This window comes from Cydia pomonella, chromosome 12 (assembly GCF_033807575.1).
Source record: "Cydia pomonella isolate Wapato2018A chromosome 12, ilCydPomo1, whole genome shotgun sequence".
Taxonomy (NCBI): Eukaryota; Metazoa; Arthropoda; class Insecta; order Lepidoptera; family Tortricidae; genus Cydia; species Cydia pomonella.
The window spans coordinates 14,491,790-14,735,582 of NC_084714.1; the positions used below are offsets into that span (position 1 = coordinate 14,491,790).

At 37.2% G+C, this 243,793-nt stretch overlaps 7 protein-coding genes and 5 long non-coding RNA genes across 12 annotated transcripts; 7 read left to right on the forward strand and 5 right to left on the reverse strand.

The window, feature by feature from the left end:
* The first annotated feature begins 12,443 nt into the window (after positions 1-12,443).
* LOC133523715 (uncharacterized) lies at positions 12,444-17,619 on the forward strand. Its single transcript, XR_009800272.1, has 2 exons — positions 12,444-15,277; positions 16,038-17,619. It is a non-coding gene; the product is annotated as an uncharacterized LOC133523715 (long non-coding RNA).
* A 23,213-nt stretch (positions 17,620-40,832) lies between these two features.
* On the forward strand, positions 40,833-44,192 carry LOC133523714 (uncharacterized). The gene is made up of 2 exons (XR_009800271.1): positions 40,833-41,671; positions 42,497-44,192. It is a non-coding gene; the product is annotated as an uncharacterized LOC133523714 (long non-coding RNA).
* Positions 44,193-50,474: 6,282 nt separating this feature from the next.
* On the reverse strand, positions 50,475-51,843 carry LOC133523713 (uncharacterized). The gene has a single exon (XM_061859397.1). The coding sequence runs from the start codon at positions 51,555-51,557 to the stop codon at positions 50,565-50,567; it is 993 nt and encodes a 330-aa protein (XP_061715381.1). The 5' UTR covers positions 51,558-51,843; the 3' UTR covers positions 50,475-50,564.
* Positions 51,844-73,206: 21,363 nt separating this feature from the next.
* LOC133523690 (10 kDa heat shock protein, mitochondrial) lies at positions 73,207-73,820 on the forward strand. The gene has a single exon (XM_061859370.1). The coding sequence runs from the start codon at positions 73,344-73,346 to the stop codon at positions 73,653-73,655; it is 312 nt and encodes a 103-aa protein (XP_061715354.1). The 5' UTR covers positions 73,207-73,343; the 3' UTR covers positions 73,656-73,820.
* Positions 73,821-74,652: 832 nt separating this feature from the next.
* Positions 74,653-76,819, reverse strand: LOC133523687 (glucose-fructose oxidoreductase domain-containing protein 1). Its single transcript, XM_061859367.1, has one exon. The coding sequence runs from the start codon at positions 76,599-76,601 to the stop codon at positions 75,399-75,401; it is 1,203 nt and encodes a 400-aa protein (XP_061715351.1). The 5' UTR covers positions 76,602-76,819; the 3' UTR covers positions 74,653-75,398.
* Positions 76,820-81,248: 4,429 nt separating this feature from the next.
* LOC133523689 (transcription factor 24) lies at positions 81,249-90,517 on the forward strand. The gene is made up of 4 exons (XM_061859369.1): positions 81,249-81,518; positions 83,652-83,739; positions 84,554-84,698; positions 90,132-90,517. The coding sequence occupies exons 1-4, from the start codon at positions 81,428-81,430 to the stop codon at positions 90,417-90,419; spliced, it is 612 nt and encodes a 203-aa protein (XP_061715353.1). The 5' UTR covers positions 81,249-81,427; the 3' UTR covers positions 90,420-90,517.
* A 5,726-nt stretch (positions 90,518-96,243) lies between these two features.
* LOC133523688 (arf-GAP with dual PH domain-containing protein 1-like) lies at positions 96,244-118,628 on the reverse strand. Its single transcript, XM_061859368.1, has 7 exons — positions 118,439-118,628; positions 112,912-113,137; positions 110,481-110,654; positions 105,997-106,173; positions 100,617-100,852; positions 99,913-100,107; positions 96,244-98,136 (listed from the first exon to the last, which is right to left on the reverse strand). The coding sequence occupies exons 1-7, from the start codon at positions 118,518-118,520 to the stop codon at positions 98,069-98,071; spliced, it is 1,158 nt and encodes a 385-aa protein (XP_061715352.1). The 5' UTR covers positions 118,521-118,628; the 3' UTR covers positions 96,244-98,068.
* A 3,282-nt stretch (positions 118,629-121,910) lies between these two features.
* Positions 121,911-123,539, forward strand: LOC133523694 (uncharacterized). Its single transcript, XR_009800269.1, has 2 exons — positions 121,911-122,417; positions 122,514-123,539. It is a non-coding gene; the product is annotated as an uncharacterized LOC133523694 (long non-coding RNA).
* LOC133523692 (uncharacterized) lies at positions 123,532-124,674 on the reverse strand. The gene is made up of 2 exons (XR_009800268.1): positions 124,347-124,674; positions 123,532-123,773 (listed from the first exon to the last, which is right to left on the reverse strand). It is a non-coding gene; the product is annotated as an uncharacterized LOC133523692 (long non-coding RNA).
* Positions 124,675-125,609: 935 nt separating this feature from the next.
* On the forward strand, positions 125,610-139,371 carry LOC133523686 (WW domain-binding protein 11). The gene is made up of 11 exons (XM_061859366.1): positions 125,610-125,869; positions 125,963-126,088; positions 126,351-126,448; positions 127,516-127,662; positions 128,211-128,324; positions 128,813-128,971; positions 131,137-131,331; positions 131,847-131,893; positions 132,375-132,538; positions 136,013-136,312; positions 137,864-139,371. Exons 1-11 carry the CDS (start codon positions 125,806-125,808, stop codon positions 138,073-138,075), a joined length of 1,626 nt encoding a protein of 541 aa, XP_061715350.1. The 5' UTR covers positions 125,610-125,805; the 3' UTR covers positions 138,076-139,371.
* Positions 139,372-139,766: 395 nt separating this feature from the next.
* Positions 139,767-154,111, reverse strand: LOC133523691 (uncharacterized). The gene is made up of 4 exons (XR_009800267.1): positions 153,564-154,111; positions 149,533-149,729; positions 141,465-141,595; positions 139,767-140,324 (listed from the first exon to the last, which is right to left on the reverse strand). It is a non-coding gene; the product is annotated as an uncharacterized LOC133523691 (long non-coding RNA).
* Positions 154,112-163,546: 9,435 nt separating this feature from the next.
* Positions 163,547-234,091, forward strand: LOC133523712 (ATP-binding cassette subfamily G member 4). The gene is made up of 12 exons (XM_061859396.1): positions 163,547-165,462; positions 181,115-181,175; positions 200,762-200,882; positions 201,917-202,019; positions 202,395-202,549; positions 213,380-213,566; positions 219,311-219,425; positions 222,568-222,806; positions 223,467-223,605; positions 225,578-225,742; positions 229,418-229,674; positions 230,332-234,091. The coding sequence occupies exons 2-12, from the start codon at positions 181,121-181,123 to the stop codon at positions 230,671-230,673; spliced, it is 1,878 nt and encodes a 625-aa protein (XP_061715380.1). The 5' UTR covers positions 163,547-165,462; positions 181,115-181,120; the 3' UTR covers positions 230,674-234,091.
* Positions 234,092-243,793: the final 9,702 nt, after the last annotated feature.

A 243,793-nucleotide genomic window follows, 5' to 3' on the forward strand; every position in this document is an offset into this window, starting at 1 on the left:
CATGTCATCGGCGGCTGCGGCCGACAGATGCTAAAATTCGTTGGCAACTGCTGACGTGGTGGTGATTGAAAATTATTAGTAAATAGGGACCACCCAATAAAAAAAATGTAATAATTTTATGGGTTGCGCAATTATCACTTGTATTTAATTGAAGTGTTAAATGTAAAAAAGTTACATATAACCATCGTAATATGTATAATATGAATATGTACAATTATTCGTAGATAAATATATACAAATGATAGTCGTTTATGTGACTGCTACATAATGAATAATGAAAGGCATTAAAACACAAGTGTGGGTTTAAGAAGCTCGAAGCTCACTTCGTTTGTGTGTCAAAATATGTGGCTTAGCAAGCCACATATTATGACTAAGGTGTAGAGTTTGTGAAGATAGGGCTTGTAGAGTTAGAAGCTTGGCTTTACAAGAGATCTGATAACTTTTAGACAGTGCGAGCCTTATGGTTTCGTCTTGGCAACATTTTACATGAAAATGTTTTTAATGGGATTTCACTTCTTTAATAACAAAACTTCCGTGAGACCCCGACATACTCGTATTAAACTGCGGCCTGCAGTCTGCGCCGGTCCGTCAACGCAAGCTCCTGATGAGAGTCAACGCAAGCTCCTCAGCACGGAGTGAAACATGTCGAGCGTTTTCGACTTAAAATACGTGAGTGACCCGTTTTAACATATTTAATAGGATTTCACTTCTTTTTGTAAGTTGCTTATGACAATCTTCCATCCCCTAATTTAAAGGGTTGGGTGTGATTTACTGTTAAAAAATCCTGAAATACCTATCTGGGGGTATTGTTGATACTATCTGCTTTTTTTACTGATACAAACTTAAACCCCTTGTTCCCCCTAACGCTCTTTTCCTCTCCCTTTTCATCCTTACGGTGTGATTTTGGGATTGAAAACTTATTTTATTCTATATCCTTCCCCATAACAAAAACTATCTACATACCAAATTTCAACGAAATCGGTTCAGCGGTTATTGATTCCCCATACAAAATTCCACCCCCCTTAAGGGTAAAAAATTTAAAGTTTTTATTTTTTTTGTTGTTTGTGTACTAATATAATCCTAGATACCAAATTACAGCTTCCTAGGACTTCAGGAAGTACCTACCCTAAGGGTTTGATGATCATCAGTGAGTGAGTCAGTGACGAAATCTGAGTTTTTTTAGATATGAATAAAATCTAAAGTATGAGAGCTATGCAATTGAATTTTTTATAATAAATAAGTCCACTATTGACATTATATCCCGAGAATTTTGTTTATCTGGCATAATCCAAACCCAAGTAATGAGAGTTCGAAAAAATTACGAAGCGCTTCGAGAAAAGGTAGGTAGTGCCCTTGCGCTGCGCTTTGCTCGTCTTGGCGATCTAAAGCGATGCTAAAGCGATCGACATCAAAATCAAAGTGATTAGTTAAGATTTGGTTAGTGGAAACAGTTTTCTCCCGAAAATGGCATTTCATAGAAATGTACCGTTATTTCGTTAGAATCGCAAAGCTATACTTCCCTCTTAATCTGCGTAAATCGGTAAGCTTTTTTTTAATATACTACGTCGGTGGCAAACAAGCATACGGCCCGCCTGATGGTAAGCAGTCACCGTAGCCTATGGACGCCTGCAGCTCCAGAGCTGTTACATGCGCGTTGCCGACCCTTTAAAGTATTTTGAATTAAAACCTTGGGTGGTTAAAATAGTCCAAAACCTCCCAACTATGGTTCAAAACTGAATCGAATATCTTCGTTCAAGTGTGAATAAATATTATTAGAACGTCGCAGCTGTAAGGCAAAACATATTCACAAAATGAAGAAAAACTCAGGAAAACGAAAAATAAATAGTATCGACACTTAAATAAGTTTTGAACTAGTGGACCATAGTTAGGTCGTTTTACGGTAGTCCCTTTCTGTAACCTGTGTAATAAGGCCAAAAAGTAAACTAAGTATATAATAAAACCATTAGGTACTTAGGTATGTACTTGAGCAGAGCTGTTAATTATTATTCATAGGGGTGACAATTTTTGTTCAATCTGTGTAAGATCCGATGATAAACACTTATGCCCAACCCACCTCCAATAAATGTTTAGTACTTATACATACATAGTTATAAGTAAGGGAAAATTCTGCTTGCATGATTTAATTAGCTACGTTCACCTACACGTGACTTTTTGAAAGGCTCTTGCAAAAATATTAGCGGAGTATGCAAAATGCGCGCGTTCTATGTCAATCGTGACACAATAGTCGCAGTTGACCTCCGCAGCTGTCAAAGAGTGTGACATCTGCGCGCGCGTACCTAATATCGTTACAGCGCACCCGTGCACTTATTATTGTTAACCTCGTTGTTTGAGTTGTTTCCCGGCAAGACCATATGCCCACCAAGCTCTAAACAAATCTGTACCAACTGCACAATGTTTTTTTTAATTTAGGAATATTTTTGTGATGTTTTAACTTCAACTAGACTAGGCATGTATGTACAGTCTAGATATTAAATATCGATATGGACAAAGTGCCAAAAATATGTACACACTACCTTAATGTATGTCCAATAAGGGTGTGTACATAAACAGTTTGGACTGCCATTTCAGGCAAACATCGGTACCGTTGTAAAAATATCGGTATAAAAAATACAGAGAAAAAAATACCATGTCGGGTCCACATTCCAGAACGATATGAAAATAATACAAACACTTTTAGAGTTTGTGCGGAAAGAGAAGAGTCGTGGAATGTATGGGGCTCAATACATTCCACCACTCTTCTCTTTCCGAACAGACTCTACATATTATACAAATACTTTGCTGCATATTCTGCTAAGGATGGAAAACAGGAACAGTTTTTGAAATATAATCATCATTCACAAATAAGTTCTGCTGGCCACTTGGAAATCACCAATTTAATATGGCAAAAGAAAAAAATGCATGCTATCGTTTGCTGCTTCGGAAAGGTTCACTTAATACACCTTTACCGCATATCTAACCATATACGGCAGTTATAATATTCAACTCTATTGAAAGCTATTAAAGTTAAAATTTTAACAAAATATTATTTTATGACATGCGTTAAGGGGTTAAATATTGATTGGGTTCATAAACTTCCCTGTGTTTTACTCAGACCAGCAGTTAAGCGGACAGGTAGCCATTCCCACGAGTATCCTCCGGAGGATATCCGCGCCACCACCGCGCCGCGCTCGGGTGGCGTCGTTGCTGGTCCGTGTCATTGCCACTTTATCCGAACTTCAGAATTAGGACAAAAATAGCCGGTCAGTTAGTCGATTTATCAAACTTATTTTCGAAGGTTGTGTTGCTTATCGTTCTGACCATAATTCACGTTTCCTTTATGTCTATTTTTTAGGGTTCCGTAATCAACGAGGAACCCTTATGATTTCGCCATGTCCGTCTGTTTGTCTGTCTGTCCGTCCGAGGTTTTAATCCGTGATCGTTAGTACTAGAAACCTGCAATTAGCATGGATATATAACTCAATTATGCCGATAAAAGGGTAAAATAAAAACGATTTTTTTAAAGATATTTACCTCCCCTACACATAAAGTGAGGATGGAATTTCTCAAGACAATTTTGGTGTGTGGTCTTTCAAACCGAATAGGGAACAATTTTTGGATAAAGTGAATATATTGGGATATAATCGCTCCGAAAGAAAATAAATGTGGCTCCCCTCCCTAACATGTACCTACATACATATTTCAATAAGAATAAACCTATATTTATCAGTTCACAACAACCAGCACTAAGGTAATAATTTGGCAGTATTGGCATGTACAGTGTTACTTAAATTACTTGGTAAATAAACTATGTCCACCATTAAACCTTTAAGTATACATAAGGAAAATAATTAAATTGTGTTTAGGCGCGTGCTTGTAATAACTTTTCTCTGCGTGCACTGTATATTCACTTACAAACAAAACAAAAGCGCCAGACGTAGATGTTAAACGTAACCTGCGTATTTAATGTTTTTCCACCATTAAACGAGCCGATCGAACATCTGACAAGGCAAATGTGTTTTCAGTGCAAACAGTTCAACTCTGAAGCGTGGAAATTACGATCGCCCACGGCGAGAAAATTGTTTAGGTCCAAGTTTGTTCCATAGAACATAATAGGTTGAAATCTGAGCCAATGAAAGAAGCGGGGCTCAAATAACTTTTATCAACACTTTGGTAATCGTGTATACATATTTTTTTATTATATCTATGAGTTAGGACTTTGATTAAAAAACGTGACGTGAGGTTAAGGTGACGTCGTTATCATATAATGATATAACATATTGGTCGTTTTGTGACCACATGCCGACGGCATCGACACGGCTAAGCTACTTATCTCAAAAGTAGCCATTAAACCTCTGTATGTCAATTTCTCAAATTTCTGTGTATAGGTGTTATTTTAAAAAGCATTGACTACAAAATGCAAAACTATGCCGTTAATTTACATTGAACTAGTTTCTCCCGCGCTGACAAGATTCGCCAACGGTTGCTTTTTATTGGTTTCGTATATAATCCTCCTAGGATAAATAAACGCACAAGACCTCCTGAGGTGCGCAACCTGGTTCCAAAATAGTTGCCACCTCCGTCTGGTCTGATTGCATTATTGACAGCTAGTTTACCCGAGCTGGCGAATGTTTGGGAAGCAAATGCAGCAATAATAGATTGACGTCACAAAAGCGATTCAAATCGCAAATGACTTTGAGTTCGACGTCAATAAATCTAAATGTGCACTCAACATAGAATGAACTATGAAATATTGACTCAACATAATGTTTATAAACAAAAGGACTTCTTTGACATTAAATACCAAAAGAACGAATGTTTGGTCTCCACTGAGATTGGTTGGCTCGTCGAATCAAACTTTATGCGAATGGAAAATTTAGGAAGTTTACATTTTTCTATAGCTTGTTATGTGTAAAGTGGATGCCACTCATCAGGAAGTTTCAATTGGTGAGTCATTTTACGCGGTGTCCTTTGTGGTCGCAACTTATTCTTAGAGGAATTTCTTATCGTGAATCATGTTGGGATGCAGCGAACCATATTTACATTTTGCATAATAAAATCAATGAGTGCAGCTCCAAAATATACTAAATACAGATCAGATAAGGTACATTTTTTGAGATATTAAAATTAAGTAATATCTACGATCAATTTAAAAAGGAGTGGGAGTAAGCGATGGAAGGCGTTTGATGTTGACGTCGGTTGCCTTGGATAATCTTAAAATCAAACCTACTATGCCTAGTATCATAAACGAAACTGAGGTATATGTACCACCTATTTATATGACTGATGTATTATTACTCCGCATCCGCAGTTAAACTATAATTTATAACAGATTGAAAACACATAGAACATGTTCTTATATAAAGTAGATAAGTACTAGACAGGTACTTAGATACAATAATTTAGCATAATGATTTTATTGATTATACAAGACCAGTAGTGAGATCCAATAATAAATCAGAGAGCAGTGATCGCGCCGAGCTGAGACTTGCACAGAAGCTGATTTTCATCCTCGCACCTGTCCGCAGTTCCCACACGTCTGTTACACAATAAATGCGTTTTTTATGCATCTAGCCTTTTTACTCCGTTTATTATTAGACCGCTCAGGATGTAACTAATAGCGCTGAATGGCGAGGAGATTGCAAGGCGTCAGGGTGGACACGGACGTTTTTCTGAGCGGACGAGGCTGGACTACAATCTACAATCGGCAGATTTATGATGACTTTCATGAGGTGCAAGGCATAGCAATTAATACACCTGCTGTCTACAATCCCTTTGAAGACTTGTTAAAATTATTTGTATACTCAGTAAAAGTCTCCCTTACTTAAAATATTAAAATTACCATACTGGTTATAAATGTGTTACTGTTACTTCTAGTTATGTCAATAAACCACTGAGAAAGGATTTTTGAACTTCAACCCATAAGAGTGTGAAAGTGGAGATTAAAGTTTTTATACGCGGACAAAGTCGCAGGTGGAGGCTAGTTTATTTATATAGGTAAGTTAAATTGCCAGCTTTTATCATCATCAATAAAAACAATACTTCAATTAATTACTTACGAGTTAACTATCAATAGGAAGACTCAGTCCCATTTCGGGCGAATTAATGTAATACCCAGATTGGCGACGCAGTTTGACGAGACCAGTAGCTCCTGCCACCTGTTCGCCGTTCCCACGCCGCCGCGCCTTAGAGGCTGCGGCTAGCATGTTCTTTACTCTGCTACTCAAATCATTATATATTAACAACATATTGTCACTTTCTGAAATAACTTATCTTTACATTACTTTTAGAGAGACTTCAAGAGAGATTATGAAAGTTTTTCTTGGAGTGGATGCAGGAATAGAAATTAAAAGACGCACTTTTTAGACAATTAGCTTGAATTGTTTCTTGCTACGAGCTCAGTCGAGTATGCTAGACATGCGCACAAGCAACAAGTTGAGACAATGTCGCCAAGCGGGACATAATGCGGCCCGGTGTAGTCCGCACTTATTTACGACACGTCTACTCGAGGCAAGTTTTTGCGCCGTTATCGATGCGTGAAGCGCACTTAAAACTTAATTACACGTCATGAGAATAATCTGATTATATTGGACTCAATGCCACCTACTTTTTTATTTACTCCTTCACAAAAAATATCATACAATACAGTTATAGGTACTCCATAACCGCTCCGACGAAGTTGTGGATCTTTTATTTACTTAAATAACGCACCATGCACCATGTAAGATCGGGTGCAGCGGTGGCATGGTTCCATTTTCATCACTTGTCACTATGTCCGTCACTTTCGCGCTTAAATACTTGTTGGAACGTGACAGGTATGGTGACAAATGATAAAGAGCCGACCATCTTAGCCCTACTGCTCAAGAAAAATATCGTATAGAACTAATTAAAACAAAAAATATTACTTTACTAGTCCGCAAATTTCGCGGTTGAGCAAAGTTTTTTTTTTTGTTACTTTAAAAACCTTGGAAATAGAAGTTTTAATTAGAGAAATATTATATCGTTCCAATTAGAGACATATTAAATAGTGATCTGATTGGGTATATACCTATACTCGTAGCAATACTTTAGGCCTTACTTGAAACTTACTTACTTGATCTAATGAAACATAGTAAAGTCACTCCTTTATTTAAATCAGGTAGCACATCTGACCCCACTAACTTTAGACCGATATCAGTGTTACCAACATTCAGCAAAATTTTTGAAAAAATAGTTTTGTGTCAGTTTAAGTCAGTTATTGAAACATTTCAACATTAATAATCTAATGCACAACAAACAATTTGGTTTTACACGGGGTCGCTCAACAACCGACGCTGGTGTTGAGCTAATTAAGCAGATCTTCGATGCCTGGGAGGAGCCACAAGATGCTTTAGGTATCTTCTGTGATTTATCTAAGGCCATCGATTGCGTCTGTCATGAAACATTGATCAGGAAACTGTACTATTATGGAGTAAGAGTCTCAGCACTGAATTTAATAAAGTCTTACTTACACGGTAGAATACAAAGTGTTGATGTGAGTGGACAGCGATCACCGGGGTCATTGGTCTCTATGGGTGTACCGCAGGGATCAATATTGGGGCCGTTCCTGTTCCTTATCTACATTAATGACCTGCCTTACCCTGTAAAGACCCACCATGATATAGTATTGTTTGCAGACGATACCTCACTTATTTTCAAAGTCAAACGACAGCAACAAGCTTTCAGTGATGTAAACAATGCTATTTCTAAAGTAGTAAATTGGTTTAATGTTAATAATTTATTGTTAAATGAGAAAAAGACTAAGTGCATTAAGTTTGTTACAAGTCACATAAGGAATGAGCAAACAAGTGTCATTATCAATGTCAAGGATGAGGAATTGGAACTAGTAGATAGTACTAGTTTTTCTTGGTATAACTTTACCTACAATGGGGTCCCCATATTGCTAATCTCTCGAATAGACTGAGTTCTGCAGCGTTTGCAGTGAGCAAGATCCGTCAGTTAACAGACGTGAAAACAGCTCGATTAGTTTACTTTAGTTACTTTCATAGCATTTTGTCATATGGTATTTTACTATGGGGCAGTGCTTCAGAGATAAATACCATTTTTGTTCTGCAGAAGAGGGCTATTCGTGGAGTATATAAAATGAACCAAAGAGACACACTTAAGGACATTAAGAAAAACTGTGAAATACATAATATTAATACTAGAAATAAGCATAAGCTCGCAGTGCCCTTCACTAGGCTCCATAAAATTAAAAAATCATTCATGGGTAATTGTGTAAGATGAACTATATGAATGATGAAACACCGTGGGATTAAGTGTGATTGTAAATAATGAATTATTTATTGTTATGTTAATAATGATGAAATAAATAATTCATTGTATATATATATATACCGTATTTTTTGACATTTAGATTTTATTCTTGAAAGTTTCTAGACTAGTATTTTATTACAATTTTGGTGTTTGACGATCCTTTTGTGAAATTCTTATTATTAAGTTTACCATATCTATAATAATTCAATGTTTTTTTTAGAACAATAATAACTGCATCAATAAATTGCTCTGATATTTAGATTAAGATGATATTTGTAAAATTGGACGATTTAAAAGTGCTTGTTGCTAGGCCTATTTGAATATATTGAGTTGACTAAAAAAACAAAACCTGATAAGCTGTTGTTTTTTCTATTTACCTACCATTATTTTTTATTATGTGATCGTACAGTCAGCATCAAAAGTAGCGGATGAAACAACGCGCCAAAAGTATCTGATATTCCGGATAACTTTTCCGAATATAGATATTTTTTTTAAATTTGCGCTCAAAGTAAGTATATCTTTTATACTCTTTCTTGTTCTATATTAAAGACATCACTTTTTATTAAGCTGTTACAGAATGGTAATGGTATAAGTATCTACACTTATGAAACGTTATTTGATCCGCTACTTTTGATGCAGACTGTACATACACTGTATTCAAGTGCGAGTTTTAAACATTGTAAACATCGAATCAAATATGAAAAAAAAACAGACTACAGTGCCCTTTGATTTAATAGTATCTACTTAGCTATTTTTCCATACAAAGCTAGGTCGTCCATTCACCCACCATTATGATATAAAACTGATTTAAATTAAACTTTAACGATTTTTACACATTATTTACTAAAATGGGATTTACTTAATGAAAACGAAACGAAACTACGACTGACGACCGGTTTGGCCTAGTGGGTAGTGACCCTGCCTACGAAGCTGATGGTCCCGGGTTCAAATCCTGGTAAGGGCATGTATTTGTGTGATGAGCATGGATATTTGTTCCTGAGTCATGGGTGTTTTCTATGTATTTAAGTATTTATAAATATTTATATATTATATATATCGTTGTCTAAGTACCCTCAACACAAGCCTTATTGAGCTTACTGTGGGACTTAGTCAATTTGTGTAATAATGTCCTATAATATTTATTATTATTATTTATTATTGTGTCTCCTTGGATTTCACCTGCCTATAAATCCCGGTCTTTTGATAGGCTTGCGTGGGGATATAGATCTAACGTGTAGAGGCCCCTTGGAGAGCTTTAATGTCATGTAGAACGCCTGCTGGAACCCGTTCACAGGCCCAACAATAGCCACCCATGAACCGGTCGCAGCAGGCATTGGGACTATTGTAGTAAAAGTGAACAGTATAACGGTCTATGGATTGAAGTTTGGGAGGACAATGAGACTGGGTTATTGCAAAGAGGTCCGGACACCTGCCATAACAATGTTTTCACTAGTTATCGAGGCAGGCGGTGACTCGCCGCCCACTAGATGGGCCCCTGAAAATGCCGTCGTGAAGACGACCAGGAGCAACACCGGTGTGGGCGGCTCAGGGGTGTCGAGAGGTGTACGCCGCTTTCTACCCAGTGGCTGATAACAGCCACTGTGCCAACTCGCGTCTTGTGCAAGTTTTCACTTCCACCCCTGGAGCATTTAGCTCTTACGACTCCTCTCTGGCCAGCCAATGAAGGCAAGCCAGAGCTGAGAGTCCTGCGGGTCCCCTTGGAGTCCACTCCGACCGACGAAGACTCGGGAGTACTCGGGTCCGTGGGGTCGTTACTCCCCAACAGCTCGCCACAAGCTGCCCTGCGGACTTATTATTTATGATTATTAAACGTGAGAGGTAAATTTAAAGTTTAATCATTCGCGATTTAGTCCCGTTTTAGTAAATAATAACATTAATAACCACTAAGTTATACCTATTTACTACTACCTAGGTACACTAGGGAGCAACAAAATCAAGTAAAGATTAATAACTACAAAATATGTTATTATAAGATACTAGTCCATTGAATGAGTCCCTCCAAGGGGGGTCTAGAGTGCGTGAGTTAGTAACGTAAGATGTTTCTTCGGAAACATGTCAAGAGTCCCTAGGTAATAAACATACTAAAACCCCGGGACACTAGGAGGAGCCCCGGAGTGGGGGGAGGGGGGAAAGGGTCCATTTTTTCATTTTTCGCTTAAATCTCAAAAACTGTACATGTTAGAAAAAAACTTTCAAGGAAAAGTTGAAAGGCCATAAAATTATCTACAAGTTGTACCTAAATCATTTTTTTCTATTCCCAGCCGTTTTCGAGCTACATCCCATGAAAGGTGAAAAATTCGAAAACTTTTTATTTTACCAACTTAGGGTGCCCGCAGACGACCGTTTTTTTCTCCGTTTTTGTTGTGGATTGTAAGAAATGACGATGATAATGATGATGATGATGATGATGATGATGATGATGATGATGACTACTTTTTCATCCTTTTGGGTTGGGACGGTCCTGTTAAGAGTTCTTCTTCTATTATTTGTTCATCCTCAGATGTAGGTGATTCGTGGTGAAGCTCTTCGTCATCACCATCACCATCATCATCATCTTCCTGAATGGATACGCTGTTAAGGCATTTCCCTTGGCAATGAAGGCATGCCGCTGAACATTTGAGCATTGCTTTTCGGCATCCACATTTGCCGCTAGCACAATCTTTAGTGCAACGGCAAAATATGGTCTGTAGTAAGGCCTCTGGTGCTGGTGGATCTTCGGTTTTTAAGGGCTCCAGGGTGTTTCCTACAGACTGCCATCCCCACTCTTGTGGAGGCAGCTCATTCCCAAGCCACTGTTGTACTTGATAGTAAGTGCGCCGGGAATGCTGGCATTAAGTCCTCCGGTCGGGGCCCGGATGGACATCCCTCAGCAGGTTGGGTAAGCCCCTGCTGAGGCAAAGTGGCGCCATGGGTCTGTAGCGGCTCCATGGTGCCTCGCCCCCGTTTCTCTAGTTCACACGGATGAGCATGGGGTTTTAGCATAAGCTTAACGAGGGCGGACCCCTTCCCATGCTACGTGTGAACCTTCATCGAAAAAATCCGAACAACGGATAATGTTGGGACATTGATGTCATATGAGAGGCACTAGAGGAAAAAAAAAAGTTCAAGTATCGTAACTACCCTAATAAAATTCAATTCCTCCTAAACGCCTCCATGGTGGAATCTGGTTTTTTTATCAATGATAGACCTAATTATGAGCAATCTATCGGTACCGGTCACAAGTTGCACTTTTGAGCTTTTTGGAAGAAAAAAAATAAAAAGGTCAAGTTGCGTAACTACCCTAATATAATATTTTGACAATCGATTCCTCCTAAAGGCTTCCATGGAGGAATGTGTTTTTTTTACCAATGATAGACCTAATTAAGAGCAATCTATCAGTACCGGTCACAAGTTGCACTTTTGAGCTTTTTGGAAGAAAAAAAATAAAAAGTTCAAGTAGCGTAACTACCCTAATAAAATTCAATTCCCCGTAAACGCCTCCGTGGTGGAATCTGGTATTTTTATCAATGATAGATCTAATTATGAGCAATCTATCTGTACCGGTCACAAGTTGCACTTTTGAGTTTTTTGGAAGAAAAAAATAAAAAGATCAAGTTCAGTAACTCAAACTACCCTAATATAATATTTTGACAATCGATTCCTCCTAAAGGCTTCCATGGAGGAATGTGTTTATTTTACCAATTATAGACCTAATTAAGAGCAATCTATCAGTACCGGTCACAAGTTGCACATTTGAGTTTTTTGGAAGAAAGAAATATTTTTTGATCGATTGATGTGATAAACATGGGTATGTAGTATGGGGAAATTGTTTGAGCCAAAATCATTTTTTACTGCGTGTAACTCAGAAACGGCTGGGAATAGAAAAAAATGATTTAGGTACAACTTGTAGATAATTTTATGGCCTTTCAATTTTTCCTTGAAAGTTTTTCTCTAACATGTACCGTTTTTGAGATTTAAGCGAAAAATGAAAAAATGGACCCTTTCCCCCCCTCCCCCCACTCCGGGGCTCCTCCTAGTGTCCCGGGGTTTTAGTATGTTTATTACCTAGGGACTCTTGACATGTTTCCGAAGAAACATCTTACGTTACTAACTCACGCACTCTAGAACTTTTTATTCAATGGACTATACAGGCAGGCAGTATTTATGATTATATCGAATGTAGGTAGGTATTTTTGTTTTGGGTTGTTTTATGCTGCTCAATCTTTCATTTCTCGTATATAGTATATAGTAGTATAGCATTTTAAATGAAAATGAAATGAAGTTAAGTAAGACTAAGGGTACGAGTATCAAAAGCAGGTACCTATTCGAATTCGGCTTTATTTATCTGAATAGTTTTCTCGAGTTGTAATAATTTTACTCTACCCATACGTCTATAAAACAATGTGATATTTCAGGTTTTCGTATATAATATATTCCTGACGACATAGACAAAGATTTATACGCCGGTACACTGTCACCAATCAAGAAGTCATAAGTAATAGCTCTCTTTGTGCGCATACTATATTTCAGTTAATATAGGAACTATCTACAAAAGTTCAGCTACGATATCCTGAGTTGCACCATAAACACACGTTTTGCACCTCCAGATAAACGTCAATTCGTATCTTTACTGCGCAAGTGCGCAATCAATTACCGGAGCCCTAAGGCCAACGCAACTCGTATGAACTTGAAACCGCAATTGGAAAACCACTTAACGACATTGTCCTTTTGTCGACGGCTTGCAGGTGCGTGGTGACGTCAGGATGGCCATGAGAATATCCCGAGAGCTGCCATTCTCACGCCTGCGCCAACCAGTTCCTCGCCAAACCGAGTGCCGTTAGTTACTGCAACTGCATGCGTGTTTTAGATAACCCGTTGTGCTCGACCATATAATGAAACGTCGCTATTTTAGCATTTCAGGTCTACACAACCTACCGTTTCTACCTATAAGCACCGCACAAGAATATGACGAAGCCTGTTGCATATCGATATAAAACACATTTCCATATTTAAGAAATAAACCTGTTATTGTAAAAGTATTCCCATAAACAATGTTAAACTTTCTCACGCCAAACACTAATATGGAGTCAAGTGTCTGTGATTGCAGCAAAATTAAACTGTCATGTGATTAAACACCGTCACCCCATTTGCATTAGATATTACCATAAAATCAGTCCCATGTCGCTGATTGTTCGGGGGGGTGTGTGTGAATGGTCTGCCGGAAACGGCTGTGATGCGTGTAATCTATTCCGATTCCAAAATAATGGTGCACATAGGTGCGACGGTTTGCGCGGCCTCGGCGCCGGCGCACGGATCGTGTTGTTTACCGTTACATTGAATGCATCGACGTTTAACGATGCTCGTTCGTTTCATGCTGCTGCATTAAACTGATTTCATCTGGGATTCCTCTCATGATTTTGGGTTAATCGATATGCAATTAGCCAGGTTCATTTTGTAAGCAAGACCACCAACGTTTAAAGGTCGGATTGATAGTTTACTTAGGTGTAATACCATATATCATTTAGTAAATTTTACTTTAAGGATATTTTTCAATGAATTTCTGTGTGTACGTACGAGTAGTATGTTCCCTGTTCTGTGTGTATATATGTTTAAGATGTTGCTTATATACTGTGGAAGTAGGTTGTGTCTACCTATAGGCGCAAGCATGAGGCGGCAAATAAAGCAGGGACAAAGGCGTTTCAGGCTCGTTAACTTCTTAATGTCTTGTACCTAAATTACTGCCGCAATTTTGATACACATCATAGTGCGAAAAAAAAGAGTTTACACTGCAACCCAATATTACAATATTTAAGCATTAATTTTAACTCAAGTTTATGAATTTAAGAATACGCAGGTAAACTCAAGTAGTCAGCATACATTTTTAGAGACGCCAGAAGAAAGGGAAATAATTTATTTACTTCATTGGAGACCATAGCCATATTGCAGAAATCTAAGCACACCAATAGCCCTGTTGAAGCAATGTTATCGTGAAAGCGGCATCAGGCTACTTAAATACGCACACGAGATATTTTCAAAAGTCTTAGGGTGAAATGGGAGCTTTCGCGTCAGAATTAACACTCTATACTTTTCATTTCGAATAAGAGGATAGGAAAATACATTTACATTCTATCATATTTCTTAGGTTTTGAAACGTATTATATTTCATATATTATGAAAAAAGATTGAAGTGACAATTTTATAAACTTATAGGAACTTAGGTATAGGAATAGTTTGTTATAAGTATGTATATAAAAAAAACTGCTTAAGAGCATTTCGGGCTATTTTGAAAGAACTATCCAACGACACCCCACACTATACGCTAATTTTTTTTTTAGATTTTATTTTATCACTTTGTCGGATTGATTGATTTAAGTACTTAATATATGCATGCCGAATTTCAGCTTTCTAGCACTAACGACCACGGAGCAAAATTTCGGACAGACATACGGACATGGCAAAACTATAAGAGTTCCTAATTGACTATGGAATCCTAAAAAAGATCGTCATTTGTGGACTCAAGAGTATGAGTATGTAATATAAATCTATTTTAAACCATCTGTAGCAATAAAAAAAAACTCTTTCAGTTCCACATATAACATACTGACGTAAGTAAGAAGGTACATACAAATACATAGTGTGTCTATTTCAATTTTTAAGATATTTCTCATTTTTCTTAAAACAAAGCCCTGTATCATAGAGAAGGCTGAGGTTTCAGAGTCAGAGTACCGGTGCAGTGTGCACTGAGGGTAAGTTGATACCTACAGGCCGGCGTCTGGCGGTAACCGGAGCCGGCGCGGTGCTCGGGCGCACCCGTCGCGGCGCGCGCACCGCTCTGCTGGACAGACGGACAGTTCTCTGCACCACATAAGCCGACAGCCTCTGAACATTTACATATAACAAGCTATCTGAGATAACACTGGATCGCACGAGAGAGTGTTGCCAAGAACTGCCCTGGATTAACTACCTATACGGTACAATTAGTTAGGTATCTGAATAATATGTAATACCTATCTTTGTTGTTGTTGTAGTCTTCATTGCTCATTTAGATTGCTAAAACAATCTCCAAACAGGTAGGCGAATGCGCATATAGCAATTAGGTGTTGTTTAGTTTCACATTCAAAGGTGCAAAAACATCCTTTGAATTGAAAACTTCTAGTCCTTTCGTAACCGTACCTTGCTAAAAGTAAATAATGTTAAAGCAACCTATATGTATTAAATACGCACTCTTGCATCTTACACTATTGACTTTCTGTGCAAATAGTTTCCCACAATGCAATAAAATACACATGGCAGTAATCTGTAAACATGCGAGAACACATATTACAAGTTATTTGGTATGCTATAGCGCTACTGCCACTGGTTAAACTAAACATTACAAGTCACCAAGTGTTTCCTTATTAACAGGCTTCCTGTTTCTTGTCGAACTAGCCCTGACAATCATCATAAATTACCGGCCTGCCGGTTAATTATTTTATAGACCTATCCAGTTGACGATCGACTACCATACTATTTTATTGATATGAAACTGTTAATACTTCAAAGTTAATTAAAACTGCTATAGTTAAAGATCGAAGAGGCTACGATATACGTTTTGTTTCACCTATTTAGATAATCATTGAAATTTAATAATCAATACATCACATAACAAATTCATGACTAAATCATTATTTACTACTAACTTGCGTTCATTAGCATGAACAGCGTATCTATGAAACATGTAAGTAACGTTTGTATTGTTTTCATAGGGAGTTCGCTTGGCAATCATAATTTAAGGAGGCACACCTGCATTGAGAATCGTGCTATATGAAAACTACGCTTGTGTAATTTAGAGCCAAGTTGCTGAAATAAGCACGTCTCAGAAATAATCTCGGAAGTCTAAAATAATGATAAGGAATCTTAACGATGAAAACACGGTCCACTCGCTTGGATGCAGTTACTCGAATATAGCCTGATCGCAAGAGTAATTGGGTAACAGTTGGAAACTCATATCGGCCGTTCAATTACATTACAGCGCATGCCCTTAAAAAGTGGAAAGGAGTAAAAAATCAAGAGCGAGGCGAACATTACCGGAGCGTTACAGTAAATTATTGGTTTGCGAGTAACTGGACGCTGGCAACAGGTGCCTTCCGGATCCGGACTGCCAGTTAAAGTGCATATTTGTTTAGTTAAATAGGTGCATAATGCATAACTCTAATTTGAAAATACAAGTTTAGGTAACATGTACAATATAATAAATATTGGAGGGCAATTTGACAAAAAAGTGACTACCTAATGTATAGACATTTAATTCTTCTATATCCATACGTTTCTTTGTGATACTTAGATACTGTTTTTATGTGGTGTAGAAATGTTACTAAATGAGCGAAACATAAATGTATCTTATGCAACGAATCGATAAGATATTTAAGCAGTATAATAAAACAAGTAGCAATTAAAATCATTGTATTATGTGTATCTTCATCATATATTTAAGAGTTAGACTCTTGTCGGTGGAGCGATTTCCATGTGTGTCGGTCCTCTGCCTTCTCCTTGACAGCCTGATACGACACGACGATGAATTTTTCCTTTACTTGATCTATGTACGTTCTCCTTGGTCTCCCCCTCCGTCTCCTTGCCTCAACTCTCCCTTCAATTATGTTCTTGATATATTCGTCGTGTCGTAGCAGGTGTCCAAGCATCTTTCCTCTTCTATTTTCTATGTTTCTCAACAAACTCCTCTTCTTTCCTACCATGCGTAAAACCTCTTCATTTGTTTTCTTCTCCTTCCAGCTCACCTTTGCCATTCGCCGCCAGCACCACATCTCAAAAGCCAGCCTTTCCCTATCACGTTGCCTGATTGTCCACGTTTCGCTTCCGTATAGTGCTATGCTCCAGATGTACACTTTTATGAGCCTCTTGCGTATATTGCCTGATATTCGGGCTTTAAATAGGCACTTTATTGTGTTAAAAGCATGTAAAATCATTGTATAGGTGACACAGCTCAGTTAAGAAAGCACATCAAATATTTTTTGTAGGTATAGCAATCTGTCAGACTTACATAATGTATATTCTCATTTATTTATTAATATTATTTTTCTTTTCCGTGTGTAAGAAAAGTTTTTTCTTATTTAATGCATGTTAATTATAAGATGTAATGTTTTGAAAAGATGTGTCCCGCCGAGTTTCTTGCCGGTCCCGATTGGGATACCCTCCTCCAATTGAGGGGGGATTTAAATCTTCTCGGGTCAGAGGTGTAGGGTTAGAGCCGGTGTAGCTTTATTTGACGTTCATAAGCGCATTGTAATATACCTACTTGAATAATAAACTATCTTTATCTCTTTAAAACAATAGTCTGCCTCTACTTTTCCTCGTGTAGAGTTGTAAACAATACAAACTCTGCTTTTTTTATACAAATTTACCTTCACGTTATTTTAAATAAATATGATATTTAAATATTATGCTACAAAATAATAAAATAATATACGAAAAGTACTTTAGAGTCCATCTAGAAACAACCCGCCGGCCCCCGGGGTCCAGTGACCATAACTGGTGACGGTAATGATGGGCAATTTCCGAAAGCCCGCGCGGGCTCCACCGCGCAGCCAACTCGGTGATCTACTGCGATCACGCGCAGCCGAGAAAGTAGTGCGACCGATATAAGTACCTACTGACTTTTAGTACAATAACTTGTGAATGCAAGTTTAAACATTATATTGCTACAGATCAAAGCGTTTTGTAACCTTGACATTTTATTCGAGTCAATTGCAGGGATGGCAGTTCCAAGTTTTACGGTGGTGGAGTGGACTTGTCATTGCATATCAATCATATGAGTAGTAGGTACATAAAGTACACCAAAAGTTTCACGTAGGTATTGCTAATTCCATTATACAATAATTACTGATATAGTTGAATATTTTCAGGATGCTCCACTTACAGGAAGAGCTCTTACGGAGAACTTAAAAAAACAACTACATACACATACAGGTATTTAATTTTTAAACTAGTTCTTGTTATTGTACGTACACGTAATTACACAGTTTTATTTGGTACCTATTCAGAACGAAATTTCAAGAGACTTTAGTAATATACATATTTACCCATACTCGAGTTCCTTATGCTCCCAGTTACATACATATTTGTTCGTTATGTAACATGTCCTCTATAATTCGGCGAATAACAAATTCAAAGATAATAATGAGCCTTGCAATTTGTGAAAGATTGCTACGCTTGTAGATTGCTACTTCTCATTTGATTCACTAACATCTCATTAAAACGATTAATTCATAAAAATGGTAATTTCGGCTGCCTTTGCCATTCAGTGGCAGCCAATTGCAAATGCGGACTTCTGAGGTAGCGATCGTCTCTCCGCCGTAATTTACCTCTATCAGATTTAATGAATCAATTTCTTTTTATTTGGGCAATTTGCGATTATAAGAGCTATTTCGAGCACCACCTTTACATTCAATGTGGATCGAAAGTTTATTTGGTTGTAAATGTTCTTAAATTTAATTTAATTTTTTAACTCTTTTAATTTTGGGTAGAATTTTATGTGCCTACTCAATTTTAGGTTTTCACAAGTAAAAATGTAAATGAATTGACATATTAAACACCATGCGGGCACAGCCAGTTTAAATAAAAATTATATAAAAAATCAATTGGCACTGGGGGCCTATTTCACTTACATACTTACTAAAATAACATTTGTTATACCTATGTGATGACGTCTTTAATTGTAATTGTAAAAATATGCATGGTAATACTCGTATGACGTGATCAGGTGACATGTGTTCAATGTTGCAACTTATGTCATTTTCTCGATTCGGCCTGGATTTTATATATTTAAGTAAGTAATGCTTGTTCTTACTGAAATTTTTGAATTAATTATTTAAAATATTTATTCCATATAGATTTAAAACTAATTACATAATAAAATACAACTCAATAAAAACATAAATATCAAATAAAATATTATTAAAATTAAATTAAAAACACGTTAATTATGTTTTGATCGACACCAATCCTCTTAATCTCTTAATATTTAATGTTATAGGTATATGTGTCAACCAATATTGCCATTACAATTTAACTTAAAACTTGAATAATACATTGTAGGCCCGCAACATAAAATTTACATAGCAATTAAACTTCAAGTCATTCGTCCTGTTATTGAATTACAATGCAGTGAAAAAGGTCCCGGAGATAACTCGTCGCAACTTGCACTGACGACGGGCAATTACAATGGCAAATGGATGCATTGGATCACCGCGCACCCACAGGTGCAGCGTGCAACATGCTTGATAAATAGGGAAGATTGATTTTTTGATGTGATTCTCACGATTATTTCGTTTACAAGTAACTTGTTTGAACATGTTTTCTTTGCAACTGCGGAACACATCAAATTATTTTATTAAACATCTTAATTTTTTTATGTAGTCACACTACTATACATACGTGTATAACAAGCTACCGAAACGTATGAGGGAGCTACTTATTCATGAATTTAAAAGAAGTCTTGTTTGTTATTTATTGGATAAAAATTATTATTGCCTCAAAGATTTTCTCTACGAAAAGAAAAGATCCAGGAGTAAAATAAAATGAATGATTGAAATTGTTATTCAACTGTGAAATTAAAATTATGTACAATTTTTGCATGGTAGTATTATTATATACATATAGCAGAATAAGCAACAAATTGACAAAACTATACACGTGGACACGAAATATGTACTTATTCTAAGCAAATAAAGTTATTCTATTTTATTCTAACCTAAATAGATATCATATACCTACTGGTACTTGGTCACTTTTTCTATGATATCTATTTCGGCTTATTTTTTCTTTGGTTTTAGTTTTTACTACTGATCCATAATAATAAATCCTATTTCAGAATGAATGAAAATGGCTTTTCATTTAGTTCAAATAGGCTAGTTCTCTAACTAGTCAAATCAGTTCCCTACTCCTTTAAAAACATATTTGTTAAATCATGAATTAAGTTTGAGAAACACAACCGTGACATCACAGTGATCCATAAATTTTTACTATAAAAAAAAATTGGAAGCGCCGAAACAGGTTTGACCTTGGGTTTTCAGTGCATTTTCGTAAAATAAATTTCATGATATAATATTTCGATAGAAAACTAGCATAAATCATAAGTATCATAATCAATCACTGGTGTTAGCATCATACCATATTCAAAAGGTACATATTATATATTTACTGGGCACACAAGTAGTACACGTGCCATTTAAAAAGTGCACGTCAATCAGTTGGTCCAAATCCGGCGGGCAGCCGCGGGTGGCGCGACAATGAGCGCCATCAAAAAAATCTGATCTCAAGTTGACATTAAGTAATATCTCCTTTATTATGCATCTCGTATACACCAATCTAGAATGCGAAAATATAACATATATACTCTGCCTGTCTGTTAGCCCCACTCGCTTGAACAGCTAAACCTAAGGAGTGGTTCAGAAAAAAAAAGTAGCAGCACATTATGTGGATTTTTCATTTTATTTAGTGATAATTATTAAGTAGCGCATTTTTGTAGTAATCCGTACATACTATTCTATACAATTAAATACAATCGTATTTAAAATAAAAGGGCGAATTGAAGTGTTCGCCTTTTATATTACATGTCTCCTAAGACTTTTTGAACAGCGTCTTCTGTGAGAATTTATGAGGTGTTTCTCATAAACATAGTTGTTTGTTTAAATTTGATAAGCTCTTTAATACCTACACTATTATACTGTCTTATGTTCGATATTGAACATTTTTGATTTGACTTCACTTTGAAGTAGTTACATGGAATTTTAATGTTTGTGTATTTGCGATTTTTACAGAAATTTGTCTCCCATAGAAAAACCTCTGTCAGAGGTTAGATTGGAGAGACTTCCTGACTACCGAAGATGAACTCCAGTTTATTGGTATAATTTACTCGTAAGATGATATTCTTAAAAGCATACAACTATTTGTGAAAATTAAAATTCAAGTGTGGCATTGTGGAAGACGGCAGGTGAAGATTGTCAAATTGTGTTGTACAAAAAGTTACGAACTACATTGCAATAAAAATGAGAAAACTCAAACAATATGATATTTCTCAATATGATTTTATTGTTATTCTATCTTATACCTTTAAACGAGCAATTCTTGTATATATATATATATATATATTTCGCTGAAATTTGGTATATGGGGGTTTTTGGGAGTATACAATCTATCTAGATTAGTCTTATGTTTGGGAAAACGCGTGTTTTCGAGTTTTCATGCGTTTTTCTTTCGACGCAGAATATGGTCGCTAATTTCGTGTTGCCGGCCATTGTCCCGTCTGGTCAAGCGGGTTAAGACGCGGACTGTTAAACGAGTGTTACGGGTTCGAATCTCGCCCGGTGACTAACTTTTGTTTTTTTTTTATATGTTCAAGTTTATATATAATTTTTTAATTTTTATTGTCTTACACAAGTTTAATTTAGTAAAAAAAATGACCTATGTAATAAGATAAATACAAATGGCGGACTTAATGCTTAATAGTTGACTTTACCAGTAAACCATAGGGCTAAACAGAGACGTAAAAATGGTGCAAGGAGAAAAAATAAGAAAATAATTGTAAGACAATTAAAGATTAAATAAATAATACCAGGACTTTGACGCACAATTATATTTACGCTTTCATTTACATAAAAGTAATTGTATGTATTTGTCTTTAGTTACTAGAAAGTTGTGATTTTTACGACAACGGGAAGTGCAATTACAATTCGCAATCAACATAACCGGTGTTTTCGCGCTGACTTAATAGCAGCTGTCGCGATTAGAGTCGCGCGTTGACATGAGACATGAATATTATAAGTAACACTGAAGAAACCGGACAGGTACAGTCAACGTCAAAAATATCGCTACATTTCAGGCCCAAACAAACAATTATTTTGTGGTCTATTCGGCTTGCCAGAGTAGCTAATCGTAACGTGGCCATCCAGTAATGACTACATAAAAGTTGACATACTGTGGCCATGTCACGACTTTTAATTTTGAGGGTCATCACTCACTTGATGACTCATCAGAAGTGAGTGAATAAAAATCAGTTGTATATAAAGTGAACACTAACCTACTGTCGATATCTTAGCTGTATTTCAAAAACTGAAAAAGAAGAGTTCCGGACCGAGTAAGCCCCATTTAGTTGGAAGAAACTTTTCAGCATTGGCTTCGCTCTGAGCAACGCTACGGGCCGAGTCCCGCACGGGTCTTCCCCCCCTACGGCGCCGGCCCGGCCTGCGCAGTCACCGCGCGGTGCTTTCCACCCTGTCTCCGGGGACTTTCCACAGGGTAAAGGAACCATAAAGGCTCTGCAAGTAACCCCGAAAGCTGAACTGGTTGGAACTCCCACTTAATAATAATAGGTTTTGTATATATACTCAGTCAATACAAAACTTCAATAGTGCGATTTACGATTATACAATTTTCCATCTATAGTTCCTTAACTATCCAAAACCGTACTATTACAATCAGGAATTATTAATTTTAAACCCTTACAAATTGATTATTCATGCTTTATTTGTAGGATTTTTTCAGTTAATAGCCAGAACTGGGAAGGTCACCATCGTGAAATAGCGTTTACGTTAAAGCGCCATCTGTCGAGGAGATATTGAACTAATTCCATTTTCCTTAGTTCATATTTTTTGAATGAGTTATTAATCTATTTTAGACCAGTCAATTATTCATTTTAGTGGAGAGATAAGCTTGCATGCTTAAGTATCTTACGTTTTCAGCTTGGCAAGCATTTCCAGCCCCGATAACAAAAAAGTAAGTAAATAATTCATGGTCAGAAATCTCAATACATGCACGTTGACCGTAAAAATCTCGCTTTGCTGTTAAAGGTATGGAGTTTTGAATAGTTTGTTTGTTACATCCGTGATTCGTAATGAGAGTGTCACGCAGTGGCAACGCGGATTGGACCCTCAATGATTAATCTTAAGGCTTGACTTCGCTTGTGTGTTGCGAGATGCGCGGACGCAGGTGTGCGGCCGCCTGGTCGTCGCCGCGGCTACCGCTCTCGGATACATTATATGGTATTCATTTATTAATTTGCTTGCGCTGACCAAGGCATGGACATATTAATATAAACGGTAATAACGCTGATAACCTTACGATTTTTCTGCGAAAGCCAAGCTGTTTTGGTCATGGAAAAAAATAGAGGAATGTGGTTAACAGAGGCGACGATGGCGACGTTAATCTCGTAATTGTTTTGTAATTAGAAGCATGTTTTATTTAATTATCATCGCTCTTGTGAAAGTATGAAGCCCTGCGCTTGAGAACTGAGTAATGAATGAGCAACGAATGCAATGCAGCCGCAGGCCACCACTGCTCTAATTTTTTTAACAGGCGCTTCTTTTATTAAGAACTGTTTATTTTTCTCCAGCTGTTTCCAGATGTTTAAGATCACGTGATCATATATTTAAACGTGGTCTCAAAAACGACCACCTATAACATCATCTTTTTGTATTTTTTTCTTGTACAGAATTTTTAGTACTATAGATTGGCGATGAGGCTAGAATTGAGGATATTTTTCAATCTTGCTCGTAAAACTGCTATTATCGGTTTATTTTGGATATGATATTCATATTATGTATACGGGAATCGCGGTATTGTTGTGTACTCGATTTGTGGTTATATAACTTTAGTAATACATGGTAATACGTATTGGTACATGTAGCATTTAATGATAAACTATTTATTCGACAGGCGGAAATTTATGAAATTATAATTAGAAAAACATCCTAATTCACAATAATTATATAATTAATTAAGTTATATTTCATCAGGGTTTCTTTCAACCCCGTCGGTCATAATTAAGAGATACTTTTAATTAAAAACTGATAAATAATTTTCCTTGCCTGTTATGTTACACTTCTAACTTTTAATTTATAGTTGAACTTGTATAACTCGTGCTACTGCAGTTACTTCGTGTAACGCAGCTGCAGCTTAGCGCGTTGATTTTACGAGATTTCCCCTCAGGTAAAATTAGTAAATTACATTTCCATTATATTAAGCAATCTTTGCTCATTTTAGAGTAATGGTAGTAATAAATCAAGATAGTAATATCAATTAGAGTAAAGTAAATTTGTTAAACAGGCTTTATCTGTCGGGTCCGGCCTTGCCCAATGACGGCCAGTCAGCTGGCGAGTTGTGTGTAGCTCGGAAATCGCTGTTGTCTTGTCGGCAGCTAGATTAGAAGGGTATGCGTAATGCGCAGAGAAATGCTGGTGGGCCGCATAGACCGCATACCTACCACAGGGCTCGCGAATTCCATTGGTCTCCATGGATGGATTGGGTTTTAATTATGAGATAGGCGTCGCGCTACACATGTATTCATACACTTGTATGAATGAGTAATGCACTGGAGGCACATTATAATTTTCGCACAAAACTTACCACACAATGGTAAATAATAAATATTAACTCAGCGAAAAACAATGTTACACTCGGCCCTATGCCACTTATAGTAATCGTAATGAACAAATACTACACACGGCTCAGATAACGTATACACTTCATCATCTGCCTCATGAGTTTTTCAATGTCAGCGCGTTATTAACTCTGATTTAGAATTTAGATAAAATATAACCATAACAACACGACGCATGTTTACAGTTACCCAAGTAATAAAGCGACACTACGAGGCATTAATAGGTCGTTCATTATGTGCTTGTAATTGTTGCTGCTCTTGTGTCAAAATTGCCTATTTATTGTTTTTTATTCTTATATGTGAATGGCAATAATAAAAATACTATTTTTTTTTAAACGCTATAATAATGCACTTGTTGAACATTATACTTAAAATTATATGTGGGTAAGTATGTAAACAAATTTGTCGACAGTTTCTGTGACTAAAATGGAAAGTCAGTAGGCAAATCCGATAAGCTTAGTCTAAGCATCTAAGGCCGAATTCCTAAACGCAGTTTCTGCCCAAACCAGTCGATGCGTAAAAACCCAAGGCAGACCCGCTGCGCTGTCCGAATCTTGCAGCTGCCTAGACGAGTTATGAGCTTCGTAGTTGCCTGAAATACTAATTGTGTTGTGTTAAATCACTAAATGCAAATTAGTCCTTTGTTGGGTAGGCCGTTTGACATTTATGATGCTTATTTAAGTTCAATTAATTACTACTTATCATTGCTTACGATGACAACATACGATATATCAATGTATCTACTCCCAATTCAGAGAATTAATTTCGTAATTATGATTTAAAATAGGTTTGAACTAGGCATACCTACATCCAGAATGCTGATGAAGATGATTACGAAGTTAGTACGGTCAAATTAAGTCAAATTTCACTAAAGTCGGGAACTAATTCTAAGGACTAATAAAATCATTACGGATTGTTTTGTATGGGCTAAAAATCAAACTTTATACAATCGTTACTAAATTCACCCCCCCGGAAAGGGGTGAAATCGGCTGAAAATAATGTAATGGTTATAACTAAGAAGAGAAAAAAGGTGTACTCGGTGTAATTTGGCGTACGTTTTACAACACTTATATCTAAATTCGCACGTGTTATTTATGTTAATTTAAGCTACGGAACAGGTAAAAAAAAAACAACATACAAAAAAATCTATTTTGGCCATTGCGGGTCTGGGGAAAGTAATGTACTCGGTGCAAATTGAGTAAATAATTAGAAAAAATATCTAAATCCAATGTCAAATTCGCACCAGGGTGCGACACCCGGAAAATAGTTTTTCATGTTTTACTGTCGTTGTACTTCGGGGGAAATTTTAATACTCTTGGAAATTGATGCAATCATATTCATTTGATTTTGTTTACATTCGCACCCCATAAAAAATTGGCATTTTTATACGGAACATGCAGTTTTATAATCAAGTACCAAAAACGTAGAGCAATAAATACACAGAAGCGACAAGCGCGTGATTAGTGGCAAGAGAAGGAACGCGCGTAAACGCACCGACGAAGCACGGCTCTTGAGGCACGAGTAGTGGCATGTACTGCAAAAATACTCGTAGTAGGGTTTCTGAGTATGCAGACAGACAGTCAACAAATTAAATACAGGTACACTCAATGTTTGTTAAATTCGAAAAAACGCGTTTTTCCATAGACTTACGAAAACGTTAGACTACTTAGTTCACTCAATGAATGTTTAAAACAATAGTTCCGTTTTAATGCCAGAAGAAAGATTTGTGCTCGTTGCCCGTTAAAAGTGTCAAACGAACTGTCTCAGAACAATCGCTGCGCGTAGGGTTTGAGATCCGGATATCCGAAATATCCGGATATCCGCAAATATAAGATCCGGATCCACCGGGTCATAAGATCCGGATATTACGGATCCGTTAAATATAGTTATTGACCTATAACCGAAACAATTTTCTAATGAAATTTATGAATGATTTCATACCATTTTGTCATTTAAATATAGTATTTTCATATATTTAATCAATTCAAATACTAACAGCACATCAATTTTGATAGGTACATCACGTCACGCTCTTTATCCTTTGTCATCATGCCTGTCACGTTCTAACAAGTATGTAAGCGCGAAAGTGACGGGCATAGTGAGAAATGATAAGAATAGAACCATGCTGCCACCGCAGATCGAAAAGAAAAGACCTACCTAAAGTAATCGGGAAGAGGAGATAGATGTTCGAATCCAAAATGCCCTAAGATGCTCAGCAGCGCTTCACCGAGTTCTAGTTTCCAAGCTGATCAGTAGACTGTCCATGATTCGAGTCTATAACACAATAATTAGATTTTGATGAATGGCATGGGTAAGTATTATTACACTTGGACTCTAATTCAGAAAAAAAAGAACAGGTTCTTAGTGAAGAAGACGAAATTCTGGCGGAATATTCTGGGACCTATCAGAGATGAAGATAGAGAAGATGAAAGCGTAGGAAAAATAGGAAGCTAGAGTAGCTAGTTGCGGCACCCAATATAATTAGCGAGATTATAGCCGCATGACTTCGCAGGTTTGGTCACTTGGAGTGGACGGGAGAGAATCGGGCTGTGAGAAGATATACCGCAGGAGCGATGTAGCCCTAAAACACATTTTCGCCCTCGGAGTGTCCAACTAGCGTGGAGTGGTGCAGAATAGAGCAGAGTGTCGTTCTTCTTGTGTCAAAGGCCAAGATTCTTTTTGGGTCACTGATCCAGTGGAGTAAGTAAGTAAGTAAGTATTGCTTTCATAGTTAGTATTTCATGACGAATGAACACGAGGTGAGGCATTGGATGTATTTCCAACTATGCACCAGCTAATCCAGATATAAACCCTCCTTATTAAGTACGGTTTTATAGATAACATTATGTTAGCTATTATAATTTATAGTAATCAAGTAATCATTTAAAATTGGTTGGGGTAATATCTTTGTATTAAAACATAGTTAAAAACGTTATTTCGGTGTTATCTAAATCCGTTTATTCGGATATTTATTTTGGGTGGATATTCGAATAATTAGAATATCACAATATTCTAATTGCAAACCCTATATATATCTTCCTAGTAGTGACACAATTAGGTAATGTAAATACTGCGAGGAGGATCTTGTTTAGGAAAAAACAGAGCGATCGAGTATATTCCTTTAACAGGATGCTCTCCTACAGCATATAAAAAGGGCTTAACAGACCAATATTGGGACCAATTTGCCTGAATAACTACCCACAAATGCTAGATTCTTGCAACTAGGCTTGGCAAAAGAAAAATGATGGACCAGCGTACACCTCTTCTCTTTGTAGAAAACCCTTCCTGATGCTAGTCTCAGCTGCAAGGAGCTATTGTCTTGCAAGTGAAAAGAACGCTGCAAAGGGTGTGGGTGAGTAAAACACGGATTTAAATACACTATGCTTTGCGCATGCGAAGGTGCATGCTCTGGGACAAAATAATACGTAAAAAAAATAATTTTGTTTAATTAGTGTTTAACTTTAATTAGCTAGATCCGGAGTAAATTACAATAAAACGATCTCAGTATTCTTAATTTTGTTTTGATAATAATACTTTTATCGAAAATATTACTTTACTATAAATTCAGCAAGTTACCTTTACTTAAACATCATTTGCCTTGCAAATTGTATTGAAACAGCCATCCGACTCTTGGTGGTGTCATCCGGTATGGAACAAAAATAGTGTAATTTACTTGTTTATAAACCGATTTTCAAAATTTTAATGGAATTTTATAGCTAATTAATGTAGCATTCATATCTTGATACAATGTTTTCCTGTAAAGCTACTAGTAAAGTTGATGAAAACAAAAAACGGTTTTTTTTTCGGGAAAATTTAAATAAAACTTAAAATTTCTCACAAACTATGGTATTTACAAGGTCAAATGTATAAACCATATTGTAGTGCATTTAATTTTGCTTTTTCACACAAGCTGACATGTGACATACTTTCTGTGGTATACGCAATATTCTGAACACGGCACCGGCCATTTTGATGACGTGGTGACTTAACCACGTTAGAAACTGTCTCCCGATGGTTTTTTAGTCAGAATAACATGCTTAACAACATACTAAAATATGGTGCTGGTTTCATCAAAGGCACCTTTTGGGCCCTGTATGACCTTAAGGGAAGCGACTTTATACCTATAACATTTTTTTATACAATCAAACACATTTGAATAAAATAAGTAGTCGATAAAGCGGTCAAACACCGATAGATTATTAATATGTTGTAACATGACATCACTATTTTTGATCTCACATAGACAATTCACGCACAAACTTGCATTTCATTTTTGCTCGCACTTTTGAAGTTTGACAGTCGTTCTTGATATCCTATTTCTATGTATCCGGATCCGAAAAATTGTCGGATATTGCAAACCCTAGCTGCGCGCTGCGCTATCTCCCCGCCCCGCGCGCCCCGCGTCGCGTGCTGCCTACCACCTTCGCTTGCAGTTCGTTGCGATTAATTCTATTTACTTTTTTACAAACTTCCGGTAAAAAAAATCTATTTTTTATTTAGTGCAAATGTAGTGTCTTTAGATAAGTACCGTTTTTAAAATTTTCACGTCTCTCTTAATTTCCCCCGAAGCACAATGTACAAAATAATTAAAATTACATGTTCCATAATTTGCCCAGGCGTGCAAAGTTAACTGAATGTTTATAATGCTTTAAAAAGCTTAACTTGAGATTGCACCAACCGACTGACTTATCCTCGAGCCGCAATCGAAAAAAAAAAATTTTTTAGGGTATCATACATTGCACATCTTCTTAATTAAGATATACTATGCACCAAGGTGTTCTCTATACACTACTTAGCTTGAACCCAATAGCTTTTAATTTACTCCAAAATTACGGCACTTTATAGTTTATACCTAAAATTTAACGGTCTTCCGTACATAATAGAAACGGTGCAACTCGGGGGAAATAATCTAGTTGCGCCATCTAACGAATCCAAAAAAAGCACGACTACACGACTTACTTCCATACTTTTCCTTAACTTGACCATACTAAGTGATTTTGTACGATTAACACTCAAATATGAAATGATGGTTCAGAAATTGCTTGTTCATTTCTGTTTTGAATATAGGTACTTATATTACTAGATCTTTAGAACAGTACTGTAGGTATCTAGGTAACCTAGGCCACAGGAGCGAATTCCACGCATATTAGCATTAAGAAAGACGAGAAACATCGCTTCTAGTGAATAAATAGTTGGTATGTTGACAACGTAAGGAAGGATGCATACTATGAAAACCATTCCCATTCTCCATTTCAGCATTTTCTTTGTAATGTTACAAGTCTGACAATGAATCCCAATACAATTTTCATATTTCCAATATGATTCCAATAGCTCTTTAGACGGGGCTTATGATAATCATTTATATAGGTGTTACATATCGAAAGAGTCGGAAGATATAAACTTTCAAAGCCGCGCAGGTGCATATATGCGCTGACAGTTACGGCTATTAAAATAATTCTGAACACCATTAAATTAGGAATGGATTGAAAAAGACAGGCTTTAATTAAGTTGACCTCAATAGCAGAAACGAGCCGTTGGGTAGGTACTTACCACTTGTTATGCCGACAAAGAGACGATACGCTAAAGCGTCAAGCAGACTCGTAGAAACAATTATACAGGCTTTAGATTAAATAATTACTCAAGTAGGCAAGTTTATTTTGTCATAAGTCTTTAATACAACTTTTACATTACCTAATTATTTCATAAACACTCTTTTCTGCTTTCAACTGTACCAAGGATTATAACCAGACGGTCTCGTTTAGAGCTGTATTATACATGTCTATATTTAGTCATTGTATATGTTCTCTTTCGATTTTAGTAATTTCTACTCAGAATCATGATTAGGTACTATATTTTTCCGTCTACTACCTAACAGGAAAAAGTAATGTATCCCAACGATGTTTCATACGGCCCGATTCGAAGAATGAGATACGATAACGATAAGTTCTGGTTTAGATCTAAATCAACAAGAGAGATTTTAATATCCAAAAACAAAGAAATAAACATACATAATAAAATAAAACTTACTAACAACTTAAACTAAAGATAAAAAATTTGGCCCAAATCGCCGTCAATGGGCAAGGTGCCTAGAAGGCTGGCCGTATTTCCCCGCTGTATGGCGATACTTATACGCTGAGCGAAATAGTGGCCAGCCCTCTGGTCGCCCGAGGCCTCTATTAGGCGCGCCGACAAATCTTTAAAAAGCCGACGCGCACTTGGCCCCCATGGCCCCAAGGTTTCAACGCCAAACGCCGCAAACATGTAGCTGCTTCCTAGTGCTGAATATTTGCGGCGCTTGAGGCTTTCGGCCGAGGATGCCGCAGCGCCAGCGGTAACTTTGGTGCTCGGGACATGGGACGGTGCCAGGGTATCAACGCATGTAGCGTCCCACACTAGCGGCCGACCCATGCTCCAAGGCACCAGTGTCATTCCGTCGGGTCGCTTGCCATCGTCCCTGGCTAGACCGCTGGGCTCAAGTACTGCCGGCACTCTGGCACTAACAAGGGCCCGACGGATAACATCATTGATACTGGCGTGGCGGGGCATTCTTCCAGCGCTTCGGACGCACGAGAGGCCATGGTGGCCTAGGATGTCCACCATGGCGCCGCATTGACAGCGATGTGGTTGGTTAGTTGATGCCCCTAAACGTAAGCTAGCTGCCAGGCGGAAGGTAGTGTCATCCAAAAAAGTGCCAATATTTGGAGAGGGTAATGCCTGCAGCCACAGACCCGACTCCCACTCCGCAGTCGCAAGGAGACGAGCTCGGTCTGTCGAACTAGTTGACGTATCTAAAAGGTTTTTCCGTACTAGTTGACAGAGAGGCTCGTCCCATTGCTTCTGCGAGCAAGGATTGGCAGGCGGATCCGTGTTGGGGCAGGTTATAGACCAAACGTTCTTGGCCTCGGAGCAGTGTGCGGCCTCCATAGATCCAATGGAAGAATCTAATATTTTCCCTATGAGGCTCTGAGCACCATGCACCGAGGACAAGAACGCAGGTAGAGCAACACAGGAAATTTTGCGGATTCCCAGGCCGCCAAACCTAATAGGTAGGCTAGCCTGGGTCCAAGATCTTTCGTCAAAAGAAATGTTGAAGATAGATGTGAGCGTTTCTATGACTAAAGTATCTAATTTTGAGACCAAATTGGGATATTTCCAAAGATGGGTTCCGCGAAGTATATAAGTAAATTTTGGGACGAAAAGGCAATGCTTAATGATCGAATATGCTGAATGTAGATTAATTTTTGCCAAACGATGTGATGTTGCTTTGAAATTTAGAATTTTCTCATCGATGAAATTTTCAAAGGATTGATCTAGGACGGGACAACCAAGGAGGTGAAGTGAATCATTGTTTAGAATTTTGATATCTGGGGCGAGTTGTTTAAAAAGGTTCATTGTATTTTCCTTATCCGGACAAGAATCGGTAATAAAAAGTTCGCACTTGGAAAAATTAAGTGAGAGGCCAATTTTTTTCATGTCTGTATTAATTTTTTTTAAATCTTCCAGTACGGAAATTACCTCGCCGCCAAGGGTCCCGTCATCCAAATACCATACGTTTAATTTTGAATTTAGTTCCTTAATGATGGGATGTATAGCGAGGCTGAAAATTGCTGGGCCAAGCGGGTCGCCTTGTTGACAACCTACAGAAGAAGCCAGAACGTTGGTTTTATATAATAATTTGGAAGGAGAACTATAACATTGCCAAAGAAATTTATATACTAAAGGAATTTTGTCTTTTATTTGAGTCAACAAGGCGCCTCTGTCTACGGAATTAAAGGCATTGCAAACATCCACCTTCAGCAGGATCTCTCCAGCCTTATGCTCGAGGAAAGTTCGTACGGCGTGCACGGCGGCTTCACATCCACTTTTGGAGCCGAACCCCAGTTGGACAGGCTGAAGTTCTGGGGTAAGCTTCGAAAGGATGGAGCGGCACGCAATCTTGGCAGCAAGGCGTCGGAGCGTGGTGCCAACTGCAATAGGGCGGATGCCGCCGTCTTTTTTGGTAAGAGCACAAAGGTTTGCTCCATACAGGACGTCCCTGATACCGTCCGGGACCTGACCAGCCAACATGATATTCACCAGGGCTGTCAGGTCCTTTAAGAGTATTTCCCCAGTTTCTCCACAACCGCTGCACAGGAGGTCTTTCAGGTGCTGAGGTGTCAGACCATCCAGACCTCCTGCAGAGCCATTGGGGAAAGACATTACGGCTCCAAAGACATCCTGTGTGGTAGCAATAAGGCTTAGGTCACTAGTTAGTGGGGGATCAGGTAGAGAAAGGTTTGTAGCTGGAAGTGGATGTTTGCTGTGTAGGGCTGTGAGAGTATCAGAGTTAGTTGGGGCTACTGCATCGTCAGAAAACAGCAAGCGAGCGGCACCTTTGATGTCGCCATCGGAAACTTTACTCTCTACTTTTTTAAATAAATTTGATTTGTTGGAATTCCTAACATTATCGAATTTGGGCTGAAACAAAGTATCAGTGCAGCAGTTGTCTTTAACGATTTTTGTTAGTGACTTTGAATTTTCGTTTGAATTTACATGAAGAACTTTAAAGGTGAAAGTAAGTAAATGTTCCCAATTGGGTTTGGAATTATCTGAGAGGACTGTTTTAATTGTGTGGCTGAGGGATTTAGAAACTATTACGCGGGCACCGCGTGGTATCCGTTTTAAAACCGGGCGCGAATTTTTCAGATCACTAAGAATTTGGTGAAATGGTACGTCTAAACTGGTGTGGTCTGGTAATTGTGAAGGCGGCGGAACGTTAGGCTGGGGTAGTACGGGACATGAGGGTTGAGTGTGGCTTCGTTGATGTTTTTTGGCGATATGGATGTTAAGGCCTCGAGGGCCTTTAAAAAAACTTGGTTTGGGGCATTCTGGGCAACGGAGACGGTTTTCTGGCGATGCAGCAGTTTGTATAGGGCAGGAAAGGCTAGCAAGGGGCATCAACAACACGTTAAGAAAAAATACGACACTTAAAATCAACTTAAAATAAAATACAAAAAATAAACCTAAAGCCTTAAATAAATAGGTAAAGAGAATTAAAAATTAAATATGCGATTTTCTTTAGGGGGTGTTGGCACTCTTGAACTCCTAGAGGCGCTTTGGGATGCACACTCTTGTGCGTATTAAGCAGGTAGAATATTTGCCGCTTATTATGCTTTTCAGATAGTCCTTCCACCTACGTTGTCTGCGCTGGTTTTGCGAGCCACATAAGGGCATTTCATAATCCGGATAAGAATTGTTGATGGGGTCGCCATTGCCGGATACGGCAAGGAAGGAGATGATAGTCCTTACAGTATTTGAGGTATCCCTTCAGCTGCGAATTCATACGACCTCGGAATGGTTGTTGAATAAAATCGGGGTTTTCACGCAAAACAATCTATTCACAAGGCGTGGTGCTGCTGTCACTCGAATATTTTACATCACATTCTCCCCATGATGTCCGAAAAACCTTTGCACATATTATTGGAGCAGAAATATACACATTTATGACGTTTTATATGCTTAAATTATCCCTTAACTCGATATATTTTATTTAAACGAATTTATTTTGGTAGATAAATAAACATTCGTGACAGTTGACGTTTAGATAAATTCTCATTTAGATATCGTATAATTGACAGAAGCAGCTCGAATCGGGCAACCAATGTCACCGTAGATAGATCTTACTGGGAATCGAAATAAACGTCAATTTTGACAAGTCGTTTAGCTATCGATCTTTTAAAGATCTTTCCAAGATCTTAAACGTGTCTTAATCATTCTTCGAATCGGGCCGTGAATCTTTTAGTACAATTTTGAAATAGCTTTATCAGTTCGTATTTAAAAAGAAGAGGCAAATAGATAAATAAAATGCATTAGGTATAAAAAAACGTGTTCTCTTCCTAGAATCATACCTAAACAAAAAAGCGGGTGGGTAGATGTTGATAACAGCCTCGCCTGTTTATTAATAGGGCGGGTAATGAAGACGCGGACACGGACTTATCCTGTAATAAATGATGTGACGTGATTTCCACACTGGCCTGGGAGCTCTAATCCACTTGAGACCAACAGCAATAAAATAAGTATAAAATTATTCTTTGGGTTCTTCTAACTATACGGAAATTAATATTCTTTTAGTTGCTTACCGATATTTAAAAAAAATGTTTGAATTTATATTTTTTTCATCATTTTTAATTTCTAAGTTTATTTTTATTTTTATTTGAACGAGGTACCTGTAACACTTTTAGAACAGTTTAGTTTTACTGCCCATTCCTACTAATTAATTTGACGGTGAATCTGGTGAACATTGATGAGAGGATCTATCTGATTATTAAATATTGCTTCAGAAAATGTTTAATGATTTTTCAGAGGAATGTGTTAAATAAATTTAATTTCAATATTGTGACAATAATCATCAGGTCAAAAGTGGTTAATGCTCACTTAGGCCAGTCTCACCGGTGGTGCAGGCAGGCAGACATTTTTGCATGAAAATTGTTGACACCGTAATGATATTAAAATCGAGGTGCAATCACGCGACAACCACTCCGGCCAAATGCAGCCAGCGACGTTGCCAGAGAAAGGTATGGAGTTGATGAACAAATAAACCTAATGTTAGTGCAGTGTAAAACTAGTTGCATTCCCATGTTTACAGGGATGCCCAAAAATACATTGACAACATTTTTTTACTGCGGATAATTTTCACAAACGTTTGGAGAATATTTAAATGATAATATGTTTTGTTTTAGTTAATTGATTGTTGTTTACATTTTTAGTGACAAATTATAAAAGACGTGTAAATAAAAGAAAAATATTCCTAAAAATCTTTATCACCGTATTTTTGGGCCACCGTGTAGTTTTACTAAACAAGAAATGGTCAGCTTGTAGCCACGCAATTTTGATAAGATAAGATATCATTTATTGCATAATTATAGGTGTACAGGTTATAATAGATATTTTGGTAGTGTCGCTATAATTTGCCTGTCAGGCGTACAATGTATTTTTACTTAAATCTAGATGAACTATATTTGTCAACTATGGTATAAAATATGTATGCCTAATATTAAACTCAAATGTTCTGAGGCTGTCCCCTGTAAACCATTAGCCTTCCAAATTTACTGAAACGAGCTTAGTTAATATGAAAAACATCTTTGGATCTTTCCAGATATTAAGGATACTTAATTTATATTAAAACCGTATCTGTAATGTAGATCCGTCATAAAATTAATATGTACCTATCGCCTATTATTAAAATAACTGTGAAACGCAACTGTCAGGTGCATGCAGCTCAATAAGGTAACCATGAATGAAGCTTATTTGGAAGTTAATAAATATTAAATACCTAGTCGAACAACTCTTTATAGTTGCTCGATAATGCAGGCCACGGCGCGCGGCGCCAGCGCAGTTGTCCCATAGCTTACACTAATCCGGCGCCCCGTCGGTAGCCGCTACTAATTCTAATGCGAACTGAATGGTAACACGCACCCGACTGCCTGATAAATACTCGTATCTAGCCTACCTTACCTTCCTACTATAATAACGGTATGTATTTAGAATATTGTTTCATAAGAAAAAAACGGACTCAAGTCATACCTTGTCTAAATGAAAAGTCTACCTGTACCCTACCTGTCTCAAAAAGACATAAGTAGTATTCACTCTCGGTTATATTTGAAAGATAAATCATATCCGTATGAACTAATTAGTAATTACTGTCTAGGCCAAATCTCAAATAAAAAAAAAACCAAAGATAAAACTTTTCAGAAGGAGGAGCGAGTATTTTAAAGTGTTTTAATTAACATCAAAATCAAGCCTAGTCGGATGTTAAGGTCTGGGCTGCTAAAATATACAATACGTACATACACCACTAAGTAAACGCTAATACATATACTGTACTGCCGAAGCACTGTAGTGCTTCGGGCATGTTTGCAGAGGCGCGAATAGATGACTTTTACGCCATTAGGCGTAAAAGAATAGCGTCTCTGCTGAAGCGCGTGCGTGGCAGTAGCAACAGCCTCCTGAGGACATTGTCCGAACGTGCCGATTGCCGCCTCACAAAGTACTGGGTTGAGGTGGTGATAGGCAGGTCCAAATAAACCATCTTGCCCCGTGGTCCTCTCTACATGCAGGGATGTATTGTAATAAATAGTTATAAGTGTTGGTGTATATGTGTTTTTATGTAAGTACTAATATAGGATGTAAGTTGTTTTGATTTACTAACAAAATATGGATCTGATGGTCTGAAATAAACAAATTTTATTTATTTTATTATATACCTACCTATTATAGAGACTTTGGATAACATTTTCAATCAGGCAAACTCGTGGAAATCTCACAAAAAAAAACATATGATAGCAACTTAGCAACCTAATCTTTTAAAGCCGTTATTCAAAACAAGCATGATTTAATTCGTATGTATTTGATGGCAAACAGGGATAAAAACATCACCTCACACATCGTCATGATTAAGAGCTATCGGAAAGCCATCGTCGCATGTAACGTAATCTTCTATGGTGATGTTTTATTCGAGTTTTCTGTCACATTTACAGGTCATATATTAAGTTGTCTGTAGTTATATAATCGTGCGTCGACATCGCCAGATGGCAGTGGCGGCATGCGCGACACGTGGTGCGTTGCATTTAGGTATTTTCACACTTTCTTCGTATTGACGCTGACGACAAGCTATACCTTTTAAATACCTATCTATGTAGGTCGCACCTAATGAACAGTCAAGAAATTAAATTTATGTGTCACTTTGCGCGATGTCACAGTGACACTTAATGTGAGGGTAGCTGGGGATCTTATATTACTGTCATGAAGGTACAAAATGCTATAGAAACCGAATTCCTTGTCTCTAACCTTAGAAATATGCCATAACTACACTGCAGTCGCGCTACACGAACCCGTCCTAACTTTACCTTTAGATTATGTTGTATGAAAAGTTTCAGAAACTCACTGCCGAGGGACTGTCAATTTGGATGGTGCAACAGGCATTTAGTAAAAAAAAAATTGACAGGGTCGTTACAAATTTAAAGAATTTCACGATCCGTTTGTAGAGTACACTCAACTCAGCGTGACAAGCAAACATCGAGATCCTCGCATGCGCACAGGTGTCTGCAATCTCGGCGGGAACGTGGGCAGGTGACAGGACGACGCTGCAGCGCCCGCGGCATTAGACGTTCAAATCACTTCTATTAACCGCAGGACTATGACCGCCCATAGACACAGGAATCATCTTTCACATTCATCTTTAATAAGAAAGTACAACGGCCGAAAGGCTTGACAGTATGATGACACAAGGCTCCAAGGAAAAGATTCTTATTGTAAAGTTTAATACTAGCCTCTACAGCATTTATCGTTGAAAATAAAAAGAAGTCTTGTGAAGACACGGTCGGGTAAGACTTAACACATTCACCGCTGGGCTACGCTCATAGCGCTATGTAGCGGAAATGCTTCGTAGAAGCAAAACGACAACGTGTCATGATTAGCGCTGAATGGGTTAAAACCGTTATGTTGAGATGTACGGTTTAATGAGAAAAAAACATGCACATTACGTAGCACAATAGTTTTCCGTAGCACGTAGCACTGGACCCCATTTGAGTCAAGAAATTGACGTGACGGGTGACGTGACTTGCATTCGATGTCACGGTGAAATTTTGCAATTATACTCGTATATGTCACCTTTTATGTTCTGTCGTGTCGTTATGAAAAACTTTAAGCTCCAACATGACGTCACCAACTAAGGTAGTGATATTAAAGGCAGTTATTGGTTACAGGGAGCTTCTCGTCACTTTCTTGAAATCTCGTTGTTAAATTATGTATCTAGCCAAAAAATTGCTTCAAAAAGTTTGACAGAACGACAGAACTCTACATATATGTATGTAAGTACGTAAATTTTGTAACACGTTAACAATAAATGAATAAATCCATAAATATTATTATGAGGCAATCTTGCACAAATCGATCTAGTCCCACAGTAAGCTCAATAAGGTTTGTGTTGTGGGTACTAGACGATATATATAAAGATAACTACTTAAATACATAGACAACATCCATAACTCAGGAACAAATATTTGGCCAGGATTCGAACCCGGGACCTCCTGTTTCGTAGTCAGGGTCACTACCTAGTCGGTTATAGTATAGGAGATACGTTATAAGGAATAGCTACTCTCCTCTGTTATTTATTTGTGATAAGAAATAAATGAAAGATAATATTCAAATATTCACATTGACACAGTGCAAATAGGTTGCCTAATAAAATTGCGTACGGACAGTTTTTTTTGCTTTTTAATTTTTATTATTTAATCGTAAGATGTATCAAATGAAAGATTATTTTATACATAATCTGACTGTATTAAAAAGTTTGTCCCGTCCATGGTTGCCTAGATTTTAGATAAAAAAAACTAAAAAAAATATCTGCCCGTACGCAATTTTACTAGGCAACCTATTTGCAATGTGTCAATATGGATATTATCTATCATTCATTTCTTATCACAAAAAAAAACCGATGAGGATAGATATTCCTTATTTTCTTATAACGTATCTTAGACTTAGAAAATAAGGAGGTCGTGTAAACATTCAGTTTAGAAGATTATGCGTCTAGTTTTGGCCAGTTCTGTATATTCGTTACTCCCGTGCAGTGTAATGGTGTAATTCTAGACGTACGTATAAGGCATGGTAAGTAACAAGATTAAAAAGTGCCGCGGCAGGTGGCGGCCGTTAGAGCAGCGTTAGAGCCTCCCAGCTACATGCCTCTTATTTATGTTCTTTTCTAAACTTGTTTTAATGTCGCTTCCTTGTATTTGTAAGATATGCCGAGTCGTAAATAAAGGATAATAGAACTTGTGGCATTATTTTAATGAATCTTAATGATGCCTATGCGTTCTGTTTAATATAAGTAGGTACTTATAGTAAATATTTTTCTTATAATTAAAATAACGTCATGTATACCTATAGAGACTTTATTTATTCATTTTAATATTATTGTTATTGTAGGTATTGCCTTTTGTATTTATAAATGTTCCTATAGGTATATCATGTGATGTTAATGTTACTGTAATAAATGTTATATTGACTTATGAAAGAGCCCCTTGAGGCTTGCTTACAGAATAAATTTTTGGAAGTTTTTTTTTTTTTTTTGGATTTTATCCTGTGTGATATGTACCTACAGTAAATTAGTATACAGAAGTTAAAGGGACCGCCCATATTCACTTTTAAACTAACACCATTATTATTCAGCGATCTGTTCATTAATGCGAAATTAAGTATTATTCATAGTTTGGTATAGGTAAAAAACTTCTCTAAATCCCCTCTTGTATTCAGTGATAAAGAGTGTTCGGACGGACAATCTATCGCTTTTCAAGTTTCATGATTTCTGCCGGATGGGAACATACTTTTTAAATTAGAGCTTGGAGCTGCACTAATACATATGAGTATTTTGGTGAATTGCAAATAAAATGTACATAGTGTAGGGTCTCTATGTACACTATCAACATAATTGTATCAGCTAAGACTAAAAACAGGGTCCTTAACTACGCTAAGTCGCTTAATTTTCGTTTTTTTTTAATTCACCCATTTGCAATTTGAGTCATTTTCTCAGTAATTTACTTAGCTACGAAATTTCTATAATCGATGCCCACCAATAATTTATTTTTCATGACTTCTTCTTATTCCTCGCGTTGTCATTTTGCCACGGCTCATGGGAGCCTGGGGTCCGCTTGACAACTATCCCAAGATTTGGCATAGGCACTAGTTATTTTTCATGGATTACTTGTGCTTAGTTAGTCGTCAATGTTCAAAAAAAAATTTAATATTATTTATTTTTAACAAATGTTTACAGTCATAGGTGCCGAATCCTCCTTTTAAGTTAAAAACTTGTGTTAGGAGGTATTCGCTCCTTCATACAAAGTTATAACCAGCGCTAAAAATAAAAATAACCTGTAATATAATGTTAGTATGCTATTCTTCCATTCTTCACTAATTATATGTAAGCAACTAGCTAATTTACAATGTTAATTAGTTATTAAACTTTCTTATTTTTAAATATATATATATATTAGTATATATATATATATTAGTTATTTTTACTACATAAGTAATTATGGCAAGTTACTTATTTTACAAAACGTGAATTTAAAAGTAACATAACAGTAAGGTAAAAATATGTCCATATAAATACACGCGCATACCCCATTCGAACTGGACATAAACGCATATTCATGTACACATACACAAGTGAATAAGGTACATAACGTTATCCTATCTATTCTATGAGTGACTCGGTTCCAAGTTATTTGTTGTGTTTTTGTAAACTATAGGTAAACAGCAAACATGCAAGAGCTACTTGCGCTTTTTGGCAAGAACGAGTTGTCATAGTTTGTAAATGCAAATTAGTTAAGTACTTAAGTATAAGCTGACACTAGATTTTTATCAATCTGCCAAAATGTTGATCGTCATTTGATGACAACTCAGTCAATCTGTATTACCTAATGTGGCAGACATACAAAATGTTATGAAGTCCAACTTCACGAGGTAATCTAGGTAGGATCCTACCTTCCATTCGATTATGTATATACGTAAGCAACATCAAACCGTTTATTATAATTCTATTAAACATGGGTGATAAAGTACGAGCATGCAAATATCTCCTTCCTCTAAAGTTTACTGAACCTAGCTCAACATCTAGCTAGGGGAGTATTTAAATGAGGCATCAAGAAGACGCGATTTCCGTAAACATTAAATAGTTTAATAAACAAGCATGCATGAGGCAGGTGGCAGCATCCAATAACTACGGGCCCTCTAACACGATTCTAATAGGAACGGCGCGAGCACCTGCTGGCGGCGGCCAATGCGCGCGGCGCGAGATTTGATTAAATACCGACTGTACCGAGTTACCGACACATTTGAATCAAGACTATTGCTTCTAACATTACCTCATTCATTACGCACAGATCGCCCACTCGCCAGCTGCCGGCAGTTCAAGTGAGTTCGTCACACCATATATCCAATTAGAATCCTATTGGATTTAAATAAGAATACTGGTACTGAGACTGAGATTATACGTAGTGGGAAATATTTATTTAAATAAAGAATGAGGTATTCACACGCAGTCATAAAGCTGAAATAAGTTGCTTGAATGCCTAACTCAACATCCAACCTAGTCTGGTTAGGTTAGTTTTTGTTAATTTGAGTAAAACTTTGAACTCACGTGTCACGATAGAACCGAGGGAAGTATAGCACATACAAAAAGAAAAAATGTTTTTCCAGTTCTAAATATTTTCCATTCTCCATGATTTTTAGTATGTTACTGACAATGAAAAACTAGGTTTATAAGTTTTACTTTTTTCCAAAATTTGTAAAATTTTTTTTTTTTTAAAGCGAAACCTATATACTCAGAATATATTATGCTGAAGCGATCGACATCTAAATCAAAGTGACTTCTTGAGATTTAATAAGTGGAAACCGCTTTCTCCCGACATGGAATTTCATAGAAAAAGTACCGTTATTTCGTTAGGATCGCAAAGCTATTCTTCCCTCTTAAAACTTGTTAATTTCAGGGGTTTCAGTGCGATTTCGCAATTTCTAGCACATAGCAATGAAAATTTTGTCTTAGCGCAAAGTATATTTAACTTAATGTGTATATACATAAAATAGATAAGTAATCTAAAGATCCATTGTTTCTGCAGTCGAATTAACTAGATATTTATCATAATTTATTTCCACATTCCTTTGTTTATAATCTTTACTTACTCAGTTTAATTACTTTTTTTCAATTTCTAATCACAAATCGGTCGTGTTCTATTACAGCCTGAGCAGCGCAGGATGTCATTACTTTGCAAAAAGTGCTGCGGCCGCAATCAGCGCGGCGGCGGCGGCGGGGGCAGGTGCGCGCGCGCTCATTACGCTAGTATAGAAAATCCGCACAACACCTGCGCAGGAAAATGTCAATTTTCTCCACGCCCACTCGCCCTGGGCCGGAGAAATTTATTAGCGGCCTCACAATCGCCAGACAAATGCCGCTCGTAAACTACGCCAAGTAACGATAGAACCGCCTTTGATATATATATACCAGGCGTTTCCTGTAACACGAGCAAATAATTAAACAATATATTTTACTCCTAAAATGATATAACTTCTGAATAAAAACTTTAAAAAATTATGAAATCTTTAGATTTTAACTTTTTCATACAAATTTAATATTATTTTCAATGTACGCTGACATCAGTGTGATTGACGTTGCTTGTCACGCTTTCAACATAACAAACTTTGCAATACATTGCGTCTTAGAATTAACTTCAATGTGTAATAAAAATCAAAACATAAGTTATTTTTCAAAGTTGTTGAACAAATGTTGGTGAGTTTGAGGAGTACAGCCTACAGTTTAATTTATTGCTCCTGTTACAGGAAACACCCGGTATAGATACTCGTATAACCTACGCGAGTTGCAGCTTAGATGATAAATAAAGGTGATAATTGAGTGATGTAAGCATCTAAGTATGCAATTGGCGTGTTTATACTTCATAGTCTGCAAATATTTAAAAAAAATGGTACTAAGAAGACTAGTTAGAATTTTCAGTTTTTAGCAAATCTTTATTTGGTGAAAAGACTACTTCAATATACCTGAAACCTCAATGATATCTTCCTGTTACCATTGAACTCTTTAGGGTATGCTTAATAGCTATAACCACGAAAATCGAAGTTCGTCAATTGCGGGCATTTGTTCTCTGTCACTCTAATTACATTTTAGTGAGATTAAATGAGAAAGATCCCCGCAATTTGCAAATTACGGTTTTTGCGGTAGGCCCCTTGGCACCGGCATATTAAACATCAAGATAGACAATTGCATATGTTGGTTGGTGTACCTACGAGAGGACCTACCATACCATACAGGGATAAGTTCGCCTTTGTTGTATTTAATTTACTCTGTAACTGTGTTTTTCGTGTTTTTATTTCTATGTACAACAAAGTATATACATACATACATACATACATACATACATACATACATACATACATATCTACCTACCTACCTACCTACCTATAGGTACTTTTATTTAGACATGGTTTCATTCAGGGTTTTAGGATCGTATTCAACAAAGTTATTTATATAATGAAAAGAAAATCAACAAAGATTGATGAGAACCTATTTATTACGATTAAGTACACTTACATACAACAAACAATTTAGGTACCTACAACTCTAAACTCAATCACTTGATTGTCACTTGGCAATCAGAGAATCAAACTGCTAACTTTATCACACTTACCGGCGATTTGTATAATCATCACGGATATTTGTTTCTGATGAGTTATGAACGTTTTCTAAGTAGGTAATTGACATCTAATCTTTGTCCATGTTACCATACCTTTATAAGCTTGTTAATGATTATATATTTATTTGTTTCATTATGCACTAAATCCAATTTTTTATTCTAGTTTTATATAGTGGGGTACGTTGGTTTATCTGCCCGCTTTATGTAATATACCACCAACCTATAATGCAGTTGTTTTGACGATTTCTTTTACACTACCTTGGCTATGCTGATTTGAAACATGCTTAAAAATTTTTTTTTACTATTTAACAGCTGATCAAATGTTTTTTCCATTTCTAATCCGCTTTTAGGGTGGTTTTAGACTATACCTCGTGTTTTTAGCATGGAATTTACTACAATTTAATACAATTAACTTAAAACATCAATGCAAGCTTAAGTATACTAATTACTTAGAGATGTATAAGTCGAATACTCTTAATGTCGAATTACAAAAAAAAAACTAAAATAAAACATTCATTACATTCATTAAGATAAAAGAATAATACGAGAAGTAAAATAATACGAGAATAATAATACGAGGACCGAATAAGGTGTCTCACTCGAATTATATTCAAAAATAAAGTTATTAAATATTAACCCTTGTTAGCTTGAACAGACCAGTCTCCACAAATAACACCCGTTCAAGAGTCTCCACAAATAACACGCGTACGCGTTTCTCAGCCATCATCGCCTCCCTCAACCTTCATTTGGGAAATTACGTGCGTGTAAGCTCGTATAGACCAAATGTAGGGAAAAGTAACGCGCGTGAAAGCTCAGAAAAACTAAATGTAGGGAAAGGTAACGCGCGTGTAAGCTCGTACCGCCGAAACGACCGTATACGCGCAGAAAAATACGCTAGTCTGAAATCGCCCTAACACGCGGTTTAAATTCTTTAGGTGTGGGCGGAGTATGTAATAAAGTAATCATTATGCGATAGATAGATTATTATTTTCGTTAAAATAATGCTGGCTAATTCGTCGACTTACAGGTCTCTATTACAGGATATTAGGGATTTGCTACTTTGGTCAATATTGGCTGTGGAATGAGCTTCCTGCCGAGGTTTTCCCGAGGGGCTACAATATGGGATTCTTCAAAAAAGGAGTGTACAGTTTTTTAAAGGGCCGGCAACGCGCATGTAATACCTCTAGTGTTGCAGGCGTCCATAGGCTACGGTGACTGCTTACCATCAGGCGGACCGTATGCTTGTTTGCCACCATCGTGGTCGTGGTATTAAAAAAAAACCTAAATTGCAAAAACGTAACTACTCCGGAGGAGATACGAGGTTTGCGACTTTAGCTGACGCAATGTTGTACTTAATTATTCAATAAATATGATTGGAAGTTTCCTTTCAGTGGCAATAAACTTTACAATTTAATATTTTATATAAAGGATGATTTGACTTACTCTTGGTTCTCATCAAAATATAGAATCGGATATGGAAATAGCAGTGACCTAATTTCGACAAAAATAGACAAGTCTTCCATACCCATATCGTATGAGAGCAGCTGAACATAAGTGAGGGGGGTGAGATTTCTTTATTGGTTAGCTGACAGGGCAAGATATTTTAGAGAAAAAAATATCACTTAATGTACCTAAGTTATATTTAGTAGAAGTTAACAATTAGCAGATAATTAATACAATCTGTCATTAAATAAATTACAATCATTCAAAATACTTAAAAACTAGGGAATACATTCGTTATAAATTAAACTTAACCTAAACTAACCCATAAAAACTATTCGAACAACCCACCCCGCACCGTTCCTGGCGCAAAGGTGCCCATTACGCTTGCCGCGTTTCCGCGTTGAACCGCGATGGACAATCTCTGCGCCAGGAACGACCCGGAGCGGGGGTCGAGACCCCTCTCCCGCAGGCGACGCCCCAGCTCCCCGAGAAAAGTTTTCGCCTCCGCGCACCAGCACCCAGACGTCTCCACAGCAAGGGGAACGAACAAGTACTTTGATAACCCCGACAAAAAGTATCTTTGGTTGAGAATTTTAACCTTGAAAACATTTTCACTGTGTCCGATGCCGAATCGTAGGTACTATCCCCCTTATTCATAAAAGTGTACTAAAACTAAATGCCGCTAATAATCGTTTGTTTCTTTCCGACGTATTAGTATGATGGAAAGGGACAAACGATTATTAGCGGCATCGTAACTTTAGTACACGTTTATAAATAAGGAGGTATGTATTTATTGGTGGCCATTATTAAGGCATCGTCACTAATTGAGTCTTATTGTGTATGACCACTAGTTAGTTAGTTAGTGCTTCTGGGCATTTTCCGCAAATCGACATCCATTGTGCCTATTTTGCGTGAAACGAGGTAGCGCTACTCTAACCACCCCAGCTCCTCTACGAAGCCTAGCAAAGTTTTCAGGTTGCTAACTGCCTCTCTTAGTGTGCACGGAGTCCCTATGTATTTGTTCATGTATGTGTGTATGACCATTACGCAATAACAGTGGTTCAAGTCCCATATTCGAACAAGTCACCCGGAAGATATATTCCAAAAATATATATCTAGATACTTTAAGCGGGTCATGTATCAAAAGTGCTCTTTCTAGTATTATGTAGATTTATATATAATACACACAATCAGTCTCATTTACCTAATCCAAATCTCCTAGTGAACCTGTTAAATCCATCATTAAAGAATGACGAAAATATACTTCCTGTATGTGACGTTTGAAGACTGCTGGCCACCTGTGCACACCGCGCCGTTCCCACACCGCGCCGCCACCGCGTCAATATTGACTCAGATTAAACCGATTCCCTGGATGCGCACTATCTCACGTAAGCGGGCCAGCACTAATGCAGCCACTGATTCTATTGGTACTGCAGATTACTGTGCTAATAGATACAGGAAGAAATTCTCCTATATAAACTGACAAGGAATAGCTATAAGTAAATTGCTCATAGTTAATTAATTATTAACTTCATCATGTTTTTTGACACCAATTAGTAATTACTGCTAAGCAATTTGCCTTGTAGATGATGCTACAAGCAGGGCTCTTACTTGACTTGAGAAAGAACGAGTGACGACCTAATAGTGACCATGTGGTTACTGTTGTGATCAGTGGTGACATTTTGTAAGTTCACAAACCAGGCCACTAAAGGCCATAAGTGGCCATGTCAAATTACAAGACAGTTCTGCAGTGATATCGTCACGTCACGTACCATCGAACTAATCACGTCGCCTTTGGTAACTTTCTCTACTCCGACAAAAATAAGTATTAATTACCTACCTAAAGAGTCTTTTTTATGAGCTCAAATATTACAAATTCATGATGCTAATTTGAATAGCAAAATAAGGTCGCTGACAGCTTATTTAGCTAAACTTTGTAGTGGTTTGTTGCCAATTTACGAACTTATGAGTAACTGCTGAAAAATATCCGTATTTAATTCACATAATAAAATAAATGTACCATATATTAATACTTATTATATTAATAATAAGTATTAATAAATAAGAATGAATATTGTTTGGGTTCTCGCTACGACGAGCCAGGCACGACGACAAACACGCCGTGGACTGATCTGCGCAAATAAACCCGAGGAAAATACCCATTAATGATCCAAAATGTTTGCCTACTCATAAGGGGCAATCTCGCTAGAGCAAATATTGCCCGATGTCATTAGTTTATTGAACGGAGTGTTTTTATCACTTTACTTGCATAGCTAGATAACAAAATCCTTTGCATGTGGATACAATACACTTATAATTGCACTGTACTTTACATAATTGGGGGAAGGGGGATGAAACCAGATAGCTGGTAAAACCAGATACTACTACTACACTAGCTCTTTATTTCACATTCCATCGCTGACTCGCTCTGGCAAGTTAGATAGCACAGACGGAGGAAACTCAGTAAGCCTAATGTCATCATCATTGACAAATTTCTATGAATATGACGTTTACAATGACTTCCATAGTTAACTAGGAATCCTTGTAGTTTCACCATGTCCGTCTGTCTGTCCATCCGCGGCTTTGTTCCGTGATCGTTAGTGCTAGAAAAAGCTGCAATTTGGCATGGACACGCATGGCGACCTCCGATCATAGAAAGAATTAATTCTTTCAATGATCTGAGATGGCGACACAGAACGGTATAATAAAAACTAAAAAAAAATTGTTTTAGCCTAAGTCACAGACGAAGTGTTATCTTAAACGTCAAACTTCTATGAAATTATAAAGTACACTTTGCACGTCTGCGCTATAAAAATCGCTGCAGAGTTATCTTGATCATACTCTAACTATTGGTTGATTAGTTCAAATTAGTTGATTGATTGATAGCCAATTACTTGCTGATATTAATTTAAAAACTTTTTTTCACATATTCATGAGGATACCTAATATAAGGAACGGCGAATCATAATTTTCTTGCAAATAAGCGGAGATCGTGGCCATTAGTCTGCAGCCGGCTATTCGCGCAGTAATTTAGCGCTGTTGATTTCACAACAGCCTATTAGGGAGATGTCCATGCAGAATCTGCAAAAACATCAGATCTATCCTACCGCTGCAGCTGGTGGCAATTATTAAAAAATCTCCGCTTGTTAGGTGGGCGGCTCTCCGCTGTTTACGAGCGAATGCCGTTTGGCAGTTTTAGTAAACGGCGTCGGCTTGGACGATTGCAACAGTTTTTTAGGTCGGGCCGCTCTAGGCAAGGGCTGCGATAAAAACTCCAAATTGGCTAATTATCAACTGTTCCCTCTAATTATTTCGAATTGTTTATTTGCGAAGTCCCTTCTCGGAATGCAGCTGCAAGTGATTTACGAAATAGGATAACACTAGGTTTTGGATTTCAAGAATGAATCAAGAAGATTATAAGAATGGATTTAGAGCTCTAGTTATCCGTGTAAATCAGCATAGTTATCATAATGTTCAAAAGTATCCTGCGATTTTAACGAACAGTTGTTTTCCGAACAAAATGTTTCCAACTGTGAATTTTGCATTTGAATTTTGCGGAATGGAAATAAACGTCAATTTTGACATGTCGTTTAGTTATCGATCTTTCCAAGATCTTAAACGTGGCTTAATCATTCTTCGAATCGGGCCGTTAGAACGTAAATGCTATTCAAAAAGAGAGGTAATACAGCAATTTTTGCTGCAACTTTTTGTTTCTTAGAGCGAAAAGCAGAGAAACCCTGCAAGCTACTTAGCATCAGGTTACGTTTACCGGTTAACACAGTCTTAAAAAGAGGCCTCACTGTTACATTTAATGTCGTATTTCAAAGTAGACAATTTATCTGATATCCATCATTACCCATCACAAAGCTAGTGTTATGATAGCAAGTCGAACTCTATTTTTCGGGTAGGATTTTTCGATCTATATAAATAAATAAAAAATAAATAATTCATGTACTTAAAATTATACACCGTTTTAATAATCACTACAATCACAGTTCACGAAGAAGTTCCGAGGAGAAGTATCGCACATGACCCAAGCTCATAGTACCTTGCCTGTAATACATACTGGCCATCAAAATAGAAATGATGATGAGTATAAACATTTGTGGGTAATACATACGTCATTATTGCAACCCAAACAGAAATAATCGGATAGACACACGGACATGACGAATCTATAAGGGTTCCGTTTTTGCCATTTGGCTACGGAACCCTAAAAACAAAAATGGGTGAAAATTACATAGCATTGAGTGTGTGCATAAGAAACTATGTTTATAATTATATTGATATGTACATTTTATATGTTCTACTTGTACATATTGTAGGTTACTTATACCGTTATCTTATCACACTGGTTTCACAGCTTTTTGCCAAAGATATTAAAAATGTTAGTGACTGATATCTGTACGAGGAATATCTTTGGAAAATACCAAAAACAATGGCATGCTAATCGTTAAATGACGTCTCATTATCACAGTAGTGTAGGTTTGACACTCGAAATTCGTTTAATTTATAAGAAAACCTTTAATTAAAATGAAATTCCTATGTATGTAATATATAATAATACCTACGTTACGCGCAGTAAGATCATTGATTTCTAAATTAAAATACAATACATATTAATAGACAGATACAGTCACGTCTGAAAATATCGGTCCGAAAAATGTGCCAAAAAGATGTATACACTACCTTAATATATGGGAAATAAAGTCGTGTATACATATTTTTGACACTTTTTTCGTATCGATATGTTCAGACGTGACCGTACCTAACGTAATAGAATAACCTATACCTAACGTATAGAATTTGTCATGAATTACGGAATGCCCTAGCTAGAGTGAGACCAAGATAAGTCTGCAGCGATTTTGATAGCACAGACTGTGCAAGTTTTATTTTAAACATCAAACTTGTAAGATATTATGATGTATAAATAACACTTGCACAGTCTGTGCTGTCAAAATCCAGTGCAGAGTTATCTTGGTCTAATTCTATCTACTTATCATCTAATTTAATTAACACTGTAACAATATTACAAGTATTACAACACCCATATCTAATAAAGGCACAGATTATGTAATAGATTATTATTTATTAATAGTTAAAATTATTTTGACACTGTTTAACGGAAATAATTGAGATATTTAACAACTGATCGGTACTTAACTATCATCACTTCTGATTTCGTCTAATGTGGGCGAGTACTTCAAACCTGTGTCGTTGAGCATGGTGACCACCCAGGCGTCCTCGGGCAGGTTTCCGGACTGCAGCAGCTTAACGGCGGCGGCCACGTTGGCGCCGCTCGTGTAGCCCACGTATAGCCCCTCCTTCTCGCCCAGTAGCCGCTTGTAGTGCACGGCCTCAGCGTCCGATACGCTAAGCGTTCCATCCATCACGTCATACTTGAATAGCGCCGGCACCACGCCGTAGCCAGAACCCTGCAGCTTGTGGCACGCCTTCCAGACGGGCTTGCCGGCTATTACCTCCGCTCCTTCCGGCTCAATTATGTAGGCTTTCATTGCAGGGTTCTTCTCTTTCAAATATTTCGATGTTCCCGAAAAAGTACCGCTCGTTCCGGCAGTGGCTACAAATGCATCTACGTGACCACCAGTTTGTCTCCAAATTTCTGGCCCTGTCATTTCGTAGTGAGCTTGTACGTTCGCTTCATTATAAAACTGATTTACAAGAAAGTGGCCGGTCTTTTCAACGGTTTTTAAACATTCTTCTTCCGCCGCTTGAACGTCAGCATAAGTGACTTTGCCGTAGACACCCTCAACTTGTGGTACTCGGATACATTTCGCACCGCACGCTTCCATTTGTATCGCTCTTTGCTCGCTGTTGCCCGCAGACATATAAATTGTCAAAGGATGATCTTTTACAGCAGCGACTACGGCGAGACCACAGCCTTGGTTGCCAGATGTCACTTCTAAAATCGGGTTACCAGGTTTCAGCTCACCGTTCTTCAGAGCAGCATTTATCATGTACAAAGACGATCGGTCCTTGATGGATCCTCCCGGGTTCATAAATTCACATTTTGCTAGGATTCGTCCAGGTCCAGAGTGCAATCGATCAAGAGCAACGAGTGGAGTATTACCTATTAGCTCCAAAGCTGACGATTTAATTTCATTAGTTTCAACACGGGGAGCAGGTGCCATCGTGATTTTTTACTTTCTTACGGAAATAACTGAGTCAGTATATGTAATGTAGAGCTTGGGAAGAACTGTTAAGGCGTACCAGAGTTAGCTGATTAAATACCGCGCTATGTCGATCCGGCACTAGTGGCGAGTGCAAAGCTAACGAAACTTGTATGGAAGTGCCGTGCGCAAGGTGAAGGCCTCAAGCGCCGAACGTCATAGTGCCGTGCCAAACCTTACACAGGTTTGCGACAGCATTAATATTTCACATACATACACATATCGAGTAAAAACAAAAACCTTCATAATTATGGTTACGCAAAAATACTTTAATTAAGAGGGAAGTATAGCTTTGCGATCCTAACGAAATAACGGTATTTTTCTTATGAAATTCCATTTCAGTAGAAAAGGCTTTCAACTAACTAAATCTTAAAAAATCCCTTTGATTTTTAAGTCGATCGCTTCAGCACAATATATTCTAGGTTTTATAGGTTTCGCTGTTAGTTTGTCTTTTTTTTGTGTTGCAAATAAGTATTGAAAAAAAAATTAATTGTGTCAATAACATACTTAAAAATCACGGTAAATGGAAAATATTTAGAAGTGGATAAACGTTTTCTCTTTTTGTATGGATGATCACTTGGTATATTTCCCTCTTCATAAAATTTGTTTTCCGATAATAATGTCATCTAGGTACTTACAAAGATTAGTTACATTTATTTTCCGTTTCTGTTTTATTGTTAAATGGTATCAAGTTCAGGACTAAAAGGTTACGCAAAAGTACCTAGATAACGGGCCGGGAGTCGCCCATAATATACCGATGCCGTTTCGTCTGCTGTCATTAATTTAACTATTTTATAAATAGCGAAACAAACATAGGTAAGTAGCTCTAGTTTTTGGCATGAAATCTATTATTTTTACTAGTAAGTACCTACATAATCATAATAAAGTATAGATACCGTGCTTTGTGTCCCACCTAGAGTCAGACCATGAGACCAAGATAAGTTGGCAGTGATTTTGATAGCCCAGACGGCGCAAGTGTCAAGTAAACGTTATAATTTCATAGAAGTTTGACGTTTAAAATAACCCGTGCACCGTCAGGGCTATGGTTTGATTCTAACTTATAAGCGCTCATCCCAGTACTAAACTATTGCATCATGTGTTTCATATCTCAACTGTGCTCATTTAAGTACATGTCAACAAATTACATTATGTTTGCGCCAACTGGCAAAACACACAAAAAGTGCAAATAACCGCCACCCCTCGACAGCCGCGCGATTATGATACAAGTGGCAATTCGGAGATATTTAACATCCTGCAATTTCAGCTCCTTGTTGCACCGGCAGTGCTAGGGGAATCCAAACTTTAACTCCGACCACTGAAGCGCACTATTAAATATAGGGGTTTTAAACGAGATTTTATATCCTATATTTAAATCTCGACCCTACGATTAAAGAGTTAAAGCACATAGGAGCGTACCCTGTCAGTAAATCGCAGTGGGTCTTTTGACTCGGTGCTGCTAGCTGAAGACCCACCAGATGTCAATACGTAGCGGCCCATTGTTAACAAATATGGGTACAATTGTGCACAATGTATTACATTATTTAGTGAAGGCGAGTAGGCGACCGAGCCAAATGTCAGCTATTTGATAATTGGGTCTCCATCGATCAAACGACCTATTACGGTGACAAATAGCACCACAGCGTTAAGTAAGAGTACCATTTTGTTATTTAAAAAAGTTTATGGCACATACGGTCACAATATTACAAAGATGAATGCAAGTAGTTATAATAATATAAAATATAAATATAAATATTGGGGACAATCATACACAAATGGACCTAGCCCCAAAATAAGCAAAGCTTGTATGTACTATGGGTACTAGGCGACGATATACTACCGTATACAGAATGTTTATTTAGTCACCTGCAATAATTTGCGGGGTCAATATATAGGTGATACTGCCTGTTGTATATGTATGAAACATGCAATTTTGTTTACTTGCCTGTAAACAAAATTGCCTGTTTAATACATTTTGGCTCTCTGATCTTGACATTTTCTAAGTTGAAAAAATGTACTCTCAATTTTTTTTTCCGCGATTTTGGGTTTGGTCCCATAGTCAAAGTTGCTCAGTGTGACCTTTATAAGCAGTCCGTAAATTATTGCAGGTGACTCAATAAACAACCTGTATACAGTAGTATATCGTCGCCTATAAATACATACTTATATACATAGAAAACACCCATGACTCTTGAACAAATATCTGTGTTCATCACACAAATAAATGTCCTTACCGGGATTCGAACCCGGGACCGTCGGCTTCATAGCCAGGGTCACTAGATCACTATCCAGTACCCACTAGGCCAGACCGGTCGTCTTTTTTTTTTATGGAGGATAGGCAGGCGTTTGACCACGATCACACCTGATGGTAAGTGATGATTCGGTCTACGGTGGAGCACGCTTACCTATGAGATACCTATTTACTCTAGCCTTGAAGAGATTCAGACTGTACTCATACGGAAACACAGACTCGGGCAGGGCATTCCACTCCTTGGCAGTTCGCATAAGGGAAGCGAAACGCTTCGTGCGTATTTGTGGAATACCTACCATGAAGCGATCAAACAAAATGTATATTTTTCATCGTATGAAATTTGCATCATCACTTAAAATCTACATGTAAGTAGTAATTATTTACTAGGTGTCAATAAGTTGCGCAATAAGATGACGACACTGCCAACTTCCGTGATAACATCTGATAAAGATTTTGGTGCCGTGCGATAGCAGTCACTACGTGAAGAGAATCATTACATACGGTATCAACCTCGCGGGGTGATGGGAATGCAATTTGATAGTAGATACATATGAAGAGTGTCGGGACGGGAAAAAAATACCGACTCGTATGCGTATGCGTACACAACTTTATATGTCCGACCGTTGATTCAGTAGTGTGTGACGTGTGATAACAAAATGACATTTTCACCACACCAACTGGTAAAGGCTCTCTTGATTGTTCAAAAACTAATGAGAAAGTTGCATTTTATCCGCATGTGGGGCAAAGATCATTTGGGCATTTTATCAGATGCTAATTTTGGGTTGTTTCCTTATGTTAGCTGGTGGAATTCACTTTTGAATGATGATTTTTAATCATAATTTTTTTGTTACGTAATTTGGATTTGTTTTTTTAGTATTTCAGTACCAGTTAGTATTTTCCTTGCGTTAGTGTGATGAAAATTTTTGTGTTTCACTCGTAGGCAAAGTTTGTTTAACCGTCATGCCTTGAAACCCTCGCAACGCTCAAGATTCCACTCCTCGAACCACTCGCTGCGCTCGAGGTTCTATTTTGGAATCTTGTGGAACAAATAACTACTATTTCGCTACCCACTAAACTGGTCGACTATCATAAAACTCCCACTTACAAGTAACAACCGTAAGTGACATTGGAAAACCGGTTTATATCAACTTACTTTTGCTCTTTTGCGAACAAAAACAACTGATTAAGATTTCGAATGTCACTTACGTTACGGACTTGTCGAAAACGTCACTTATCAAAGCACAAACGGGATTTTTTACATACATTTTTTATATACATAAGTACATAAAACAAAAGTTGTCACTCCTGCGGACAATAGTTAACAGCTTTTGTAATTGATTTAAGTTCTCAATTATTTATATAATATTATCACACATATCACACATATTCATATAATGGGAAAGGAGTATATACCCCTTTTGAGGAATTGATGATACCGTAACTCCAAGACAAAATGAAACCCTAAGGCAGATCTAGCACTGCGAGTTTGTCCACGATCATTGTTCTCAGCATTTTCACCATTGCTCACTTAGGAAGCTGGAAGCCTGGATTTAGCTCGTCAATTTAATCCCATGGATGTGCATCTGAAAATATCGCGATGCTTTTCGTCTTAAAATATTTCTTCATATACACCAAAGTTGGCACGCAATGATAACGAGAGTAACTCACTGGAAACATTGCCCATCCTTCGTCCACCTCAGTTCAGGGCTAGTCGACGGCGAGATGCGTGGAGCAGGAAATAAGGTCAGTAATTAGGTCGGTATCTACCTAAGTCTCTCTCTATCTAGTATCTACTTAGTGCAACCGTACTTACACAAATAGTTTTACCTAAGTTAGTTGTTTTGAAGGCAAGTTAAAAAATATATTAAAAATATGGCTTATTCATTAAAGTAGGTACCTATTAAATTTATTAGGGTTCCTTAGCCAAATGGCAAAAAACGGAACCCTTATGGATTCGTCATGTCTCTCTGTCTGTCTGTCCGTACAAACCCAAACAATCGGTAAAATGTGTGTCTCCCCCCCCCCCCCCCTCCCTGTAACTTCTAAAATAAGAGAATGATAAAACTAAAAAAAAAATATGATGTACATTACCATGCAAACTTCCACCGAAAATTCGTTTGAACGAGATCTAGTAAGTAGTTTTTTTAATACGTCATAAATGGTACGGAACCCTTCATGGGCGAGTCCGACTCGCACTTGGCCGCTTTTTTTTAATATATTCGGAGATAATTGCTCCGAAAGAAAAATAAATGTGGTCCTCCCCCCCCCCCTCTAACTTTTGAACCATAAGTCCAAAAAATATGAATAAAATCTTGGAAGTAGAGCTTAAGAAAGACATTAAATGAAAACTATAGCGGATATGATCAGTTTAGCTGTTTTTGAGTTATCGCAAAAAGTTTCCCCTTCATAGGAAAAAGACGTACACCCACAGTTCATCCCTTGGTTAACAATCTACCATACTTTTAGCTCCAGTTTAGCTTATTGTGACGGAAGAATAACTACGGAACCCTACTCTGAGCTTGGCCCGACATGCTCTTGGCCGGTTTTATTAACTATAACAAGCAGTGGTAGTTCAATAAACATTAACAATAGGATAGCAATAATACCTATAAACATGCCGCTGCCTCATAGTATTGTATACCGGTTCCTTTTTTACAACATAACAATATGAGTTATTGTGTACACTCAGAAACATTAAAGATATTTTTCAAGCTAATTGAACTAAAAGATAATTTATTGTGTCGTCTGGGCATCAACAAAACCGAAAGGCTTTCCAGGTAGAAAGAGACAATGATGCTAATGCGACAGGAGTTAGAAAGGGATGAAGGTATGGTTTGTTCTGTGGGAATCAAATCACGATTCACGCGCAGCCGTGAAAGGATCTCGAGACTGTTTTGTACAGAGTGTTTCGGTTTTACGTTACCGCTATACGATTTATTTTATTACATACTTATAATATCATCATCATTGGCCACGCCATCTGTTGTAGATGCTTGTTGCGGCTTTTAAGGGGCTGGGCATCGCCGTTGGTGGCTATAAAGTCCTATAGCAGCGCGACATCTCTTTCCACATCGATCGCATACAAATCGTGAGTTGGCAGGAGGTGGTAGAGCACGACGAAGACTTTTCTGCTTAAGGTGCTCCAGCCAGTCATCGTCGTGCTTTGATATTCCGACTTTAATGTCGCGACGCCATTCCGGTCTCATTTCGGCGCGTTTCTCCCAACCGTCGGTCCGAATGCCAAAACTGTCCATGTCCCGCTTGCAGGAGTCCTTAAAACGTAGAGTTGGACGCCCAACAGGTCTTTTTACGTCCGCTATCTGACCCAGCATTACTTGGCGTGGTAATCTCTCAGGGTCCATGCGATGAACGTGACCGAGCCAGCGAAGTCTTCTCTGCTTTAACATTGCAGTTAAGCTGCAGCAATGTGTTCCTGAGAGTACTACCTCGTTACTAACTTTGTCTTGCCAAGTAACTCCAAGTATAGTCCTCAGGCAGCGCATATGGAAAGCGTTGAGTTTGCGTTCTTGTTTCGCGTATGTAGTCCATGTTTCTGATGCGTACAGCAATATACTTAGGACGCAGGTCTAGTATACAAGGATTTTGGTATATGTAGTGAGCATACGGTTTCTCCATACGCGCGCGAAAAGCCTCCCAAAAACAGTTGATGCTCTGCCTATTCGAGTATCTATTTCCTTGTCTAGAGATTGTGACTGGGTGGTGGTAGAACCAAGATAGCAGAAATGGTCGACGACATCGAGTACAGCACCGTCGGGCATGCTTTCCGGAGACTGGTTTACGCCTTGCACCATGATGACAGTTTTCCTGGTGTTTATGCTCATTGAGAACAGTCGACAGGCTCGACCAAATCGCGTCACTAACTCCTGAAGTTCATTTTCAGAGTTTGCAACTAGTGCAGCATCATCCGCATACAGAAGTTCTCTAGCAATCAAGTCTAGACGCTTGTTTTTCGACTTGAGAAGACTAATATTGTACAGTTTCCCATCCTTTCTAGTATGCAGGTGTACTCCGACGTCGCACCCTTCAAAAGCAGTCAGAAGCAGAGCAGAGAAGAATATATTAAACAGGGTAGGTGCTAGCACACAGCCTTGTCTGACTCCACGGTTTACACAAAAAGGCGCCGACTTTTCACCATCAAATATAACTGAGGCGTTCATGCCATCATGGAAGGACCTGATCAGTGACAAAAGTTTAGGAGGACATCCAATTCCGCGCAATACTTCATAAAGACCTTCCCTACTCACGGTATCAAATTATAATAAAAATAAACTTAGGAACCACACAGCTTTTTATTCACATTCGCCCTTTTTTTTAAGGTAAAAGAAATGTTGTTGTTGATGTTGTTGAAAAACAATTATGTTTCATGCAAATATAATATTTATGTTATTTATCTAAACTTGTTAATTTGTCAATTAATCCAATTTAATAAACTTGCACGATTTGCAGTAGTGTGATTGGTATGATTGTTTCATCTGTTTGACTTCTGTCTAAAGCACCCTCTCATCTGTATCCAGCTTAGTAAGTATTCGTAAGTATTTAACGTAACATCACCTCTAAATTCACCTCTAGCATCAAGACCAATATTCTTTACACGTCAGTATTTTTTATAATCAGGTATTGAATTGTATTTGGATCTCAATAATCTAATCGAGGTTTTACAGAAAATTTACCTACCTAAAACGAAAAAAAGCAAACCTCCGATTCGCCGGCCAAGGGTTACGTAAAATTTAACTTATTTTTTTATAAATTTATAGCTTTCAAATTTTTCCTGTACTTACTATTTCTCATAAATCTAGGTCAATAGAATTCCCTTGAGAGTGTCGAAGTATACGTTTTTTTGCGCCATTTTTTTATGTTAACTTAGTTTTATTTTTTCAGCTTTTTTTTTTCTGTAGACCTAAGTATATAGTTTAAATTTCAACTCGATACCTCCACACGTTCCCAGGATAAAGGGTCTTGACAGACCAACAGACGGACGGACAACAAAGTGATCCTATAAGGGTTCCTTTTTTTTTGAGGTACGGAACACTCAAAAGAAATTAATACATTTTGCCAATTAAAATTTTATATCCCTAAGGTACACTTAAAAAAAAAACTAAAAATGGGTACTTCAACAAAGATTACAAAATTTGATATTCGTTATACTACCAAGTCCGCTTGTAAAAAACCAGAGTGATGCCAATTTATTTTCACCATTCAATGTAACAAGAAAAGTTTTGACGCGTAACCGTCGAGATTGGAGCACGCTGTGGTTGGTCGTGGGCAGGTTCGGATGCACCTGAGTATTTCACACCGCGCCCCGCTGGCGCCGCCGCGCCGGCCGCGGCCGATGTTTCTCCGCGCTCAAATGACGTCTCTTCCGAACTTCCTATATTCAAAGCCTTCGAAGCAAACAATCATTTACCTATTTACTTACTAAATTAATAATTAATCACATTATTCCTGGCGAAAAAATAATACCCAGATCCACAATCAAATAGCTGCATTTAAAATCAATTTTCCAAATTTTGCTAGGTAATAGGGAACACTAACAACTTCTGAACTACCTAATTAACGTTTTAAGTAATCGACAACCGGCTTGATTGGTTACCACACAGGTATTTCAAGTTTTATAAGATTAGTAACTAATCTACGTTAAGTAAGATGAAAGACCAGCTGAGCCCCTTCTCAGATTTGAAAATTTGAGGTGAATATATCCGTCGCGCTGACGGGGGACTCCTAAATTTAGTGCGATAAAGACAACCGCAGCTTAGGGGAAAATTCATGCGTGAAAATCTCAAAATCGAGTTTTCTTACTCCTGAAATCTAAATGGTGATGAAGTTATCCGTGTTGGACTGGGGTATAAACATGAAAATCGAACTCCGTCAATTGCGGGCATTTTTTTCTGTCACTCTAATTACGTCTTAGTGGGAGTAAAAGAGAAAGATCCCCGCAATTTGCGAATTTCGGTTTTCGCGGTAAGGGGGCCTACCGGCAACGATGCCCCAACGGAGGCTGTAATTTGGGTTAGTGAATATTTCATAGAAACTTTATAATATGTGTGTAGATAAAATAGTGTATGTAACTGTACATATTTAGGCATAAAAACACTCACTTCGTTCGTTTCTTAAACCCACATTCGTGTATTTGAATACCTTTTATTGTGTAGCAGTCACATCAACTACTAATTGTATTATGAGATACTTATCAAAAAATAGTTATATACCTACATTTTAATTGCAAGTAGGTACCTAGTAAGTGTAAACTCCAGGATGCAGGATGTTAACAATACAATCCGTATTATTATTACAAACTTAGGTCATTAAATTATTTTCACAGCCTCGTAAATTTTACTTAATAATGTTACATACCTACCTGTTAATTCTAAGCATAATGCTAAGCTCCGCCGCCCACGCGGCCATCGTGCTTGCCCTGTACTGGTATTAGCGCATTCCTATCCGGAGACCAAGTCAAACCTACATTGTGACATCACAATTATATCTAAATGATGTCAGACACCCGTGCGTCTCGCTCGCGCCAATACATGTAGGTATCTACGGACAAGAACGAGCGAAATACATGTGCGACTGACATATATAGATACATTTTGACCCCAGAATGTAAGTTTGAATTGGGCTCTCGGCCAGATTTCACGATCTTGCCGGGCAGCGCGGCGGCCTGAGAGCTGCGTCCACGCAGGACACGCAGCAATCTGTTCCGACTTTAACCAACGAACTTGCTTTGCATACCATACCAAAAGGGGATGCCTAACATTGTCTATGTTTCAGATAATTCGCAACTGCATATGCGTTTAATATGTATATCAGAGGGCCTACTGCCAACATCTAATTTTAACATCGTTATCTGCCTCTCCTTCGCTCAAATATGCAAGAGCCACAGAGAGGCAGATAACGTGTTTCGAAGTTTCAAATTTTAAATGTACAACTTTCCTGCATAACCCCTTAATACACCACTTAGCAATGTACGAGTAACGGGGCCCACTGATTAACAGTCCGCCGGACGGATCAGCCTGTCAATTAGAACAAAAAGTTGACAGTTCCGAACAACTGACAGGCCGATACTATCCGGCGGACTGTTAATCAGTGGCCCCTTTACTATTCAGCTCAGTAGAACTTCCTAGCAGATCCAACCAAACTCAAAATTCTCGCAACGTCAGAGCGGAAGCATGGCCAAAAAAGGAGCTGTTTAATCACAATAAAACTAGAATAATTAATGGATGAAGAATATAATACTGCAGATACAGAAACTCAGCACTCTTAGCAGTGACATTTGGGTGCGTATTGACCGTTATATAATTGTTCGAAGAACGCCGCTCGCGCTGTGTAAGGGAAGGGCCTCATCCTGAGCTGATCGTCGATCAATAGGCTGCGGGCAGACGGTCCAACCGGCTCCCACTTGGTCGTAATGATGCTGTCCACATCAGGGGTAGGACGTCTGCGAAAAGTGTTACTATCAGAATGATCATCAAAAACATTCTCATGTAAAATATTGCCAAGACGAAACCATAAGGCTCACGCTGTCAAAAGTTATCAGGGCTGCCGGGCTGCGCGAAAATCGAAGTTCCTCAATAGCGGGTATTTTTTTATAATTACGTCTTAGAGCAGTGGCGTAGCGTGCCTTGGCGGGGCCCCGTATAAAAATTTGTTTGGGGGCCCTTAGGAAGGGTAAAGATTTCTCACAAAAACGCACGTTGGGGGCCCCCGTGGCCCGGGGGCCCCGTATAATTGATACGGCAGATGCGGCGGTAGCTACGCCCCTGTCTTAGAGAGAGTAAAAGAGAAAGATCCCCGCACTTTGCGAATTTCAGTTTTCGCGGCAGGTCCCCAGATCTCTTGTAGAGCCAAGCTTCTAACTCTACTAGCCCTTCAAACTTCACAAACTACACCTTTGTCAAAATATATGGCTTGGCCGTTTCGGTACCGTCACATGGGCGTAAGGTGAAAATATTTTTCACTATTCATTATTTTTTATTGTACGATACTTCTACGTAACGAAACGGCCAAGCCACATATTTTGATTAAGGTGTAGAGTTTTTGAAGTTAGGGCTTGTAGAGTTAGAAGCTTGGCTCTACAAGAGATCTGATAATTTTTGACAGTGCGAGCGAAGATTTCGTCTTGGCAACGTTTTACATGAAAATATTTTCGATGGGATCTCACTTCTTTTTGTAAGTTTCTTATGACAATATTCCATCCCCTAATTTAATGGGTTGGGGGTGATTTACTATTTAAAATCCTGAAATACGTATCACACACAACAACCCCGATACTTACCTAGTTCTATAAACAATTGTTATATGTGATTTTAATTGTTTACATATCTTATATTATTATTAGACTTACTTAAATTTTCGTGTGACAATCTGTAAATTAAGGAAGAGCGGTGTTGCCCAATACAGGCAAATTTTGCTTACCTGGTAGCACTATCCCCTACTTTATAAACACCTGTATATTTTACGAAAATAAATAATTTTATTTATTTATTTTCTTTTATTACAGGTAGTGCTTTGGGCTCTCCCTCCTCAGGCAGCGAGGGGGTGTACACCAAAGAGCATATATATAATCACTACGTTTTAAGAGACGGGACCCCCCATACTAGCAAGTGGAATAAGTTTGTTTCGTAAATCATTACCAATACGACAAAGAACTGTCAAAGAACCATAGTACCAACATAAGCGATTTAAATAGTGTAGTACGCTACAGGCTTGCATGTCTTATCGATATCGATAAATTGTGGAGGGTTAAAACATAGACTCCTGTCTGTGTCTACACAATTTGTACTCGAAATCAGGTTAGAATCGAGTCCACATTTAAGTTGTATGTTATATAGTGGAACTCATAGAACTATGAGTGGACTAATACCTGGTCGTGGTAAAATGTGTCCCCCCCCCCCCCCCCCCCCGGTAACTTCTAAAATAACAGAATGATAAAACTAAACAAAATATATATGATGTACAGCATGCAAACTTCCACCGAAAATTGGTTTGAACGACATCTAGTAAGTAGTTTTTTTTATACGTCATAAATGGTACGGAACCCTTCATGGGCGAGTCCGACTCGCACTTGGCCGCTTTTCTTTTAACTTGGCTACACGCTACCGCGTATTTCTTTCAAACACCGGTTATGGTTAAAATTATATTCTACGGTGACCTACTTATCCCGTCCTTATTGTGTTTACACATGCATTAAAATATAATCACACTCTTTTTAACATACAGTTATGAGCCCAGAAATAGATAACCGTGATTTTAAAAACAAACACAAATGCTTGCTAACTGCATTATTTCCATATTTATTTTGGAAAGTATGCATTTGAGACTTGAAACGAACTTGACAAGATAGTAAAAAGTGGACCTGCAGGCCTAAGACCCTCGGGTTTTAATCGTCTGACATGGTGACTGACTTATGATGAAACTTATTCCTAAAATCTGCAAAACATATCCCTAAAACAATAGTGCCAATGTTTTTACAAACTTTAGATCGCCTAATTAAAGGCTTTGTTTCGCGTCCACAATTAGAACGCTTCACACTAAACTGATTCAAATCCTGCGTCGAGATAGCCGGATGCGCACCTGTGCGCCTGCGTGAGAACCGACCACGATCTCTTCCAGACCCACTGCCAAGCGCCCGCGCAGCCGCCGAAACACCTTCGTCGCAACAATCGCTCATATCTCCTGAACCATAAGAAGCTTGCAGCATTTCCTTAACAGCCACGTAAGACTGCACTGTGTACATAAGGCTATACAGCCTGGCTGTGTTTGTTGTGTTATTTTGTCCGCTTTGAACATCCGCGTACGGCTATTATCGCAACTTTTTACTGTAAAGTAACCATGCTCGATTAGGAAAATGCCGAGATTATCTTCGACTAAGTTATGTATAAGAGGTTTTTTTAATACCAATGCATTAAGGTACCTTCCTACATACTGAAATTGTTTCTAGTAGGAAATCGTAAACCGCTTTTTGGGAACTGCATTTTGATTTTAAACTCGTTATTCACTCGGATAAACATGCAGTTAAAAAACGGTATTCGGGAAGATAAGACTCAAATGAAGGGTTATAATTAATATAATTACTTACTGCCCGTTTTAATGCATATCTATTTTCTTTCGTGTAAATGACATCTAGGTACATTAGTTCATACTCATTGTGTTAAAGTAGGTACAAAATTGCAAAAAAAATCACCGTACAGCATATAATACCTGTAAGTAATTATAACTAGTTATAGGAATATCACTATATTACCACCACGACTTTCGAGACCGACCATATACCTATGAAAGAAAAAAACGCTTAATATTTATTTCAATCAATGCACAGTACCTATTGACTCTAAGAATACTTACTTATATGAAATAATTATACAGCATGCTAGCAGGACAATAGGAATATATTTACACTTACTCTATCAAGTGAAACGTCTCAACAATTTTTCAAAAACGACTCATGCATGGCCGCCCTACACCGAACACGTGAGCTGTTTGCAAAATTCGCGTCGGCAGGGCCGTGTGAACCTGTACACAATTTGGCCTTTTTGCATTTTTCCACTCTATACAAACTCTTTTTACGACTTCGCTTTGTTGATTCTCTAATCTTTCGTGCGGGCTTCAGCCAATTATTTCTCCTTGAATTTGTTACATAAACTTGTTGTGTCATACTTGTGTTTGATTACATAAACATGTTTTAATGATTTTTCCCCGGCTATCGCTAATTTAATGCTGTATGCAGACTAAATACCGGAATACATACTATTTAATTACCATACTCAGAGGGGTATTTTACGGAAATAATTTACACTAGCCTGAAAATAGGGAAAAACTGTGAAAACAGAAATTATATTACCATAATCAACTTATTTTATTTCATACTTTGTTAACTATTTTACGATATAAAAAAGTTATAAATATCTACACAAAATAATTACCGCTCCCAAAACCCCGGGGTATGTTAAGCATACTACATCAACAACTAAGTATTATTTAACTGTGACTCTGCAATTGCATACACAAATATCAAATATCTAGCCGTCTTTCCTAAATCCAGTGTGATTCAGATTCATAATGAGTAAGATAATAATGACATGATACTCGTATCTCTACGCGGATGTTCTTATCTAAGGTGTAACTAAAATAGTCGGGAATCGTTTATGGACATAATCGGTGTCTGCATTTTTTTTACGTGGTAAATTTTGTTTTTGTGGGTTATGGCGTCTAAGTCGGTCAGCCCTGCATACAAAGATTACAAAGACCACATATTTATTGCGTCAAAAACTTTTTCTTCAACTTTTTCCTAATCAGAAGATGATTAGGCCCTTAGACGGATCCCCACTATTTTTGATTCACCTTGTATACGCTTCGTTATCAATTTTTACAGCACGTTCGGCAAGATAATGTTGTTTTGTTACTACGGGTCAGTGTTTACTTGTCTGAAGTTTTAAAATAAACTGCACACGGCTCTATATGATAACAGGCTCGAGCAAATCCTTTCAGCGTTCAGCAATGAAGTACATAATAGCTTACCTATTTTTGAATCTCTCGTCTCTTTTAAGATATTAGAAGCCAGACGGCCTTAATTCTGGTGGTACTGAAATCTGATAATTGTATACTTAGCTTGTTGTAACTAGTTAATGAAAATTAGCAACCTTCAATCTACAAGTATTGAGTTTTTTCAACTTATGAGCCCTACGCTGAAATCGCGAATAAATGTTAGGCTGTTTGATAAGTACTCGTCCATACTAGAAGAGAAAATGTGTTTACCACTTCTGAATATTTTCCAGTATCTCAAGCTGAAGCGATCGACATCGAAATCAAAGTGATCTTTTTAAGATGTAGTGGAAACCGTTTTCTCCCGAAATCCAAATATAAAAATTCTATCTAAATAGTGAAATCGTGCTAAGTGAACTCTGATTTGGCCGTACCAGCACCAGATGCCTGTCTAAAACTAAATAATAATAATAACATAAGCTAACCTAATTTGAAACGAATAAAGGAAATAATAATAATAAATTGAAAAATCATAGAACGAGTACAGTTATTTCGTTAAGATCGCATAGTTATTCTTCCCTCTTAATGGTATCCGTCGATCCGGTTTGTATATGGGATGTATGGGTGTCTATATGGGACCCATATGGCATTGAAGCAATACGTATACAAAAGTCAAAAATGACAGTCAAAGTCTGACAATCGTACTCTATTAACTTACACGCCCCTTACTAAACCGTACTTGATTGTGACGTCACGATTAAGTTGAAGCCGTCTTGATGAATGGAAAATAAGAAAACTGCTATTTTGACAGTGAAATATTGCTTTTACATATGTACGAGTATATAGCTTCCATTACAATCTATTGCTTAATAATATATAAGAAATCGAATGGTAGTACCTACCATTTTTTGTCTTTCACTTTAAATGTTTAAAAAACTTGGATTTTAAAACTTCGAGGTCTTGTTTTTTTTTATTGTTACCTTACATTTTTTAAGTGTCCAACGTTAGGTGTCATCTCATCGTCCCAATTCAGCTGATCAAATATCGATGTTTTTGTGGGACAGCCAAAATTTTTAAGCCAGCCAACCTGTATAAGGCCGATCGGGGTAAATAATAAGCAACAGGTTGCCATGATTTGCTGTGACCTCTCCAAAGCCTTCGACGTCGCTGACCACAACGTAATAGCCACCAAACTTCTACATTACGGCATACGCGGCTCTGCGCACGGCCTCCTTACAGACTTATTACATGGCAGATCCCAAATTGTGATGGGAGACGGGGGGCAAGCCAAATCGGACCCGCTACCAACATCAATGGGTGTAGCACAGGGATCGTCAGTCTCTAACATTCTGTTCTCCTTGCTGTTAAACGATCTACCCGAAGCGATCTCAGCTGCTGATATATTAATGTATGCTGATGATGTCGCTGGCATTGTATCCGCCTCAAGTATTGACAGCCTGGAGACCGGGTTGAACAATGCTGCAAATCAGTTGTCCCGGTGGTTTTGCCTTAATGGTTTAGCACTAAATCTAACCAAAACACACTTTCTCCATTTCCACCTTGGTGGCCGCGAACCCAGACCGCTGACAATTAAGGCCGGCGGAGTTAGCTTGGAACAAGTGGAGGCTACCACCTTTTTAGGTTTCAAAATAGACCGGAAACTGACTTGGGCAACTCATATTGACCAGCTGTGTGGTAAGCTAGGTGGTGCCTGCTTCGCTCTGCGCCGCTTGGCTCGAGTAGTGCCGCAGCATACCGTGCGGACAAGCTACTTCGCGACTGTCCACTCCCTGTTGCAATACGGTGCTGAAATGTGGGGAAGCGCCGCGGAATGGCAGCGTGCGTTCCGATTACAAAAAAGAGCCATAAGATCTGTGGTCCAGGTAGCACAGGAAACCTCAGTAAGACCATATTTCAAGGAACTAGGAATATTAACTCTGCCGTCGATAGTAATCTATCAGATAGCAATTTATACATACGTCAATTTAAGCGAATATAAAAAACGCTCAGACTCGGCGCGCTCTTTGCGGCACCCAAATATGCTTCTCCCTGTGAAGCGACGACTGGCGAAGTCCGAAAAGGTCACTCACGTGATGGGTCCGACCGTATACAATAAATTACCTGCAGAGGTCACCTCCGCCCCATCCTTGCAATGTTTTAAAACTAAATTAAAAGCATGGCTTCTCAAACACACATTTTATAGTTATAATGAATTTTTAAATGTAAAGATATAATATACTACCTATACATAGTATATTATATGTTGAATAAATCACGTACAACGTGGATAAATAATTATAATATAATACTGTACCTAATAATAAATTGACATGTAATATGAATGATATTATAAATAAATAAATATGAAAATATGAAATATGAAATAATAGACGCAATACCTGACCTTAGATATTATGTATAATAATTTAGCCCCAGTGCCGGATTAACCATTAAGCAAAATAAGCACTTGCTTAGGGCACCACGTCTAGAGGGGCACCAAAATCGTAGGAAAAAAAAACGCGCAGGCTGCATCAGCATCACAGTCGTAGTGTAGTACTTATGTACACGAAACTTTTTTATACGTGTGCAAGTACCCATCTAATAACGAAGGGTCGTAAGAGAGTGAGAACACGTAAGCACATCTCCAACCTTACGCGGAGGCCATCAAAGTTCATGGCCAAAAAATTTTACCGTCGGGCTTGTGGCCACCCGATTTTCTCGACGTAGATTACCGATTTTGTAGCGTATTTTGCTCTCTTACACACCAGATGTATCGGCCAGGCCGAGTGCTGCAGAGCCGCGATCCTGCGACCTAATTGTCAAAGTGTAATAAAGGGCCCTGCGAAGGCCGAAAAACAAAAGCATCTTATCAAGTTGCGCTTTCGAGTTAAGCCAAAGGCCGAGCAGTAGGATTACATAGGTTCGATTTCAAGCCACTCCTTTGCAGTTCGGCGTTAGGTCTTATGCGACGCCAGGCCTTCTACTTTATGCAAACTGCCTCACTTTTGCTTGGCCACGGATCCAAATCCATGCTGTCCTCTTTCGCAGCTGAGCTGCCTTGCTCACACCTCGCCATTGGTTGTATTATACGATAACGCGCCGCGATCGGAGGCTCCGGACCAGGGATCGGAAACCGGTATTTTTTGTATGGGAACGAAAACGGTATTTTTTCGTTCTTTGTTAATTACTTCATTTCTAATTAGGCAATCTAATAATACGAAGTCGTTATCTGAAAACACAACTGAGTCCTACATTTAGAGTATAAAATAAACCGAAATATATGGTTATTTCGATGTTTTTGCAAAAAACCGGTTCCGATCCCTGCTCCGGACGTCCAGCTATTCATACCTCGCCATTGGTCAAATTCAAGCCTTGTTTTCTTCCAGCTCGACCTTTGGCCTCATCCGTAAGCGCCGATCGAACGCTCCGCGCATTCAGCCTTAGAAGTTGCCTTTAAAAACACTGATGGCCTAAATGGCCAATTAAATTAGATCCTAAAATAGCGTTTTGAGGAATTAATTCCCAGCAAGCTGGAAATTGTTTTAATACATTTATTTGATCCTAAATGCGTGTAATGCGAATTTGCTCTATCCCAGGAGGTGTGCAAACATTTTGGGATCCTTAGGAGATAATTTTTTCCTTTGGATTGCCAAACCACTCGATGTAGAAGGAACCCATTATCAATTACAATAGCACTTGGTGGATCAGACACTGTTAAGAAAGCGTTTTCGGATCATTAACATGATTTTATAAAAAATAAAAAATGTCGACCTTTTTTTACAATTTACTACGAAGGTACTTACCTTAAATCAATCAATCAATATATTTTATTGCAAGAACATAGTTAAATTACATTTCGGATCCTCAGATATCAATTTTAATAATACTCGTAATTAGAACAGATTTTCCGTCGGCCGTATCGTTTTCGATTTAGGTACAAGCAAAAAAACTGAAAATAAGGAAACATTTATGCACACCTCCTGGAATGGAGCAAACTTGGATTACACGTATTTTTAAGTCGATAAAATCTAATTGTATTGGCCTAATTGTGACACATTATTATTAAAAAAAACGGGACTTAATTGCGTTTGATTAAGTTCTAAAATTACCTCCAACGTCAAAATAATGATGTCGACTTTACACAGTCTTCTCCGAGACCATGGGGACAGCGCCGTCCTTGAAACGTCTAGTCAGAGGTTATTTTTTAACCGTACCCTACTATTAAGTCCCGTTTTCGTAAACAATAATTTGCTATTTAAGACATTTGTTGCCATTGGTACTGGTTCTGACAAGAACCAATGGCCAATGGCTAAGCCTCTACTGAAGCTCGGCCTCACATGAATGAGCTTCGCAGGAAAGCTCTAGAGGTTGCAAAACCCTGCGGAGAACGGCCTATGTCTTACGTCTTCGCTTACACTTGGACAATGGTTGGCTTGGCCTCCGGACTTATGCAAAACACGGTCTTCGAATTTGCTTACACTTGACCTTACCTACTCTTGGAACAATACTGCTGCAATACTGTCAATTTCCGTGATAAAATGATGTGACGCATTGAAAATTCTATTCTCAGCAGTAATGCGGCAATAAACGTCACTCAATTTACCAATAAAATTCAATGTAATCTTGATGAGGGGGCACCATGGTCTAGAAATGCTTAGGGCACCAAAATGTCTAAATCCGGCACTGTTTAGCCCATTTACTTACTCCCTACAGTGACCGACAGTATCGGATGCACATTATTGGATGTCGGATATCGGATTTGGATCCTACATCCAATATCGAATCAGACACTGTGAAAACGTTCTGAGATTTACCTCTAAATAATTACTTAGCTACATTAGGTGTGGTCCATCACCTGAATTCAGGCATACATTAATAGGTATAGGTATTAGGTATGAAACGATTAACTACCAATTAACATTCAACTGTCAAACCCGTAAGACATTAACTGGCCTAAACCCTTTGCTGTAAACAATAGGCCCTCTTTGCTTTCATGTGGCCGCATAAACGCGGAGGCGGTCATAAATTGCGATGCGCGCACGCACATGCACATACGCATGCGTATATGTATAGGAGATTATTACGCATGTGTAGGTTGCTGTGATTGTGTGTCGGCCGCGCGCAGGTGTGCCTGAGACTGGCCGGCGCCGGCGCGCATTCCAGCGGCGGTCACAGCGCCGGCACTTGCGTACTTGACGCGGACATGACTTGGGTTGGATGACCAAAAACGATGGTTATGGTCGATAAAATATGTTTGACTGACGACGCTGACATAAGGAACGGTTGAGTTGAACTGAGCTCGAAGACTAGGCGGTGTTTTCTGTAAGGTAAAATTATAATACATACTACTTAATACGACCAAGTGAAATACAATCAGTATAAATTATACATAGACATTTTTTATACTGTATGCTCAGGTTGCCGTGTTAACCAAAGACTAGTATAATAATACATATAATATAGGACAGTGTTAACCTTTTGACTGCCAAATACGTCAACTGACGCGCGCAGCTACAGCCCAATACCTATCAACCTTCGTGCATTCCGACAAGGTCCAGCGTTCAAAAGTTAAGTAGATAAATTTTGAGTTTGACATAGATTACCTAGCTTACATAAATATAGGAGCCTCGTCTGTCAACTAACCACATTGTGGTTTAGCAGACCTACCAATGTAATTTGTTTGTAAGCATGTTTCTTGACTTTTTTTTATTTGAGCCGTGCTCTAAAAAATTGTTTGACATGATGCCTACGGCCGTTTTATACCACCGCACCGCTCGCCGTCACATAGGGCGTTCATCCTCACACAATAGAACCTAAAGCACCCATGTAGACGGTTTAATAACTTGCATGCAGTATTCGATACATTTCGAAGTACAATGAATAAACCAAATACCGCAAATCCGCAATGTATCGAAAATCGCATGCAAGTTCTTGAACAGTCTAACTGGGACTTAAATGATCGCACTGTGTCAGAGGAATTTCCTCCCGCAGACGCTCCGACTATGGAATAAACTCACTGTCGAGGTTTTTCCAATGGACTATAGTATACTCGTAGTACCTATAAGTCGGCAAGGCGCAAGTAATCGGCCTGGAATTGCAGGCTTCTATAGCTATAGAAGCTAAGCCCGTAATAGACTGACCGCGGGTCAGGAGCATATATCGTCAGTCATCGCCTCCCGGCTGACACTCTGTCAGACGATAGTTTAGATGCTATCATTAATTCAAAAATAGTCAACCGGTTGCATTGCAGTCAATTGATAATTTAGACGCTGTTTTAAATAAATAAAACCGTCAGCCGGTTGTATCGCGGTGCAAATACCGTCAGCTATTCACATGACCATGTGAAAAATACGCGCCTTACCACTTTATGTCCGCAAAGTATATGCATAATCTGTAAATTGCGTAATCCCTTTATCTGAAACGCCTGATGGAATTTTACATGCAAAGTTTCATGATTTTGTTATTACTATCATAAAAAATTAAAGCGCTTATTTTTTACCAGCTGACGTTCATACCACCGCGATACAACCGGCTGACATTTTTTTAAGTAACAATAGCATCTGAACTATCATTTGACAAAGTATCAAACGGGAGGCGACGGCCAAATTATTTTTACGTGTTTCAGTGGCTGCTGCACGAGGGTTCATCATAGATAGCCGTTAACCACTATACGAGTTTTCGCCCGGGAGGCGATTAGTCATGAAAATATGTTCCTGACTCGAGGTCTATAAGCTTGTTTGCCTCCGACGTTGTACAAAAATTAGATCTGTCTGTAGATCCACGATTGCGATCAATGCATACAACTGCATTACATTGAGTGTATCAATGAGTGTATTGTTGAGCAAACGAAAGGCACTAATAATATATATTCTGATTAAATTAGTAATATATTTAATGTTTCTGAATACGTCCCTCGCCGCCCCTTGTATGTAAGTACATCACCATGAATGTACAGACAAGACAGAATGACATGTACGTAACTTCATGTCATTAAGTTATCCTGCATTTCGCTGTCCGTCGTCGTCGTGGGCGAGACGCTTGATAACTAAATAATGGCTCCTCTACACGATGGCCCAGCGTAGGTCAGTCCAAGGGACGCATCTATGCGTTAGAGGAAGCAAGTGACATTGCTATCTCATTCCACCGCATAGATGCGTCCCTTAGACTGGCCTACGCTGGGCCATCGTGTAGAGGAGCCCTCACATGATTTACGTGATTCAAATATCATTGGAATACTTACGTTCGAATCTTCGAATATGCGTTAGATAGCTGAGCTTTCATTCAGTCGCAGTGACTACTTCCGGCCCAAAAACGAATTTTTTTACATGTGGATATTGACGCCAAACGCCAATTTAATTTCTGATCAAATTGTTAATTTTAATGTTAATTAACACCATAATCCGTGAAGGAGTGCAAAGGCGGATTGAAATCTCAATAACTAAACACGAAAAAAGTTTATCCTTTCAAAAGTTTTCTGATTTATACTACACTCTCCTCCTACAATAAGCACACAAAAGATATTAAAAAATCTGTAACTCTAAACGTAGAAGTACAACTAACAGCGCCATCTATGAAATTAAAGTAATAATAACTTACAGCGCCATCTTTACGCGAATAATTAAAAAGAAAAATTTTGATTAAGCTGCCATCTGTTGACAACTTTAAGTACTGAATATAGTTTAGCTACTCGCTAACAGATGGATTTCGGGAAAATATGTATTATTATTATAATTTAATGTCACATAATATATGCACGAAATAAATATAAATTAGTTTTAATTTTATTAAACTTAATTAAGCATTTTCTAAGATAATTTCTACTTTAAATGTAGATAATTTAATGGCAACCCTGTACACACATGGAGCTAGTCTTCCTTCCGCCCGTCAAAGTTCGTTCGCCGGCTCCCGATGCGAATTTTCTAGATTGGAAGCAGATAACCTAAAACTGCTCTGCGCTTCACTTGTTTTAATATCTGTCAAACGGCACAAATATTTTAAAAATGGCATCTGCGGCAAGGAAACTGATTCCTCTCTTGGATCGTGTTTTAATTAAACGCGCTGAGGCTGTAACCAAGACTGCGGGAGGTATCGTGCTTCCTGAAAAAGCACAGAGTAAAGTTCTCCACGGAGAAGTCATCGCTGTGGGACCTGGTGCAAGGAAGGACAATGGAGATTTCATCCCCCTGATGGTGAAAGTCGGCGACAAGGTGCTTCTCCCTGAATACGGCGGCACCAAGGTCTCCCTAGACTCGGAAGAAAAGGAGTACCACCTCTTCAGAGAATCGGACATACTGGCGAAAATCGACAACTAAATTAGTGCATAGCTTTAAATTTTACGTGGTTCGAATTGGTTAGTCATAAATACTAGAAATCGTAGTGTATGAACATGATGTGATTGTGTAATATGTTGGTTGCTGATGAAACATGGACATAATGTTATCTCCGTTGCATTTCTTATTATAATACTGTTACTAAAATTTGTTGACTATTATTTCATTTTCTACCTAAATTTAAATCAGTTTTGGAACTTAACCTGTTACATTCAGCAGCATCAATTTTGGATGGCAGTTGGAATACAGAATATGTCCTACTTTCATTTGGAATTAAAACTAACTCAAGATTAATCCAATAAAAGGCATTTTGTTCTGAACTTCAAACAGCTTTAACCCTTTACTATATATGCAACCATATATGGCAGTTATAATATTCAACTCTATTAATTTTGACACATGTTAAGGGGTTAATAAAACAGTATTATTACTTATGTGATCCATAAAATGTAGAATGCCGTTCTAGAAAACAAGTTTGGAAGTACTGTCAGTCAACAGCCAGTAAAGCAGTAATCTGAACTGATCAGCACACACTCTTATTATATTAACATGTACACTGCGGTTAGAGGTTGAAAGGCCATACAAAATATGTTAACTGACCGTTCTGTGCGTGAGGAAATTGCCTCGCGCGTATGCTCGCTCAGTGTGGACCCGGCTGTTGGTTTGTGCATGAGTAAGTTGCCTTGCGGGTATGCTCGCTCTATATGGACCCACATAATGACAATTATTATTATGAACAACTTGTATAGTTAGCTACTGCAGCTGACTGTATATTCCAAATAAATGGCAAATACAAATCGTGACCATTTGGCCGACCCAAGTCATATTAGTGCATTTATCTGCACATTATTCAGAGCATTTATTCATGAATACAAATAAATAAAATAAACAACACAAAAAAATATCTCCTGTCTTAAGCTTTGCCCATAAATCATATAGATATATGAACTACTACAGATAAGGAAGTAAAAGGCATACAAAATTAGTCTCAAATTTTATATTATCTATCACAGTGAATACATCTGCTCAAAATAGCTTAAATAATGTAAAATTTTAACAAGGCAAATTTTAGCATGCTAAATAATGAGAACTTAGATGAATATAATTGAAGTAAAATAAATATAATTTAAAAAATACAGGTATTTTTTATTGATTGACCCAGATCTAAGGACAGACAGATTGCATTTCAGCTGTAGCTTTTCTTTGAATAAAATACTTATTTGATAAAATTATCAAAGATATTATTAGATGCCTGGTACAGCATGTTACATGACAAGTTGACAACTCACAATTTCAGACACCGTCTGTGCTGACCCTAGTACAAGTTTAATTTTTTTAGTTGATTGGTTAGTACAGGTTTAATTTTTTACTTGATTGGTGGCTTAACTGTATAGACTTAGAAACTATGATATTCATACTTAAGCTTGCAATTAGTAAATTACTTCATTGTAATGACTATGATTGGATGAAATTTAATTATCTACATCCACTATAATACTGAGCATAACTGCAAAATAATACAAGAAAATGGAAAATACTGAACAGAATGGTGTAAGCTTTCATAGGAAAAGATTCCCTTTTACCCATTTAAATTAGCATGGCAGATAGGCAAAATAATACATGGAATGGAACAATATACATTAACCCCAATTAACAAAATAATATGCTTACAATGTAATAAAGGTACTTGATAATGGCATATCAAAACTTGATTTAAATGCAAATCTATTGTAAAGATATAGCAGTTCGACGAACTGCAGCTGACAGAGCCGGGTTGGGATCTGGGGGCTCTGTCAACAACTGTACTGATGTCCAACAGCCATCTTCACATGACTGGCGAAGGGCTTCCATTGCCGCCTGCACCCTCTGCCCATCCTCAAATGTAGCAGCGGCTCTCACAGGTTCTTTTATCCAATCCATTTGCTCTTTCACAGGCAAGAAGGCTTCTTTTAAAGCACTAATCATTTTACATAAGCCTTTTATATAAGGCTTTGGAATGACACTAGAAGCACAACTCAAGTCTTCCACATCAACATAAATAACCTCCTCTTTCTCATGGCCTCTTTTGCTCTCCTCCTCAATTTTCATTGAGTTAAGTTTGTGCAGTCTACCATGTAAATCCCCACCTCGGACAACTAAATAACCCTTCTTACTACACAAATATATCTCTTGGTTGAAGCAGGGCCCTGGCAAGTGGTTGTTAAGAGTAGCCGTCACCAACAAACCCTTATCCATTTGCAGTTGGAATGTGCAGAAATCAGGTGCTGTTATTTTTCTGATGCCATTGACTTTGGTAGTCTCCTCAACAAATGTTCTCAATACTCCATGTACTTTCACAACTTTCTGTCCAGTTAAAAAAGTAACTAAGTCTATGACATGACTGCCAACTAACGTTAGGGTACCACCTCCCATAGTGTCATCACACAACCAGTTGTATGTGTCCCCTAATAAAGAGCCCATTTGTACTCTTACATCCATCAGAGTTAGTTCATCTGGACTTCCAAGATAACCCTCTTGGATACATTTTCTCATGTGGCTGAACGCAGGCAAGAATCGCAGTGAATGGTTGATAATTGATATCAGAGTGGGGTAGTACTGGGCGGCACGCACCATTTTAAGAGCCTCAGCTTGACATAGCCCAGCTGGTTTATCGCAAACCACATGCTTGCCAATGCCCAAGGCCTTTACAGAGATCTGAGCGTGTAAATTAGGAGCACAAACAATGAACACAAGGTTCACATTCTTCTTTAGGAGTACATCATCGATTTTGTTAGTGAAGAACGGTATTTTGAGTTCTTTGGCGACAGCCTCGGTCTCTTGCAGCGTGACTCCCCATATTGCCTCGACAGCAAATCCTTTTTCTCTCAGAAATGGCACAAGCACCTTGGCGACTGAGCCAGTCCCGAAGACTCCGATGCCCGGCAGCATCCTAAATTCCTAACGGTTATAATAACTATTCACACATGGCTGCTGCGCACCGAGTCGGGAGTATTAATTGTCTGGATGTTAATTTCTTTTAGATACAACAATTATATTTATAATAAATTTTATTACTGATTAACGATCTTTCGACAGGATATTAAGGAAACAATCAACTTTATCGATAAAAAATTGGTAAATACGCACTGTCAATTGTCAACGTCAATTTGACAATATAAATGTTTTAGTATATTCGAGACATGCATTGTTATTGCAATAATCATAATCAATTAATTTTAGTTTAGAAAAATATTTCAAAATAAATCCTAATTGACTTCAATTACGGTATTCTGACATTCTGCCAGTGCCAAATAGTATTAAGTAAGTAAGTAAATATTCTTTACAGTATGTACATATGGTGCTACCACGGTGCTACTTCCGCACTAGTGCGTAAATTAGCACATTATGTAACTGTCGAAAATTTAAAGTCGCTCTTCTCCTACCTTCGGTCGTGTTTTAAATCGACACGAGTTGCGAATTACCTATTCGCACATGTATCGTACAATGTTATACAGTACATATGACCCTTTAAATGTTTGACATAGTAACGTAATATGCTAATTTTCGCACTAGTGCGGTAAAGTGGCACCATATGTACTGTAAATAACTATTACAGTACATATGGTGCTACTTTACTCGTGTCGATTTAAAACTCTCCCTTCGGTCGTGTTTTAATTTATCGCCACTCGTTTCGAATTTCCTATTTTTCGCACTTGTATCGTAATGTACTATTATTGCACCACGTACAACATCTCAAACAACTTAAATGTGGACTCGATCCTAACCTGATTTCGAATACAAAATTTGTAGACAGGACTCTATGTTTCAACCCTCCCCATTTTATCGATATCGATAAGAAACGCAAGCCTGTAGCGTACTACACTATTTAAATCGCTTATGTTGGTACTATGGTTCTTTGACAGTTCTTTGTCGTACATTTTGGTAATGATTTGCGAAACAAACTGATTCCACTCGCTAGTATGGGAGTTCCGTCTCTTATAACGTAGTGATTATATGCTCTTTGCTTCACACATAGCCAAGGGAATAATTACGCAAATCTACGGCACGCAGCTAGCACAATTTGAGGGACTACCGTTACCTGCTTCTCTATCACTCTTGCAAATTCGAGAGATAAAGAGGCAAATAGAGTTAGACCATCATAAGTTAAATAAGTACCTAAGTAAGATAAGTCTAACAACATTTCGATTTTCGTGTTTCGCGGTAGGCCCACTGTAAACAAACCCCCATTTTACGTCAATATCATAGAGGAAGACCAAGCTAAGTTGGCAGCGATTTTGATAACCCAGACTTTGTAAGTGTTAAGTAAACGTCATAATTTCATAGAAGTTTGACGTTTAAAATAACACTTGCACCGTCTGGGCTATCAAAATCGCTGCCAACTAATCTTGGTTTGACTCTAGGACTTCTCGGTATTGTTAGTTCTTCTCGATAATAAACAGGCTTATTACTGACTTGGTGGCTAGTTTATATTTTCGTAAAAATTAATTGAATAATTGGATTTTCTTGTAAGTGGGATATATAAAGAATAACATTTGTTGAGAAAACAGTAGAGCAAGTCACAAATACTCGATGGCGCTTAAAGCGGGCGGTAAACTCAATGTTTGATATCAGCCACCTGGTCTTTTAGGGTTGGCACACGCCCGCTTACAATATTTTTTGTTTAGTTGTTTTTTTGTACCAGGACGGTGACAAACAAGCTTACATACATGATGGTAAACGGTAATCGGAGCCTAAGGATGCCTGCAAATCTAAGGATGACGATACGCGAATTGAGAAATACGCAGGTTCCGCCTGTACATACTCATATCCTCCTGAGGTCGAGCTAAGGTGTGTGTAAAACTCAGAGAATTGGCCTCTAGGCAATGTTTTGTAACTAGGTCCTATATCTAATAAATGTTGTCATCTATTAGGTTCCATTGAGCTGATGAGCTATGGCAGAAGCCAGGATAACACCTGCGCCTAAATACATAAGAATAGGAAAGGTTATCTAAGATGTTACGGTCTTACAGGTGGCAAGGGTAACTGGCGCTTCCATCGTCGTTTGATTTGTTTGACCGCCGGCTTTTAGATTATTACTTGTTTAAATACCATTACCAAAAATCTCATAGGTACTTAAAAATAAATAGGTAGAGATAACCCTAAGCCTATCCTATTTACGGCAATCGTAACACCTCGCTGCTGGAGCAGGGCTTGCTGATCACCTTCGCAATTAGGGTTGTCGACTGAAGACCCAATCCAACAATACCAGAGAATAATTATTTGTTGAATAAAGTTATTGTGTTTAACCAAAATTAAACCACGAGCGTAACGAGTGGTTCGAAAAGTGGAATCTTTAGCGTTGCGAGGCATGAGATTTAAACAAATTTGCTATTAAGTATGAAACACCAACGCAACTATAACTTTTATAGTATTTCCTTGAGGGCACTTTTAATTAACGATTTAGTTAGAAGTATCGTTATTTATGGAATGGGGAGTTAAATATCACAATGGAAATTGTACAATAAATCACAATGGAAATTGTAAAGTAAAAAACGTACTTGGAGAGTAAAATGCTTTAGAACCGAAACGTATCACTTTCTGCACACTTCATAGAACAATGTGACCCACTTTCAGAGCATGAGAATTAAAAGGTCTCTTTTGTATGATTGCTGTAGGTAGACAACTGGGGCTATAGTGATTATGAACATCCTGAAAAAAAAAAGAAACAAAAGAACTGTAAAAAAACTGGTCATTTGTAGAAAACCAAAATATTATCAACAGTTCACGGGGATTTTATTATTCATTAGGTATTGTTGGTAGTAACCCAAAATTTTAACACCGGAATTTTTTTTACGACCGGTCTGGTCTAGTGGGTGGTGACGTAGTGACCCTATGAAGCCGATAGGGGTTCAGATCCCGGTAAGGGCATATATTTGTGCGATGAGCACAGATATTTGTTCCTGAGTCATAGATTTTTTCTGTGTATTAAAGTATTTGATCTATATATAGTTGTCTGAGTACCCAACCCACAACACAAGCCATTTTGAACTTACCGTGGGACTTAGTCAATTTGTGGAAAATGTTCCTGTAATATTTATTTATATTTTATTTATTTACTTGTTTTTAATAGGTACTCCGTCCATCGTCGAACTTGAACGTCCCTATTGTCGCTAAACGTATTCCAAAAGATTTTTAAAGAGTCCAGACTCAAAGTTTGCCAAAGATCAATGGAACGCAGCATACTGGGTATTCGCAGAGCCAACCGTGTTAGAAACACCGAACTGCGTTCCAAAACCGGCATTGAGGATGTGGGCATGAAGGCCACCAAGCTAAAGTGGGACTGGGCCGGGCACGTCTGCCGAATGCACCCCGAGCGCTGGACCAAACTAGCCACAGACTGGGTCCCACAGGATGGATCTCGGGGCAGTGGAAGACCAAAACGGAGATGGCGGGACGACCTTGATGCATTTTGTAAAGAGTGGCGGGAGCGTACATTGGATAGGACCAAATGGCGAGAAAGCGGCTGAAAAAAAAGTAAACAATACAATACAATACTATAGGGGAATTTGAATCAATATTTTCCAAGGGCAAATAATCTAAGCGAAGAATAACGATGTCTAGAACAGAAACAATTCGGTTCACATTTCAGGTCGTCCGAAGGGTGCACTGCACGTGTGGTGGAGAGGGTATACCGGACCGGGTAGTATTGCGTGTCACGGAAGTGCCGAGCTGTCAATCTTTTATCTCACTCGTGACGCCGCTAATTGATCTTTCGACGTACTTACAGTATATAACTTGATCATATGCAAGAAAATGAAAGAATGTAAGATGCCTTATATAATTTCAGTATAAAACATGCTTAAAACTTAATACCTACGAGTCGAGTAGGTATTTTCGAGTAGTAGAGCACCACTGATAGATGTTAATGTTGCAGAATAAGTACCTTCGTAGGTACAGTCAGCGTCAAATACTTTGCAGAAACCAAAGTAGCCAAATAGTTCAGTACATCATATATTTAGTAGGTATGGTGTACCGAACTATTTGGCCACTTTGACTGCTACAAAGTATTTGACGCTGACTGTACCTTAATTACAGGCCAATGGTACAGAGTGGGAATTACTTACATGCAAGGTAAATATCAGGCGATTCGTTTGCTCTTTTCCCTCCTATATCGAGACATATATTGATTGTAAGTTGATCATACTTTTACGACGGCGTTTTCACTTACGAGTAACTGCATGTGTACCTACCATTAACGGCTGGCAATCGTCACAAAACTGACGGTCAATGTCGAATCTCATACATTTTGTCAAGAAAGTGACAGTTAGACTTAAACACTTAAATCTTAAAGTACAAGTCGAAATGAATGAAAATTCTCTACATTAAAAGTAACGAAAATTGCTTGTTACAAATACAAATCTTTGATCAAAAATTGCTACTTTTCATCCACTCATAATGTTATTGTGTAGGTATGTAAGATACTATTACAACAAAACATGTAGTTCAATGCAAAGCACAACCTCTAAACAAAATCCGAACGGTTTATTTGTACAACAAAAAGACTGTAAATTCCATGTATTACAATTTCAGTAGGTAGGTTCCTCATTAGTCGACCGCGCGGGTGGGGCGAGCGAAGCACCGCCCAAGATCCGCCCGCCTTGCCCGTGCGCATCGCACATGATAACCGTCTTCACAGCCGCCAGGACCGTTAAATTAAAAAACAATGTTCTAATTTCGAATTTCTTTGTGTTTGTGGTAATGTGCAATAGTGTGAAATGCCCAGGAAACGAGTGAGCAAATCACCGGTGGAAAAGGAGTGGGAGGACGATGATGATTTTTCCTTTGATGATTCTCAGTCGGGTTCAGGTGAGTGGTGATCAAAAGTAGTCTTTATTTATATGTAAGTAGGTAACTAAGTACCTATATTTGCATCTGGTGCAGCTGGTTGATTTACATGCCATCGTTTTATAATCTTCATCGGCGTCCCGGTATACCAAATGATATTTTCCGAGAGTAAATGCACTAGTAAATACATAAATACAAAGAAAAGGGCTCCAGACAAATTGAGAACCTGCTCTTTTTTGTAGTCGGTTAAAAAAGTATTCTCTGCTCGAAACGTTCTTAAAAAGAATTGAACTTAGGTATTTATTTAGCGCTACCACTACATTAACAAAATAGATGTTCAAAGTTAAGATGCAGCTTATTGAGACTACAAGAGTCGACCTAATATTTATTTGGCGTGGGTAGGCTTTAATTTTCACTATCATCGGTCAAACATCATTATATTATATCATTTTTATTCATTTGCCATGCCTGTCTTTCAATTGTCAACGTTATTTTTTCAATAACCGACGTTTTTTTACCCGACTGCGTCAGAAGGCGGATAATATATTTCTAGCATATGTGTAAATGTATGAATGTATGAACATTGGTGCGTTATTGGCATATTGCGGTGTCGTTGAATTCGTCAGAAATTGTGGTAGTGACATAGGCAAAGATTTGGAAAATGGCGCCCGCATATTAATAAAATCGGCCAAGAGCATGTCGGGCCATGCTCAGTGTAGGGTTCCGTAGTTACCATTCCGTCAGAATAGGCTAAACGGGGGCTATTATCAATTATCATGTACATTAAGCATAAGGGACTATGCTTCGCAGCGCTTTGTACATTTTTTTTACTAAGAAGAGAAGACTTTTTGGAATAACTTAAAAACGGCTGGATCGATCATGTTCGCTATATTTTTTGGACCCTTAGTAAATTGCAGCTTTCTAGCACTATCACGGAGTAAAGCCGCGGACGGACAGGTGGACATGGCGAAACTATAACACATACTAAAACGTATAGAGTTTGTGAAGTTACGGCACGTAGAGTTAGAAGCTTCGCTCTACATGAGACCAGAGGGCCTACCGCGAACCACGTTCGACGTGTTACCTCTCTGTCGCGCTTGTAAATTCGTACGTAAGTGTGACAGGGAGACAACACGTCGAACGTGGTTCGCTGTAAGCCCTCTGATAACTTTTTGACAGTGCGAGCCTTATAGTCGCCTTAGCAACATTTTGCATGAAAATGTTTTTGGTGGGATTTCACTTCTTTTTGTAAGTTGCTTATGACAATCTTCCATCCCCTAATTAGGGGGGTGATTTACTAAAAGTCCTGAAATATGTGTTTAATTATTTATAACAAAGAGTCCCTATAATTTATATTTACACCTCTAACATCAAAATTTGCGAAAGTCTCGTACAAACTTTCATCCCCTTAAAGGTTGGGAGGTAAAGTTTTAGAATTTTTTTGTTGTTCGTGTACTAATACTAGCTTACATAATAGGACTTCAGGAAGCTCCCTAAGAGTTTTGATGAACATCAGTGAGTGAGTGTGTGAGTCAGTGACGATAACGGGTTTTTTTAGATATCAATAAAATCTAAAGTATAACCGCTATGTAATTGAAACTTTCTATGGCAAAGACAATTCAATTGACAGTATTTAAACATAAATTAATTAAATTACTTATTGACAAATGTTACTACTCTGTTGAGGATTTTTTCAATGATAATAATTTATAGTCTATAAAAAAATATATGACATGTAATAATTGACCTATAGTATAAGTTTCTCATTCTTGTAATTAGCTTTAAGTAATATTGTATGCCCCTACGGGGTGTCATGGTGTGACTTGCTTGTATATATAACATCTTAATTGAGATGTACATGAATTCACAATGAATAAATGATATGTTTAATAAATCCACTATTGACATTGACATCATATCCCGAAAATTTTGTTTATCTGGTATGGTATAATGTAAACCAAAGTTATGAGGGTTCAAAAATGACGAAGTGCTTCGAGACAAGGTATAGGTAGTGCCCTTGCCTTGAGCTTCGCTTGGCTCGTCTTGGCAGATAGGTGCAACGGATTTAATCGGTGAATCATATACCGCAATGTTACGCAAATATCATACAGTTATCAGTGAAGTTTGGAGTCTATACTCTAGTATTGTCTGCAGGTCGAGGTTCGCAAGAGCCGCAACATAGGAACGCCGCCAATGCGCGCGAGCGAGCCAGGATGAGGGTGCTCTCAAAGGCATTTTGCAGGTAACTAAACCTACCTAAATTAATTGAGTAATTTTCTCGCAAACATTTTAAGAGGCCCACTAATTACCATTTCGCCGAACGATATCGGCCTGTCAGTTATTTGCAAAAATTGACAATCGCGAATTACTGACAGGCTGATATCGTCCGGCGAACTGGTAATCAGTGGGCCCCTTTAGGTAGGGGCACCTAGTCACTGACATAAATGTGTCATATAATCTTATTAGAACTACTTTCAGCGTACATATATATTATAGTGGTATTTCGCGCAAGTTACTTAAACATATTGCATTATTTGCATTGCATAATGCATTGCTATTGCAATAATATATTATATTAGTTACAACTGCGGGTACTTAGGTACCTCACCTTATTCTATAGACAATAAGTTTCTATAGAATTAGTATTAAAACATAAACATTATATTTTGACGACCGGTCTGGCCTACCCACTCACCCTGCTTGAAGCCAGTGGTCCCGGGTTTGAATCCCGATAAGGGCATTTATTTGTGTGATGAATACAGATATTTGTTCCTGAGTCGTGGGTGTTTTCCATGTATATAAGTATGTATTTATCTATATATATAGGCATATATATATCGTCGCCTAGTACCCACAGTACAAGCTTTGCTAAGTTTGAGTAGGTTGATCTGTGTAAGATGTCCCCTAATATTTATTTATATGTAGCGTATAAATATCAGTAGAAGTATCTACGTATTACTGGCTAATAAACAGCAACGCGAAATGAAAAGTAACAGTTCAGTACCTGAAAAGTCTGTCTTATAAGATAAGACACAATTAATTACAAATTTTTGTAGGCTGAAAACCACCCTTCCCTGGGTCCCGGCTGACACAAAACTATCGAAACTGGACACATTAAGGCTGGCTGCGTCATACATAGCACACCTCCGCGCCTTACTGCATGAGCCACGCTCAGCGCATACACCCCGCCCGATCAACCTTGTAAGTACATGACTTATAGACCTACTTATTGGATTAACATAGATAGAAAAATGATGAAACTGGAATCATTAAGGCTGGCTGCGTCACACATAGCACACCTCCGTGCCTTACTGCATGAGCCCCGCTCAGCACACACGCCAGGCCCAAACAGCCTGATGAGATGTACATCTTTCTACACGATGGGCGATTAGCTCTGACACGTATTTGTCGATAGTGGGCACATTAGCTGCGTCTTACATGGCACATCTTGCTGCATGAGCTGTGCTCAGCCCATTCAGTGCCCCCAATCAACTTGAAAAGTAGGTAGGTATATCCTTCAGCGTACTTTCGATTAGACCTGACACAAAGCTCTATTGAAACTGGAATGTGTCATCACATCAAAAAGTTATCACCTGTTCCCTAAAATTAAGAATGCTGGAACCTAATTTGTGATCTCGACATGGATTTGGGCTGTAAGTATTGTGTTCTTTCATTTAGCTATTATATAGTTCGTGTCATCTACGATGACGCGCAGATTTGTCAAATCTAACCTTTATTGACATGACATTACTAATTTTCTTTTTTAAAGTAAAAATTGATATTAGATTTCGGGTAGCTGCGTTGTAAAGAGTAAATACGTACCCTGCCCAACCCATTCGTTAGTTGCTATCTGCTCAGAGGGCCTAGCCAAAATGCCAATCGTTTGCGCCGTAGCGAACGAAACGGTAATCTCTCTCTATCACTCTTCCACATTAGTCCGATTTTGCCACGGCGCAAACGATTATTGGCATCTTGGCTAGGCACCCTGTTCAGACATCACACCTCAACACCTCAATTCAACCTCTGACGCATAAAGCCCATTCTTCTAAATTGCACACTGCGAAAAGGAGGCATCTATATTTATTAAATATACTTGGAAAAAGAGACCTTAATGTTCTTAATAAGTACATTCACTAAATACACTACACTTGCACCCACAGCTTGCAAATTAGAAAATCTAACCAACATTCCGAAAACCACTAAGTAAACACTGTAAATCTGGCGTTTGAAGTGTTAATCCGCCAATCGATCACTTCGCGACACCTTCGTGGAACGTGTCGCGTAATCCCCGACGACAGCCTGGCGTTTAGCGTGCAACACGAGCGACGACGTTTGACATATGGACTTTCAATTATTTCCATACAAACAAGAATGTAACGAGACTTTTAATTAACGCTAACTTTACTCACCATTAAGTTTCATAAAGTCTCTCCGCCGGCTGTTTAGCTTAGAAAAATATGGAAGTTGTATAATTAATCAATTTCTAGTTTAACAGCATTGACGATAACCTTATACGCTTTTAAAATGTAACATATCTACGCGTTGCTATGTCGATAATGAAGTGGGGATAATCATATTTTTTATTAGGGAAATTACAATTCTTATAAACTGTAAAAAAACACTAAAATTAAATCTCGCGGCTATGGCATTCCAGCACCTCGCTTTGCAACTAAGCTACTGAAACATAAATCAGCTAACAAACTACAAAAAAATAACGGAGCGATTCAAATATCTTGTTTACTTTCTTTCATTCTACTTTCATAAATCCTTTCACCCAAAACCCATATCCATATGTTTCGCATGTCAGCATACGCATTGATTCATTGCGGTACAGTGGTGTGGCCGACGAATTAGCAGATGACAAGTGTGGCAGGGGATAAATTGTCGACAATTATCTCGTGCGACATGTGGGCGGGACCGCAGGCTGACGTTTATAGACCCGATTTTGTTCATGTGCATATAATAGGGAATAAAAAAGTTTAGATTTCTACATTGGACGACCGGTCTGGTCTAGTGGGTAGTGACCCTGCCTATGAAGCCTATGGTCCTGGGTTCGAATCCCGGTAAGGGCAAGTATTTGTGTGATGAGCACATATATTTGTTCCTGAGTCATGGATGTTTTCTTATTTGTATATTATATGTATCGTTGTCTGAGTACCTACCCACAACCCAAGCCTTCGTCTTACCTTACCGTGGGATTTAGTCAATTTGTGTAAGAATATATATAATTATTTATATTGCTATTCATTTATGCCTCATGACGAAAATAACTTACCTAATACATATTAGATAGTAATCCGAAGCAGCAGCTGAGGACGCAACCACATTTTCAGCGCAACCTACCTATTCAGCGCGACCGCTTCTTACTCGACTGCACAGAACGTAGTGTGACATTCCACGCATGTAGGTACAACCTAATCGTTTTTTCCTCCAGTCTCCTCTCCAGACATAGATGGTATAGAATCGACTAGATGTGCTATACGCATGCGCCCGTGAGGGACAGAACATAAGCAATGCGCCAAATTAAAAACACGTTTTAACATTCCTGACAACATACCAAAAACAACCTACGTAATTTGGTCGAATTATTTGTTGCCCACCATAAGCCATACTAAAATTTACGGTGGGGAATAAAAAAAATGAGACTGTGACAAGGACAAACAATCATAGCGTTTTCTCTGCTACTCCTACTGAAAGTTCCATAAGAGCATCTCGTTCGGTCATCTGCCGGCTCTACCATTTCATCTCTATACTTATTGTAACTCTATGTCTCTAGAGAATAAAATAGTTACCTAGGTATTTGTTTTACAAGGGGCGAGCAAGTGACAGATTCCTAAATTGAACCACAAGCGTAACTAATTCTTCGAACAGTGGAATCTTGAGCGTTGCGAGGGTTTCAATTTCAAAGCATGAGGGTTAAATAAAATTTGCTCCCGACTGAAACACAACGTTTTTCACCAAACAAACTGTAAAACATTACAAATTAAATCCAAAAGAACGCTATCGAAAGCTGGACTCCATTTTGTAACTTAGTTGTATTGTTTAATTTTTAACTTGTTCTCCGCGACACAGGCAAATGGCCCGATTCGAAGAATGTTTAAGACACGTTTAAGATCTTGGAAAGATCTTTAAAAGATCGATAACTAAACATCGTGTTAAAATTGACGTTCCGATTCCGCTGTGATCCCAATAAGATCTATCTAAGATATTTCTAACGTCAAAGTGACATTGGTTGCCCGAATCGAGCTGCTTCTGTCAATTATACGACATACAAACGATATCTAAATGAGAACTTATCTTTATCGTATCTCATTCTTCGAATCGGGCCAAAAGCCTAAATAGTAAGCCTAAATAATATAATAAAGCCTAATATTTTTCATATTGATTGTTGGAGTGTTGAATATAACAGATGCACTGACAAATGTAGTAAACCAATGCCACACTTATAGTTGTTCAGCAAAAATTACGCAATCGTCTTGTGTGTTCCCAACTTACAATAACCTAGTCCCAAATAAAACAAACACAATTTTTTAACTTAAAAAAGTCCTTCCGCCCGGCATAAACACTTCAAGACCAGGAATGACGAAGATAGAAACAAAAAGATTAAAACAACAAACGTTTTACGCGCGCTGACCAAAAGTTTGCAGCTGTTTCTGGTATAAATAAAATTTATCTCCGGACGCTGATGCTCCAGTTTTATTGTTTCGCTTACCCCTTTGTCTCACTTAGTCTTCGTTAATTGTGATGTTTACGATATTTACCTTCGTCAAGTACCGTAGTAAACGGTTAAAAAATAACTGCTACCATCCAAAATAGGAACCTGCCTGATCCTACTAAGTACTTTAGGGTTCTTTTGTGATAAAAATGGATTTTTAGCATACTTAAAGCAAAACTTATTGTTAATGTAAGTTCTAAAGGATATAATAAATCAACATCGACGCAAAAACGCTGCCGAAGTTGTAACACGAAATCGCTCGCTATAACGTTCTTAAAAAAATATAGAGAAATTGAATTGACACTGGTTTATTTGCTATAATTTTACTTACAGATAGGGCAATAAGGTACATTACCGTTTATCAACAGGCTGGTTGTAAAATAAATATTCTGCTTATAGTATATCATCTTGACATTCGAAAAATCGCGGAACACTTCTGGATGAGACTGCCAGGACTTATCCCGATAAGTGACGTACACGAAGAGAGGGCCTATGCTCAGCAGTGGGCTAAAATGATGATGACGATGATGATCTTGAAATAGACTGAAGTATTTACGATACGACAAAAAACTGGTAAACAATGTATTTCACAAATTAAAAAGGTGTATAAGTAAAATATTTTTTTTACGTATGCGAACATGTGTCGATGTCAGGAGAGTGTGCATAAAAAGTGCGGTCAAGTGCAATAAACAGATTCACACTTGCTCGGTTTAGACGATTTGGGGGGTCCTCGGTTTGGGGTCATTGGGTGTCGCTTGTTTGTATGATGATCATTTAAATTAGTAAATTTTTTGCTGATGGCCTTTTAGCTGACTTCACGTTAGACCGACCTAGTTACTTGTGTTGTAATAATTTGCTCCTACTAGTACAGTACAGGTACAATATGTATATACATGTTAGCAGGTACCTACCAAATCGCAATGATGAATTGATGATGGGAAATGAACAGATGAACCGGCAGTAGGCGACCTTAAAGGTGTTTTAAAGCTTTCGTTGCAGCAATCAGGCTGAAGGGCATGCTGAAACACAAAGTACCGGAACTAAGAGCCGGAAAAGTACAGACCGTTCGGTACCCCCCCAACTACCACCACTGTAACTAATACCTATTCAACAGTGTCTGAAAACTCGTTTAGGCTACTTATATAAATACATAGTTATTTATTTTTCATCACACTTGCTCGAAAAAGACCTTATTACATGCAGGTGTACTGAAGGACAAGAGCCCATTTTGTTCCCGCGGGAGTTATGGATTGTGAAAAAAAAGCTATAACGCCCTAGGGAGTTGTAGCTTTATTTTTATTTTTATGTCACTTATTCATACAAACCAAGTAGCATAAATGAGTTTTACTCTTAATTCTTAAAATACTGACGTTTATAATTTAATGTTTTTGTTTAGGTTTAAAATTGAGAGTTTAGAAGCGTTAGTGGCCTAGCGGTAAGATCGTGCGACTTGCAATCCGGAGGTCGCGGGTTCAAACCTCGGCTTGTACCAATAAGTTTTTCGGAACTTATGTACAAAATATCATTTGATATTTACCAGTCGCTTTTCGGTAAAGGAAAACATCGTGAGGAAACCGGACTAATCCCAACAAGGCCTAGTTTTACCCTCTGGGTTGGAAGGTCAGATGGCAGTCGCTTTCGTAAAAACTAGTGCCTACGCCAAATCTTGGGATTAGTTGTCAAGCGGACCCCAGGCTCCCATGAGCCGTGGGACAACGCTAGGAAGAAGAGAAGAAGTTTATGTTTAAAATTTTTTTTTTGTTTAACCTCTCATACTAATTGGCTTAGTTTAACCGTTCGAAAAGTGCAATCTTGAGCGTTGCGATGAAAAAACTTATGTATAAAATGTATAAAAAATACTTATACTTCTACTAGGTATTACGTAGGTACCTAATGGATCGTTTCAATGTTTATTCCAGGCATGGCCCTTCGCCTTTCAGCACGGCGGATCACTGAGCTGCTCCATATCGCAACGATGGAGCGTCACCACACAACCTGACAACAGAAGCAACCAACCCACAGACAATGTGCAAAACATGAACTGCGACTACGGCCAGGAATACAACGAAGACTATGACGATAAAATGTACGAAGACGCGCCGAATGAATCAAACTGCAACTCTGCCCCGTACTGTAATAATTATGGCTATAAAAATAATTACTACGAAATGCGAAGTTATTCTGATAACTTGGTTAACAACTCGTAATTTTAAAAAAACTAATTGATTAAGGAAAAATATTAAGCGATAAATAAAAATATTAATGTTTGTCTAAATTTAATAAATTATGATATTTTCTACTTTTTTATTGAGATTTTTTTGGCTTCAAGACTGTTTGACGAGGGAAAGGCAGAAAGTGGTTTTCAAGCCGAGGGCGGGTGCGCTTCCAAAATACGCACACGACGGCACTTATGCGCTTACACAATTGCGATGCCGACACGTCTCCTCAGTATTCTTACTAGGAAAGCGTCGCAAAAACAGTTTTGAGAACCCCTGTAATAGACGTTGAAATCAAACTAATAGTTTCAGTTGATTTGAGACCCCAGCTACAAGGACTAAATAAGTACAGGCCTTTAATACAGGGGTTTTCCCTATCCCTACCTTGCCTTTTTTGCGCAAGAATTTCTTTAGTACCTTTTTTAATTATTGTAAGGTCCGCTCTTGCGATCTCGCTACGTGAACCTAGTGGGGCAAGCCCAAGCCACACTGGTTTGGTCTGCCTTAACGGACTTGCTTCACTCAACATTGAGGTTTGCTAACCGCAGCGACGTAGCATCTGATTTCTTTTCTAGCTCAAAAAATATTAAATCAACACTAAGTGGTCTCTTGTCAAACCATATCAAACTTCAAAGAGAATTTAATACGACAAAGGCAAACAAGCGTATTAATTTTAGACCAAGAATATAATTATACGTCAACAATTTCATATTTTACTTATGTATGATGATGAACCATTCCAGAAGGTAACCGGTCGCCTGCTGCAGCAGTGCAAGTTTGTATGGCTGGTTTTGGACTTGATTGCTAAGTCAATATAGATGATTTTACTTTATGCACTAGTTAGAGCATAAAAAGCAACTTTATGCCGTCTGCATCGGACTTAAACACTAACTTTACGAGCATGAGAAGTGAAAATAAATTGTATTAACTTGACTGAGTATATAATCATAATAAATGTTAATTATATACACCAGACGATAGGTTTATTATGTACTTTCTAAACGGCGGCCAGTTTTAGTTACCTAAATGTCAAATCGGTTTAGGCATTTCAAAGAAATATAAATAAGTAAGTAGGTACTTCCTCAATTACCTACCTAAACAGGTTTTGAACATGGATACTTACAAGTACTTATTCAAAATGCATTCAAGGTGAGTCGCGTATGAAACTAAAATTTTGGGAATAATTACATGGTGACAGTGGAAGGAAATACAATATTAGAAAGCCGACTGCGAGTGTGAAATGGTAACATAATACTTTAACGCGGCGAACCTGACAAAACAAACACGAATTAAGTGGTTGACATCCGCAAAAATAGATCTCTCAGGAAATCTCGCTCGTAAATGCTCAATTGTTTATAAAAACTGAAGAATAAATCTAGAGATTTTCTGGTAGGTACAATTAGCAGTTTATACGTTTTAGATATACATATTTCATTTCAAAATGTTACCCGTTCTATTACTCCTAAACAGAGGCAAGTACTGTTTCTGACAATGAAAATAATGGGTAAAGTTTCCAAATTTTTCATACTACTTTTACCTATTCATTTCGGTACATTACTCGCACAACCGGCGTATGCTTGTTTGCCACCGAAGTAGAATAAAGAAAAACACGAATGTATAATAAAACCCGAGTAAAACGGACAAATTTTCCTTCCTCAAATTGAATAGGAAATCCGAATAAGAAAATATAAATTTAAGTACATAAAAACAAATAAAGCTGCCTTTGAATATATTTCTGCAAATTTTTACACTTTGTAACTCCTTAACATTTTATTTATCCGGTTTGAAGGACCAAATTGTACGATTACTACGAAGGCCGCAATTAGACATCATATATATGGGATCCTATTTCATAGCAATCCTACAATTATGATCATTATAAGCCTGATTTGTTTTAATTATTGTTATTACAGCATCATAACGGGTGCGATATGCATAACGAGACGTTTTAGTCGATTTAAGACGAAAGTGGAGAACCCGCGCGAAATCGCCTTTTCATACAAACGTAGTCCTCATTTTCCTCTCTGGATATTAACATTATTGAAAATATTTAGACACATTGGTTGTATATTAACACAGCTATGACCCTACGTTAGATTTTTTTCGAATTTGTAATTATTATAATATAAGAGTTAGGTAATTGTATGAGCTCCTAATTTTAACAATAATCAAAAAATCGAAAAAAGTCAAACGGCAAAAATATTTTCCATAATATCAATATCCCGAGAGAAAAATGAGAACTACGTTTGTACGGAGAAGCGGCCGCCCCTTTCCTCTTAAGTACGTTAATTATTTACGCTTATATCACACTGACTGCGAAATATATAGAAGCGCTGAACTTAAGGATATTTTAACGTATTATCCAGTTGTTCAAATAAAACATGATAGTAGCCGGTGAAAAGTTTATTTATAAATACTTTATATAGGTAGTAATGTATTATTATGCCAGAGCACAAAAGACAATATTGTTTAAATTATTTACAACAAATCGTAAATTGTAATGTAGGTAAAACTTAAGCGAGGCAATGTTTTGGTAAAATTTCTTTTAAATACATAATTCTAAACTTATAACTAAAGCAATCGATATTAGACATGATGTTACGGTCTAAGGCCGCAATTAAATTAGACTATCATAGAAATGATCATATTTGACAATATACGTAAGGGATCCTATTTGACAGTAATCCTACAATTATGATCATATACGTCAAACTTGTTAAAAATTGTCTTTATTCCACCATAATTGTTTCTTCACATTTAAATTACTCCTATATCTATGATCATATTTCTATGATAGTCTAATTGCAGTCTAAACGAAGCTGATTAAGACGACAGTGGAACACCCGTGCGAATTTTTCAAACAAACGTAGTCCTCATTTTCCTCTGGTTATTCACATTATTGAAATTATTTTGACACATTTTGATGTATATCAACCACAGCTATGCTCCTACGTTTCTTTTTTTTTCAATTTTGTAATTATTATAAGAGCCTTTAAAAATTTGTATGAAATCAATTTTTCGCTCCTTATTTTTTCAATAATCAAAAAAATTTAAAAAGTCAAACGTAGGGGCATAGTTATAGTTAATATACATCAAATTATGTAAAAATATTTACCATAATGTCAATAACCAGAGAGGAAAATGGGGGCTACGTTTGTATGAAGAAGCGGCCGTCCCCTTTCGTAACGAAATTTTTACTGCCCGGGCGGGAACAAGAAAATTGGTATGCTTACACTTGACGAACCTCCCGCCACTTTACACATTTTTTTTCGTGCCCGTCATGACTGTAAATATCGTTTAATGTATGCAACGAAAATACCGACATACACATATACGGTCGTGTAACTTACAACTACTCGTGTCAATGAGTTACAGGGATAATGTTTATACTGCGCCAAAGACGAATAAACAATGAGTAAAACAAAAATGCTACTTTGCTAATCCGAGAAATACTAACGTGCTAGTTAATCAGTGCTATCCCGTTATACTCGTACTTACTTGTGTACTTTTACATACAATTAATATTCCCACCCTCCCACCGCAAAAACAAATACGCAAATTCAAATAAATATAACATACAATTAAAATAAATTAATTGTAAAGCAATTAATATAAATTAATTACATGTAAAAATATGCAAATAAGTATAACGGGTTAGCACTAATTCACTAGTACGTAGTACGTTATTATTTCGCGGATTAGCAAACTAATATTTTTGTTTTAATTAATATGGATTTCGGCAAAGTAACGCCTGATCCTATTAATTATGAGATTGGTCATATCTGTACTAACTGTCATTTGTCTTTCATGATAGACATGTATAGATGGCGTTGCAATATAAGCATAATTTTATCAGTTCATTATTGATTGGTGAGTTAGAATGTAGATGGCGTTATGGCGTACAAACGGGGTTGTATTACTTTACGGGGAGTCACACTCGAAACGTTGTAGTGGTAGTGGAATAATTAATAACAAAATATAAGTAAAGCCTGACCAGTAATATAGGTATGCTCACGCGCCATATTGTAACTGAACTGTCACTCTATACATGAGAATATCAATGACTCCCCTCGCCCTCTTGACAATGATCATATATTTCTGGTCTGGCTTTAATTTTTTATTGTTCAAGTTCACCCGGTTAGAAGTCAAAGCATAATATAATATTATGCTTTGACTTCTATTGTACAGAGATTACCATTCTATATTATTTACTTGCCTCGGCACAAAGCGTTTATTGATAACAATTTAAAGACGGGTGTTTTATGTCCATAATTAAAGCTAGAAAAACTTACTTTTGTAAAAAAATTGTACATTATATAGGAATCATTACTTGCTTTTGTGGTTAAATTGTCTAAATGCGTTTAACTATTTAATTTCACTATGTTACTAAAACTAATGGCTAGTTTGATAATAAATTGTAAAGCTACGCCTTAACTGTAGTAAAATATGTAGAAAATTATTGCGATTAAATGTAATTAAATTACTAGTTCACCTACAAAATGATCGTTTTGGACATTAGCTTAGCTCTAAACTAATTGGTATACGCGGTTATTGCGATACTGTCGCTGTCTACATCACTCTTGACGAGATTCGGAAAATTTAAATATTTAACCTACAGCTTAGCTACAGAGCTAAGCTTGTGATAGAGACCCAATAGTTCAGTTTTACAGTATATATCCAAAACCAGCTTTGAACTCATTTTACTTGTTGGATCACTTGCAGAACCAAACAATACTCAAACGTTTAGGTCCCTAAATGGATTTATTTTAGCGACATCGCCCTTTCTCATGATTTGAAGAAAAATGTCAACAGTTAGTCACATTCTATACGTCCGTCATGACCTCTGTCACGGCATGCCACGTGTTGCGTCCGGTTTCAGTATTTTTACTAAATGACCATGTAAGCAAACCAATAGCCTTCTGAATGTCGGTAATATCCGTGTAAGTGCTAGTCTAGAATTTCCTAATTATAATGCAATCACGCAACACGCCACCACTCCACAAGACGACAAAGATAAAAAGAGCTCCCAAGAGCGTACATTTTGCACGGTGTTCGGACTTCGGAGTTCTTTTTACATAAGTCGAACTCTGCCTAGATGAATCATATTCATACACTCTATGCTACTAATTCAAGCCATTCCTCCTGCGTCAGTGTTACATAGTATACCGTTTATAATAAAAATATTAAACCTACCTTATTTTTGGTAGTCTCCTAGCTTTGATTTTTAATCTGCTTATTATAATGTGATGATTATATAAATAACTTAGAACGCTTCATACGAACTTTTGACACAACAAAAGAGTATTGCTAAACTACAAAAAGTCGATTATGTATCGATTTGCAACTAGTTTTCTCTAATAACTGCTTAATGGCTTTACCAACCATATGCCTATTTGCGAAATTGTTTAGATTTTTTCTAATAAAACCGTCTTGGCTAACCATTATAATGCACACTACCTAGCACTATTATAACAAATCATATAGACAAGCACATATAAAAGCTAAACATTTTGCAAGCAATGCTTGTTAATTTATTTAAAACATTTTTATTGCTCTGTTTTGCAGTAGGTACTAAATCTTACGCGACGAAAAAAGTTACCTACTTAAACGATTATTACTAATTCATACATTTGTTTTAAAAGAGCCAAAAATTGAGCTAATTACATAAATAAAGTAATCAATTTGATTTGATTCAAATGATATAAATATTGACTATACTGTCAATTACTATCCTTCTTTTTTAAGGGTACAAATATTTAATAAACTCGCACACACTCATTACGATCAGTTTCCGATCTTTTAAAGCAATCCTGGATTGAGAGATTAATTATAATTTGTATTATTTAGGCCACTGGAGAGTTACGATGAACTGCACCTATAGTACCTGTTTATATTTGATTATAACGGTTTTGGAATTCATCTACAGATGAATCTGTATTGAAATTTTCCATTGTTTCAAAAACTAAATATTTACGGATGAGCGCCAATATTTTTTTTAAATAGTAGAATCGATAATGTGTCCCTCCGTTTTTCTAACAATTATAATTTTACTACTTTTTTTTTTAAACTGTGAAAATCGTTTAAGTTTGTCAGTAAATAAATTACTCTTATAATGTTGAAATTAAAGTTCAGTGTTTAAAAATTAATCGCTGATTTTTAACCGACTTCAAAAAAGGAGGAGGTTCTCAATTTGACTGTTTTTTTTGTATGTATGTTACTCAATATCTCCGAGAATTGTGAACCGATTTTCAAAATTTATTTTTAATCGAACGGGTATAACCCCGAGATTGTCCCGTTGGCACCAAGTCGGGGTCTGATGATGGGATCTTGGAGAAATCGAGGGAACTCTTCAAATGTTATAGGTACATGTATGGCGCTTTTGGTAATATTTGAAGTCGGTTTTATTTTTTGTTAAAAAGTTTTGATATAAATATATGGTCACGTCGTTAAACTTGCCTAATCCTTATAAATACGATGATTATTGTTTCTTAATCTTAGTTATGATGAGGAATACCACTAATAAATCTTAGCCAATATCAAACACAACTAAAATGATTACCGCCAATATAGTTACGTGTTACGTCCATATTTATAAAGGCTAAGTATATGTTGTTACTCAAATGCAAGTGAATATCACTTGAGTTCATAATTACTTGTGTTACTCCCATTATTACATAACAACGTATATTTAAAGTTATTCATTATACGAATTCCCTGTAGAATGTCTTTTAACCATGAAGAAGAGAGCACAGTTATTAATATAAATATTATGTTTAGTTTACAGTTTTATATGATTTAATATAAACCCGAACGAATATTATAATTTACAGCTATTGCATGATTATTGATTAAGTATTGTTATGTTGAAAAAGCTTAAGTATAACATATAGATTGTGCGCGTAGCCAGTATTCTCTAAGTGTACGCAAACACGTTGATATACCTACTAATATGAGAGTTAAACAATAAATGATAATAATTTAACATTCAGTCATCATTGCATTAAATACGAAGAGCAAACATTCTTAACTTATCTAAACACATGACTTTAAAACAAAATAACGAAGACAAAATATCGATATTTATCTCAATTAATGATTAAATTATATCATATAGGTACAGATAAATTATAATAGACTAAAGAAGTAGAGAAGTACCTATACGGAAAATATTAACAGAAATACTAGATAGCATTGCAAGATGCCATATTGTTGTGGTACTAAAAATGAATTGTCAAAACAACGAATTGACAACCCAGACCTAGTCGCCGCAAAATATACACAACACCGTACAGCGCCATCTTGTTTTTCAATCGACACTTTTATATGTTATTCAACTTCGTAGTCTGTTATAATTAATTTGTCTATTATTATACAAATGTCTCAAATAAAAGTACACGTCAAAAGTATAATTTGGCAATTTCAATCTAATACAAAACAATAACGATCATAAAATGTATTGTTAATTCTATAAAATCAAATAAATATTTTTGTTATCAAACTTACACTAAAATATTCATTTAAGTATTTAGAAAAGATTGAAAAACATTCCAGGTTCGAACGGAACACGAAATAATCCTATTGATTGGAAATGTGCGGCATCGGTCCCTCTTACGACTATGGCATAAGAGTGGACAGTGCGACTACCTTCCTGAGAATATGCTCATTGTGGAATTCGACGTGGTGCGCTTGCGGACGAGGGTCGCCTCAACTGAAACAAGTAATATATAGCTCAATATCGAACGATAGTGATAGTAGGGATACCAGTAGCTATGGAAGGTAGAGTTAAGGAACGCAATCTCCTTAGACAGAACTTATGCAAAAGTGTCCAGTGGTCAGCTATAAATAATAGTTCCAAATCTCTCCAGAGTAGCGCTAGAGTAGCTAAGAACCTAGGCGTTATTGACGGAGTGAGGTGCGCTGTCTATGATTTGATTTTCTTTTCAAGTATTTTAGGTATTGTAGCGCCACCTATCTAAGGTTTTTTGATGACACTTTTTGGTATATGGATATTCCATTCCTTATTCTTCCGTACCAGTAGCCTTACCATGAAATTGACATTGACATATTCGCCAACGTCTGCGTAACTTACTTTCTAGTTTCTATACATGTCGCTCGCGCTCGCACTAATATGCCAGTATGAGCGAGATGCATAGAAAGTAAGTTACGCACACGCTAGGGCAGGGGTTCCCAAAGTGTGCGCCGCGGCGCCCTGGTGCGCCGTAGAAAGTAAAGAGGGGCGCCGTGAGTTCTATCATTATCCGAAACCACAAATATTCGCGGGTACCTATTTGAGCGCTCGCAGCGGTAAATAATATAGCGTCGTGTCACTCTTTTTCGACCGTGATTTTAAATTTACAAGGGCGCCGTTGCAAAATACTAAACTTGTAACTGCGCCGCATGTTGAAAAAGATTGGGAACCCCTGCGCTAGGGAATATGTCAGTGTCTAACTCGTGGTAAGTCTAGTATACAAGCTCTTAGGAAACGGTTTTATGTTACTTTTATAGTTTTGACTATTGTGAGACACAAATTTAATAGCTAATAACAAAAAAACGTAATTGCGGCCTTTAAGGCTGCAGTGTATAGAGAAGGGATGAGTAGAAACTAATAAAGATTATTATATTTTAAATTACCCAGGACTCATCACAGCAAAATAGGATCTAGTTCATTGACATGTATCTAAGGGCAGGGCCTATGAGCATAAAAAAACAGCCAAGTGCGAGTCGGACTCGCACAGGAAGGGTTCCGTACCATTATTCATAAAAACGGTCACCCATCCAAGTACTGACCCCGCCCGACGTTGCTTAACTTCGGTGATTGGATGAGAACCTCGAGATTGGAAAGAAATATTTATTTTATTCTGTTTTTAATGTTTGTTGTTATAGCGGCAACAGAAATACATAATCTGTAGAATTTTCAACTGGCTAACTATTACAGTTCATGAGATACAGCCTGGTGACAGACGGACGGACGGACAGCGGAATCTCAGTAATAGGGTCCCGTTTGACCCTTTCGGTACGGAATCCTAAAAATAAATAAATCGTGCATTCTAATGACACAACGCGATTGGTTGATGAGTTCGCGTCACGCGCGCGATTGGTCGCAACTAGTTGCGTTAGACTGTAAGATTGACTCGAATTCGTGAGTGACAAGTGACAAGGTCCTTAGATAGATGTCAATGATCTAGTTAAAATCACTGCGAGATTTTAGGGTAGGTGTCAAGTGTCCATCACCGTGACATCATCATCGCGCGGTGGTTCTTGTACCCTCATTGATGGTTAAAAACGACTCCGACATTCAGTACATTCTTACCTAAAGTTCTATTTAAACGATGCAAGACTGCGTGCGATTTTAAAAATTCATTGTATCCGTGTAGTTCACATTAGAAAATCTCATGTAAGCTCTTGCACCGTCTATATCTATAGGTCGGTGTTGTATGTAATATTACAATGGTAAAAATGAGGCAATGTTAATTTTGATAGTTACTGGTGGAGTCCTGCGGCGACAGCGGCCGCTTGATGGCCTGCTGCAGCACCACGAGCCAGCCGGCGCGCTCCTCGTGCGAGCTGGCCGCCAGGCAGAACGTGCGCTCCGGCGTCACGAGCTGGAACGAGAAGCGCGCTTCTTTGCAGCCGTTGCCGGTGTTCGACACTTTGATGCAGTAGCCGTTGGATTCGTGGCCTGAAATTAGTAGAATTTCAAATTGTATAGATGTTTAAACTGTTTACCTACTACGGTGTTTACTTTGAGTTTAAGTAACTATTTTAAGTCATAAAGATATTATTTCAATCCAGACTGGACTAGAGACCTCTACTTTCATTCTTAAATCTTCGTAATCAGTTTTTTTTCTGTCTAAGTAGATGTGAAACATTGTCCAGGTGATTAGACATAGTACATGCATTTGACTTGGTTTGGCAACATTTTCCCTGAAGTTCCCATCTAACGGTAGCCACAGGGTAACAAGTGGGTAAGCTGACGGCTTTGTCCCGTCTGGCTGACATAATAGAGGTAATTTCGATGACCACTGTCACAAAAGCAAAAACGTAAACCTTGGCGTCATGTAAGGTTCTATGCTTTCCCCAACAATATTTTATGCTCAACATTACATTTGTGATTTGTTATGCCGATACTCAATATGTTGATGTTGCCTTGAGCAAATGAACAAAATAAAAAATAAATAAAATTCGTACCTATAAATATTTCTCCTTTCGGATAAGCGTCTAAAGGTTCATCATGATACATAAGCTTTCTCTGATCTAGAGTGAACCAGCGTCTCCTATGCGCATCTGAAGACCTAGGCCCGGTCTTCCAGAGCCAACCCTCTCTGGCGAAGTCCTTGGGCAGGCGGAGGATTAGGTCAGACTGTGGTGTTGAGGGAAACGCGACTTGTAAGAGGTGGAGCTTCGCGCAGCGTATTGCCATGTACCTGGAAGAAAAATGGAGTATTTTATTATAATGTAATATCGAAGTACGTGATACGGGAAGTATAAGCAACAATAACATATAGCGTGAAAAAAAAAGTGTTTTCATAGGTTGCAATGTTATTTTGGCCAACTATCGTCAACTATCGGATACCTATTTAATCCATCCATGCATTTAGACCAAATATACCTAACCATGATTCAATCTGTTTATGTTTAATTTAGTTTCGCTGTTAGCTGGAACAGGCCATAGAGCGCGTGAAAACGTCAGAATTTATTTTAAAAATCGAAGTCATTTCATCCCGCAGTTTGCGGATATTTTATATTAGGTACCTATCAACCGATGTATTTTATTTTAATAGGTAGCTAAACACTTATCGTGACCGCATAGTACACTAATTTTCCATAGACAACAAGCATTTCCCGTTATTTTGTAAATATAAATTTTACTTAACGGGTTGTACCTATTAATTGGTATTTGTCTCCATATTCGTATTAAAGTAGACGAAAGTGGGCGAACGTTTGGTGGTTTAAAATGAATCATATTTTATTCCTAAACGCTACTTGATCGATCAGTGTGTTGTTCCAAAACAAACAAATCAAACAAATTGACGTCAATGACCAGTTAACCACAGTCAGGGAAAAGTCATCGTGGTTCTCATCGTTGCTGAGCGTCTCTAAATACGGCCATTGAAGTTTCCGCGACTTCGAAAATTGAGTGTATCTCCATCCCTGACGCTCCAGGTATACTCGTAGCAAGAGCGATAGAGAAAGACGATGTTCAAATGTCAATGGTCGCCCCTAGCATAAAAGTAATACAAAGTCCTGAAAACCGTAACAACTATTCGTCATCGAATATCACATTATTCACATTAGACTGGTTCTGCCAAACGTGTGCGCAGTTGCATGCCTAATAAATTTTGATTGTCAATAAACCGCAGTATTTTTCCGTACATGTTGGCCAGTGTAACTTCCTATTTACAGATGAGCCTTCAGTATTCCCTTGGAACAAATAAACAATATGTTATTTATAGAAAGTCTGCGGTCGGTCGGTTTGTTTTGGTTCAACAGCTGCTGTGACAGTTTCCCTGACTGATTATTTGATTAATTAAGGGGTTAAATAATGCAGTTACATAAGGATGTAAATTCATGGTGAATATAGCCTAGGACTGCTTCGCTAGTTTTAAAGTTATTAATATGTATTAATTAGTTATTGTGATAGTATCTACCGTATAACAATAAAATATTTGTCCCTGCCACACTATTATCTTAGAACTTGCCATATGAGAAGAATGAATCCGAGCCTATCTCTCTGTTTAGCTTGACACTTTAAGCACATCTGTCTCCCTGCTGCTTAGTCAGGACACAAGTTCTGTCACAAAGATTTTTACTGATAAAAAAGTTATACGTACAGATCCCTTAATATACATACGTAAGGGCCGAAAGCTTATTTAATGCTGAATTACTACAATATAATTCATGTGTATTGGATTGCCAAAGTTGCAACTGTACATAATGTTTTACCAAAACTACTCGTTGGATGGCAGTCAAAAATAAGTGTGTTACTAAAAATTACCCTAAGTTTGAAGGGCATTAGCTGTAGTACAGACTTGTCGGAGAACTGAATGCTGGTGAGATTCTAATAAAGTAGGTTGATACAAATAAACAATTGTACCTGTTTTACTGATGTGACACACTCCTTCTTGTGAAGTAGGTATATTTTTTTACAATGCAGCAGCTAGCCGCGTATTCGCGTCTTACGTCAACCAAAGTAAAGTAAATAAAGCCGTGATCTAAATTTTAAAATAATTATATTACGTTTTGATCAAAACAAGCTTTCAATTAATATATAGCTACTTAAAAATAACTTGTATTATATTTTATCACTTTTATCAGTCAAAACCTTTGTGACAGAACTTATGACCTGACTAAGTATAGCAGGTATATAGAATTCGGAACATATAATCTCTTTTGAGTTTATTTTATTCTTTCAAATATTTTCTCTCGACTATAAAAAATCAAATTATAGTAACACCACACTGGTGAGCGGTGATAATACATATGTATTACTCAGGGTTTGTTAGTAGGAATTATAATGAATTCTATAATCCATGAAAGGCCGAGGTTCGCGGATAATATTAGATAAGTGTTTTTAGAGATTGAAAAAAGTATTTTTATCTCTTTATTTTAAGTCGGTTAATAACATCCCTATTGTGTATTATTTAGCCGTCCTTTGTTTGTTTCTATGAATTAGACACACTACACTATCTATAATCCTTGATTCCTGGAAGTTCCAGGTATGCCGATGGAGTCAAGGTCTAAAAAATCGATACGGGTAAAGGGTCTAAAATATCTATTCACGCTCACATATTATTGGTGCTTTGTCCGTGTCGTTAGACCTTTGTACCTGTATTTTCAATAGATTGAAACAAGTCCGATACGCACTCTTATTACCTGCCCTCCGTACAAGGCTCAAGTTAAACTAAGCATCAAAAAGGAACATCTGTTTCCTGCCTTTTAATGGCTCCTCTACACGATGGCCCAGCGTAGGCCAGTCCTAGGGACGCATTTATGCGTTAGAGGGTGCGAGTGATATTGCTATCTCATTTCACCGCATAGCTGCGTCCTTTATACTGGCCTAAGCTGGGCCATCGTGGAGAGGAGCCCTAAGAGTACCTAACTCTAGTGTTGTATGTTTATTTATTTTCACCACACCAACTGGTAAAGGCCCTCTTGATTGTTCAAAAACTAATGAGAAAGTTGCATTTTATCCACATATGGGCAAAATAATCAGATACAAGTTTTGAGTTGTTTCCTTATGTTAGCTAGTAGAATGGACTTTTATAAATGATGATTTTATTATTACATTAATTTGGATTTAATTTAATTTGAATATTTTGGTATTTTATAGTTAATAGTTTCTACGCGTTGGTGTGCTGAAAAATTTTGTGTTTCATTCGGAGGCAAAGTTTGTTTAACCCTCGTGCCTTGAAACCCTCGCAACGCTCAAGATTCCATTTCTCGAACCACTCGCTATGCTCGTGGTTCAATTGTGGAATCTTTCGCTTGCTCGGGTATCAATATTAGCACGAGCGGTTAAACAACAACTTTGCCCCCTTGTAAAACAATAGTACATTACGATACAAGTGCGAAAAATAGGAAATTCGAAACGAGTGGCGATAAATTAAAACACGACCGAAGGGAGTGTTTTAAATCGACACGAGTTGCGAATTACCTATTCGCACATGTATCGTACAACGTTTTACAGTAAGTACATATGGCCCTTTAAATGTTCGACACAGTAACGTAATATGCTAATTTTCGCACTAGTGCGGTAAAGTAGCTCCATATGTACTGTAAATAACTATTATTTATTTAGGAAACAAACAGTCACATTTTAATATATATATATATATATAAGCTTAAGTGATAACAAACAGACCTTTAGTTCCATTGAAAATAAAAGAATACATAGTTAATTACAGATCGAAACAGGGAAGGTGTTAGGCATTTTCTTGTCTGTCACGCATACAGGGAGTTCAAAACATCGGTAGGTAATTAATAAATGCATGACATAGTAGGGAATTTAAAATGGTATACAAAATCAATTAAAAATATATGTATCGCTATAATTGTTATGTTATTTTATAAACAGTAGATAGGGAATAATTCTCAAGTATCTATTTATTTAGCCTTCTTGTTTCTTAACCCATTTATCATAGAAAATATAATTTTACAGTACATATGGGGCTACTTTATAGCACTAGTGCGAGAAGTAGCATATTACGTTACTGTGTCGAACATTTAAAGGGCCATATGTACTGTAAAACGTTGTACGATACATGTGCGAATAGGTAATTCGCAACTCGTGTCGATTTAAAACACTCCCTTCGGTCGTGTTTTAATTTATCGCCACTCGTTTCGAATTTCCTATTTTTCGCACTTGTATCGTAATGTACTATTATATACTTATAAAAGAATTTGCCTTTAAATTAAACTCGACTGATACGAGTAACCAGCAATGCGGATAATTTACAACCGAAGACATTTATTTGGCCAATTCTGGATACATCAATATAATTTAATAGCTATATTTAAGGCACGACTTCCAATCTAGTATAGGCTAGTTCCCTAGGAAGGGCTAGCGAAATGGCAAGGGGCGCGCAATGCGTTCAATCTAAAAAAGAACGAAAATTTGACGCAATATAAAGTTGATAACCTTTGAACAATGGGTTTAAACAAAAAAATTCAGTGTCATTAAAGGCTTCAAATAAAATTAACTTTAAAAAATCTACAAAACAGAAAACCGCACCCTAATCGATAACATAACGTTATTTTCCTTCCCGAGTGATTTCAGCAACCGCAGACTATGTGTGATACTCGTACCTAATTTGACCTTGTTAAATGTAAGTAACCTCTATCTAGCTAGGCACTAATAAAAGTGTCACCACACAGCACAACAAATGAGTTAATTACTAGTTGCCTAAAATATTTATGATATTAAATCTATTTACCTTAGATATATTGATAAACAACTCACTGTCTAAACTGTTGAAGGCAGGACCATGGAACATACACTATACAAATCTGTATAAATTCAATACGGGCGAATATTTAAACGGTGGTTAGCAAAGGACCTAAGAAATGTATTAAGATAAATTTTGCTTCTCGTAATATTCGCAGTACATTGCTGCTGCTTAAACGTAACATAAAGAACTTCATAATTAATTATTACTCGGATAAATTCTATATCTGGTTTACTTTATCGGCCGTATTAGATTGTATACATATATTAGGCACGGAGCAAAAGAATAAATATAGAAATTCAATTTTTAACGGTGTGAAAAAGGATTGAAAGTATTCATTGAGTTCTACGCGAATGAAGACTATCTTGATATTAAAAAAAAAACTCGGAGTGAACTAAAATAACTCGCTCACTACTTTTGTATAAAAGTTTCATAATTCATATCAAGATACAAACTTTACGGAATCTACCTTCAGATCCACAGCGCAGGCTTCGTCAATCGTCATCTTACAAAAACCTCATTCATCTTAGGTTTCGTCAAAACAGATTGCTCGGACCTCGCGGTCATAACGGCGATTTCTCAAGAGCTACTGTTAGATAAATAACATCGTAGCAGGTACTCACCAACAGTTGATGACTTCTGGGTCCTCGTGGTAGACGTATATGTGTCTGGTGGTGCCGTCCTTCATGAATGTGAGTTGCATGGAGTTCATCTGGCCGATTTTCGAGGGGGCAAATGCGACGTTCAACTCTGACAACTTTAAGATTCCCTTTGGCTCTTTGTTTTCTTTTACGTGGTACCTGAACATGAGGGAAAGATCGAGAATTTTAGCTAATAGATAGACTCTTTAAAAAAGTACAGTCAGTTGCCAAAATATTTAAGAACGCACTGGCATTATTAACTCTACTGGAATTGTGATACAGTAACGGTCAAGGTCTTATAGGATCGTAGATATTTTTTGTTGCCTGTATATTTTAGTAAGATCAGGTAGGGTATGCTAGTCTTCTAGACAAGTCTGATAAGTGCGTATTGTTTTAACTTATAGGAGTTGAAATAAATTAAATAAACCAATATAAAACTAACGACGACCGGTCTGGCCTAGTGGGTAGTGAGTGACTCTGCCTATGAAGCCGATTGTCCCGGGTTCAAATCCTGGTAAGGGCATTTATTCGTGTGATGAGCATGGATATTTGTTCCTGAGTCATGGATGTTTTCTATGTATTTAAGTATTTTATAAATATGTATATATTATATATATCGTTGTCTAAGTACCCGCAACACAAGCCTTATTGAGCTTACCGTGGGACTTAGTCAATTTGTGTAATAATATCCTATAATATTTATTTATTTATTTATTTATATTTAAAACTAAATTCCTTTATTTTTATTTCGTTATTGCATCCATGGTTTGTACAGGTGTTACATAGTAGTTGTGAGTTTCACATGGACCCTGATAGGGTACAGCAATAGTCTTAAATCTAAGTTCTATACATAAATACTCAATGATGTAGAAAGTTTATTATTAAACCTCTACAATGATCAATTATAGACTCTACCTGACATTACATTAGAACGTATTAAATTACAAACTTACTCTAGTTTACACAAAAAGGATTAGGTATGTGATAAGATGATAATGATATGGTTGATGAAAATTATTTATGGCAATGAAATGAAATGATGCTAACTTTTTTTTATCAATGGTTTACCTCAAACTGTTTATTGTTGAGTAAAAATTTGTAATCCTTTTTTTCTCGTTTAGACATTTAGGTTTAAATTTTAAGTGGCACGTCCTTACCTGGAGCGACCAAAGTTTTTGATCCGATCGCGGAGTCGAGAGAAAAACTGATCAAGACAACTCGCGGATCGGCTACAGCCGTCTGATGGGTGGTGATACCTAGACAACCAGGGCATAAGTAGCGAGACCTACATTATTGACAACATTTCAAAATATATTTTACTAAACTACGGCAATTTTTGGGAAATTAAACAAATGTATACAAACAAAACCACGAGTTACACTAATATGTTATAACTTTACGTGTTATATTATGTATTTTGCATAAATTAAAAGTTATTATTTAAAAAAAAATCTAACGCTTACTTATAATATATAAAAAGTCACTTGTCTTTAAAAGTCTATATCCAACTGCTTTAGGATTGCTTAAAACATTCGAATGTGAATGTGTGAATTATAAATAGAAACCACACGAGTTGATTTTTTTCAGAATCAAAATTCAGATATTGTCTATGGCACCTTTGTTTTTGTATGGAAAAATCCCTCTAGTCACGGAATATCTGAAATTTAAGTGACCTCTATTCAGGCTCTGATTTTCTGATGTACCTTAAACTAAAAATGTTTCCTCACTTATTCACGATTTAATTAGGTGTTTAATTAAAAAGTAATATTTGTATAATTTTAAAGTAGGTAATTATTGGTTAGGTTGAAGCAGATGTGAAAGCATTTTACATACTCTTTATCTCGGAGTCCCTTAAGGTCTAATTTAATTTATTGTTAGTAATACTATAAATTTTGAAATATTGTCAATTTGTATAAATCAAGCTACATCTATTTAGTGCTTACACCTACATTCCATGCTCATAACCTCAAATTCTCGCAAATATTTCTGTCATAACATTGGGATCAAAAGTATGCGAACGTACCTACAAAAGCGACAATCGACATACACGCGAGAATACAACGGAACATTACGATTTTCCTGTTTATGCGTACGAGTCAGTTAGTGTTGGTATTGCGGTACCATCCAGGTTTTTCTAGTTATGTCACAATTCAAATAAATAACTTATGGTTACAAATTAGGTATTCCGCTTTGGCTCGAATAAGTGAACAGCTCAATAATAGCCCAAACGCCTGTTTTGTTGCTTAGTAACTGTTTTTTCTAACGAGATAAATTATTTTTGCCTTAATTACAAATACAATACTATTGGGTACGATTAATTACAAAATAAAATTTCACTTGATTTTGCAATGTAAAGGCAGGTTTATAAGTTAGTAGGTAAAGCCTGACCAGTAATATATGATCACGTGCCATATTGTGGAATATAATTGGAACTAATTTTTTCATACTAAACTGAACTGTCACCCTATACATGAGAATAACAGCGCCCTCTTGACAATTATCAATATTTCTGGTCGGGTACCATTAAATTTACGATGAGATTAACAGCTCAGTTGTCATTTACGTTTTCGCTTGTCAACTGTTATCCTCAAAAAAATAAATTATGGCAGCCCCATTAGGTGACATCACAAAACGACTCTAAACGGATGTCTATCTCGACGTCACAATTTCTCAAGATTCCGCCATAGCGTTGTTTACCGTCTATTTAAGATGGGTGTGCCAAAATATGACGCCGTTATCTTGGTCGCCAAGTCGGCGATGAGTTTAAAATTACGTAGTTAGTCAATATTTGAACAGTTTTTACGTAGATTTTAATTTTTTTACTTTAGTAACAGGGGCGTGGAGTTTTTCCGATGGGATTCGTACAGCGACTACGTAACGAACGCGGCACCTGTTGACCTAGGTACACATGGTTTTATCTTGCCTATTTTAATCTGTTATCAATCAATCGGTTTAATATCAATCAATCTTATGATTGATCACTTTGTGCGTTCTGATTATTTGGTATTTTTTGCAAGGCTTGTTTTAAATATTCAATTGTAAATTCATCATCTACTACATGTTTTACACCATAATAGTTTCATAACATTTTGTTTCATGTGTACGTTCGCGCAAGTCTTTATTGGTTTTAGCATTACAGTGTTTTAATAAATGATTAAGCGTTTTCTTATTTCATTTTCCTGTCTGAATCAAACAATCGTCTATGTTGATTTTGAGACCGGATTTATTTTTGAAGAATAACAATCTTCCCGTTGGTACATACGGTGGACGAAAATAGAATACTTATATGGATTATTAATGAATCATGATGACTTGGGATGTCGGGAATGAGTGAAGTGATGGTTGAAAATGTTAGATATATACACGTTAGAAATATCATGCATAATATTACCCATACAATTTGATTTAATTCAGAAGTTTTTCTTTATAAATCCTCACTTATACTTTGACATAAGTTGTTATAACAAAGTAAAGAACATTAAATTTATTTTGCAAATTGTATGGATAATTACCTAAATTAGTAACAGGAAAGCGAACACAAGTATCTAAATTGATATTTCAAGCTGGCATCTTACTTAGGTATTGTCAAACTATAGTCTCCATCTATTGAGCTACTGAAAAAGAGATTAAATTACGAAAGAGAAAAAACCGGGCAAGTGCGAGTCGGACTCGCGCACGAAGGGTTCCGTACCATTATTTATAAAAACGGCAAAAACATTATATTTGTTGTATGAGAGCCTTCCTTAAATATTTATTATTCTGTTTTTAGTATTTGTTGTTATAAATTTCAACTGTCTAGCTATCACGGTTCATGAGATACAGCCTGGTGACAGACGGACGGACGGACAGCGAAGTCTCTGTAATAGTGTCCCATTTGACCCTTTCGGTACGGAACCCTAAAAATTAATGACTAAAGGAAGACTCAGGCTATAACGGCCCGGGTCCGGACCGAGGCGTCCGGCCGGCCGGGCTGAAGTGTCTTCAGTTTTCTATAGAAAGTGTCACGTGATCATCGATCACCCGTCATAGAAAACGATGAATCGGAAGGTTAGGCCTAGCGTGAGTCATCCTTAATTCGATTAAGAATAAATATTGAAAGTTATAATTTTCATGTTCATAAACGGATTTTTTGTATTTCGAGTTGTCTTTAATCTCATTTTCAATGAAACCCCATTCGACCAAGAACATCATGATGCAACTAAGTATACAACAAATAGTATAAGGACCTCTTTCTACTAAATGGATGGATTCGCCAATAAGACAAGTAGAGGCACCGCGGGAAATTCCATGCTTTCGCCGAAATAGATCATTCATTTCTTAGCCCATCGTATGAAATAAAGCCAAAGCTATAAAAACACGCACAAAATATCTGGGCACCTTATTTCCATCGCATCACTCGTAATATCTACTTGTTATACCAGTGGGGTGCATAGATATTTTTACAATGTAACTTTTTTGAAACTCACTTGAGTGTGTCTTCGCTCTCATTGAGCACAAACTTCCTAAGCTGGTAGCGGTTGTCCTCTTTTCCCCTCTTCATGAGGAACCCCTCCATGGTGCCGGAGAGGTAGCTCTGGCGTTCGGGGTGGCAGAACTCCTCGCGTTCGTACTTGGCGCGGATCCATTGTTCAATTAAAACTCTGGAAGTAGGACAAGGGTTAACTTACTTGCTACTGGATTGATAAGAATTTGGGAAGAATTAAATTATTACTAATAATTAATTAAATATTATTAATGAAATATTTATATTATATTAAAGGATGACTCACGCTAGAACGCTACGTGATCACCGAGCTTTTCTATATAAAACGAAGTGTCGGAGGATGCGGCCCAGACATGGACCGTTCTTGCGTAAGTCATCATTGATTGCCAATTATAAAGATAGGTATAGAGAAAGATTTAGATATTCCGACACAGCAGCGGCTATGATAGGACTTATTATGAGTTCACGTGATGCTCCTCATATTGTTCCTAGACCGGTTAGCCTATGAGTTAGTACCTACCAAAATTTTAGGTTAATATTGTACTAGTTACTGTGGCTCAAAACACTTGGTTTCTAGTGTAGTCTTTAAGATTTATGAAACAATGAAAAGAACTACGAATATACGAGTGGTAATAACCACCCATTAAATAAGACTTTATTAAATAAAAATATATTTTAGGTATACGTCAGTCGTCACGCCAGGGTTCCCACTCGCTTTCTCCAAGTTATTTGTTGTGCTTTTCCGTGAATTGACTGAGTCACACACATCCATTCCACCCTAAGATTCCACCCTTGTGGGCGTTTCTGCCTACACGCAAAACTTTTGATTTCCAAAGAACTAATTATCATTTTCCTATTATTATACAAAAAATACTTATGTAGGTAGTTAACTACTGTGTACTCGTATTTCTCTGTTAGGCACCACTGTGGCTTTAAGAGGAAAGAGAGCTTACATTATTACCTATATACACAACTTATTACATTTACTATTATTGAACTGTCATTGTAAAGCAGATAATTTCGCATAATTTTATTTTATTTTAGTTACTTCTCAGCCTAGAGTTAGTAGAATAATTATTTAATTCATATATTTCTGATCCACGAGGAATAAATCGAACTCCTAAAATATGCATAGTCTCTCAAAAAGCATGATTTTGGCACTGGATCATTTCACAATTTTGATTACAGGCAAACCTAGTCTGTCCCTGATGTAAAAACCAAGTGTCTGATAAACTGTTTTGTATTCGGTTTTTTATTGGTTTGCACATAAACAACTAACAATGCGTAATTCACGGCCATGGACACTAAAGACAAACAACTTAGATCATTAGGTCCCATTAATGCATCAGACAAACAATCGCCACGTCAGTCGGTCAAGAGCGCTTTACAGGAAATACCATCGGCTTACTCGCCAGGAAATGCTCGAAGTTCTTATGACAAATACTCTTGTTTTGACTACGGTCTTACTAAATCTAATTTTAGAAGCGCAACACTTGTGAAATATGAGAAGTTGACTAAATATCAATCAGTAAAAAGTGGCACAAAACTGCACCAATAGAACTTACATGTACATTCTATTTGGGCATGTTTCTGACGTGTGTTAATTCTACTATTGAACCTAAGTTAATCAACGAAGTGTCATGGTTTGTTTTTTTAAAGCTGATTTTCTACAAAAAACCCGGGTTGCAGTTTTTCTTGTTTCCTTAGTGAACTTGGCTGCAGATTTAATGATCGCGTGTGCCAGCAGTCTACGGGTTTCTCGGCCTCCATGTTTTGTATTGTTTATGTAAAAACGAATAAGTACTTATTACAGAATGATATCGTGTGGTTTAAACATAAGGAAAACAACGTTATATAATAACACTATTACATTGGTTACAATTCAAATGAGTTGGCAACTCGACTGTTCGGGGAAGTCCAACCAAAAGCACTTTCTTATTTCATACGAATATATGTAATTCTCATTTTTTGTTTTTTTTTCGGTGCAGGACGGGGTGCAGGTAGACCGAAAAGGAAATGGCAGGACGACTTGGACGCATTCTATCCAAAATGGTGGGAAAATGCCAATGACAGGGTTGAGTGGGGAAAACGAGGGAAGGCATTTGCCCAGCAGCGGGACACTGAAAACCCGAATATCCCTCATTCTTTGCACTTGCGAGTTCTCCCAACGGTCTAGTTTGAGATGTTTCACATTGCTGGTTACAGAACAGAGCGCCGAACAAATACTTACTATGAGTCGTTCTTCATAGGCCTCCTGTATCAGGGCGGAACGCGCTCCTCATAAGTCACAGTTGTGTCCTCGCGACAATGTTCCCAATGTCCTTTATCCTCTGCACTTGCGAATCCTCCTAGCGACCCGGTTCAAGTTATTTCACTTTTCTGGTTACAGAACAGAACGCCTAACAAATACTTACTGTGGGTCGTTCTTCGTGGGCCTCCTGTAGCAGGGCGGGACGCGTTCCTCATACTTGTTTCTTGCGACGATGTTCCCAATGTCCCTCATCCTCTGAACTTGCGAGTCCTCCCAACGATCCAGTTTGAGGTGTTTGACTTTGCTGATGTGAGCGCCCATGCCTCGGTGGATTGAGGCACAGCGCATGCAGATGAATATGCCCAGGTTGTATGAAGCCCAGTCCGGGTCTGGAATAGGATGGAATTATAAGCATTTGTGTCATATTAAAGCTAGTTCTAACTAACTTATAATACTTTAGTGTTGATTCAACGCACCGATATTTTAATCAGGAAAAATATTGGTGGGTATTGAGTACGAAATAAGAATATTTTAGGATTTTGTAGTCAACATGGAACCCTTACAGTTATAAATATACAGAGAAAAAACTATGTATACGTACCATTATGTAAATCCCTATTTAAACCCTATTTACTTTATGAATCGCTATAAATCGATACGACATTTCAAATACCTAGTGAACAGCTAACGTTAAAATTGTTTACTTTATTGTTTTCTATGTAATAGATGGTTATCTGTAGATAAACCCCCCTTGTTATTGACTAGGCCCTGTATTCCCAAGTGCTAGCACATATTCGACTGAAGCGACCCAGTCTATTGTGGCCTCGAGATTCAGAACAACATAATCGGTCTCATAGATGACCTAGATCAAGAGATCACAATTATCCAAAAGTTGGTAAGAATTCTAAGAACTCGTGGCTTCATTTAATTTGCAGAACTTTTGGTGGTGAATATTGTTATGACTTTATAAGCAACCGTACTTGCCAACAAAGTTTTAAAGATCTCTACACGAAAACGTAGGTAATCTAGTCCTAAAGGTTTCATCTGCGATTTGTTGCAAAGTACCTAGTGCCCTTTAATAAACACTAACTTATACTGGTTTGGCCGAGACGAATAAAGCGATAGAACAAAGGTACTTTGGATTGTAGTAGCGTAGCAAAAACATTTGTTTGTACGCGTGGCATTTCGTTATCGGGTGACGCGCGTGATAAGAGCAAATCATAAGAAACGGAGTTGGTACACACAGTAAACACGATAAAGATATCTTCACTTATTAAAGTTGATTAATTGTGAACGGTTAAGATACTTTGGGTAATAAAGGGTTCTTTTGGATATTTTATTTACCATAGGTATATCCTTAAAATAAATCTCTTCCAGACTCTACCTGCAGTAAATATGTAGGCACTGGATAATATTTGTCTACAAAGGTACAAATTGATTAAAAAAAATCATAAATAGGTTGATATGGAGTATAAAGACAAGCTTTACACCACCTGATCTGATGGTAATGAATACATTGACATATTACCTGCCTATGCAAAAAATATAATTAATACAATCTTACAAAACTTGAATCTTCATGGGTGTCTAGTCCATATATTTTTGGAATGGTGCTGTATGTCACCTTCACCTATCTACATTATTGAGCTGTTCAAATCTGTAAAACTTTTCTGGCCAATTTCAAACAAGATAATGCGACAGGTGCACTCTATTTGCGCATTTTGCATACTGAACCCTAAAAATGTACACCGCGAGGGCAGTTTATAAATAATGAACTCCCGCCGAGACCAAACTTGGACGGTTACTTAGCCAACTTGCAGGTTACCTAACTACTCATTTCGGTTTAAAGTTTATTTCGGTATTATTTGACCGAAATAAGCTTGGGATTCGAAACTACCTTGTATCGGGATTTATGATTTACTTTATGATATTTTATAATAGATTTTAGTTTGATTCTAGCTTTGTTTAAATGGTAGGTACATAAGTAGGTATTAAATTATTCCTATTTGTGACAGACTCTTGATATTTATAGTCACATTATGCTTGGTACATATCCATATTCTTTTTATTTGTTTTATCTTTAAGAAATGTTTGCGACATCTTCCAGACCAGGGTCCATTTGCATTAATGTTCTTATGTAATGTAAGTGTACACTTGGATGCAAAATAAAAATCACTATCTGTCTTGTATCTCTCTCTCTCTAAAAGTACCTACCTTTAGCTCAACAGTGTACCAACTTATAATCGTCAATTACGTTTTTATAAATATGAGTTCTTTCTATCTATGAAATTATAAATGTATTTTGTCCGTCCGTACAATAAGTCCTTTGTATCCCCATTTGTCCCCACCCGGCACAGATAGGAACAGGTGTTTTCATATAAATCATTCCCATTTGTCCCCGTTTCACGTGGGTCGAGGACAAATCGGAATACACCGTAAGTCCGTACGGGTGGGCTATACAAAAATTGTTTTGTGTTTTTGAGTGGGTTGCTTTTTTGAAGGCGGTTTCCCTTTTAAAAAAAAAGATAATTACATATCTTTAGTGTAGTGTATATTCAGTGTAGGCTAGGTTCACACGGCATAAATTTTTCCCGTATACGGGATTTTATCGAATACCGTAGTGGCACCAAAATTTGTATGGCAACTTTCAAAATGGTTCACAAAGAGAGTGAGACTTTGTGATACTGCGAAACTGTTATTTTGCGACTCCGCCTCCGGTGCACGGTGTCGTGCTTATGACGGAGCAGGATGATTGCGTATGCGTAGTAGATTGGGCAATCGAACCAGCATATTAGTAGGAAGGTAGATAGATATCTGGGATATAGGTAAAAACTGAGCTCAAGTTTACCTTAATGTAGCTGGAGAGTTGTATTCCAAATTTCAATTGATTAATGACATAACTAAGTATCTCATAATAGTAACACTATTGTTGATGTAGGAAGTATCTTTAGGTACTATATCTTAGGTTATTTAACTTTAGTTCTATTTTTAAACATCAAACAAAAGCAAAATTTTATAGGTCTATTTGGAAAGTGTTTGCCTACGTTTACCAAGTCACGTGTTGTTTAAATAAAAAGATTACAAGTGGAACAGAGCCCAGCGACAGCAGGTGGACTAGTTTGCTGTAGCAGGGAAGCCGGAGGTGCTAAATGTGTAGTTACTCGATCGTCGTAGAGGCCTATTGCATTCGTTAGATTAGATAATAGGTAGAATAAAAGGTTATATAGGTAATGTTTTCTTTTCCAGTGGTCAGGTAAGCGTCTACAGATTTTAAAAATATGTAAATAAATATAACATTACGCACGCCAGATATTGGTAGTTTCAGTCGTGCAACATGTCTTTGATAACAAGGGTATTGATATTTTGCCGGTTTACATGGTCGGGCTGGTCAAAAGGGAGGGCAGAAAATTAGGAAAACTAAAATGTACTCAAGCGCATCAGATATTCAGTGAAAATGTTAAGTTGACAAATGTTGTACAAATGCTCCCATTCAAAAGACTGACGATTAGAAAGTGACGCAAGCTTGTAGATTTTAGAAAATAAATAAAACAGCCATCTTGAAATATTCGAGCGTGTTAGAGTATTATACAGAAGGTTCAAATTGTGTTAAACCTAAATCTGACCATAATATCGTGCAGTAGCTTTAATCTGCTTTTTTTTTTTTTAGATAATTTCCATAATTTGATGTCGATTATTTTTTTATATATAAACACTTTTTGTGCATAAAAAACGCGTTGGATACCGTAAAGTAAACCAAAATCGAACGACGCGTTCAAGAGATATCACACGAAAACAGCAGGAAATTTCAGAAGTTGCGTGCAAGGTTAACAATTTTCTATATTTTTAATTATCATATAATCGTCATCCGAGGAAGTATTGTTGTATCAACTGGATTAGATTATATTTATTTTTTCCACTAGATCCATTGGGTCGTCAATATTACATTCTGCCTCCATAATACTAACAAGAAATCATCATTACTAAACTTACTAAACTTCATAAACGTTTATTGCTACTTCGGCTTGTGCGATTTGTTCCCTTCAAAATAAAATAATAAATCGACCGCACTCGAGTGAGTTAAGGTAACGTTTGATTTTGCAACTTTGTTACCCTCTCACTCGCTTATGTGTCGCTGAAATCGTTGAAATTGAAATGGACACTTTTTAACAAGTATATCCTATCCAATCCACTAACCTTAATCTGACGAGCTCGAGTATTTCTAACGATCGATTATTTTAAATATTCTGACAGGCTCTCCTGGAAGCGCAGCTCTGATTTAAGGATTCATACATGGTGAAGGTACTCAACAGGATCACAGGATTCAAGGTATCCCCCACTTAATCTGCCGCGCTCGAGTAACTCCCAAAATCCTTTCTTGGACTCCCCTACCACTGGTGGCTCTACTTATTGAACGTTTTTACTAGTGACTGGTATTTTTATTATTTAGGTGGGTAAAGTAAAGGTCCTAATCCTAATCCAACCTTTTAGACTTGATTAAGAATACAACTAAGGTATTGCGCATTACGAAGACTTTGAGCACCTATGTTATAGCTTCCTTTGAAAAGCTAGTCAAACAATCTTTCACAATCTCATATCTAGATATAATATACCTAGTAAGTAAAATAAATTATACCTTTTGTTACCAATTAACTGAAACAAGAATAGTATTGCGCAACAAGTAGATACTCAATAGCGCACTTTACTCCCATAAGCCCTCTACGATAAGCCAAACAAAACATACATGTTATGAAGAAAACCTACGTGAAACCTACCCGTTTCCGTTTTTAAACTGCCCACATACGTCAACATCCGACAATCATGAAGGCAATCGAATTTTTTATAGGTATAGAGGCCTAGTCACACCCAAACAAATGGTGAGTCATCGACAACAGAGCTTATTTACCACAGTGAATGGCTTAGCCGAGCGTAAGGTACCTGCCTTACATATGCAAGTCTGTTTAGCATTGACTGACCAGCTGATAGGTTATTGCTGAAGCTGCATTGCTGGGCTGGGCCTACCCTACACACATCCGTGTTGCTCACGCAAACAGACAACCGTACACGCGAACGTCACAACGCAGCAACGCACACATGCAAAGGTGGCCTCTGTTACATCGTAAATAACACCTATGTTTTGGTCATCTTAATCATAACAGTTGTGTAATGCACTAAACACTAATAAAAGCGAGTCTGCTTTCGACTAAAATTAGCTTTTATATCAGAAAATGCGTCTACAAACCAATACAAACTTTAGTTTGCGAGTTTTATGTAGCTTTAGCATGTATCTTATATTCGTAAACTATTCAATAAGCATTCGGGTTAGTCTTCAATAAAAAAATTAAAAAAAAGTACAAAGCAATCACAAATAGAGACGTAGTAGAGGCGGTTCGCTTGGTCACACAAAATCAATTTTCAATTAGCGTGCACCATAAGCGGAACCGACAACACTCACGTATCCTTCCTTACCGCTCTTATGTTACCCAAATTTGGCAAAGGATTATTTTAATTCTGTTGGTCAAAAACGTGTTGTGCTCCTATGTTGATTTTCATTGAAAGCATTTTACTCCGAGGTCACTGAACTCCAAAGCATGGACGCACTTACGCCCCCCCCCGCCTATTCACCCCATGGAAATACCACGCTTCACAACGAAAACATTATCACTATTAAATAATCACTGATTTCCACGTACCGTCGGCTCCACAATCGGCACAAACATTGTTCCCACTTTTCGTTTGCAACTCCTGTAACAATCTCTCGTTATGGTCAACCATCGTGGAACTTTTGCATCAATAATTGAGACATACACGCTCGCGTACGTACTGCGTTCGAAAGTCTAACGCGTTCTCTGCCAATGCGCGAGGGAGCGAGACTTCGCTTCGACCGACGGACGGCTGACGACGCACGGCGACGTTCGGTTCAACAAACGCCATTTCGTGTCGTCGAAGGATTCGCCGTTTCACTCATACACTAGTCGTTCTCGGTACGCTTGAATGAGATAGAAAGAGAGGTCTAGTTTCGGTACATGAATGAAACCAGTGAGTAGTTGGATCTCGTAAATCGTATTGGTGTGTGTGTATGGCGTAGTACGTGATACAAGTCAAAAAGAGACGTCTCGCGTAAATACAGAGAAGCTATAGTTATGTATGAACGTAGTTGTAGTTTACGCGCTGTAGGTACATACTTACACCTAGGCAAAGTGGTCGAGTTTCGTTTGTCTAGCTTTTGCAATGTCTAGCGGATTTTCCAATGAGTTTGTGACGAATGACGTATCTGATTTCTCATTCCGCTATTCCGCGTCCTATTTATAAACTATGACACATAGGTAGTTTCATATAGTACTTGCAGACAAATGAAAAGGAAGCTTTAAGTTCTTCAATAAATCTAACTCTACTTATTAAAGTTATCTATTTAAAAAATGTTAGGTACCTTATCTAATCAATGTTCACGTTGTTTTCTAAAGTGTGTATATCTATTTAAATGTGTTATTTGAAGTTGATAAATTAAATTTGCCTATTTGCTATTGGCGATAGATTCCGTGGAGATGGAGGTCGTTGAACTCGCTACGTAAGAACTTAGTTTGTCCTTCATGGGAGCCCCACGTGATAAACGAAGGTTGTTTTTATGCGACAGAAAAGGAATTAGGTAACTACATCTAATTAGGTGGGAGGATTTGCTTGGAAATTTGCAAATTAATCGAATAAGGAAAGTAGGATTAACAACTCTACCATCATTAAGATTAAGATTATTAGTGATGTTATAACAGTTGACATTTTTGCAGGTGACAATAATTAGCTACCTAATAGGTAGATAATGTAAGTATGAGTAGGTAGATTACGCAAATAACGAAGTAGAGGTTGTTCTTTCATTACCCATAGTAGGGTATGTACTTTATCACATAATATATTGATATTCCGAGATAGGTATCTAAATAAAAAAACATGGGATTCGGCCTTAAGTATATATATAGGTATACCTGTACATATATTTGTACGGCCGGGCGGGTCAAGCGTATTTTAAGTATCTATTGGTTTCGAATACCTAGCGTAGATTGATGAAACGAAGGCGTATGCCTACTATAGGTATGTATATAAAATAAATATTATAAAATTAGGAAATAATCTCACCGAAAGTGGCATGAAGCCTGATTCTTAAGGGTCACTAGCAAGCTATTAGGTTTTCCAATTTCTCCATACAAACGTAGTTATGCTCTCATTTTAAAACGACTAGGTAGCTAATTGCTCTGAAACTTTATAATTACAATAGGATAAGGTATATCTAGTCCTGTAATTAGTTAATCTAGCTTCAGATACCATAGTTTAAAAAATACTGCGAATTTAAGTTTTTCATACAAAACTTGATTAGCTCTATTTCGTTTCTTTTATAAACTGGAGTTATATAAACTAATTACAGGACTAGATATACCTCATGTTATTGTATGTGGAAAGTTTAATTACAATCCAGTTCCTAGTTTTAAAATGAGAACTCCATTCGTATGGGAAGGTCAAATTCGGCCGAGCTTGCCGGGGACTTTTAAACAAATGACGCAAGGGCATTAAAGCATAGGTCGTACAGTCAGGTCGTACATCAATAGTAGCAGAGTTCATATGCGTGATGGCCTACGTTTTGCACACTTTAACTATCTTTAATTCTTTAAGCGTCCTCTACTCATCGTAGATCTGTGATTGCAACTAGTTTTCGAATTTGCCGCCTTTTGCTACTGACGGAAATGTGTGTCCAACCTATATCGAATCGATTAGGTATATATAAATAGTTAGTAAAACCGTTTCGGACTTTGGATTTCAATTTTGACAATTAATTATTCTGTAATAGCTATCATTCCACCAATTTAATCATGCCGAAATATAGACATACCTAATTAGATAAACTTACTTAAGTACTTAATAAGAATTGTGTAAAACTGATTCACATCGTGCCGACATCATGGTCACCCCAAAGAGCATATAATCACTACGTTCTAAGGTCACCCTAATGAGTTTGACGATTATCGTCTTGTATTTTTATCGTAAAATTGAATGATTGTGGTTCGCCTGTGAAAATATATACCACAAACAGCAAAACTTTCACTTCTACAACCTGTCACACAACATTTTTTAACCATTTTTTAAATATTTCGCAATTAAATGCTGAATGGTGGAGATCATTCACGTATTTTGGAAATATCTCAAAAATATGTCCTCAAGTTGGGGATACCAATTAATATTCAAAGTTTCTACAATGTCTACCATATTAAAATTATGTTTTTTTTTTTTTGTTATGCACATGCTTGGTTTAATCAGTTAATAATATTGGCATCATAATTATCTACAAATTACTTAAAAGATTTGAGAACCGCACTCTGTATATAGCACTAAAATAGTATAAGAAAGTATGTAATTTCAGTAGTATATTGATATAAATACTACCACAATGGTATGTTTTTAACATTGGCAACATGTGCGAGTGAGACACCGCGCCCCACTTTTGCTATCTCAAGTGGACCGTTTTCTCTAGTCTTGTAAGAACACCTTTCTGCCTCCGTGATAAGGTTCAATTTACTATGACAAAAAAAGTTAGAGCGTGCTCCATTTTATATCTCCATGGTTTTTGGTATGTTGTCAGGAATGTTAGAACTTAGAACGTGTTTTTAATTTTGTCGCATTGCGTATGTTCTGTCCCTCAGCTCACGGGCGAACGCGATATAGCCAGGATATAGCACATTTACACAATCCTATCATCTATGCATTATATTTTACATGCATTTTAATTTAAAAAACACACATTTTTTATTAAATAATGTGCATACAAACTAAATTTCAGTTACAAGAATTATAATTACTTATAAAATCACATACCTGTATAAAATAAAGTAAAATAACTAAACCAAGCTTAAAAAAATAAAACCACCTAAAATCTACCCTCCAACCCTTCTTGGCAGAGCGCAATAGCGAGTCTGCCAAAGATTACAATACCTATTTACCAAGGAATACAATACTAACTAGGAGGTCTTTGCGCGAGAAAGCTGCTTTACTTTTGTTTTAATTTGCCGCCGTCCTAAATGACAGTATAAGCGTTTCGTCATAAGTCTCAAACGCGCTTAACGACAGATATGATAATGGCCTCTACAAACGTTACCGACAATAATGCTACCAACTTCGTATGTACATATAGTTGGTCAAGCAAATCTTGTCAGTAGAAAAACGCGGCAAATTTGAAAAATCGCGGGCTAGCAACACTGTGTTCGAATAATTCCAAAATCGCGTGTAATCTGTGTTTTATCTGTAGAATGTGGATCGTCCATCTTGTTTGTTTACATTCCGAATCGGTGCTAATTCAAGAGAAATTTCTGCTCCCAGCATTAAAATAAATATCAATATATTAAATAATATTGTGCATGACCATAAGCAAAGTCAAGATGCCTACAATGTAAGTAAAATCATGCTCGTTGATCTTAACCATTAGAAAATTTTGAGGTTATGATAATTACTTCAAGATCCCGGAGAATTTTTAAGATAATGTGCAGTTTTTTCTGTTTCAGGGTTAAAAGGCTTAAATAAAGATAAAACGTATGCCTAAATATATCCAATAAGACCACGAATTGTGCCCTCGAAACCGCAACTGATTCGATTGTTCCCAATATCAACAGACGAAGTCCTCAAATATTTTCAAAGGTAACTTTTTTAAACAATCTTAAGACGTTTAAGAACCTTGATTATACCTACTTTCTTTCGCAACATCAACCTAATACTTCCATATGTTTGTTGCAGGATTAAAACTCGCCCAATATAAGGCGTTCGTAAAAGTTTCTCTTCATACAAAACTTACCTACGGCGGTTTACGTACATACGTGTACAACGCAAACAAGACGAAAAATAAACTTGTTAATTAAAAAAACTAAAAAAATTGGGACAATAGTTTAGATTATTATTGTAAAAGTTGTCCGTTTGTTAATCATCACGAAAATATATTATTTAGGCTGATTTGTTTCATGCACTCAGCTATTGCACATGTATACCTATGGAAAATCCTAGTTTATACTTTCTGAAGTCGGTATGTACCTATTTAAAAGAAGTTTTAAGTCGCTTTACCTGTTTGTTCAATAAATTAAAATAATTTATTCAGTGTGCATAATTTTAGAAAAATATTTTAACATTTAAATCATACCTTCTTTTATCCAGAAACAATATAACTCCATATTACTCACATGAGTGGAAGTTGTTAAGTTTCCATTGTCAAGGTATCTTTTATTAATATTTTTAGTACCTGAAATTGTGTCAGTTCCTGACAAGTCTTGAATAGACTAATGTGAAAGTTAATAAAATTTCTTAACAGCATTCTCCTGATATCTAAATGACTTTTTTAAATATCTACATATAAAATATGATCTAGCCAATACATGTAAATATCTAACATTTTTAGCCTGTATAAAAACAGTAGTGTGAGCAAAACCTTACCAAGCTAGCATGTAAGAGTGGTCTCAGAGATATTGGAATATCTCTGTACTATAAATTAGGCAAATTGCTTTAGACTAAGTTTTATGTGTAACTACTACTATAAGAATACATTTTGAAACTTGGAATGGAAACTTTAAACTTGAAATTACAAATTTTCAAACAGATCTGTTTTATGCTTAAGATGCAATAAGTGACTAGGTACAAAGTATTCTGATGCTTGGTTGGAGTGGACCAGTAACATTGGTAACTTAATGATATTTTTTCAATGAATGGCCTGAATTAAGTGTTAGTGTGTGTGTCTTAATTGCCTTGAAATTAAATGAACACCAAAATATCTGCAGTTGTGTTTTATTTATTTTTAATCTGTATATTTATATAAATATATTGTAAAACCATTTCAAAATTACACTGGTATGTGAATGTGACATTGTTCAAGAGAAATACACTAATTTACAATTAACAAGTGGCATAATTATTTTCTTTGGGCTTCTTCAGTTTCTGAACTGATGTTAAAAACAGCTTTCTACCGTGGTGCTCATGTTCTCTTTGCTCCCTATTTGTCTTCTAAGTTTGCTAAAACAGAATAAAACCATGATGATGATGAAATGATGTAAATAGTCCAGATATTTGATATTTAATAAGCCCTGCAATTGTGACAAGAATAGTTACAGTGATACCCTACCAGGGCTACCGCTGCCAGTGATGGCTCAGGGGTTACTTACCTAGGTTTTAATATTTACCTATATAAAACAATGGATTGTTTTATTCTAGTTAAATTCAGTAGTATAGGTACCTACTAACAGCTCGTTTGGTAAAAAGTACTCAAGTGCAAATGCCTTAACCTTTACATTTATTTAGCTATGACATCTTCATGTTTAAGTTGAATATATATGTAGCAGATCTGCTCCTAAGCATACCAAAGGTTAAGAATGCGAGCGCTCGCCTTTTGCGTCCACCTTTTACTAAGCATACAAACCTTTATTTTAATTCAATCTATTGATATATTTTTCGATTGTACCTACCTAAATATGTCTAATTAGCTTTTGAAGGTTGCATAAAGGAGCATTTGTATTGCATTTTATCGTGATATATCTTTAATATTGAATTCCAACCGAGAAATCTGATAATATATTAAAATCCAGCTACCTGCGGAAGCAATGACTTGATTCAAACATTATTTTCTCCAGCATAGTCCGTTTGCAAATAGGTATTTTTTGATCTCGTTTATCATATTGATTGACATCGTTTTTACTCCAGTTTAAATTGTCCCTCTCATAATAATAACAATTTCCAAATGCTTCAATAAACCGCGAGCTGCAATTTTAGTTGACGTACGAAGAGCGCGCTCAGCGGAAAAAAATATGTTTCGGTTCGATGTACATTGCTGCTTTTCTTAGCGCAATACTGCTCTGTGAGTGTTGCCATACTTCAGTTTGCTTTACATTGCTACTGACAGACTTTGCTTGACAGACTATACTTATTACAGTAAAGTTATAATTTAAAACACATGAATAAAAGTTGCTCAGTATGACCTATATATTCACCCCATAAATTATCGTAGGTGATTGAATTTACAACCTGGATACTCTGGCACAGCGACCTTTTCAGTAGAACTATTCAATTTAGAAAAAAAATGTTATTAGAAACCTCAATATCATTTTTGAAGACCTATCCATAGATACACCACACGTATGAGTTTGATGAAAAAAAAATGATTATCAGTTCTAAGTATGGGGAACCGGGAATCCCCAAAATTTATTGTTTTTTTTTTTTTTCTATTTTTGTGTGAAAATTTTAATGCGGTTGACAAAATACATCTACTTACCAAGTTTCAACAGTATAGTTCTTATAGTTTCGGAAAAAAGTGTCTGTGACATACGGACGGACAGACAGACACACATGACGAATCCATAAAGGTCCGTTTTTTGTAGAGTTGAGTTCGCACAGAAAATTTGAATTTCGCGTCTTTTTCTACTGACAAGTTGGGTGTGTTTTAGTATAGCCTGTTAACTTTATAAAACTGGCTACCGATTATCCACGGCCACGCCCCCACAACATGGTATATATTGGTCGTTTTCGTTTCAAGACGTTTTCAGTCGGTATTTGTGTTATTCTACTAATAATTTTAATTAAAATATCTGATTAAAAAATAAAAATATTTATTTTCTAAAATAATCCATATATTTTAAGATTTGAAAATAAAAACAATACGTTCTTTTATAAACTTTTAACAAAAATATTGTAAATAACCGCGTGTAAAGAAAAGTCGAAATCATATCCGTTACGTTTGCCTACAACAACAACGCTTCCAATATAGCTGTCAAAGAGCATATAATCACTAAGTGATAGCTGTAATCCGTTGTCTCATTCTAACTATTGCTCCATTTCACTCTGTTGGGCCGATATATCGCATACGTTTGGAGAGGCCTCTTATGTTTAATCTGTGGGTTGTCAACCCGATACTGTCAAAATGCGCTAATGCTTTTGATTGCGACCATTTCAATTTATTTGGTCTATTTAGATTTTAGGTAATACATTACCAGTCGTTAGAAGACGTGTATGTGAAGGATATATTTGATCTAGTTATTAGGTACAATTTGTAAAAATGGGGCGCCGATCGATAAATACCACGAAGAGTGGTAAATACATGAATCCAACGGATCAAGCGAGTAAGTGGATACTATTACTATTGGTTATTTCTCGCATTTTGAGTCCTGTTTATAGATGGATATTAGATTATTAAACGTATTATTTGACTCTAGGGAAAGAGGCCAGAAAGAAGGAGTTGAAGAAGAACAAGCGGCAAAGACAAATGGTTAGAGCAGCTGTGTTGAAAATGAAGGATCCGACTCAGATATTAGAAGAACTACAGAAAATTGATGAAATGGGTGAGCATAAACAGATTAGGGAACATTCGTGTAGTTTATTGTTCCAATCTCAAGGCATGGAAAAATGTTTACCTAGAAAGATTTGTAGTATGACTGAAAACTTCCCAGAGTAAGAAGTTTTACTCATCTCTTTCTTACGTCGATACTATCACAAGAAAGAGAGTGAAAGAAAAAGAAGGGAACAGATATATAAGACATGGATTTCCATTCTATCTTCTTCTATAATATTCTTTAAAATTTCATTAAAAATTTTGTTTTCCAGAATACAATGTTTTACAACCATCACCATTAAATGAAAAAGTACTTAAAGAGAAGAGAAAAAAGTTGAGAGAAACATTTGATAGAGTGCTCAAGATGTATGTAAGTATAGATTTGAAGAGGACAAGAACCTTTACTCCGTACACAACGGGAAGAAGTTGATAACTTGAGATAAATAATTGAAGAAATTGGAACCTTATGTAATTCTATTTTAGTCTCCCAAAAAAAAAACTATTTTAAGTTCAAATTTCTTAAATTTTGTACCACAAGTTGTTAACTCCTTTCTGCCATGTACAGTATTATACTTTGTTTTATTTTGCAATTAGAAAAAAGGTAATACAATCTTGATGTGTCTTTTTATTGAAAAATTATTAAGGCTGCACATTCAGGCGAGGAAAACGCGCGTGCCCCCTCGGCCGAGGCATGTCTACACTGGCCGTTTTGTGTGTGAGGAAATTGCCTCGAGCGTATGCTCACTTTGTGTGGACCCAGCTTATGATTAATAATTGTGATATATTTGTTGTAACTTATTTTACAAGTGTTTTTAATAAAAAGACATGTCAAGATCACTTACCTTCTTTCTAATGGTAAAAACGAACTATGGTGTCATAAAGTATATCCTCTAGACTTTCAATTTATTATTCTGCTTTTCAAGGGCTTCAATGAAAAAGCAGCAAGTAATAAAAGCCGTAACAGCCATGACCACTTACTATCAGAATGGTAACATGCTTATTTATCTACCACTGATGTTTTAAAATGAAGCCAGTAGACTTGTGAGAATGAATGAAGATTATTGAACAAGTTACTTATCCAATAGTTAAAGATCATCATCATCATTAATATTGAAGAGCTATGCTCTTGTCAGTGGAGTTTGCTCAGCCAGCCTTTTAACTTCTTCCTACAACACAACAGAAACTTTATCTTTTATTTGGCTGACATATGTGAGCCTGGGCATTCCTCTCCATCCTTTCTCCTCAATTTTGCCCTCCAGGATGCTTAAAAAGAATCTGTCATGCCATATCAGGTGCCTAATCGCCTTGCCCCTTCTGTTAGCTAAAAGGAGTAGCTAACAGTTGAAGTTTACAGTTGCTTATTTGAGATAATACAAATACTTTCATACTTTTAATCAAATAATATCTGTTCATTATAAATGAAATGCTCATTTTCAGGACAAAGATGATCCAGAAAAGTGGGTTGAGCTGAAGCGGCAAGAAATGGAATATGAGAAAAGGAGAGCCCATCTAATTTCATACTATGAGTCTGTGAAGTTGGCTCAATCCGTGCAAGTGGATGACATACCCTTGCCTACGTTACAAGTGAGTATTGTTCAATTTAATGTTTTATAATATAAATTTTACATACAATGAGGAATTACTAATAATTTGTGACAGAGGTATCTATTTGTTATAAGTTAATATTAATTCTATGTTGAGTTGTCATTACAAATACTGTAATAACAAGTTTGAAATCTAAAATGCAAGGTATTGAGACAAAAGCATTATTTCAAAAAAAGTAGAATAATCCATGTGGAACTACACACAGTGAAAGAAAGTAGATTCTACCTACTTGTGTTGTTACTCCGCTACCAACGTTTTCCCAATCCCAGCGTTTTCCCGCTTTGTAGAGGAAAGCGATTACGAACAGAGAACTCGCCGAGCGGTTCCTGGTACTCAATGTGTTAATTAAGAATAAGAGGGAGGCTTTTGCCCAGCAGTGGGACAATATGGGCTCATAATAAAAATAAATACTATGCTACCATTTTTTTTTCTAAATTCTAAATACCTGGCAGCCTTCAGTCAGATTTTTTCAGCATGGTAACTTTACTTGCAACTAAATAATAACCCAAGGATGTATTTATTTGTAGATGCCTGAGAACTATGTCTATGGAAACATGGCATCCCAAATACCAATGCCAATGGACATAGCACCACCTAGTGCGCCAGTGAAACCCATTCTCAAAAAGGACTCTGCCTACAAAGTGAGTATGAAAGTTCATCTCATTCACACTCATTCCCGATCACTACAGAAATGCCAACCCAACTCTATCAAGAAGCCTAGCAGACTCTTGATGTTGCCGACGATTTCTGGGAGAGACCCAGGCGAACCGAGGTGTTGTGCCTGGTACTCTGCCACCCCTTGGCATTCAAGAATGACGTGGGCTGCTCTCTCTTCTGCCTCCATGCACGCCCTGCAGAGAGGGCTATCTGTAACACGTAGGGTTAACAGGTGCTGATTTAGTGAGGTGTGGCCAGTTATAAGCTTTGGGAATAAGTAGGACAACAACTTTATTATACAGGAAAAAAAATTATATTATTAGAAAAAAGGAATCTCTAATTAACCCTCATTCCCAGAGCCACTGGACGGTCGATAGTCTTACCTTTTCCCCTTGATTTTCCCTACAATGAAATTAATTCCACTTTTAACCCTATCCCATTCAAATATTTCTAATATAATCTAAAATCACAGGAAAGGCCAGCGGGCGCAGAAGCCCCCGGCGTGCCGCCCGGGCCTCCGCCGGACTTCGCGCTGCTGCTGCTCGAGGCCGTGCAAGAGGAGAAAGAAGCTGGCAAGGAGAAGAAGAGTTTGCGGTTCTCGGACTTGCCTGATGAAGGCCCGCCTGGAGAGGTAAGGCAAAAACCAAACTCACAAAATAGATATTAAGATGTCTAGTACGGTATGGTTTTAACGACTGTCTGGCCTACAGGGTAGTGACCCTGCCTATGAAGCCGATGATCCCGGGTTCAAATCCTGGTAAGTAAGTAAGTAAGTAAGTAAGTAAATATTCTTTATTGCACCAACAATTATACATTTTACATACATGTAAAACTACAAATGAATTTTAAAGGAAAATAGAACCAGGTAACAACAGGCGGTCTTATCGCTAAAAAGCGATCTCTTCCAGACAACCTTTAGGTAGCAGGAAATTTAGAACTCATACAAAAGTCAACAGGTAGTGCAAGGAGCTAAATATGAGACTATTAAACGCAAACACGCATAAAAAAAAAAAAAACGAAACAAAACGACAAACAAACAAACAAACAAAACAAACAACAAAAACAAAAAAAAAACTCAAGGTAAGGTTATATTTTTCGTTTGATGAGCATGGATATTTGTTCCTGAGTATAGACTCACCCACAGGAGTGTGGGTGTTTTCTTTGTATTTAAGTATTTATAAATATGTCTCTTCTTCTTCGCGTTGTCCCGGCATTTTGCCACGGCTCATGGGAGCCTGGGGTCCGCTTGACAACTAATCCCAAGATTTGGCGTAGGCACTAGTTTTTACGAAAGCGACTGCCACCTGACCTTCCAACACAGAGGGTAAACTAGGCCTTTTTGGGATTAGTCCGGTTTCCTCACGATGTTTTCCCTCACCGAAAAGCGAATGGTAAATATCAAATGATATTTCGTACATAAGTTCCGAAAAACTCATTGGTATGAGCCGGGGTTGGAACCCGCGACCTCCGGATTGCAAGTCGCACGCTCTTACCACTAGGCCACCAGCGCTTCACGTATGTATATACATAATATGTATATACGATATATTATATCGTTGTCTAAGTACTCTCAACACAAGCCTTATAGTGCTCCCACATTGGCTGTTATAAAATTTTGTCCCTGTCACATAATGTTATATAAAATGTTATAACAGGCTATGTGGGAGCACCATTATTGAGCTTACTGTGGGACTCAGTCAATTTATGTTATACTGTCCTATAATATTTATTAATTTACATGGGTTTTCTACATGACCGGGTGATAAAGACGGCGTCCGTCTCGATTGCGTGGTGTTAAAGTGACACTTACTTATCACGTGGATAAAGTCATTCTGATCTAGCCATATCATCAAAGTCATTTGATGTTGATGATGATGGCAGATTAACAAACTCCACAGTCTGTAAATATTTTGCCTTTATCCAGTGGCTTGCGATAAACTGAACCAGACAATTAGCGTACCTTGTTGGAGTTTTTCCAGTGTTTATGGTATGTGGAAGCCACTGCTATACAGGATGATTCAGGAGACGTGAGCGGGATCAAGCCTGCATATTCGGTATATTATTAGCAACTGTTTCGTACCAGTATTTGTGAGATTAACGTTAATTAAATTTTTACTGTTCAAAAAAAAGAGTTTTATTTTATTTACGATATTTATGGTCACCCTCTTTGTTTTATCCATAATAAGTGACAAATTGAATGTCATCGGAGTGTGGTTACTTTTATAAAATCGTATCTCACTCAAGTGTGACATTTTATTTTCTTCATAATCAAAGTGCTGTCATAACGGTTAAAGAGGTTTTATCTTTGTTAATTAATTGTTTTAGGGTGTCCATGATTGTAGATAATCAAATTTGTCCTTAAGAAAAAGTTAAATAACAGATAAAAAGCGTGATTGTTTTACTTAAATATGATGGTCAACGATTCATTAACATTTACTGATTGTGTAGTCTTAGTCCAGCTCACGTCTCATGAATCACCCTGTATACAAAGTGCAGAAAAGACTTACGGGTGCTTTATGCCTCTGGCATGCCGCTCAAGCCCTGCTCGCCTAGAAAGGCGAATAAGGACTAATTGTACCAACCATTATTTCGGACTGATTGACGGCACGCAGCAGTGAATTATGAAAATTGTCATATAAATAAAATTATGTCAAACTTGACCAATACTTTCGGTACTATAACATACACATTTTAGGAAAGACCTGCGTGATAGCAGAAAATTTACAATATTATACATTTTAGTAGTTTTGAATATTGATAATTAAGATTCCTTTTCATCTAATTTATCTTCCATAGAAATGCATCCCCATGCCGACAAGCCTCACCCAAGCGGCAGAGGACTTCGATGGCGAAGCGGAACATAACATGGAACATATGGAAGAGGACCCCGAGCCGGCGAACAACGCGGCTCCCAAACCCACGTCGCTGCAGCAGAGAATGTTGGCGCTGTCTGGGCAGAATATAGATGACTTTATGAAGGAAATGGAGGAGGTATGTTATTAAATAATATGGAACACATGGAAGAAGACCTCGAGTCGGCCCCTAAACCGACGTTGCTTTAGTAGAGAATGTTGGCGCGGACGGGGAAGAATATAGAAGACTTCATTCATGAAATGGAAATGGATGTTATTAAATAATATGGAACAGATAGACCACAACATGGAACACATGGAAGAGGACCCGGAGCCGGCCAACAACGCGGCCCCCAAACCGACATCGCTGCGGTAGACAATGTTGGCGCTGTCCGCGCAGAATATAGATGACTTTATGAAGGAAATGGAGGAGTCAGGATGTTAAAAATATCGATATTTTTTGAGTGAAATGAGTTTTATGACTGTTAGTAAAGTTTACTCTTTGTAAACTGTTTTATCTGCTCGAGCCTGCAAAAAAAGCTTTTGAATACATATCCAGGATAGCTCTCTTTTTGTTTCTGATCGAAAATGTCGAATATTTAAGCTGTGGTTCTCCAAACTGTTTTTGGTTCTATAATTTTAATTTACTTTTAGGTGCACAGAAAGAGAGAAAGAGATAGAGCGGCGGACTTGAATGCCAGGTACGTTGTTATAGTTTGTATACAATATCTGCGGCTGTAGCACGGTCGCATTTTTATCATTTGTTACTATGTCTGTCACTTTCGCACTTACATACTTGTTAGGACGTGACATATGCCTGTCACGTTCTAACAAGTATGTAAGTGCTTACGTAAGTACTTGTCACTATTGACAAGTGATAAAAATGCGACCGTGCTACAGTACAGCTGCTTCACTATCTAGTATGTCTATTAATGACGGTAAAACCCGTCATGGTTTACTATGAGACGGGTCGTATTCTTGATTAATATTTACACAAAAAACACGGCATACTTTTTGATTTGAAGTCATTTTAGTGGTACATATTTTGATATTTAACAGAATCCCTTCAGAAGATCGGTATTCTATAAACTTATTACTGTTTTCATTGTATTTTTTTTCAGACAGCTAAAATCAAAATGTAACAATAACAACACTATTTATTTTCCCTTTGTCTTTTTATAGATTGACAGCACTGAAGCGTTCCGGTGGCCATCGCGATAGCGACTCCGATAGCGATAACGAAACGACAATGCCTCCACCAATTATGCCAGCTATGCCTCCGGACTTCATACTTGAACCCCCAGGCGTCGAGATGAGACAGATGCCGCCTCCGTTGATTCCACCGGGTACAGATCTATTTTCATAATAATAGGGTTTAATTTAGATTAAATTCAGTTTCAGCCTTACAGCGACAATACTCCAAGGAATCTCAATCTCAACGCGACATAGAAACGTCAATACCTTCGTCAGTACACGCGGCTGTGCCTCCGGATTTTATACTAGGACCTCTGGACGTCAAAATGAAGCAGATGCCGCCACCGTTCATTCTAAAGGGGAACAACTGTATGTGATAGAGTTCTATGATCATTGTGATAGGGTTTAATTTGGATTGACTGAAGTCTAACTATGACGGCGTAGCAATTTCAATACCCCTGGCAGTAAATCCCTGGGCGTCGAGATGAGGCAGATGCCGCCACCGTTGATTCCATCGGCCACATGTATCTATGACATAGCTTTGTTATCATTTTGCTGGGGTTCAATTTCGATTGGGGCTAGATTTTCAAGCTGACAGTGACAAAAAATACTATTACTAAATACTATAACTGGTGTATGCAGCCATGACTTAATATCCTATTGGTAGGGGAGCCCAAGAGCAGGGACCCACCCCTTCCCAGAAAAAAAGCCAGTAGTCGTTTATTTGGTTTCACAGACCAACCCCTATAGACTGAGCTTATAGGACGACTCGCGGTCACCGCCCGTATGGGGTACAGAGCACATATAAGATAGCACGCGCGCCGCTCCGATTAGTTGCGCCCAAATTTACGACCTGTTAGCAGTGTGCTCGTCTGTACGAAAATAAATCGTAAATTTAAATTCGTTCCCTAATTATGGCATATTGCAGCGTAAAATGGTGTGGCAAGTCATCTCAGTCTTCCAGATACAAAAAGATGGAATAACATTCCGCAAGTAAGTCAAATTCGTTATTTTGTTGAAAATTGTTCCTTGTCCGCGGGGTTTATGTTATACTGGTCAATATGGTTGTACTGAGCGGGAACGAAGTACGCCCGTCCCTTTTCGTCAACTTGAAAATTCAATGTGCTATCCCTTTCACATACACGAATAATGATGTGACGTGATAGTTTCATCCGGTGCGGAAAGTTCGTGCTTTCGTTCGTACCGTATTGTGCCATTTTAAAAAATATAAGAGAAAACTGTGATTCTTTTTTATTTTTTATTGAGAATAATTAATATGTAGTTTAGTTATTTCGTTGGTAGTTTGTCTTAGTAGAATGATCATTATTGAGATAGTATCAAAATAAGAAATGAAATAAAAAAACCAAATTTTAGCAGGCTTTCAGAGACGGGAACGCCCATGTGACATTCTCCTAGTTGCAAACGTCCAAAGGCTGCGATTGCCTCTAAAGTGACGAGGAATAAAAATATGTGTATTTTTAAAAATTCTATAACATGATTCATTTATCAGTCAAGAAAATTTGCGTTGCGATCCTCTTACGGCCGTATATTAATAATGATTATAATATGTCACAGCGATACGATACCGATCTGTCATTGCGACATATTATAGGCATTGTTCGAATAGGTGTGAGGGCACTCGGTGTTGGTTCGTGATATGCATATGTTGTGTGGATTTTCTAGAAACCTCTTGGTGAGGAGTTAGGTCTCGGGTAACGAGATGGACGTGATGATGAACCTCGAAGAAGTGCGAGGGAACACGGTGTTGGTTTGTGCTAGGCATATGTTGTGTGGCCTTTTTAGAATCCTCTTGGTGAGCAGTTAGGTTTCGGGTCACGAGATCGACCTGATGATGTTCTTCGAAAAAGTGCGAGGGAACTTGGTGTTGGTTTGTGACAGGCATATGTTGTGTGGCCTTTTTAGAATCCTCTTGGTGAGCAGTTAGTTTTCGGGTCACGAGATCGACCTAATGATGAACTTCTAAGAAATGCGAAGGAACTCGGTGTTGGTTTGTGATAGGCATATGTTGTGTGGCCTTTTAGAATCCTCTTGGTGAGCAGTTTTAAGTAATTTTTCTGTAGACTTTATTGATGACAATTTTACCACAATATATTAACACGATAAATTACGGTATCACTAAAATCATTTAGGATGTTTAAATGTAAATTGAAAACGTTTCTATTAAACAAAATTAAATTACCACCACAATAAGCTATAAGATGTAGAATAGAATAGAATAGAATTTTTATTGGTATTAATCATACACTGTCAGTTACATTATAATAATTAATAACAAAATGATGATAAAAATTAGATAAACATGTCAATAAATCATTTAAATGCACTTAACTATAAATTAATAATGTCAACAAATTATATAAAGAAATTAAAAACAATAACAAAAGATATTAATTCAAATTACCATCATAGAAACGACTTATAATTAAAAAATAAAATAAAAATAAAAATAAGTAGTTACAATTCCATTAACGCAGATGTTCGATATGTGCACTTGGACATATTAAACCTCCAGGAACTCATTTACCGAGTAGTAGGCCATGTTTGTGCAATACATTTTGAGCTTGTGAACAAAGGCACAATCTGTCGAAACGGTTTTGATTGACTCAGGTATTTTATTATAAATTTTAGCACCCATTACACCATTGTATGTGTACATTACACCGATGTACCATACTTACTTATTAATAAACTCTCCCTCTGCCAACAAACTGTCTTGCAGTTTTGCAGAATAAAACAAAATTGTAAAAGCAGGGTTTTTTACCAGAATAAATGATTTATATATTAAAAAAAAAAAACTGGTTCCATTACCACTTCCCGTATTGAACATGTCCCATCCCTACGCATACACATGACAGCGCGCCATGTTTGGAACGGCCAATCGCAACGCCGTGAGCACCCGTCCGGCACCTCACGGTTTGGTGATTCGCGTCGCGAACAAAATGGCCAATATTAGGCTTCTATAGGCGGTTTTCTGGTTTGGTTTACTTGGCTTAGTCGTTTATTGAATAGCCCCTACAATTGCTTACCCGTTCATTTGACTTAGCTCTAGGAAGGGGTTTCCCTTTCAGAGATATCGCTAAAATGAAAGGGTATCCCTTTCTTAATCCAAAAAAATATGACACCCGTGCTGTCAACGCGCTAGACACCCAGTCCTTCACTTTAAACATAAATAAGGAATATTTGATTCTACTCGAATTTCATTTTTACGATGAAAAAGTTGAAAATGGCATACGCGTTTTAATTTATATAAACGATACCCCTTCAAGAGGTAAGCGTTTAGGTTACATGACAATGTACAATGTGAAATCCGGGTTTCGAAATTGTAGCACTAACTAATATATAACATTAACTTGTACCTAATCCACATTCTACATAACGATTTTTTTACCCCCCACCAATCGCCCGAAATTAAAAAAATCTCTAGCCATTTCCTTAAATTTTTCTATCATCTGATCTAACGGTTCCAATTGGTCTTTACTTAGCTCGAGTGGCTCCAAATTTAGCATTTCCGGCTCCCATACCATATATGCGATGGGGCAGCCATTTGAACACCTCAAAGATCAACCACGCTTTTTGAGAACACTTATAACTTTTCCCTCTCCCAGGCATCCGGCCGCCGCCGCTGCGCGTGCCGCTGGGCCCGCCGCCGCTGCGCCTGCCCGCGCGCGCGCCGCCGGGCCCGCCGCCGGGCGCGCCGGGCCTGCCGGGCCTGCCGGGCCCGCCGGGCCTGCCGGGCCCGCCGGGCCCGCCGGGCGGCCTGCCGCGCCTGCTGCGCCCGCCCGGCCCGCCGCCCGGCGCGCCGCCGCGCCTGCTGCGCCCGCTCGTGCCGCCGCCGCCGCCCAAGCAGATGCCGCCCTCCGTGCTCATGGCCGCGCCCATCATACACAAGAAAGATGGACCTCAAGGTATTGTGCTCTGATAGATTTCGCAACACTCGTGTGTAGTCTTCTCGTGAAAAATATAGATCGCATCAAAAACATTTTCATGTAAAATGTTGCCAAGACGAAACCATAGGGCTTGCACTGTCAAAAAGTTATGAGATCTCTTGTACAAGCCTGAAGATCACAAACTCTACTCCTTAATCAATATATATATAATATATGGCTTGGCTGATTCTCCATACAAAATTCCCCCCCCTCCCCCTTTTCAACCCGTTCTGGGATAAAAATTTCAAGTATTAAATTTTTTTTGTTGTTTGTCTACTATCCTACATACCAAATTCAGCTTCCTAGGACTTGGAAGTACTCTGAGTTTTGATGATCATCAGTGTTGGAGTAATTGATTCAGTGACGAAATCGGGGTTTTTTTTAATATGAATAAAATCTAAAGTATGAGAGCTATGTGCAATTGAATTTTTTTTATGCTTGATAGGTAAGTCCACTATCGACATTATATCCCGAGAATTTTGTTTTTTCTGGTATAATCCAAACCTAATGCGGGTTCAAAAAAACGACGAAGCGCTTCGAGAAAAGGTAGGTAGTGCCCTGCGCTTCGCTTTGCTCATCTTGGCGGGAGACGCGAAGGATTGGGCTCCCATGCAAAGTTTGAATTCCGCGCACATTTCTACTGACAGATTGATATAGATTGTTTTGTAAACTTGGCTACTTGACAGGTTTTTGTAAATAATGTCAAACGATCTTGATTTTCCTGAGGATCAAATGTCTATATGGGACTCATGGCATTTAAGCAACACAAATATCAGGAGTGAGAGCTAAAGTCTAACGCTCGCAGTCGACGATTGAAACGCCTCTAACAAAATGATAATGTGATGTGACGTCACATTATATAAGTCTGTCCTAAATGTATTGAAGATCAAGGAAATTGCCTTTTTGACCCTGAGATATTGCGTTTATGTGTATATATGTCATACAATTTATTTTTCAATCGAATAGTACAATTTTTTTCTATTTTTGAAAGACAAAAATAACTTTTTTTTTGAGACTTTGGAGCCTTGTCTTTTTTTATAATGTCAATATTTTTTTTTTAAATTCAACTTTTATTTAAATGGATGGCTCATTTTCTATCCATCTAACTACATTTTGTTATAATATTCAACATGTGTCAAGTACCCAATTCTGTAGTCATATGATTGATCACATCTTTTTTCGGATTTTTCTTAGTATTAAGTATATTTGTAAATAATTATAAATTTAAAACCAAATAGTCCGATGGATAGTTGTTTTAGTTCAAAGAAGTAAAATAGTTAACTAATAATGTACGCAAGTCTCTACTCCCCTCAACTCTACAACAAATCGCTATTCCAAAACGAACTTAATTGAATAAGAAATCCAACCTCAAGAAACGTTAACTACAACCAGAATCATTTTGGAATTTGGATTATACTTACAAAAATATAAATGGGAAAGAGTACGACTACAAAGATATAATATACAGTGTATCTACGTTTTGATATAACTAACTCTTTTTAGCCCTAACCAGTTATAATTTATTTCCAGGAGCCACAATCACTGCCAAACCCCAAATCCGCAATCTGTCGGCCGACGTCACTCGCTTCGTGCCGTCCGCCCTCCGCGTCAAGCGAGAGGACAAGAAAGCAAACACGAAACTCAAGCCGGCGGTCCAGCGGCCCGAGAGCGTGCCCAAACAGGCCCCGAGCAAGGACGACGCTTACATGCAGTTCATGAAGGAAATGGAGGGCTTGCTGTAGATAAATGGGGATACGGAACTGTTTTGTGTCACGAGCCCATATTTGATTTACACGCCCTCTTCGAACCATTCGTAATCCTTATTGCAACGAGATAAAGTCTAACCGTCTTAAGAGCCCGGTAACGATTTTAGAGCAAAAATTTTAAATTGATAGATTTAGTCGTTGAAATTGTACACCTTTTGTTACGTAATATCTAAATAACAAGTATTGGTTTCTATTAGCACGTTTTTTCATCTTGCCTTTTAATAATGAGGTCGCAAGCGAGCGTCCCCGGTAATAGGTGACGAGAAGGGCTGGTTTTTAAAAATTCATCAAAAAATTATGGTTGTAAATTATACAAATGATGTATAAGAACAGTTTCAGCAAATGTTGTAGATTGTTGAAGTATCAAAATTACGTTGAAATGAAGTCAGTAGGGCTAAGATGGTCGGCTCTTTATCATTTGTCACCATACCTGTCCCGTTCTAACAAGTATGTAAGTGCGAAAGTGACGGGCATAGTGACAAGTGATAAAAATGGAACCATGATGCCGCCGCAGAGAAATTGTCACTTGTTTTGAAGTAATTTCTGGAGAATATTGATTTCGTCTAACTTTCATTTACAACACTTCAAATTTATAATAACAAAAATGTAGTTTATTAAAGTTGAAGTAAAGGATATGTGTAATACAAAATTACCATTTTTAGCAGTCCAAACTTTACGAATTTTACAAATAAGATCGACAAAATCACTGCTTTACGCGCGTTTACCTAAACGTCCATCAGAAAAAAAATCATTACTAATTAAGTGAGTCTGTTTTCAAAAAAATGATGATTATTATAATGAAAGATAACAAGACGTGCTAATAGAAACCAGTACTTGTTATTTTTAATAGTTAACAAAAGGTGTACAATTTCATCTGCTAAATCTATCAATTTGACATTTTTGGGACTAAAATCGATAACGGCCTCTTAAGTATCTTACTTTTAGTAAAGTAAGAACAAAGCGGCCCACCCGTTGCACGCACAGTGGCATTGATCGCAGAAACCATCGGCGAGACAGCAATATACATGCGCGTGCGATAGAGATAGGAACAGGCGGGTCAATGTACGATGTTCTTTGTGCTTAGTGTCCTTACTTTCGTGTCTTTACTTTTTTGTACACGACCACCCACCACTGCCATCTGTCAGAGACTGCATCTTGTCTCGTTGCACAAGCATGAACATAGACACTTTTCGTGAGGTAAAATATCTATAAATAAATACAGTGTATGTATTAAATTAAGTAGGTATCATGAAATACAATTATTGTTAAGTATTGAGTTGTTTAACATAAATTACCTCGACCGTTATTGGACTCAGCATAATGAAAGATATGACAAGGTACAGTCGCCATCAGATATCGGCGCGGCTAAGGTGCTGACAAATATCTGAATACGCCTCTTTTGTCAAGGCGTTACAGTGCATGTTCAGATATTTTTGAGCACCTCGGCCGCTCCGATTTATCTGATGGCGACTGTACACAGTAACCACACAAAAAACTTTTACACTTGTAAAGTACTGCGCTACGAGCAGCACCACTTATTGGCGTCACACTTCAAAATAGCCCAAATGTTTTTCCTTGGATCTCAATTTATGTTGTTATTTATACTCGAACAGACGGTAAACATAAAACAAAAGGTATTAGTCAGGAACCCATAATAACAAACCAAATAATAGGGATTATTTTATTCTTTTTCCATACGATAAGGAATTAACATTAGACACATTACAAAAATAAATCAGTGCTCACAACTACAAAAACTATAATAGGGTTGTTTCACACGTTACGTGACCAAACTCAAAACGTCATTGAAGATTCTGATGACGCCACAACTCTCGGATTGACACTGTTGACAGTTAGGCGATAAACAACAAATGACAAATGTCAGTTGACTGTTCGTATCTTCTACGTATGTATGTAGTTATGTGTCAAACCGTAAACTGTGACGTCACACAATTTTCAAAGAGTGTTTTGGGCGCTAAAGCATCTGTCAAAATATATTTTGTTAATTTAACATATTTAAAGCCGTTTTTAGTATAAAAGTTGAATTTTAGGGCAACTTTTAGTTAATGTAGAACGTAATACAAGCGTTTCAAAAAATTGGAAACAACCCTATTATTTATTGAATACATTGAATGAATCGAAGGTACAAAGGTACTGCGCTGCATACGACAAGTCCGCGATCCGGTCACACTATTCCGACATCTTCATATACACGAATACGTTATCTGAAATTAAATAAAATTTATTTAGTCCGATACAAAGGTAAATGAAAAAAAAAAAACAAACTACGTCACACTAGACTTAAATCGACCGGGATATGGACCGTGATTACCTTCTATATTGCTTTTAAGCTCCCGATGTTTCGACGCAGTTACATGCATCTTGTTCACGGGTAACTGGAGATAGCGGGTGGCTGTCAAAGTTGTGTAGACCGCGCTCGGTCTACCCTCATTCGTGCGCGTCGGCTGCGTTCACTTTCAACGTTACCACTGGTCGCGTAACAAACAACATAGAAGGTAATCACGGTCCATATCCCGGTCGATTTAAGTCTAGTGAAACTAACCGTGAATCATTTAAGACTATTGTGGGGGTATTTTTATAGTAACTTATGCATTTTCTCCCAGAAACCGGGCTAAAGGTTATGGCGCCATCGCTCGAAATGATGCTGCTATCTATACCTTTGACTTTGATCTATTAGATGGCGCCACTTTTTGATATTTAAGAAATTGAACACATATCAGTGAAATAATAAGGATAAAAGTCAAATGGCGATCTAAAAGTTTTAATTAAGTATGTGTCGGAAGATGGCAGCAATTTACGTCGCTGCAAAGTTTTCTTTGACAATACACCTCTATTTCAAATTCTCTTTCATACCATGAATAACCAGTTCATCAAATGATACCTTCAAGAGTTTTGCAATTGCCGAGATAAATTAAGGGACTTGACCATTGACATATATATCTAATGACGGGCCTTATGGGCGATGAGAATGGGGCTAGTACAGCGGTGTCACGCACACGAATTCGAGCCAATCGTGCAGTCTAATGCCACAACGCGATTGGTTGATGAGTTCGCATCACGCGCGCGATTGGTCGCAACTAGTTGCGTTAGACTACACGATTGGCTCAAATTCGTGAGTGATACCACTGAACTAGCGCCATTCTTAGTGACCGTAAGGCTTATCCTTAGATATATGTCAATGTACTTGACCCAAAATTTATAATGCGTCGCCCCGCGCGCGTCATTATAAACCTTATCGGAATGCACGAAGGTTGATATTGGGCTGTGTAGCCACGCGCGTCTATTGACGTCTTGCGGTAAAAGGGTTAACAGAATAACATCACTATAATAGCTTAGTACCTTACCTCATTCGTCTAACACACGGCGACCAGCTCGGAAATGCTGCAGGGTCTCGTACAGCATCTCTTCATGTTGTTCCGGAACTCCCAGCTTCTAGTCTCCGCCTCGCGAGGGTCCAAAGCGGGGTGCATGTACTCTGAATAATAAATAGCTGATTAAGACCAATTGTACTTAGATATGATATATAGAACTTGAGAAGATTAAAACTACATACTTGAGCACAGAACCTGTTAGGCTTGCAAACAAACTGTAACCCCTTGAACGCCAAAGATATAAACTGACGCGCGTACAGCCCAATATCATCCTTCGTGCATTCTGACAAGGTTCAAGACATTGACATATATCTAAGGCCTATCTGGCCCCATTCTTATTGCCCGTAAGACCCGTCCTTAGATATATGTCAATGGTTCAAGATGACCCGCCGCGTATAGGCGTGGCGTTCAAAGGATTAAATAGGGCTCGATTTTTTTTACAAGCACCCTGAGGGAGCTGTAGTGCCCTCAAATTTTATTGGAAAGTAGCAGTTAAAAAGGGAGTATTACTGTAATGTTCTGCCGCCAGAGTGCAGCACTAGCTCCTATCGTAAACCATAGAGTAACTTATACATATTGTGCATTAAACTGTTTTTGACAAGTTTTCACAGATAATAAAACATGACATTAATGCATCAAAGCGGTTTGTTTACAAAGGGCCCACCGGGAAACGCAAAAATTGAATTTAGCTATCTGCGTCTTTATTGCTCGAATATGCAAGAGTGATAGAGAGGTTAGATAACGAAATTACGATTTTCTTGTTTCGCGGTGCTACGCAGAGTTTTGCGTAATATTCCCTATTGACGGTATAAGCGCAGAACAACAACTATAAAAAATTGCATCGAATTAAAGTAAATAGGAATCAAACGTCAAATTCCTATGAAATATTATGTTTACATATAGCTGCGCTGCTGTACTTGGTCCAATAATAACTATTCAATTTAAATTAAAAAAAAAACCCCTACGCATTATGCCATAAAAACCATTTTATACCAAAAATTTGCACCATTTTGGAAAAGAGATGATACTATCCAAGCTGCTGATCCAAAACCGCATCGAAATCGGTCAATCCGTTTGAGAGCTACGATGCCACAGACAGATAGACAGACATTGGGCGTCGAATATATAACACCCCTTTGCGTCGGGGGTTAAAAATACCGTAAAACATATTTCTTCGATTATTATTTAAATTAACCCCAACCAAAAGAGACTTGAAGAAACCGTCAGGGACCATCATTTCACTCGACGCCAGGGGTATGACGAATGTGTGACGGTCGGCGTCAGATTCGGGGTGGTATCGGACGTTCACACGGCTCGCAATCCTAACCAATCGATCCTAACCAAACGTAGGTACGTCATAGACCTATATAGGTACGTACATTTTTGATGAAATTTCCATTTGTACGGACGTTCGGGTTGGGTCGCAATGCTGTTCTTCCCTCTTAAAACGTGTAAATTTGTAATAGTAGGTACATTACAATACAAGTGTGAAAAGTACGAATTTCACAACGAGTGGCGATAAATTAAAACACGTCTCTTTCGCACACGCAACGTTTTACAGTACATATGGCCCTTTAAATTTTCGACATACGCACGTATAGTGCTAGTTACCGCACTAGGGCGATAAGTTAGCGCCATATGTGCTGTAATAGTACATTACGATACAAGTGCGAAAAATAGGAAATATTCGAAACTAGTGGCGATAAAAAGAGCCCTTAATCCTTGGAGCGTTCTCCGATTTCACGAAATAACGCTCGATAGATGGCGTTGGCGCTCGGTACGCGAGCGCCGGCAACGCGACGCGCGTTTCAATGCAGACTAGAATAATCTTGATAGTTTTCAATATAATTTCAAGCAACATTAATTTTAGTGTCATATGATATCATATGGGCACTCTTTATTTTATTGTATATGCACAGTAGTTTTTTTTTATGTACACTACTACTAAGTGTACAGACTACAGAGTGGACTATAACCCTTGCTCTTTATTCTGTCTCTTTCACACCAATGGAAAATGAAGAAGTTACTAAATGACTGCAGGTATAAATAAAGTATATTAGTGCGATAGAGAGACAGATAGTGTTTCGTTGTCGTATCGTAAACGATTGGCATGTTGGCCACACACTTGCTTAGTGCCTAGCCAAAATACCAATCGTTTGCGTATATTAGTGCGATAGAGAGAGAGTAGTGTTTCGTTGTCGTATCGTAAACGATTGGCATGTTGGCTACGCACCCATGATACCTAGCCAAGAAGCCAATCGATTGCGCATATTAGTGCGATAGAGAGACAGATAGTGTTTCCTTGTCGTATCGTAAACGTTTGGCATGTTGGCTACGCACCCATGCTGCCCAGCCAAGATGCCAATCATTTGTGCATATTAGTACGAGAGAATGAAGTCCATCCAGGTTCTTATGATGGAGTCAGGAGTTGGTCACCAGAACTCCTAATCTACTCATTATAATTCCATCGTGCTTGGGCTCAAAAGATTTGCCCTGACGAACACCATCGATCTAGATGAGGTCCAGGGTCTCATGACGGAGTCAGGAGTTGGTCACCAGAACTCCCCAGAACTCCTAATCTACTCATCATAACTCCATCGAGTTTGGGCTCAATAGATTTACCCTGATGAGCACCATCAATCTAGATGAAGTCCAGGGTCTCATGATGGAGTCAGGAGTAGGTCACTAGAACTCCTAATCTACTCATTATAATTCCATCGTATTCGAGCTCAATAGATTTGCCCTGACGAGTACCATCGATCTAAATGAAGTCCAGGGTCTCATGATGGAGTCAGGAGTTGGTCACCAGAACTCCTAATCTACTCATTATAATTCCATCGTGTTTGGGCTCAAAAGATTTGCCCTGACGAGTACCATCGATCTAGATGAAGTCCAGGTTCTCATGATGGAGTCAGGAGTTGGTCACCATAATTCCTAATCTACTCATCATAACTCCATCGTGTTTGGGCTCAATAGATTTGCCCTCACGAGCACCATCAATCTAGATGATGTTCAGGGTCTCATGATGGAGTCAGGAGTTGGTCACTAGAACTCCTAATCTACTCATTATAATTCCATCGTGTTTGGGCTCAAAAGATTTGCCCTGACGAGTACCATCGATCTAGATGAAGTCCAGGGTCTCATGATGGAGTCAGGAGTTGGTCACCAGAACTCGTAATCTATTTATCATAACTCCATCGTGTTTGGGCTCAATAGATTTACTCCGACAAGCACCATCAAATTACCATTATGATGAATAGATTAGGAGTTCTGGTGACCAACTACTGAGTCCATCATGAGACCCTGGACCTCATCTAGATCGATGGTGCTCGTCAGGGCAAATCTTTTGAGCCCAAACACGTTGGAATTATAATGAGTAGATTAGGAGTTCTAGTGACCAACTCCTGACTCCATCATGAGACCCTGGACTTTATCTAGATTGATGATGCTCGACAGGGCAAATCTATTGAGCCCAAACACGATGAGGTTATGATGAGTAGTTTAGGAGTTCTGGTGACCAACTCCTGACTCCATCATGAGACCCTGGACCTCATCTAGATCGATGGTGCTCGTCAGGGCAAATCTTTTGAGCCCAAACACGTTGGAATTATAATGAGTAGATTAGGAGTTCTAGTGACCAACTCCTGACTCCATCATGAGACCCTGGACTTTATCTAGATTGATGATGCTCGTCAGGGCAAATCTATTGAGCCCAAACACGATGAGGTTATGATGAGTAGTTTAGGAGTTCTGGTGACCAACTCCTGACTCCATCATGAGACCCTGGACCTCATCTAGATCGATGGTGTTCATCAGGGCAAATCTATTGAACCCAAACACGATGGAGTTATGATGAGTAGATTAGGAGTTCTGGTGACCAACTCCTGACTCCATTATGAGACCCTGGACCTCATCTAGATCGATGGTGCTCATCAGGGCAAATCTTTTGAGCCCAAACACGTTGGAATTATAATGAGTAGATTAGGAGTTCTAGTGACCAACTCCTGACTCCATCATGAGACCCTGGACTTTATCTAGATTGATGATGCTCGTCAGGGCAAATCTATTGAGCCCGAACACGATGAGGTTATGATGAGTAGATTAGGAGTTCTGGTGACCAACTCCTGACTCCATCATGAGACCCTGGGCCTCATCTAGATCGATGGTGTTCATCAGGGCAAATCTATTGAGCCCAAACACGATGGAGTTATGATGAGTAGATTAGGAGTTCTGGTAACCAGCTCCTGACTCCATCATGAGACCCTGGACCTCATCTAGATCGATGGTGCTCATCAGGGCAAATCTTTTGAGCCCAAACACGTTGGAATTATAATGAGTAGATTAGGAGTTCTAGTGACCAACTCCTGACTCCATCATGAGACCCTGGACTTTATCTAGATTGATGATGCTCGTCAGGACAAATCTATTGAGCCCGAACACGATGAGGTTATGATGAGTAGTTTAGGAGTTCTGGTGACCAACTCCTGACTCCATCATGAGACCCTGGACCTCATCTAGATTGAAGGTGCTCATCAGGGCAAATCTATTGAGCCCAAACACGATGGAGTTATGATGAGTAGATTAGGAGTTCTGGTGACCAGCTCCTGACTCCATCATGAGACCCTGGACCTCATCTAGATTGATGGTGCTCGTCAGGGCAACTCTATTGAACCCAAACACGATGGAGTTATGATGAGTAGATTAGGAGTTCTGGTGACCAGCTCCTGACTCCATCATGAGACCCTGGACCTCATCTAGATTGAAGGTGCTCATCAGGGCAACTCTGTTGAGCCCAAACACGATGGAATTATAATGAATAGATTAGGAGTTCTAGTGACCAACTCCTGACTCCATCATGAGACCCTGGACCTCATCTAGATCGATGGTGTTCGTCAGGGCAAATCTTTTGAGCCCAAACACGATGGGATTATAATTAGTAGATTAGGAGTTCTGGTGACCAACTCCTGACTCCATCATGAGAACTTGGACTTCATCCGGGTCAAAAATAATAATGCAAACCCTAACGTAATTTCAAGTGAAAATGCGTTTTTCAGAAAATCGCAGCCAAATAACACTAGACCTTACTCATAGTGTTGTGTTCCTGCCGGTGAGTAAGGTTGCCAGAGCTCAACGAGGGGTGGGAGGGGGTTAGGGTCGGCAACGCGCATGTAACTCCTCTGGAGTTGCAGGCGTACATATGCGGGCCGTATGCTTGTTTGCCACCGACTTAGTATTAAAAAAAAGTAACACTGAAAATCCATCAATAAGAGAGTCTGTTAGGCATACTGTATAAAATGAACTTTTATTAAGATTTTCTAATCGCAGTATATAGCACTTCTCGGAACTCCGTAGCTGATTACGATCGCAACGAATGCCTGACAATCGAGCACAGGTCCGTCCTCTAAGCGCGCTCCGCGCGGACTGAGAGCGGGGCGTCGCTGCTGCGTGATTTATACGTGTTTAAAAAAAAATATAAATTTACGGCAATGTAGGTCCCATAGTTACGATTTTTTTTTTATAGGTTAACATAAAGTTACAGTTTGCTATAATATTATTTTTAAAGCAAAATATGCGTACAATTTGCGGAAATAAAATATAATAAAACCCTGTTTTCGCCAAAAAAATGAAGAAAACTCGGAAGGTATTTTATCAGTTTTTTCAAATGAATCTTCGATTGTTAATCATTCCAGCCCCTCGTACGAGATATGTTGAATCAAATTGTAGTCATTCATGTACCAAATGATTCTTGTTTATAGCAAAATTGAGAACCGAAACGCCACATCTCACTGCAAAATTTGGAAAAGACTCCCAAAAAACCTCATTAAAAAAGAGGTTTAAAAGAGAAAATGAAAATTTGAACCGTTGGAGCCCCTAGTTTAGGAAACGATTATTTAAGTACGTTATCAGTTTTTGAATAAATACTAATAGTTACGTCGTAATCTTGAATGAAAAAGGAAGCATTTTACAAAATACGCTCGTCTGTAGGAATAAGGACTCTTAAATCGACACGAGTTGCGAATTACCTATTCGCACATGTATCATAGAACGTTTTACAGTACATATGGCCCTTAAAATTTTCGACATAGTAACGTAATGTGCTAATTATCGCACTAGTGCGGTAAAGTAGCGCCATATGTACTGTAATAGTACATTACGATACAAGTGCGAAAAATAGGAAATTCGAAACGAGTGGCGATAAATTAAAACACGACCTAAGGGAGTGTTTTAAATCGACACGAGTTGCGAATTACCTATTCGCACATGTATCGTACAACGTTTTACAGCACATATGGCCCTTTAAATGTTTGACATATTAACGTAATATGCTAATTTTCGCACTAGTGCGGTAAAGTAGCTCCATATGTACTGTAAAAGTTGTTTACAAACTTATCACTCTAAATATTCCAATGAATCCGGTTGTAATCTATTGACCTGAGTATTGTATAATGTCAGTAGGTAGGTAAGTGATAATTACTATAATCAGCAGATTTTTTATATAAATATTATGCAGTTGAAAAAATATTGCTATATTTAAGACAATATTTGAATAATAATGCGAGATAGTTTGATTATCGTCTTCCTGCTTAAAAACATTCAAATATAGCCAATATTGCAACAATAAGGTGAAAGGAAACTTAAAAGATAAATTTACAAGAAGCGGGTCAGAACTCGAAAAATGGAGGGTTCCGTGTGAATACAAAGGAAACTTCTGGATAAGACTAGCCTAGGACCACGATAAAGTGGCGTACACAAAGAAAGGCCTATGCCCAGTAGTGGGCAAACTCGGCGTCTTAGAGCATACAGTAATTGGGTTAGCCTTTCAGTAACTTACTCCTTTGCCAAAAATATATAAAATGTGCATAAAATCGTATAAAGACATTGTCATGTCTCATGCTCTGAAAGAGGGTCACTGTTAGTTCTAAAAGTGTGTAGAAAGTGTGAAGAATCTGCACTAGAGCATTTTAGTTACCAAGTACGATTTTCTTAATTTTTTTCTCGATATGCAATTGAAATTTGGTTTTAAATGGATTTGTTATATAATTTCCATTCTAATATTTAACTCCACATTCCATAAATAACGATACTTTTATCTAAATGGTTAATTCAAAGTATCCTCAAGAAATGTTATAAAAAACTATATTTAGTCATATTAAAAAAAATTAATGTATTTCATTTTCCTCGTATTCGAAACGCAAAGTAGAGTGTTTAACTATGGTCAAAGGCATCATTTCAGCCTCGGACTATTGGCGCTCTCACTGCGTTCGAGCTACCTCGGCAAAAATGAGTAATGAGTGCTTTTCATCCCTTGGTAACAATCTACTATTCCATATGTGATAGGTTTGTATGCGTCAAAATGAGAAATTGATAATTTTTATTAAAATGTGCGTGTGTCACATCATGTTTCGACACAGATCTTTTTTGCATATGTGAGTAATCTTTTGCTAGTGTTGCTTCTTCAGAAGACTCAATCTATTTTCAAAATGAATAAATAATAAACCGTTCAGTGGTTAAGACACTCCCCCACACTACCTGCTCCCGAGCCGCGGGGCCTAGTTAATTGTATGGGTGCTTCTCGACGCAAGGTTATCGCAACTGTGCAACGACGCCATTTTCCATAGCGCGGACTAGACTCCGACTCTCAAGACGCTGGTGTGAGGTGTCTTAAGTGTGTAGAAGTAAAACAGAGGGCCTACCGCGAACTACGTTCCACGTGTTGCCTCCTGTCACACTTAGGTCCGAATTTACAAGTGCGAAAGAGAGGCAACACGTTGAACGTGGTTCGCAGTAGCCCCTCTGACGTTGACTGGGATAAATGCAACTATGGGGTTATTTGAGCTCTTTTTTTAAATAACGTGAATTACAAGAGCTCCCGTAATTTAGTGAAGCATGCGCGACTTGAATATAAAACGTAATACAGAGAACGTTCCAATTAGTCGTATTCGAGAAATATAATATAATAGAGGTTTATGGAACCCATAGTTGCTTTTACTCCGGTCGACCTTACTTAATAATATTAGTAGTGATAAATCAGTTCAGTTACCCATAGGAAACACCCCGATCTGCCCGTACATAGGACATAGAGTGGTCTGTACGGTGTGAGTCAACGAGCTCACGCAGCTGAGGAACGATAGGTCCGAATGTGCTGACGTCACTATATGTGTAGACGCGAAATTTGAGCTGCAGGCCACCAGTAATGCTAGAAGGAGTTTTCCCACCATATTAACTGCTATCTAGTTCCTAAGGAAAACAAATAAATTTCATTTAGGCACACATTCTTATCCAGAAATTGTGCAATAAGAGAGCATAGGTAATTTTTACTGCGTGTGCCGATTTTGAGTCCCTGGCAAGCAAAACCTTTAATTTCGATTCTTGAGCATACATGTGGTATGTACAAAGAAGTTTGTTCTCGTGTGACTCACACATTTTTCGCTTTGGCTGTTATAATTTGTCAGGGAAGAAGTACCTAGGACGTGTCTAGTCGTGACTAGAAAAAATAAGTAAATAGCATCAGACAAGTCTAGACCTAGACAGACGAGACTTTAAAACTCGATCACGTACCTACACTACCTACCTATGGGTCCAAGTCCAAGTGCATGTTTTATTTTTAAGCTGGCTTTTAATCATACTATATCATCGCTTCTACTCTGATATTAAAATATTTAACTACGTTATGGTTTAATAATTAAATATTTTTTATGAAAAAGGGTTCCGACGCTTTTTTGCTTTTAGTTACTATTTTTATATAAACATATTTCGTAACATTTAAATTGACGTGGATATTTTTTTATAGGATATAACAATACACCACCAAAAAGATTTTTTGATCATAACAATAATGCATTTTATTAAGATAGTAATAGCACATTATGATACAAGTGTGCTAAGTTGGTCATTACACACGAGGCGATATTGTGCGCGCGAGCTGTAAGCGAGCGCCCAATAAGAAAGCCGATGTGGGTAATGATAATGACCAATGCACATGCGTTTCATACGACGTTTTTCAACACACTTGCGAGGAAAAAACAAAACTAATAAATCAGATTTTTCGTCAAAACAGTAAAGGTACCTACCTACAATTTTCAAAATGGTGGCTTATAGTTTTAACATCGAATAATTGCACCAAAGCGTGCTGGGCTTGTAGGCACTTATTCGCCAGTTCATTGGAATAAGCTATCAACACGTTTTCCAAGAAAGACTGGGCGTTTTTGCTGATTTTCCATTGAATAAAAGTTTCATATGCCGCCAACTATTTTTCACCCGATTTTGACGGTAAAAAGCTATCGTTCTCGGCTCTGGCCTCTATTAGTATTACTGCCAGCGTCAATTTTATATGTTCTTCATTTTCAATGCTTGAAATATAAACTAAAAACATGCAAAACTATTCCAATTTTATGACAAATACGGAAAATGGCTGGCGCGTTATTATTTTTTTAGGCGCACAAGGCAAAGGCGCGCACGAATTCGACAAACAGCCAATTATAAAAATGTAAAAAAGCTAATATTTTCGTATTTCTTTTCGACGGATGGAGATCAAATCGATGAAATGTTATGGTTATTCATTAATTTACGAGATAAATTAATCTATAAATTATGTTTGGCGTGATAAAACCTCTTTGAACTAACATTTGAAACCTAATAGTTGGTTAGAAAAAAAAAAATATTACTCGACCAAATTAAGAAGGCTCCGTTTCCATGCATATTGAAGTAGTTATTTTAAACACACTTGCTCAAAACGACGTTTTTATTCCACCGATTTTTGGCTCATAATCCTAGATATTAAACACGCGTGCATTTTCAGTATATTATAACATTTATAACACTCATGCTTTCTCATTATATTATCCGACTGAGTTAAGAAGGTAACTGATGCTAATAATATGCATGGAAACGTAGACTTCTTAATTTGTTCAAGTAATACATTTTTTTAAACCAACTATTAGGTTTCAAATGTTAGTTCAAAGAGGTTTTTTTCACACCAATCATAATTTATAGATTAATTATCTTGTAAATTACATTAATGAATAAACATGACATTTAATCAATTTGATATCCATCCGTCAAATAGAAATACGAAAATATTAGCTTTTGTACATTTTTTAAATTGGCTGTTTGTCGATTTCGTTCGCGCCTTTGCCTTGCGCGCGCATTGGAATCGTGCGTAAAAAAAAATAATGCGCCACTCGCGCCAGCAATTTTCCGTATTTGTCATAATATTGGAATAGTTTTGCATGTTTTTAGTTTATGATTATATATTGAAGAAAATGTCATTTTCAAGCTTTGAAAATGAAGAACACATAAAAATGACGCTGCCAGTAATACTAATATATATAGGCAATAGCCGAGAAAGATAGCCTTTTTCCATCAAAATCGGGTGAAAAATAATTGGCGGCATGTGAAACTTTTATTCAATGGAAAATCAGCAAAAACGCCCAGTCTTTCTTGGAAAACGTGTTGGTAGGTAGCTTACCTGGCGAATAAGTGCCTACGCTTTGGTGCAATTATTCGATGTTAAAACTGTAATCCACCATTTTGAAAATTGTACTTTTAATGTTTTGACAAAAAAAGTTTTGTTTTTCCTCGCAAGTGTGTTGAAAAACGTCGTATGAAACGCGTGCTCGCTTACAGCTCGCGCGCACAATATCGCCTCGTGTGTAATGACCAACTTAGCACACTTGTATCATTAATGTACTATTATGTATGAAAAAAACTAGGCTCCAGCCAGCCCCTCTAGTGTGTGTGTGTGTCTAATAGAGTCCGCCTCGTCTAAGCTTACTGTACACCAACTTTAATACAATGAAGTGTAAGCGGGGTATTTATAACGTCATATTTATATAGGTAGAAATTTAACATTTATCATGACAATCCCATACTTTGTTAGTTCAAAGGCTATGCAGAATGCAGCTTGATCCTTAAGTTTGTAAAAAAACATTCATTAAATACTAAAATTGATTTTATGAGAAATCTCATAAAACTCTGCACATAGAGTTAAGTTTCAATTGTCAATTGTACAATTGACAAACTGATTAACGTATCTCTAAGTACCTACGTGGTGCAACAACCCGCACTTAGCGTAGAAAAATCCACGTGTGCTCGTTATGAGAGTTGAGACAGACGCGAATGTCGCGATAACAAGGGTCAGCGTTCACATGTGTTTACACTGTTTACTAGCGTCTATCATAACAATAACAAACCTTAACACAACCTAGTAAAGTCTGAATAATCTTTTATAGGCCAAAAAGTAAACATTAAAGCGGAAAAACTGAGTACTGTACTTGAGTTATTTAGAGCTTACATTGAAATTGTGATATTATATTTGCTGTAAATTCAAAAAAACATTCTTGACCACTATCGTGTCTCAAAATTTAAAACTTAATTTTAAATAATTCTTATATAATTAGACGAAAGGCAATGTTTCTATTTTAGACACGCTAGCAAACATCGAATTTAGGATCAACATTAGGACCCGTTTGCTTGGATTTTCTAGAGTATATATATTTTTTGTATTATAAGCTGTATAAACATATATTCAATATAATAAACTTAAGAAAAACATGCATAGAAAACTTAGGTTCATTTTTGACTGTTGTTTATTTAGAAACTAACCTTCCCGGATATTTTGTTTAAAAGGTACTTTGGAAAATTACTGCCTTTGTTTACGTTCTACACATATGGCTTATCACAAGGGATTAAAGGTGATATTTTATTGATATAATAGGGCAATTCACTAAATGGTTATTTCCGTCGGTTTGAAATGGGTCAAAATCGTGGTATTTTAAAAGCGTTAAATATAGGCTAGTGATGTATAAGTTAGCGTTTAATTTTTTTTTGGATGACGTAACTTTTCTAACCCCAACACGAAATTCCAAAAAAACATTAAACTTTCTTGTATATGTATATATTAATTTAATAGTAATGCGTTGCTATTCCATTATTCGTAAAGACGTTATAAATTATTTTTGCAATAAAAATAAAAAAATATAAAACGACTGAGACAGTTCCTATGAATTTATTACAATTTTTTGTAACGTATTATTATTAATAATAAGCTATATTATTATGAATCTAGCTCACCTGATATTCTGATGTTCTGACGAAAGGGTCAACGCTTTAATGAAGTCCGCGAAAAACCACCGAAGCTTTTATAGCCAAAGGGTACAAATAAATATTCTAGAGGCTATTAAAATTACTGGACCGTCCTTGTTTGCTCACAGATTTTAATTAGTAAAGTTACAAAGCAATTTCGCGTCGTATAATGTCCTTTGAATATTCCACTTCTCACTTTGCTTTGCAGGGACTTCGCGACGTAGCCGTGCGGTTCCTAATGAAGTTAACACGCTCTAAAAATACAGAGTAAACATGTTATTAATATGAACGGGAGCAACGTTTATCGGCCTCTAGTTTTTTTATCAATTGACCTATAAGCGTCATGAATATCTGCACAGTTTAGTACTCTGTCGCTTTAGACGGTATATGTGGGTGCTCATGACACCTTAGGTGGGTGTCATGAGAGCTAAAGCGACAAGGGGGTAAATGTGACTAAGTATTAATGATGTGTATTTTACTAGGCTGGAATTGTTGTTTGGTTAGCGTCTGGTGGCGTCTGCCTCCCTTAGTACTGGGCATACACTACCTAATTGGGTTACGTTGATTATTAGTTGTGGGCTCGTGAAGCTTAGGTACATATTGGTTTTTTAAACTTACCTATTTTGTTGCTTAGACACGCATTTTGAACAAAATGTTACCTACTCGTTCTTAACTAACGTCAATACTAAAATTATTAAAAAAGGCTTTTTTAAGGGTTACTTTATGTTATTGCGGAGTCATGTCAATGTTGTTATTTAGGAGCTTAAATTATTCGGAATAACTACCCATACAAATTAACATAAATTATTGCGATTTAAATATGGACAAATCGTGTTTTGCTTGGACATTTTTGGACAAAACCTTTTATGCACAAAAGTTATACGGAGAAATCATATTTTGTTCGTAACACCAAATATATTTTTCGGTTTGACGTAAGGGTAGGTACTTTGAAATAGTTTAGATATATCAAACCAACCAAAAAAAGTTTTCTCCATAGGCATAATGGCGGCAATAGATTGTTAGCGATTGGCTGAAGTGACAAATCACTTTTTGCATGAGAAATGCTTATGGACAAAACTCTCTTGGCATATGATCCCGCTATACAAAATCAAAATACTATAATAAAATAACATTTATCCAGTGACGAAACATTTGATGTAGGTGCAATTTTTTGATTTTCTATAGACTGATCACATAAACTTATTTTTTTGTGACAAATCAGGTTTTGAATATAAGCACCTCACTTAGGAGTCAGGGTATCTAGAACTGTAGGTGAAATTACACCAATGTAGTCACCAAGTTCTCAGGAACCACTCCAATAAATAGTTTAATGAACACGTATGGAGTTTCCTGCTTTGTTTGGTGATTTTTTTGTCACGTGTGAGACTGTAATAGTTTCAGCTGATAAATAAATGATAACCTTGACAACATAGCGGACAAATCACATGTACCAATCATTATATTCTATTTTGTTTTCATAGATTATCATTAACAGACCGCGAGACAAATTTTTATTGCGCAAAAATAAAACATGCTATTAAAAATGTGACTTCAGAATGTTCACATCAACTGACCCAGTAGGTATGTGCGTGTGTGTTTTTAAATTAAATTGGCCCATATAAGTGTTAGTAACAGCCTTAAATAAAAATGTTAAACTATGACTATTACTATGTTTTTACTAACGCAAATGGTACCTAGCCCGAGGTCTCTATTTATGTTCTTTTTGGGTTGGAATTGGAACCTAATAAAGTATAGGCATATTTTAAAACAACTAGCTAGATTGCTCTGGAACGTTGTACTTACAATAGGATAAGGTATATCTAGGGCTGAAATCAGTTTATATAGTAGCCTCAGATACCATAAAAAAAAGAGAATTTAAGATTTTCATACAAAACTTGTTTTTGCTCTATTTCGTTTGTTTTGTAAGGTAAACTATACTAATATTATAACTATACTAATCTGTAACTATAAAAGGAGCAATATAAACTAATTTCAGTCCTTAATATCTTCTTCTTCTTCTTTTCATCCTGTTACCCCCTGCTGGGGTGTAGGGCTCGAACCATTTTCTTCCACTGACTCCGGTCCTGGGCAGCTTGGGTAACGTCCTCCCACCCCCTCCCCAATACACCCAACTCGTGCTCCACGGAACGGCGCCAAGTAGATTTAGGGCGACCATGCCCTAAATATACATCATGTAATAAAATTGTATGTGCAAAGTTTCATCGTCCAACACTTAGTTTTAAAATGAGAACGAAACTCCGTTTGTATGGGAAGGTGAAATTCGGCCTAGCTTGCCGGGGACTCGTAGAAAAATGGAAACTTCATGAAGCTGCAATAATTTACTGGCTGAATATATCGGGTGTGGCCTGTAACATGAGCAAAAATTTAAACTGTAGACTGTATATTTCAAACCGACTAACATTTGTTCAGCGACTTTTAAAAATAACTTTTATTTTTTATTTTTAGCACACTTAAAAAGTCATTGCAAGACGCAATGTATTGCAAATTACAAGCAACACCAATTACACTGATGACGGCGTACATTGAAAATAATATTTAATTCGTATGAAAAATACGAGGTATAAAACTTCATAATTTTTAAAAGTTTTATTATTTGAGGATTATAATCTATGTTTAAATTATTTGCTCGTGTTACCGGCCACACCCGGTATAGGTCATATTGAGCAACTTTTACTATGGGATCAAACCCCGAAATCGCGAAAAAAAAATTACTCTCCCATAGAAAATGTCAAGGTCAGGCAGCCAAAATGTATGAAACAGCCAATTTTTTTTCGCAATTTCGGGGTTGGTCCCATAGTAAAAGTTGCTCGGTATGACCTATATATCCACCGTAAATTATTGCAGGTGACTAAATAAACATTATAGGTAATACAATAAAATTATAAAAAAATATTTTTGGCCAAGTCTATGATTACCAAATCTGACACCGATCTATTTCTGGCTTGATACAAAGTTGCAGATTTCTATTTCAGTATCCACGTGTAAATTGTGTGTAAAAGCGACACGTGCTTTGAACGGACATTGCGCCAAAATCAAAAGGAAAGGTTTGAACAGTTTAAACTGATTAGCAGGCAGCAAGTTAGTGTCGAAAATATTAAGCCGTTCTTGAAGAGTCGGGTTTACATTTTTGATCAATACTAAAATAGGAGGAAAGTTTTTACGAAAAAATACATTATGTTTAAGTTTAATGTACCTCTAATTAGAGCCAGATTAAAATAACACTTGCACTGTCTGCACTAACATATCTTTTTTTATACTACGTCGTTGGCAAACAAGCTTACTCCAGAGGAGTTACATGCGCGTTGCTGACCGTAACACTCCGCACCCTCGTTGAGCTCTGGCGTCCTTACTCACCGGCAGGAACACAACGCTATGAGTAGGGTCTAGTGTTATTTGGCTGCGGTTTTATGTAAGGTGGAGATACTTTCCCAGTTGGGCTTTGCTCTAGATCTGGAATGACATCCGTTGTGCTGTGCTGTGTGACACGAAGCAAGATGACATTCACAATGCCAATGTCTTTTGGACGTAGTCTAAGGATGTACCCGGGTCCAGTTATCTTGGTCTGACTCTAATCAGTTTTTTTTTTTAATTTCCTCGGGTACCCGGATATTATTCAGGTCAATGCCAGTATTTGATATCACATCACAGACTAGGTTAATATCTAGTAGTGGCGGCGCGTCACATATATTGGTAGGGAACCCGGTGCTAATTTTGCTTTCCTATTCTCCATGATCTGATCGTGAAAGTACTGAACGGGCTGATATCAGACAAGCCGGTGGGAATCGAGTTCTTGGAACGATCCGCCACTGATATCTAGGACCTATGACAACCCGTGTTACCTCGAAAACACAGTTGCTGTTGGAATGACTGATAACTCTGATAAGATAAATATATACAAGATTTATTCTACCTATGTTTAATTTACACATGGTAACATGTATGTCGATTGTAATGATTTCGACTATTAGTGTATTTACTTATAGAATATCTATGTATATTACAATGGATAATATTAAAAAATAAATACAAACAACTGAATGAACATACGTCTAGTCGAATAAGAAGTCATACCGCCGTTATAATAATATCCGCTTCCCTGGATGGCGCTGCCTACCCCATAAATATCCCATAAAACACCACGGCCACGGTAATCATGAATTACGACACGCATTTCCGTACAGTTTTACAATACAATACAATACAAATACTCTTTATTGCACATCTCAATACAAATAACTATACTACAGATAATACAGCAGCAGAGGTAAACAACAAGCTGTCTTATCGCTCAAAAGTGATTCCTATCCGGGCAACCTTTAGGCAGCGGAAATAATAAATTTATGTCATGTCAGTAGGTGTTGCAGATGTCATGCAAGAAAAAAAATATATTTTTCATTTAGTTGTTCTAAAAAGTGTGCAGAAAATGTTACGTTTCTGCACTAGAGCATTCTACTTTCCCAGACGTTTTTTTGTTTATATTACGATAAGCATTTTTTTTTTGTATAACTTCCATTCTTATATTTAACTCCCCATTTCATACATCACGATAATTTTATCTCAATTATTAATTACGAGTAAAAGTAACCTCAAGAATGCTATAAAGTGTATACTTAGTCATGTTTTTTTTAATACACATGTATTTTACTTTCCTCGTATTCGAAATGAAATGTAGAGTGTTTAATTAGGGTGAAAGGCGCCATTTCATCACTTGGTTAACAATCTACTAAAAATACATGTTTTAAGAACATTTATGAAATGAAATGAAAATATTTATTTCAGACACCAGGTATCCATTTTTTAGTCTACAAGACTAAATTAGTTGGTAACAAAGAAAAATAAAACTATAAAAATAAACGTTAATGCTAGTAGAACATATAATGCTTATTGGATCGGACATGCATTAACATCCGGTGAGCTATAAGAGGGATGTCGACCCTTTCCGCAATCACCTTCAGGAGAGTGTTGGTGCTGCCCCGCACGCGTTGCCACAAGGACGCCACCCTCTTACGCAGCACTGCGTGGAAGCCGTCTGTGCTCCATTCGGCGAACAATCCTGACGCGCTGCATCGCCAGGGCAGCCCCAACAAACCCCTGAAGGCGTTATTGTACTGGACATGCAGAGCACTAAAAGTTGCTTCACAGGTTGCACGTATACAGTTGTGGTTTAGGTTATCGATTTTCGCCGATTGATGTGACGCCATCTAGTGATGGTGACAAAGTGTCCGGATTTATGTAATACAAATCAATGTGTGGAATTTGAATGTCGTGTGTTGTATAGATTTCAACCACGCCTAGACTCTACTGAGAATCTGATGGCTACAAACTATAAACGCCTTATAGAATTTTAACTTTACGATTCCTACGAAGTCGCGAGTATTTATTTCTTATGAGGAGCAGTTACACATAATCTTCAACCTTTTAACCGCTTAGAATCTTTCATCGAGCGTGCTCGTGTCGCCGACGGTACGAAGTTACACGAAGTCAGTCTACAGCCGTTAAAGGGTTAATAGACAAAAACCGACTTCACAAAACAGTTTCAAATGCCATTAATATTGTTTATCTACGCACATATCATAAACCCTCTATGATGCCTTCAAAATCCGTAAATAATGGCCAACATTACGATAAACTGTTTTGTTACAACAAATTGCTTATCGGTGATGATGTTGTAATTGCTTCATAACTACATCAAAATCGATTTGGTTATACATTAAAATAAAAAATGGAACATCTCTGAAAAAAACAATTCGATTTGCCCTCTATTCTAATATTAATCGAGATGCCCTTTTTAGGGTTCCGTAGCCAAATGGCAAAAAACGGAACCCGAATGGATGGATTCGTCATATCCGTGTCTGTCCGTTTATGTCACAGCCACTTTTTTCCGAAACTATAAGAACTTTACTGTTCAAACTTGGTAAGTAGATGTATTCTATGAACCGCATTAAGATTTTCACACAAAAATAGAAAAAAAATTTTTTTTTGGTGTTCCCCATACTTAGAACTGAAACTCAAATTTTTTTTTTATCAAACCCATACGTGTGGGGTATCTATGGATAGGTCTTCAAAAATGATATTGAGGTTTCTAATATAATTTTTTTCTTAACTGAATAGTTTGCGCGAGAGACACTTCCAAAGTGGTAAAATGTGTCCCCCCCCCCACTGTAACTTCTAAAATAAGAGAATGATAAAAATAATATATGATGTACATTACCATGCAAACTTCCATCGAAAATTGGTTTGAACGAGATCTAGTAAGTAGTTTTTTTTTATATACGTCATAAATGGTACGGAACCCCTCATGGGCGGGTCCGACTCGCATTTGGCCAGTGTTTTTGTAATTTAGGTTAGTGAATATATCATAGAAAGTTTATAATATGTGTGTAGATAAAATAATGTATGTAACTGTACATAATTAGGCATTAAAACACTCGTATATTGTAATGCCTTTTATTATGTAGCAGTCACATAAATTACTGTTACGAGCATAGTGCATGTTATAACAATTACAGTTAGCCACGAGACTTAAAATACCTACTAGTTTGTCATGGAGGAGTTTCATTCTGGTTTTCAAGAGTAGTTTAATTTCACCATATAGCACCGTTTAAATGAAAAAGCTTGGTTTTAATTTTAATATGAAAATAAAATAAGTAAAGGTATTAGTATTTTTAGTAGATATCAGTCCATAGATTTTGAGACTACTGAGCACCATATGCCCTGCCCACATGCCCTGAAAACCAGTGCCGTGTCTAATAGACACGGCTGATGCTGAACGGCATCCTATTTGGTGTACTTGTAATTAATTACTTTTTTGCTTTTATGTGTTTTTATGCCAAATAAATATTTCTCTATTTATTCTTCTACAGTGTGTATTTTTGATATAACATCAAACTTAAACTAGACGTAGGTTTTAGTGCTATAAAACAATTCAGAATGATTTTTCTTTAGTTTAGTCGTCACTACCAGAGCATAATTAATTTTTGATTATTTTTCGAGGGGCAATGTATTTTGAACATCATGATCACTTGTGACAGTTGTGAAGTCGCGTCATTAATGCGACGTTTTGAGTTGAAGCAAATACATTGCTTGGTGAATTGTTTTGTATGAAAAAATAAAAGATGTTCATTTTTTATAAAACCTAAGAAAGAAAAACCAACTACCCTTTAATTATGTGGCCGTATCAAAAATACACGTTGTATACCCTGTATTTAGTCACCTGCAATAATTTACGAGGTGAATATATAGGTCATATTGAGCAACTTTTACTATAGGACCAACCCCGAAATCGCAAAAAAATTAGCTGTTTCATACATTTTGGCTGTCAGACCTTGACCTTTTGCTATGGCAGAGTAATTATTTTTTTCGCGGTTTCGGGATTGGTCCCATAGTAAAAGTTGCTCAATATGACCAATATATTCAGTCTGTAAATTATTGCAGGTGACTAAATAAACACCCTGTATATCTAAAAGATAAAACATGCTAAGTAAATTTTGGCTTGCCCGATTAAAATTATTATGATAGTTTTGCTGACCTTAATTTTCAATGATTTGCAAGTTTTGCAACACTGATAACGGGACTTGATCATCATAATGATTTAAAAAAAACCATTCAAAGTAAATTTATTTTGATTATTATTTATTAAAAACATTAGCAATCAATCAATTTTTGCGAGTTATCAAGGCCCAAAAACCTTGATAATCCGCTAATGCCGAGGTTTTATAAACACGTTTCTCCATCAGCTTCATTCAAGTGCATTTCTGGCGAAGAATTTAAATAGCCATTTGTGCCTTGTAATTAAAATACGACCTTAACTAAAGTTTCTAATTTAAGTTTTGCATGACAAGTACGCCCGGTTAGGTATTAAAATTGCCGAAATCGGTGTTGAATCAATTTGTTAAATTGATTGTTTTGGTTTACCTAAGCTATGTAGGTTAACATCCTGTTTATCTATTTTTGTACCCAATCCAAAATAAAACCATGTCACTATTCTTATTATAGTAAGTATAAATTATACAATACAAATCCTTGACTGACTAGACTTGTGTTTGTCTAAATTGTTTATCAAATGTCATATTGTGTGTTAGTGACATATTGACATACCAAAATAACTAGACATTCTCAACAACTTTGGCATTTGAAAAATGAGCGTATTTACGATTATACGTAATGTTTACTAATTGTGTAATTGATGGTAATGAATGAGGTATCAAAGGAATTTCAATCCAATAGAAATGTATAAAAATAGGTACTTATGTATGTATGTTATGTGTGTAGCGTGTTATGTGTGTAGTGTATTGGCTACTTGACATTTTTTTTGTAAATAATGTCAATCGATCTTGATTTTCCTGGAGATCAAATGTCTATAGGTATAGAACTCGTGGCATTTAAGCAACATAAAGGTCAGAAATGAGAGTTAAAGTCTGACACTTGCACTCGACGATTGTAACGCCTATAACAAAATGATAATGTAATGTGACGTCACATTACATTAGTCTGTCCTAAATGTATAGAAGATCAAGAGAATTGTTATTTTGACTTACCTACTACCTACAGACTAAAGTAATGTGACGTCACATTATATTAGTCTGTCCTAAATGTATAGAAGATTAAGAGAATTGCTATTTTGACCCTGAAATATTGCGTTTTTATATATAGTTGTCATACAATTTATTTTTTCAATAAAATATATGGAATCGAATGTTACCATTTTCTTTTTACATTTTGAAAGAAAAAAGAAGATTTGTTTTTTGAATTTGGAGCCTTGTATTTTTTTACAATCTCAATATGTCTTTTTAAATTCCACTATTGTATAATAGATGGCTCATTTTCTATCCGTTTATCTAAATTTTGTTATAATATTCAATATGTGTCAAGTACCCAATGGGAGTTTTTTAAGACCGACTGCAACGGTAGAGATTTCTTTGAACAAGATATATAGCTTATTATGGATCTAAAATAAATGTAATGCCATTTTGTTACTTATAAAGTGAATTTCGGTTGACGAGTTACATTTTGTTGCTACGTGACTGCTGCATCGTTGACGCGGGGATTGTGAAGGATATTGACAGTGACATATGACCGTAACTGTTTCATTACTATGGAAGGGCTATGGAAGGTAAAGAATGAAATCTCCATAGGCAGAACTGTTGCAAAAGTGTCCAGCTGTCAGCTAAAAATAATAGTTCCAAAATTCTACAGAGTAGCGCTAGAGTAGCTAAGAATGTAGGCCTTATTGAAGGAGCGAAGTGCGCTGTCTATGATTTGAATTTTTTTTCTCAAGTATTCTAGGTATTGTAGCGCCACCTATTTAAGTTAAGGTTTCTTGACGGACACTTTTTGGTACATGAAGATTTCATTCCTTACGTTTTATGCGTAATGAGAGAAATTAAGGATATGTTTTTCAAATATATTACTAAACCTAAAGTTTTAAATAAAAAAAATAACTTATAGGGAAGTACAATAAAATAAAACTTAGTTTTAAATGCGTTAGAATATCAATCGCCCTGTCAACCGGATCGGATTGCAATCCCTAACGTTAAAATTCGAATCGGGAATTCCTAATCAAATCTTATTGTTATATCTTTTGTTCCTTTCTGATTTTCTGGCTTTTCGCCCCCTCTTAAGAGTCCCCGTCCAAACAAAAAGAGAAGATGTTTTTCCACTTCAAAATATTTTATATGATTTTTTAGTATGTTATTAACACAATAAAAAACCGGTTTGTAGGTTTTCCTTTATTTAAGAATTTGCAATAAAAAAAAAACCGGCCAAGTGCGAGTCGGACGCGCGCACGAAGGGTTCCGTACCATTATCTATAAAACGGCAAAAAAATTACGTTTGTTAAATTATTATATTCTGTTTTTTAGTATTTGTTGTTATAGCGGTAACAGAAATACATCATCTGTAAAAATTTCAACTGTCTAACAAATAGCTAGAACCGTGATACGGTTCATGAGATGCAGTGTGGTGACAGACGGACGGACGGACGGAGGGACAGTGGAGTCTTAGTAATGGGGTCCCGTTTTACCCTTTGGGTACGGAAGCCTAAACACATTTTTTTAGAGTTAAACCTATAAACCTAGAATATATTATGCTGAAGCGATCGACATCAAAATCAAAGTGATTTGTTAAGATTTTGTTAGTGGAAACCGTTTGAACCCGAAATGGAAATTTCATAGAAAAAGTACCGTTATTTCGTTAGGATCGCAAAGCTATTCTTCCCTCTTAAGCGTGTATTTTATCTCTACATTTTGTGTGGCGTGTTGCCAAGTGAAAGTTTACCTCAGTAGCGTGGTTTGTCGTCAACTTTCTACAAAAATATCACTGAATATAAAAACAATAATATTTTTAATTTTTTTACTCAATCGGCTCAGAAGGAAAGGTTAATGTTTTTTAGCGGGTGTGTTTTTTAATAGATGGTGCAGAACTGCAGACCGGGGTGCAGGAACCCAAAAAGAAGATGGCGGGACGACTTGGACTCATTCTATCCTGATTGGCGAGAAAGTACGAACGACAGGGTAGAGTGGAGGAAACGAGGGGAGATCTTTACTCAGTCATGGGGCAGTGGGATTTAGGCTAATATTCATCTTTATTCGTCATTGTTCATTACACCGTGGCGTGGTAAATACAGAAGTTATTACAAAAATATACAGTGTCTCATGGACCCTAAAATGATATGGCAAACTAAGGAAAGCCTGACCTGGACTTTCATTGGAACTAATTTTTTCATACTAAACTGAACTGTCACCCTATACATGAGAATAACAGCGCCCTCTTGACAATGATCATATATTTCTGGTCGGGCTTTAGTAATTATCGGCCCGATTCGAACTCGATATGGCTTGGATATTTCAGTGTCAAAAGTGATGTTTTTGTTTGAAGACACGTCACTTTCCTATCTAATCTATATCATACGATCATACGATATGGATAAGATAGGCTTAGCAAATGTTTGACGTATCTTTAAGTTCGAATCGGGCCGTTCGCTCTCTCCATCTAAACGACTAAATGAATAAATTGTATGTTGTATAGTTATAGATAATTGCATATCTAATGCAATATCATTAGTTGTTTATGTATGACTGTACCGACATCCATTTATAAATTAAAACTGTGGTGATTTCACTGGTAGATGATTTCATTATAGAGTAATTAAAATGATATTCAAATTACTCAAATATTTATGTTACGTTAGAGTAATAAGATGCTATAGATGATTGTTGTAGCTGTAGAGTTAACTGACCCCCTGCAAATATTTTTTTTGCTATGAGTTGTATTTGCAGATTATACCTATCTATCGTGTAGCTCTGCCATATGACTGCGACTAAAACCGCAGTAAAATTAGAAAGCCAGACAGACATTCTATTTCCTATTCAAACATTAAAATAGGCTATCACAAAAAGTCCAAAGAGCAAACACATTGTTTATACGGTCGGTTTCATTGTACTGCATAATGAATTAAAACATCATTGTTCCCAATGCATTCTGTGCGTAATGCAGCAATGTTGACATTGTTGATACCCGTGGCTCGTTGAATGCACGCGTTTGTTATTTCGGAACACGCTTGCGCCGAGCACGCCGCGCAAGCGCCGTGACGCGCCAGTCTGACAGCTGACTGTGCTGGCTCCCACCGCACAAGTTCACCATCCGGCCCTTCTGCCAGAGGCCAGTCAACTGTTTAGTGCTGTGCGTTTCGTTCGTGCGTACCTACCGCGATTGATTTTCGAATTTTATCGATGTGCATTTGACGTTAAGACAATTTGAAGTTTTTAAATAATAATACGTTCTATATTTGGTGTTTATTGTGCAGTTTATTTCATAAGTAACGATTTGCTGATGCGATTAGTGTAAGCGCTTTTACCGGAATTGAAAGGTCAGTGAAATTAATGTGATATTTGCATACAATAATCTATATCTCGTACCTACGCTCTATTTTATGCACTTGCAGAAAAATATGTATAAATAGGTCACTATATAGGTATATACATACATATATTTATGGATATATTTTATATTTTTGAAATGTTCTCTTTTTTATTCAGTAAATAAAAAAGGACTTAATTCCTTCGAGGGAAAAACGTGTTCCCATTGATTTAGGTATTTTACTGTACGACTTTCTTTTCATATTGATTGTAAAGTCTGAATAAAAAAAGTATGGGAATTACACACCGTTTTGCTTTGTCAAACAAAAAAAAAATGGTACAGTAGGTACCTACGTAATTTAATTATATTAGTTCGCTCGTAGCTCTATTGTGAGTAGTAGTAGAGTTACTAGCTACAGTTTTTTTTTGTAAAAGCGTCTCTTTATTCACCTCTTTTTATAAAAGTGGTTCAAATATTTGCGATGTTTACACTCATTAGATCTATTGTTTATTGAATCGTTACCCTAGTTGCATTGCATCGTTGCGTTGATATTGCGTTTTATTAGTAATGCAACCTATGCGTCATTTGTGTCCGATCGTAACATGTGTGCTGCCGGGGCCAAACGATGGATGAATTAATTCAATTAAAACGGTTAAAATCAATTAAACGATTAATTTTTAACCCCCGATGCAAAAAGAAAGGTGTATAACATTGATTCAGTTTGATGCCATTGTCTGTCTATCTTTGGGATCGTAGAGAGCTTTTTTCTAAACGTGAAAGCGAGTTTCCTTGCGGTGGTTCTTAGCTATGTTTGATAAAAATCAATCCAGCAATTTGAATTGATGAATTTCCAAAATGTTGTAAGGCATTTTTGACGTAAAATGGCAAATTCGCGGCGGGGTATCGCTAAGTAACAAACTTTAAATACCTATCCATTCACAATTTGATTTGAACAATTGTTAACGAAATAAAATTGCGCGGCGTATATAAATAATTACTTATACCACATGAATACTACGTATTATCAAGTATCAGCGATTATATTAGGTAACGATAAATATATTTATTGATGAATTAACAGTATCATACGTCAATACCTATCATCACAAATAAATAATATGTTTTTATACCAAATACCGTGTTATTTTCCATAAACTTTTTGCGTCCAAAGTTTGTTTCAACTTTACTAAGTAACTTTGGACTGCCTGTCTGATTATTTCGTAGGTAGGTACAGACTACATATGAAGAATCTTGATACCTATTAATGGGAAGAATAGCTTTTTAAATCTAACGAAATAATGGCATTTAAAACGGTGTCCACTCTTAACAAATTACTTTGATCTTGATGTCGATCGCTTCAGCATTATAAATTCTAGGTTTCGCTCTTTAAAAAAAAAAAAATTGTTGTGTAAATTTTGAAAGGAAAGGAAAACCTATAAATCTAGTTTTCCATTGTGTCACTAACATACAAAAAATCATGGAGAATGGAAAATATTTATAAGTGGAAAAACGTTTTCTCTTTATGTATGGGCGATCACGTGGTACATTATATTTACTTCCTTATTAAGAATTTTAATAACAAATTTATAATAAACTGTAGAAAGTAAATGAAATAATAAACATGACTACTTTTAATGGAAAACTCTTATATGACTTGATTTTAAATAAATATATTCTTGGTACGCATGTCTTAAGGATATGTTTAAAAATCCATAACTCCCTAGGGAGTAAAATGGGCTATACCTCCCGGTAAATATGCATGATATAGCTAGCTTTATGAATATTGGTAATAGCTGTGGTGAAAAGGTACACAATTGTCATCTATTAAAATAAATAAAAGCCAAACAAAAATATGGAGACAGTAATGAACATAATAATTGACACAGAATTTGTATCACTTAGAATGTTTGTGCGAATTACCTACTGTTGATGAAGATACATACATAAACAGTAGGTTCGAATCAAATGTTGAATATATATGTTCAGATGTTTTTAAATGTCACATTTTATGTGGTGTAATGATGTGTCACATTTGTAGTTATCTATAATAATATGTATTAGCGTAAGAACTCATGAAATTAATCATTAACATATAGACATTTTAACAGTTTTTCTTTGTTTGAATTGATTTGCTCCGGTTTTTTGTTTAAGCTAAGAGCGTTTTCACATTCAATGTCGAAAATTAAAGTGATTTGTTAAGATTTAGTTAGTGGAAAACGGTTTCTCCCGAAATGGAATTTCATAGTACAAGTACCGTTATTTCGCTAGGATCGCAAAGCTATTGTTCCTTCTTAACACTTTCTTTTGAAAAACAAATAGGTACTATTTCTTTTTTGTAGGTATTCGTAACTGACATCCGTTAACGGATCGGGCAGTGTGAAAACGCTCCAAGACGGAGACATTCTTAAATTTAGCACAAATAAAAAAATATTTCAATCTTATTTATTTCAATAGACAACAATGGCCCATAATTTATTTATTTATTTATTTATTATTATGACAATGTTTAAGTTTTAAATATGATCCCTAATCATGTTATACAATTTCTTAAATAAATGTGCATAACTTATCAGCTTTTGCGTTAGTAGTTTTGAGAAATATGCATTCAGAATTTTTATTAAGAATATTCCGGCATAACAAATTAGGTAATTAGTATCTATTGACACAATACTCATTATTGAAATGATACCGGTTTTGCTGCAATTTGCAGTTTCGAAAATATTCACTCTTAGGTATATAATGTTGTGAATATTATTATTATTACATATAACTTATTATATAAGTGTATCGATTAATCCATTAAAGACATTGAACTATCGAGAGTTTAGTAGGTTAATGAACATTAAATTGCTTTAGTATTATCATTAAATTATAAAAATATATCTCATAAAGAGATAGAGCTAAAAAATGTAATACCTGTTTTTTTTATAACTTAATTTGATTGTGGAAAATAAGCATATATAAAAGCGACATTAAAATGTCATTAATTTTTAAGTTTGAATTGGTCCCATAGTCTGTCATTTGATAGAAAAACAGGTTTCTTACATAAATATTAGATTAACACAACTTTTGACTGTGCTATACCTAAGTTTTGCGATAAAATTTAATTCATTAAGTTCTTATTTGAACAATTAAGTAAAAATGTTACTTAATTGTCTATTACATATTCGGACACGCATTAGTGCAAGCGAACGATTGTTTAGCAAAATGTACAGTCTAATAGGTTTCAAATTTCCTATAAATTCTCAACAAGTTGAGTTCGTTAACATTTTCCCCGAGCAGCGTTCTTGAAATATTACGCCTGCTGTAGTTTTCTACGCTGTGTGCCAATGCCAAGTCCGCAGTACACATAACATTAACATTGGTAAAAAAGGTACTCACCTATTTAAATTAACCGAATGAAGTATAATTTTAAATACAAATTAGGAACACAACTCTTTTCTTACCTTTCATAGATTACGGTAAACATTAAAGCGAAAAAAGAGATGAGCTACCACAAAACGTTTATACCTTTGCTTTCCATTTTACCAACTAATTAAAAGGTAATATACAAACTAATAAAGAAACACACCAAAGTCTCTCTCTAAGATCTCTCTGTAGGTTTTCAATATTTTGCCACATTCTGTGAGATGAATAAATACGAGTAGCTCATACTGAACAACTTTTTCAATGGGTCCGACGAATTTCTATAAAACTTGGCTTCTTCTTCCTTGCGTTGTGTCGGCTGTTTATATGTTAGTAGCCCAGAATAGATCTTGATGTTTTTTATGTACTCAACAAAACATTTTTCTGCTATTTTGGTAAAACATAGTTCATCTTCAGGAGTGAAAGTTTTCCATCCGATGAAATAAAGATCTGTCATACAGTTCGCTCACTGTTCGAAAGCGTGGTGCTGTGCCAGACATCAGAGCATCAGCCCAACGATGCACGCTGTGTATTCCCATGAAGTGCGCGAGCGCAAGCGGTCGGTCTGATAAACCAGTGTACCGTGACCCCGAGGTCCATCTTGGAGCCCGATTCTGATTTAAAAATTTGTTGTGGTTTGATACGACCGTGAAGATCGCTCACGCTGCATTTTTGTTTGAGGAAACTTTAGACACTGACATATCTAATCCATATCGTATCTTTATCAAAATTTTGACGCATCTTTAAGTTCGAATCGGGCCGTTTATTTAATTTCTACATTTTTGCCAGGAATCGTTTCGGTTGGGGTTTCGTTTAGGTATCAGGAATTCTAATTGTAAATTTATACAAAAAACGTACACTTTTTATGTCTTTAAAAATTTAAATTTGACCATTACGCTTGAAACTCAAAGTTTAGTTAAAAATATAATTAGGCCATAGAACCCGTATGAAATAAATAAATAAAAAGTGTATAATTAAATATTTAAATATATAATAATATTTAATTTGGCCCATTATACATAATCACCTATTTTTTTGACACGGAGTTTTAATTTTAACCGTTAATGGTAGAAATGGCGCTGTTGAAATGATTTTGAATCAATAATTCAATATGAAATACAATTAACTATGTATTGTGCCGACCACGACTGCGCGTCTTGTGGATCCCATGGAGATAGCCTCGGTCATCATGGGCTCGCCTGCTCTTCGGGTGCCGGCCGCCTGTCTCGCCATGCCGCTCTTAACGACATCCTGAGAAGGGCACTCGTCAGTGCCGGAGTTCCCGCCGCTCTACAGCCCCAAATAGTGCGGAACGACGGTAATCGCTCTGACGGGATCGGGATGTCGTTAATTCCCTGGAAGATGGGTCGCGCGTTGGTATGAGACGCCACTTGCGCTGACACGCTAGCGGCGTCCTACCTCCCATCGACCAGCAGGCGTGCTGGTGCGGCGGCGGACAATCGGGAGCGTCAAAAAGTAGTCAAACATATATAATAGTCTCGGCGCTCAATACGAATTCATCGCGTTCGGCGTCGCTCACACACAGATGCTCCACAAGGCGCTGGGCAAGCGGCTGAGGGAGGCAACGGGCGACCCTCGCGCGGCGCGGGCAGCTTTCTCGCGCAAAGAATTGAAATCGCAATCCAGCGAGGGAACGCTGCCTGCGTGATGGGCACCCTACCAAGGGCGCAAAATTTTGATAGGTATTTTTAATTTTTAGCTTTAGTTATTTTAATTGTAGTTAGTTTTAGTTTATTATTAATGTGGTGAGTTTTTATAGTTGTTCAAATCAAAATGTTTAATAAAATTATCAAAATGTAAAAAAAAAACTAAGTTCATTTCCGTATTTAATACACTTATATATGTCTTATGCACTTAGTTACTATACTACGATTGATTTTATTATCCTTATATAACTTATAATCCTTATTCATGCCTCGGCATAATGTTATGGGCGTTATGGCTAATGGTTATATAATCTAATAAATTATCGGAGTTTATATTTATTCAAAAGCACGATCTCAATTATATGAATTATATCACATTACACATCACATAATTGTTGAGCTATTTAGGGTTTAGGTAATTTGCGATCGTACTGTGACCATGGAGGTTTTTAATTACCAATTGTGACTAGAACAAAAATGAAATATTCGTTGAGTCGATTAAGTGTTGAGTATAAGCAAGTAAAAATACAACGTTATGTTTCTCTTGTATTGTTCAATTGGGAGAAATCAAAAAGTCCGATCTAATAAAGGATAATGTTCCGCTCCCATACAAGTTTGGCCCTACACTCGCCAGCCAAAAACCTGTGTAGGTGCGCTCTCCGATAACGCGTCTTTGTTCCGCATATCGAGGACACATTTTAGACTAGTTCGTTATCGTTCGACTCGCCGGCACTCAGTAACCGTAGAGGGACCACACAAGAAATAAGTCATTTGAGTAAATTGGTAGAAGAAAAATAAAAAATATGCCGACATGCATGGTCGAGTGTTATAAGAATTATACAGGTCAGACAAAAAAAAGAGATGGGATAACTTTTTATAGGTCAGTTTATTAATTATCATGTTATCGTACGTAAAATCCCGATATATTAATTTCAATTTCTGCGGAACAGGAGTATGACCAGTATGTTGAATAGGGTAATTTCCCGAAAGTAGGGTAATTGATGCTCTTCTTATTAAATCGTTATGTACTTATAAGAGATTATTTAAGTAAATGGATAAATTATTGATTGCGTATTTCAAAATAAGTCCGTATGGTAATTTCCCGAAAATAATGAGATTAAAGACACTTTTATGACTAATATTTGATAGTAAACCTTTGTTTGTTGTGTATATTATATTTTTGTTCAATATCAAATATCTCTAATGTCTTAACAATTGGATCCATCTAATGTTAAATATTATGATTTTATAAGTGTTTGCACGCGGTGCATGTAATTTGAGTCCGTAGATATGGTGCGCATGTGTTAAGACTTATAAAAGCGTATACCTACGTATATTTTTGTAATTTAGTCTATATTTGATTAAAAAATATTTCAGGATTATTTATACTTTTATAAATTTATAAATAACCTATTAAATCAGGTACATATTTATTGTCAAACATAAAACAGTGCATTTATTTTTATTTTAAAAATAAGTATTACATCAGGGAGAATATGTTTTACATGGTCAGACGTGTAGACACACGCACACTTTAAAACCATCCGCCATTCCAGTGTCACAGTTTGTCATAAGTCAAATTACCTCTGATAATAATTATCTTTATTCTATGTATAAAATTATACGTTTTTTATGTTAAATATTGTTAAATGAAATAAAATAAATAAATTCTTTGTTTAGAAAAATATAGTTATAACATTAGGCTAATAATATCTTATAAGTAGGTAGAGTCAGACCAAGATAAGTTGGCAGCGGTTTTGATAGCCCAGCATGTGCACGTGTTAAGTAAACTTCATAAGTTCATAGAAGTTTGACATTTAAAATAACACTTGCACTGTCTGGGCTGCCAAAATCGCTGCCTACCTCTTTTTTATGATTTCTACTTCTTTTTTAAGGTAACTTATGAATTAAATTGTTGTGTATTCAAATGGGTAGAGGTATTCTTTAGATAAGTATAAAATCGTTACTAACGGAGACCGGTGTATTATTTTCCGGCTCCAGGAAACGACTCACAGAGGCCTTTTTCTTCTTCTTCTTTTAAAATACGGCTTTCATCACATCTATGATGATTTTGCCAATGTCAAGTTACGTTGTAAGTTTTAAGTGTGCTCGTAGAGCATGACGTTGTTCGGTAGTTGCTTTTAGTAAAGAGATAGCTGGACTTTACTAAAAGCCACGATGGATTGCCGGGTGTTGATTAAAACGCGGTTCAAGATTAGTTTTTCATTAGCTGCACACTTCCACGATAGGTCGCTGCATAATAAGCTATCCATATTACACTTTAAACTACATGAATGAGCAAAACGCAAAATAATATTCTCGAGACGTCTTCGCCATCTTGGACAGTTATTTTGAAACGGTTATTGATATGATCTGTCTCCTGTCAACAGTGACATTTCTTCAAACAGAAATAAAATCAACCAAGATAACCCAACGTTGTCTGTTGTCAATACAGAATTGAATACTCAAGCCGCAGCCATTTTGGTGGTTACACTGCTGTGTATGTGTGCATAAAAATGGTTTTTAGGGATGTGGACTGGTCGATTTTAATCATCTTATATATCGATAAGCGCTACACAGCGGAACGGAATAGTGATTAATTGATAGATATCTTTACTAAAATAAACATCATAGAAATGATAATGAAAAATAAATATTGTATAATATAATAAACTTACTCGAATCTCTAGGAAAACATATTTATGTATTGTAATTAAAAATCTGAACTTTCCCTTCATATCAACCTGTGTCGTGACGATAGAACCGTGACCTGTAAGCACGATAAATAATAAATGTGTTTTCTGTTAATTTTAGGTATAACAACTATAGGCAACAACGACAATTATAGGCTTTCAAGTACAACTATAATGGTACGAAATGTCGGTAATTTATCGCTATGACTTTATCGACATAGTCACAGTATCTAGTTATACATTGTTAATTGTACATAATGTGTGCAACGGTGAAAGCTGGCTTAGATTTCATCATTTGGATCTTATATCTATGAATAAAACAAGATTATAAAGTTCAAATCGCCTTCGCGGACGAAGATGCTAGTTTACTGACAATAGTATGCAGTAATATTTTTTGCATGTACTGAATTCTGCACATGTAGATCTGATAGCGAATTGAATAGGTATAATTTATGTTCCGGGGTCACGCCGATCTTTGTTTGTTAGCACGAGCTTAATCACAAACATAACGAGAATCTATTTCTAATTTGATCTCTTGGACCTTATTTATTATGAGTCACATATTTTGTTTACATTACGAATATACGCGGGTAGATTAAAGTATATAAACGTGTAGCTGTAACTATAATTATATAGTGAGAGTTTAATTTTGTAAAAAAATAAAACTATCGACTGATCGATCTGTTCTCAATCTGTGTTAACTTAACCATCGAAAACCCAAATTCTAGAAAAAATATATCGACTATTTAAGCTTATGTTAAACACCCACCAGTTTTAGGGTTCCGTACCTCGAAAGGAAAAAACGGAACTCTTATAGGATCACTTTGTTGTCCGTCCGTCCGTCTATCTGTCTGTCAAGACCCTTTTTCTCAGGAACACGTGGAAGTATCAAGCTGGAATTTATATCAAAAACTCAGGTCTACTGTCCCTTGGAGCTGTGAAAAAATCAAACTTCTAAGCCAACGCAATCAAAAGATACAGCCGTTTATGCCGCAAATTTCTGCAAATTTTCGACATTCGCAAGGGAATCAAAACTTACAGGGTACTTCCTGTGAACTCAGAATCTTGAAATTTGGTACGATGAAACGTCTATATAGCACAGATAAAGGAAAAATTGCGAAAACTGTAAATTTTTAGTTACATCATACAATAAAAATATTTTTAATAATTGATATGACTCGATTGTCGTGATGGGTGAACTTTTACTTATATAGGTATACCTGTAGGTACAGGTTTGTACGGAACCCTCGGTTCGCGAGTCCGACTCGCACTTGGCCGGTTTTTTTGCAATAACCATCTTTTGCTTCGAATAAAACATAGTTTTTAAATTTAAAACTCTGGCTACTATTTCTAAATTATAATATAATTTTATCATTCTAAAAGAAATTGTATAAGCAAATATAGTTTTTAGCTTCAGTCTCTTATTTGTTTCTTATTTTTAAATGACAAAAGTTTTAATTGAACTAAATTTAATAACAGCTTTCATGTGCGCGCAACAAAGTACAAAGCGCGAGATAGGTTTGGACGAACCTTTAGGTATGCTCTAGGCAAGTCATAAGCCATGATCATAAAGAACTATTTTTATCGCGCTTAACAGCGTGATGATTTGTATATAATATATTAATATAAATGTCTAATTCACCTTATGCTTCAAGAATAAGATCCAAACTTGTTTAACCGCACAACTGCGACTCATTTTCTAATATGAATATATTTCCTACCACAACAAAGGAACATCCAGTTTTTATTTAAGATGCACTCATTATAATAAAACTTCCATACAATAAAGTCTGCAATAATAATAAGTCTCATGGGCTTGACTTCTAGATTGTGTGTTGCAATATACGTGGCGAAATGTAATTTTCTAAATAAATAGAAAATCCTGAAGACTGGAGAAGGGTAAAGTTTAGTATCTAAGTCATGGGAATTTTCTCTACAAGTATCCCCTAAACTCTGGTAATCCTACTCAAGTTATCATCAGTTTTGACTTTGACTTGAATTTCATTTTTTACTGTCTGAAAGTGCAAACATTCTTAACTGAACATTGGTAGGCTTCATGTCGTTGCAATAATACGAAGCCATAAATTAATTCTCACAACTTGTACAGACACATTAAATCTTGCGAGATTTGTTAAAATTGCTATTGAAAATAATCGAATAATTGCCCACTATATTGCTCAACGTCGATAAAATCTAATTGCACTTCACTAGTTTTTTCGTCTTAACTAGAGTTGCAATCTCCGAACGTTCTTGAAACCTATTGTGAGTTCACGTTGAGAAATATTTGAACCTACCTATTTCAAATCTGTTTGCTGGGGTATCATTCTAACTGGTTGCAGTACGCGAGTAAGTTGATCCAGTATAAGAGTGTCCTCGAATTACTCATAGTTGTACTGTACTGTATGTCAGGATAAACTGATTTGCCATATAACTCGAATAGCCCACGCTTGTGTATCTATGGGAATATAGAGAAAACATTGATCGCAATGCTAACAGAAGTTTGGACACAATTTCTTGGGTAAACATATGTTTAACGTGATGGTTGCGGCACTTGTTTTGACTGCATATCTCAAGGAAGTATCTGTTGAATTTTCTTATGACCGATTAGGGATCACCTTAAGGTGGAATTACTGTGTCATAGCTAGGTTGGCTACTTTTGTCAATTTTCGCAATGCTACCGACGAACTGTCAACATTAGCTACTAAGAGGCGGTTACACCAAACAGTTTGTCACCGTTAAAGCGTTCGCTAAATTTTATTATATGGGAAATTTCATAGATCTTTGCTGCGTGACGTTGATTAGTCTGTTGTTGGTGTATGTGGCCTTAACTCAGTGAAAGTTAATGTTGACGTATGTTGAAGACTGGGTATGTCACGAACTGTGTACCAAGAAAATGGAGTTGGTGATTACGGAAAACGTCAGAAAACTTCTTTGTAATAATAAAGGTAACAATGAACATCCGGCGAAATATATCATTGGAATACTACTATATTTCAGACAGTGCAGAACCTTGAATGGATACCACTATGAGTATAAAAACTGTAGGTACATACTTTAGTTAAATATTAATTATTGATCTTACTAAGTATTTATCCTTTGTACAATGCCTCAAGGGCCTATTTTAGATATAAGCTAGTTATAGTAATCATACTAATCATCTGTATATACAATCATCCAATGTTGTTATTGTAAATAAAGAATTTAAGTATTTCATGAAATACTTAAATTCTTTATTTACAAAGGGTTGCCTTTTCCTATGAATAACCTTTTCAATGCTGTTTTTGCTTTAACTCAGGTATTATTGGCGTTTCGCTCCCCACGTCCTCTTAGTCCGGTAGAATTTGTAATACAACTCCAAATATTACGGAAATCAGTCGTATTCATCCGGGTAAAATGTTGGTTGGACCCGGGTCGCTAACCCTAATCACCAATAACTAACTCGTTTAAATATATCAGCGTAAAACATTGTGAATAAAACTTTTGACGTGTGCGTTAGACGGTAATGTGATTGCATCAGTGGATTATCGCGATAAAACTCAGTATGTACTGTTCGTTGCCCAAATCAGTTAAAATTACGCGATTTAGCCTTAAGATAGTACACCGCCGTCAAATAGTTTACCGTTTCGCTATTATTTTACGCGGTTGCGCAAACACAAAACCCCAACTAAACTAAATTACCTAGCGAACGTGACTTTTAGACATGTCTTTGTAATTGTCTTGGCTGTTATTTACAAAGGTAAATCGTATCGCCTCTGGTTATTACAGTGAGGTGTCTGAGCACGCAAAAACTTAGTTATCGATCTCGAATTCAATTTATACTGGACTCTGAACCAGTATAAAGAAAAAATAGACAAGATAAAATGCTTTGTGAGTAAGGCAGCTGCATATTAATTGTATGCTTGTGCGCAGCGAACCTTTGGATTCGTGACTCGTTCCGGGAGAATTGGGACCGTGCGAAGTGCGTGGTGGGGGTAAGTAAAGCGATCCCAGCGCATAAGGTGGTAAAAATTTGAACTAACTGCGGATAGCGTCTTTAACATTTCGTACAATTATATGGCTCGAAATGAAACTTTGATTTACGATTACTCCTGAAATATTCATTTAAATTGTATGGTGTAAGGGACCATTGTAATCTGTATGAAATGCTTAATATAACTGACGTATTTATTTTGATAATTGTTAATAATGTATCCATGTAAATAGCTTTGCAAATGCCACATATTACGTGATCTTTTTCTAGAAGTTAAGAATGGATATAGTAAGTTAACTAAGTTATCCTTAAAAGATAGACATTTCACATCGCGGACTTTTTTGTAGACCTATGAATGAGAAACAACCCCACCATACATTGTGTTGTTATAGCTCAAACGGATTAGGCAACGTTTTCGATTAAAGCTCCTAGCCAGCGTGATTTTTTCCGATAACATCGTTATATTTCAAACAATTTACACAAAACCTTAACAAGTTATATACTTAAGCCTTCCTCCAGAATCACTCTATTGATAAATGAAAGTCGTATGAAAATCCGTTCAGTAGTTTTTAGTTTTGGAGTAGTTTTATAAGATGTAGTGAATTGACATTTTCTCCTAGAATTGCGGACACTAGGTTGCGTGACAGTCGTGCACGCTCCCAATAGCTTAATAAAACAGACAAAAGCAAAAGTATAAAACTTTCCATATTTTCATTGGAATTGACCGGAAATGTAGCCGCAAAATAATATTGTTATGGGAATATTAAATTAGATAATTTTTAATTATTAATTTCGTTATTTAGACAAAAGTAGTAAAAGTAATCCTGACGCGAAGTTTTGGGTTGCCTCAAAATGTTGCATCTTGTGTTTCTGACACATGACGAGACCGTCATGTGTCAGTAAAAGTTAAATAAGAAACAGCACGCCGCCATTCAACTTTCTTCATGCATTTTTGGCACTTTCGTTTCAAGTTTATAATCGTATAGTACGTACAGTACACACAACGTTATCCGTTATTTGACCAAAATAAGTTAATTTTGTTGCTGCTGGTAATTTATTTTGTTTTATGTATCCAAATACTAGAGATACTTACTAGTTTTAGGGAGAATAGAGGGTTCTAAATCTTACGTTAGTGAAAAACAAAAACAACAGAGGCGCAGATATAGGCATGGGCCATACAGAAAACTATTGGTGTTTATTTGGCGACTCACGTATAAATGCATGAATCTAGTTAGTTATTTCGTAAACTGTAAAAATATTGCGTAACAAATTATGTTAAAAAAAATGTATCAGTAAATGCACTATGCAGTATGCACTCACTTGAACCGTACCCCTAGTGTAAATATTTTCGACAGCGAAACGTGACGTACGCGTTTGCGTTAAGTGTCATTTTGTATGAGATTTTTGACTTTCCAAAACGTCCCGCTTGGCGCGCTGTTCAAAAACCCATACAAAATGAGACTTAACGCAAACGCGTACGTCACGTTTCAAAATCGAATTGAATCGAATTTATTTACACTAGGGGTACTGAAATATTTTCGCAAATATGTAACGTATTGGAAGATATTAATATTGCAAAATAACTTCACGCTAGCCATTTCACCTACAATGACGCTTATTATGCGAAGCCTTCTCAGACTCATCTTTAGACCTTCGAAGAATCGTGGTAAAGTTCGTAAGCTTTTGAGAAGTTAGTTCTTAAAAGAAGTAGGTAATAGATTTCCTAATGAGTTTTCTTTGTCGACTGATGTTACAAGTTAGGCAGTAGACTACTTCAGTTCGAAGTTCCAAGGCCCTGAGGTCTAAAGTGTGTGCTCGGCCGTATTTAGCGCAACATGCTCTTGTTGCTACAGAGCTTGTTTGCGCGAAAGTGCGCAATGTTCTAGAAATATCCGATCGGTAGTGGAAGTGGAAGTAGAGGTATCTACTTTTAAATAGGCTTGTTTCCTATTTAAAAATTAAATGGTTTTACAGATATCATGAGATTCCAATAAACACACTTAAATAATAAAGGTAATATGGTAATAAAGGTGGTTGATTGGAATAATGTTGGATTAATTGTGACGTTACTTGTTGCGTTTATATTATATTATAACAACTTCATAGTCACAATTCGTTTTGACGTTTCATAAAGAGCAGTGGAAAAGTAGAAGCCGATTCGTACTAACACATTTATACAAATTTAATCTCATTTTGACATTATTCAGCCGTGTATATCGCTTGTATTTAATATATGAGCCAGATGCGTTACGTTACAATTACAACTTACGAGTTAACATATCAGACCCCCTAGTGTAAATTTATTCGATAGTGTGACGTGACGTACGCGTTTGCGTTAAGTCTCATTTTGTATGGGATTTAGAAACATCGCGCCAAGCGGAACGTTTTGGAAACTCAAAATCCCATACAAAATGAGACTTAACGCAAACGCGTAAGTCACGTCACGCCATCGAATAAATTTACACTAGGGGTACAGTGGCTCCTGCTTAGCATGTCATAAAAGTGATGTATGCATAATAGTCACGAAAATAAGTTGCGTATGACGCAAACTGAAAACTTTACATGCATCCTTTCTTACGAGTATGTACTCGTACAAGCAGTAAAACGAATAATGATTAGACTTGTATTTGTAATTTGATCACGCGTATGACGCAATATATTTCGTTTTTTTTCGTTTGTTTGAAATGTGACTGGATTAAGATTTTAAGTCCAGTCATCTAGGTTTTAGAGTGTTTTAAGGTCAAGAGCTATGATTTAAAAAAATATGTTGAATTATTTCATAATCACGAATGTTAAGTGACCTTAGATTTTCAAGCTTAAAAATTTAAAAGTTAATGCCTATAACCAGACGCCCCGCCATCATGGTCAGCATGTTTTGATAATTTATTCTTTGTATCTAATAGGCTAATCTAGTAGGCTTGATTTGGCAGTGATCAGTCTATGCTAGGTTGTGGATACATTCTGTATTTGCAACATATTAATTATTGCATGCTTAGGGCCACGTGATCGTCCATACAAAAAGAGAAAACGTTTTTCCACTTCTAAATATTTTCCCTTCTCCATGATTTTAGTAGGTATGTTGTTAGGTAGGTTTATAGCTTTTTCCTTTTTTTTCAAAATTAACATAACATTTTTTTTCTTTCAAAAAAGCGAAACCAATAAACCTAGAATATATTATGCAGAAGCCATCGACATCAAAATTAAAGCAATTTGTTAAGATTTAGTTAGTGCAGGAAACCGTTTTCCGTTTGGAATTTCATAGAAAAATTACCGTTATTTCGTTAGATTCAAATTCGAACGTAGTTCATATTATCTCGCTTAACAAAGTTATGAATAAATATTTTAAAGTAGTTCACGTATAAATAAATGATAAATATGTATTAAAACTTGATCACTTAGAAAATCACTAAGAGAAAATACCCGCCAGCAAATAAAATAAACTCGGTGATTGTTAAGCCGCATTCAGCCATTCACATATATCTGAAATTCGAAATAAAAAATTCGTTATAAGTCATAACACATCATATAGATGTGAACAATCAAGTCACAGAGGAACACAATACAACACGTCAGACAAATGTAAAGTGGCTATACTCGCTTCTCACTAATCGTCTACGAAATCTACGAATCGCTTAGGACCATTCCACCAACGCGGGCTCAACCTGTTAAACCATTAACCCAGTATCAAATTGTACTGCATGGTAACGATGGGAACTCCAAGTTTAACCTTTCTGTAAGTTCTTTAACTTTTGGTCCTGTCACAAATTTAATGGATAAAGAGTAATAGGACCGGATCTGTGCGGCTCTGATTTCTATGTAAAAGAAAAGAATCTGAGTAGATCTTATGAATGATACTATAGGTAGCAAGTTTTCTCATTTATCTAAGTGCTTGTATTTTGTATTCAAATATTTCAATCTTTGTTTCAGTTTACAATGGACTTGGAATTTCGGAACTTGAAATATACAGTATGCAGTCGCTTATCAAAAGGTAAGACAAATGATTATCGTTATTTTATTTCTCTTTATTTTGTTTTAAAATTAATGGTCAGATTGCATTGCAACTCTTCTGCACCTATTGTATAAAAGAACCAAGAACGTAGAACACTTCTATCCCACAACTTTTTGATTGAAGTCGGCCAACACGTTATTAAAAAAGAAAATAAGTGCCTTAACGTACACTTACCTTGGAATTTGCCTAACACTGCTCTAAATGTTATAAAAAAATGACCTCCAACTTGATACGCCTACTCACCTACAAAATTAGCGTTACCTAAGTCGAGAATGTTTTCCGTTGTTCCGTTAACTGCTAACAGCTTGTTGTCATGTGTATAATATGTATGTATTACCTATTTATTTATATGCAAAAGATTATGCGATTTTAGTTTTAAGCATGCATGTACTAGCGACGCGTACATAGTAATACTGATTCCTACCGGTCTGAATTAATGAAATACTATTATTTTTAATAGATTTGATGTTTATGTACCGATATCTAATCCGACATCAATCTAACAACATAGGTACATTAAACATTTCGTGGTTCCAGCCAGTCACATCTAGCGCAGTGAAAACGAAAAAGCTGACAAGTCATGATACCTATTTGGCCAAGTTGTTGGTTTTATAATGTTAGCTGAATAGCAAAATAAATGGTGAATGCTTTCTGATATCTCAGATATTCAAAGCAGCTAACTTTCCCATTTCTCTATATAATTTGTATTGATATTTGTAGCAGCGTCCAAGGCAAATGTCGGCCGTTGCGAATGTTATCATGACTTCCGTACTAATTACTACATACTACAGCTACATAAACACTAATATATAGGTACATATGTATGTACAAAGATAGACTAAATAATATTACGCGAAGGAAAATGTAGAATAAACATCTGTAATTTTAAATTGTACAGCATAGAGGAACTTGGTTGTTGCTCTCTCCGCCTTATCAGGTGTATGTATATTATTGTTTGAGTTTTTTATTTTACTTATTTTGCATACCTACGCACACAAAATTAAAATTCAAATAACTTATATATAAATGAAAAAATAAAATATATCCATGCAATTAGGCGTCTTTGGCATAGTGCCGAGGATGCTAGCAGCATTTCTCTGCTGTATTGCTAAACAAATACGTTGCCCGAGGAAGCTGCCAGCTCTTTCTGGCTGGTCAGAGTAATTTAAGTAGTTACCTAGTCGCTGTCGTTGTCTAGTATCTACAATACAAGCCTTATTGGCAGGCTTACCTACTATCGGACTAGGTCGAATTGTGTAATTACTTATATTTTACAGTACTGTTTATATTTTATATTTAAGAACGAGGACGATGACGTTTTCGGTCTTTCATAAAATGCGTCAATTTAATTCTTAATGTTCTTGCATAACATGCCCGATTAGTCTCATGAAACAATACACAAATCGTTAGCAGCAATTGCTTTTTAATCGATACTTAATATCAAATATAATTTACAACAGTACACAGACAAATTAGTGTAAATTTCGTAATGTAACACTAACCTACCAAACTACGGCCCGATTCGAACTTTAAGATACTACGCAAAGTGACGTTTTTGTTTGAAGAAACGCCACTTTTGACATTGACATAGTCGTGGAATGTATTGGATCCCATACATTCTACCACTCTTCTCTTGCCGCACAGACTCTATCCGATCTTGTATTGACGTAGACTACTACGTTAAAGTGTGAATCGGACCGCTAGGCTATCGGCGCCCACAATTCATATTTGTTATCGATTAATAAGTGATTATTTTGCATCTAATAATAGAATATCATTTTAGGTAAACCACCAGTGGAAAATCGTTTTAGTAATATAATCTTTTCCGTTTAGATAACTTTCGACGATGACACCCATGTATTCGATTGTTTATGAATGAATAAATACACTTTCATATCGTTAAAACTCTTATCTTCTATCAATCAATGACGCTACCACAGCTCTATTACGCTTTCATATATGTTTTCGAAGCGAAACCGTAAAGGGATACATGGCATTTGCGCTTTCCTATAAACACCTTGACTTCCTTACGAGTAGCAAAGATAAGTTAGTTGTAAAGACAGTCAATTCCTATACAAACTTCCGCTTATTAACATTATTGAATTGACAGATGATACACGATTTATTGAGATGAGTCTGCCCGTGACCACGAACGTAACACCACGTTTGAAACGTTAGGCCAAATAATAAACGTATAAGAGTACGCGGTTAAGTCCCGTATTAGTTTTAAAATTAAAATTGTGTCTGAGGCCTTGTTTTGTTAAGCGTGGCGGCATCGGCACCATTTACAAATGAAGACTCGAACTATATGTGGAGATTGACAAACTGTATCAATCACTTGTCCTTCGTAATTTGCTAATAAACAGGTCTCACAAGAGTGTAGCGTACGTTCCGGTAAAGGAAAATGGGAAAGGCAGTTTTCGACACTAGTTGATTGCTGATTACGACCAAAGTCAAAGTTAATAAGTAGATTCAAGCGTTGCTGTTTGTGCAATTTCCTTTTTTTTGTTGGTCGGATGATGCCGAAATGCCATACGTTCATACATTGTAGGAATCTTAGACCATGACAACAAAAGTAATTATTTTACACCTCGGTAGGCGCACATCCACAAACGTACACGTACAAATTTATGTTCTGTAATTATTTGATGTCAAGTAAAATTTATGCACCGTTATTTTTTGGCCTGTAACGGTTATAATACCAAAACAAACCGCATTAAATCTATCAATAATATATTTACCACGCGCAATCAAACCTGCTCAAATCAAGCTACTCGTACCTACGATAAAAAAACGGTTTGGTACAACCGGCTCTTACGACTAGGTAGGTACTCGTAAGTGTGTAAGTGGTCATTGGACTATAATTGCCCTTTACCACGTCTTCCCACAATTACCTTTCGAATTACTTGTGAAGAAGGTAAGGAAAATGGTACGAAGCATGCGTTGGTCATTTACGAATTCCCATTATGTAAAAGTAGTATCGACATTAAGCATGTTGTGGTTACGGAATTTACGGATGCAGTCATTGACATAAATATTTGACCGCAAAATTTGTGATTGAGTGCGGTCATACCTAAAACAACATCTTATTTTGACCTCATCATTAGCGACACTTTTTTGATGCCGGTATTGGGTGTGTCCAGCCTGTGCTAGCGTTTATTTTGCGAGGTGTTTATTTTTCTAGTCTCGCTCGAGGTAGCTAATTTGCATTAGGTTTTTTTGTTGTGGAAGCGGTGGCAGCCGAGTGGATATGATGACGACCGACTTTTAATCTGAAGGTTGCGGATTCAAACCCTGGCTCATATACCAATGACTTTTTCAGAACTTATGTAAGAAACATCATTTGATATTTATCAGTAGCTTTTCGATGAAGGAAACATCTGCGAAGAAATTCAAAGGTGTGTGTGAAGTCCCCAATCCGCATTGGGCTAGCGTGGGGACTATAGCCCAAGTGCATAAGAGGAGGCCTGTGCTCAGCAGTGGGACGTATATAGGCTGAAATATTTTTTTCTTATAATTTTTTGTTGTATTTATCTATTTACTTAACTATCTTGTTCAATAACATGTTATTTAGTACAATACTATAGAGGCCGGGAAATAAAGGGAAGTAGATACTGGATAGGGATACGAGACCGGCAACAACGTTTCTCGCCGAGATTTGTACCTACAGTGCGTTTTTCAAACTTGCAATGAAAAATTAAAATTAAGTAGTTGTTTTATTCTTCGGTTTACACAACTAAAAAGAAATTACGAATCTACTACTATTTGAAGTTTGGATGCCAAGACGTTGTGTCATTTTGACGTTTAAAAACAAAAGAAGGTTGCTTTACAGGCCTAGGTGGGTAAGGTTGAAATTCCTTTACATATTAAGCTTAGAATAAATTTAAAAGTGGAAAAATTACTGTCTTGGGTGAGACTTGAACTCAAGGCCCCTGGATCGATACTCCAGCGCTCTGCCATCTGAGCCACCAAGACCTCATCCATAGGCAGCAAACTTTTCCACTATACGGGTCTAGGGTTCGTCGGGTTCGTTCGCAGATGTTTCTGCTTGTTCAAAATTAATTCCTTTACATATTATCTTCACTCATCGCACGGGATACTTACATAGTATTTCCGGACCTAAGTAATTTGAAGTAAGTCATGTCAACATTTGATTGCAAGTTTGAGAAAAATATCTTGCTGTTTTAGCCTTTTACATATTTGTATTAAAGTTGTTATTAGCACTGCGTATCACTACGGTGAAATATTTGGAATTTTCAGTCATTTTGTACGATTTGCAGCCAGTATTAATATTTTCATATAGAGCCAGCAGTAAAGCGCTGGTGGCCTAGCGGTAAGAGCGTGCGACTTGCAATCCGGAGGTCGCGGGTTCGAACCCCGGCTCGTACCAATGAGTTTTTCGCAACTTATGTACGAAATATCATTTGATATTTGCCAGTCGCTTTTCGGTGAAGGAAAACATCGTGAGGAAACCGGACTAATCCCAACAAGGCCTAGTTTACCCTCTGGGTTGGAAGGTCAGATGGCAGTCGCTTTCGTAAAAACTAGTGCCTACGCCAAATCTTGGGATTAGTTGTCAAGCGGACCCCAGACTCCCATGAGCCGTGGCAAAATGCCGGGACAACGCAAGGAAGAAGATAAAGCCAGCAGTAAATTTTCTTATATTGTTAAAAATAAGTGCGGTCACAGGCACAGAGTGTGTGATAAGTCCGAAGTACAAATACGAATGTGAATTAGATTGGTGGTTGCATTTGTAATTAGTAATTACTTATGCAATTTCTTTATACAAAAATAAGTGAGTCGTTAGCATCCTAATACGTATTTGGTACCTTTATTTTAGCTTTAGGTACATATTTTATATATCAATAATGTAGATTCCAACACGGAAGCGTGTTTATTTTTCTTGTTTGTTTAATCATATCATAGTTCTACTCGTATGTATTTAATGATCTCATTTCGCATTTATTAATTCTACCACGTGTATTAGATACGTTTTTATTTAAACAAAATTGTACGTATGTATCTTAATAAAGTTTAATATTCGTTTAACCAGAGTTAAATTTGATTTAGGTATTTGTTATTTATGGATGCCGAGATATTGATCGAGCGAAGGTTATGGTCTTATGGTTCAAAAAGTGTATTAGGAACGTATAATTACAAAGTGAGTCTTTCAACGCAAGGGAAGCAAAATTTCTCTTCCGTCAGAAAAGCATTGCACTTATCCTCGCGAAATGTTCTTATCGTCAACATAAAAGCTTGTTCATTGAATTATTCATGTCCCATATTTTCGAACAGATTATGCCGATTGCCGATAAAAGATATTGCGATAATTACAGAATACCTTTATACATTCTGAGATGACACGATGACGCATTTTTTACGTTACTTTTATTTGTTACTATGATTCTGTTTTTTCGTTACTTTTATTTGTTACTATGATGATGTTCGTTGTAGTCAGTCAAGATGCATATCTCGCACGCAAATTGATATATTTACGATCGAGCAAATTGTTTTGCATTGCAGTTATGGACATTGTGAATGTCATCTCGCTTTGTGTGGTAAGGCACAGCACAGCGGATGTCATTCCAGATCTAGAGCAGAGCCCAACTGGGGAAATGTGAGGCCCAAGTGGAGGTCCACCTTACTGAATACCGTAGCCAAATAACATTAGATCCTACTCATAGTGTTGTGTTCCTGCCCGTGAGTTAGGATGCCAGAGCTCAACGAGGGTGCGGAGTGTTAGGGTCGGCAAACACGCATGTAACTTCTCCATCACCACCTACCATCAGGCGGGTCGTCGGCTTGTTTCCCACCGACATAGTATAAAAAAAACCTTTTTATGTTTTTTGATATCTAAGTAATAAAGTAAGTAGTAATAAAGTTTTTGGTACTTGAATAAATATGGCAATAACATCTAAAAATCAAATTTAACGCTTGTTCGTAAAACTGGGGTTTTCGTTTAAGTTTTCTTCCAACTCGTAAATAATTATGTAACTTAAGCAACTTTCTAATCTTAATAAGGAAATTATATATATTCGCGCATGTTTGCTCCTATCTTGAAAATTGATCACGTTATTGATCTAACAGCTAGTAATGGTCTGCACCAGGGTGAATCAACTTTTTTTGTTTTGTTATCCTGTCCCGTTGTCCAAGGGACAACAATGGCACAGTTTGTTTGAAGAGACGTTGTATGCCGTTCTATTAACATGCTTAGTAGGGGGGCCATTATGGACATTGGTTATAACGACCACAAAAACGCAAGTTTAATACATTTAAGTACCATAAAATCAGTATTTCCATGAACTTTTGTCCCCTGGACAACTAATCGTAACCATGGCAACGAGTGACGCTAAAAAGTTGATTCTCCCACCAGTTAACTGATTAGTAAGTTATTACCTAATATTAAGTCTGGCTCGATGATTTAAAGCAGAAAAGACTTCGGACTGCACAGGAACCATCAACAGATTCGCGCTTCACCTGCGATCTTTGTGGCAGAAAGTGCCGTGCTGCGATTGGGCTTTACAGTCACAGGAAGAGATGTGCCGCACCTCCGATCTCCGACGGCGCACGGACCTCTTCTTCTTCTTCTTAATAACCTGTCGCTGCAACAATCATCTGTCAAGATGCTGTGGCCAATGATGAATATTATTTAATTACGCTAAGTCGGCGGTTGATGGAAATAAAGAATTAATGTATATTACAGCACCGATAAAATTTATATAACATAATCTAGACTCTAGTTGTAGAATAGCTTGAGGTAAGTACGCCAAATATAATAAGAATTTTATTTAAATTAAAAATATTTATTTTATTGTATCTGCATGAAAATTATACAAAACAACATAAATAACAAACGAAAAAGGTGCTAAAAATATCTGCTTTGGGACTTTGGCTTTTAAATCTATCAAGTAGTTTTATAAGAACAAAAAATACTACATTTTTATTTTATTTGTAACTAACTCTTGCGGGCTTACAGCTGACCCCATAACGCTCACAAGATAGTACCCATACAATGCCAACTTAACAAATAAATGAATTATACATTATACAAATAAGTAAATATTAGATAACAATAAATTAAATTATGTCAAGCTACAGCTAAATAACATTAAATTACAATTAAGTTAAAATAAATGTCACTTATCATAATTTTTGCTTTTAAAAGTGTCATGTTGTCGGCAAATACGTCAGCGTCCTGGATCTGTGACAGAAACTCATTTAACAGCTTAATGGCTCTGACGGTAGGTGCATTGTCACAGACGGACGGTAGGCTTGGTGGGTTCGAGTTTTACCGGCTGTAATGGCAAATATATTTCGCGCGCATACATTGTTACAGTTGCCGAGCAAATAGGGATTAGCAGCCGATTTGCACGGTTAAGTACTGATACAATAAACCATGAAACCAAAGGGATGGTGTTGCGTTGTCGTAATACAGAACCTATGGCCATCCATCCATTTTACATACTCAGACCGGCTCAGGGGTACCACTGTAACATTGTTATCAAACTCGGCAGAACGAAAGGTGTATCACAAAAACAATTAAGGCCCCCTGGGTTCAGGTTCTTCTCTCACTCTCACTGAGAGTAAGATGGCTGTGCGTGCCCGGGATCGCGAATATCATCCTTCTGAATTTTTTTTTTAAGAAAAAGTAATCGACGTTTTCGATGAAAAATAATATTGGGTATTTTTAGAGGCAATTTTCATAATTTTCGCTTTTGTGCAAAAATTGTTACAAATTTTTAAGGTGCGTTTTCGACCTAAGTATTAACGTGATTTTTTTCTATCAAGCGAAAGTCAAGAAATCAGTAGAGAAAGGCCTCAAGACTGTTAATTTTATTTTTTGGCAACCGTTTCTAATCTAAAAAACCGCTACGATTCTTCCTCCGATCTTTCCAAGATCTTAAACGTATCTAAATCATTCTTCGAATCAGGCCGTCATAAACCAATGACGGAATCCGTTACAGGCCTCGTTATCCTTATCCACAATTTATGTAAACATGTTAGAAAAAGCTTAAAGGCAATAAAGAGCATAATATAGAGGATCTACCATACTCGTTGTGACTGACAGTGACCCACTTAGACGTGTAAGTCAAAGGCACTAGTTGAACTTGCTATACCAATCCTAAGGCTGAACGGTTATCTGCATATTATGCATTAGCGGTTACGTCACGTCAGCCGATACAGGATGCTTTTTAAAGGATTATTATAAACGACAGTTCTTGGTGTTGAAAATAATGTTTACAGTACATATGGGGCTACTTTATAGCACTAGTGCGAGAAGTACCATATTACGTTACTGTGTCGAACATTTAAAGGGCCATATGTACTGTAAAACGTTGTACGATACATGTGCGAATAGGTAATTCGCAACTCGTGTCGATTTAAAACACTCCCTTCGGTCGTGTTTTAATTTATCGCCACTCGTTTCGAATTTCCTATTTTTCGCACTTGTATCGTAATGTACTATAACAGATATGACAGATTTTGTTAGTATTTGACATATAATGTAACAGGTTTACGGTGTTTTTTATTTTTATTGAAATATTAGTAAGTAACTTATATTTTACTCGTAACTAGTAATTAATATGAATAAAAGGTTTAAGTTTATACACTGTTGATAAAATCATGGTTGTCAACGAAAACTTTGAGATTACGAAGAAATGAAGGTAAATTTGTTTGTTTTCATTATTTGCAATTTCTATTGAACCTCACTTACAAAATCCTTATTTACATAATAATTATCTACATATACAGAGGTACTACTCGATGTTTTTTTAGAGTTAGTTTATTTCAAGGATGCATTCCCAGGCTTAAATTAAGTGACATTCTCAAAAAACCCGGTATTCTAATAAATAGAATAGAATTATAGAATTTTAACCATTATTAATATTTATTTTGTAATTATTTGTAATTCTAAAATGTACCTTTTTATTTGTATAGGATTAAAATTTATTTTAAATATTTTAACCATTAAGTGTCCTTATTTATTGCTATTTTAACTGTGTACGTTATTTTAATTATTATATTGTAATATGGATCATTTGTTATCTGTAATAAAGAATTGAATTGAATTAGTCCATTTTGGAGATAATCAATGATTTATGTTTATGCCTGTTTACGTATTGATTAGTGTTTAGAATGAGTTTTATACATTTGCTATTAAACGCAAATACTAACTCGGATGATCGGTATTACTTGTCTGGTGGATTAAAATATAATGTCTGTGTTACAACAAGGCTACTAATTAACTTTTACCAAAAAATATAACTACGTCATTCAGTTTCCTTAAATTTACTTAGCCATGCCCCGAAGTTAACGGAAAAATGACGTGTATAACTAGCTTAAATCTAAAATAGACCCTCACTTTAGAAGGATCTTTATTTATTACTAATACCTATGTGATATTGCAACTATTGCAAGTTATTTGGGTGTTTGTTGGTACAATGACAAAGTGTGGCTATGTCATCATTTATAATGACACCTTCTCACTTTGTTGTATCCAAGTTAGTGTAAAGTAAGCTTAGACGGAATCTGTCCAATTCAGTTCAATCACGCAAACGATTGAACGGATTTGACACATAGATAACCTGATTTATAATTGTGACGAAATTTATTATCTGTTTATATATTTAATGCAATGGGCACTGTAGTTGCGATATCTATTGCCACACATATTCTAATATATAAAGCATTTGCTGAGCTATGACTAGAAGATTTAAATTTAAATAAATTTACTCGTACTTCAGTTTTATTTCTCAATAATTCTGGTTTATTTATTGTTATTACCCTTTGAAGAAACTGGTATTAAACTCTAGGTATTTTGTTATTAAAACGTGGGTAATATTTTATAGATAGCTACATAATCATTATTATGTTACAAAGTAATGCCCTATATTATGCAAATGATTCTATTGAGTGGTATGCAAACAAAAAACAATTATTCAATATTTTTAACAATTAATGGATTCATTGAAGATCCAAAAAGCGTATATATTTATATTTTTACTTAATATATTTTTATTTTTTGCTTTACTACCTTTGTTTTTAATTTTTGTACTGAACACATTGTTTTGTATGTAGTGTACCGGAAATTTTCTTATACTTACCTGCTCACGATTTAAGAAATATAATCTTAACTCTTTTCATTATCATGTTAAAGTCCAATTTCGTTTAATTCATTTGAGACGTCGTGCTACGAAACGAATTGTTTTAACCTTTTGTAGTTGTAAAATAGCAAAAGTACGCACATAAGACTATACCCACTTAGTTATTTAAATGGCAATATTGAGCAGGTAATGTAATAAAGTAGGACAAATATGGTTTAATGAAGTGCTTTATGAAACACGTTCCCTAAAGGTAATTAATTGTATTTATAATGTGCAATTGACTACCTTAAGATAATATGCAGTTGACGACCACAAGAGCGCGAACGTCATCGTATAAAATGTAATAAATAATACCTGTTTATGTGTGACTGCAGATTAAATATAAAGGGTGAAGAGTGAAGTTATGGATGAGAAAAATCCGTTTTTAAATCACCTCATAGCTACTCTTAATCTTATGGAAAACTGAGTAAACTCATTTCACAGAGGATCACGATTGACGAAACCGCACTGGAACTGTAACTACTGTTATATTTCTTGCATTCACAGCACACCCGACTTACGAATACAGATAAACTATTCTAGTGATACAGTTAAGTACAACGACGAGCGAAGCGAAGATATCATTCGTAAAGAGTGGAATTAATATCGCAGTCTCGCCAAACCTATCCACTTATCGTCATGGCAAAGGCATCTCGCCGACATAATGTAGCGATCTTAATTGGCCGTTTGTTTAAAGTCAATGTACTTTTAATCTTTGTAATCTGCGGCGATCATTTTGCAGTTAACATTGCCAGTACGAGTAAGTATAAGCAGGATTAAACGAGAATAACCAGAGTCGGTGGACAAAGAAAGTTTTGGGGGTAATATGATCGTACGGGCTATGGTGGGTGGATAAATTCGAGCATGATGCCATAACCGGTTGTAGTAAGTAATGGTAGCATGTAGCTCGGGAGAAATAGATATCATAGAGATAAATTGTGGACCTAAGTGACTAAAAGGTATAAAGATAGAAGAAAGATAAGTATCATACCAAAAGTTAAAGAAACCGACAATTTTTCGTTGCGCCTTAAACAGTTGATGCCTTTTAGATTTGAAAGGAATGTAGATGGTGAAATAAATATTGAGTAGTACCATGCCTGAAGACGGGAAACTTTAAGGCTAGGCTAGAGGAATGAGATGGATTGTTAATACCGTGACTGTATGATTCACTAGTTACAAACGATTTGTACACAGTACAGGCATGACGCTTAATGCATTCTGTGGCAAATGCATTTGTCGGCCTGTGGTCACCTTCGTTGCGTTATGCTTTAACTGTTCCAGCATACAAATGTAGTTTGGCTCATGCTTTTCTTGAGATTGAGAATAACAAGTATTACGTTTCGACCAGATCCGGTACCTGGTTTTGGGTAATAAGATGGTAAGATACATTATTTGATTCTTGACAATGTAAGAAATTCTTATCTGTGGATTTTCCTATTGTACAGGAAAATGCAAATAAGAAAGTGACAAGCAAATAAATAATTCAAAAATGGTTCTATTACCAACCGATTTGATACTCGTAATTGCATTGGTTATAACATCATCATCATATCAGCCGAAGGAAGTTTCGTCCTTTTTACAAGCTTTTATTTAACTTGCTCTGTTAGTGTGTATGGGACAAATCTTGCATGTTAAATTTGACCCACTTCCCGGTTTCCGATGAAGCTGAAAATTTTCATACATATGTAAGTCGGGTGACAATGGAATATTATGGTACCATCAAGCTGATCTGATGATCGAGACAGGAGGTAGCCATAGGAACTCTGCGATAAAATAACGCAACCTAATTGTGTGTGGGGTTTGGGGTTGTTAATTGTCTCGATGAGTATTTCAAAAAATAGATCCCTGTGGAAAAAAAAAAAATACAGTCGGCGATAAAAGTTTGTACCAAAAATTAAATTTTTGCCAAAAACTTATATTTAAATAAGCCTCGTTTATGGTTCCTAAATACTTGGTCTTCCTTCCTTCCTTCGTTACTGTTAAAATGTATTTATTTATTTATATTTAAGCAAATCTTAAAAGCGTCAACACACTATTGAACCGAGTGCTGACCTTCGTGCGGTTCGATAACAAGAAAAGAAAGTTTTCCATTACTTGTTTAGGAGTATTATTACCAGTAACTCTTGGCTTGGCGCTGACTTCGAATAAATCAATTGCTACCGCATATAAATAACTTAGGTTTATCCTTTTTGAAGTTACCTTTTTTCTTTTTTAAGTATTGTTTTAAATTAAAATTTGAAGTTTTTGTTATAAAAGACGCAGCATTCTGCAGGATTCTGTCGACTTGATAACCCCCCCCCCCCCCCCCCCCCCCTTTTTTAAATCGTTTAAAAATAACTTAATTTTAAGTAATAAATTTTAGTTATGGCGCAAACTATCCAAAACAGGTTCGCATTTTCCCTTTTTTCCAAGACGGCGCAAAATGTTTAAAGGAAAACATGATTAACTATGCCGTAATATAAACCACAGAGTTAAACTACACTTAAATCGAGCAATGAAATTACGTAACTCATCTATAATTTGCCTAGTTTCCTTAGTCATTTACCCACGCGCATCGCTTATAGAGGAATTAGAGGTGTGAAATTAATGGTTGTGGTTGCGAAAATAGCCGGTATGTAGATAATTGAATAATTACTAGGTATTATATATGGTTAATAATACTTGTTTATATGAACATACTATGTCAAAAGGGACAGTGATGCATTTATGTAATGAATATACCTATTTTATTAAATTGAAAGTGGTACATTGTAGGTTGATATTAGACTAAGTATATACCTTAAAAAGCTAAAACCCGCTCTGAGCCATGCCGGGTCCAAAGGTCCCCATCACAATCCATCCATGTCCCATTTATGTAATTGCAATTAATTTCAATTTATAATTAAATATGTATTATCCAGCCACGGCAGTCAATGTCCTGTCGATTTTCTAGTTGCATCCTTAATGAGCTTTTTACCTCGGACCAAAGAAGTGGCACAGGTACTAGTTTTTATGAAAGGAACAGTCAGATAATTTGGCCTTTCATATCAAACTAAACTTTTTTGGTATTAGACCAGTTGTCTATAACCGTAGCAAGCATAAACAATACATACCTACCTAATAAGCCAGTATACATAACAAAAACAGCTGTCACTCTTAAAAAAATAAACGCATTAATTACACATCGTCCGGTCAACATCCTATGATAAGGGCAATGTTTTTGGCCTATTTCATTGGAATATGGCGCAGTGAATACCTCTGGCCGGCATGGACCCAACCGACGAAAACAAAAAAATCTATGTGAAGTAAAGCCTGCTAATGGGTTTTTAAGTATCTTCGTATGTACATACTACTAATGCTTACACGAACTTAATAAACAAAACGACTTATAATTGTTGGATAAACTAGACATTTACATCTTTTTTAGTAAATAGTAATGTGCAATATAGAAGGCCATGTTCATGTTCAAGTGAACTGAGTCAAGTGCAGCGCAGCAGGTCATATAACGGGTCTGAGCTTCTCAAGTCGTTATGTACTGGTATATCTGACTGTATCATGGAGTGTAATTTATATATCTAACTGATTGTGTACAAAACCGTAAAATAGCTGGCTTTAAAAGCCAGATTTTTTCACCGGACTTTTTGTAGGAGGTAGTTGATAGATTTATCATTTGTAATTCTTTTATGACCTCTTCTTTGATAGATTAGGGACGTTTAACGGTATAAATTTATACTTTAATTCTGTCACGCTGTAATTTATACGAGTGTCTGTAGCGCTGGCGATCTCATGGACTCAACGATACCTACTTGAATTGGTTTGAGTTTCATTTAACGATTTTCGGATGTTTGTACGTATTTACCTCAGTACCTACTTTATTTATTTTCTTGACTATAATTTCAGGTTACTGCTTCATGACTTATTTAACGGTTATTTGGATTTTATTCCACGAAGCGCTGGTGGCCTAGCGGCAAGAGCGTGCGACTTGCAATACGGAGGTCACGGGTTCAAACCCCGGCTCATACCAATGAGTTTTTCGGAACTTATGTACGAAATATCATTTGATATTCACTAGTCGCTTTTCGGTAAAGGAAAACATCGTGAGGAAACCGGACTAATCCCAATAAGGCCTAGTTTACCCTCTGGGTTTAAAGGTCAGATAGCAGTCGCTTTCGTAAAAACTAGTGCCTACGTCAATTCTCGGGATTAGTTGCCAAGCGGACCCCAGGCTCCCATGAGCCGTGGCAAAATGCCGGGACAACGCGAGGAAGAAGGAAGGATTTGGATTTTATTCCACAGAGGCAACGAAGTTTTTATAGGTATGTCTCTGTATTTGCCTATACAATATCGTTTTAGGATATTTGTGAAATATCTATAGACCTAAAATATAATAAAATTAGGATGAGCACGTAAAGTATTATTTCTATGGCGTACAAATCAAATGATCACTGTATTGGGTTACATTACCTACAATGAAATATGAAACTCCTGGTTTCTCTAAAATAGGCACTATTTTTTTTTTTCAATAAAATACAATGGATACTGACTTAAAATTAAATACAACGTCCCACAAAACTGTTTGCACAGTTTGACTGTGGGTTCCGTGGGTCTATACTAGATTAGATACATGATAATTATAAAGTCTTAAATCGAATAAATTGTTGAGGCAAAAACTGGATAGGTAAGGTAAACGTTCCAGTGCTCGTCACGGTCCCAGTACATGTCATCTTTAAACTTAAGTCATCGTCAATAGAGGTGACCGCAGGGTGTCATCTATTGGGCATTAGCATGTCGAGCACTAGTACGTTAACCTTATGTGTTAAATGCTATCAAGGTAATCCCTTTCAATTTACATTTGATTTATAGTTTGCCGTGATGGAACATGTAGTTGCACAGGACTGTAAATCTTACAGAGCGTATCGAAGATAATATTAATATTAAAAAAATCATAATTAGCGTCATAAAAGCCGTTGGCAAAAGATAGTTAAGTTATAATCATAACTCATACATTATTCGTATGGTAGGTAAGTGCATTTATCTGCAAATTATTTTCATCCGTTGCACATTACAGGCGAGCGTTCGATTACATGCAAACCAGTATATGCGAGACTGTATATCTGATATAAGATAATGATAAAAGGCGTGATAGGTAAAATACCCCACCTATCCTCAGATATATGTAGGTAATTTAACTACTCTTGTGTAAAGTGACTTGCAATTTTTCTAATAGACGCTGGTTCCATGCTTCTTATAATTGGAAATACTCACGAACAAGAACCGTAGCGTCTTACTTCTCTTATTTTCTTCTTCCTCAGTGAGTATGCGCCCACTGTTGGGCATACACCTCTCCAAATCTCTTCCAAGCAGCCCAATTTGGTGCTTCTCACCTCCAGAACTTCCACAACTCAGGAATTTCAGCTCCAGAACTTCTTAGTACACGGAATCAACTAATGGGTTACATCAGATGAATACGTCTTAAGATTCCCCGGAAGATCCCATTAATTAGTCAATTAATGGGATCTTCCGGGGAATCTTAAGACGTATTCATCTGATGTAACCCGTTAGTTGATTCCGTGTACTAAGAAGTTCTGGAGCTGAAATTCCTGAGTTGTGGAAGTTCTGGAGGAGAGAAGCACCAAATTGGGCTGCTTGGAAGAGCCAGTATACTTAGCCAGTAGAGCCAGATGCTGCATACAGTCGTATGCAGCATTATTTTCTTGGTGGTTCTATTAATATATCTTCTTTCATTTTTGGAGGATGTTATAGGCTCTATTAGTCGGCTTTGAATTAAATTGCCCGGAGGATCTCATTAGATATAATTATTCGTTTAATATTGATACCTGGGTGATCCACTCAGGCAGATATCGCGATGTAATGAGAGATCACACAGAGTCGATCGTTCATCTACACATTAACCTTTAGGAATACAGTTCCACTGCCTGACTCATGGTATTGTATTAAAGTAGTATAAAGGAGTGCCTACTTTTTATCGACATTTTCGAACTTTAAGCCACTTTCCTCCATCCGGGTTGACTGAACTATCCAGTATAGGTTAATTTCTCTCCTTGAAACTTGCACCATTATTTCCCTTGTATAAATGTAGTGCCAATTATACCTATTTTCAACATGATGCTCTTTCTGGCAGTTTAATTGCAGGGGCTGACGCTGAGTTGAAAATAATTACTCACGCAAAGTGCAATATTTGCATTGGTATGCTTTTGTTATTTGGTTTTGAAACATTGCATAAACGAATAATTAGTCAAAAACACGACCGGTTTGGCCTAGTGGGTAGTGACCCTGTCTACGAAGCTGATGGTCCCGGGTTCAAATCGTGGTAAGGGCATTTATTCGTGTGCGCTGAGCATGGATATTTGTTCCTGAGTCATGGCTGTTTTCTATGTATTTAAGTATTTATAAATATTTATATACTATATATATATATCGTTGTCCAAGTACCCTCAACACAAGCCTTATTGAGCTTACTGTGGGACTTAGTCAGTTTGTGTAATGTCCTGTAAAAAAATACATGTCACCGGCTACGGGTACCTTAAAATATCAATAGAAGTAAGACCGTAACCACTTGTTGAGGTTGAAAAATTCAGGTCATAAAAATCTATTGCTGGCTTGCAGGCGATATATAGCGTTTTCATGACAGGTGACGTCAATGACACTAAAATGTTAGTATAGGTTAACTTCAAATGTTACCGTTACATTTGAATGGGCCTAGAAATAATATTGGGTAGGTATCTTGATTGACTGGATCCAAAACTGTATGAAATAACTACCTTTATTCTAAATGTTGATAAGTAGAGTTCATAATTTAAATAACCCCAAGAGCAAAGCAAACCAACTTATTTATCTTTACCTGCATAATCTATATATATAAATGCACGTGTCCTGACTGACTCATCAACGCAGAGCCGAAACTACAAATGCTAGAAAAATTTAATTTACACACTAGGTTGCATTTATACTTAAACTGTACAAGAGCTAAGAAGCGATTTTGAGAAATACAACCCCTAAGAGGGTTAAAAAGGGGATGAAAGTTTGTATGGGGTTCAAGTTTTATTTTAAGCTAGGAACTTGACACTTTGTAAAAAGGTATTTGATTTAAATAGAACAGAACTTATTTCAGAATTTTTGAAAATTCATCCCCTAAGATCAAAAGGGGTTGAAAGATTGTATGCATATCAAATTTTTTTTTAAGTGCGGGATTTGAAACTCTGTACGTAGGCATATTATTAAAACACAATAAAAGTAATTTAAGCGTCTTTATACATTCATCCCCTAAACGGGTTAAAAAGGGGTTGAAAGTTTGAATCCATTACAAATGCTTTAAAGCTTCATAGAAAAAGATAATGTAAGATTAAAAAAAGTTATTTCAACATTCTTGATAATTCAACCCCTAAGGGGGTTAAAAGGGGATAGAAGTTTATATGTGATACGAGTTTGCTTTTAAGTTAGGAACTTGAAACTTGGTAAACTGACATTACCTCTATATTCAAATAGACGAAAACTGATACATAATCACCTTTTGTGAAAAGTCATTTCCTAAGTTAGTGAAAAAGAACGTTGCATCGGGAACGAAAGTTTTTCTAAATAGTAATCTTGAAATATCGTAAAAAGGCACAATAATAGGAAACAAGAAAATTTTAGCGTTTTTAGAAATTAATTCCCCAAGGGAGTTAAAATGGCGTTAATTGGTGAAAAAAGGGTTTAAAGTTTGCATTCGATTGGAATAGTGGACTTGAAATCTTCTTAAGGCATTGAGAGGTATTATATCGAGAACAATTTTTTTCACTTAGGGGCTTGAAACTTCGTAGGTTGAGTCAGATAAATCTCATGCATTGTATAATTATTAACAAGTGATTAACCATCCCTACTGCTACCTTTTGCTGCATAATGTTCTATACTCATGTATATAACCACCAACATACAAATCCACGCGCACGGAGTCGCGGGCAACAGCTAGTCATGCATATGCTTATATAACTGAAGTGGTTCCTGCAATGAAAATAACCTCAAACAAAGAAAGAGTGATGGAAATAATCACATTCGCACAATTTAGTTCTGTAATCTAAAATCAATATGCAAAAATGCAAAATGTAGAGCATCCTACTCGATTTCTAAATCCTATGGACTGCAGGAACACAGGCTACGCTATTAATCACTCTAACCAGTCACACCGAGTTTCATTTGTAGCAATGCAACAATATTCACTCAAGCATGACATAACTAGATCCGAATTTAATAATTACTTTATTGGCGCAAAAACTAGAGCGCCGAACCATTTCGGATTGTAATTGTATAGTCGTTCTTTTGTATGAATGGTCATTATTGATGACTGGCGACTTTGATTAATAGGTAATTAGTGAGTAAACATGTGTGTCAAGTAGACAGTTTGACGTAAATTTATGCGCTGTTGTTTTACTGTTTTGGCATAACGGTATAACCTTGCTAACGCTTTTAGAGGAACTAAGCGAGTGGAGAATACATGACCATTTTATGGTATAGATAGGATATCGCTGTTGCTATCCGTGGGAACTACCTTAGATACCTACAAGGGTCGTGCTAACACAGCAACAATCTTGGCAACTGCACTGTCCTCCAGGACCTCGCAGCGCTTATTGAATACGAAAACAATGGAGAATGTGATCGAGTTCACAAACCAAAACAAATAAATAAAAATAAACACCATTTTATGATTGCAAATTGACAGCAAGCTCCTAAGTTGCTCCTAAGTAAGACAGACAACTGTTACGTGTGTATAATATGTAAGAGAACCCGTCCATGTTGATTGCATGGCATTCATCATGGGGATGTAAATAGTATCCAATATATATGCTGATCTTTGTAACTGTCTTGTACTTATTCAACTTGTGGTACGGAGGACAAAAGCGTAAACAACTGTGTTATTTACCTAATATTATTCCTAAACCACAACCGCAAAACCCGTAAAATACCTACTAAAGGTTTTTTTCAGTAAATAGGTGTGTACAAAGTGTAAAGTTAGAAATCACCTTCAGTTTCTGATTGCGTGTGCTTTGAACTGAGTTACAAATTATATTGATCATTTCCCCAATTGAATGAATTCATTATAAACATTCAATAAACAGTATTCATCATTATTGTCACTCCCAATGAATTCATAACGAAGAAAATATAGTGACCATGATGAAGTTGTCGTGTAATAAATCATGGCAAATCTTTTTGACTGGCAATATGAACTTAATATGTGGAATTTTAGTCGTCGTTATTACTAGCTGGTCAATGAAGGTTTCCACTCGCAAATTGTGATGTACTTCGTGGCATCTGCTTGTGTGTATAGGCTAATGTTGATTCGTTATGAACGTATTATGTATACCTACATAGCGATACGACTCGACAAGTTTCGTGACGAACAAATATCAATATTTACTAATCAGAAAATATTCTTTGTTACAGAAAAACGGCGGGATGTGGTCAAAGGGGTGCACGGCAAGTTCCGTTCCGGACACCTGGTGGCCATCATGGGGCCCTCGGGCGCCGGGAAGAGCTCTCTCCTCAACGCCATCTCCGGATATCGGTAAGGCAGTCACATTCAAAGATAAAACGGAAAGATACTATTTTAATATTTTTGGTTTATTGGTTACAACCAGTGTAGTACTATTTAACAGTTTGTAAGTTGATCAGTTGACCAATCGAGCACGATGTTTGAGCGAAGTGCTTTCGTTTCAGCTTGGGCAAAATTGCTTTCGTTTATCTGTCCAACTATTCGTTAGTCGTTACAAGTATCGGAATTTTGAATTTTGTTTGAATGTTGCAAAAGTTTACTCTCAGTGAGAATAAAAATCTGACTATAGACCATAACAAGATTTTACCCTCATACTTGTTTGTTGATATCTTGTCTATTAGTCTGCCTGTCTTTATATATTATGCAAAAGTATAGTACTTACCCACTTTCACATTTTCTTTTACTTCTTTGAATGTAGTTAAGAAATGTCTTACGCATGCTATGCTAACCGCACCTAGGTTAGCATACCTATCAACATCTATTTACGCCAGTACTTGGATTTGAGAAGCTGAATTGACCAATAGCTCCATTAGAAGGCAACTGGGGAAACGCTATTAATGTCATCCCATATCACATGTACCATCAGCCGTAAATGTGCATGGCGACTTTATCAATGAATTCATTCACATTTCTCCAAGCGATTTCGCAGCTTAATGTACTTATATAAGAACTTCATAAATATCTAAATATTTTGGTTTGGCAACTATACAGTAGGCAACCATTGAACTATTATTACTTCGTATAGAACCGGCACATAGAACCAGTATTATGCGCCATAAGTTGTTATCGACCGACAGCAAACTATAGAAGCGGAGTGTGAATCTCGCGATCTAAACGCGTAAGCGCCATGAATTTTAAGGCGCTTACGACGTTTTGATCGCGTTGTACAGGTGGCGATTGTGACAATTTCATTGTTCGGTATGGCTTCTCTAAGTATATGAAGCACCTAATAAAAACCCAATGTAGGCAACTACCTGCTAGCTTCTATTATACTTGATTTCACAAAATAAGTAGTACCTAAACGTAATATCATTTTAATTATGCAGATCCGTCGGGGTAACAGGCGAGCTCCTAGTTAATGGACAGATTCGAAACGAGCACCAGTTCCAACGTTCCTCGTGCTACATCACACAAGAAGATCTACTACAGGTACGATAAACAAAAGTTTCTGGACATCATAAATAACCTTTTATCAATGACATAAGAATTTTCAAATTGTGATTACAACTGCACACATGGATTCTATCATTCCCGTTCTTATAAGAACGGAAAAATCATTCACGCGTGGAAAGTGAATGCATTTGTCAATACGAGCCTTCCGTCTATACGTACCAAGCTATTTGTTTAACTTTCCTAATGCTTACAGCTTACAAGAGGAATTCGCTCCCATCGTCTGTGTATGGAATATTTATAATAATTGACAAATGGAATATATATGTTTCATAAGCCTATCTGGACCATTGGCAATCTGCCAATCTTTGTCAGTTTAAAAAAAAATGTGTAAGCTTTTACATTTATTTACAGCCTTTACTGACAGTACGGGAGGCCATGGACGTAGCCGCGAAACTGAAGCTGCCTAGAGGAGCGCAGGCGCATGCTACGGAGATACTACAGGAGCTGGGACTCCTGGAGCATCAGCATACAAAGACAGATTTGCTGTCGGGAGGGCAGAAGAAGAGGTGAGCTATTTTCGAGAGTATATCTAAGTAGCTCTTGTTTAATTACTTTGCCACCAAAGTAAATATTAACATCAGCAGCATATTTGAGCGGCGCCGACTCTTAGAGCTTCTCCATTTTTACCCTACTATGCTTCTACAAAGACGAATATGTTTGCGATGTATATCTAAAAATTTTGAGCTGTAATTTATTTTTACGACATTATTTATTCTCCAGAATATTAGCAGCTATTGAGCGGAGTGAATTTTAAACATTCGTAGATGCCGTGACACCCATAATATTGTGTGCAGTCAGAAGCAGAGAGAGGTGACCCCCCTGCATAGACTGATTGTATGAAGGAGGGGTCACCTCTCACTGCAGCTGACTGTACTACCTTTTTAATTGACTTGCGACCATTATCAATTTTCTCACTTACGATTTTGGTTCCAACAAAGACATAGTCAAGAGTAGCTGTCTCATTTAAATTATTGAAATATTGAGGCGATTCCGCATAAAATAACAATTTATTTTTTAATAGTAATTTGGTGTTTGACGATCCTTTTGTGAAATTCTTAGTATTAAGTTTGACATCTCTATAATATATATATATATATATATATATATATATATATATATATATATATATATATATATATATTTAATAATAACTGCATCTATAAATAGAAATCGAACAAAACACGCTGCTTAAAATTTTGCAACAAATGGTTCTATTAAAAGTAACTATTTTTATGAGTGTCAACGTATTAGGGACATTGTCAATGTCGCTTTCGAAATGCCATTCTTCTCATATCTCTGATAATGCAGAAAAAGCGTTAGTTTTATATCATGGCTTGTTCACAAAATGGCGGTATTTTCCTGAGCTTTAAGCATTTGATTGAGGTAGCTACCATACAAGGCAAAAGTATTTTGTAAGCGAAATTCTATTGGAATGCCCCATAAAAAAATAAACATAAAGATTCTAATAGCGCTTGAATGTACAGTTATTTTAGTCTTTCTCTTTACGAAAGTAATGATTTATGTAAGTAGCATCATAAACTTTCTTGCTTAACCATTTCGTTCAAACAGCGTACGCTATTATTATAAATATTACGTTTTTTGCTGTTGCAACTGATCTTCTAGAGGTCACATGACCATGGCTAATAGCTACAAAGTCTACACGGGTATAACGTATACAATGGTCAATAAATGTAATTAAAAACTACTAAACTTGGGGCTCTGTGAGCTGTAGACCTCGCTATGGAAGCATAGTTTCGCCATTTTGAGAAAATCCAATATCTCATAAAAATATATTGAATTATTGAAACAGCTCACAAAATTTCTCGAGTTTCGATTGAGTACTGCGACATGCAGAAGAGAATATTCGAACATACGAAAGCATTTTGTCCAAAGCTGAAACAAAGTCCTTTGCTTCACTCGCTCAATAAAAAAATATACATACATTTATTATGCATAATGGGATTATTCAGTCTTAACTTAAAGTTTCCAAAATTGTGAAATTTACTTTTGCATATTCCAATTTATTTTATTTATTTATTTATTTATTTTTGCATATTGCAATTTTCCGTTTCAAAAGGTTCCTTAATTTCCTATGAATTTTTCCAAAATTTTCTGGGAACTTTTCCAACTTTTTTGAAAATCCGCAACATGACTATAGTCCCCACGCTAGCCCAATGTGGATTGGGGACTTCACATACACCTTTGAATTTCTTCGCAGATGTATGCAGGTTTCCTCACGATGTTTTCCTTCACCGAAAAGCTAGTGGTAAATATCAAAAAAAAAAAGCGTCTCTTCCAATTCGGTACGGTGGGTTAGGGGTACGCAATATGTCGTGCGTCTCCGCACCGGCGTTTTTGTCTTCTGCCTATAGCACAGCAGTTCTCATTGGTAAGATACTACGGGGTTTCCCGTCAAACTATGAGACTGTTGGTTTGGCAGAGGCCAAGAACGCCTGGTCTATTGCCTGTCCGGGTAAAGAATTTCCCGAGAATCTGGAATCACAGAGTGCCTGGGATGATGTTCAGTCCAAAATTCTTTACGAGGGCCTTCTTAGCCGCAGCACTAGTTCAGATCGTGCCAGGCTCTTGGCGGTGGGGACTAAAGAGGCCGGGGCCTGGTTGCACGCTTATCCTTCGGTACCCACCGGTACCTTTTTGGAACCCAACACCATGCGCGTGGCAACCTGTTTGCGGCTGGGTGTCCGTGTTTGTGCTCCTCATCGGTGCCCCTGTGGAGTTGATGTCGATGTGCGCGGCCACCACGGGCTTTCGTGTCAAAGGAGTGCTGGGCGTTTTTCCAGGCACTGGGCTCTCAACGACATCTTGCGACGCGCGCTCGCCAGCGCTAACGTGCCGGCTTTGCTGGAGCCCTCCGGCGTCCTCAGGGACGATGGTAAAAGGCCGGACGGAATGTCATTGATTCCGTGGGAGATGGGACGGGTGTTGGTGTGGGACGCTACATGCGTGGACACACTAGCCCCATCCCATCTTCATGGCACTTCCGTCTCACCGGGTGCAGCGGCGGATGCGGTTGAGCGAAAAAAAAGAGCTAAGTACAGCCGCATCGGCCAAGAATATAGTTTTACACCTTTTGGTGTGGAAACACTTGGCCCGTGGGGTCCCGGTGCCCTGAAATTTTTTGGGGCTTTGTCAAAGAGGCTTGTGGATGCGACTGGGGACCGTAGGGCTGGCAGCTTCCTCGCACAGCGCATTAGTATTGCAATCCAGCGGGGTAATGCTGCCAGCATCTACGGCACCTTGCCGAGGGGTGAATTTTTATTTTAGTTTAGGTTTTACTAGAAACATTGTAGATAGATCTTAATTATGAAGTGTGGAATTAAAAGGAGGAAAATCTCTTATGGCAGAACTATTGCAAAAGTGACCAGCTTTCAGGTTTAAATAATAGTTCCTAATCTCTCCGGTGGCGCTAGGTAAGCTCATGGATTACATGAACCCTCGAACCATAGAGGTATAATAATATAGAGATGAAATGGGGGAGGGGCAACAAATAACCCGACCAAATTACGTAGGTTGATTTGGGTATGTTGTCAGGAATGTTAAAATCTGTTTTTAATTTTGCCGCATTGCGTATGTTCTGTCCCTCACGGGCGCACGCGTATAGCACATCTATATAAATACTAGGTCTATGACATTTTATTTCGGTGTATTGTGGCGCCGCCTATTTAATCTTTTTTGATCGACACTTTTTATACATACAGATATTCCTCCTTTTATTCCACACTCCATAATCTTAATGGGATCACAGCGGAATCGAAATAAACGTCAATTTTGACATGTCGTTTTCGTTTAGTTATCGATCTTTTAAAGATTTTTCCAAGATCTTACAGGTGTCTTTATCATTCTTCGTATCGGGCCGACACTATGCATTAGCGTTTCCGTACTATTCCAGAATGAGAGCGCTATATTCATTTCAGTTATGTGGTAGGTTGCTACGCTAGTCCAAATCTAACCTTGGCCTCCGGGGGCTTTGTAACTTTTTCTTGAAACCTATCTGTTGATAAATAATGTACGGGATTTAACGAAGTCGTGCGACTCGCTTTACTGAAGAGTTCAATGAAGTTGTCTACCGTACAAAAGCGAGTTTGCAGGAGTTAATATCAAATGACATTTCGTACATAAGTTCCGAAAAACTCATTGGTACGCGCCAGGATTTGAAACCGCGACCTCCGGAATGAAAGTCGGACGTCATATCCAATCGGCTACCACCGCTTGCTTGAAAATATTTAAATGATTTTGAAACTAATAAAATAAGTAATGAATCTAATAGGAATTTGAAAGGAATATATGTAGTAGTTTGGTTACTTTAATTACGACATGAAATGTAGTGAATGCGACGAGCTATCACTATGAGTCCTTGAGCCGATGCAGTTGCACATTTCACATTAGCATTTCTTTGCCAATCAGATAATATACCTGAATATTTGCTGCCACTTCTTAGGCAAGGTTCGGACATCTAAATATATAATTTATTATTTAAATCTACTAGATGTGATCAAATCATGACATAAGAACCGACTAAGGTAATAAAATTGATAGCCATATTTTTTTTTAGATGTTGGGTAATTTCTTTTTAACCTGGTTTAAACTTTATTTAAAAACTTATTTAAATATGACTAAGAAATCCTTGAGTAATTCTCTTGAGTAATTAAATAACTATGTTAGGAATCTACCCAGTTGAATAAATTTTTCATTTCTCTGAAAGTGGGTCGTTCTTGTTCTAAAAAGTGTGCAGTAAGTGATACGTTTCTGCTCTAGAGGATTTTACTTTCCAAGTACCTACGATTTTTTTACGTTAAACAATTACATTTTTAATATAGTGATTTGTTATACGATTTCCATTCTGATATTTAAATTGTGAATTGAAAGTACCCTCAAGAAATACTATAAAAGTACTTTGACATGCTTTTGTTTTTAAAATCGGACGTTTTGACGAACGCTCTGGCCTAGTGGGTAGGGACCCTGCCTATGAAGCCGATGATCCTGGGTTCGAATCCCGGTAAGGGCATTTATTTGTGTGATGAGCACAGATATTTGTTCCTGAGTCATGGATGTTTTGTTTTCTATGTATTTAAGTATTAGTATATTATATATATCGTGGTCTGAGTACCCACAACACAAACCTCCTTGGCTTACCGTGGGACTTATTTAATTTGTGTAAGAATGTCCCTATAATATTTATTTTATTTTTATTTAAAACACATGTAAAATGAAAAGTATAGTGTTTAACTCGAGTGAAAGACATCATTACAGTCAGTGTCTTTCATCCCTTGGTTAACAATCTGCTATGTATTTAGGAGGCATCTGTCGTGTTCTAAAAATAATAATTATAACAAATTGAACAACGAAATATCTGGTACGGACGTAAATAACTAAAAATAAACCTAACATAAAGAGTCGTGTTAATGACATTTTTGTGTAGGCACTAAAACAAAAGACAAACATATAGCGTAATTCATGTATGCATTATTAAATATATATTCTTGGTGTATGATTGCAAGACCGAAATGCTGTAAGTATTCAATTGTTTTACGTCTGTAGCTACTTTTTTGAAAACACTAATATACTCGTATGTAGGTCTTAGTAAGTAGTTGAACTGGATATTATTATTATTATCACCGATTAACGACCGTGTCATTACTTAACTCACAAATAATCCATATACATATAAACGTAAAAGTCCTGACTGACTGACTCACTTAAATCAACGCTCAGTCCGCTCAGCCCAAACCGGTGGACCTAGAAAGCTGAAGTTTTCATAATAGGTAATTTTTATAAGGTTAGTATCCAATAAGGAGGGGTTTTTCAAAATTCATCCCCTAAAGGGATGAAATGAGGGTCCAAAGTTTGTATGGGGTTCAAATTTTATTTTAAGCAAGGAATTGGAAACTTCGTAAAACGATAAATTATTAAAATATAAGAACATGAATATCAGCGTTTTTGCCAAATCATCCCCTAATGTGATGAAAAAGGGGTTGAAAGTTTGTATGGAGATCAAACATTTTTTTTGAGTGCGGGACTTGAAACTGTACATAGGCATATTATTAAAACACAAGAAAAGTGATTTCAAAATTCATCCCCTAAAAGGGTTAAAATGGGGTTGAAAGTTTGTATTAGGTTCAAATTTTATTTTAAGCGAGGAATTTGAAACTTCGTAAAAAGGTATTTTATTAAAAGAGAAGAAAACTAATTTCAGCGTTTATTAAAATTCATCCCGTGAAGGAGTAATGAGTTGAATTTTTTAAGTAACGCAAAGCGGGAGCTACTATGGCCAGAAACTTGAAGTTAGCACATCAGGTTACATTTATGACGTGTACCTAGAAGAAAAAATAACCGGTCAAATGCGATTCGGACTTGCGCACGAATGGTTCCGTACCATTACACAAGAAACGGCAAAAAAAAAACACGTTTGTTGTATGGGAGCCCCACTTAAATATACATTTTATTTTCTTCTTAGTATTTGTTATTATAGCAGCAACAGAAATACATTTTCTGTAAAGCAACTGTCTAGCTGTAACGGTTCATGAGTTTACAGGCTGGTGACAGACAGACGGACGGACAGACGGATAGTGGAGTCTTAGTAATACGGTCCCGTTTTTGGGTACCAAACCTTAACAAGTTTTCAAAATGTATCCCCTTAATTAATTAAGAATGCGTTGATTGTTTGAATCAATGCAAGGCCGCTACTGAGATTATAAAATTAGTATTGTAATAAATATTTTGCACCTACTAAAGATAAGGTTGGAAACCTTCACAGTCTCTTGATAGATAACTGGCAACGATTATTTGAATCCAGAACTATCGCCCTGCTGAAGGAATAAAGATCTGCAGGCGATTTGATTATGAAAGTTGCAAGCATCTGTGTTAGTCGACATTATTGTATTTCGTGTATGAAGAAAAAGAAATATTATCATAAGAATCTACCCGGAGCATTTACATTCCCCACCTCAGCTAGACCGTATCTCTTTTACATGGTGCTACAATTAGCATAAAGTTTCCCCAAGTTTTTCGCGTTACAGATATATATACCCTCAAAAATGCTTATATATACTTAGTCATATTTAAAAAAAACATGTATTTTACTTCCCTTGTATTCGAAATGAAAAATAGAGTATTTAACTCGGGTAAAATGCATCATTTCAGCCTCGGACTATTAGCGCTCTTATTGTGTTCGAGCGCCAAACTACCTCGGCAGAAATGAGAGCCTTTCATCCTTTGGTTAACAATCTTCTATACATATAATTAAACTATAGAATTAGTTGCAATTTGTATTATTTTACATTCTCGAATAGGTATTGACATGTGCTTGTTAATTTCATTAATACATAGATGAAATTATTTTAAGTTTTTGTTCAATTGAAAGAAAATAAGAGCCCAACAAAGGCTTGGCTAATGAATATCAGGAAGTAAGTACATATATAAAAATTACATTTCTAGAATTATATGCAAAACGTAGGCTGCTGACTTATACCCACGTACGTTTGCATATAGTATTTCAAGAGATATACCGCGTAAAAGGTGTAACGTATGGGCACTACAATCACAAAGACACAAATGTATGTCAGCAAATTAAATTACCCAGCTTAACAACCTATACCCACGCGCAGCAGAGATTAAAAAGAACTCGTTTTATTTGGGTCTTAAAATAACGGTATTCTTTTAACCCTATTTTTTGTTCTGAATATAAGGCAGCAGCCGTAGCTATTTACCATCTGTCGCTCATAAAATGTAAATGTGGCACCTGTGTTGACATTGTTTTCCGGAGAAATTTGAGAACTACTTGCGAACTATTACGTTATATGTACCTATCTGATCCACATCTAATATATGTCTTCACTTGTGTATCTTATGTCATTGCAGTTAGGATGAGATGTGTTTACATATATTTGACGCCGGCTGTATGTGTAAATCAGAAAGCTCAACGGCTGTTGACCCATTGGCCGATGTTGGCGAAGGTTGGTGCCAACTGCCGTCGCTGTTTCAGGGGCGTTAACCCTAAACATTTGGATGCGTTGCCAACGTTTGGACGAATGCACGGAACTAGCTACTGCAATGCATTAACGTAATTGTATACCTAAATAAATGGTTTAACGCTATTTAAAATGCGTTTTGATTAACTAGGAACCATATTTTCTATCATATGGCGCATCGACCCAAAGTGGATCTTGGCCTCCGACACCAAAGACCGCCATGCTTCTCTGTCCAAAACCGTTTCTGTCCAGTCGACGGCGCCGAGTTCGCTAAGGTCTTTTTGCATTTCATCTCTCCAGGTACCCCTAGGGCGTCCAGACGGTCTTACTGAGTATAAATACTTCACGTGCTGATACTGACCGGCTTAGCTCAAGATACGTATGTAGATACATAGGCTATAGGTTACCTAGATAATCTAGAATAGTCTAAACAATGTTTCTTCAATACGTACCTAGTTATTAAGAATTTCCAGAAATAATCGTGGTTCGTGATTACAGTGTTCTAAGTTCATACTTACAGAGTTGTCAAGGTTGCAATGTTGTCGATTTAAAAAGCCTGCACGAGATTTGAATTAATCCGTAAATACAGGGTGTTTTCGTCTCACCACGCGACGTCGACAAAATAAAAAATATAAGTTACACTGCATACGAACTTTACTAGATGTGGAACACCGTAAACTTCTCAATATTTGTTGTTCGGTTAAGGACATTCTTACTAATTCAGCTCAAGTATTACCTATACAAAAATATCCTGTATTCTATTTCGACTTATATTTTTTTAATTTCTTAAAATTTATAGGTAATCACGGAATTCTGATATAGCTGATTTTGGAAAACTGATAAAATAAACCTCTGATTGTAATAATTATAATCCATAAGGTGTTTTAGGTGGTGTGTACTCGTAATTATAATTATTTATTCTATGATCTATGGTCAGTTTGTTACCCACAATGGTGACGATGGCTCCATATTGTTTCATCTGATTCATAATTATGACTCGTCTCTTATATAATATCTCGGTCCATAATTCCAACTTATCTTTTAGGTACCTACATTAGGCCTGTTTAAAAATGTAAAACATGATTCAATTATAAATGATATTGTAATTACTTTTCATTTTTAACTGAAGTTTTAGCTTTTAAGTACATGAAGCATGTAGGTACGTAAAGTACATGCTTCATGTTAAAACAAAACAATCTTGTCATTTTTTGTATGAGTATTTTTGTTGTTTTGTACAAATTCTTCCATTTGTTATCCTTTTTGCTGAATACTTGTTTTATACTGGCAAGGGCCGAGAGAAAGTTGTTTTCGCAGTTCAAAAACGTAATCGTAATAATGTGTATTTTTTATTATTTGTTTTTAATATTGTGTACACTTCGTGCTGCACACGCGCATGGCCCCGACGGAAGACCAGCGCTAGCAACATGCTGAGTCGGGATAATTTTGTGGCTTATATGTTATGTTACGTGTTGTTTTCTTGATTTTATTTAATTTGCTACGAATAAAGGCTCTCTATTCTCTAATCTTGATATGATATTGATCAGATATTAGGTACTTGCAGCTCGCATGACATCTCATCATAGATTTCTTTTGTAATAATCTATCAAATGTCTATAAAGAAGAGTAAGGTACCTGCTGTAATTTAATTTGTGTTTTTTTAATTTAACGCATGCTGGTTATAAGATGGAATGTTTTGAAAAGATGTCTCCCGGCGAGTTTCTTGCCGGTATTACCCTTGGGATACCTGCCTACAATTGGGTACTTGAAACATGTTGAATATTATAACAAAATTTAGCTAAATGGATAGAAAATAAGCCATCCATTACAAAAAAGTAGTATTTAGAAAGACAAATTGAGATAATAATAAAAAAACTTGTGTGACTTTACTTTCAAAAAGTAAATGATATCATTCGATTTCTTACATTTTATTGAAAAATAAATTGTACAACAACTACATACATAAACGCAATATTTCAGGGTCAAAACAGCAATTTCCTTGATATTCCATACATTTAGGACAGAGAAATGTAATGTGACGTCACATTGCAATATCATTTTGTTAGACGCGTTTCAATCGTCGAGTGCGAGCGTCAGGCTTTATCTCTCTTTTCTGACCTTTGTGTTGCTTAAATGCCATGAGTCTTATATAGACATTTGAAACTCGGGAAAATTAAAATCGTTTGATATTATTTACAAAAATCTGTCAAGTAGCCAATATAAGAGGGATTTAAATTTTCGCGTAGCTTTAGGTATTTGACGTAATATATTTGGCGTCGTAAACGCATTGAAAAATAAACTAGCTTTCCATTTAATGTTTATAGGTATTTGTTATACTGTTGTGAGGGAAATGCTATGCGATAAATTTAAAATCAAGTGGACACTTTGAAAGTTCATGAAAATTCGTCTTAAGAAACGATTGCTTTTTTGAAGGCTGCTGTCCGATTAATATAAGTAAATACTTATCAGATTAGTGACAAGCAGTCTACAAAAAAACTTTCCCTTTCTTTTTAGTTCAGGATAATGAAAAGCCTTGTATTGTGAGACATACATCAGGCCGTTTATTATGTATGAATTTATGTACACGTTTGTAGCTAGTAGTTCTGTCTGAAAGTAGTATGAGCCTATTTCAACTACCAAATACGAGTATGTACACGGTACACGGTTTGCATAAGTGATTTAAATGTCCGTGCAGGACATAAAGTCGCCAATTTCAATCTTTATTCCGAGCAATAGAGGTGATAAACCGTCTGTCAACTTTTGGAATTAAGAATGTCAGATCCTAAGAAGTTTAATTTATTCGCTTTGTGCATGATGGAGGCGCCGCCTATGGAGTTTAATTCCACACTCTATAGCGCCGCCCTAGTGGGTGTACTTATTTGACAGTTGGTAGCTGCCAAATAGTATGAAGATGTCGCACCATGAAAATTCATATTTTTACCACGTCGTGCGTTGACGTTGCTTGTATTTCCCCTACCACCAACTTCGCGAACAAAGTAGGTATCAAGACATTATTTTAAATAACAAAACAAAAAATGTAAACAATAACTTGAAGGATTTATTGATATCTGCGTAGCAGGAAAACAAAAGAGTGCTAATCTTATACAAATATCAGCTAAGAGCTCTAACACTTCAAATATTTTTTTTTAGTATATCGCGTATTCTACTAGGTTAAAAAAATGTATACATATATATTTTATTTTATTATGTCATATTTTAGTTTTAGTTTACTTATACATTTTATTATTAATTTTAATCTATAATGTCGTATACTTATCATGTTATAATGATTAAAAAAATGTATTATCATGTCATGGCCTAATAATACTTAATAAGTTCTTTCCTTCACAGGTTATCAATCGCTCTCGAGCTAGTAAACAATCCACCAGTGTTCTTCCTGGACGAACCTACCAGTGGCCTCGACACCGTCACAACAGTGCAGTGTGTGAAGCTGCTGAGACAGTTGGCGCGGCAGGGTCGCACTGTGGTGTGCACCATCCACCAGCCGGCTGCCTCGCTACTGGAGCTCTTTGATCAGGTATGAACTAGCCAGCTGCCTACACCGTCACATCAGTGCAGTGTGTGAAGCTGCTGAGACAGTTGGCGCGGCAGGGTCGCACTGTGGTGTGCACCATTCACCAGCCGGCTGCCTCGCTACTGGAGCTCTTTGATCAGGTATGAACTACCCAGCTGCCTACACCGTCACAACAGTGCAGTGTGTGAAGCTGCTGAGATAGTTGGTGCGGCAGGGTCGCACTGTGATGTGCACCATCCACCAGCCGGCTGCCTCGCTACTGGAGCTCTTTTATCAGATAAGAGCTAGCCAGCTACCTACACCGTCACGACAGTGCGATGTGTAAACTGACGCGGCAGGGTCGCACTTGACTGTGGTGTGTAGATAGGTTTTCAATACACTGGAGGAATCTGGAGGATCTCTTTTTTCCTGTCTGTTATCCTATGTTTATAAAGGTTTCTTCCACTTTCTTTGATCCTGGAACTTCTGGACAGTTCGCATAAGTTACTCCCTAATACAAACATTCTCTTACTCTACGGAACGACGTTAAGTAGGTAAATCCAGGGCAGGTCCGCAGGTTTCATAAGGACAATAATATGTGTGGGCCTGCTGACCTATTTAAACTAACCTAACCACGCGAACTTCTACATTCGCTATTTCTGTATTTATGTATCTCCGTGTGAGTCAGAAATACAGAAACTTAGAATCTCGAAGCTTTAGGTCTCCAGGTGGTTTTGTGAATTTTCTCCAAGTATTCTAGTGCTATCAGAAGTCTGTACTGGTACCTAGAGATAAGTGTTAATAAGTTGTAATTATAGCAATGATACATCGCACTTGCATGCATAATAGTCGTAAGGCGTATACGAACTTCACACCTTCAAGAAAAGAACATACTCCCATCTTAAAGGCCGGCAACGCACTTACAACCCCTATGGTGTTGCAGGTGTCCATGGGCGGCGGTAATCGCTTACCATCAGGTGATCCGTCTGCCCGATTGCCTCCTCTACCAAAAAAAAAAATACTACTCAATACACGGATGAAGTCACGGGTAGAAGCTAGTGAAGAATAAGGTATTAATTGGTGCCAATGGAATCTGACTCTATTGTCGCCTAGCTACGCTCGTCGCTTAGAAGTCAATTAGAACCAAAAAAATATCACTTAGTGCTAATAGCGTCATCGTCGAGAAAATTCGTTTAATGAAGTGAAATAGGTCAAGGTTTTTTCGAATAGTTTTCTAAGCTGAAATAAAAACGACCAGCCTTCAAATAAGCGGCACCGATAGCGTGTGACACGCTTATCATTGTTAGCAACTTTTTGAATAAGAGATTGGAATTAGAAACAATAACTTAAGAAACAATGGCCTGCCCGTGTGTTCTTATTGCTTAAGAGCTCTGGCGAGTCGCAAGCTCAGTTGAACCTTGTTGTTTTTACAAGCTTTTATGAATCTATCGACAAGCCAAGTCTCGTATCTTAGTCGCGAACGTTCCGAAAATTTGCTCGATAGTCTCCAGCTTATTTTTTTTTTAAACCTGCGTTTTTTCATGACTTAGATAAGCGATACGAATAACACCGCTGTGCCCTACGGTACGTACTTTTTAAGTTGTCATCTATTGTCTCCGTCGAAAGTGTCGCTAATGATACTTCAACACGAAGCATATCCATTATATATACGTTTGCATAATGAGTTCAGTGTCCCCATTATGCTAATTAATACCAGTTTTGAGAGAACAAAGTGTAAGAAAGTAATTATAAATGTCATGTTTTCATAGAAATTTGACGTTAGTGACAACATTTTCACATTTTGTCAATGCTCGTGTAAGGAGGTTGCCCAGTAGGGGATATTGTATATGATAAAGTAAAATGTATTAAGGGGATACGGGAGCTGAGATTTAAATAGGTATTTTAGGTGAATCCATCTCACTAACGGAAGGCTTCTAAAACTAGTGCGATAATGCCAACGCCAGGTTAGACGAAAAATCATGCGCGTTTCCTCCTCCAAAATTTTACCAAATATAACAAAATTTTGAGATCTTAATGGTAATGAAATAATCTGTGTCGGACTGTTTTGCTTTTTACACTAATTGATGTCAGTTTTAAATACCATGCTTCTGTTTGCAGCCTAGTAAATTAGGCCGTTTTTGCGAATATTAAGAAACGAAAATATAATAAGGGTTCCGTTTTTTGCCATTTGGTTACGGAACCCAAAAAAGCGGCCAAGTGCGAGTCGGACTCGCACATGAAGGGTTCCGTACCATTTATGACGTATAAAAGAAACTACTTACTAGATCTCGTTCAAACCAATTTTCGGTGGAAGTTTGCATGGTTTAACATTCTCTTATTTTAGAAGTTAAAGGGGGGCGGGGGGGGGGGGGGGGACACACAGTTTACCACTTTTGAAGTGTCCCTCGCGCAAACTATTCAGTTTTGAAAAAAGTGATATTAGAAACCTCAATATCATTTTTGAAGACCTATCCATAGATACCCCACACGTATAGGTTTGATGAAAAAAGATTTTTGGAGTTTCAGTTCTAAGTATGGGAACCCCCAAAATTTATTGTTTTTTTTTTTCTATTTTTGTGTAAAAATCTTAATGCGGTTCATAGAATACATCTACTTACCAAGTTTGAACAGTATAGCTCTTATAGTTTCGGAAAAAAGTGGCTGTGACATAAACGGACAGACAGACGGACATGACGAATCTATAAGGGTTCCGTTTTTTGCCATTTGGCTACGGAACCCTAAAAAATAAACAAATAGTCCGACACAGATATTAATAATACCAATCTTTATTGAAAAAATCATTGCTCTAGCTTCAAAAACCACGGAGGAACCAGTGGAGTAAGTTTGTATGCAGAAATGTCTACTCCTGTTGCCTCATTTTGTGCTCATTATTAGTAGTAGTGCGGTTGATCTTCAATTTAAACGAGCCAAAAGAAATCTAAAATTGCCAACTCATTGCCAACTAGTAACTCGTGCGCTGGCTTTGAAGCGATGGTCGAGTTTGAAAGGTTTCAGGGCAACCTTATTACAGGAGCGACGACTTTTGTCCCCACAATAATATTTATAACCTAATCCTTAGCTCCTGTCCGTGACTGCGTGGAATGAAGATAATGATTGATAAAAACTAATCTATGTCCATTGACATATATCATATATCTAAGGACGGGCCTTACGGGCACGAAGAACGGTGCTAATTCAGTGGTGTCGCTCACGAATTCGAGCCAATCGTGCAGCTCTAACGCAACTGGTTGCGGCCAATCGCGCGCGTGATGTGAACTCATCAACCAATCGCGTTGTGGCGATAGACTGCACGATTGGCCCGAATTCGTGTGCGTGACACCGCCGTACTGACCCCATTCTTATTAAACTGAAATTTCCCATTCTTATTGCCCGTAAGGGCCGTCCATAGATACCTATATGTCAATGCCTTATGTCCTTCCCCGAGCCTCAAACTATCTTTATAGCAAATTTCATCTTCCTACATCGGTCCAGCGGTTTAAGCGTGAAGACGTAAACGACCGAAGACGTGGTACGGAAATAGAAGGGATTAGTGGGCATTGGTATTTACATTGAATCATTTTATTTTTGAGTGTGTATGATCACGTCTGAAAATATCGATACGAAAATAGTGCCAAAAATATATACACAGTTCAGTTCAGTTCAGTTATTTATTCAGTAACACCATTAAGTGTGTATGAAACATAATTATACAATAAATCAATAATCCATATACACATTACTTAACATTACAAAAAAAAAACTTAAAAATAAACAGAAAAAAATATTTACAACAATTTAATTAATATTATACAATATGTCAAAAACATGTTGAATAAAATATGTAAAAGTGCCTAGTGAAATAATTAAAATAACCGGAAATACAATAAACAAATGCAAAAAAAAAAAAAAGTCAATTCATACCTATTATTAGTTACCTACATTAAAAATTCCTCTACCGTGTAGTAACACTTCTCTGTCAAAAAAGCATTCAATTTATTTTTAAATGTCAAAGTGTTGCATATTATCTTAAGTTCAGCAGGCAACTTATTAAATAATAAGACAGCTTGATAACTAGCACAGTGCTCAGCCACTTTGAGTTTAGAAATTCCTTGTAGTGGCAAGTCTTTCCGCCTTGTTGCAAAGCGTTTTACTCTTTGTTCTTGCGTTTCAATGTCATCTATGTGTTTGATCAAATCTGTGAGCACCACTAAGATATATAGACAAGGGATGGTAAGAATTTTAAACTCTAAAAAGTATGGCCTGCAAGATGTCTGCTGAGGAATTCTTGCCATAATTCTAATTGCTCTCTTTTGCGCAACAAATGCAGCCCGGACATTATATTTGTAACTATTTCCCCATAATTTTATACTATAGCGTATCTTGGATTCTACTAATGCATAGTGTACCATTTTTAGTTGCGCCAGCTTTAACTCGTCCCGTAGACTCCTAAGAGCATAGCATGCGGAACTGACAGAGCCTACAATTGCAGATACTTCTGGTTTCCAATTTAATGTACTGTCAATGTGTACTCCGAGAAATTTGGCCGACTCCACTTGCTCAACGGTGTCTCCTCTAATTTTGAGCTGCAAGTCTTTAGTTCTGGTCGTTGATTTAAAAAGAATAACATTAGTTTTACTACAGTTCAGCTCAAGACCGTTTATTTCAAACCATTCCACAAATGATTCTAGTGCATAATTAACTGATTGATTTAGTTGTGAAACGTTATCCGCAAATATAACTGCATTTGTGTCGTCCGCAAAAAGTACCAATTTAGTGTTTTGCACTTTATTATGTATAAATTTTACCAAGTCGTTGGTGAATATAATGAAAAATATAGGGCCCAAAATTGAACCCTGTGGAACTCCTTTATGTATGTTGGCAATACTAGATTTGTAGGATTGTATATGATTATGTGCCATCCATGGTATTTGAACAAATTGTTTTCTATTCAATAAATATGAACGAAAAAGTGCCAGTGCTTTTCCTCTGACGCCGTAGTGCTCAAGTTTCTTCAGCAATATTTCGTGGTTAACCATATCAAATGCAGAACTCAGGTCGAGAAAAACTCCTGCTACTTTTTTCTTATTATTTAATTGGCTGACTGCATCTTCAATGAAAGTACTAAGGGCCTCATTTGTTCCCTTTCCCTTTTGATATCCATATTGTCTCTTACTTAATATTTCGTTAAGATAAAGGTGCTTAGTAAGTCTTTCCTTCATTACTTTCTCCAGCAATTTCGACAATATAGGTAGAAGAGAGATTGGTCTATAGTTATTTGGGTCGGTTTTGGAACCCTTTTTGTATAATGGCAGTACTTTTGCAACTTTAAGTTGCTCTGGAAATACACAGGACTCAAAACACTGATTGCAGAAACTGGCAAGTGGTCCCGCAAGTAAGTCGATATGGTCTTTTATTACCGTAATTGGAATATCGTCGTATCCACATGATCTTTTGGGCTTTAAACTTTTAACTATAAATTTGATTTCTGCCGGATTTGTTTTCTCAAAAATCAAATCTTTTTTAACTTGTGATACATTAGTCCGTAGCAGTGACAAAGCTCCATCATTGGTGTTTTTATAGTCCTTACCGTGACTAAATTTCTCAAGCAGCACAGCACAAACATCGCTAGGGTCACTATGTACGACTTTATTGCCCATATATTAAGGTAGTGTATACATTTTTGGCACATTTTCCGTACCGATATTTTCGTGATTGTACCTATGTCGTTGCTTGAAAATAAATTACTTGTAATTCAATATTTATTATAGGTGTACGTGCTAGCTGACGGTCGGTGCATCTACCAGGGTGACACGGCCGCTATGGTGCCTCATCTGCAGAGCGTCGGCCTGCCTTGTCCAAGGCACCACAACCCAGCTGACTTTAGTGAGTTTCTTCTACTAGTACTTAACTCTCGAGAGGAACCATACAACCTGGAAAACGGTTGGTGGATCTACAAGGTGATAATGCTGCACTGATGCCACATCAATGTGTCGGTCTGCCAATCCAAGAGCAACACGACTCATTTGACGTTAGTGAGTTTCTACCATAAAGTAACAGCATCAAGTAATAAAACCGGCCAAGGGCATGTCGGGCCACACTCAGTGTAGGGTTCCGTAGTTACTCTTCCGTCACAATAAGCTAAACTGGAGCTTAAAGTATAGTAAATTGTTAACCAAGGGATAAAACGGTACCTTTCACCCGAGTTAAACAAATGGCAAATTTGCATAATCAGTACCTAATTAAAGTAAGTAAGTCTTTTTACTATCAAGGGGAAACTTTTTGCGATAACTCAAAAACAGCTTAACTGATCATGTCCGCTATAGTTTTCATTTAATGTATTTCTTAAGCTCTATTTCCATGACTTTTTTTCATATTTTTTGGACCTATGGTTCAAAAGTTAGAAGGGGGGGGGGGCACTTTTTTTTTCCTTTCGGAGCGATTATCTTCGAATATATTCACTTTATCAAAAAATGTTTGTTGAAGACCCCTATTAGTTTTGAAAGAACTTTCCAACGATACCCCACACTGGAGGGTTGAAGCAAAAAAAAAAATTCACCCCCAAATTACGTGTAGGGGAGGTACTCTAAAAAAAATTCAATTTTTAGATTTTATTGTAAGACTTTGTCGGCTTTATTGATTTATATATCCAAGCCAAATTTCAGCTTTCTAGCACTAACGACCACGGAGCAAAGCCTCGGACAGACAGACAGACAGACAGACGGACCTGGCGAAACTATAAGGGTTCCTAGTTGACTACGGAACCCTAAAAAGGTGCATTCTTCACTTTACGATCTAAAAACATAATATACAAAAAATATCCTCTAACAAAACAAACTGTATTTACCTTCTTGTACGTAAACACATCGTGCAGTTTCGTCAGTTTCAAGTTATAAAATAAAAGTAAATACTATTTTTAATGCTAATAAAATGCGAATCTAAGTGTATGCTCGTGCCCTCTCATGAACTGGTTACGAATGGTACGATATTTATATATAAGAACTGAGATAGAAGTAATAAAATTGAAAAAATAATCTCAAGCTTAGTGTCGACAACGACAAGCTAAAGCGTTTTCTTTTTCTAACACCGCGCTACAGTAAGAGACTATACTATATAACTATCTGCAAACCAAACTTACAAAGAGGTCGTCAAACTTCTCCTTCACACTTGCGTCATCGTTGCAAGAATGAGAGAGATAGTATTATAACCCCGGTCCTCGCTCGGCTCGCTCGACCATGTTACGCCTGTAGTGGATTTGTTTGTGACTAATTTTGGTTGTAGGTAGGTACTAGGTACCTATTAGATAGGGTAGGCATCGTTTTCACTATGGTACTATGCTAGTAGGTACTTTTACCCTTGCAAACATGGTAAAAACTGATGAGCGGACTTTACATATAAGATAATGGATCTCGTAGTAAATAAGTTTATAACATTATAGCTTATGCCAATATTAGCTAAAAAGTGTAATTTTTTTGCAATTAATGTTTTTAATAAAAAATACCTTAATTCTATTAAGAATACAATTTATGTAATTGTCATGGTAGGGAAAAGTATTTAGTTTCATAAGCTATGTTTACTAATATGTAGCCACTGAACTGTGAATGGACTTAATGATAACTTCGCGTGGCACACACATACAACAAATAAAACAAATGACGACCGGTCGCTTTCAGTATAGCCTATACTAATCTGTATTTGTTATAATGAAAACATAGTAAACATCAAGCCACAAACCAAAATAGACAACCACGATTACGAGAAGGCCAAGGTTGTTTTAAAACCAGTACTTATGAGTAGAGGTCTAAAAATATACTTGTTATGTTATCCTAAACAGATTGACAGTAGACGTGTCTTGCGACGTTCATGTTATTTGTCAGTAACAACGCGGAAGCACAGAATAAATAATAGAATTACCGTACAAAAATGACACTTCCTACAAAGCCGAAGTTTGACAGCGATTAAGGGACGAATCATGCTATCTCTTTATACTTTATGAAACTAGCCCTTTCGGCTATTTAGGGTTTGCAAAATTCATTTCAATATCTTTTCTGTGGTTGTGCACGCAAAGGAACGTTAAGTTTTGCCAACCCTAATAATTGCTCGTAGCAACCCTGAGCCGAACGGAGCCGAGAATGTCCGAACGCTCTAGTGTCTCCTCACTGGCGGAAGTTGGAATAATAGCAAAAAAATCGAGCTAGAATAATGTGTAGACTTATGAGTCGTCAAAATCGTATGTTAGCAAACGACACCCTAAAGTCTTAACATTTGTTAACTACTGATAATTTTCATACTTTCAAAAAATACGTCGGATTCAGTTCTGGGCAATAAAATGCAACGGCCCGATTCGAAGAATGAAATACGAGAACGATAAGTTCTGATCTAGATAAGTCCTCATTTAGATATCCTTTGTATGTCGTATAATTGACAGAAGTAGCTCGATTCGGGCAACCAATGTCACTTTGACGTTAGAAATATCGTAGATAGATCTTATTGGGATCACAGCGGAATCGAAATAAACGTCAATTTGACATGTCGTTTAGCTATCGATCTTTTAAAGCTCTTTCCAAGATCTTAAACGTGTCTTAATTATTCTTCGAATCGGGCCGCAAGTCACAACTTAAAACTAGGCTTGCTTTTTAGCTATTCATAAGTCTTATGACGGAGCTCGTAGTTTATTTCATCACATTCTAATAAATAACTAAAATAACCTAGGTACTGCTCTTTGTGTTAAATATCAATATAAGCGTAACATTATTTAGTGTTTTTTTTTAAATACAATAAACGTTTTATACCTATGTTTTTGGTTGATCGTAAAATCTAGATCTTAAAATATTTTCTACTGCTTATCACGAGGTAGTGTAATTTTTTCACGTTTTAACAGAGAGCACAAGAATAAATATAGACGTACATATTTAATACAAACTGACATCATACAAACAGCTATCATAATCTTTAGGAACCATTTAAACCTTTCATAAAATGGGAAGGAATGGACGCTCTAATTCATTGAATGTCCTTTTATTTTCAGTAATCGAAGTGACGGAAAACCCCGATAACATAACGTTACTATGCGAAGAAATTCTAAATGGACAGCTGTACAAATCATCAAAGCTCGAACAGACGGAGCCGGTCAACAACATGGAGCTGAAGATATGCTACCAGACGGAGGAGGCTCAGGAGACCGAGATCATGCTCAGCAACGAGAAGTGCCTTTATAAAGTGCCGAAGTATAATGGCAGTACTTCGAGCAGCTCTTTAACTAGTCGGGTAAGTGAAAAAATAATATACCACCTGTGGGTAAGCGGATTCTATGGATGTATACTGGGTGATTTTGGAGTCCTGATTCCGAATGTTTAAATGTATTATCATACTCCTCCTGAACAATATTCCCCATGGGACCGATATGAAAATCGTCAAAAAATATACCCCAGGGTCGATTTCATCTGCTTCTAGCCCTTAAGGAGACCATTCGGTTTTATTCGCGAATTTGTGGTTAGGCCTACTACGGAGAAATTTGTTTACTATGGCCATCTAAACACGTTTTTGACATTCTATTCAATTATTTTCTGTCAGAATTCAAAAAGTCCTTATCTATGAATCTGTATTTATGTAATCAAGCACGCAATTTCAATCCAAGCTTCATATTGAAATTAATAATTCAATTAATGAAGATCCTTGAACTAGACACGTTATCATATTACCGGATATTTTTGTTTTAATAAAGTGCGTAAGCTAAGTTGTATCTTTTTGCATTAATAAGATTATTTACTTAAAGACATGTCCGTCTTTGTTCATAACAAAAAACAATTTTCCTTAAAAAAAAACTTCTGAGTTACTAAGGAAGTAGAATATCTACAATAATTTGCATATATAAATATGTAAAAAGGCTTGTTTTTTATCCATAATTAATGAACATGTTGCAAACAGGTCTCACAGATAAATTCGTCAATGGACTGGATGAAAGTGCAAGAGCAGTCGGATTCGTGCGGGTACCCGACCACGTTCCTCCAGCAGTTCTATACTCTGCTGTGTCGGATGATGACGCAGATATTCAGGAATCGACAAGGTTAGTTCTAAATCCCCAGTTTCGCTATCTGACAGTGACAATTCGCCCTACATTGCTGGTCCCACAAGTATATTGACGGTAAGTATTGTTGTTACTTATCGACCAAGAAGTGGAAAGAACATTCAGCGTCAGGTGTCAAGTCAACGTGGTAAAATAGGCCCCAAGACATTCCAGTGATTGAACATAATGGTCCAAAAAAGCTATGCGAGTGTTACGCATAACGGGACATTCCCCGGACAATAAAAGTTAACGATTTGTCACAAGTCACAAAGTCTTTATTATCTTTTATGAGGTCGATGGTTTGAAATTTAGTTTAATAGATTCATCTGAACACAAATGATACATACTTATATTATACTCTTCTTACTATTATCTCTGAAGTGAAGATAATTTTTTATCCTTTTTAGAAGAACACTAATAATTAGTAATTGCGGGACTTAATTTGTTTCCAATTAAGTTAATTAGTTGCACAATTACACATCATAAATCATTACCTACATTTAATAAATTATTACTCGTTTATAATCTTAATGATAATTGTAAACAATTGTAAAACACAATGCCATCTCCGTTGCATTGATACGAATTGGCTAGTACTTTCAGATCTTAAGGTGTGCAGTTAGCGACCATAACACCATAAAAATAAAGTCGATAATGGTCTGTGTTAGTTACAGTAAAGACCTCTTTACTGTGAGCAGCCACAATCAAAGTTATTTGCATTAATTTGCACTTTACATTTGATAAGGTGTCCTATTTTATGATTAACATTGGCAATACTGTGTTTGCTTGTATTGTTATCTAGCTTTAAATCACATAACCTACACACAAATACAACCCTAAATACTAAAGAATTAAGTTATATTTTCGTGGGCATTAACAAACGTCTGACTCAATCTTACAAGAAAATAGACATGATGCCTAGGTCGTGACAATGATAGCAATGTTTAGGTCCTTAGTTCGTGCCGGATGCAAATGCTCATATCAAAATACGATAAATACAATAATACGATATAACAACACGAAACAAAAGCAAGGTATACCTATTTGTAAATGCGTGGCAATGGCAAGGATCCTGTTACTGGCAGATACGTAGTCATCATTAATCATGCGTGTGTTGAAAAAAATCTGTCAATATAATTAATTATATTAGGCCAAGATGGGTCTGCTGAAAATCTGTGTACACATACAGATACATCTGTGAAAATTCCTGACGTACTACGGGCAAATCTATCCATGTACATGGATAGATACATCTGGCAGACAAATGTTGCGGTTACATATTCCCTAGCTAAATAATATTAGAGAACGACGTTAAGTGACTTTAATTACATAGTATCCCTACGGGAAAAAAAGTGTGTTTGTGTGTCAGGTCCGACGCACGACTGGAGTTTATTTATTTTACTTTGTTTGTTAATTTTCTCAATGTAAACATAAACAGGTATCAATTCACAGTTGTTATGTTTTGACATTACAATTCAGTCGTGCATACTTTGTGCTAGGGGATACGCAAAATAAGTTGCGCATGAAACATACGAATGTACGCCACGTTGGATTTTACTCCCCATACATTTTTATATCCCGGGCTTATATATGAAAATCGATTCTTAAGGTGTAAACTCTCAAACATTCTCGGGTTTATTAGGATAGTGCAGCGACTATTCGCCGTGCTATATACAAAGGAATACTAAGATAATAATTAACAACGTCTATATAAAACAAAATCGCGTTCCGCCAATATTCTGCTATTGACTGATGGCGTCACTAACGCAGGAGGTCTCAGTTCGATAAATTTTGTTCGGCGCTTGGACTTTTGGCTTCGGGTTCGGGTTCGACAGCGCCATCTATTAAATTAAGGGAATCACTTTATTTCAGATCCGGCAATGTTTGACAAACTACGTACCACCTAAAATTCCTCGTTGTACTTGAAACTGGTTTCAAATAATATTCTGATTCATTAACTTCTTATTTCCAGGTCTCTGGATCCAGTTAATCCATCACGTGATGTGCGGCGTGCTGATCGGGCTGTGCTTCTTGAACATGGCTAACGACGGCACGCAGATGTTCAACCATCTTAAGATGTGTGTGGGTCTCGTCATATTCTTCGCCTACACGCAGATCATGGTGCCAGTGTTAGTGTGTAAGTGTTGACAATTTTAATTCTGTGGCCCTAGTGAAAAAGGGTACAAGTCTCTGGCAGCGCAGCAGGTGTAAAGGGGTGTAAGTTCCACGTAACACTTATGCCCTTATACACCTAAACTGCCAGAGACTTGTACCCTTTTTCACTAGGGCCACAGAATTGTACCAGGGTTAAAAAAACCGTTATAGTTTACCACTTAGAGTACTTAGACCATTATGCAAGTATTGCAAGTGTCTCAATAATACATTCTATTGTAACTATATTGTATGATACAGCTTTACTGTAAGTTCTGTTAAATAAGACATTAGACAAACCGTGACCTGTCCCACTGCTTATCAAGTTGTCATGACATGATAATTGTCATCCTGCACATGCGTTTATCTACAATTTAGTCATTAATTAATGTCAGTGTAATTGTTATCATTTGTAAATTAGGTTTATGATTAACGTGTTTACCACTGGCCACATTCCTCGTCTAATTTAGGTACACAAGTTATAAGGAAAAATACTAGTTTGTATCCTATACAATCTGCTACATGGAGACAGGTAAGATAGAGTCGTCAACATCTGTCAGTAACGACAATTCAGTAAAATGTCTATGGTAATACGACGTTTATATAATTACACTCCCTGACTTTGTTATATGTAAGTCTCTGCAAAATTAGCTTCATAGACGGACTCTAAGATGAATAAGATTTTCCTATTTTCTATTATAGCCACTTGCGCCATCCAGGGCTAGCCAGTAGCCACTACTCGGGTTAACCGGTTAAATCCAGAGTTACCAGCACAATTTAACCCTGGGTTAACGGTTAACTGGCCCTTAAGGGGCCACTTGCACCAACCCACTAACCCGGGGCTAACCAATGTCAAATTGTTCTGGTAACTCCAGGTCTAACCGGTTAACCTTGGGTTAGTGATTGGTGCAAGTGGCCCTTAGTTACTAAAGCGACGATGAAAAAATTAAGTTATTAATTGAGAGAAATGAGACCTATTACAGAAATCAGTCACTTCCTAAAACCGTTCCTAAAATCGTTTAAGCCGTTTTTGAGAACACCGTATTCGTTAAAAATCCATAATTCAATCTAACTTACCAATTGCGATAACATATTATTAATTTATATCTTAGTTAAAATACATTTGCGAAAATAAGCTAATAACTTTATTTTGCTGCCAAGCTACTACTATCTGTTTGTAACGACATTATGCATAAAATTAACACTGCTATTTATAAGTCATATATATATACTCGTATATCATAAGCGCCAAGTCGAGCCAAGCGGCGCGCAAGGGCACTACCTTCCTTTTCTCGAAGCGCTTCGTCGTTTTTTTGAGTCCTCATAACTTGGGTTTGGATTATATCAGATAAACTTTCAGTAATATTACAATAATTCTAAAACTTATTAAATAAAAAAATACAATCATTAAAATACTTAAGGACTAACAAATAAACTTAACTATAAATAAAACTAAACCTAAACTAACCTAAAAAAAAAAAAAACTAGTAAAACAACCCACCCCGCGTCGCTCCCGACGCAAAGGTGCCCATCACGCTTGCTGCGTTTTCGCGTTGAACCGCGATGGACAACCTTTGCGCTAGGAACGACCCGGAGCGGGGGTCGAGACCCCTTTCCTGCAAGCGCCGCCCCAGTTCCCCAAGAAAAGAATTCGCCTCCGCGCACCAGCACCCTGACGTCTCCACGGCAAGGGGAACAAACAAGTAGCTTGCCAGCCCCGAGTACTTGTCCCTCTTTAGGGACGCCGCCTGCTCAGCAGCAGCTCCCGCCGATCGCACGGTGCGGCCAAGGTGGGTGGCGGCGAACGTACTGACGCAGGTGGCATCCCACAAAAGGCACTTACCCCTCTCCCACGGCACCAGGGTCAAACCATCCGGTCTTTTACCATCCGACCGACAGGCCCGGCGGCTCCAGCACACACGGGACATTGGCTGACACCAGTGCCCTTCGAATAATATCGTTTAACGCGTGGTGCCGTGGGAACCTCCCCGCGCAGCGGCGACAGCTCAAGGCATGGTGCCCGTTGCTCTCCACCATAGACCCGCAGATGCATAGATGTGGTTCACAAACATCGCAGCCCAGGCGAAGAGCAACGGCCACCCGCAACGAGTCGTTGTCGAGCAGGGTGCCAAAGTTAGGGGAGGGGAGGGCGTGTAGCCAAGCCCCCGATTCCGGCACCGAAGCAGCGTTCAACCTGGCTCTATCAGCACCAGAAGCGTTATTTAAAAGACTGGCAAGTAGACGCTTAATGCCGACTTCGTCCCACAACCGCTGAAGGAATGGCCTTTCAGGCACGGGCGCACCCGGATTGAGAGCCTCCCAGGCTGACAATGCATCGGAAGCGAAAGGTATTATAGCCTTGTCACCATCACAGGATAAAATCTTAGTAACAAGGTCCACTACCCCCGCTGCCGATGCCAGGAAGGCCGGAAGAGACACATCTCGCACACGCCGTATACCCAGACCGCCACTACGTATAGGCAATGAAGCCAAGTCCCATTGGTCCGAATCTAAAGCGACATTAAGCACACACTCAGCATATTCCTTCACCACAAGGTCGAACGAGTCAATGTGGCCGGGGTGCAGCCAGGCAGGCACAGTACGCAAAAAGTACGTCACCTTGGGAACAGCAAAGCAGGACCTCAACAAAGTAAGCGCCACATGAGCTGAGAGCTTTTTTAACCTCTCACCAGCGGACCTAAGAAGCTGCTCTCTCCCCCTGATGGCTTCAGGTATAGCTGCGGGGAAAATTGGAGATCCCAAAAGATTAAAATTTTGGGTAGACAACTCCTTGAGACCAGGGAGTAAGGTACCAAACGAAGAGAAGGAAGGTTGAGAATTGGCGCTACAGGGAAAAAACTCACATTTACTGGAGTTAACCTCGAGTCCCAAATCCCGAAAAAGTGGAAGGAGCGCAAGCAGATCCTGTTCAACTTCCTCTGGCCTACCCCCTAGAGTGCCGTCATCGAGGTACCAGACATTCAACGGTGACCGAGATCTAGATACTGCTTTTTGTATAGCCAGGCTGAAGATTAGGGGGCCAAGCGGGTCACCCTGCTGAGCACCGACCTGAGATGAAATGGGTGAACCATTATAGAATAGCTTTGAAGGCGACGAATAAGCCTGATATAAAAAAGGGTAGAGAGCTGGCACCTTCTCCAGAACCTCTGTTAGAAGAGTGTCGCGTTCTAAAGAGTTGAAAGCATTCTTTATGTCCAGCTTGATGATAATGCAATCCGCGTTGTTTGGGTCAGATAAACTAAATTCTCGAGATATGATGTCGATAGTGGACTTATTGAACATGAATAGTTTTAATTGCATAGCACTTTAGATTTTATTGATATCTTAATAACCCCGATTTCGTCACTCACTGATGATCATTAAAATAAATCCGGAAGCCCTAAAAAGCTGAAATTTGGTATGTAAGCTAGTATTAGTACGATACCGGAACGATCAAGTCACATATTTTGACTAAGCTGTATAGTTTGTGAAGTTAAGGTTTGTAGAGTTAGAAGCTTGGCTCTACATGAGATCTGATAACTTTTTTAGAGTTCATCTTGGCAATATTTTACATGGAAATGTTTTTGGTGGGATTGATAGTACTGGCATATTGTGGCAGATGGCGCTATTTTCATACTTAAAAGCTCAATTTTCATTTCAGATCCTCAAGAAGTGAAACTCGTAAAAAAAGAGCATTTCAACCGCTGGTACAGCCTCACGCCTTACTACGCGGCTTTGACAGTATCCAAGTTACCAGTACAAATCACACTTAACTGTGTGTTCTCTACAATTGTGTACTTCATGGTGGGCGTGCCTTTTCAAGTGACGCGATTCATTGCGTTCTGTTTGATTGGAAACGTGGTGTCGCTGGTGGCCGAAGGCATGGGCATGGCAATTGGATCAGTGTTCAATGTTAGAGTGAGTATAAACTTTGTTTGAAATTATACTACATGTTAAGTCGAATGAAATTAAAATAATTGAAACGAATATTGATACTTATACACTAAATGTCAGTGTTCCTTAGATCTATCCTTTCACACTTTCCGTTATCTTGCTGCGAAGAGCGACTGGGAAATAACATTTACCTTTCTCTGTCCATCTAAGCAGAAAGTGTCCTGTGAACGGATATATTTACGTACAAAATTAATAACCCCTTTTTAATTGTTAGACTTTCCAAAGATCTTCTAAACTCTAATAGACTTGACAAGTTAATATCAACACTGTAAATAGTGTTAATGAACTAAGAAGAGGAAATTATTCGGAAATAAAAAATGTACGATTTGTGTCAGAATAAAAAGCCGTCAATGTTACTAAAGTATGGACGCTAAGCACAAAGAATTTCGTATATTGACCCGCCATTTCCTATCTTTTTCGCTCGTGGGTAATTATATTTATATGTACTTAAAAGAAATAAAAGTATGAATCAATTAAAATATATATATTTATATTTCTGTTCCGCCCATGATTTCGGCGGTTAATGCACTGAGCGAGCGGGATAGCAACATAATTATGTGCGTGTGACAGGGATAGGAAATAGCGAGTCTAACTTACTTATATGCCTTACTTTATTTGCAGAATGGCTGCGCAATCGGCCCAACAGCCATCGCCCCGTTCCTCGGCCTCGCAATCTACGGCTTCGACTTCGCACACCGCATCCCCCTCCTCATGAACCTCCTCATGAAGACCTCCTTCATCCGCTGCGGCGTCGTCGCCATGGTCCTCACAATCTTCGGCTTCGGACGTACGCCTTTAGACTGCAAAGACGTCTACTGCCACTTCTCCAAACCGGACGTCTTATTGAAATACTTAGACATCGAAAGAAGCTCAGTTTGGATAGAAATCATGACTATGGTTGGCATTATGCTTGTCTTCCGATCACTCTGCTATATTGGTCTAAGATGGCGCTTTGCCACCTGATTCCTTAGCTAGTTTTAGTTCTGTGATATTTTGAAGTCTTTGGGTTTTGCCAGTACAAAGATTTTAATAGCATGTGATCCTAAGGGTATAAATTTAGTTAAGAGTTAATTTATGTTTGATTCCGTTAGTTTCATTATCTATAAGCTTTAAAGATCATTAGCAAGTGCTTTATAAGTTGGAATCTGGACATTGGTCTATACCGTATTTAATTCAATGAAAATAATGTCTAATGGAGGAGTTAAGCCAAAGATACTTTTCCATAGTATCTAGGTAGACTTCTTGAATCAAATGAAATAAGATTTCAGTCCCTACTTCACCATTAACGGATAAATGAAATGAAGCTAAGCGTAAATGATGCCTAATTATTTATTATAAGATAAGGCCAGTACGGGTAAGTGTGAATGGCCTTCCCTTTCTTTTTCTGTTTTTTATTTTTTTATCAGTCAACAAGGTCAATATTACAAATACCTTATAGACTAACATACATGTGCATTGTATATACTTATTTAGGCTACAAAACGCTTAGCAAACCGGATACAATTCGCACGTCGCTCTGTTTGAGTAAGACAACGCTATGCACATATTATAGCGACATCCCGTTCGCACACTAGAACGACGTGCGAATCGTATCCAGTGTACTACGCACCGTAGCAAATGTACGTACTCGCAATAAACACTAATCTATGTGTAATCAGGCCCCAATGTGAAGGCCACCTACACTTACCCGTACGCTACACTAACCCGTATTGACCTAATTTAAGTTGTTTGTTGATATGTGGTTATTGGGAATCTCTATAACGACATAATCTCAATTAAATAGACGTGAATCGTTCGTACTAGCAGCAGGTCGCAGAATGGGGCTTTAAAGACCCTTAACCTTTTCGACGGCAACGACCTAATATACCTATATCCGAACCGCAGGTTCAACGTCAAAGACGGATTAATCCGTCACAGACCGCAGAGCAACATAGACCTACGCGCATATGTATAAAGTTCAATTTCAGTTTTGACACTTCGGTGACGTGGCGTCTGAGTGACAGCTTTTGTGTTTGACACGGCGTCGAAAAGGTTGAAGCTTTTTTGAACTATTAGAGTTATCAGCTTTTAGTTTATGTTATTTGTTTTGTAAGAGTGTAATGTTGTCTGTCCTTAATTAGTGTAATTTTAAAGTCGGGTTCGTTAAAAGATTGAAAAAATTACTCGCTACTATAGCTTGACCAAAAGTGACATATTGAGCATGAGTATTATTTTCATCTAATGTAGGTACAAATCAACATAATTATTGTGTTTGATTTGAAATTATCATGAAAAGATCATATACGAATGAGCTAGTTAAAAAAATTTAAACTAATTCGAGTGTATACTTTTAATATTTGGACTCACTTTAATATTTATGATTAACGGTGTGACGATGCTTTTACCTCATTTTTGTTTGATGATAGTGTTTATATAAAAAAATCCCAGTTAAGATAATAACATTAAACTATGGCACTTGACTTAGCTAAGTATATTTGACAAGTATGCGCGCTCCAGTTCGCAGGCGGCTACGCACATTTTCTATCAACAATTTTCATCTTGAACTAGGAACCCCCACAGTAGCGCCTCTCGAACGTCTACTCAAATCAATGGCTGCTGCTCGACGCAACGTTGACGCAACTGCTCAGCAACGCCATTTTCCATGCGTCTAGACGCCGACGCTCAAAAGACGCTAGTGTGGGGTGGCTCTGACTAGGCAGGCACCCTTATAAGCTTAACGGGACAGCGATACGAATATCTAGTAAAAGTATACGGCAATTGGTTTACTGAAAGCTGTTATGGCTCCTCAATACGATGGCCCAGCGTACGCCAGTCCAAGGGACGCATTTATGCGTTAGAGGGAGCAAGTGATATTGCTATCTCATTCCACCGCATAGCTTCGTCCCTTAGACTGGCCTACGCTGGGCAATTGTGTAGAGGAGCCCTTATCTATGAATGGTAACAATATTTTTTTATTTAGTGGACTTCTCACTGTTGTTTATAATATGTAAATGTGTGTATAAATAGAAAATATTTTGACACAAACACAACCATACAACGAATGCTTTTTTACTTTGCACACTAAGTGTATCTAAGTCAATAGTTTGTATTTTATGCTCATAAGAACCCCGGGCCTACCCGTAGGACTAATTAGTTCAATGCAATTTAAACTTTTTACAATTGGAACCTTATTCCCTACATTATTGATTTCAAATTCAAATAGCATTTTTTTTGTATGGTGGGCCGCAGGTGGTTAATGAATATTCAGCTAAGCTAAGTGCCACAACAATAATTAAGAATATCACCAAAACACAAACAGCCTATGAAACAGACTGTTTAGAAGATATTATGAAATAAGTTAGGCATAATATTTTTTGTACTTTTTTAAAGAGTATAGCAGAGGTAAGCAAATAGAGAAGATTGGCAGTCACTATACAGTTGTAAATTGGGCTTAATGCAGAAAAGCATTTTAGGCATGGAAAGTACAGTGACATCTAGTGGACTATCAGAGAAGGATAAAATATTAGTGATGTAAATACTTAAATTTCTATGCTTTAGAGTCAGACCAAGCCAACTCTGCATGCCAATTGCAATGAAAAAGTGTGTCTATTTCATCATTAATGTCAAATTTGTATGAAAATATGACGTTTATAATGACATTCACTTTGTTTTATCAAAGAGAATTTGAAATAGAGGTGGATTGTCAAAGAAATCTTAGATTAATAATAATAATAAATCAATTAGATGACGCCATTTTTTGATTGTCAAATGGCGTTCTGAAAGTTTTAATAATGTGTCGAAAGATGGCAGTGGCAATGGCAGTTCAAATTCTCTTTGGTTCTATTCAAGTGGATGCAAAGTTATCTTAGACGCACCATGATTATGTTATAGATCGTGACATTCACGAAGACGCTAGCCTTGACTCGTATTGTCATGTTATTAAAGGTTAGATTGACAAATCTGCGTGTCATTGTTGATGACACGAACTATAATCATTGTAGGTGTAAAGCAATGCAAATCTGAAACACAAAGACTCGTAATTCCTCTAGGTACGACAATGAGGAGACACGCGGTCTTCTCTATTTAGGGCCTCCGCTAGCTGACGTGGACGCCCGCCGCGTGCGCACGCTCGCGGGTCCTGAGGGCCTACTGCGAACCACGTTCGACCTGTTGCCTCCCTGTTACACTTACGTGCGAATTTACAAGTGCAACAGAGAGGCAATACGTGGTTCGCGGTAGGCCCTCTGCTCCCAGGCGAAATCCGTCGCACGCGCCCGCGCCAGTTAGCGCTGTTCATACAATTGCTTATTAGACGGGGCATCCGTTCCGGATAGTCCGCGTCAGCTAGCGGAGGCCCTTATTTCTTTCTAAGTAATGTTGAGAAAATACAGATATGAGTAAATTTTTCGTTTTATTACTTGACTCCATCCTGTAAATTGTTTGACATCATCTAGTAAACCCACTTCAAAGTCAAAGTTCAAACTATCTTAGGGAGGATTTTCCTTCAATTCTAATTTATTTTAAATTTTGCCTCTTTTGTCTACTGGCATTGGGCTAGCGTGGGGACTATAGCCCAAGCCCTCTCGCGCAAGAAAGGAGGCCTGTGCCCAGCAGTGGGCCGTATATTATTATTATTTAAGCCTTTTACTTCCAATAGAAAAATATACATACATGCACGAATAAATTATAAAAGCATTTAAAAGTATTTACGTTTTTCCTTAATTCTCTTAATCTAATTAAATTATATTATTTTGTAATTATTGGTTTTTTTTTATATAAATAATATTGAATATTGCGAAATAATTTATAACAATTTAAGTTCTATTGGATGTCCATTTATGGACATAGGCCTCCTCCATACTATGCCATATTTCCCGATCAGTGGCGGCACGGGTCCACGTGACGCCGGCCACGGCCTGGATGTCGTCTCTCCAGCGGCGTCTCGGGCGGCCGGGGGGGCGGCGGCTGTCTCTAGGGTACCAGTGTAATATTCTTTCGCTCCATCTTCCGTCGTTAATCCTAGCTGTATGCCCAGCCCATCGCCATTTTAATTGACATGCCTTTACTGCTGCGTCTATTATTTTTGTTTTGTTGCGTATTCCAGTATTCTTCACTCTGTCGCTCAATTTAATGCCTAAAATAATCCTTTCGGCCTTTCTTTGGAAGATTTTAAGCTTATTTATAGTACTTTTTGTTATTGGCCAAGTTTGACATCCGTAAAGCAGAGTTGGGGTCACAACAGAGTCCATAACTTTCTTTTTGAGTTTTATATCCATACCCGACTTAAGAGTCCTTATTCCTACAGACGAGCGTATTTTGTAAAATGCTTCCTTTTTCATTCAAGATTACGACGTAACTATTAGTATTTATTCAAAAACTGATAACGTACTTAAATAATCGTTTCCTAAACTAGGGGCTCCAACAGTTCAAATTTTCATTTTCTCTTTTAAACCTCTTTTTTAATGAGGTTTTTTGGGAGTCTTTTCCAAATTTTGCAGTGAGATGTGGCGTTTCGGTTCTCAATTTTGCTATAAACAAGAATCATTTGGTACATGAATGACTACAATTTGATTCAACATATCTCGTACGAGGGGCTGGAATGATTAACAATCGAAGATTCATTTGAAAAAACTGATAAAATACCTTCCGAGTTTTCTTCATTTTTTTGGCGAAAACAGGGTTTTATTATATTTTATTTCCGCAAATTGTACGCATATTTTGCTTTAAAAATAATATTATAGCAAACTGTAACTTTATGTTAACCTATAAAAAAAAATCGTAACTATGGGACCTACATTGCCGTAAATTTATATTTTTTTAAAACACGTATAAATCACGCAGCAGCGACGCCCCGCTCTCAGAGAGGACGGACCTGTGCTCGATTGTCAGGCATTCGTTGCGATCGTAATCAGCTACGGAGTTCCGAGAAGTGCTATATACTGCGATTAGAAAATCTTAATAAAAGTTCATTTTTTACAGTATGCCTAACAGACTCGCTTATTGATGGATTTTCAGTGTTACTTTTTTTTTAATACTAAGTCGGTGGCAAACAAGCATACGGCCCGCATATGTACGCCTGCAACTCCAGAGGAGTTACATGCGCGTTGCCGACCCTAACCCCCTCCCACCCCTCGTTGAGCTCTGGCAACCTTACTCACCGGCAGGAACACAACACTATGAGTAAGGTCTAGTGTTATTTGGCTGCGATTTTCTGAAAAACGCATTTTCACTTGAAATTATGTTAGGGTTTGCATTATTATTTTTGACCCGGATGAAGTCCAAGTTCTCATGATGGAGTCAGGAGTTGGTCACCAGAACTCCTAATCTACTAATTATAATCCCATAGTGTTTGGGCTCAAAAGATTTGCCCTGACGAACACCATCGATCTAGATGAGGTCCAGGGTCTCATGATGGAGTCAGGAGTTGGTCACTAGAACTCCTAATCTACTCATTATAATTCCATCGTGTTTGGGCTCAACAGAGTTGCCCTGATGAGCACCTTCAATCTAGATGAGGTCCAGGGTCTCATGATGGAGTCAGGAGCTGGTCACCAGAACTCCTAATCTACTCATCATAACTCCATCGTGTTTGGGTTCAATAGAGTTGCCCTGACGAGCACCATCAATCTAGATGAGGTCCAGGGTCTCATGATGGAGTCAGGAGCTGGTCACCAGAACTCCTAATCTACTCATCATAACTCCATCGTGTTTGGGCTCAATAGATTTGCCCTGATGAACACCATCGATCTAGATGAGGCCCAGGGTCTCATGATGGAGTCAGGAGTTGGTCACCAGAACTCCTAAACTACTCATCATAACCTCATCGTGTTCGGGCTCTATAGATTTGCCCTGACGAGCATCATCAATCTAGATAAAGTCCAGGGTCTCATGATGGAGTCAGGAGTTGGTCACTAGAACTCCTAATCTACTCATTATAATTCCAACGTGTTTGGGCTCAAAAGATTTGCCCTGATGAGCACCATCGATCTAGATGAGGTCCAGGGTCTCATGATGGAGTCAGGAGTTGGTCACCAGAACTCCTACTCTACTCATCATAACTCCATCGTGTTTGGGCTTAATAGAGTTGCCCTGACGAGCACCTTCAATCTAGATGAGGTCCAGGGTCTCATGATGGAGTCAGGAGCTGGTTACCAGAACTCCTAATCTACTCATCATAACTCCATCGTGTTTGGGCTCAATAGATTTGCCCTGATGAACACCATCGATCTAGATGAGGCCCAGGGTCTCATGATGGAGTCAGGAGTTGGTCACCAGAACTCCTAATCTACTCATCATAACCTCATCGTGTTCGGGCTCAATAGATTTGCCCTGACGAGCATCATCAATCTAGATAAAGTCCAGGGTCTCATGATGGAGTCAGGAGTTGGTCACTAGAACTCCTAATCTACTTATTATAATTCCAACGTGTTTGGGCTCAAAAGATTTGCCCTGATGAGCACCATCGATCTAGATGAGGTCCAGGGTCTCATGATGGAGTCAGGAGTTGGTCACCAGAACTCCTAATCTACTCATCATAACTCCATTGTGTTTGGGCTCAATAGATTTGCCCTGATGAACACCATCGATCTAGATGAGGTCCAGGGTCTCATGATGGAGTCAGGAGTTGGTCACCAGAACTCCTAAACTACTCATCATAACCTCATCGTGTTTGGGCTCAATAGATTTGCCCTGACGAGCATCATCAATCTAGATAAAGTCCAGGGTCTCATGATGGAGTCAGGAGTTGGTCAATAGAACTCCTAATCTACTCATTATAATTCCAACGTGTTTGGGCTCAAAAGATTTGCCCTGACGAGCCCCATCGATCTAGATGAGGTCCAGGGTCTCATGATGGAGTCAGCAGTTGGTCACCAGAACTCCTAATCTACTCATCATAACTCCATCGTGTATGGGCTCAATAGAGTTGCCCTGACGAGCACCATCAATCTAGATCAGGTCCAGGGTCTCATGATGGACTCAGGAGTTGATCACCAGAACTCCTAGTCTATTCATCATAACTCCATCGTGTTTGGGCTCAAAAGATTTGCCCTGACGAGTACCATCGATCTAGATTAAGTCGAGGGTCTCATGATGGACTCAGTAGTTGGTCACCAGAACTCCTAATCTATTCATCATAATGGTAATTTGATGGTGCTTGTCGGAGTAAATCTATTGAGCCCAACACGATGGAGTTATGATAAATAGATTACGAGTTCTGGTGACCAACTCCTGACTCCATCATGAAACCCTGGACTTCATCTAGATCGATGGTACTCGTCAGGGCAAATCTTTTGAGCCCAAACACGATGGAATTATAATGAGTAGATTAGGAGTTCTAGTGACCAACTCCTGACTCCATCATGAGACCCTGGTTTCATCTAGATCGATGGTATTCGTCGGGGCAAATCTTTTGAGCCCAAACACGATGGAATTATAATGAGTAGATTAGGAGTTCTAGTGACCAACTCCTGACTCCATCATGAGACCCTGAACATCATCTAGATTGATGGTGCTCGTGAGGGCAAATCTATTGAGCCCAAACACGATGGAGTTATGATGAGTAGATTAGGAATTATGGTGACCAACTCCTGACTCCATCATGAGACCCTGGACTTCATCTAGATCGATGGTACTCGTCAGGGCAAATCTTTTGAGCCCAAACACGATGGAATTATAATGAGTAGATTAGGAGTTCTGGTGACCAACTCCTGACTCCATCATGAGACCCTGGACTTCATTTAGACCGATGGTACTCGTCAGGGCAAATCTATTGAGCTCGAATACGATGGAATTATAATGAGTAGATTAGGAGTTCTAGTGACCTACTCCTGACTCCATCATGAGACCCTGGACTTCATCTAGATTGATGGTGCTCATCAGGGTAAATCTATTGAGCCCAAACTCGATGGAGTTATGATGAGTAGATTAGGAGTTCTGGGGAGTTCTGGTGACCAACTCCTGACTCCGTCATGAGACCCTGGACCTCATCTAGATCGATGGTGTTCGTCAGGGCAAATCTTTTGAGCCCAAGCACGATGGAATTATAATGAGTAGATTTTAGGAGTTCTGGTGACCAACTCCTGACTCCATCATAAGAACCTGGATGGACTTCATTCGGGTCAAAAATAATAATACAAACCCTAACGTGATTTCAAATAACACTGAAACTCTATAGCACTAATGTGCGCAAACGATTGGCATCTTGACTACGCAGCATGGGTGCGTAGCCACCATGCCAATCGATACGACAACGAAACACTATCTGTCTCTCTCTCGTACTAATATGCACAAACGATTGGCATCTTGGCTGGGCAGCATGGGTGCGTAGCCAACATGCCAAACGTTTACGATACGACAAGGAAACACTATCTGTCTCTCTATCGCACTAATATGCGCAATCGATTGGCTTCTTGGCTAGGTATCGTGGGTGCGTAGCCAACATGCCAATCGTTTACGATACGACAACGAAACACTACTCTCTCTCTATCGTACTAATATACGCAAACGATTGGTATTTTGGCTAGGCACTAAGCAAGTGTGTGGCCAACATGCCAATCGTTTACGATACGACAACGAAACACTATCTGTCTCTCTATCGCACTAATATACTTTATTTATACCTGCAGTCATTTTGTAACTTCTTCATTTTCCATTGGTGTGAAAGAGACAGAATAAAGAGCAAGGGTTATAGTACACTCTGTAGTCTGTACACTTAGTAGTAGTGTACATAAAAAAAAACACTACTGTGCATATACAATAAAATAAAGAGTGCCCATATGATATCATATGACACTAAAATTAATGTTGCTTGAAATTATATTGAAAACTATCAAGATTATTCTAGTCTGCATTGAAACGCGCGTCGCGTTGCCGGCGCTCGCATACCGAGCGCCAACGCCATCTATCGAGCGTTATTTCGTGAAATCGGAGAACGCTCCAAGGATTAAGGGCTCTTAAGTATATGCTTGTATGACCAAAATGCGCTCCACGCCTTTTTAATACGCCGCTCTATTTCATTTTCAGGGAAACGATGTTGTAGTGATATTAATTGTCCTAGGTACACGTATTCAGTTACATACTGAACATTTTTCTGATTAATTGTAATCGGTTCGGGATTGCTGTTCGTCATAACGCATGTCTTTTCTGGGTTCATCTGCAGACCTCGCTTTTCGCTCTCGTGGTTTAGTGATTTGAGCATATAGATAAGGTCTCTTCGATTTTCTGCCATTAAAACTATGTCGTCGGCGAAGCGGAGGTGATTTAAACGTATATAGGCTGAATTATTATTTTTCTACTGGCGGAAATGGCTTGCCCAATACATCCTATCTAATGAGCCCCATGTGCAATTTTGCGTGCCCTGACATAGACTAGACAGGCCTTTGGTGGAGAATATATTATCGTTTTCAAGTCAGGTAAAGTTGCGAATGACAAGCAATGCTGATCAATTTTAAGACGCGACGGGTAATCCTGTGATTAAAGTTAGGTAGGCCGTAGGCCAAAGTAAAACGATTATTTTAGTGTCGACGTTAAAAAACACGCAAAAAACAACTTCAACATGAATAGTCTGCATTCATGTTGAAGTTGTTTTTTTCGTATTTTTAAAGCATATTGTTTGTTTTAAAACAACTGTTTCTACGTCGTTCAAATAAAAATTAACACTGAAAAATAGGTATTTTCTTTGTACGTATGTAAATAAAGCGCACAACACACAGCTACTATTTCTACTAGAATTTTCGCGGTGATTTCCTTAGTAGAACTATACTCTGTATCTTTAGGTATTTAAATAAAAGAAAACAAAAAAATTGTATATTTTCGGGTAGTACGAGTATAACATTTATTGGTTATACAACCAAATACAAAACCGCCTGGATCTGTCACTGAACGACCTGACTTTAACCTACATTATTTGATCATGTAATGTTTTCATCTACCCTCAACTGGCTTAAGGAGCCATTTGAGGGTAGATTTTGTTTACTTTTATTTAAATACCTAAAGACACAGAGTATAAAATAGGTAGTTTTTTTTACTGTGGCAAATTAAATAATTAAATAATTTCAAGAAATTATTAATAATTGTCTTTAGCTTGCTAAAGAACAATATTTTGAGGGTATAGTTCGTGTCATCCACGAAGACGCGCAGATTTGTCAAATTTAACCTTTAATAACAGGAGAACATGACAATACGAGTCAAGGCCATGCGTCTTCGTGAATGACACGATCTTTGAGGTACGTCTTGTTTTAGCTAAATAAAACTGTAGTTTTAATGTTTAATTACATTTTATAAACGACTTTTAATAGCAGCGTTTTACCTTACAATAAAACGCTTATTAAGCGAAATACCTTATTTGAAGCCTATTTAATATTTGAGAGTGCGATGCTGTTTGACAGATGACGTAGCGGTTCACTATAGGCTGACACCTACCCCCTTTGAACTCGTATTTCAAGTTTTAGCCCCCTCCACCAGGCGCCCGTGGCGTGCGGCCGCGGAGCTCTTCATTGGGTCTCAAAATATAAATAAAACGAAGTTGCAATATACCACATTCGAAAAAGGATTGCATTTAATATTATTTATTATTTCGTTTTCAATATGAAGAGACATACCAGTTGACTTGTATGTATAAACTGTAGATGTTGCTTATTGCAACCTGCATGGTAGGAGAAAACGCAGTAAGTTAAAAATACCCTCGACGGGCATTATATAAGTGATTTGGTTTATTGCAACTGAGTGTTGTAGCCACAGGCGAATTTAAAAATATAGGCTTCAAATAAGGTATTTCGCTTAATAAGCGTTTTATTGTAAGGTAAAACGCTGCTATTAAGCTTCTGTACCGTTATTTGAAGCCTATTTAATATTTGAGACGTGTCTGTGATCGCCTGGTGGTCAGAAAACGCCAATGTGATTAATTTATACTGATATGTGAAAATGGTGGAGACAACAAGTACAAGTGTACTTAACAATCCGGGTACATGGATGAATGTGAAAAGGCTTAAAGTGTGCAGTGACATATTTTACTTTACAATGTTATTTATAGATAGGACCTATAAATATAGAAAACTGTATGTTTATTAAAATAAATTATGAAAACATAATTATACTTTTTATATTATCCATCCAAAAATAACATTGCGATCATTATATGTGTTTCAATACTTTCAATTGATTTCAAGGTCCACATTCTAACAAACTGACTCATATTTGACCTTATATTACCTTGCCAAAAAGAAAATAAACTTGATTATTGACACTTTAAAGTGTCTTTTACCCAGATATGGTTACCCAATATTGGTATTTACTTATGAGGCAGGATACAATTTAACTTATAGGCTCACAAAAACGATTTTTATATACATTTTTCAGAGCTTCGCTTGTTTGTTTTCCAAAAATCCTACAGTCTTAAGGGCAAAGTAAATCATATGAAAAGTGCACTTATCACAACATGCAATATTGTCTATTATATTGTAGAAGTAATCAGGCTCTCGGACAATTAATTCATGGATTAACATTAGCTGTCCTTATTTTCCCGCTTTTGAACATTCTTAAATAACAAATAGACAGTAATGATATAGTAGGTTAATTTGGTAGCGCTATTAACAGCTTTATGTTACTCATCCCAAAGAGTTCAACCCGTTACCACTCTCACCGTTGTAGTTGTGTACAGTGCATAGCCATTCAGAATGTAAATAAGCTCGTAGAATTTTCAATCATAATACACAACAAATCTTATTTGCTGTAACTATTTTAATTTTTCTTTGATATTCGCTATGATGGTAGTCTTACCCCAGAGAGTATTCTAAAACATTTTTGGGCCTAAGCCCATACTTTAACCAGCCTATCATGTGGTTTTATTTTATTACATGAACAATAATTAGGGCCAGTATGGTAAGAACATAACCTTTATCAATTAAATGCCTGCAATACAGCAAAAATAATACTAGGATTTTTCCTCTTGGAGGTATCATTATTACGAGTATCATGTTGAAATTATGTACCATCATGCAAGATGTATAGGTATATTTAAGGCTTTCACCTGAATATACTTACTTGGCCTTTAGTTTCATACATATTAAAAACATAAAGTGACTGATTTAAAATCTTAAACAAGATCTGTATTATTGGCACTAAAAGCTCGTCAATTTCAGTTAGTGAGCTACAATTTAATCTTGAAAACTCTGCCAGGAGAGTGCTCTCCCGCTTGGTTCTTTGTATCGTCTGGTATTTCACATATTACAATGTCTGCGTTCCTGATAAGCCAAGGTTAGGCCTGTGCGTAGATGATAGATCTACGTTCGCTGAAGTGTTTGAATAAATTACAATTCGCATAATTTAAAACATATAAGTAATAGCCATGCTAACTGGTAGTCCCAGCTTTGTCCACAAATATACTCGTACCTTATTTCAGGATTACCTACTTGTACTACCTGGTGCAAGCTCAAGGAAGCGCGAGATGTATGGACATAACTATTTATCTTACCGAGGATATGTTATTGACTGACGGGTTAGATAGTAAGGTCAAAGACCTTCGTTAAAATAATCAGTATTTAATCATTTGGCATTAAGTAGCCTTCCTATTTTTATGTTTTTGAAGAAAAACTAATGTTACATTACTTTAAACGAGATCTGAGAACTATATATACTTAAGTAGGTAATTCAACTTGTGGCATGCCCATGCCCAATGGCGCAGACTTGTCTAGCATTTACATTGTATCAACGGTGATTTAAAGCAATTCTAATGTTATCTCAGTGAGCTCACTGATTCTCACATATATATTTTGTAACATACAGTATACAATACAGAAACTTTGTCTTGTACATTATTGTTGCCAAAAACTGAATACTTATGGGAATAATTTCATAGGACACCAATTAATGAACATTGGTATAGAAATAACCTTCGAGGTTGCTTGCCTTTTTTACTACGTCGGTGGCAAACAAGCATACGGCCCGCCTGATGGTAAGCAGTCTCCGTAGCCTATGTACGCCTGCTTAATTCCACCCGGGAAATTTGTAATGTTTTATATTGAATATCATAACCACACAGTCTTTTAAAGTAGATTCGAACCAATAGGTAAATGTATGTATCTCAACCCTTATGGGTTTGTATCCG

Coding starts and splice junctions, on each gene's coding strand:
- LOC133523713 (XM_061859397.1), bottom strand. CDS start 51,557: ATGGCACCTGCTCCCCGTGTTGAAACTAATGAAATTAAATCGTCAGCT.
- LOC133523690 (XM_061859370.1), top strand. CDS start 73,344: ATGGCATCTGCGGCAAGGAAACTGATTCCTCTCTTGGATCGTGTTTTA.
- LOC133523687 (XM_061859367.1), bottom strand. CDS start 76,601: ATGCTGCCGGGCATCGGAGTCTTCGGGACTGGCTCAGTCGCCAAGGTG.
- LOC133523689 (XM_061859369.1), top strand. CDS start 81,428: ATGCCCAGGAAACGAGTGAGCAAATCACCGGTGGAAAAGGAGTGGGAG. Junction 81,519..83,651: donor TGATTCTCAGTCGGGTTCAG/GTGAGTGGTGAT, acceptor TATTGTCTGCAG/GTCGAGGTTCGCAAGAGCCG. Junction 84,699..90,131: donor CACCCCGCCCGATCAACCTT/GTAAGTACATGA, acceptor TGTTTATTCCAG/GCATGGCCCTTCGCCTTTCA.
- LOC133523688 (XM_061859368.1), bottom strand. CDS start 118,520: ATGGTTGACCATAACGAGAGATTGTTACAGGAGTTGCAAACGAAAAGT. Junction 106,174..110,480: donor GAGAGCGAAGACACACTCAA/GTGAGTTTCAAA, acceptor CCTCATGTTCAG/GTACCACGTAAAAGAAAACA. Junction 98,137..99,912: donor GTCGCCGCAGGACTCCACCA/GTAACTATCAAA, acceptor TACTTGTTTCAG/TTGAGGCGACCCTCGTCCGC.
- LOC133523686 (XM_061859366.1), top strand. CDS start 125,806: ATGGGGCGCCGATCGATAAATACCACGAAGAGTGGTAAATACATGAAT. Junction 126,089..126,350: donor ACAGAAAATTGATGAAATGG/GTGAGCATAAAC, acceptor TTTGTTTTCCAG/AATACAATGTTTTACAACCA. Junction 132,539..136,012: donor GCCTCCGTTGATTCCACCGG/GTACAGATCTAT, acceptor TCCCTCTCCCAG/GCATCCGGCCGCCGCCGCTG.
- LOC133523712 (XM_061859396.1), top strand. CDS start 181,121: ATGGACTTGGAATTTCGGAACTTGAAATATACAGTATGCAGTCGCTTA. Junction 202,550..213,379: donor TCGGGAGGGCAGAAGAAGAG/GTGAGCTATTTT, acceptor TTTCCTTCACAG/GTTATCAATCGCTCTCGAGC. Junction 219,426..222,567: donor CCACAACCCAGCTGACTTTA/GTGAGTTTCTTC, acceptor TTTTATTTTCAG/TAATCGAAGTGACGGAAAAC.